General features: G+C 39.6%; 1 protein-coding gene across 1 annotated transcript; it reads left to right on the plus strand.

The window, feature by feature from the left end:
• Positions 1 to 12,112: 12,112 nt before the first annotated feature.
• KCNB1 (potassium voltage-gated channel subfamily B member 1) lies at positions 12,113 to 221,126 on the plus strand. The gene is made up of 3 exons (XM_026664867.2): positions 12,113 to 12,261; positions 14,832 to 15,498; positions 214,516 to 221,126. Exons 2-3 carry the CDS (start codon positions 14,932 to 14,934, stop codon positions 216,553 to 216,555), a joined length of 2,607 nt encoding a protein of 868 aa, XP_026520652.1. The 5' UTR covers positions 12,113 to 12,261; positions 14,832 to 14,931; the 3' UTR covers positions 216,556 to 221,126.
• Positions 221,127 to 281,567: the final 60,441 nt, after the last annotated feature.

Genomic DNA, 281,567 nt, shown 5'->3' on the forward strand with positions numbered 1-281,567 from the left:
AATAACAGAATGTTCCTTCAGTCCCTCAAAGCCATTCTTTATGCCCTCTATAATAGTAGAAAAATCAACAATGCCTAGCCTTGGTGAAGTCCACAGCCAGGGGCAGCACTCAGTAATCTTGGCTGATCTTGAAAAGCTAAGTATACCTAATAGTACTTAGAGGTGAGACTACCAGAAAAATCACAGAAAATGAAAGGAAAGTGAAAAAGTATCCTAGAGAAAAGACAAAGGGAAATTACTCTCATTTTGCTGCCAAGAAAACTACATGGACATGTAAATAGCAGAGTCTTTCCATTTCCAGCCTTAATGAGCAACCCAGTACTGGGTTCCTCAACAGTAGCTTTGTAAATATCTATCCAAGTTGTGTGTCTATATGTGTATGTGTGTGCTAGTTTTTCTATCTTCAGCTTTAACTTTAGGATTACAATTGATCCCTACTTATTTGCAAACACACTTCACTGAGTATCAATAGAATTATGCAGCACTTTATATGTTTAATAAGACTATAAGAGGAACTGGACTGCATTTCATGCTATACTAGGGTTAGATGACAGCTTATTGAACAACAGAGTGACCTAGTTCACACATGACAGCCACTTTGGTGCCTGTTTGGTTAAAGACACTGGGGCTAGAAATCCAGTTCTAGGCCTGCCTTGGGCCAGTCCCTTTCCTTCAGACCTGGGAAGAAGGCAATAGCATTTCCCAAAAATGTTGCCAAGTAAACAGCATGGATTTGTCCAATGGAATTACTAGGTATACACACACACACACACAAAATCATAAATTCAAATCCCAGACCATGGTTTACAATATAATAGCTAAGTTCATCTACCTGGAAACCGGTATGACTTTGTGAAAAATAAGACTCTAGCCCTCGTATCTAATTAGACTTTACTTCCCAGTTAGTATACACATTACACAACGATTTAGCCCAAATAATGAATCCTTTCTTTCCAATTGTACCTTTAGTTACAGCTGGTTTTTTCAAAATTGTCAATTTTATGATGTGTGGACTTGTCTATGGAGATTTTCAGTCATCCACGTCATGGTGGTCCCAAAGGTGCTTTATTAAGAGGTAAATAGACATTCTGGTTTTTCTTTGAAGACGTTTCACTTCTCATCCAAGAAGCTGAAGAGGCTTCTTGCATGAGAAGCAAAACGTCTTCAAAGAAAAACTAGGAACTCCACTTGCCTCTTGAAAAAGAACCTTTGGGACGATTCTAATGCTGGCTGGGGAATTCTGGGAGGTGAAATCCACATATCTGAAAGCTGTCAAGTTTGAAAAACACTGGTTCATAGGATCTTCAACATATTATATAGAACAGTAGTCCCCAAACTTTCTGGCACCAGGGATCGGTTTCACGGAAGAAAATGTTTCCATGGACTGGGGGGGGTTGCGTACAACCTAGATCCTGTGCGTGCACAGATGAATTCACTCGCTCATCTGCTGCTTGTGTGGCCCATTTCCTAACAGGCCATGGACCAGTACTGTTGGGGACCACAATATAGGGTACAGCAGTTTCTTTTTCAGGCACAAGGCACAATTCTTTTTCAGGCACAATTTTTTTATGACACCTAATAACTACCAAGTATGTTTATACTTGAGTCCAGGCAAAAGCTACAAAAATCACTTTTATGGGAAAACCAAAGCAAACAGCAACAAAAACACTTTCCCTGTGTTATTATTATTACATTTTCCCTTAAAGCTAGACTTTCATTTTCCAGCATCAAACAGAAGCAAGCAGTCTTTGGAGACTACAGTTCACACAAAAAAGTATGCTGTAATAAATGTATTAGTTTTTAAAAATCTTAAGAGTCTGTGTAGTTTTTGCTGTTTAATTTCCCTCTGGAAATATTTGCAGATGCTGTTATAAAAAAAATAAGTAAATACTATTGTAAAAACATTTCCTTTAAATGAGAATTGATACATATCTTTAACAGAGCAAAGAAATAATCTCAGTATTAGAATTAAATAAAAGCTTTAGGGGAAAAACAACAGAACACCAAACTGAAAAATCAATGAGGTGTCCAGTTTATTTATTTTATTTTATTTATTTATTTGATTTGCCAATTGTTTACAAGATAATAAGTATAAGTGTATACATAGTTGTGAATACATGAAATGGGTACATATAAGAAAAATAAAAGAATAAGAGAAACAATAGGACAAGGACGGTAGGCACGTTGGTGCGCTTATGCACGCCCCCTACAGACCTCTTAGGAAAGGGGTGAGGTCAATAGTAGACAGTCTAAGGTTAAAGTTTTTGGGGTTTGGGGAAGAAACTACAGAGTCGGGTAGAGTATTCCAGACATTGACCACTCTATTGCTGAAGTCGTATTTCCTGCAATCAAGTTTGGTGCGGTTAACTTTGAGTTTGTATCTATTGTGTGCTCTTGTGTTGTTATGGTTGAAGCTGAAGTATTCATTGACAGGTAGGACATTGCAATGTATGATTTTATATACCATGCTTAAATCAGACCGAAGACGGCGTAATTCAAGGTTTTCTAGTTCTAGAATTTCAAGTCTGGTGGCATAAGGTATTCTACAACGAGTAGAGGAGTGGAGAACTCTTCTTGTGAAATATTTCTGGACTTTCTCAATTGTGCTAATATCAGATACGTAATGTGGGTTCCAGACTGATGAACTGTATTCGAGTATTGGTCTAGCAAATGTTTTGTATGCTCTGGTTAGTAGTGTGATATTACCAGAGAAAAAGCTACGTAGGATTAGGTTAACAACTGTTAATGCCTTTTTGGCTATGTAGTTGCAGTGGGCTCTAGCACTTAGATCATTAGAGGTGAGTATTCCAAGGTCCTTTACAGAGCTTGGGTCATCAACAAGATCTTGACTATTCAGCTTGTATTTTATTTTCTGATTTTTTTTGCCAATATGTAAGACAGAGCATTTATTTGTTGAGATAAAAGTTCAAAGTTGATTTAGATCAGTGTTTTTCAAATTTGGCAACTTTAAGATGCATGGACTTTATGATGCTATTCTGGAGTTAAATCTTGAAATTATCAAGTTTGAAAAGTGCCAATCTAAAATAACTTGTTAAAGGAAGCTGTTCCCATGAAATCTCATAGGATACTCTTATAAAATTGTTCATTATGCTGCTATTGTTCTTTAGTTGTTTAAATTGTTTCTTCAGTTGGATTAACTGGTTTTATTTGCTTATGACCATGTATTGTTGGATGTTTTGTAGAAAGGACAGATGTAGATTTCCCAAAATAAACATGATCATATTGGATGTGGAACTCATATTTTATTTTTCTGTAGCTGCATTTCCAATTTTTTAAATCTCTCTGTTATCTGATCAAACCTCAAGCTTTCAAGGAGAGCTCTTTTGGCAGTGAAGGGGGTTCTGTAAAGCTCTCCTCCATAAAGAGAATGCGTAATGCCTGAAGGCTTTAGAATCAAATTCATGCCTATGCACATTTAATATATATTTATGTTTACCAGCAATCTCAGTCCACTTCATTTTATTGCCTTTCTATGTACAGATCATAGGCATGTTTGTTTTCCAGACAGTGTAAAGTAGAAAACATAAATTTTATATACACAAGTTTTCCATAAGGCAGGTCTGAGGAAAAAGTGGTCAAAATCCCACACATAATCCATTCAGTCTGTTGCTCTAACCATTACACTTTAATCTTTCAGAATCTGGTGTTAAATCCAGGGCTTCAGATGAAACCCTTTACATGACACTGAGTGAAAGTTATTTTACATCTTAAAGCAGTGTTCAGATAACTTTGAAAGGAAGATCAGCCCCCTGAATAGACTTAGCATAAAGGATAGGACCTAAGAAGAAGGTGAAGCTAATAGCCCAGTGGCTATCAACCTTTTCTTCATGGATCCTTTAAATATTTTTTGTGGCCATGGACCCCCAAGTCTTAAGATGTAAATCCCAACATTTCTTCCAACCTTCACAGACCTCCTCACCAGGGGTCTATGGACCACAGGTTGAGAACCACTGCAGTAGCCCACACTTCTACCTAGCATCTTTAAAGAACGCTCTTAGGCAGTTCTTAGACATTTACATTTATCTTTAGTATACGTAAACTCATGTGTTGCTTTTACATTTTTCAGGGGAAAAGCACATTTGCTTTTTAATTTTTAGCAATTACATTTTTAAACAGAACTACCAGAACAATCATGATGCAGTCCTATTTTTACCTGAATTTAAATCCCATTTCAGAAGGTGAATAGAATACTTTATTTGGCCAAGTGTGACTAGACACACAAGGAATTTGTCTCCGGTTCAGAAGCACTCAGCGCTCATTTCAGAAGGTGCCAATGCAGGATGTCCTTTCTTGGCAAAGAACAAATGTTATGCTTCAAATAACAAGAACAAGCATAAATAAACGATGTCAATTTTATGAAGTTTGGCTTTGTCTTTTATTGCAAACTTTCTTTTGGATAGGATTACATTGTTTCATCTTGAGAATATTCATTTGTACTTAGAGCACATTCCATATATATTTATACTGTATATACACAAATTAAAAGGTGGTTTTCCTTTCAATTAGAAAGGAATGTGCTTTAAGTACAAATGAATCAATGAGTTTATTCAGATTTCCCAACCTGGTGATCTCCAAGTGCTGTACCAAGAACAAGTTCATCCCATATCTTCTCTTCCATATCTCATCTTACTTACAGTTTGTTCCATATCAAAACCTCAAGTTACAAGCCCATGAAGTACATTTTGATATAGATATTCTCAAGTAAGCACTCCCATCACAAAATGTTCAATTTTCCTTAGATCAGGGGTGTCAAACTCACATTGACACGGCAGCATCATGTGAAGTATCGGGACTCCCCCCCCCATGCTAAACCAAGGCATGGGTGTGGCCAGCACGGAGCGCACCTGACCCACGGGCCGGGAGTTTGACAGCCCTGCCTTAGATTAATCATTATTTAAAGCATTAGATTCAGGAGAAGATTACCTAATGTGAAGTCCAACTTTCCTGACAAGCCAGTAGCTCTTAATGGAAGCCTTTGGTGGTTTGACATGGAGCAGCATCTATCACAGATCTTTCAGCACGAATGAGCCAGCAGTGCAACAAATACTTATAGCTGTTCAGGGACTTGTGGTCTGAAGGCTTAATGTATCCAATTATCCCAAATCCCTTTGCACCACAGCTCTTCCCATTGTGCACATGTTTCCAGGTTATTTTGGCTGACTCGTCCATAACATAGTGTTAGAATCATTAAATATTTATTTAGAATTAGAATTATAGCCTACATTTATTACCTTTTGCTACTTTGCATCAGTCTTTGAAAACTACATGGACTTTATTAGTATAGCAAAAGAAAAAGAAAAAAAGAAGCAGTATAGGTTATAAAAACTGGACGGTAAAACTCCAGACATGCATGCACACCCTCTATGCTTTGCATCTCATAACAGTGTGCATCTACATTAGGAAGATTTATTACATTTGCACCTGAAGTGTAATTGATAATGCAATGCCCATTGTGAAGTATTTGCATCCTCCAACACAATATAGCACTATAGCAATAGCACTTTACAAACCACTCTAAGCGGTTTACAGAGTCAACATTTTGCCCCCCACAATCTAGGTCCTCCTTTTACTGACCTCGAAAGGGTGGAAGGCTGAGTCAACCTTGAGCCACTGAGGATCGAACTGCTGGTAGTCGGCAGAGTTAGCCTGCAATAATATATTCTAACCACAGGCCCTTCATTTTCTCGATCTTTTTGTGCAAAATACTAATGGTGATTTTTTTTTTTTAAAAAAAAAGCCCTTAAGCTCTTGTCAGAATCAGAAATTCAGTCTGATCAACAAAAGGAAATCAAAGCACTGCGGTAAACATGATGTTTTTCATGTAGAAGATCTTAAGCTCAACAGCTGCAGCCCAGGACAGAATTTGACATGTTCTTCATGCAAAGTAAGTCTTTTACAACTAAATCAAAAATGTTCCCTCAGGTGGTGATGATAGAACAACATGTAAGGAGGTTTGACTGACTAATGGCTGCCATGAGGAAGGAGGTTGTTAGCCCATAGTTATGATATACAAATGCAGCAGAATTGTGGATTGCGAGAATGTGGGAATCTCTGGATTTCCAATGTTGCTGAACCACAACTCCTAGTATCTTTCACCATCAGTTCTGTTGCTTAGTGTTGCTGGATATTATAATTCAACATCTGAACAGTCATATCTTCCTTCTTCCTGTCGTGTATTCTCAATGCTGCTCTCCTGTATCTTTCTCTATATATACATCAAAGAAATGCCTTTAAAAAAAAAGAAGTCCCGCAAAAGGAACAATTCTTCAAAAGGAAGAATGATCTTACATCAGCCCTCACTGTGATCCTGTACTTGTTTTCTGTTTGCAGGGAAATGTTGTAAAAAAAATATATCAAAAAATCTTTCATCTCCTTCATGAAAGCCTTTCTAGAACTCTGCAATCTCATTCCCATCACATAGTACAGTACTACAATATACAATGAGAAAAAAGCTCTGTCTGCCTTCAAAAGACGTATACAGGTAATCCTCATTTAATAACCCTAATTAGGAACAGAATATCCTTCACTATGCAAAGTGGCCATGAGGCACAAAACGCCATGTGACTGCACTGCTTAGTGACAGCAGTTTTGGTAGTCTTGGTTGTGGTTGACGTCTCGTTTCTTCTGGGTGAGGAGAAAGCTCACCTCCATTTCAAGTACCCCCACACACACTTCTCCCCCTCCCCCATATCTATCCTTTCGGCCGCCTTGTGCTACCACCAGCCCGCACTCTGCTTGCTTCTGCACTCTCCCTGTCACCCTAGATGACCTTCGCCATTGTTTTTCTCCCATTGCTGAGTCATGCATGACTGGCCCTTTAAGAGGCAGCTGCTGGCGAGGCAAACATTTCCCAACATTGGCTCAGAGCAGCAGGGGGCAGCAGAGTGCAGGGTCACCAAAGGGCAGAAGAGATGGGAGAGAGAAGGAAAGAAGGGGAGGGGGAGAATTGAAGCTCATATTCCGGTTGTAAATGTGGATGGACTGCCTAGGGCCCGAATTTCGATCAAATGACTGCGGCATGCTACAATGGCTGTGTAGGAAGTTAGCACCCACCCCTCTCCTAGAAAAATGAAATAACTAGGAAACATTAAAAAGGCAAAATATTTCCCCTAAAAAGAGTAGAAACTCAAGAGCAGAAACTCACCTCAGAAGCAGAAACTCACCCCCACCTTTGTTAATGGGTGGGCCATTAAGGCCTGGGCCAGAATACTTCACATAACAAAGATCTCCAGGTAAAGCTACAGCAATTGCTCAAAAGCCCTTTCAGTGCATCATCATCCAGAAAGGCTCAGCCAAGCCTGGAACTCAGGACAGCCTACAGAGTTGCCCCTGCATGGCCCCATGGGAGTCTGACAACCAATTAGAAACAAGCTTCAATTCAAATCCCAACAAAGGTTATAAAATCCAGGCACCCTCAGCATATCATCCCTTTCTTGATCTCTTCCTTCACCTTGAAGCATGTGAACATCCTTCCTTTTCACTTTGGAGCTCCAAGCCATGTGGTCCTGCTGTCCACCATTAAACCTTCCAAACAGCCTCCATGTTTCCAGTGTCTTTTCCCCCACTTGGAACTGAACCCAGAAGGATATTATTGAGGTAATTCCCCGTTAGGAGAATGAGCGCACACAGGGAGACGTAGTAAGAATGGTGGAGAATAACACACAACCAGCACACAGATACACTGTAGAGTAAAATGTAGGTTTTTACTTCCAGTAAACGGTTAAGCAAAGTCCAAACACAGTCCAAGTCATTCACGGTTAAAGCAGTCAGTTTTCAGTCCAGGGATAATCCAATAACAAAGTCCAGTATCAAAAACAGTTCAGTAACAGACTTACATCAAATCCAAGACTAACAATGATCAGCAACAGTCAATAAGGAACAGCAACACTCTCAGCAACAGGAAAACAGAACAATCCAGGTTTCTGGCTCCATTTTATGGCCATTTGAGGAACCACACCCAATTACCATTTCAGCATTCCCTTAAAGAGACAGTATTAAAATGTCTATCCTGGTTTATATATTTTTCAACCCAACTGTTAGGTGACTTACATTCCTAACAGATATTTCTTCCAACAGCTGTAAATCCGAGGACCGATTGCAAATACTTATTTGCTCAGCACCATGGTAAAACTTTGAATAGTCCTTAAGCGGAGGAAGTTCACTGTTAAAGGAAATGGAATGTGGAGTCCATCACTGACAGAGCAGCATTTTTCAACTTTGAGAACTTTAAGATGTGGGCACTGGGGAACAGGGGAATTGACTGGCTGGGTGGGGACCTCTAGGGGTCCATGCATCTTACACTTCTCAAGATTGAGAAACACTGTGATAGATCAGGGTTTCTCAATCTTGGCAGCTTGAAGATGTATGGATTTCAACTCCCAGGGAGAAACTGTGATAGATGATGGAAGGTTGCAATTTCCTTGTAAAGGCAGCCCTGGGTTGGTGAAGAGGCTTCTATTCTTTGGTGTAGATGGGCTTGCAGGGGGTCTTTGTCTGGGGCAAGCAGGTCAGTTTGGGTCTGATGGGATTAGGCAAAGCGATGAACTGGGTCTGACTATGGTCACATCTAAAAGACAGGGAAGGAAAAAAGGGTGCAGCCTCCATTTTGTTTGACTGATTTTCCCCATTTCAGTGTCTTGTAAGCTAATGAACCCACAAAGGGCTATGAAAGCTGGACAGGGACTTGGCAAGTGAATGGGCAGCAGGTGGACAGTACTGAGCTGGGTCATCACACAGCACAACAAAAATAAACATTCACAGTCTGGCTCCTAAGGGGGCCCAAAATACTTACAAATATTGTAAATTACCAGAAGCCAAAAAGGGGGAAGTTAAAAATGGAATAGCCTTTTTTCTTTCTTTTTCTTGTTTGTATTTAATTGTTGTCAAATTTGTCTTATTTTTCTTTTTTCAATGTGCACAAACAATATTAAGTAACAATACAGTGGAGACTTTAATACTATGTTATGAACTTAAGAAGAAAATATTTATTATACAACAAATACTTTGATGCAACGTGAAGTAGTTTTTAAATGTTATATTCAACTCTGGATGAAAAAGCTAAATAATTTATAAATAAATAATGAGCATTGACACTGAAGCTTTAAATTATAATTAATACCAATATATTTTTTCTTTTTAAATTTTCAGTGATCTGTTATAACAACATAACGATGTTAATAATATTTAATATATGGAATACTGAATGCCACTTTATTAAAATACAAAATCTATGTTTCACCAATTTTTCAACAATAAAAATACTATTTAAAAAAACCCAAAGAACTGGATTAACAAGCCTAGTCATAAAATATGGTTTAACAGTCACAACAACTAGGTTCACACTATACAGTAATGAACCAAAGCTAAACAAACCATATTGGACATCGTGTTAAAAATACACTTTTATCAAATTTGCATATGGACCAAAATTGGGTGATAGAACTGATACAGTAAAAAAACCACACAAAAAGAAAATAAATAAAAATGCTTTTGATGGATTAGAGAAGTGAGGTGAATATATAGTAAGGATAGAAGGAATGGGTTAAATTTAACCTTGAAAAAGATTACTAGGTATGAGGGAAGGGTATAGAAGCACTTTTCAAGCACATAAACAAATGTCACACAGAAGATGATCAAGAGCTGCTGTTTCTTATTCCAAGCCACAGTACATGAATAATGACTTTAAATTATGGAAAGCAAGAATAGTTTGATAGTGCAATCAATTATTAGGAAAAGAGGTGGTCTTGTCTTCACTGGGTGTGATCAACCACTTGCCTGGTGTGTTTTAATGTGGATTTTGTACAGAGCAAGGAGTTGACCGTGTCATAGGTTCTTTTTTAAACTGTGCCCAATTAGATCCCCCCAGATATAAGACAAAAGCAGTGGATCCTGAACTGGCTCACCATAAAGGATGGGGGCAGATCTTATTTTGTAAAGCAAACATATGCAAGCGATATGCCAGTACTCCCTATATTGTGTTGCTACCTGTATACCATTACTATTCAATTAATATTACTATGACAATGCTTATACTATTCTGTATACTATTACTATTCCATTACTATTAGCTATTACTAATTATATGTGTGTGTGTGTGTGTGTGTGTGTGGTATTCAGCTTTGTTTGGGTCTTTTCCGACGTCATTATAGTTGTGCTTTTAAAGTTGTAGCAACGTTTCGGCAGAATCTCATCTGCCATCATCAGGCTTGTGTATTGGGTTCATCTGTGAGAAACAGAAACGGCTGTGAAAGTCTGACTCACAGATGAACACAATACAGAAACCTGATGATGGCAGATGAGATTCTGCCGAAACGTTGCTACAACTTTAAAAGCACAACTATAATGACGTGGGAAAAGACCCAAACAAAGCTGAATACCATACATATCAATACCAACAAAAACTTAAGAAAACAAATATATATATATGTATGTATGTATGTATGTATGTATGTATGTATGTATTTGTGTATGTGTGTATCTATCTATCTATCTATCTATCTATCTATCTATCTATCTATCTATCTATCTATCTATCTATCATCTATCTATCTTTGGTTATTTGGGTTTTCTCCCATGTAAAATTGGAAGTATCTAGGCGACATTTCGATGAAGTCTCATTCATCATCTTCAGGCTTGTGTCTTCAGCTTTATGCTTCTCGGAGTATGTATGTATATATTTAAGTATATATATATACTGTATAGCCATAGCCTCCTCTATGCTATTGCTAGTATGCATCATCAGTTCTTAAGACTGTTTCTGTCTTAAGTTCCTTCTCTCTGAGATCTTACTTTAATGTTATTTTAATGTTAATGTAAAGCTCCTGCACCCTTTTTATGTTGTGCCTTGTCTTGCTGTGATACTACACTTCTTTCCCCCTGTTTTGGACCATCGAATCCTTCTGAAGAGGAGAAAAATGCCTTCTTTCATTTGGCTACTGTAGTCTGCTGTTTGCTCCAAAACACGCCGTCTCCTCTTGCTCTCTCCTCCCAGCTTCTCCCACACCTGTTTTAAAGTTGCACGCTTTATTGGCAACTCCGCTCCGTTAACGCTGGGGGAAAGGCTCAAATCGGAGGAAAAGAAAGGCAGCCCAGGCGCCTGCAATTTCGCTAAGCAGCCTGTCTGTCTGCAGGCCTCCATGGCCTCTGCCAATCCTTTTCTCTGCTGCAAAAATTGCCACACGTCCATCGAGAGTCAAGCCCAACTCAAGACAGACTCTGAACCACCAAAGCAACTGCTCGAATTGATAGCAAGTTCTCAGGAGGTCCGACAGAGGAAGTCTTCCAACTACCACCACCACCACCCCCCACTGCCCCAGCCTGTTAGGTGACAAGGTAGAAAATAAATCTGATTTTTTTTTTTTTTGTACTGTCTTGAATGCCAGTGCTCTGTTTCTGAATGAGAGTACTTCCGCCTCTTCTTTTTCCAGGACACCGAGAATCCAAATTTGGTTTAATCCTCGCCTTAAATACACACACGCCGTGTCCTGCCTTTCACTCTTGACCCGCGTCCACATTAAACCTGGCGCATTTTGCCGGCCTCCCTCTTGTCGCAACCCCTCCAAGGGGAGCAGAAGCGTTAAAACCTCTCGCCCGTAATGCCGCTTCTGACCTCGAGATGGCGCTCTTTTCTTCTCCTCTTCCCCGTGTTCAACTTCCAAATCCCTGTCCGCAAAACTCTGGGACAGAATTGCGAGGGGGAGACGGAGGTTCACCGGACTTGTTGATCTCCGTTAAGAAACGAGGGGGGAAAAAACCAACAACAACAACAGAGAAGGGAGAGGAATTGCCTGGAGGAAGTGCTGCCCGGCCTCTTGATTCTCAGGGAGCCCGGGAACCCGTCCACACGTTCGGTGTGGATTTGAAGCTGAACCCCGGGAGTTCCGAAGACCCATTGGAGGGCCTGATGGGTTATTTTTCCTCCCTCCTCCGCCTCCCCAACGATCTACCTTTCGGGAACGAGCTGTAGACTTTGGGGGCCGCGTGACGCCCCTCCCCATCTGCTCGGTTGTCCCGGGATTTGGTGCGCGGAGGGGGTTTCCACCGCACCCCCCGTTCCCGTCTGCCGCCACCTTCCACTCCGCCTCCCCGGCTCGCCAGGAAGATACCCGCCGTGCCCGCTTGCTGATCTCGCCCTTCTTCGGCTGAAGCAGGATGTAGCTTCTCTTCACCGATGTCCGCCCCTCCGCCGCAAGCCCGCTCCGGCGTTGCTCTGCGGTCGTGGGAAAGGAAGTCAGTGGCGAGGTGAGAGACGGTGGCTGGGCGGGGGGGGGGGCGGACGGGCAGCGGAGAAATTGGGGGCCGCGGCGGGAGGGAAGAGATCCCGCGATCGCTCGGCGCCGCCGTGGGGAGACGGGGATCTCGCCGCCTCCGGGGGCAACGCTTTGGCGGGCCGCGGGAAACCTGGGCTGGGAGAGGCTGGAGGGTTTCTGCTCCTCCGAAAGGATCGCTGGATCTGGTGGCTGAGGCCATCTGGGAGAAAGCAACAGTGCGAGGAAGCACGTAAGGCAGGCAGGCATCTCGGGGTTGACGGCGTTTCCAAATATATACATATAAATATGCATACATGCACACACACATGCATATTTTGTTGTTATGACGACTCTCGTGAGTTATTCCTCCACCCCCCCGTGGTGGTAAGGAAGGATTCCTCTTCTTCCAGAGATCGTTAGAAAGATGTGCAAATCATTGTTTGCATTAGGCTAAAACTCAGTTTAGCTCCTTCTCTTCCCTACCAGGCTAGCCTAATTGCTACCTCCACCATTGCCAGGTTGTTTGGAAGCACTGAGCTGATGGCCTCAAACTCCGTTTGCCACAAATGCATTGATGAATACACACACACACACACACATACACACACCCCTTTCCACCCTGGCTGATGCAGTAGCCTACAAATTTAAGCAGAATGTCTTCCTCCCGTTATACAGTACTAACATTTTTTAAAATCCCATCTCCCCTGTTTCATGCAAGGAGTTACAGACCTTTTAATATCACACCATTCAAAAGTCTGTCTCTCCTCTCCACCCCGATGTTTTGTCATCCAGTGAGCTCCCTGTAGGGCAGTCTTTAAAATAGGTAACATTCCTTAACTCAGGTGGGTTATATAGGGATGTTTAAAATACTGGAGATGGATGGTTTTCCGTATGCACATTATGGGCCTCTGTGTGTGTGTGTGTGCGCACGCATGTGTGCACAACATGTGTCTGGGGGTTTGTTTTGACTGCAACCAGTTTGCCATTGCATTGAAAAAGCTACCACTTTCAGAGAGTAGGAATATAATGCTGTGGAAGTACCCTGGCTTTCTTCTGTGTTAGATGTTCTTCATGTAGAAGGAACGCTATGTAAGTTTTAAAAGCAAGGTTGCTAATAGATGCACTATTGTAAATTGTTAATGTCAGCCTGGGCTGCTACAAAAAGATGAGAAGCACACATGGAGGGAGTAAAGGGGGAAATGTCCATTCTTCTTTAAATCGTTAGATATAATCTGTTCACTGTTTAAAACATAATCCATCCCTTTAGCAAAGGAGAACTTATTTGGAAAATGTAGCTAAATGCATAGGTGAAATGAGCAATGCTTTGATATTTTAGAACTAGTGAATACAAAATACACGCTGATATTTCAGTCTGAAAATGCATGCATTTTAGTGGATAGATGATCAGGTAGATCAATTTAAATTAATAGATTATTGTAGTCATATCTGCAAAGCAAAAAGGCCATGGGAAAAGTGGTGTACAGTTTATGTCAGCATTATTGCAAATTCTTCTTTCCCTCTCCCTGGGAAAGTATAATGTAGCATATAATGTGTTTTCTTAAGATTGTATACAAAAAAGTACATATCTGAATAATGGAATATACATTTTGGTGGGTCTGTGCCTGGTTATTTCTTTATATTTTTATGGCATATATACTTTATGGGTAAAGATGTTTGATTTTTGGCCTTTCTTGATGAAACACTAAGAATTATATTACCTCAGGGTAGTTAACTGTCAGATCCTTTAACTTGTTCCATAGGCCTATTTTCCTACTCATCCTTTTTCCAAAGTCCAAAGCTTCTAATGATAATAGAAAACATCCTGTCAAGAAACAAGCTCCTGCGTGGAACCTGTGTGTGTGTGTGTGTGTGTGTGTGTGTGTGTGTGTGAAGGAACTGCAAAACGACAGAAAGAAGCTAACTGGCATTAAAATGACAAATGTTAACATGACTTGAATGATTGGCCCACATTATGCGCCTATCTCTTCAAACATGTCCACAAATGTAACACATTATGCGCCTATCTCTTCAAACATGTCCACAAATGTATCTTAATTTTTAATCTAAAAGGATTGGTAAAAATGAAAAATGAATATGGGATGCTTTTGAGAAAGTTGAAATGAATGAAAATGGATGTTGGGCTTATGAGGATGATCTAGCTTTTCCAGAATGATACAACACAGATATTTGTGCCTTTGGGAGAAGACATATAAAGAATTTGTCTTCAGCACTTTAGGTAGTGGATAGCTCCTTACTACTAAAATGTAAGGAATTGGACATAGTCTGTACTAAGATTTTGTTAGCTAAAAGCCCTTATTAGCATCCTCTCCTTTCAATTCACTTTCTTTAGGACTTTTTGTTCAATTTCAGCACCATGACACTGAACAGCAGCCTGTGCTCTTACAGCCAATCTGTCTCTGCTGCTCCTTGGAGCAAACTAACCAAGCTATTTGTATATCTCCCCGATTAATTGAACAAACAGGCAGTTTGCAAACAAAGGAAGAAGCTTTCCATTTAATTTGCTGAAGTTACCAGTAATTCTGTGCTTTATTTTCTTTACAGGCATGGAGGAGCAGGAAAACAGATGAAGAGAACCTGTCTGGAACTGTGAGACCCCAGGAATCACTTGTCAACCTGTCTCAGTCTTTTTAAAAGATAAGCAATGCCTGCAGGAATGAATAAACATGGATCTCGATCTACTACCTCTTTGCCCCCGGATCCCATGGAGATTGTCAGGAGCAAAGCTTGTTCCAGAAGGGTCAAACTTAACGTGGGGGGGTTGGCACATGAGGTTTTATGGCGAACCTTGGACAGGTTACCACGGACAAGATTGGGTAAACTCAGAGATTGCAATACTCATGAATCTCTGATGGATATATGTGATGACTATAACTTGGAGGAGAATGAATATTTCTTTGATAGGCACCCTGGGGCATTTACTTCTATCTTGAACTTTTACCGGACGGGCAAGTTGCACATGATGGAGGAAATGTGTGCCTTGTCCTTCAGCCAAGAACTGGACTATTGGGGAATTGATGAAATTTATCTAGAGTCTTGTTGCCAGGCAAGGTACCACCAGAAAAAGGAACAGATGAATGAGGAGCTCAAGAGGGAAGCAGAGACCATGCGTGAAAGGGAGGGAGAGGAATTTGATAACACTTGCTGTGCAGAAAAGAGAAAAAAACTCTGGGACCTTTTGGAGAAACCCAATTCTTCTGTAGCAGCCAAGGTAATATCCAATCCATCCATTCTTGATCTGTGATAGATAGGGCTAAAAAGTTGTACCTTCCTGGTGATTGTCCCTGGCTATTTTTGATGTACAAAGAGATAAGAAAAACTCAGTGATGGTTTATTTCTTTAAAGTCCTTATGTTTTTCAGCTTGGCAGGGAATTAGGTTCTATAATTATTTTTAATAGAGGTTTCTTTGCAACAGGTATAGAAATGGAATTGATATTGCCTTATTTTAGAAGGTTCATTCAGAATCGCAGTCTAACCTTGGAATTATGTGGAGATCTCTCACCTACTGCATATAGTAACCAGATTTAATCCTACTCAGCTTTTAGAGTCAATGTCATCTAGGTATTGCTATGTAGCAATGAAGTGAAGTTGTTCAAAACAAAGGCAAAAAATGCCTTCTGAACACATCCAGTTATGTGAAAATGTGACATAATCTCTGTTTGATTAGAATGTTGTTGTTATACTTCCTTTCTTTACTTAGAAGGATTAGGGATTACAGCAATTTTTATATTCAATTTTCACCTTGGCAATCTGTAAACCTTGTTTTGTTTCCAATAGATTCCATTACTATCATTTTCTAATTCTAAATCCCCCACTCCTTTCTAATATATTTGTGCAGGTTTTGATGATTTCATTTTAGAGGAAGTCAGAAACCTCTACAAATTCCAAGTTGCCTCTTACTATGGTTGGGTGTAGTTTGAAGATGATTCTGAAAAGGTGCTGTAAATAGATAGATCCTTCCATATCAGCCAGAAAAAAGCAACTATTTTAAGGAGTTTCCTTCGAGTAATTGACTGCATCGTTGGCAGCCCTTTGCAATAGGCCAGGTCAGAAAACAGACACCCCATTGATTACAGGAATTTGACTTTATCGTTGTACACTATAATAACAGAATCTTGAAAACCTGCCAATTTACCTTTGCCCCCGCTTATACCAAATAGAATCAAAGCAGAGTTGTTTTGAATTTCTTCCTCACGTTCTCTCCTTCCTCAGAATTAAGTTGTCATGTATTTTCTTTTAATGGTTCTCCTAATGACTATTGTATTCCTATATCAAGGTTATCTCTGCACCCCATTATACTCAATTGACATGGTCGAGAATTCAGTTAGGACTATGCTTGCTTTGAAAGTGATTCAAATAACTACTTCACAGTTTGCAGAAGTATCGCATCTCTCTATTACTAATTAAAGCAGCCACAGCTTTTTTGTGTGTGTGTGTGTGCGTTACATGAGCCTAAAAAAATGCCACAGGTATAAGGGGTCAAATCATTAAAGCAACTTGGTTTTTTCATACTTAACATGGAAGCCCAGAGAAAGACATCATTGTTTCAATGAATACCAAAAAAAGGCCCCAAATACTTCTTCCAAACAGGTTTCCAAGGGTGCATTGCTCTACCCGTTATACAGATTGCATTGAGGCCACCAGACACATTTCTCTCATAGGTGCTCAAAAATTATCCCAATTTTTAAATCCCAATTTTTAAAAAAATATATCTCGAGGTCCCACTTGATAGAAAGCTGGCCTGGCTGGTCTTTTGGCTGAGGAATGAACTGTTGAAGACTGTCAGCTAAAAAGATACTCCTTTAGTCTTTTTAGCTGCCAGAAAAAGAGAGTGTGGGAAAACAAGGCATTCTTGAAATGCCTAGATATCAACTCAGCAGCCTAAAGTTGTCAGAGCATAAGAAGGTTATTGGAGAGCATGATGGATGACTCTTGGAGACTGATGTGTCCTATTGGAGAAGTCACATCCAGGGGGTGGAGGAAAGACCAGGGTTAAGGGGGAAATGTATGATGTGATTTAGTACCAACATGGCAATTTCTATTAAACCAATTTACTTTTTCTGATGTGGCTAGAGACTTTTGCTTTAAATGAGAGGGATTTGTTGGAGCCCTGACGGCCAGCCGGTACTAATTCTGGAGTCCCATTGCTGCTTCACAGTCTAAGTGAAACCACAACCAAAAATGGATAGTACAGGTGGCTGGCTATGAGAAGAGGACCTGACATTCAGAGAGGATGGCTTTTAGCAGAGCTCCTACTTTTCCTGTAAATTATCCCAGGTTCTACCCTTGGCATCTCTGTTTTAAAAGGAGATTGGGCAACAGTGGCTAAACAACCTGAAAAGCCTTTGCCAAGCATAGACTGAAGGTGCTTCTTTTAACCTTAGAAGATCAGATGGCCAACAGAGCCTTGGGTTACATTTCTAGAATCTTCCAAAAGTTGTTGCCAAATTATGAGGAAGGGGAAAACTATTTAGCACAAAATCTTGTTACCGTACTTGCATTTAACTAATTGCGATTGCATTGTAGCAATTAATTCATTGAATTCCAAATGTCCTTAGTAGGGAACCTTACCTTTCTCTGATTTTTCATGATGTGTAATAATTTCAAAATCATTTATAAAGTGCAGTGGAGCTGAGCAGACCTAGATATGTGTACTGTAGCTTTGTTCAAGCCCTCAAAGATCTGTATACACAAGTTAGAACTTCTAATAACAACTTTTCATATCCTATCCTGAGGAATTTGCACCCAATATTCATGCAAACGACATCATTTCTAAAAGGATACCAGATACCAGTTTGTATAAATCTTTTTTCTGTTAAGAATACCTAGAAACAATCATTCAATCCTCTCTTGTGTTTGAGATAGAAATATTAACTTACACTCCTTTATATATAGGTAATATAGAACATATGTATCAAAGGATACTGCAGTTATCTGTATTTGTACCTCTCAGCAAAATGCAACCTGAAAAGCCATATTTTACATTCATTTCCTCATTCTTTCTTCCATGGAGAAGCGGGGGGGTACATGCTGAAAGGATTAATGCTAAAAAAAAAAATCACTATCCTACTTGGCAGCTAATTAAATATTTCATGCTGTTATAGAAGCTACATGTTACCACTAGCAACAGCATGCCTGCAAAGAAACTGGGCACAAATATGGAGACTAATACCGGCAACATATAATTATTAAAATTGGCAAGTATTAAGATGGTCAAATATCAGGCTCTTGTAGAAAAGCAAGGATTTTGAAATAGACTTCAGGGTAATCCAGGAGATTCTTGGAAGCTTATCAAGTATCACTCTACGGCTGAATTTGCATAACCCGTTAGGCTAAGCATTAGACATGCTGTGGTTCTGCATTTACTTGTTTAGCAGTGTTTGTAACCTGTCCAATTCTGGAGGTCTCTGGTGGCACACTGCAAAATAAAGAGCATAGAAATGTGTAATTATAAAACCCCAAAATTAAATGTAGATGAACACCCCCATTCAAAACTACGAAGGCCCATGGCTACACTGATATAATACAGCCTGACTTGCTTATAGAATATTAACAAGGTGAGAGTTGCGTGTAGGTCCCTAAACTGGGGTTGCCACAAAAAAGACCCATATTCCAAAAGGTAGGGTCTTTTAATAGGCTCTTTCTAGATGACCAGAGCTGTTATGGCAGAGCATATTGTATAAGCCATAATCTAATTTTTTTGATTGGATATAACATTTAAAGATTGCAGGTGTTCAGTTAACCTACTAGGTTTAGGATTTAACATGTGATCTGATCATTGTGGAGATCATTTATTCATTCACTAAGAGTTGGGAATAGCTTGATGGCACATAATTAATCGATTAATCAAGGAACTCTGTCTCAGTTTCCAATGATAGAAGCAAAGAAACTTTTTTTCCTGGCTGGATTCCTGCAGTATGCTTAACTAGGTCAGTGAGAGATCTGGCAGGAGAAAGAAAGAGTCAACTTAAGTGTTACCTGACTCCAGACTGACTCTGGAGATGAGCAAGGTGGGAAATCTGGCCAAACAAATCCATGTTTGTAAAACATACACAAAACACAACTGGCAAAAGATTCTGTTCTCCCTTGGTCCAAGGCTTGGGAGTACAGAGAGTGCTTTATGGCTTTCCAGGATTCCACTGGGGCTCAAATAGAGGTTTTGTATGTATATATGTGTTTATTTTTGACTTAACATGTTGTCTAAACAGAGCCCGTTTAGTGGGTTAATGATTCGGTGTGTTGTGCTAATATATTGCACTACTTGAGTTAAACATGATTTGCTAATGTGGCTATAGTCTCAACCTGTTAGGTGAGGATTGGTAATACTGAAGGTCAAAGCATTCCATGGTGTTAGAAGGTTACCCAGGTACATCTATAAAGGTGAAGTGGAAAACTCTTCCATTCTGAATTTTTCCTGTTTGCCACATAGCTCTACTCTACTATCCACTATCTCTATTCCTTTCCATGATGCATCAAGAGAGATCTAGGGATCCCGCTGAGTTAAGAAATGATGGTGTTGAGATCCAAGCAGATTTGCCAATGCCTTGGGAAGAACAGCTTGCATCCCAGAGGCAGGATTTGACTATGTTACTTAAAAGCTTTTTGCCAGACAGATGAGTTCAGTGTTTTCTTTGCTTAAATTTCTGGATGTCATGTCAAAGATTTAGGGGTCTTTGGTGTGCATTAGGAAAATAAATGTTGACGTGTTTATTTTGCACTGTCGCTGGGTCCCAAACTGCCTTTGCTTCTATTTCAGATGGCGTTACACTGCATCTGAATAATAAGATCTTCTCTGACATAGTATCAAAATCCATTAGAAGCTCCTTACATTGTATTGATTTACTGTATATGAGGATGATCTTCCTTGCCAAAATGTCTTTTGTGATTTATATATTATATCCAGGTTTGTCTTTAGGAACAAACAATCCAGCACAAATGCATTTAGCAATTGAAGACATGCATATCAATATCATCATTCATCATTATTTTAACCATTGTCTATCCAAGGTCTCTTCCACATGTTTCCAACCAATACGGTCCTGAGCTTTCCTTTGCCAATTGGGCCCGTCATAGTTTCTGAAGTCATTGATCCACCTTGTTTTAGATCTCTTTCGTGGACACTTTTTATCAAGTGGGATCCATTCTATGACTGCCTTGGTCCACCTGCCACCAGTTCTTCTTGCTATGCCATTTCATTCTATTGGGATGTGTCAAGGCAAAGGTGCTTGGTTGGGTAAATGAAATTGTGGGCTAGGTTATCGGACATGTATATATCCAGAAGGGTCTCCCAAGGCGAACAGGCCATAATGCATACCTCAAACTAACACCGATCACATCTGCCAACCTGTATTGGACCAGCGTGATAGATTATGGTCTATATTCCTCCCACATATCAACATAATTATTCTTTAATTTATAAATTTGCTATCCTTCTTTTCATCATTTAAATTGTCCCAACCTAGATATGTTTAGAAATGTTTGCAGTAAACAGTTTGAAAAGATGTAGTTCCAAAGCACTTATATGGAAACGTTTAAAAATGTTTTCATGAGTACAAAAAACAGAATGAATCAGATCAATGAGTATATGTGAAAGTAATATGGACCAGCAAAATGTTATCTCATCCAAGTAAACCAAACAATGCAGATTCAGATGTGAAATGTTTATATGTTTCATGAAAACAAAGCCTTAGCTTCTTATATCTTAGCAAAGTCCAATGTACTGAAGTTCTTCTTCGCAATTAGGAAACAAATGATTGTTCACTCACAGTTCCTATCCATCTTTGCTGTCTCTCTCTTGAATGGGTTCAGAATCTACTACAGCAGTTCTTTTGGAAAAATCTTTCCTTGATATGTAATGAGGAAGAGGAAAAGGAAATACTGAATTATTTTCCAGATGGTTTAAGTGGATCATTTGTTCCTTCATATACACTAAACCTACTGTTATTAAAATCGGGGATTAACCAAAAAAAAGCTAAAGGAGAATAGCAGTGGTGCAATTAATCATTTTAAGGAAAATGAAATGATTTCATTTTCTCGATTTCAGTGGGGAATTAAGCTTTAGTTTGTTTCTTTTTTCTCGTTGAGCCAAATGAGACTTTGCTGTGGCTAAACTTTGGCATACATTAAAATTATGTAGCACAATAATACTACATAGTAATTATGAGAACTTTCCAAGTTGATTAACCTGTAATTAAAGAAAGATAGGAAATGTGTTTGGTTCACATTTTAATTTGACCTTGCTTAAGTTCATATTTTTGAATAAACATGACAAACACAAATATTCAAATATTACTTTTCATACTGCCTCATGTTCCAATGCTGATTCTCCCTGGAAAATATAAGAACAAAAAATGCATTTATTGGGGAAAAACATACAGAAAATCATGTACCTTTCCAAAACAACATCCAAAAATGAACTTTAGTGAAGAAAATGACTTGCAAAAAGTACATATATTAGACAAAACTACTTACAAAACATGTGTATTAGAAGAAAAAAGCATAGCTGCAAATTATTTCATGCACTTATCTTTTTCTCTCTATCTGTCCCTTTCCCTCAGTTTGCTCTGTTAATTGAAGCGAATACAGATGCCTCTAAATTTGAACCCAGAACTAATGCTAGGGAAGAAAGGAGTATTTAATATTTTACCCAAGCTATGTTCTAAATTTAAATATTCTTGGAATTGCTATTAGTTCCTGTAGGTAAGTAAGAGAAACATTTGCAAAAAACCCAACTAGCATTAAAATTAGAAGATATTTAACATGAGGAAATATCAGAATGAAGAATGATTAAAAAGAAGGAGGTGGAGGAGGAGGAGTGGAAGGAAGAAGAGGAGGAAGAAGGGAGGAGGTAGAGAAGGAAGAAGAGGAGTTATGTACCATATATGGTTTGTCCTTATCAAAGAGTTCGTCCTTATCAAAGAGGAGGCTCTGCACAGTCATGAGTGAAGCAGCTGCACTTGATTATTATAATTTAGTGAGTACAATCTGCACACATTTCAAGTCCATCCCATCCCATTGCAGGCAACTTACTTCATAAATATCATCCATTGTGTTGAGTAGGTGGTATTGTTTTACAGAGCAAGGACTTTCTTTCCTTCTCTTTCCTTGATCTCGCTCTCTCTTGCACATGTTGTAAATTTTCTTTTGGTCTTTTTTTATTGTCAGCAAAGCATGTTATTCTTCTGAGAAACTCTGTTACTGATTGATTATGGAAAGAAATTTAGGATTTATTTGTGGATGGGGGGAGGGAATTGTCCAAATTTAGTAGGGCATTCAGATTGAATCCGCCATAACTGCTTTCCTGACCTTTTAACTTCCATACATCTATGATCTCTTCCCGTTGTCAGATAAACAAATCCATATCTAATTGTAGTCCACTACTTTTATATGCATTTCTTCTTCTAGATGCTTTTTTTTGCTATTTTAAAAATAATTTAAAACAGCATAACATACCTTCTAAATTCCACTGCATGTCCATCATGCATACTTGAAAACAGTTCTGCTCACTGTAAGCACAGGAATCCTTTGAGAGAAAGCATGTTCCAGGCCCTTATTCATTTAAGAAATTAAATTTAGCTTGAATGCTTTGGAATTATTACTGCTCAGAGTCTAATCATTCAATCTGAGAAAAGGTGCTGGAATGAATAAAGGCTTCCCTATTACAAACAGTAGTGTAGGATGCAAATCACTTGATTGCATTCTAATTCAATATCAGATCCATTTAATATGTTCCTTATATATAATTGGTTAAGTTTCAGTGTGTAGCTTAGAAATGGGCTTCTTGCTGGTTTACAACTTCTAACATTCCTCAATGCTGACCACTGGGGTGGCTTGGCTGTGTGATACCACAATATATAAAGGACTTCCTCAGCTCTGAGCAGCTGGACCACACACTGGATGACAATATCACAATAAAGCCAGCATCAGATTATCTCCAGACTGGAAATTGCACATTGCTCAATACTGAATACTGAACCTCCAAATTCTGAAGTCATTGATCCACCTTGTTTTAGATCTCTTTCGTGGACACTTTTTATCAAGTGGGATCCATTCTATGACTGCCTTGGTCCACCTGCCACCAGTTCTTCTTGCTATGCCATTTCATTCTATTGGGATGTGTCAAGGCAAAGGTGCTTGGTTGGGTAAATGAAATTGTGGGCTAGGTTATCGGACATGTATATATCCAGAAGGGTCTCCCAAGGCGAACAGGCCATAATGCATACCTCAAACTAACACCGATCACATCTGCCAACCTGTATTGGACCAGCGTGATAGATTATGGTCTATATTCCTCCCACATATCAACATAATTATTCTTTAATTTATAAATTTGCTATCCTTCTTTTCATAAGCTCATTATCCTAGGCTTTCAAAAACTATTTTGATGACTGACAAAATCTCAGCAAATCCCAACCGTCATACCATACGTGTTGCGTGGAGCGGACTGGACATGTTCCCAAGGATATCTGGCAAATCTGGATAGCTTTGATTCATAATTGCATCCTGCCACAATGGCCATTGTCACACAGTTAACGCTGTGAATGTGAAAATTGTAGGGATGGAGAAAGTCAGAACCCAGTGACTCATGTCGCAAATACCAGGGTGCATTCAAAGAAGTTCCATTTCTTTCTGAAGAACCACATTTCATTTCTCTTTATTAATTGGTCTTTGTTGGGAAACTAAATAGATGAATCCTATCTGGTTCAGTTCAGCAGAGAGGTTTGCACAATAATTGAAGTATGAGCATTTGTGGTGTCAATTTGTTTGGCAGTGGTCCTTAATCTTCAAAGCTAATTAACAGGCCTTCATGATTTGTCTTAGGAATTGCTCAATGCTACCAATGATCCCCTAAGTTTCCTTAGACTGAAGATGGTGGGTTTACAAAAGCTAATATATTTATTTGAATAATCCCTGCAGTTTTAGAGAAGGAGGAGAAATTTATTGGAATATGAATTGATCCAATGTAAGTTTTCAACTAGTACAAAGATGTGAAGAGAGTTTTATGTTGTAATTCAAACAAACCAAGTTTTGAAATTCAATGCAGAATCGAACAGTGCATATATAAAGAGAAAATATGTTTAAAACATTAACCTTATGAAAAGCTACTTTAAAATTAATACTTGTTAAATAAATGCACTCAAAATATATAACAAAAAGGTGTGCATAATGTAGGAAAATGCATGCAAAATGTATATATTGTAGTCATGCTATTTTTTAAAAAAAAAATTTTTAAATTCAAACAATGATCAACCAAGCAAAGTTGAACTTGTTAGACAACCCCAATAATGGATTAGAGATGCCTAACAAGTTCAATTGGAGATGCCTAACATGTTCAACTTTGCTTTCTTGTTGCCTCTGAGATTGTAGTTTTAGCCTACTCAGTGATGCAGTGGTTAGAGTGCAGTTGAGCCTCGGCGGCGCAGTGGTTAGAGTGCAGTACTGCAGGCTACTTCTGCTGACTCTCGGCTGCCTGCAATTTGGCAGTTCAAATCCCACCAGGCTCAAGGTCGACTCAGCCTTCCATCCTTCTGAGGTTGGTAAAATGAGGACCCAGATTGATGAGGGCAATATGCAGATTCTGTAAACGGCTCAGAGAAGGCTGTAAAAGAACTGTGTAGTCGTATATAAGTCTAAGTGCTATTGCTATTGAAACAAGATGTACCTGCTTTTTCTTCTTTTCCTTTTCTTTTTCCTAGCATTCCTAGATCTTCTCAGCCCCCCCCCCTTTTTTAAATGCTTTCTGCTTCTAGACTCCACTGGTCACTATCTGCATTTAATTACCTTTGCTTCTGTTAACTTTGCCTGTTGGATTGGATTTGGCTGGAGAAAAGGTGTGTCCTTTTGCTGATGTCTCTCTTCCCTCTGGGGGCTCAGAGATTTCCAGTGAAGGCATCTTAGTGCTCCGCAATGGTGATGAATGTTAGCATTTTGGGTTATTAAATGCATTTCAATAGTTGATACTTCAAGCAGAGAATTATTTAAGAAATGCTGGTATCACTCTAGAGTTGAAGCAGGCTTCTTCTTAATTAACCCTAACAAAATTCCTTTGTGAATTTTGACCCGTATGTTAGTGTGTTTAAAAGCAATTATCATCCAAATGGAGGCTGATTAAATATTATGCATTCATACCACACACATAACGATGATTGTTAACTACTTTTATAAGGTGAATAAGAAGGACCACATTTATTTATTTTTAGCTTTATTATTTTTATAAATAACTCAAATAAGGCTGAGTTTTGCAATTGACTGCTAGTGATTTATTTGTCAATGAAGATGGTGTGCAAGTAATGTTCTTTGCATATCCCTGATGGGTAAATATTTTTTTTCTCAATAGTCCTTCAACTGCTGGCCCTGGTTACTCAGCCAACAGTCCTAGGTCCTGTAGCCTCTTTGTCACCAGATATTCAGGAACTACAACAACTATTGTAGCCCTTGACACATGTCCAGTGCGGTTGAACCTCTGACATAGCTCTCATCTTCAAAACACACAAGCCCCACAAACAAAAGTAATAGAGACAGGATAGAAATAAATACAATTTAGCCTTGAGTAGAATTATGATCCAGTAACCTATTTTTTTAATCTGTAATGTCAAGCAAAATGTCCGTGAAATTTCCTGGAATTCATTCAATACAGACAGGGAAACAAAGTGACTGTAATATTGTAAAAAAAAAAAACCCCAATAGCTATGCTTTTACAAAAGTTTAGTAAAGTCTACCCAATTTATTATAAAAAAAGCTGTGATCCAAAAGATGAGGGACCACACATATCCAGTTCTCAAAGCCTGAATATATTAAAAATGTGCTCCCTATCAGAATCAACAACAAAATCTCAATCCCTGCTTTAAAGTTAGTGGAGCTCTTCTCCATATATTTATCTGTGGTACATTATATGACACGAAGCGAGAGCTTTCTTTGCTATGACACCTGAGACAGATGAAATAAATACTAAATCATTTTCTTTTTCATTTGCTAAAGCTTGTTTTATTTTCCAATCTCAGCCTGTCTCAATTGGATGTATTAAGTAGAGCTATGCTGTGTTTTGGAAATTAGTTAGAAAAGTGAGAATAGGAGCATGAATGCAGCACCTGTATGCAACTATTTAAAGCAGTCACCTCTTTTCCAAGAGTCACATGGCTACACTCCTTAGTTGCCACATGATCCTGGGAAAAGAGGTGACTGCTTTAAAGAGTTTAAGATAGACATTACAATCATATAGAATTTTATTTAGAGTGTTAGAGTATAGACAAAGAAAAACCAACCAAAACATGATCATTTTTAACCATTTCATTGGAACGTGTTCTACAAATTCACATGGCACAATATACATGGCAAAAGAGGATGAGGAGAGAAAGAAGGAATAATTTGCTTTCTCAAGGGAAAAGAAAACATGTTGATTAGTCCTGGCTATTCGGTTGTGATAAATAGACGTTCCCTTTAGTTTGTTTCCATTTATCAGCTCTAAATGGTGCCATGATGGTGATGGATTAATTTGTATACTTCAGCTCTGTTATTTTCTTCTTCCTTTGGCTTCTGCTTTCTGGGCAGATAGTAATAGAAGGAGACAGAGAATACAACAAAGAATGAAGGATGGAAATATCATAGCAAATACAAATAGACATTTCATATCAGAAGTACTTTGTGTTCTTGTATGTTCTGCAATACCCTTTTGGAATCTAGATGATAGATAGATAGATAGATAGATAGATAGATAGATAGATAGATAGATAGACAGACAGACAGACAGACAGACAGACAGACAGACAGACAGACAGACATTGCTTTAAGAACTTTTTGGAATAAGAAACACAATAAAAGCTTGTAAAGTCCTAGCATGAAATAGGTTTTTTTTGGCTTTACCACCAAAATTTGTGTAACAGCCCATTTGCAAATAGTTTGGGATTTTTTTGCATTAGCATCCACTAAGAAATGACAAAACCTCATTTCTTGCCCAACAGCTGCACACTATATTCAAACAGAATCCTATGTAGTGATGTATTTGGGTAATTTTAGATTCCGTGTGTAAAGGTCTTACAGGGTATATTTTCAGTAAAAGGCCACATGTGTTAATTGCTTAAGCTATGAAATACACTACTGTCGTCCCACTTTTCTCTTCAGTTCACATATTAGGTTAGAAGAAAAACAAGTTTCCTACTCTAATTCCTACTCTAATTAAAATTGCATTCTGACCACCTACAATTTTTGCATATAAGATCATTCTATTATGAGTACAAGAATCAAGTGAATTTTGCTTTTGACCACTAGGATGCTACACATTTCCTTGAGAAACAACATAATTTGTTTTAGTAAAAAAATAGCATCTTTTACAAATGCTAGCAACATCTGTGGGCCTCTGTTGCCACATACACACACTTAACACACTTAGTCAGAAAATGTATTTTTATAATACGAAGAAACAAAGACTCAGGGTCATTTTAGGGGGCGGGCAATAAGACAATTGTCGGGGTTCCAAAAAGAAATCTTCCCATCTAAATATGGGCCTAAATATGATCAGATGGACCAATAATTCTTACTCAGTGCAGCAACATTTAAAAGTGAGAATATCATTCAAAAGGTATCTTCAATATTTTGAATCTCTTGTCCATTTGTACATATGGAGACAGTGATTTAAGTAGAGGAAAACCAGTGGTGGGATTAAAAAAAATTTACTACCAGTTTTGTGGGCATGGCTTGGTAGGCGTGGTGTAGCTTGGTGGGCGTGGCTTGATGGGTGTGGCAGGGGAAGGATACTGCAAAATCCCATTCCCTCCCCACCCCTCTAACCTGCTTTCCAGCTCCGTTCTCCCGTGCAGGGCAATAAAAGAAGACCCAGCCAATCAGCTGGGACTCAATGGGAGGCAGAGAATAGATGGGGGCGGGGCCAGTCAGAGGTGGTATTTGCCGGTTCTCCAAACTACCCAAAATTTCCACTACCAGTTCTCCAGAACAGGTCAGAACCTGTTGAATACTACCTCTGAAACTTATAATAACATAGGAGGTATTGAAAAGAAAATAGGAAAGTGGTTCAAATGAATGATTGTGTACCCCAATTTTTCAGAGTCTTGCAAAAGTCTGAATGCTACATCATATCAGCCAAGCTTTCACTGCAAAAGACTGCTTGCTATTTTCCTATTATCTGCAGTTCTCTTAGAGATGCCTTTGGTCCTCTTTGGGATGTGTGTCAAACCTCTGTCCCAACCGCATTGCGCCACTGTCTGTATATGCTATCAATTGGATTAAATGTACTTTCCTGAAATTACTGTCATATTTTTAAATGGGAAATCCTAGGCAACAGCAAAGTACACAAAATATCCTCAAGAGAAAGGCTAGCAACAAGAAACTTTGCCTAAAAATAGCAGCCTGTTCATTGGGAATATTTTCTAATAGGTCTTTATGGTTGCTTTCAATTTAACGGTTTCTTTTTTTAAAAAAAAATCTTCTTATCATTGCCCAATCACAGTAACACTGTAAGTAACTTGGAGGCATGAGTGAAAGATGAAATCTGGGTTTCATTATGATCCAGGAAATGCAGTTATTGCCATTGGAAGAAAAAAAAAATTTGAATTGACGCTGGAACATATGCCAACACTTCCTCCTTTAAAAAAACAAACAAATCTACCAAGGGAATTTTCCACCAGCAAGATAGTTTCTGTGGGATGGAGTGATCTTTAGGTATGACATAATCTTGCCTTTCTCTAAAGCCAACTGGATTAAAGGACACTGCATTTTATTTATACTTGCATCAGTTTTGTTGTTCATCAATTTCAAGTTGCTTCTATTTATATTTTATTTACTTGAGCCTTTGAATCAATGTTGATTCCTGGTGATTGCCTGAACTCATCTTTGCAGTATTCTTTGAAAGATTTCAAAAGTGGCTTGTCTTTGCTGCCTTCTTCCTAGAGTTGACAGGGAATGACTGGCTCAAAGTCACTCAGCTGGCTTTGTGCCTAAGGTAAGACTAGTACTCACGGCCTCCTGCTATTGCCTGGTGCCTTAACCACCACCAACCTGGTTTTGTACTATTTATATTAGACTTGGCTAATCCTGATGCTTCAAGACATTTTCAAGTTTATTGGGTTGAATGGGACAAATAGCTTAGTAGAACTGTCAAAACAGTGGTCATCCAGTTTGGGAATCCTCTCATAACATTTACTTACACTTAATAGGTCGAATAAAGGTCTACTTGAGAAACCATTGAATAAGTCAAGCTAAGCAAGATCATTAAGGCAAAGATCTGGTAAGAATGAGGAAAAGTAAAGTGAATGTTACATCCCAGTTTTAAGTCTTTGGCAGGCAAGGTTGCAAGGTAGCTAGTTTCAGAGATATAAAAACTCAATTTCTGTGTTGGGCTGTTTCTGAGGGAATTTTTTTTCCTAAAGATCTTAAGCCTCCAACCCGGTTCATAGAAATTAGCTTTGCTCAGGATACAGGCCTATACTAGAACCCCAGCAACATATAGAAATATTAAAAGTATACTTCCAGGTTGTGTGAAACAGCTCTATAGAGACAACAGTCTACTTCATTGCTTCTATGGGAACCTGAGAGGGAAGTGCTAGGCTATTGGAGTTCAGACCCTTTATTAAGTTTGTAGTAGTTTCTGAGGCCTCCAGGGTCATTGTCCTCTTCTGAGAATATGCTGTCCATGGGAGTCATGGTAGGGGCAGAATTCTCCAGAAAGTCTCAGAGCCAAGAGAGTCCCCAAGGGCAATTATGTCTCTTCTTCCCTCTTCTTTGCTTACCCCTATCTCTCTCATTCATACAAACAAAGGTAAAGAATGAGGCCTGGGCGGTACCATTTCTCAACTACACAAATAAAACTCCTAATCCTTGTTAGTAGTTCTCTGGGCTTTTGTGCTCCAGTTCTAGTGACTGGGAAAGATCAAATACCAGAGAAAAATGCAAAGGACAGCACAGAAGAAGAAAGTAGGCAAATATGTACCGTATGTCACCAGATCTAGAGCAAGCTAGGCAATGATGCGATTCAACTGGTGTAACAACCGGTTTGGTGAGCGCGTGCTTTGCGCGCGTGCCCAGCATTTCAAAAAGACCATCTTTAGCTATAATACTTACCTTCTGCTGCAGCCCCGAGTAAAACAGCTGATATGTGGCAAACTGCTCTGCTGTGCAAATCAGCCGTGCTCAAAAACAAGGAAATAAAGCACAGGAAAAGGGCAGGAGCGGGTGGGCGGGGCCAAATGATCACAGAAACTACCAGTTCACTTGAACTAGTCCAAACCAGTAGAATCCCACCCTAGAAGCACCATTACTTATAGTCCCCAAAAAAGACTCCACTTACCACTCCTTCTATGCTATATATTTCCCAAGGGGATTCTGATCTTAGCTGAGGGTAGACAACTTCAGGTAGACAGCACCACTGCTTTATAGTGCAGCAGCCCAGAAAAATCATACACCAGTTTATTGGTTTTGTATTTCTTTTCCTTTCCTTTCTCCAAGAAGTACTACTACCAAAGACAATATGGCAAAATGTCATGCACACTAGTACTACAGTGGTAAAACACTGCAGTAGAGAATTGGGCCAGAGTAAATTGATTCTGGATGAAGATATCCAGACTCAGATATTCTATAATCCAGGAAATTGCAGAGCGAATAGTTCCCAATAACATGAGAAAAGGAGCCAAACACCATGATTTGAAAGAATGAGTGTGTATCATAATTTATAGCTCTATGAATTATGGGAGAACTTGGGGATGCTAGTATAGCTAAACTATATATGTTATTAAAAACCACTGTTGGTATTTTCACTGATATATCAATAGAGCTTTCTTGGCAGCACTACATAAATATTTTGTGACTGTTTTCTACTTGTCAATTTTTAGTTTTCTTGGCAACATTTTTCATAACAGCTTTGCTATTGCCTAGGAGAGCTAGGGCTGAAAGAAGAGAGTGAGTGAACGGGCTTTAATCTACACACCTGCTCTTCTAACTCCGTTCAACTGGATTAAGTATTTAATGGTCAGACACATTTACTACTATGGTTTATTTATTGCTACAAATTTATGGAAATTCTGAGTGGATTACAGAACAAATTTAATACAAAAAATAATTCAATACAGTGTATGACACTACCGCGAGACAGCATATCATTGTTCCCGAGATATCTTTACTAAGAGCCATGTTTTTCACCAGTTGCCATCATTTGATGAGATGTGGTTTACTACATTGTATTGTATTTTATTTTTTATTTATTTTTGTCATTTGCTTACAAGATAATAGGTATAAATAAAAACCTAGTTATGAATACATGGATACATATAAGAAAAATAAAAAATAAAAGAAACAATAGGACAGGGACGGTAGGCACATTGGTGCGCTTATGCACGCCCTCTGAAGACCTCTTAAGAAAGGGGTGAGGTCAATAGTAGATAGTCTAAGGTTAAAGTTTTTGGGGTTTGGGGAAGAACGTCAGGTAGAGTATTCCAGACATTGACCACTCTGTTGCTGAAGTCGTATTTCCTGCAATCAAGTTTGGTGCGATAAACCTTGAGTTTGTATCTATTGTTTGCTCTTGTGTTGTTATGGTTGAAGCTGAAGTATTCATTGACAGGTAGAACATTGTAATGTATGATTTTATATACTACACTTAGATCGGATGGAAGGCGGCATAGTTCTAGGTTTTCTAGGTCTAGAATTTCGAGTCTGGAGGCATAAGGTATTCTGCAACGAGTAGAGGAGTAGAGAACTCTTCTTGTGAAATATTTCTGGACTTTCTCAACTGTGTTAATATCAGATACGTAATGTGGGTTCCAGACTGATGAGCTGTATTCGAGTATTGGTCTAGCAAATGTTTTGTATGCTCTAGTTATTAGTGTAATATTACATTTGATTACTGTATGACTGAATTAGCTATCTAAACTGTTTCTATTAACCTGTCACTGGTTTTTGTAGAATTAAACCTGAAATAGTGCCCTGTGCCTGTGAAAATCAGGCTTTAGATTATGTCAAAATTCAAGGAGGATTTATTGGGCTTATCATCAGTAGGCTGCCTCTACTTCTGAAAGGAATTTTGAACTGCAGATCCATTGGTTGCTAAAAAAAAAAGTTGTAGAAGAAATGGGGTAACTACTCATAATCTTGTCCCAAAGATGCTTTTTCAAAAGGCAACTGGGCTTTGTTTTTCCTTTACCAGTTCTTACTTTGCTGTTCCATTTGGTTCACAAACATTATAACTCTATTTGTTATGAATCTTGGGTCATACGGCCATTCTTATTCTCCTCCCCCAGTTATGGTCTGATTAATCATTGCAGGTGCCGCAATATAAGATCCTCATCATGTACCTTTTTTTTTACTACTTAAATACCGATGTACTTAATGTTCCAAAGAGTCCTCTAAGTTTTCCTCTATCCTCTGTCTGTAGTTTATCCAGACACCATAAATATTACTGCCTCTGGAAAATATGACAGGATAGCAATGTTGGCCTGAGTTTGGAAAATTCTCATTATCCACCTATCCCAGGGGGATTTCAGACTGAAAAGCAACTCTGAATGTTCCAGCATTTATTTCACATTGGAAATGAGACAATGCTGGAATGAATGGCTCAAATGGGCTCAATGCTATAAGTTGCTGAGTTGGGAAACAAGAATCAAATCCAATATATTTGGTGGCTTTTGTTTTTGTTTTACTGAGTTGGTTCTGAAATGATTTTTTTTAAAGCCAAGAACAAATGTTACTCCCTCATAATCCTCCTGGACTACTGCTCATATTCACTCATGCCGCAATGCTAATGTTAAGTTCTGTTTTAAAGTACATTTTTCCATCACCTCTGATTTTCCATTACATCAGAGATCTTAATGCCATCAAGTTCTTACATAAGATCCTAATGCCATCGAGTTCTTGCATTCCCCGGGCCTCTTTATTAAGTGCTAGGTCCTTCAAGTTCCCATGAACTCCAGATGAAAATAAATTGGACATCGGCAGTATAACATCAACAGAACCTTTTGGCTTTTACTTGTTGGAAGTCTGAAATCAGTTTGTTTTTGTTTGGATTTTATGGAAAGGAATTAAGATGTTGAATGTGGAAATTGGTATCTTAATGATTAAAAAGAATGTGCCTTTCATGCATGATATGAAAAATTTGAGAATAATGAATACTGTGCTCAGGGTTTGGGGTAGAGGCTGTGCTGCTTTTTAGATTTTTGCTATGGCCTAACCCATTATTTCAAGGTACAATTCTTAGCAGGCTATACAGTAGCCAGTGTCGCCTTTATTTCAAGATGACAGAATTTGTGCTTGATCTCGCAAATAAAATATCCAACACAAATGGAGCAATGCTCATTTACAGTTTAATTAAATGTTTCTCGTTTAATAAATCAGTGGTAAACCAAGGACATAACACATAAAGTAGCTCACTGGATATAGATTACATCTATCGTTGGCTACAGATTACATCTATCATTAACTTTCCCACTGGAATAAAGGGGAATACTTTATTTTGGCTTGATTTGGCTTCATCCCTAGCTGTCTAAGCCCAGCTTTAAAAAAGTTTAATTATCTAGAACATTGTGACATAGAAAAGAAAAGAAGACAATATGGGAAATGAACTCAAATTTGGCATTTTGGAACCAAAAAGTTTGTGTTGATTTTGGGCATGATGAATTAGAGATACAGGTCATCCTTGATTTACTACTGCAACTGAGGCCAGAATTTCCATTGAGGATTACCAGTACCTGTATATGCCTTGTCATCTTCTGTCTACTTTACGTTGGAAAGCTTTTTGGAGCTGGGAATTCTCTCTTGCTTGAACTACCAAAGGTACCATGTTGAGATCAACCAAAGATGTGTACAACAGTTGCAAGCTTTCAGTTTCCAAGAAGGAGAGGCAGGAAAGTTACTGTCAACTTGTAAAGCAGGGGTGTCCAACCTTGGCAACTTTAAGACTTGTGGACTTCAACTCCCAGAATTCCTCAGCCAGCAAAGCTGGCTGAGGAATTCTGGGAGTTGAAGTCCACAAGTCTTAAAGTTGCCAAGGTTGGACACCCCCGTTGTAAAGCATTCCTGGCTTGCTCTCGAGTTGCCATAAGAAGGAGGGGAGGAGAAAGATCTGATTTCCAGGGGTGGGCTTCAAAAAAATTAGCAACCGGTTTTCTGCCTGGTTGCTGGGTGGGCATGGCCATGGTGGGCGCGGCCTAGTTGGCTTCCTGCACCAAGGGCTCCCGGGGCTTTCCTCGAGCCTCTGAGAGAATAAAAATGGCCTCCCCGGGCTCCAGAGGCTCTCTGGAGGTTGGAAGTAGCCCCCATTTCCGGCCTTCCGGAGCCTCTGGGAGGCCCGTTTTTCACCCTCCCTGAGCCTCTGCGTGGACCCTGCACTCATCTGGGATCCAAAACGGCTTTTATCTGGGATTTTCCGCTTCGCCAAACCGGCCATAAAATTAACTACCAATTAGTTTTCATTCAAACCTGGGAGAACCGGTAGCAGCCCACCCCTGCTTATTCCCAAAGTGAGGGGAATATATCCAAAGAAAGTGTGTGCCCAAATGTAATCCAAACTGAAGTTGGGGAATAAGCCTACAGGTATACAAACTAGGCTGTAGAAGCGCCAATAGATTACTCCCCAAAGCATCTCACAGATCCTAGGTGGGGGAGGAAGAAAGCAAATCATTGTTGGCCTAATAAAGGAATTCTCACAATATGGATTTTTAAAATATAAATCTCATAACGAACTTGAGTTTTCTTATTTTTCTGTAAAATAATACTGAGTAATGTAGCACATGCTGCTGGCATTATGTCAGTGATAAAGGTGTAGTTAAAATAGGTGAGATTAAGAAACAGCAAGAATCAAGACACCAGACTCTTAATCATTTGATAGGAAAACCTTTTTTTGGGTGGGGGGAGGTTAAATAAAAGTAATATTTATGAGATTGAAGCCTGACAATTGAATGTTGATATTAGATATGTAAATTTCCCATGTGAAATTTTGGAATGCAAAAAAGAGAAGCCATTTGAAAATCATTTCATAGCACATGATTACCTTGTTTCAAATGTTTTTAGCATCCAAGTCTTCAATTATAGTTCAAGGTGACCTTGGCCAACCTCCTTGCCGTGAGGATATATTTTTGGTAGCTGTGCAGCATTTGAGAAGATTCTTTTCAGTCACAGATTTTACTCTTCTGAACAAAAACTATGCTCCCTTCTCTCTGTATTTACAGAAACTTTTTTTAAAAAAAAGTAATTGAAATTTAACAATCTCCACAAAATGGAAATGAAACAAGATTGCTTCAACTTTTCTGACTGGATTGGTAGAGAGAAAACAAGTGTGAGAATTTTCCTAAAGAAACAACACAGCTAATAAGACCCAGATAAAGAAGAAGAGAAAGAAATAACTATAATCAGAGGTGGGATTGAGCCAGTTTGGACCGGTTCAGATAAACTGGTTGTTACGATTCTGCACAGTTTGGCGAACCGGCAAATCCCACCACTGGCTGGCTCCACCCCACCTCATCCGTCCCTCACCACCCCGCCCACTCCACCTCTTACAGCTACTTCTTTTCTCGCCTCATCTGCTTTGGCTGTTCACTTGCCTTGCTCGCAGCTCACCTAGGCCGTAGACCATGTGGCACCCACAGCCCAGCTGCTCTCCCAGTTCCCTCACCCACTTTCCTGGATCCCCAGTGTCGCAACTCACCTAGGCCCTAGCCTAGACCACGTGGCACCCATGGCACCTAGACCATGTGGCACCAGCTGCTTTCCCGGTTCCCTCACTTGCTTTCCTGGTTCCCCTGCCATCACAGCTTGCCTCTCCAGTTCCCTTGCCGGCTTGCCTGCTTTCCTGGCTCCACAGCCGTCGCAGCTCGCCTACGGCCTAGCCTAGACCACATGATGCCCATGGCCCAGCTGCTCTCTGGCTTCCTTCCTCCCAAGCCTTCGCTGCTCCCTAGTTTTAGGTAAGTAAGTTGCTCTTTTACTTTACACTTCACCCCTGAGGCCATTGTATGTATTCCACCCAGGAAATCTACCCTCGTTGCCCACGCTTGTCTAGAACACCTAGCCTCAAACTACAGCCTGCAGCCTGCTGGCTTGACCAAAGAGCTGCAGGGGGGGGCAGTGCAGCCATGGGGTGGCAGCATGGGCACAGGTGGACCAAAGCATTCTTTCCTGTAAGAAGTCCCGTCCGGAAAGCACTGTGGCGGAGAGAAGCAGCTGGATTATCCAGCATCTCAGATCTTGCAACCACTTCTTCCGGTGCTTGGTGCTGGGCGAGCCTTGGTCGCTCGTGGAGATGCTCCACATGCTCTCCTGAGACAGTGGCCTGACCCAGCTGCTTCTCTCCACCGCTGCTCTTGCTGGTGGCCTGCCAGGACAGTGTCTTACACAGCACAGCCAAATTTAGCAGCCATGAGCTGCCACTCTGGAAAGCACTGCGGCGGAGAGAAGCAGCATTCAACCCAGCTACTTCTCTCTGCTGCAGCACTTTTCCGGATGAGACTTAGAAGAAAGCAGCAGCTCATGACTACTACATTTCACTGCGCAAGACGCTCTCCGCCACACTAGCAAGAGCAGTGGTGGAGAGAAGCAGCCAGGTTGGGCCAGTGTCTCGAGGCAGAGAGCACGTGGAGCATCTCCCCCCAAGTGCCTAAGCACAGCCAGCACCAATAAGGGCCGCAAGAAGCAGTCGCGAGATCAAGCAACATCTTGATGGGTGGGAGGCCTGAGAGGAAACGCCTCTCCCAAAGGCTGCCCACCCGGAGCATTGCTGCCCCTGCCACCACTCTACAGCTCGCCTTCCACCGCCACCACTCTGGAGCTCACCTTTGGGATAGATCAGTTCACCCAAGCCCTGCTTTGCTCCCTGGGAAGAGCTCTGTCATGGTGGGCTGTGTGCCCAGACCAGGCACTTCCTCTCAGGCCTCCCGCCTCCCATGGGCAGTGGGAGGAGGAAGTGTGTGGCTGGGAAGGCTGCCTGCAGTTCTTGCAGCCAAAGCCAGGATGTCCGCAAAACCCGCAAGTATGGATGAGGTCATCTGCCTTGAGCAGAAGGTTGAATGATAAGACCTCCAAGTTACCTTCTCACTTACGATTTTAAAGTCTCCCGAGATAAGGGAATTTGCTTTAATTGAGTGTGTATGTATGGGGGGGGTAGAGGGAGATGTGGCTTCTTGGCGGTGCATTTTGGAGAATTATCAAGAGAAATGCTAAAAAGGCAATCATTTTGGGATTAAATTCCAAATGAAATTGGGTCTTCAGTGTAAGGAGACATGAAGAACTTTCAACTGCAGGTTTCTAAAAATCTTATTAAAATGAATGCCTGGAGGCAGCTCTTTAACTCTTTAGTCCAGAGGGAGCAAAAAAGATAGGGTCCCAATGAGGATCTTAGCTATTTAGCTCAGAGTAACAGAGCAGAAAGGACCTTTGGAGATCTTCTAGTCCAACCCCCTGCTCAGGCAGGAAAACTGAGGATGCCAAAATCTGAGTGGAGGTCCTGGGAAAGGTGTCAGAATAACAGAATAACACTTAGAAGGGACTTTGGGAGGGGGGAACTCTATACATTTCAGAAAAATGGCTGTCCAGTCTTTTCTTCAAAGCCTCCAGCGTTGAAGCACCCAGAACTTCTGGAGACAAGAAGGTCCATTGGTTAATTGTTCTCACTGTCTGGAAGTTTCTCCTTAGTTTTAGGTTGCTTCTCTCTTTCCATCCATTGCTTCTTGTTTTGCCTTCTGCTTCTTTGGAAAACGCGTTGCCCCCCACTTCTTTGTGGCAGCCCCTCAAAAGCCTGTCTTGTGACTTGCCTATCACACTCTTGGGCAAAGCATGTGAGCCATTTCCTCTTTTCAGTGTTGAGGCCAGCGGTGATAAGGAGTGGCTGGGAGGGGAGGGGCCGGGTGACGCACCCTTTGACGTGAATGATGTCGAGTTAGCCATGCCCACTGAGTCACGTGACCACCCAGCCACGCCCACCCAGCCAGTCATTAGAGCAGAGAACCGGTTGTTAAATTATTTGAATCCCACCACTGACTTTAACTGGTCAGTTATAATCAGTCAGCAACTGTTCATTGTAATCGATTGCAGAATATAGTTATTTTCCCAAGAAGTCCAGCTGCCAATCTTTTTTTCTTACACAATTACAATGTTTAGTTATTGCACATATGTGGGGTCCTGTCTGCGTCAAATAAAGCTTTTTGGATGTGTGGTGCTGGTAGCTCAGTTGTAGTTTTATTTCAATAAAACCTTTCTGTAGAATAACAATGGTTTGAAAATTCATCTTTTTATTTCAGCATTTAAGACTTGCTTTGGATTCTGCCCACATGTGAAGTTATGTTAACTTAACATTCAATTACCAATTATTCAATTATTTTAAAAATACACATTCAGTCATCTATGCATTTTTCTAGTTGAATATTCATTTGAATAAGAAGATACCGAAACAAAAATGTTATTCCAGGAGAATCCGTAACAAACATTCAAAATCTTTACACTTGGCTAAATGCATTTATGGGGAGGAAGGTTGCTTTAAAATACTGATTTAGTTAAATAATTGCAAAAGGATCTGGATTTTATTTTCCATATAGAGTATATGGATTTGTAGAAATACCACACAAAATATGCAATTAATCTTCTATTACTTATTTAGAAGCAAGTGCCACTGACTTCAACAGGATTTTCTTCCTGGTCAGGATGCAGGAAATTAAAGATGAAATGGGGCAAGCTGACCGTGGCTGAAAAAGTAATTGGCTAAATTGATGGATCAATTTAAGGAGATAGATGGCTTCAGTACAGAGATTCAGTTGAACTACTGACTCCAATTCAGTTTCTGATTTGGATTGATGGGTCAATTTTATTTTCAAATCAGTACAAATTTTCAAGTTGAATCAATCTGATTCTTTGATTGAAACTGTCAAATTAGATCAACTTTTTAACTGAGCTGATGATCCAAAGTTGAATCTATAATCTAGAGGGATAGCAAGTTCCTTTCATTAGATATAATAAAGCAGAGACTAGATAGCCACCTGTCTGTAATGCTTTAATGTGGATTCTTGCACTGAACAGGGAATTGGACCCAGTAGCCTAAATTGCCTCTTCCAACCTTATAATTCTAGAATAGATGGTTTCTATACCCCTATAACTCGGCCATCCATTTAAACCAAAACAAGCAACCCATATGATGGCTTAATATGTTACGTGAAACAAAGCCCAAGAGCAACACAAAACAGTTCAGCCAAAGTTCAATTCTTTATTTGTTTACACATAAGAGACAGAATCTTGCCAGATTAAACACTTCTTACTTTGAGTCTAATGGATATACCCAGGGAGATTTTAAGATGGATATCCTTACCAGGGGTGAAATTCAACATTTTTCTCTACCAGCTTTGTGGGCGAGGTTTATTTATTTATTTATTTATTTATTTATTTATTTATTTATTTTATTTATTTGATTTGCCAATTGTTTACAAGATAATAAGTATAAATGTATACATAGTTGTGAATACATGAAATGGTTACATATAAGAAAAATAAAAGAATAAGAGAAACAATAGGACAGGGACGGTAGGCACGTTGGTGCGCTTATGCACGCCCCCTACAGACCTCTTAGGAAAGGGGTGAGGTCAATAGTAGACAGTCTAAGGTTAAAGTTTTTGGGGTTTGGGGAAGAAACTACAGAGTCGGGTAGAGTATTCCAGACATTGACCACTCTATTGCTGAAGTCGTATTTCCTGCAATCAAGTTTGGTGCGGTTTACTTTGAGTTTGTATCTATTGTGTGCTCTTGTGTTGTTATGGTTGAAGCTGAAGTTTTCATTGACAGGTAGGACATTGCAATGTATGATTTTGTATACCATGCTTAAGTCAGACCGAAGACGGCGTAATTCAAGGTTTTCTAGTTCTAGAATTTCAAGTCTGGTGGCATAAGGTATTCTACAGCGAGTAGAGGAGTGGAGAACTCTTCTTGTGAAATATTTCTGGACTTTCTCAATTGTGCTAATATCAGATGCGTAGTGTGGGTTCCAGACTGATGAACTGTATTCGAGTATTGGTCTAGCAAATGTTTTGTATGCTCTGGTTAGTAGTGTGATATTACCAGAGAAAAAGCTACGTAGGATTAGGTTAACAACTCTTAATGCCTTTTTGGCTATGTAGTTGCAGTGTGCTCTAGCACTTAGATCATTAGAGGTGAGTATTCCAAGGTCCTTTACAGAGCTTGGGTCATCAACAAGATCTTGACTATTCAGCTTGTATTTTATTTTCTGATTTTTTTTGCCAATATGTAAGACAGAGCATTTATTTGTTGAGATTTGAAGTTGCCATTTGTTTGACCATTCGGATACATAGTCAAGATCTTTTTGTAGGGTAGCAGTATTGTCTGTGGTATTGAACAGCTTTACATCATCAGCGAAGAGAACGCAATTGCTCTTAATATGATCACAGAGGTCGTTTATGTAGAGTATGAAGAGAGTTGGTCCTAGAACACTGCCTTGGGGAACACCACTATTGACAGGTACTGGATTTGATAGGACGCTCCCGATTTTGACCATTTGTTGTCTGTTTGACAGGAATGCTTCTATCCAGTTATTCAGTTGTCCAGAGATACCATAGGATTTTATTTTTAGGAGTAGTTTGTCGTGTACCACTGAATCAAAGGCTTTACAGAAGTCTATGTAGATTGCGTCTATTGTTTTGCCCTGGTCGAGTTGTGTCGTCCATATGTTTTTGCAGTGTAAGAGTTGCAGATTACAGGATAGTTTTTTCCTGAAACCAAATTGTTTATTGGAGAGTAGGTTATTTGTCTCTAAGTGAAGGATGATGGATTGGTTAATAATTGATTCCATGACTTTACAGGTGACGCAGCATAAGGAGATTGGCCTGTAGTTTTCAACTAGGCTTGGGTCTCCTTTTGAAGATGGGGATGACTGTGGCTTGTGACCATAGGTTAGGCAAGGAGCTGGTTCTGAAAGATTTTTCAAAGATTATGCTTAGAGGTTTGGCTATGGCAGTGGATAGCTTTCTTAAGAAGTAGGCACATATTCCATCCGGTCCAATAGATAGAGATGGTTTTAGGTTGCGTATTGCTTTTTCAACATTGTCTTCTGTGAAATCGATATGTATTAGATCATTGTTGTTATCTGTGGTACGGCTAGGAAATATTGGGCATGATCCATTGCTGTTTACAAATACTGAGCCGAAGAATGTGTTAAAGATGTTGGCTTTAATGGTGTCGTCGTTGCAGTCTTTACCATCAGGTCCTATCAAGGGAGGGATGGACCTTGAGTCTTTTAGTTTGTTGTTTACAAAATTGTAAAAAGCACAGGTGGAATTGGTGCTTAGAAGGTTTTCCTCTTGTTTAATGTGATAATTGGTGCATTCGGTCTTTATCTGGTGGCATAGATTTTTGTATCGGTTTTTGAAATTGGCAACGTGACCAGATTTGTTTTTCCGCCAGAGTGATCTCTTTTTGGATTGAAGTTTCCTTATTGATATGGGTAATCTGCTTTTTTGTTTTGTTTTGGGAGTTGTTGTTGGTACATATAGTTTGATGACTCTTTTGACTTCAAGTAAAAATATGTTATAATGGTCTTCAACGGTATTGCATCCAGTGAATAGAAATTGCCAATCAAGGGATGAGAGATCGTTGTCTATAAGATCATAGTTGCCTTTTTTGAAGTTACAATAGGGGATTACATCATTGTGGTGATTTTTGTGTGGATGTATGTTGAGACAAAAGTCGATCATATTGTGGTCACTACTGGAAAAGGGTTCTTTAGATTGTATTCCGTAGATTAGGTTCAAACTGTTGCAGAAGATGAGATCGAGGCAGTTGTTTAGTCTAGTGTTGTTGGTTACTAGTTGTTCCAGTCCCAGATTTGTAATAGCATTGTAGAAGGTTGTGTGTATGATTTCAGTTGTACAATCATTTAGGGTCCAGTTAATATGAGGTAGATTGAAATCACCAAGAAGGATAAAAGGGTATGGGCAGGATGCAGCCCATGTTAGTAATGTATTTAGCTTGTTTACATGTTCGATGTCATAATCAGGTGCTCTGTAACATAGTAAGAATCGAATTGTGATATTTGAGGATAGTTCACAGATGATGGTTTCAGGAAGGGCAAACTCCTGGGTAACTTGGATATTTTTTAGATGTAAGGATTTTTTATAGAATATAGCAACTCCAGTTTGGTGGGACTTAGTCTCTAACAGGAAGAAGGTGGGCGGGTGTGGGGGTGGGACTCAGTCTCTAAAAAGAAGAAGGTGGGCGGGCATGGGCGGGGCCAACCGATTCAAATCATCCCTACCATCTCTCCCGAGGTGGTGCGAGGTGGTTGAATTTCACCCCTGATCCTTACTCTCTTCCTCTGTCTCCCATACAACTCCAGACTGTGCTGCCTCTTGTCTTCCTCCCTTTTTTTGGTACGGGCTCCCTTCTTCCTGGGAAACTGCTGTTTCACTGTTTGTTTCGCACTGGTTCCCACTCCATAGACACTGTCTTTTGCCTGTAGATGGTAACTTTGTGTGTTCATAGCATTGTGGTCCTTTGAGTTGAGATTACATATGCTGTCAGAGTGAAGCCCTGGGGTGACATTTGTTTGTATAATAGCCAAGCACTCCTTTCTAAATTTTCCTCCCTCATTTTTAGCTCTGTTTCTAATGACTATATGGACATGTCCAAGTAGTTTTATTGGCAGCAATATGAATGTGACTTTCCACTGCTTTCTTCTGAGAGGTTGCTGCAACTATACACAGTGCTGTTTACATTCTCCCTCGAGCCGCTCGGAGCATCCAGACTGTGGGATGTGCTTCTGAGTCCTCTTCTTTCAGGCTGAGCTTTAGACGAGGAAACGCTCCGCCCCTCCCACGTGGCATCGCGCAGCGTCTCCCCAGTCTTTTGCTCAGCCTCGAAGAATCAGGCTGCGTTTCAAAGAGCTCCTTGGCTGTTTCATTGAACCCTCCGTCCTAATAAGGTTTGCTTCCTTCCTCCTCCTGCGCAAAGGGTCAGGACTCAAGGGAAATTTTTTCCCTGTCCTCAGGGCGGTTGCGGGCTCGCAGCGCCTTCAGCGACGCCCCCCACCCTTATCAGATCGTGTCTGCTGCCGCGCGTTGCCTGTGGCACGCGCTCCTCCGCTGATTCCCCCACCCTAAACGCCAACCGGGAGGGCTATCGCCCTAGGGCTTTAGGAGCGCCGAGCTGACCGCCAAGCCTTCCTTTTCTTCCGTCCCGAAGGCGCCCAGGCAGTTCAGCTCGAGGACGCCATTTTGGCTCCACCTCGTGGCCGGGCGCTGAAAGTTTCTTTTTATTTAATATTCAGCTGCGGTGAATTAAATCTCCAGGCCTAGGGTTAAAGCCTAGCTGCCCATCGAACTGCCTGGCTAGTCTTGGTTAGTGCTTGTTGGCCTCCCGCAGCCCTTTTCGGGGCGAAGTTGCAGCCTCCCCCCCCTCCGGTTTTTTCTTCTGTTGTCTGGAGGCTGGCTGCCAGAGGCCTCCTATTCAACTCTAGGCCTCAGGCGTTATTCGACTGATTTGGCACTGAGAGATATACATCCAAGGAAATAACTATAATAGAATTTATATTTGATCCAAATACAAAAGGAATAATAACAAAAAAGAAATAATATTTTTGGTACAGCAATTTTTCTCTTAAGATATTGGATATATCGGAGTACCTGTATATTCAGCTGATATAAAGAATATAAAAAAGCACTACAGAAAGGAACAAAACAGGATTACATAGCTAAATATATATATATATATTTCTGTTATCTCTGTACAAGTAAAATTCCAAAAGGGGGAGCGGGCCAGCCTCATCCTCACCCGGCCTTATCCAGGCCTGATCTGGGTGAGCCAACCGCCCTTATTAATCTCTATTGTTCAATATGGCAGACGACAATTCCTCTAAACGTCCTTCATTGAAGGCCAAGGCAAAGTCCCACTATTTGCGCAAGCAGGACAAGGAACCTAAGGGCTCTAGAAAGGACAAGGAACCTTCCAAGGCCTCTCAACGTGACGCCTTAAGGCGCCACAAGGCGTTAGAAAAAGAGTTCGACAGGCGTTCAAGGGAGTCCCGCTCTGAACCGTCTCTACCTCCTCCTCCACCCCCTACCTCTATTCAACCTCTCCCCCCAGGCCTTTCTTCCCTACCTAGGCGCAGTTCGCCCCAGGGTCTCCCGACCCCCGGTCCTACGATGAGTCTGACACCCGAAGCCACTTTTACACCCACGGCTGCTGGTCTGCGCCAGGACGAACCTTCTACATCTGAGGTGCCACCTCACATCAGGGCTTGGATGGAATCAGCCATCCGCCAGAGTGTTATAGAGGAACTACAGCACATGTCCAGATCAGGCTTCTCTCCTCGAGTCTCCGAGCACGACTCCTTGTCTATCAGATCCCTTCCACAACCGGTCCCCCCGGTTGCTCAGGTACTCTCTCAGAGGGACAGCCCTCCTCCGGTTGGGGCCCAGGTTGAGGAGGAAGGGGACTTTAGGGATTTCGAGGAGGAGGATTCCCAGATGGGTTCCTCCCGCTACAGTGAACCTCCCTTAGAGACTGACATCATGGAGGGGGAGATGTCCGAGGACGAGGGCACTTCGACTGACCAACCCTCCTTTGGGGGGCTCTTCAAACCACACATGTTCAAGTCCCTCCTTCTTAAGGCCAAGAATGTCTCGGGCCTTCTTTCCCAGGCCCCTGCTGACCTCCCCCCATCCCAGAGGGCCCAGAAGATTCCATTTTCACCCAACCAGTGGTTGAAGCTGAGGTCATCCCTTCCCCCCCATATTCGTAGATCTGGTAGCGAAGCAACTATCCTCCACAGGGACCCCTCCCACACCCTCTAGCCAAGACAAGAGGTTCTTTAATCTCGATTCGGCACTGTCCAGCCTCCTGAACATTCCAGAGGTCGATGACCCTATTGTGGGTCTAGCTTCCTCCTCTACACCTAGTGAGGCCCTAGAGGCCTTGAAACCTGAGGATAAGCGGGTGGAGCTGGCCCTGCGCAGGGCCCACCTATCCGACGCCTGGGCCATTAAGTCAGCTACCGCCGCCTCTTTTTTCACTAGGTCCTCTATCCGCTGGCTACGTCAGCTCAGGGAACACGTCCCTGCTTCCAACCTGAGGGCGCACCAGGACATTCGAAGCTAGTGGCTGCAGCCGAGTTCTCGGCTGACGCCACTTACCAGTCGGTGAAATTCTCTTCCAGGGCCATCACGTCCCACGTCACGGCTCGTCGCCTGCTATGGCTCAAACACTGGCAGGCGGACGTAAAGAATAAGGTCAAGCTGGCCACTGCCCCTATTACAGGAGACAAACTGTTTGGCCCGGCCCTCGAACCCCTGCTGGTCGAGGGTCGCAGCAAGAGGAAGTACTTGCCTTCCCTTCTTCGAAGATCGGAGACCAGGGGCTCTCAGCCCTTTCGGAGGAGCTTTCCCGCCCTTTCTACCAACCCCCTTCCCGCCCAGATTCCCCCGACCCCCTTCCTTCCGATCCCAGGATCGCACGGACTCAGGCGACAGGACCAGGCGAGGGGGTGGTTATAAGAGACCCTTTCGGGTACGGGAGGAAGGCCCTACCGCAGAAGGTAGAGCCTCCTTCTCCTCCCCATTGGTGGCCGCCTCAGCCACTTCGCCGCCCAATGGGACAAATCCACTTCCGATGCATGGGTTAGAGACACAATAAGGTTTGGTCTCGCCTCGAGTTCAAATCCACTCCCCTGATCGCTTTCTTCCCATCCCCTCCTCAGGGGATCCCACCAAACGTGCATTAATGGATGCAGCCATCCATCACCTGCTTGATATTCAGGCCATTCAACCTGTCCCTCCGGCTCAGAGAGGAAAGGGATTTTACTCCCATCTCTTTGTCGTGCCCAAACATTCTGGGGGCTGGAGAGCCATCCTAGACCTGAAACGGCTCAACCGTCACCTTATCCAGCGCAAATTCAAAATGCACACCTTGCAATCCATTCTCCTAGGCACCAGGCGGGGAGACTGGCTGTCCTCCATAGATCTCTCTGAGGCATACCTTCATATTCCTATCAGGCCCTCTCATCACAAATTCCTTAGGTTCTGTTATAATGGCCTTCACTATCAATACGTGGCCCTACCCTTTGGGCTGGCCTCGGCCCCCAGGACCTTCACCAAGGTCCTGGCGGCCCTGGCGGCCCACCTCAGGAGCATTCCCGTCCGCCTCCACTGCTACTTGGACGATATCCTTATCCTGTCCCCGTCCAAGTCCCAGGCAGTCAGGGATACCAGGGTCACCCTTTCCGCCCTACGGGCACACGGGTTTCTAGTCAATTGGCAAAAGAGCCAACTTACCCCTTCCACCCGAATCAACCACCTGGGTGCCATAATTGATTCGGTCTCAGAGAGAGTTTTTCTCTCCCAGAGAGGTTTCTTAGCATTCAAACCCTGGTCAAACAAATTAGACGTTCTAGGAGGGTGGCCTTGCTTGACCTCTCTAGATTGTTGGGAAAAATGGTGTCATGCATCTCTATTATTCCCTGGGCCCGCTTACACAGCAGGCCCCTCCAGTGGTTCCTGCTCCCGCTCCAAAGATCCGGAAGAAGCAACTCGAAGATCAGAGTCAAGGTCCCTCCAAAGGTCCTCACGTCTCTTCTCTGGTGGACCAATCCCGCCATCAACAGAGGCCACCTCTTTGCGGAGCCTCAAAGACTCACCGTCACTACCGACGCAAGTCTATCCGGTTGGGGCGCTCATCTCAACTCACTCTCGGCGCAAGGCAAATGGTCGCCGACCGAACAAAGATGCAGCATCAACTGGCTAGAGCTCCATGCCGTCCATCTGGCTCTGCGCTGCTTCCCCCAGATCCGCAGTCGCCATGTTCTCGTTCTCACAGACAACGTCACGGCCAAGGCCCATATCAACAGGCAAGGGGGCACCCAGTCAATTCAACTGATGAGGGAAGCCGAGCGCCTTTGCCGCTGGGCAGAGGCCAACCTTCTATCACTAAAAGCCGAACACATCTCCGGGATAGACAATACCCAGGCGGACTGGCTGAGCAGGGCCACGGTGGACCAAGCAGAATGGCGACTTCATCCATCCCTGTTCGAGGAAGCGTCCAAGATATTCGGCCTTCCAGTGGTGGACCTGTTCGCTTCCCCATCCAACACACAACTTCCACGGTTTTTCTCCCGGTATCCGTCTCACGGGGCGGAGAACCACAATGCTCTGCGCTGCCCATGGCCCCCAGGGCTCCTATATGCCTTCCCTCCGCTCCCGCTAGTGCCCAGAGTCATTCAGAAGCTCATTCAGGAGAGGGCAGACCTTCTCCTGGTGGCTCCCTATTGGCCCAGGCGACCGTGGTTTGCGGACCTCCGCAACCTATCGGTAGCGCCCCCATGGCGGATCCCCCTGGACAGGGTCTCCCTCTCTCAGGGGCCCCTTCTACATCCGGAGCCTCAATGGCTACAGTTAGCCGTCTGGAAGTTGAGTGGATCCGTCTGACTAGCGAGAACCTATCAAGCCATGTCATCGACACTATTTTGGCCGCCAGGCGACCCTCCACTACACGAATTTATGATGCCACTTGGAAGGGGTTCTGCAAGTGGTGTAGTGGGTCCCAGGTTGACCCTCTCTCTCCTTCCGTGGCTCAGATTCTGGAATTTCTTCAGGAAGGCCTTCGCAAGGGGCTTGCACCTAACACCCTGAGACGACAAGTCTCTGCCCTCTCAACAGTGGTCTCCTGTGATAACTACGGCTCCCTTTCCCATCACCCCCGGGTTAGATCCTTCCTTAGGGGTGCCACCAACCTGTGCCCTCCCACTGTTCACAGGTTTCCCACATGGGACCTCAACAAGGTCCTAGTTTCTCTTACACGTTCTCCGTTTGAGCCTTTGAGGGAGTCATCTCTTCAGTTCCTCACCTTTAAGGTAGTTTTTCTAGTAGCCATCACTTCTGCTCGCCGAGTGTCGGAATTAGCAGCTCTGTCAGTCAGGAGCGATCTATGTGTGTTCCATGCAGACCGGGTCGCCCTGCGGCCTGACCCCACTTTCCTACCCAAAGTTAACTCGCCCTTCCATAGATCTCAGGAACTGGTTCTACCAAATTTTTGCCCTAGACCCTCCGGGAACAGGGAGGTTCTTTGGCACACCCTAGATGTTAGACGGGCCTTGCGTATATATATTAAGCGCACTCAGTCCTTACGAAGGTCGGAATCTCTTTTCCTGTCCTTTCAACCCAAGACACTAGGGCTCAAGGTTTCTCCTTCCACTATCAGCCGCTGGATCAGGGCGACCATCGCCAGGTGTTACCTTTCCCATTCTCTGCCGGCACCCGGTGGAATAACTGCCCATTCCACCAGGAGTGCAGCCACTTCGGCGGCCTGGGCCACACAAGCCCCCATTGCTGACATTTGTAGGGCAGCCACCTGGGCCTCTCCGTCCCCGTTTATCAGGCATTACAAGATCGATACGTATGCCTCAGCTGAGGCCTCCTTTGGCCGGCGGGTCTTACAGAGGGTTGTCAATGATCCGGAGGGGCCTTCGGGCCAGACGGAGTCCCACCCATAGGACAGCCAAGCTTTGGTATGTCCCACAGTCTGGATGCTCCGAGCGGCTCGAGGGAGAATGGGGCGTTGGTCCTTACCTGATACGCCCCTTCTAGGCGAGCCGCGAGGAGCATCCAGCCCCACCCTAGCATCTCCGTCTGGTGGGGACTCCTGTTTTCAGCCAAGGAGCCAATAGTTGATTAGATAGGATTAATAACTTCTCTTCTCGTTATCGCAAAAACTGGGGAGAGCGCTGCGCGATGCCACGTGGGAGGGGCGGAGCGTTTCTCGTCTAAAGCTCAGCCTGAAAGAAGAGGACTCAGAAGCACATCCCACAGTCTGGATGCTCCTCGCGGCTCGCCTAGAAGGGGCGTATCAGGTAAGGACCAACGCCCCAATTTCGGGATTTTCTGCTTCTTCCATCCAAATCTTAACAGATCTAACAGTTCTAATCCCACCTTTGCTCTTCTGATATCCATCAAGCTTGGCAAGGTGGTGCCTCCTGCAGCAACTTCTATGAATAGACTGCAACAGACAGGAAGTCCTCGGGTTACAACGGCAATTGGGACTGGAATTTCTGTTGCTAAGCAATGCAGTCATAAAACACAACGTCACTTGACTACATTGCTTAGCTGCAGCAATTCTGTCTGACCCAGTTGTCATCATTAAGGAAGACTTGCAGTAATTAAACAAGGACCCCACCTGATTGCAACTTCCAAGTTCTTGCTTGTGGGGAGCCAACAGGGAACATCAGAAATTGTAATCATGTGATGTGGATGCTGCAATGGCTTGGGATACTACGATGCTAGAACTCTGGGGACAGGTCATAAGTACCATTCGTCCAGAGCCATCTTAATTTTGAATTGTCACTGAATGAACGGTCATAATTTGAGGCCTGCCTATTTGATGACAGTTCTTTTTTGGATGTACTGAGCATTCTTCAGCCTTTCCTTTTTGAATTCTTCTGGGCCTCTCACTTCATATCTGAGGTTTTTGTTTTCCCGTATCTTTCTCATTTGATTTTAACAAAGTCAATGGAGAAACTGGCAGGAGGACTCAAAGGGTGATCAGGTGACCATGGGGCACAGCAGTCCCATGGGATTCACCTAACAATGGCAACCAGAACTGCTGGAATTACCATCATAAGTTGACACAGTCACATGATGTTGCATTTTATGACCTCCTCATTTAATGACAGATTCCCTTATTCCAATTTCCTTTGGCAGGGAAGTATTTATTTATGTCCTGTCTTTTCTGCTGAGAGTTGAGATTCTTCCTTAAATTTATTCTCATAATACCATTTTCAAATAATTTGCACTGCGAGTTGTGTCAGGACTTGAACCTGGGACTCCAGGTCCATCAACTTAGTCCCTAGGCCAGTATTTTTTCAAACTCGGGCAATTTTTAACATGTTGGTTGAGAATTCTGAGTGTTAGAAGTCCGCAGGTCTTAAAGTTGCCATGTTTGAAATAAACATGCTAGACTGTATGCCTGACTTGTACTGTGCTCAGGTGAAGATCTCTTGGGGAGTAATCATGACTTACAAGCTTAACCACAATACTGTGTATGGAAAGATGCACTTTTTTTATTTGTAGTTTTTAAAGGGCAATTTGAGATATCGTACCTATTCCAGCATCAAAAATGACCGTCTTGAATATTGTGTTATGGATATTTGTTGATTAAAGTTTGTTGTTCAGTCCTTGATTTGTTTCTGACTGTTTATATCCCAATGAATTGGGGGTTGGTTCTTACCTGACACGCCATTTCTCTGGGAGCCGTGAGGATCATCCAGTGTGTGGGAGGTGCTTCAGTCTGCGTCGTTGTAGGCTGAGCTTAATTACTGAGGATTGCTCCGCCCTTCATCACGTGGCTGCCTTGCAATCCCCAGTTTACGCGAAGTCGAGAGTGAATAAAAAATCCTGCTCTCCTCTTACTATGCTAAAGGGCTCATTGGCCGAAACAAGACCCCACCAGACGGAAAACTAATAAGGGTGGGCCTGGATGATCCTCACGGCTCCCAGAGAAATGGCGTGTCAGGTAAGAACCAACGCCCATTCTCCTGGAAGCCGTTCGGATCATCCAGTGTGTGGGACATACCAAAGTTTGGCTGTCCTACGGGGGGGACTCCGTCTGGTTCTGTGATCCCTGTGGTTCCTCGAGGACTCGCTGGAGGACTCATCTACCAACTGAAGCCTCCGCCGAGGCAAATATGTCGATCTTATAGTGTCTAATGAAGGGAGATGGGAAGGCCCAAGTGGCCGTCCGACCAATATCAGCAATTGGACCCTGGGTGGCCCCAGCTGCAGAGGTAGCAGCACTTCTGGTGGAGTGTGCCGTTATTCCACTGGGAACCGGCAGGGCCTGGGACAAGTACGCCTTGGAAATAGTAGCTCCAATCCAGCGGCCAATGGTTGACGGGGACACTTTGTGGCCTAATGATTTGGGCTGAAAGGAGAGGAATAGGGATTCGGATCTCCTGAAGGGTTGGGTACGTTTAATGTAAATGTGGAGGGCCCGTCTTACGTCCGGAGTGTGCCAGAGCTTCTCCCTTTCCCGCGAGGGATTGGGGCAGAAGTTCAGAAGTGTAAGTTCCTGTGCCCTGTGGAAGGCTGAGTTGACCTCGGGCAAGAAGGTAGGGTCCGGCCGGAGAACTACCTGGTTGGCATGGAAGATGCAAAGGTCCTTCCTCACCGACAAGGCTGCTTTCTCTGATATTTGGCGAGCCGAGGTAATGGCCACCAGGAACACTACTTTGAATGTTAGGAACTGGAGAGTGGATTCCCTGAGAGGCTCAAGGGGTGTTTAGTAAGGGCCACCAGGACCTTATTGAGGTCCCAGGTAGGGTATCTGTGAACCGTTGGGGGACAAAGTTAGTGGCTCCCCTGAGGAATGCCCTAATGCGAGGGTGGAGGGAAAGGGACCCCAGATTGTCAACACAATGACGGTTGAAAGGGCTGCGACCTGATGCCTCAGGGAGTTCGGAGAAAGACCTTTCCTCAGACCCTCTTGGAGGAATGTCAACACTTGAGCGATGGAGGGTGAAAGCGGGTTGACCTGGAAACCCTGGCACCACTTGCAGGAACTATTCCAAGTGGCATTGTATATCCGGGTTGTGGAGGGCCGCCTGGCGGCTGGAATAGTATCGATAACGTGGTCAGAAAACTGCTCCTTTCTTAAACGCTCCCGCTCAACCTCCAAACTGCTAACAGGAGCCACTGAGGATCCGGGTGCTGGAGGGGACCCTGAGAAAGGGATATCCTGATTGGAGGGATTTTCCAGGGAGGGGCCACCGAGTAGGTTGCGGAGGTCCGCGAACCATGGGCGCCTGGGCCAGTAGGGTGCCACCAGAATTAGTTCTGCTTTCTCGGAGATGAGCTTCTGGAAGACTCTGGGGACCAGGGCTAAGGGGATGCATATAGAAGCCCTGAGGGCCAGGGGCAACGGAGGGCGTTGTAGTTCTCGGCCCCGTGGGAGGGGTACCTCGAGAAAAACCTGGGGAGTCGAGTGTTGAGGGGGAATGCGAAGAGGTCCACTAACGGGAGACCGAACAGCTTGGTCGCTTCCCTGAACAGTGACAGGTGGAGGCGCCACTTGGGCTGGTCCACCGTGGTCCTGCTCAACCAGTCTGCTTGGGTGTTTAAGTCCCCTGAGATGTGCTCGGCTTTGAGAGAGAGGGGATTGCGCTCCGCCCAACGGCAGAGGCGCTCGGCCTCTCTCATCAAACGGATGGACTGGGTGTCCCCTTGTCGGCTGACATGGGCCTTGGCCGTGATGATGTCCGTGGGTATGAGGACATGCCGCCCGTGTACCTGAGGGAGGAAGTTGCGCAGGGCCAGGTGGATGGCGCGGAGTGCCAACCGGTTTATACTGCATGCTCGTTCTACCTGAGACCATGTGCCCTGTGTCGAGAGCGAGTGGGTGTGATCGCCCCATCTGGACAGGCTGGCGTCTGTGGTGAGGGTGAGGCGTTGGGGCTCCTTGAAGCCATGTCCCTTGTTGATGGCGGGACTGGTTCACCAGAGGAGAGACGTGAGGACCCTTGAAGGCACCTTGACCGTGGCCTTTGAATTGCTTCTGCCGGACCGTTGGAACGGGAGCAGGAACCACTGTAGGGACCTGGTGTGTAACCGGGCCCAGGGAACAATGGAAATACATGAGACCATTTTACCTAGTAGCTTAGACAATTCCAAAGGTGTTACCCTTCTTGAACGTCTGATTTGTTTGACGGTTTCCTGAATGTTAAGGAATCTTTCCGAGGAAAGGAAAACCTTTCCTCGAACTGAGTCAATGACGGACCCCAAGGGGTGATCCGTGTAGGTGGTAACAGTCGGCTCTTTTGCCAGTTTGCCAGGAACCCATGGTCTTGGAGGGCAGAGAGGGTAGCTCTGACATCCTTCCCTGCTTGGAGTCTGGGGTGGGACAGGACGAGGATGTCCTCCAGGTAATAATAGAGACGAACCGGGAGGTTCCTGAGGTGGGCCGCCAGAGACGCGAGGACCTTAGGAAGATCCTCGGGGCAGGGGCCAACCCAAAGGGAAGAGCCACATGTTGGAAGTGGCGGTGGTTGTAGCAGAATCTGAGGAATTTGGAATGGAAGGGCGGATTGGGAGTGAAGAGACGCCTCTGAAAGGTCTATAGAGGCTAGCCAGTCCCCCTGCCTGATGCCCAGTAGAATGGACTGTAGGGTGTGCATCTTAAACCTGCGGTAGATCAGGTAACGGTTCAGGCGTTACAGGTCTAGAATAGCCCTCCATCCCCCTGAGGATTTGGGAATCACGAAGAGGAGGGAGTAAAACCCCTGCCCCCGCTGGGATGGTGGGACGGGTTGTATGGCTTGTATGTCGAGGAGATGCTGAATGGCTGGATCCATTGAGTTGCGTTTGGTGGGATCCCTCGAAAGGGGGGATGCCATAAGGAAGTCGGGGGGGCCGCCCTGGAATTCAAGCGCGAGACCAAGTCTGATGGTGTCACAGACCCAGGCATCGGAAGTGGAGGAATCCCATCGGTCGGCGAAATGCCTGAGGCGTCCGCCGATGGGAAGGGAGGAGCAGGGTCTATCTGGTGCGCCGGAAAGGCTTCCCTTCGGGGCCCCTGAAGGGCCGTCTGTAGCTGCCGCCCCTCCTGTTCCTGTCACCTGGATCGGCTCGATCCTGGGGCTGGAATGGCCAGAAGGAGGGGGGTCTCGGATACCTGGGCTGGAAAGGGGACTGGTAGAAGGGTCGGGAGGAACCTCTCCGAAAGGGCTGGGGTTTCTTGACTCTGACCTCCGAAAAAGGGGGGAAGAAGTGTTTTTTTTTTTTTTTTTGCTTTGGGTTTCAGATAGCAATGGCTTCAGGGCGGTGCCAAATAGTCTATCCCCCTTAATGGGGGCAGTGGCCAGCTTAACCTGTTTTTTATGTCCGCCTGCCAGTGCTTGAGCCAGAGCAGGCGGCGAGCTGTAACGTGAGAGGTTATTGCTCGGGCGGAGAACTTAACCACGTGGTAGATGGCATCGGCCGAGGATTCCGCTGCGGCCGTTAACTTATCGATGTCCTGATGTGCCCTAGTGTTAGAGGGGGGAACATGCTGTTTCAGTTGGTGGAGCCACCGGATCGAGGACCTGGTGAAAAAGGAAGCGGCCATGGCCGATCTGATGGCCCAGGTGTCAGCCTGATGAGCCCTACGTAACGCCAGTTCGGACTTTTTGTCCTCGGGTTTTAGAGCCTCCAGTGGGTCACTGGGGGAGGACGAGGGTACTAAGCCAACGATGGGTTCGTCTACCTTGGGGGTGCTAAGCAAGTTGCAGAAGCTCGACTCGAGGTTAAAGAACCTCTTGTCCTGGCTGGATGGGGCAGGGGGAACTCTTGTAGAGTCCAACTGGTCTGAAACTAGGTCGTGAAATATGGGTGGGGCCAGAATAACTTCCGCCTCCAGCACGGGTTGCCTAAAAATGGCGTCCTCTTGTCCCTCTGCCGGAGAGGGGAAAGCCGAGGAGGACTGAACAGATAAGCCAGAAATGTTCTTGGCCTTAAATAGCAGGGATTTTAACATGTGTGGCTTGAACAAACCCACAAAGGTGGGTTGATCGGGAGTGAGGCCCTCGTCCTCAGACATGTCTCCTTCCATCGGGTCTATCTCCGATAGGGGTTCCCCTTGGTGTGTCGACCCCCATTCAAGATCTTCCTCCTCCCTGAACCGACCCAGGCCCTCTATAGCTTCCTCCATTTCCCCTTCTGGGAGGGGGCTGTCCCCCCGTAAAGGTACCTGACCATGAGTAGGGTCCAATCTAGGTGAGGACCTGACTGATGGTAAGTCGTGTTCGGGCACCATCGAGGGGGGACCGGACCTGGACATCTGTTGAAGGCCCTCTGCTATCCCCTGGCAGATAGCCCGTTCCATCCAAGCCTGCATGTGCGCAGGAATCTCGACAGTGGCGGCCTCCTCCTGGCGCAGACCAGCGGCCGTGGGCGTGAAAGTGGCATCGGGCGTCCGTCTGGTCGTCGGTTCGGGGACCTGGTGTCCCTGGGATAGCTGTGCCTGGAGAGGGAAGAGCAATCTGGAGGAGGGGGGGTGTCTGGAGGTAGAAGGAGGGGGGGAGGCCTGGGGCATTGGTTGTGCCTCTCTAGATCACCTATCAAATTCTTTCTCCAGTGCCCTATGGTGCCTTAGGGCATCTCTCTGAGAAGCCTTGGAAGTTTCCTTAGAGGCTTCCTTAGCCTGTCTGCGCAGGTGGTAGGACTTAGATGTGGCCTTCAACGAAGGGCCTCTAGTGGGATTATCATCTGCCATTATAGAAGAAAGGACTATAGCTCCAATTTAAGGCGGTTGGCTCGCCAAGGGTTCGGCCTACAACAAAGGCCGGGTGTCCTTTCAGCTGGCCCGCGCCCCCTTTTGGAATTTAGATATGAAAGTTCTACAATATTATTATTGTTATAATTCTTAATATAAATATATACGTGCGTATAAGCACTATATATGTAATCCAATCAGTGTTGGTAATGCGTTATTGTCATGTACCAATGTCATGTACAAGAAATGAACAGGGACCTGTTCAGTGCTCCCAGGAGGGAGTGACCTCAGATATAATGTCAAAAATCTCCAATTGACCAAATAAGCGCCTGAGGCTGGAGTGAGGCCTCTGGCAGCTGGAGCTCCCAGGCAAAAACCGGGAGGGATAGGCTGCGATTTTCTGCCCTGAGCGTGCTGCGGAAAGCCAACAATATAGCCAATTATATTGAATCTGCAGTAGCTCTCATAGGCTGGCAGGCCTACAACAGGAGCTAGCCCCTTCGCAGCCCAACGAGGCCTATTAAAATGATGCCCGACACACGGCGGCGCCCAAAATGGCGGCCGCCACCTAGTCTTTAATCCCGGGCCGCTCAGAGCACTACATAAGCCTCTCCGGCACACCTAGGAGCCGAGCGAGGCAGCCAAGTAATTTTCGCCCCTTGCTGGGGCGATCGGCGTTTCGGTGGGGGGGAACACCAGCTGCGCTTATCAGCGCGATCGAGTAGAGCCGCTACGAGAGCGGCGCGAAACAGGCGGCAGGCAAGGAGCCGAATTGGAAGGGGGAGGATTGGCGCCGGAGCGCGAAAGCCGCCCGCTCTCTATCCCCCCTGGGGGTGAAGAAACGCGCTCCCCTCTACAGCCACCCCAATTGCGCAGAGGCTAAGGGAGAACCAGGAAATAAAGGGCAAACCTGAAATAATAAGGAATCTGCTTGAATCGGCCAAAGAGTGGGAGATACACAGCCTAACCTCACGAAGGCTGAGCGTAAACTGGGGATTGCAAGGCAGCCACGTGATGAAGGGCGGAGCAATCCTCAGTAATTAAGCTCAGCCTACAACGACGCAGACTGAAGCACCTCCCACACACTGGATGATCCGAACGGCTTCCAGGAGAAACAATTATACTAGGGCTGCCAGTCTGCCAGTCATGGCTTCTTTGAGTTCCTGTAAGGTCCTACTCATGATACCAGAGGCAGCTATCACCTTATTTTCTATTGTCCTTTTTCTAAAAATTGCTCTTGTTTTTTATTATCTACTCATTATATCTCTGAAATATAGGTAGTCCTCAATTTATGACCACAATCGAACCCAACATTTATGTCACTAAGTGAGACAATTATTGAGTTGTGTCCCATTTTATAACCTTTCTTGCCACAGTTGTTAAGTGAATCACTTAGTTGAGTAAGTCGACGACTATCTATATCTAAGCTTTAGCTTCATTATTAATGTTTCCAGTGAGGAGTCAGGAATTGATTCACCTGGTGTTTAAGATTTTGTCTTGCCTTCCATGGTATTCTCAATAATTTTCTCCATCAATACAATTCAAATGGATCAATTTTTCTTCATTCCGTCTTTCTTAATGGCTGGACTTTGGTAAACCATGACCTTGGCAATATGTGTTTTATAGTCAATGTGATGTCTCTGCATTTTTATTTACATTAAAAAAATCTTTCTCCTAAGCGATGGATAACTCTTTTATTGTATGGAATAGCTAATATATCCGAGACTCTGAAAATAAAGGCTGCTACTACTTCATTTATTTTTCTTGCCTATTTGCATTGAATTGTCATTGCGTGTTGACATAATATTGCATTTGTTTGTTTTAGCAAAAAGGTAACAAAAGCTGTTTGCAGCCTTTTTACCTTCTTTTGCATTTCAGGATATTTTTGTTTGCTTCATCTTTAACAATTTCGCAAACCTGAGTCTGAGTTTTCATGCATTCTACTGATTATATCTAATCCATTAAATATAATGCTTACCTTCACTTCACATTCATATGGGATATTGCTGGAAATATTGTTGGTCTGATGATTTTATTTATATTCTATAGTTTAAAGTTTAAACTGTAATGAAGACCTTTATCTGTGCATGCAGTACATAGAACCAGTGTGACTTTAGTATTTCTCTAGCTTGTGATATCCAAATACAGAGTCATTTTTAGATTGTTGGAAGGAGCTATAAATATTCCCTAATCTTGACAGAACTAGATTAGTTTATTTCCTGTTTCTTTTGCACTTTAGGGATATATTCCCCCCATTATTCTGAAACCTATTTTCCTCAACTTTAGCATTCCAGTTGTCTATAATTAGTATGAAGCTATTTGTTGACAAAGTATTGCAAGTTTCCATAAAACAATTCAAATTCGTCTTCATTTCTATTGAAGCATGGATTTGCATCATTCTAACATTGTTTGGCTTATTTGGAACTTGAACAGAGATATGATTATTTCATTTTGTGGGGTTTTACCTGAACCCTAGCAGCCTTTTGTTATTAATGAAGGCTGGCCCTTTTTTGTTTCTGATTTTCTTATCTGCAATAGAAGACCTGATTCCTTTCTGATGTGAAGTGACCCATTCCTGTCCATTTCAGTTATTTGATTTACTTCCTGAATGTTTAGTCTTGACACTTCTGTTCTGGCATCAAGTTTGTCTTAGTTCACACTTCTGACATTCCATGTATCAGTGGATGTACATATCTTTGCAGCATCAAACTTTGCCTTTGGGCACATTGTCAGCTAGATATTATTTTGGTTTTAATTCAGCCATATCGTAAGCACCAGTACTACTGGCACCCCAGGTCTCTGGTCTCCTCCAGTACTTTGTTGGATATTTTCCAGCTTGGGGAGCTCATCTCCCAGTATCATAATGACATTGTCTTAGATCTGGATGTTCTTTTGTCATTATCATCTGTAGCCCTATTTTATTAATGTTTACTTAGAAGAAAGCTTTATTATTTTCATTGACCTATTGATCTAATTAAATTGGTTTAATCATTTCTACATTTCAGGACCTGCTGGCTTGTTTAGCAATTTTTAAATTACAAGTTTAGACCATTAAACTACAAGGTCCTGAATTCTTGTACTGATTTACACATTGCACTAAGCCATGGTTTAAGTACAATTTATCAAATAAACATTAATTGGCTGAATTTGCAGAGGATGCTAAGCATACTTTACAAGCTGCAGTTGTGAGGTTCACATAAAATGCTAAGCTATGACCAAACAAATCTCTTTATGGCTCAGGATGTTTTATGAACTGGTCTTTGAGGAAAGCCAGGATCTCAAAGTGGTATGAAATCGTGCCTGTTGTACAAAGATGTTTCCAGTGAACTCTTAGCCTCCTGAATGATTGGGTCTTAAAATTGGTCTACCAATGTAATATTTTTTATTGTAAAGTGAAGCTATATTTATCAAAGTACTTCTAAAGCATGCTTTTATATCTTTAGTATTACACGTATTATTTCATTTCATTGATTGATACATTCTGATCTGAATTAGTCTAAAAGGACTAATGAAGAAGAAATGTGAGCCCTTTTTTCTACTATATTTCTAAAAAAGGAGATGGTTTTATCAGGTGTTGAAAACTGGGTAGATTGGGGATTTTTTTTTAAAAAAATGCCTACCTTGCTACTATTAAAATGGGCAAATATGTGTTAACTCATATTCCATTTGTCTCCAGAATGAGGGCTGTTATTAAAATAGATGGAAAAAAAAACTTGATGGCTATAGATAATGATTTAGAAATATTTGAAACTCTTAATGTTTAACACATTTTGGAGATCAATGTATTGTGCACATGGCTAATAGTGAGCTAAGCTGGAAGTTATAATTCATTGGCTTCTGGATGATCACACATTGTGCTATGCTTCAGCCAAACGCTTCACAAATGGGCATGCTAATGTATGCCTACCAACTCCGGGCATCAATAGATGTGGCTACCAATCTGGTTAACCAAATTACCAAGTTAGTGTGATGGCTACATGCAGAAATCTGTCTCCATTTCTAAGGGTCATCTTACAAGATAGACAAAATAGGAAATATGATCAGATTAATTAATTCTACTTTATTGCAAGGCTATGTTAACAGAATGTTGCAAATATGAAAGCACAATTCATTGCCCATCTCCTTAGAAATCAGGGAAGGTCTAAGCCTGTTGATTTTTCCTACTATCTAGCTGCAGACTATTCTCTGTTATCTGACCATTTCCTAGATAATATCTCTGGACCTAGTCTCCCAAAACCATTCCCACATACCATTACATCAAGTTGCAAGGAAACAAAAACCTTTGTCTGTTTTAAGTTTGCTGATTGCTTCATTTGTTGGTTTCTTCCAAGTAGATAAAACTAGAATCCTGTCTAAAGAACTCACATTCAGCTTAGTTACATGCCTTGGTTAGCCAAACAGACTTGTAACAAATTTCATTAGCCGTATGAACTTGATGCCACACAAAATTAAAGTTGATCCATGCTCAACTCTCACACAATTGAGATAAAGTCCTAGAGAAGTACTGTGGAAACCATCACTATGGCTACTTTGGTCATAAATAACACACCAGTTGTGGGATGCTCCTACAGTTGTAAGTGCAAGAATGAGTTGTAAGTCACTTTTTTCAATGCCCTTGTAACTTTGAATGGCTGGAGAGATGAAGATACAGTGAAAGACAGAATATGCATATCCCCTGTGACCACCTCATATTTAACAAAAGTTGAAGAATTCCCTCTCTGAGATGCCCCTGAAATCCTACTCTCCACTAAATGAAATTTCAAAAACAAATTCTCTTTTACTCTGCTGAATAAAAACTAATAGAAAAAAAATGAAAATTTCTCAGCACAGCGTGAAAATGGGATGCATGCAGATTGAAGTGACAATGCAATACTTTTGTTGCATTTTTATTATACAATGTGGATAGGAAATATACATTACAGTATATTCAGGTATCAAGTATTTTCATAAAGCCTTTAATTCACAGGCTTTGTATAAAATAAAGAAATGAGTATCTATCTGTCTGTCTATTATCTATCTATCTCAAGGGTGTCAAACTCACGTTGTCACAGCGGCATCACGTGATGTATCGGGACTATTTTCCCCTTTGCTAAACTGGGTGGGGTCGGGGCCAGCACATAACGCATCTGGCCCATGGCCCGCGAGTTTTGACACCTCTGATCTATCTGCTCTATCTATCTCCACACCTAGAGCCGCTAGTTGTGAGTTGGGCAACGATAAAAAATTATTTAATAAATTAAATAGGTAGATAAGCCCAACAAGAAAAGAAAAGCTTTCCCTGGTGTATGTTTGCTTGCTTATATAACACTATCATTGAACATGATGCTACATAAGAAGGAATGGCAGATTCTTGCCCCAAGGAGCCATAGTCTTAATTTATTTCAGTTGTACATTAGAACTGGAACTGCAAGAGGAGTCACACTAAAGGATCCATGGGGAAAGTTTGGGGAATGACCTTGGGCAATTCATGTTGACATGTGCGGCGTACAATTGCAGCTGAAAACTGCACATTGCTTTTTTTTTCAGAGGCATGCATTGGGGGATTTTTCTGGAATTCTTTTCTCTGAAGCTCCTGGCTTAACATCATTTATTTTATTTATTTATTTATTTGATTTGCCAATTGTTTACAAGATAATAAGTATAAATGTGAATACATGAAATGGGTACATATAAGAAAAATAAAAGAATAAGAGAAACAATAGGACAGGGACGGTAGGCACGTTGGTGCGCTTATGCACGCCCCCTACAGGCCTCTTAGGAAAGGGGTGAGGTCAATAGTAGACAGTCTAAGGTTAAAGTTTTTGGGGTTTGGGGAAGAAACTACAGAGTCGGGTAGAGTATTCCAGACATTGACCACTCTATTGCTGAAGTCGTATTTCCTGCAATCAAGTTTGGTGCGGTTTACTTTGAGTTTGTATCTATTGTGTGCTCTTGTGTTGTTATGGTTGAAGCTGAAGTATTCATTGACAGGTAGGACATTGCAATGTATGATTTTATATACCATGCTTAAGTCAGACCGAAGACGGCGTAATTCAAGGTTTTCTAGTTCTAGAATTTCAAGTCTGGTGGCATAAGGTATTCTACAACGAGTAGAGGAGTGGAGAACTCTTCTTGTGAAATATTTCTGGACTTTCTCAATTGTGCTAATATCAGATACGTAGTGTGGGTTCCAGACTGATGAACTGTATTCGAGTATTGGTCTAGCAAATGTTTTGTATGCTCTGGTTAGTAGTGTGATATTACCAGAGAAAAAGCTACGTAGGATTAGGTTAACAACTCTTAATGCCTTTTTGGCTATGTAGTTGCAGTGGGCTCTAGCACTTAGATCATTAGAGGTGAGTATTCCAAGGTCCTTTACAGAGCTTGGGTCATCAACAAGATCTTGACTATTCAGCTTGTATTTTATTTTCTGATTTTTTTTGCCAATATGTAAGACAGAGCATTTATTTGTTGAGATTTGAAGTTGCCATTTGCTTGACCATTCTGATACATAGTCAAGATCTTTTTGTAGGATTGCAGTATTGTCTGTGGTATTGAACAGCTTTACATCATCAGCGAAGAGAACGCAATTGCTCTTAATATGATCACAGAGGTCGTTTATCATCCGTCTTCCAACTTAATCTTTCTTTGGCTGGTTCTCTCCCTGCATCAGATTTGGTCATGTTCTGTTCAGTTTTCAGAGAATTATCATAAAAATAGGATGTTTGTTCATGATGTACATCTAAATAATTTTGCAAACTGGATTGAAAGTAGATATACTAGAGTCTCAAATGAAGACTGAGATAGAAGAAGTGTCTTTTCTTAGATGAGACAATAAGATTCTTACTTCTTGTTTAAGTACTGTGGACATAAGGCTCCATCTCTTAAAATGGCTATTGAGTAAAATAGATTAAAATAGATGATCTGGAAGATGTCAGCTTTCTAAACTCTAATATGATTTTCAAAAACCAGGACACCATCTGAATCTAATCCTTCTTAGCTGACCATAAACAAATGCCTGTCTGTAACTATGCACCAGTGTAAATAATTGTTTAATAGCTGGAACACATACATTTAAAAAGACTAAGGTTCCCTTTGTTTCATTTCTACCTGTTGTTATCCTGGTGAGAAAGTGAATAATCCTTCACACCACCATTCATCAAAGGCTTACTTTGTGAGAAGTAATGGGCACACACGGCCTCGGTTCAATATCTGGAGGCCATATAATTTGAAATGATAATTCCTATCATTAATTAGTACATCATGGCATAGTTCTTCTGCAAGTAAGGCCATAAAAGTTCTGTAATATAAACAAGGCGGGGGGGCTTCTCCGAATTCTATTTGGACAGATGTATTGCTTGATTATGGAGCAGAAGACCTTGTCTGGGCTCTGAGCCATGAAAGATTAATATTCAATGCACACTGTTTCCCCTCTGGATAATGTAACTTTCTCTCTGTTTTTTCTCTCCATACTCTAGGATGAAAGCATGCTGTCAGTAGACAAGAAGATTTTGCAGTAAAGCCCAGAATTATAGATGTAGTCTTCCACTTGTGACCACATTGGGCCCAGAATCTTGTCCATTGAGCCAAGCAGTTGTGATGTAAGATGCCATGCAACTGCTTTGCTCAATGACTGCAATGCCAGCTCTACCAGTTGAGATCATTAAATGGACGTAGAGAGGGTTGAGCCTCTCTGTGATAGGGTAGGGGGAGGTCCCATACTTCCCAACCTACTCGGGAGGCCCCGGCTCTCTCCTTGTCCCATTGTGGAGAATGTTCACAGGAATGCTGGTTTCTAGCATTTTTATCATCATTCTGAAAAGCTCAGCACACTGGCATTTGATCATATTTTGTTAATATTTTCACCAGATTTGAGATCTGTTCCTCCAGCACACAGAAGGATTTCCCTTCCCCACATGAAGAGGAAGAGAAATCCCTCAGCATCCTGAGGAAATAAATCTCAGTTCCAACAAATAAACCTCAGTTCCCCTCCACTTGCAACCTTTCCTGCCAGTTTGCCTGAAATATGGTCATGGAGAGAACTGTGTGTATACATCAGTAGTGGGTTCCTACCTTGTTTGCTACAAGTTTGGTGGGTGATCAAATGTGTGTGTGCATGCGCCCCTAATACACATATGCACATGTGCACCCCTAACGTGCGTGCCCCTAACGCACCAATCAGCTGAGAGGATGAAGAAACTAAAAGCTAGGAGCAACCCTCCCACCTACTCATGTGCTTATCACTTCTTTTATTCTCTCGGCTGATCATAGGAGGAAACAGTTCGCCCAAACTGGTAGTTTTTTTTTTTACTACCACTTTAGCTGAACTTGGCCAAACAGGTAGCATACCACCACTGGTGTGCATGCACACAAAGTTTTAAAATGGCCTGCAGTACTTCATGGGCTAAAAATCACTCTTTCTAAGGCCATTGTTTTATTTTATTTATTTATTTATTTGATTTGCCAATTGTTTACAAGATAATAAGTATAAGTGTATACATAGTTGTGAATACATGAAATGGGTACATATAAGAAAAATAAAAGAAGAATAAGAGAAACAATAGGACAGGGACGGTAGGCACGTTGGTGCGCTTATGCACGCCCCCTACAGACCTCTTAGGAAAGGGGTGAGGTCAATAGTAGACAGTCTAAGGTTAAAGTTTTTGGGGTTTGGGGAAGAAACTACAGAGTCGGGTAGAGTATTCCAGACATTGACCACTCTATTGCTGAAGTCGTATTTCCTGCAATCAAGTTTGGTGCGGTTAACTTTGAGTTTGTATCTATTGTGTGCTCTTGTGTTGTTATGGTTGAAGCTGAAGTATTCATTGACAGGTAGGACATTGCAATGTATGATTTTATATAGCATGCTTAAATCAGACCAAAGACGGCGTAATTCAAGGTTTTCTAGTTCTAGAATTTCAAGTCTGGTGGCATAAGGTATTCTACAACGAGTAGAGGAGTGGAGAACTCTTCTTGTGAAATATTTCTGGACTTTCTCAATTGTGCTAATATCAGATACATAATGTGGGTTCCAGACTGATAAACTGTATTCGAGTATTGGTCTAGCAAATGTTTTGTATGCTCTGGTTAGTAGTGTGATATTACCAGAGAAAAAGCTACGTAGGATTAGGTTAACAACTCTTAATGCCTTTTTGGCTATGTAGTTGCAGTGGGCTCTAGCACTTAGATCATTAGAGGTGAGTATTCCAAGGTCCTTTACAGAGCTTGGGTCATCAACAAGATCTTGACTATTCAGCTTGTATTTTATTTTCTGATTTTTTTTTTGCCAATATGTAAGACAGAGCATTTATTTGTTGAGATTTGAAGTTGCCATTTGTTTGACCATTCTGATACATAGTCAAGATCTTTTTGTAGGGTAGCAGTATTGTCTGTGGTATTGAACAGCTTTACATCATCAGCGAAAAGAACGCAATTGCTCTTAATATGATCGCAGAGGTCATTTATGTAGAGTATGAAGAGAGTTGGTCCTAGAACACTGCCTTGGGGGACACCACTATTGACAGGTACAGAATTTGATAGGACGCTCCCAATTTTGACCATTTGTTGTCTGTTTGCCAGGAATGCTTCTATCCAGTTATTCAGTTGTCCAGAGATACCATAGGATTTTATTTTTAGGAGTAGTTTGTCGTGTACCACTGAATCAAAGGCTTTACAGAAGTCTATGTAGATTGCGTCTATTGCTTTGCCCTGGTCGAGTTGTGTCGTCCATATGTTTTTGCAGTGTAAGAGTTGCAGATTACAGGATAGTTTTTTTCTGAAACCAAATTGTTTATTGGAGAGTAGGTTGTTTGTCTCTAAGTGGAGGATGATGGATTGGTTAATAATTGATTCCATGACTTTACAGGTGACGCAGCATAAGGAGATTGGTCTGTAATTTTCAACTATGCTTGGGTCTCCCTTTTTGAAGATGGGGATGACTGTGGCTTGTGACCATAGGTTAGGCAAGGAGCTGGTCTTGAAAGATTTTTCAAAGATTATGCTTAGAGGTTTGGCTATGGCAGTGGATAGCTTTTTTAAGAAGTAGGCACTTATTCCATCCGGTCCAATAGATAGAGATGGTTTTAGATTGCGTAGTGCTTTTTCAACATTGTCTTCTGTAAAATTGATATGTATTAGATCATTGTTGTTATCTGTGGTACGGCTAGGAAATACTGGACATGATCCATTGCTGTTTACAAATACTGAGCCGAAGAATGTGTTAAAGATGTTGGCTTTAATGGTGTCGTCGTTGCAGTCTTTACCATCAGGTCCTATCAAGGGTGGGATAGACCTTGAGTCTTTTAGTTTGTTGTTTACAAAATTGTAAAAAGCACGGGTGGAATTGGTGCTTAGAAGGTTTTCCTCTTGTTTAATGTGATAATTGATGCATTCGGTCTTTATCTGGTGGCATAAATTTTTGTATCGGCTTTTAAAATTGGCAACGTGACCAGATTTGTTTTTCCGCCAGAGTGATCTCTTTTTGGATTGAAGTTTCCTTATTGTTATGGGTAATCTGCTTTTTGTTTTGTTTTGGGAGTTGTTGTTGGTACATATAGTTTGATGACTCTTTTGACTTCAAGTAAAAATATGTTGTAATGGTCTTCAACAGTATTGCATCCAGTGAATAGAGATTGCCAATCAAGGGATGAGAGATCGTTGTCTATAAGATCATAGTTGCCTTTTTGAAGTTACAATTGGGGATTACATCATTGTGGTGATTTTTGTGTGGGCGTATGTTGAGACAAAAGTCAATCATATTGTGGTCACTGCTGGAAAAGGGTTCTTTAGTTTGTATTCCGTAAATTAAATTCAAACTATTGCAGAAGATGAGATCGAGGCAGTTGTTTAGTCTAGTGTTGTTGGTTACTAGTTGTTCCAGTCCCAGATTTGTAATAGCATTGTAGAAGGTTGTGTGTATGATTTCAGTTGTACAATCATTTAGGGTCCAGTCAATATGAGATAGATTGAAATCACCAAGAAAGATAAAAGGGTATGGGCAGGATGCAGCCCATGTTAGTAATGTATTTAGCTTGTTTACATGTTCGATGTCATAATCAGGTGCTCTGTAACATAGTAAGAATCGAATTGTGATATTTAAGGATAGTTCACAGATGATGGTCTCAGGAAGAGCAAGCTCCTGGGTAACTTGGATATTTTTTAGATGTAAGGACTTTTTATAGAAGATAGCAACACCACCTCCTCTACGAATTTCACGATCTGATCGGTAAACATGATAGTCTCTTACTGTGGTAATGGAGTCAGGGAGAGATGCATTGAGCCATGTTTCACAGACAAATATAATGTCGAATTTAGCCATATTTAGTAGGAGGAAAAATTCAGGTATTTTATTCACGAGGCTTCTTGCATTGAGTAGTTTGCATTTAAGGCCAGCAGTAGTTGGAATTGAGGTAGTTAGGGGCGTGCATGCCTAGTCTTGGGTGATGGTGGATCGGTTGAGGTAGGGTTGTGGTTGAGGGTTAAAGCTGAGTTGCGGGTTGTGTGGCTTACTTTTGATACAGTCAGCATGGTAGTCAATGTACAGGTCCTTCTCTCCATTGTCTAGACGTTTTTTTGAGTTCAGTGCGGAGTACACGGGAGCGGGCACGTTGCTGTATGGTTAGGTCAGGGCGACAACGGAGGTTCTTATGGTTGGTGTTGGTTTTGGCGAGTGAATTTATAGTGTAAATGAATTTACGTTTGCTTGATTCATTTTTGCAAATGACCCTGCACAAGCGTGGGGCCACAGAGCCGTCTCTGTTTTTGAGCTCTCGGCCAATGCGGGAAATGTCAAGTATTTCATCAGCGGAGATGGTTGATGCTTGATAATCACTGATGATGTTTCGGACAGTTGTGATGTCATCATTGTCATTGATGTCCTCTAGACCAGGGGTCCCCAACCGCCGGTCCGCGGACCGGTACCGGGCCGCGGAACAAGCCTTACCGGGCCGCTGGTTGCTGGGCGCCGCCATCTTTTTTGAAAGCTCACCGGAAGCGCTGTTTCGTCATAAAAGATGGCGGCGCCAGCGCTTCGATGAGCTTTTCCGGGTAGAAAGCCATTTCTACCCGAAAAGCTCACCAAGCGCTAAGCGCCGCATCTTTTGCGAAACAGCGCTTCCGTGACGCCACGAAGCGCTGTTTCGTCATAAAAGATGGCGGCGCCCAGTTGACGCCGGTACCGGGCCGCGGCGCCCAGCTGATGTCGGAACCGGGCCGCGGCGTCGAAAAGGTTGGGGATCCCTGCTCTAGACCAAATAAGATGGCGTTTGGACGTTTCCGTTCACGCTCAACAGCTTCTCTGATGAGGATTGGGATATCAATATTTGTCTGGGTTGTGTTTATTTGTGGATTGGGTTTTGGATTGGGTTGTGGTTGTTGGGTAGAGATGTGGTTTGTAGCTATTGGATTGTGACTGTGAACTACCTGTAATCACTTCATCGATCTGACAATAGCTGGCTTTTTCAAGTGTGGCTTTCGTTTCAACATATATAGTTTTGGTGTAATAAGATGTTTGCTGCTATCGTTTGAAGGAAGTTGATTGGAAAAAAAAAAAAAAAGGGTGGATCAAGTTTCCAAAGAAGTAAACATGGATTCATATCACAAATGAAGCAGTATTCTTAGCTTTGGAAGTATAACTGAGTTATCCAATTTTACAGTCCTCCTGTAAAGGCAATTGCCAAGGCTGCAGGCTGCCTCAAATGTAATCCTTTTAATGACTAATTGAGATCAGCAATTTGGTCATTAATTGTTGCAATCGCTAAATGAAACCACAGCTGTGCTTTTAAACTGACTTCAGCTTTGTGTTGTAAACCTGCAAATGTTGCAAATGATTTTTACAACATTTGATTATAAAGTTTTACTTTTTCATCATTATCGTAAATGTGAACAGTCACTGTCCAGGGCAGTTGCTAAACAAGGACTATCTACAGGCCATCTGTCCCTGTAGCTCTGCAAGGTGTATGCCAAAGATGGGGGAATCTTTACCTTATAAAGGCCACAGGAGAATTCTAATGGAGGAGAGAATAGCTTACTAACAATAGTAGAGATTAACTATTTTAGAGACAGAGCCTATGGTTCTGTTGATAGAAACTTGGACTGGAATGCTCATTCTTCCTCTGTGGCATTTCACCCTTCTTCTTTAGCTGGATTCACCAGTCAGGTTTGGTGATTTGTTGATTTGGCCTTAGCATGTTTTATGAACCCAGACATTATAGCTTATTTAAGAAAGCATGGATAAAACAAATGATTTAAGAAGTGTTCTCTCTCTCTCTCTCTCTCTCTCTCTGTGTGTGTGTGTGTGTGTGAGAGAGAGAGAGAGAGAGAGAGAGATTCCCAGAGAAGCACTCTTGAGAAGCAAGGATGGACTTGTAGCCCCTAGGGAGTCATGTCCGTAATTCCTTACCCATTGACTTGCAGTTGCTTTTCCTCCAAATAATATTCCCAACTCTGTCAGCTGCAAAAAGCCAGGCCTGAATGCAAATATCAGGAACGAATACCACTGAGCTACTGACCATTTTAGGAGAGTGCTTAGGACACTTTTTTTAAAATCTTAACAGTCAGAAAGAGTTCTCTTAAGGCTCCAGCATTGCTCGGGTTCATAAGCCAGAGGTTGGATCAGGTAAAGCCTTCTAGTTACTCACAAGGATTCTGGGATTTGGGGTCTAAATCAATAACTGAATGTATATGATTAAATTGGGAGATTAGGTCAGAAGCTCCATGATGCATGGAGGTGAGATAAGGACGGTTCAAAGAAAGTTGACCCTGTGGAAAAGATCAGAGACTGAATAGGAATAGGCCAAAGCCAATTAGCAGTGCTGATCAGCAATGCTCTGCTGAGGGATTCTCTGTAGGGGTTTTCCCCTCATGATTCTTGTTGCCATGCGGCCATTATTTTTATTTCCTAGAATGACCGTGATATAGTGTCATTCCAAGACCTTTCATTTCCAATTATGGTATGATATGAAGCAGTGCTAAATGCAGGAATGGCTGTGCCCCTGTCACCTCAGATTTCATCAAAGAAATTGTACCACAGAATAAACTGTCCAGAAGGAATTGATTGCTAAAGGATGCTCCTAACAGACACTGGGTTGCCATCGCCCCTCAAGTCCAGAGCTTCTGTGATCATGAATGAATTTCTTCAAGCAATATGGATTCCTTAAATATATGGGATGGGGAACCAGTATCTTTTGTCCTAAGGGGTACTTGGTGCTCTCTGAATGTGGTTGCTTTCATGCAGACATTTCATTATCCATACTAGGTAACATCATCAATGCACCGTGGAATGAATCAGTGCATTGAGCATTGCGATGTTACCTAGTATGGGTAATGAAACATCTGCAAGAAAACAGCCAAGGACCCCTCATTTTAATTCCGAGCTACAAATATTCTCCTTTACTGACCTTTTCTACTGCTATATACAGAAACAGATGCTGGTTGATTTAGATTGGAATGCAAATATTTTTTTTCTTACTCATATGCTCTCTTTAAAAATCCAGTTTTGATCATGTTTGACAAGGAGTGACTTACAGATCAACTCTCCTTCCTACAGATATAGGAAGGATTATAGATATCTCTATTTTGAGATGGCACCTTAGCTCTGTGTGTGTGTGGGTGTGTTTGGGTGTGTGTGTGTGTGTGTGTGTGTTTCAGGGGGAGGGACTGAGTGGAGTAAACAGACAGGTTTTTATTTAATTGTGTCGTAGCTGTGAAACAATGGAGAAATTATTTGTCCATTATTTTTCCACTTGCTGTCCCAGGATGGAAAAGGAGAGTGAAATTTTTTTAGAGGAATTCATTGAAAAATATGTCATTCAAATATAGCAAAATTATAGGAGGGATAAAAATGACTGTCAGGGAGGATATGTATTCATGCCTGTGTGCAGATTGGGAAAATTCTATTTCTGAGCCACTGCATAGTTTCTAAAAAGACCTCGGTGCCCAGTCTAATGTTAAATTGCAAGATGCTTGATAAGCTTTTCTTGGTATATTTCTGAATGCTAGGGAGACTGTCTGTAGTAAAAGAATAGCTTCAGGTTATTGGGAGTCACATGCACTGCATTAAAATGACCCACTTGATCTAATTTTAGAACTGGCATCTGGGTTATAAATGATGTTTTCAAGCTTAGGCAGATCCACTGGGCTGTGAGAATGGGCTGGTGGGGGGAAATAGGCCTTCATATTTTGTGGCTATAGAGGAAGCGCAGTATTAGCAGTCAGCAGAAAGTGCCAAGGTCACAGACAATATAACAGTGTTTCTAGGCAGATTCTGATTACCAGATACCCTCTTAATGTTGTACATCTGCCCTCTTATCAGTCCATCCTTTCTGGCAACTTGCACACTCTGGTGCATTATTCATTTATTTCTGTTGGCATGTTTTCCTTTTCCTTCTCAATTTTCAAGAACATGAAAGTCAAATGCAAAGAAAAAAGTGCATCAGGAAGTTCTGATGAACCATAAAGTTTATCTTCCATTTTCCTAAGCTGGCATTCTTCAGATGTATTCGATTCTATTGAGAATTCCCAACAGTATGGCCAAAGGTCCCAAAACATTATAATAGGCTGAAATTGGCAAGCCTTTTTTTAGAAATATCATAATGTAGATGCATGGTTTTGCCAAATGTTCCAGCAATAATATAACTGTTCAGAATATTAGCATCATGGCTATGCAGGTGATAACAGTAAAAGCAGAGCTAAGAATTGATGCGCATATTTTTCCTATGACCAGTAACCAGGTGTCCTCCTACCATACGTATCCACTCAATAATTTACTCCCCTAATAATTATCTGTGAATGGAAGGGGGGAATCCAGCATCTTTCATTTGCTGAGAATAGAAAACAGCTGCTGGGAATAAATGAGTGGCTGAGAGGCTGGATTGCTATAGATCCCTTTGAAGAGGACTCCCATCCTTGCTGGTTGTGCATTTAACCCCTTAAACACTTCTCTCTTTTCTTTTCCCTTTCTGCCTCCCTGTTTTCCCTCCCTTCATTTCTCAACAACCTCTTCTTCTCATGCAGCTATCCTTTCTTTTATCCCTTGACTCCTCCTTCTCCCTCCTCCTTCTCTCCCTCTTTCTTCTTCCTGTTTGTGTATGGAGGGTTTTTCTGCACTGAGAGTGATTTGTGCACAAGATTGAGGAATGCTTTGCAAATTCAGCGGGTGATCAATTTTGTAAATTGAGTACTTTGTTTTATAGGTAGCTAGCCTGAATAAGCAGATATCAATTCAATTAATATTTAGGTTTTGTCTTGTTGTGGCCCTTTTTTTCTAGCATGGCTTCTGGCAAGTTATATACACAGATCGACTGAAATGCACCCATATACACAATTGCCTATACAGAATAACAATAACAAAATACATTTATTGATGGGAGGAAGTCTCCGGATTTGTATTTAACTGGTATCCTTCTGTTGATAAGACAGGCATTGCCATAAAATTTTGTCTGTATTTATAGGGGTTTCATCTGTTCTTCCTTTGGGGGATGAGATCATCTTAAGAGGCAGATCAGGCACAGTCCTTTATTTAGAGGATCTTCAATATGAACAACCGCCAGTCCAAGTATGGTTTGATCACAAGGGATCAGAAGAAAGATGACCCGATGAGAAGGAATGGAAGATTGCTACTCTAAGCAAAAAGTGTGCCATTACCCAGGTTTTTTTTTTAATATAGGAATTAAATTGCACTTTCAGTAGAAGAGAATTGCATATCAATTTTCAGCACAGTCTTGTAATTAAGGGGAATTGGCACCAGCAGGTTAGAAGACAATCAGAGAGTGATCTGGCAATGGTAATCAACTAATGTTAATATCCTTTACTACCAGATCACATTGCAGCTGCCTCAAGACAAAAACCAGATAAAATAGGCAACCCCTGATATGTGTTGAGCCATTAATGACTTGGGATAGGTCCATGGTTTACACGGAAGTCATGAATTGCACAACCCAGACTCCATGCCAGCAGAGAGCACATTGAAATCCCTAAGCACCAAACTCTCAAACTCCTTTGTCGATTTAGCATCAGAATCCAGCAGAGGCAGGACACCAGCAACAATCCCAACTGTCCCCTGAGCCCTAACTTCAAATAGAAGTGCCTTAGGCCCAGCTATGTGTAGAGCAGTGACTTTGAGAGCCTTCAAGGGCTTATGAATGACCCCTCCCATATCTTCCTCTCTACACAAAAAATAGATTGTCACAATTCTGAGGCACTCCTGAAAGGTACTTTCAGATGCATCCAGATTCAGAGAAAATGAGATCATGAATGAGGGCAGCTTTGTTATTCGTCAACCTGTCATTCAGCAACAACAGTCAGAGCAAAGGGGCACCAGAGATCTACTAATCAGATATCAAGAGTGGAAGTTGGAGCCCAGAGTAGCTCCCATGTCCCAGAGTTCAACTGCCCTAGATCAGAGGTGGTATTCAGCAGGTTCTGACCAGTTCTAGAGAACCGGTAGTGGAAATTTTGAGTAGTTCGGAGGACTGGCAAATACCATCTCTGACTGGCCCCACCCCCATCTATTCTCTGCCTCCTGAGTCCCAGCTGATCTTCTGGGTCTTCTTTTGGTCTTCTGGGTCTACTTTTGTTGCCCTGCACAGGAGAACGGAGCTGGAAAGCAGGTTAGTGGGGAATGGGGATTTGACAATATCCTTCCCCTGCCATGCCCACTCAGCCACGCCACACCATGCCCACCAAGGCACACCCACAGAACCAGTAGTAAAAAAATTTGAATCCCACCACTGCCCTAGATTCCTGGTGCACTTTCTGCTACTCATCACTGATGGGATGTCCCTGCCTTCTTTCTCAGCCCTTACTCTTTGCTCCATCCTCCTGGGCAAGGGCACACATACTCAAACCTGCAACCTCTGTAGAGAGTAAGAAAAATGACATCGAGAGATTCAGATCATATCTGTTACCAAAGCGAAAAGCAGAAAAATATGGATTAGATCCAAAACAAAAAGGCATCTGAAAGCAACTTAGACAGATACCTTCCTTATTCACTTGAGTATAAGATGGGGGAAGTAAAGCACAGTCAGACTTGCAAGATTATATCACTATAGCCCAGTGTTTTTCAACCAGTGTGTTTATAGATATAGACATGACAGTTTTTAGATTTTAATGCTTTTTCCTTCCTATCAATGGTTTTTGAAAACAAAACTGGAAGTTACCATTAGGTCAAGGTAAGAAAGGATATAAGCAACAAAAATTATAAAGAGAAAGTATCCATATAAATATATACATCCCCTTGAAGTACACATGTCCAGTAAAATGCAGAAATCTACAAAAAGTTTCTAAAGTCTTTTCTAGGCACTCACTCTGCCATGGGAGTGATGCCCATACCCCTGGTCCTAGACAAAATCTCTGGTTGAGAAATCAATTCTCCTTGGAATTTTTCTTTGGGAAAATTCCTTAAATGTACAAATATTTAACCTAATAATTTATATCCACACCACTATTTGCTAAGACATGTTAGCAAATCTCTGTCCTTTTTGGTAATGCAGAAGTGGCCATTTGATTCAACATGCAGAACTTAACTAACAGACCTGGGAAAACATTTATGCCAGAAAGTCTGGATAGATTCTGTCAGGTAAGATAGATAGATATAAATGAAGGTGTGGTGCCTTTGTTTGGTGGGCTAATCAGGCCAATTAACTTACCATGGTTTAACTTTAACTGATGGCATTTTTCCAGAATTTCTGACACAGTTTAGATCCCAATACTTCTCATTTCAATTAAAACTATTCCAGAAGGAGAAAAATAAAACAGACTGTTTTGTATCCTAATTTGTAAAAAGATACAGAATGGTGATGTTCATAGGAATCTCGGGTTTGATAAACAATACCATAGATTGAATCTCTTTCAAATGAAAGTCCAGCTTGGTGACTTCATGCACACTTCCATGTAAACTTCGTGTCCACAGTATGAACATTTTCTGCCATTGTCTAGTGGATCTCCTATCCAAAGATGAATCAGAATAGAATAGAATAACTATTGGAAGGAACTTTGGAGGTCTTCTAGTCCAACCCCCTGCTTAGCCAGGGAAATCCTATACCATTTCAGACAAATGGTTGTCCAATCTCTTTTTAAAAACTTCCAGTTTTGGAGCATTCACAACTTCTGGAGGCAAATTGTTTCACTGATTAATTGTATTAACTGTCAGGAAATTTCTTCTTAGTTCTTGATTAGTTTCCATCCATTGTTTTAGGTTCAACCCTGTTGCATTTTTGCATATCAATGCAGTTCTGGAACAACTGAAGCCACTAATGGATGGTCTTATGGACTTTTTGCATAAAAAAAATAAAAAAATAAGGTTGTGATCTATGCTTTTGATGATTAAACAGGAAAGTTTATAGAAAGAAGACATTATGATATAACTTTAGAGACCAAGGTTACAATGTAATAGCGTTTAACTGCTGTGAAGAATATCGGAAGCTACTTCTTTGTATCTTTTTGCTTTCTTTTCTATTCATTAATTTTTCTTTTCTTGCACTTTTTGGTTTCTCTTTGATTTCTTTTTTTCTTCTTCTTTACATTAGTTTGTATTAGTTTTTATCTTCTTCTTTTTTAAGTTTCAATGAAATAAAATTAATGAATCAATGATGGAAGGAAAGACGGAAAGGTCTTGATGGCAGCGATGAATTATGATTTTCCCTGGAACGCTGACACACGTGAAGGATATATGTATTGCTTATATGTCAGGATTTTATTGGTTTATTAGATGGGGCTTTTTAAATCTAAGCCAGCTCTGTATGTGTTCCAGTGTGTATGTTCATTATGTGCAGTCAATCTAAAAATTGTATATGTACAATGTGTGATTTCTTTCAAATTTAGAAGATTCTCGCTGTAATAGTTTGCTGGGTACTGTCTCGGTGAACCTTGTGGCTAATCCTTTTCAATGCTTTCTAAAAATAGATAAGGATGCTTACTTATACATTTCTGGAGATGTTTCTCTCATGAAGACAGGAAGGAATGGAAATATCTATAATAAGAGTGAGACTGTACATGAACGTTACATGAAAAAAATTAAAAAGTTCTATAGTTTCATGTTATTTTGTTTATGATGAACACAAAATGCAATTTTTTTTTGAAGCAACCTTTTTTCCTTTTGCAAAACAAGGCTATCTTATAACTGCAAAATTGAGGATAGTGAGGGGATTTAGAAGAAAAGAAAATAAATCTCAGGAAGCGAATTCATCACAAAAGCATACTTTTGGCTTAAACTTTCCTGAAATAGTTATTAACACTGGCAGTCCGAGCATTATTTATATGCTTTAAGCTGCGTAATAAATGCCTTTAAAATATAGAGTGGATAAACTGCTTTGCTCTAAACATGGCTGGGTTGTATAATGTTATGCACATATGGACTTCTGAAACGGTAATCCCAAATGATTTAGCGTCCCAGGACTTGCTGTGACAGCAAGGACATATTTAGGACAGACTTGAGCTATATTAATCTCTACTTCATACAGAGGCAAAAACCATAATGCTGTCCTGTTCCTCTGACGCTGTCACAAGAAAAAGAGGAAAGCTTTGAAACTTTTCATTACAGGCCCCAAGTGTTGATAACTGCCAGCAACAACCTTTGGCAATGTTTCTCAACCTTGGCAAGCTTCAGATGAGTGGGCTTCAATTCCCAGGATTCCTCAGCCAGCAACACGGGCTGAGGAATTCTGGGAGTTGAAGTCCATACATCTACCAAGGTTACCATTAATTCCATTATTTTATGGAGGAAAACTCCTTTAACATAAGCCAGGTTATGGAATCAAGAATAGTCAAAGTGCAAGAAAATGCAAGATTTTTGGCAAAAAAAATTGGCAATGGTTAGAGGAAATGCTAAACTTAAAAATAAATAGGAATAACAAATGAGAATCTAAAAAAAGCAGATTTATATCTAATTATCCATATTATCACAGCCACAAGATTATCAATTGCCCAAAAATGGAAATTAAAAGAAATACTTAACGATGAAGTAATAATAAAAAAATTTTACATTGCGCCAAGTTAGATAGCTTAACGTTAGAACTGAAGGAGCGAGATACTTCAGAATTCTATGAAATATGGAAAAAATATAATTGGTGGGATATGAAAGGAAGTCAAAAAAATGTGAAATAGAAATTAGAGAAAGAGTTTATACTGCAACAAAATATCTAAGATAGAAACAGATACAAAGATTTATTTATGTGTGTGTGTGTGTGTGTGCGTATGTTGTTTTGATGACATTCTGCTATTATAACAATGTAAAGACTGTTGATATATGTCAGAAGATCACCACGTTCAAATGTTTTTAAATTTTAACTTTCAATTTTTTATTATTATTAATAACAATAACAATAACAATAACAATAACAATAACAATAACAATAACAATAACAATAATAATAATAATAATAATAATAATAATAATAATAATAATATAAAAAAAGAATAGTCAAAGTTGTATCCCATAAAATAAGCATTTCCATCCTCTTGGTCTCCAGATTTTCCCCAACCAGTTTTGGACACCCAGGCTATGCAAACTTGGAGGTCTGGGAAATGGTGCCTCAGCACCAGTTCAGGGCAACTGCAGACTGATAACAAATGTGTCCATTAATTTTAAAACTCTCATGAAGCCAAAATGCATCATTGACTTTACTTTCAGAAGTAAAAGCAATATTTAGAAAACATCCCAAAAGGAATAATGAATAACTCAATGAATTTGGAGGGGGAAGGTGGGGGAGAGAATTTTTTTTTTTTTAAAGTGGGGAGGAATAGAATAGAAAAGTAACATACTTCTGGAGATTTTACAACTAAATATGTTTTAAATTAATGTTTCCCAAAAGTAGCTTTGGCCACCCACAATTTATAATGTCTAAGCAGACTTCTGGTTTTAAAAGGTTCAAAACTGCTTTCATTATCTTGATAAGTTATTCTGCCCTCCACTTTATTATAATAGCTTAATTCTCCAGTTTCTAGTGGCTTATTTTTTTATTACTGTATCTACTAGTAGCCTAACAGTAAGTTTACACATCCACAAAGGAGAATTTTTATCAACCCCCCACTACGCTTCTACCACCTTCTGACTTTCTGCTTCCTAATCACGTCTTATTTGCACTTTCTGTCAAATATATAACAGCAGGTTTTTTTGGTTTCTCTGCCGTTAGCCTTGTTTAAAGTACATTTGTTATTTGAAAGACAGGTACATAAATTATGGCACAAATGATGTCAGGGAGAAGAAAACTCTGTAGTCTGAGACTCCTTGATGGATTATGGTGATTGGAAAGTATGAGTCACGGTAAGATGGTTTCTTCATTTAGACTTGGCTAATACTGTACAGCTCCATGTAAAGTGTTTTGGAGGGAAGTATTGTACTTTAAACTGTTCTCTCTTGTTTTACCTTTTTTAATTGCAGCATTTTCACACTTGAAAGATTTGACAATGTTTCGATGAGAGCACTGTGAAATGGTACATAAGTCTAAGTGCTATTGCCATTGCTAAATGTCTAGCACAGGGGTTCCCAACCTTTTTTATACCCCACACCCCTAGAACGCTTCTGATATATTCTTGTACCGCTTACAAAAGTAAATAATTATATGCATATAACTATGCATATATTCTATGGTTTTGAAATTTCTAAGCCCAAGTTTTTGCACCCTCTGGAATATCAACTCACACCCCCAGTTGCTAACCCCTGTCTAGTGAGTTTTGGTGTAGGTAGGAGTAGATTTGGAACATTTTTTCAAAGCACATTTTCTCCTGTTTATAATTCTAGTTGTAAGTTAATTATTAGGATACTTAGTCAACCAGAAGTTGAAAAATGGCAGTTGTGGTATCACAGTTCAAGTCTTGACCCTTTTATATGTGTGCCAAAGTCACATGCAAGTGCAAAGGGCCGTGGTTTTGTTTGTAATGCCACAACCACCGCCTTGCGGTTTTGTAAATTAACGTTGTAGATTTATTTGCAAAGGAAAAAATATTTCTCCCATATCTTATTGGTAACCCCAGTTTTGTTCCTTTAAGAAAAGCTGTAAAAATATACTTATAAAATTCATTTTATAGGCCAGATTCACATATTATGCTACATCTTAAAATGGCTTATTTTGCTTTGGTTAGCAGGTCATGGGAAGCCAGCCCCGGGTTATATCTTTTCATGAAGTATGAAACCAGACTTACTGTGACTTATTTAACTAGCAATACCTTATACAAATCAAAATTTAGCAGAATGCCTAATTGCTTGAATTAGAAGTCCTGTAACTAATAACTGTAACTATCATTTATTTGTTTCTAATTTAGGTTTCTAGGGCCATCCAACTCATCACCAACTCAGGGTGCTCTATTTCAAACCCCTTTACATTGTTAAAAATGTGGAGCTTTGATTTATGTGGGTTGCATTTATCTATTGTATTATACTACAGATTAAAACTGATAAATCTTAAAATATTTATCTGACTTTCTAGACCCCCTAAAAGGGTCTCCGGGACATCTAAGCGTCCCCAAACCACACTTCCAGGACTGCGAATCTAAGCCACACTGAACCTATCTGAGCTAAGGATCTTGGCTAGCAGGTCAGGAGGGGGGACAGAACAGTGGTGGGATTCCAATTTTTTTCCTACCGTTCTATGAGAGCACGCTTTGCGTGCGTGAAGCACTCAAAAACTACCCTCTGTCAGAGCTAGTGAAGTGAGCTGCTTTTTTAAGCTCAGCTGAGGTGGGGCAATCCGCTCTGCCGTGTGAATTAGCTGAGCTAAAAAACAAGGGAATATAGGATAGGAAAGAGCGGGGGCAGGTGGGCAGGGCCAGCCAGAGGTGATATTTGCTAGTTCTCTGAACTACTGAAAAGTTCTGCTACCGGTACGCCAGAACCGGTCTGAAGCGGCTGAATACCACCTCTGTTGTGTCAGCTCCTTGTAGTTAAGAGCAACCTAGGGAAAGGAAATTTTCAATGGGCAAAAATGTTGGCTGAATAGAACATGTTCTTAATGACTGCCTTGTTCTCTGTTGTGTGCTTAACAAGGAGGGGAATTAATTTACCACCAATTTGAGTGGTGCTATGTTTGTGATCATAAACAAAATAAAAAATAGTTGTTTTATTGATGAAATCTTTGATCTGTAATGGAGGACTTTGGGTTTACCTTGCTAAAGGAACTGCTCAAACCTGCACAGTCCAGTGGTGGGATTCAAATTTTTTTACTACCGGTTCTGTGGGCATGGCTTGGTGAGCGTGGCAGGGGAAGGATACTGTCAAATCTCCAGTCAGAGGTGGTATTTGCTGGTTCTCCGAACTACTCAAAATTTCCGCTACCGGTTCTCCAGAACTGGTCAGAACTTGCTGAATACCACTTCTGGGACAGAATAAAATTGTTCATCTCTAGGAATTGTGACTTTAGGATCTGTGTCTTTGAAACTGCTGTGGGTGGAAGCCAGAGTAGAACCTCCAGAAGCAGAACACCATGTCAGCTCTGACTTACCACCCGCGTTGGCTGTGAAGCTGCTGCACCGCAGGATATCCAGCTAGCAAATTCCTGGATTGATGCTCCACAGTTGGTCTGGCATTCCATAAACCATGCGGAGGAGTTCCCCTGATGGAAAGTCTTTGCTTCTGACTGAAATGCAGCAATTATTACACAGAAAACAAAATGACAGAAGTTTTTAACATCTGGCTTGCCTGCATACCCAGTGCCCTGGTTTGCAGTAGCATGAAGCTGTTTGTGATCCCATGCTGGGATAAGATTTGTGAGAATCCAGTCAGTTGTAATTATCAATAAACAATGATACACAACCCATAGCTTTGTATAATATGCAAAACTAGTCACCAAAGCTGGAAGGAGGCTTTATAAAGATTTTCCCAAATATTTACCAAGGCACATTTTACAAAGCCAGGTGACTCTCAGCAAGTTTATGCTTAATTTATTTAGTTCACTGTATTTATGAATTGCACCCAAGTACTGTATGGACTGCAAGTCAATATGCCAAGATATAATACAATAAAAATAATAGATTGTGTGCATGTTCAAAATTTCAGGATAAATTGGAAGACATGTTTGATACAAGGAAGCATTTTTATCTAAAAAAAAGGAAGTCCTTTAATACCCACAAGCTCTTCTTACAAACAGATGAAATAGGGAAGTAGAAAATCTTGAGGAATTTTATTCCTAGAATCAGTGATGATCCTTTGTTGCTGCAAATATGAACCAGCCACGCATGTTTCATTTTATGGAGAGTCATCCCAGAACATTTAAAAAACCAATTATGTTTGATGCAAGGGAACTTTCTTTGTATGATGGAACTTTCAATACAATTCCTCACCCAATCAAAATATGTCCATGGCACTTTGGGAAGAGAGCTTGAAACAAAAGGAAGAATTTCTCCATCCCAGCAGGAATGGCTCATTAGTGAATATGTAAAATCATTTATGTGAAGTATCTAATCTGATTTATATTTTTGTCTCTGGTCCCCTTCCAAGAAAAGATATACAAATATAAATGTTAGACAATGATCAAATTAAGATAAAAATTCAGAACTCCCTAATTCAAAGTAGAAGAATTATATAAATGAAATAAAAATCCAAACAGCAAGAATGTAAAAAATACATGGCAGAACACAAAGTCTTCTTCATCTTCTTGCAATACAGTCCAAACCAGTGAGTACAGTGCAGATTCATTGCAGGAGGATGCTATACAGAATTCCAGGGCCCATCATGGAAAAGCCCCTGCTTTTGGCAGATGACAGTTTTTCACAGAATATGTAATGTATGCCAAATTTACCATAAGATCTTAACGTTCTGTGGGGATCATATAGGAAAGAGCAGTCCATGCAGCAGAGACACATAAACATGCACACACAAACATCCACACATACCAATTGTTCTGCTTAAAATGATCAGAACTATCTTCAAGGGATACTCCATAAAGTCCATTATGGTAGCCCACAGAGCAAAAAGTACGTAGATTTCTGCTGTCAGAGGCACAGGTGGTGAACCGCAAACTATAACCGCTACTTTTAAAATGAAAAACTGAATTTAAATTTTAAACTTTAGATGCTGGAACATTCCCAAATTGCAAAGATGTAGAGAGAGCATTGGTCTTTCAATTGGATCCATATATAACATTCTGGAGCTAGCCAAGACTAGAATAGTACTTAGTAACATTGTATGAGACATGGGAAGGTAAGCTAGGTCAAATGTTCTAAGCTCTAGCTCCCATAACCCTTTACGATTAGTCTTTTTGGTTGAAAACAGTATCAGGCTGCATATAAGGTCATAATACACACCAGCCACCTTCTCCACCAAAGAATAACATTGTTCATGCCAAGCTGCCCTTTACATATTACACTACCATCAAAAAGCCCTTTGAAGATTCACTTCAGTTCTCCCATCAGACACATTAGGTAGAAGGCTGTTTTGTCATAGAGGCCACAATAAAAATAAACAATGGAATAAAAGTAGGGTTAAGCAGTCATGTTGGGAACAGTGGCTTCAGCAATTTCAGCAACCAGAGGCGAGGGGGGGGAGGAATGTTTTCACACACCCGACCTAAATCCTGTGCACATGCAAATGAAGCTTCACACGCTTGCCTGATGCTTTGGGAACCCAGTTCCCAATGTGCTACGGCCTGGTAGCAGTTCACGGCCCAAGGGTTGAAGGCCATGCTATAATTGATTATGCTCATAGCATCTTGTCGATTGCTACTATCATTCACTTAACGCCTGCTTTTTCGTTCTTCTTGGATTAGATCAGGCTTGTCCAACCCGCTTCCCGCGGGCCACATGCGGCCCAGGTCGCCTCGTAATGCGGCCCAGTGCCCACCCCAGCCTTCTGGCAAGAGCCAGCAAGGAGGAGGAGGAGAGGCAGGCGCGAGGCGAGCGCCACGCCAAGCAGCAACAGAAAAGGCGGGCACCACCTTTGCTGCTTCTGCCCCCGCCCCGCCGCTTCTGCCCCCGCCCCGCCGCTTCTGCCCCGCTCCCGCCGCTTCTGCCCCCGCCCCGCTTCTGCCACCGCCACCGCTGCCGCTTGCCCCCGCCGCCGCCGCCGCTTCTGCCCCCGCCGCCGCCGCCGCTTCTGCCCCCACCACCGCCGCTTCTGCCCCCGCCCCCACCACCACCGCCGCTTCTGGCCCCCCCGCCACTGCCGCCGCCGCTGCTTCTGCCCCCGCTGCCGCTGCCGCTTCTGCCCCCCGCTGCCGCTTGCCCCCGCCGCCGCCGCCGCTGCTGCTGCTGCACCGAGCCTCCCGGTCCTCGCCTTCCAGTCCTGCTGCATCCAGCCGGGCCATTTGCAGGAGGAGAGGTAGGCGCGAGGCGGGTGAGCTTTCTTCCCCCCCCCCCACCCTGCAAAATTTGGCTGGAAAATTAATAAAAATAAATAATTAATAATAAATAATAAATAATAAAAATAATTTATAATTTATTATATAATTTTATAATATAATTATTTTATAATAATTTATTATATGTGCAGCCGAAACCAAATTTTCATCTTCTAATGTGAAAGGTTGGACACCCCTGGATTAGATAGATAGGCACCATCATATGGTGAATTAACATAATGACCTTCTGCAGCCAGATGTTTGCTGGCATCGATAAGATAAGGGAAGATACTTGAAAATCAAGTCATGTAGAGCAATAGGAAGCATTTTTAGAAAAACCTCGGTTCATTTTTTTTCTCAAGGAAAATATTGAGTTAAATAGTGCTGATACAGAAAAGAACTGGATCCAAGCTTCTGAACACCAGAAATCTGTCAGGATGGCTGGGCTAGTGGGAACTATAGGGATGGCATTGTTGGAAGAAAAATCCAGTTTGGTTCTAATCTGGGAGAAAGATGCTGGAAATAAAATGGAGGCTGATTGGAAAGAAAGACTCTATTTATTTGGTTTCCAGAAACTTCAGTGACAGAAGCAATGTTTCCGGGGTGGTTGACCCCTTGGCTTGGGAATGGTATGATTTTTATAGGGTTCTGAGATGCTCTAGGAGATTGTACAATGTAGTGAACCTTGTGCCTTTTACTATTTCAGTGGTGGTGGAGTAATCCTGTTACATCCTAAAGGTCATCTCCTGTTCTTAGAATTTGGGTGGGGGGTGTAAATTTTTAATCTCAGCCTAGGGGAGCTGTGGCTGAAGAGTTTGGGTTATGAATAGGATAGCCCAGCCTTTCTGAATGGATACAGAATCTTCATTCCTAAAGACCAGACTCTTCTGCTTGAGGCTGTTTTCCTATGGCAGGAAGACTGGGGCTGCTTTCTGCCTTTAAGAACGTGTTTCTCCATTTCTCCTTTGGGGAAATATTCCATCCTGTCCTCTCTTTAATGTTAATAATAAAGAATATTTAATCTGAGTGGGGGGCTTCCTCCAGCATCATTTGATAATCTGGATGCTCCTTATTCTAAATTTTCTTAACACATTAACATTAATACAAGTTCATTGGCTTTTATTTATTCATTTAAAAAGCCATCTGCATCCTTCTTCCAATTATGTTGCGGAAAGAATGAAAAAGTGAAAGACAAAATGACGATGTTTAAATTGAAATTGTTTAAAGAGTTCATCAGCTAGAAAATTACATTCTGGATCTTTAAAATATTACCCAAACTTTGCAGGTTAATATAATCTTTTCCAATAATGTATGCTTTGAATGAGTAGACTGTCCATGACATCTAGAGAGCACTAAGTTAAATAAATAAATCAGGATCAATTCTAGATTGATGTTTTATTTATTATAAATCTTCTTAAATTTGGAGCTGTTACTGATCTTGTCAGATATCTGCTAGTATTTCCTTTATGACTGTTTACTATCCAAAAAGTTTGTTCACTTACAATCAAGAGCTACATTCAAGAGAAATACAGTATTATAACCCTTCCTTAATTACATAGTCCTGTTGCTTTCAAAGGACTGAACTGTTCTGAACTGGATGTTTTGGCTTGGATTGAAATAAGTTTTTTTTTTGTTAAGTCACTTGTCAACCTCTTTTATTAAAATACAAAGAATTTTGTAGCTCCTTACATAGTCTTAAAAACTTAGTTCTGACCAGCAATCTATGGTATGGCTGGATTCAGGAAAGAAGCACTACCAAAACCATTATTGATTGTTTTGCTAAGGGAACAAGGATTTAACAACAGGTTGCATTTATGTGTAGAATAAGTACAAATATCAAAGTCATTATGAAAGTAATGATAGGAAAAAAAGAAATACAATGCCAAAATTGTGTGTGTGAGAGAGAGAGGGAGAGGGAGAGGGAGGGAGGGAGGGAGGGAGGGAGGGAGGGAGGGAGGGAGAGAGAGAGAGAGAGAGAGAGAGAGAGAGAAGCATCTGTAATTTTAATAAACGATAAATCTTGCCATAGAGATTAATAATGTGAATAAATTAAGCCGTGTATCTCTCGAATAAGAGTGTCTGCTATATATTCCTTCTTAATGGACAGCACTGTATTTCCTAATATTCTCACTTTTATACTTATTTTCTTTCTTTTTTTTTTTTAAAAAAAAAACCCTAATCATATAACCCTTCAGGTAGTGCATTCAAATTCAGAATTTCAAATGGAGAAGTGTCTTCTGTAATCTGGGACACATTTTTTCCCAACTACAAGATTCTGCACAATCCAGATTGTATGTTTTTAAAAAGGTTCCAGTTCCGTTTGGACTAGATTAGAGACTCCTTTTTTGAGTTGAACCAAGGAAGGGTTAAATTTGGGGAAATTGAAGCTTCTTGAGAGCATGAGGAAGCCACAAATGGCTATAACTTTCAGGCATATTGGTGTCTTGTGTCTTAGGGGAGTATCATGACAGTCTCAGATTGATACCGTGTTTCTCATATAATAAGGCTGGGTCTTATTTTTTTTTTGAGCCCTGAAAAAATGGCTCGGCCGTCTTTTCGGGGGTGACTTAATTCCCCCCCTTGTATCTTCGGTGGGCGGCGACGGCTTGGATGTTGACCTCGGCGTTGGTGGGGCACTTCGTATCGGCGTCAACGCAGGCAGCACCATATCCGGGTGTGCAACAAAAGTACTTCCTAATGGCAAGCCCCCCCCCCCACCATTCCATCCACCCCCCATTTCGCATGTTTTAATATAGGCCTTAATTTGGGGGGGAGGGGCTTAATTTCATTTCATGCCTATAAAACATGCTGGGACTTCCTATTGGGGGAGGCCGTATTGTTGGAGAAACAGGGTAGTTGCAAAAGGACTATATAAGAGGACTCTGGAGAAATTATTTGGAGGTCACTATCAATGAAAATTGACCCGTGACTGGAAATTAGAAGAAATATTTTTTGATGAAAAGGACCAGGTTGAAAAAAAACTGGCTTATAGAACAATCTATTTGTTAGTCCATTAAAATACTTGAAGATATTTTCATTTTTTGTTTTGCTGCAACGGGCTAACAAGGCTATAACTCTGCAACTGAAAAGAAAAGAGTAATATCTCTCAGGGAAATTCCATGTTATCTACACATATTTCAGTTGAAAATGTTGTTGGTCTGATGTAAGGACATTGTCAGCGTCCCAACTAACAAACTACAAACCAGTTAACTCCAAGACAAGCATTTCCTCAAGTTTCCATTTTATTAGAGTTGTCATATTGGCACATATGGGAAAACCCGAATCTTGAGAGTTCTGGGTTTTCCCTTCCCAAAAGAAATTCAAAGATCCATCTGCTGCACCCACCAGTCCATCACATGACCCAATCAAAACATCATCCCAACTGGAGAGATTCCTCCAGACATTCCTCTCCACGTGCAGGGTAACATGTCCTTGACTGTCTGAGAAAGAATGTTGTTGAGTCTAATCTTCCACCTCTCTATGAAATCTCCCCTCCCAAATTCCCAGGCACTAAATGTGGCAGCCTTGAAGCTTCCAAGTAAAATATAGCTTCCAAGGCTGACAGAAATTTTTTCAAATAAAAATCCGTTTAAGAAGCCATATTATGACAGTCCTGGGGGCAGGGTTGCCTCTCCTATGCTTGGAAATTACTAAGGTTTGCAAGGTTCTGCTTGTCAAGATCTTTCTCTTGATGGTACACTGTCAAAGCTAAATAAAAACTTATTATGAGGACTGAAAGTCCACAATGTTTTCACTGTCAAACGTATCTGTGAGATGACATTACAAGATGGACAAATGCAAAGCAGAATTGAATGAAATTTAAGCAGGGGGTATTACAAGGTGAATGCAGATTGAGATCAAATCTCAAAGAATAAAACGAACAGTACTAATGGAAAACAAGGAAAGTTCTCTTTAAAATAAAACCAGCAATCTAAAATAAATCCTGGGGGGAGAGTGGGAAGATGAAAAATCCCCATGGAGATGAGCTTGACTCTTCGTCAACAATATGGACATTTTCAGGGTGGACGTTTCCTATTTTTCAGGAAAATCTGCAGCCACGATATCTTCTGTCGATCTTCCATTGTAGTACTAACCAGGTTCTGCTTTGCATTTTTGAGATCACTGAAGTTTGACTACCTGCTATAACCTGCAGTGAGACAATTTATGCATCTATAAAAAAGTAGGAAAGACAATAATCCTGCTCATATTTTATTTTACTATCTATTGTGCTTGCCAATGTTCTGGAACTATTAGAGGAAGAGTAAAGATTTAAAGAAGCATCATAAGCAACAGGGTTGATGTTGCTCCATTGAGTGTATTAATTAATTCACTTGCATGTAATAATAACACAGGAAAGGATGGATCTCCCCAAAGAACACAATGAACAAAGGAAAACATAAATAAATTTACGAATCTTCATTATATAAGAGTAGCTATTCTGTGCTTTATTTTTTCCATAAGCATTGCTTTTGTGTTCAGAGTAGACATGAAAAGGACAGTAGTACAAAAGTCCACTAAAAACATTTTGACTTTTTTTTCTCTATTGCAACTTTTTGGTGGAATGCTTGATTCCCATGTTTATTATTAATAAGAGATTGAACAAGCATTTGTCTGAAATGGTACGGGGTTTCCTGCCTGAGCAGTAGGTTGGACTAAAAGACCTCCAAGGTCCCTTCCACCTCTGTTATTCTGTTATTATTTTAAAATCTATAGAAGGTCACAAATTACTTGCTTCCCACCCCATTTCCTCTCCAAAAACATGAGAGACACAAGGACTGTAGAAGATTGAGGATGCTTGGGGATTATGGGAGCAGAGTTGGAAGGGCTTATTCAGGGAACGTGCATGATGGTTACTTGACTACCAATCAAACCTACTCTGACATAATATATATATATAGGTCTCAGATTTTGTTGTAGTTGTCATTTTCTCAAAATCATATTATTAAGGGTAGCTCTATCATGAGATTTGGGGGAGCAGTAGATTGGGGGTAGGTTCCTATTTCCCAGTGCTTGACTTGCATTGCTGCTGAGCTGTTGCAACTCTGCTCGTTTAATGCACTGCTACCATGTAAATGGTACTGGTAGCTTTGCCCCCAACTTTCCCGAATAACTTTTTCTCAGTCTTATTTCTCTCTGCAATCAATGAACAGGCTTGCTTACAAACCTTCAAACATTACTGAAGACTATTTTACCAAATAGCCCGGTTGCTAAGGGACCATCTCAGACAGGACTTATCTCAGACACAAATCCAATCCAATATCTTCTTTATGGTCTTTGGCCAGCCTTTACAAGAAAAAGAATAAAGTATAGCTTAATAGAAATAGTTTAATGCAACAATTTGTTATTTGAAAGGGGAAAATAACACAACAATAAAACAACGAATCTAACTATAAGTTTTGTGCAGTTGTATAATTTGGGGAAGGCCATCTGATATGTGAGTATGGGGTTAGCATTCCTTAAATATAATAAACATAAAATGTATCTGTGAAGCCTCGGAAATGCAGGCAAAGTTGCCACAGTAGTAGCACCCTGAGTTGCTTGTTTCTTCACTACTGCCTCCTCCTCCTTCAGCACCACTTCCTTCTCTGGGTAGGGCGATTCTTAACTAACTGAGCATGCTAAGGCAACTCAGGACACTACTGCTGCAGCAGCTTTGCCTGAGTCTCCGAGGCTTTGATGTTGGAAGAGGCAGCAAGAGTTGGAAAAGGCGAGAGCTGTGCACAGCTCCATCTCCCTTTCCTTACCTGCCTGCATGTGGGCAGGGGGGGTGAGGAAAGAGAGAGAGACGGGAGCAATTCAAAGCTAGAGAACTAATGGGGAAGAGCTGACAGCGGGCGCTGGGGGAGGGAAATGCTGTTGCCACCGGCGCTGGGTGTGGGAGCTGCTTGGCGCATGCATCTCAGGGGCCTGACTCCGGGGTCCTTCGGAGAGCCAGGAGGTGTAAGAACTGCGCGGCCCAGATTAATTGCTTTTGGGGGCCATTTCTTCTGCGGCCCACCAACATTTTTCCGCGGCCCACCGGTTGGTGACCGCTGGACTGAAGCAGCACAGCTGCAGCAGAACAGTCTTGAGGCTCCAGGTGGGAAAAGCATACAACTGCAGCCAGTCAGAGATGAGGAAGAGGAACTGCCTTCTGCACCTGATCCAAGAACCTGTAGGGCACAGAATAGGCAGGAGCAGAGAAGGTCAGCAAGATTAGTCACGAGGAGAAAGCCTCGCCCTTCTTGATGGACTGCACCAGAAACTGGCTGAAGAGTTCAGTAGACAGATGGGGGCACAATACTGGGAACAACATATTTGTTTCCTAACTGTGTGTTTTGCGGTCGTTGTGATTTCTGTCTCACTTTGGGTTAGCACCATCAGTGGTGGTATTCTACTGGTTCGGACTGTTTGGAATGAACTGGTAGCTCTGAGGATCATCTGTGAGTGAACCAGTTCGCTCCGACAATCAGCTGCTGGGCCTGCCCACCCGCCCTGTCTCTATTCTGACCTTCATTTCCTGGTTTTCAAGCTCAGCTGCTTTGTGCGGCACAGCAGATTGCCACCCATCAGCTGTTGAAGGCACAGGGAGATTGCAGGATTGCAGGAGGTCAGTAGCAAACCCTCTGCATGCACGCACAAAGCATGTGCTCACTGAACCGGTTGTTATACCGGTTGAATCACACCCCTGAACACCATGCTTTGACTTGGATTGTGCCTTGGAAATTCTAGACTTTTCTTGCTTCATGAACTCTCTTGTGTTGTGCATTTAAGTTTTCCTGGTGGATTTATTTTGATTAAAAAACTTTCAACTGCCATGTGGACTCTCTGGCCATTGCTCTGTGGACTGGCATTGGTCTGCTCATGGCTGGACTTAATTGGGACAATTCTGGGGTTTTGGGAATTGCTGGGGAATGTTAATAAATTCACTAAATCACAGTTACGTGTGTGTGAACGAATGAGGGGGCAGCACTTAAACTATCCACTATTGACCTCACCCCATTCCTAAGAGATCTGTAAGGGGTGTGCATAAGTGCACAATCGTGCCTCCCTTCCCTGTCCTATTGTCCCCATTTATTCGTACCTATTTCCTGTATTCTTACTCATGTTTATACTTGTACCTATTATCTAGTAAGCAATTGAGAAATGAAGTAAATAAATAAATATTTGGAAATGATTGGGCCAATTGGAGCATGTCTTGGGGCATCATAGAAAGAACAACATGTGAATGCATGGGTAAGAGTTTATATCTCTATAGATCCACAGAAGCAAAGTCTCTGCAAATAAATCTTCCCGCCAATAGAGCCGATGAGAGAGCTTCAAAGCAGGCTCTGTAAAAGGCCTGTTTATATTTGCTTAGGGTTATATTGTATAGATTCCTCAGAGTAAAGACCTTGTGACTGTCAAATATTTGATGATAGAATTCAGGGGCACTGGTGTTATCATTTTGACAATCAGTGTTCCTGATTCTCTCTCTTACTATTGATTTGGCTTTCTCCAGGGTTAATTGGCCTAAATATTCAGGAGAGAGGCCAAGACTCCAAAGTTCTGCTACATAGATACAGTGCCACTGAGATTAGCAATTGCCTGGCAACAGCAGAGGCACCATACCTGTAAGGTCAACATGATTCTCAAACACAGGGCCTTCATCTATAGAATAAAGGTTGTACTGTGGATTATGTGTGCTTCCAGGATGCAAAGCTAGATCCAGGCAAGGCATGGCAGAGAGATTTCTGGGTTGCCAGGAATGTCTCCAGCTTCTAAGTGATCTTTGGCTGGACAACCATCATCATTACAATTTCAGAGTTTCCTTTCTTTCTTTAGGGGAGATATGCACAAAGACTGCACACACTTTTGAGATAACCTAGAAAAACTGATTGAGAGCCTGGGCAACCAGTAGAGGTAGTTCTTGACTTATGGCCCCTTTGTTAAACAATTGTTCAAGTTAACTACGGTTTTGGAAAAAGTGATTTAAGACAAGTACTTGCACTTACACATTGTACACACACAACACACACACACACACTCATAGTCCTGGAAAACAAAGAAGGGAGGGAGTTAAATAATGGCTTATATCCCTAGAACAGGGGTCTTTAAACTTGACAGCTTTAAAACATGTGGACTCCCAGACTTCCTCCTCCAGTCATGTTAGCTCAGGAATTCTGGGAGTTGAAGTCCACAAGTCTTAAAGCTGTCAAGTTTGAAGACCCATGCCCTAGAACCTAGAAAAACTAGAGTAGAGAGAGGAAGGAAGGAAGGAAGGAAGGAGGGAGGGAGGGAAGGAAGAAAGAAAGGAAGGAGGGAGGGAGGGAGGGAGGGAGGGAAGGAAGAAAGGAAGGAAGGAAGGAAGGAAGGGATTAGTTAATAGTTAGTAAATAGCTTTTCTACCCCCACCCTACCTCCACACTTCCCCCCAGCACTTTTCCTTTATAGCTTGCTCCAGTATCCATTTGGATTGGTGTTTGCCCTGTTCAAAACCAGGACTGTGGCAATTGCAATATTGAGGCTGGAATAGTTTGTGATAAACAAGAGCTGCAATTGTTGCTATGGCAATCAAGCCAGCTCGGCAAAAATTCAAAGGCTAATGGATTATCTCTTACAAACCTGGGAATTACATATGGCAAAACTCACCTCCTTGTGATCTTTTGCTCGAATATTTATTTCTTAAAGACTTTCCAAAGAAATAGTGACTTACTTTAAGACAAAATTAAATGTTTGTTTTCTTTATTGTGTCATATAGGGATGGGTGTGTGTGAATTCATCATTTACCCTGGAAATTCTAAGGGAAAAAAACACCAAAAAACGATCCCTCTGCCTGGACATGTCCTTCAGATTAATTGCTTTTCGGAGGTATCTGGTGCTCATTATTTATTCAAAGCTTCAATCGGAATCCCTGTTGTAGCTAAAAGGTCAGAATCTGGGTTGCTGCAAATACAATGACACAGCATTCCAAAATGTCATATATAACTGCAGCAGACTAGTAGTTCAGAATTGTATAGACAAGAAAATGAATGTGTGTAGAGGCATGCATGTTCACAAGTGTTTGTAGGAGGAAGAGAATGGCCTTTCAGAAGATGAGGTCAGCTGTAGGAAAAGACACTTAAATATGCATGTTATTCTGTTTTCCTCTTCTTCTTTGTCATCATTTGGCTTTTCTTGCGTGCATTAGCTTTGGCTACGGTTATAAGATGCTCCATTAGTATTTATGCCAGTACAATTTAGTCTTCCATGCGACCTACATTGCACAAAACATGTTTCTGAATGAACTGTCTTATATTCTAGTTGACTTTCAAAATGTTAGGGCCATGCATTTGGTATTTGGTATCAGTGTTTTTTAACAATAGCATTCCTCCTTTTCCAGGCTTATTCAGGAAACACATTTGCAACTATAATTCATTCATTCTAGGTGCTTTACTCCAGGTCTTCTTACCAATGAAACAATGCAAGATTAAGGGTGACATGATAGCAGTGTTCCAATATTTAAAGGCTTCCACGAAAGAAGAGAGGGTCAGCCTTTTATCCCAAGCACTTGAAGGCAGGACAAGAAACAATGGATAGGAACTAGGACAAGGAGAGAAGCAACCTAAAAATAAGGAGTATATTCCTGACAGTTAGAACAATTAATCCATGGAACAACTTGCCTGCAGAAGTTGTGAATTCTCCAACACTGGAGGTTCTTAAGAAGAGATTTGGATCGTCATTGGTCTGAAATGTCATAGGGTTTTCTGCTTGAGCAAAGGTTGGACTACAAGACCTCCAAGGTCCCTTCCAACTCTGTTATTCTTTTATTCAGGTGTGTTCAATACAACAGAATTCCAGCCTTTGGGAAATATGGAAGCAGTAGCTCCAACATTTCTGGAGGACAGGGTGCAGAGATGGAGCAGTTACTTCTCCTATACATATGAGAGCCTCTGTGGCGCAGTGGTTAGAGTGCAGTACTGCAAGCTGTTTCTGCAGCCAGCTGCCTACAATTTGACAGTTCAAATCCCACCAAGCTCAAGGTTGACTCAACCTTCCACCCTTCCGAGGTGGGTAAAATGAGGACCCAGATTGTTGGGGGCAAGAGGCTGACTCTGTAAACTGCTTAGAGTGGGCTATAAAGCGGTATATAAGTCTAAGTGCTATTGCTATATTCTTGGCTGTATGGAAATGAGCAGATCCTCACTGTGATGGCATGGTTTAACTTTGATTATTAGGGAATCTTAAGGACTGATGTCAGTGATCCATCAAACAGGTAGCCCAAAACAGTGAATTAACTTTTGAGATTATATTTTAATTTATTAGTTCACTTCCTCATAGGGAAACTATGGCTCTGTTTGATCATTTCAAATCCTCAAACTTACTTTGGTTTTCCATTCCAGAATCCTGCCCTGATATACTGTGAGAAATTACCAGATTATACATCAAACTGCTTCAAAATATTGGAGAGACATCACTTAACATTTTACTTCGGACAGCAAAATGTCTTATTGTGGCACTGTTTTTAGCTTTTTGCATAGTCTTAAGGAAGAGGCAGAAACTTCCCCTATTTCTGTCTTTCCTGAAAGATGACAGTCATTTTTCATACACATGGGTGAGCTGAACAGAAAGTAAACGTGGATGATTGGCGAAGTACAGAGTTCCTAAGCTGTCTCATCTAACCAGAGGATAGCCCTTCAGATGCTCTTAATAGTTCAACAATAAAAAAGAGAAATCAAAAATTCACCGCCGTGCCTCTTAAAAGCAAGACACTGAGCTCATTATTGTTTGATGGAGAGCAGGATAGAGGCAAGCTGCAGGCAGGAGCCATTATGGAGAAGGCTTGTCTGCAGAACACGCAGGAGAGCATCTCAAAGTATTCATCTAGTTGCTCATCCGGGAATTGCTTCTGGCTGCCAAAAGGACCAAATATCTCTCCAAATGAGTCTCCAGAAAATATTCTCAACAGGAAGATAAAAGCCGCTTGTTTTCAATAGTTCACTTTAACAGCCATCCATTTCTGCAGCTTTTTACTTCCCTTAAATGGAGGTGTAATATGCATTCACAGGTATCCCTCATTTAACAACCACAATTGGGATCCGCAGCTCTTGTTATTAAACAAAGCAGCTGCTAAGTGAAAGTACAACTATGTATACCAGGGGTGTCAAACTCAAGGCCTGGGGACTAGATCCGGCTCGTGGGGTGCTTAGATATGGCCCTGAAAACAGTGAAGGACCAGCCCATGGTGCCTCTGCCAGTGAAAATGGAGCTTGGGAGGGCTGTGCATGGCCCTCCCAAGCTCCATTTTCACTGGCAGAAGGTTGCAGGAGGCTGTCACTAACAACTGTGGCAAGAAAAGCCACAAAATGTGGCAAAACTCACTTAACAAATGTCTCACTTAGCAACAGAAAATTGAGGATCAATTGTGGTCATAAGTCGAGGATTACCTGTATTAGGGAAGGGCAGAAAGACTCATGTGGATGCAACCCATTACTTTGCTGCAGAGAAGAAAATAGGCAGGATTAGTGGCTCCTGTTTATGTTGTTGATTGCTGTTGACTTTTTTTAATACCTTAGCCACAGATTGTGTAATATGGAGTATTTTTTTTATAAATATTGTGTCAGAGCATTTGCAGCGTGACTACCATTATGAGACAACCCAGGAGCAAAACACAACATACAGAAACTTAGACATTTAATAGTGGTTTATATATATATAAGACATATACAGAAATATACACATGGTAGGCAAAATACCTTGCAAGCAATCTTTCTTCAGTCTTGTGGACAACTTCTGCAATGAATACCAGTCACAAGGAGAGAAGACATGCCCTCTAATGGCTGCCTTTATATAAACACCTCTTAAAGGGATAGAACCCATCCCCAGTCTTAAAGGGAAATACACATGCTATGCTGATTCATTCTTATTACATCAGCCTATATTGCATCAGCTTCACTGCTGGTCAGCTCTTAAATCCCAAGACCTTAACATATTGTTTTCTGTTTCAGTATTGTTTTTAATTGCTGTAAGACACCCAGAGTCTTGTATCCGAGATGGGTGGCTACCTAAATTGAATAAATAAGTAAATAAATACTGAAGATGGAAACAATTTTGAAAGTCATGCTCTGCATCTTTTCCCTGTCTTAAAAAAGTCTGAATGTGTTTTATTTTATTTTTAAACAATAAAAAGAGGCCTAAAAAAGAAGCCAAACCACACCTCTTATAAACATTGGGACAAAATTACACGATTCTTAGCAACAGTATAAAACAGTGACTTTACGGTCCTGCAATCTGAAAGGAAATTGGAACAGGCTGAGCCGCAGATGGCTGGGCAGGAGTTCGGTTTTAGTGCTTATCAGAGCAACTATCCCACTCCTTGTGCAATCATGTGGGGCCTCGATCTCACCGATTTAAAAGTCAATGTAAATGTTGCACTCAATCCTTTCCCTTCTCCATTCCAATTAAATCTGTAAAAAGTGCTTTTCACTAGTATGATAAAAAAGCAGTTGGAGAAAAGGTATGTAGTCAACTTCAAATGACTTGGTACAATATTCTCTGGCAGATGTTTGACAGTTGTAAGAACAAAAGCATTTTAGTTTTTCTAAGTTGGCTTTTTTTTTTCTAATGAAGATTTGCACATCAAAGTTATTATAATCAAAGAATTTGATTGTAAGAATTCCTTCTGTCCATATCTTTGCAATTTTTTTCTAACAAAGCAGCTTATGCCTTTTGTCTCCACTACATTGCTGATAGAAATGCCAATTTTATGGACATTACATTTCAGGCCTTCAGAAGTTTATTGTTCTGACCTACATTGGACTGCACATAAAACCCAGTTAAGACCCTTCAGCTTAAATAAGCTGCTGGAATCTCAAAGCATAGTAGATGGGAAAGTATTATGAAGAATTTGGTATTTATTTTAGAAAAAAACAAACAGAAGAAGGAAAGCATGTTGTCATTCAACATTCCCAAATACCTTCTTAGACTTTTGACCATATTTCATAAAAAACATTTCCACCTCTTCCCTCCTCCCATTTCTTCCTATTTTTGGAAAATGGGTTTGATGCCTTCAGGCTTCCTTGATCTGGCATTCTCTAGAAATCTTAGATTATGACTCCTGTCACCTCCCACCTCTATAGCCAAACCTATCAACCCATTCCATGCATCTGACAAAAATGACTTCCGGCTTCCAAACGCTCATGCCATATTAAATTAATTAGCCTTGGTTTTTTCCATGCCATAATTGTATTTGCAAATTGACTAAAGTACATATCCGTCATAGCATCTTGATGCTCTGCGAGCTGTAAAAGTCCTGCTGAGCTCAACGGGAACATGCATAAGATTGCCGTTGTAATGACTTAACGTTTTAAACCAGCCATATGAACACTATGAACAGCAATTCCCATTCTGTAGATCAGGGGTGTCAAACTCAAGGCCCGTGGGTCGAAGGTGCTTATATCTGGCCCATGGGGCCATCCTGGAAACAGTAAAGGACCAGCCCATGGTGCCTCTGCCAGCGAAAACGGAGCCCCTGTCCCTCCCAAGTTCCATTTTCACTGGCAGAGGGTTGTTGGCAAGGCTCCTCTGGTCTGTAGGACAAGGGTTTGATGCTCTTCCTGGTCTTGCCTTCTTCCTCTGAAGACAATGGATCCACCCCCCAGCCCTGCCCGGGCCACAGATGCCTCTGACACGAGTGACGTCAAGCTGGCCGCTACCACACTGGCCACGCCCCCAAAGTCAAACACAACTCTGATGTGGCCCTCAATGAAATCGAATTTGACACCCATGCTGTAGATGTCCACCGATGCAAGAAAATTGATGCGTAGCATAACTACGGTGTTAAATTTTGATGCAAGTTGAACCCAAATCTAGTTCTGGTTGAGAGACATTGTCTGATAGGAGCAGCCTATCAGTCTGGAATTGAAAAGCCTGCTTTTAAAATATCACTTAGCCAGGAGGCATGCAGGTGATTTCGGGGCTACTTACAAACTCTCATATAGAGCTATAATACACGACAACGGAGAGACTGCATGGGTGGTTTTGAAGGAAAAGCAGGACATAAGCCTTGTCATGTAACAGGGTAGTCCTCAACTTATGACCACAATTGAGCCCCAAATTTATGTTGTTAAGTGAGAAATTTGTTAAGGGGATTTTGCCCCTTTTCTCACCACATTTGTTAAGTTCTTAAATTAGTGACACGGTTGTTAAGTGAATCTGGCTTCCCCATTGACTTTGCGTGTCAGAAGGTTGCAAAAGGGGATCACGTGACTTTGGGATACTGCAACCATCATAAATGTGAGTCAGTTGTCAAACATCCGAATGAAAAACACATGACCAGTGGATGCTACAATGATCATGTGTGAAAAATGGCCATAAGTCACTTTTTTCAGTGTCATTGTAACTTTGGTCACTAAACGAACTGTTGTAAGTCGAGGACTGCCTGTACTTCCATATTACCACCTAGTAGTCATCTGGAGGTTTGCTGTTCAGCCTTAGAGGCCCTGCTAGTTTTATTTTCATTTAGGTTCGTTTCTTAGCAAATCGTTAGAATCTAGGCATGAGTATCAAGAGTATCAACATCATTGAGCAGAGGATGCATATTATAAATTGTATCATTTGAATGATGGCATCATGACACTTGCCAATTCAATGAAATTGAAATTTCAGTGATGCCTATGGAACCAGCCAATTGCAAAGAGTTCAATAAAATGTGGAAAAATAAAAAAAAATTCCAAGCATCTAATTCTGGCTAATGCTGATTACTGAGTTTGATGGCTACAAATTAGGCAGCTCTGGGCTGCAGAGTATACTGAGTTTTTACTGTGATATCCTTAGTCCTCTCTGAGCTTGGTTGTTTGCTTGCAGTTGTTTTATTCCCCAAGATGATAGATGATAGTATCTATCATCAGTATGAGTGATAGGTAGTGGGGTTTAGTCCCTCATATACAACAACTTGCTCTGTCAGTTTTGGTTGGGGTGTGGGGTTTTTTTGTGATAGTTCTTTGTTTAGGGCATTATTATATGCTTGTTTGCCTGCTGTTAATCCCTGCCTATTTGGGTATTGGCAGCTGGAGAGTATATGTTCTGTTTTTTTGTTTGTTTACATCTTAGCTTTTTTATTCTTTTGAATGGTGTGTAAATATGGTATATTTCTGTGTGTCTGTTCATGGCTGACTTGTCTGAATGCCAAGCTTCCAGGAATTATCTAGCATTTTGGAGTTTAGCTTGGTCTAGAATATTCACAGTTTCCCAGCATTCTAAGCTCAGGAGGAAGCAAAAAAAAACCCAAAACCAACAATTCCCTCCATTCTCTTATCGGCAGCCAATGGGCAGATAAGAGGGATTGACCCCAGTCAACTAAGCAGAAATCAAGGAAGTATCAAGGAGAAAACTACACCCCGCCAACCAGAACTAAGAAGAAATTTCCTGACATTTAAAACAATCAGTGGAACAACTTGCCTCCAGAAGTTGTGAATGCTCCAACACTGGAAGTTTTTAAGAAGAGACTGGACAGCCATTTGTCTGAAATGGTATAGGGTCTCCTGCTTGAGCAGGGGGTTGGACTAGAAGACCTCCAAGGTCCCTTCCAACTCTGCTGTTCTGTGCTGTGCTGTGCTGTGCTGTGTTATGCTATGCTATACTATACTATGCTATTTATTAACATGAGCCGGGCAAGCTACTTTATATACCAGGAGCAAACCCCACATTCAGTAGCATTGAGGTTGTTACCTAGGTAATGAATTGTCTGCAATCAAGCCAGCCCAGAGCACACCAAAGAGTCAACTCTGAGCTACACATATTCTCTTCTCTTGATCTTTTACTGTTTTAGATATGGATTAGTTCAGTAAAGTTTTGCAAATGAAGGAGATGCAATTGAGAGGGATGGTGTTACAGTTACCAATTCAGCAAAGCTCACTGCAGTCATAGAATCTAAAACAGGGAATCTGAAATAGGGATCCCCTGTGCTACAACAAAGGATTTCCCAAACATGGTGCCCTCCAAACAGGTTAGACTGTACCAATAAAGGTTAGACTGTAGTCCTCTGCTAATACTGTCTGGGGATGATGTGAGTTGTACCGTAGTTCTAAGACATTGGTAGAGTAACAGATTGAGAAAAGCTGCCCTGTTACCTTTCCACATCCGAATCTGTCAGCATATCTCACGTTGCTGTCAGATAAAATCTATGTCCTATTCATTTGCCAAACCTGAATGATAATCCAAGTTGTCTAAAGTGACTAAGCATGTAGCCCAGGCTGTTTGCAGAGATCACCCTTACATACCTTTCCCATTTTTTACAGGAATTAAAACAGCTAAGTATTAAGGGTAGAGCTTTTTCTCAGTGATCTCTTACAAAAAGGAAAATCTATGATTGACAGTTCAAGGACTCTGCAACGATCTAAAATAGTCAAAGTTGGGCAATTAGCACTTATAGAATCTCAGATGAATGGCATATAATTTGATATGATTAAAATCAAATTAGCCAAGCACAACAAGAGAATAAAGAGGCACGTACACAGGATGCATACAGAATTTATGAATTGCTTCCACTGAAAAATTCCTCATCCATTCTCAGGGCTTTGCCTGTTTGATATATTTCTTGCAAATATTTTATAGAATATTGATATTTTTTAAAAAAGTTGCAAGCTATGTTGATGATAGATTAGAAATAATAATAGACAAATATGCCAAGCAAAATCTCAGGATTGAGATGTGCAAACCATTGAGATGTGCAAACTATTTGCACAAGTTGAAATATCCATTTCTGATATTTGATTGTCTACAGTATATACAATATTCTTATCTCTGTACACTTTTGTACATGAACTACAAGAGATTTTAGCCAATGCATCCTGTGCACATTTGTAAAGGTGTGTAAACAAAGCATAATTCCCATTCAGATGGTGCATACATAGTCTAACAATAATAAAAGTGAGTAGCATTGATTGCCCAGGGGATGGAGTTGAGGTTCACAAGAAATGCACACATCTACATCTCTCATATCTCCATAGTGTTGAAAAATCAAACTTCACCCTTCTTATCAGTACCTCTGCAGTACCAAAAGTTCCCTGGCATCTTCTTCTTACATTCCTGTGAGCCTTGCAAGGTAGTCTAGATAGGAAACTTGCCCAGATGAACTATTTATATTTTATTGTAGGATTATATGAATAGAAACTTGCAAATATGAAAGTGCATTTCTCCCCCATCATCTTTATAGCCCAAGAAACTAAGCACACATTAACATTCCTTTTGTGGGCTAAGATGCTTCTAATCCAATCTTTCCCTTGGCTGTGAGTTTCCCCCTGTTCTTTCTCACATTTCATTACAGTTCCCAGCTGCTAGAAATTGCTTATTAGAGAGTTTCACTACATAAAAATGTTGGGGACCAAGAGAGGATAGAAATACTGGTAAGGCACAAGGTACAAAAATTATCTGTGCCTTACAAGTTCCTGCCCCTACTCACCTTTGGAAAAGCATTTGACTATATAAGTGTAATTGACCAAGTTATTCATTTACATAATGACAATTTACAGTTGGAAGAAACATTGGGAAGTCTTCTTGTCCAACCTGCTCAGGCAGGAAACGCTATCATTTTATTTATTTATTTATTTATTTATTTATTTATTTATTTATTTGATTTGATTTGCCAATTGTTTACAAGATAATAAGTATAAGTGTATACATGGTTGTGAATACATGAAATGGGTACATATAAGAAAAAATAAAAGAATAAGAGAAACAATAGGACAGGGACGGAAGGCACGTTGGTGCGCTTATGCACGCCCCTACAGACCTCTTAGGAAAGGGGTGAGGTCAATAGTAGACAGTCTAAGGTTAAAGTTTTTGGGGTTTGGGGAAGAGACTACAGAGTCGGGTAGAGTATTCCAGACATTGACCACTCTATTGCTGAAGTCGTATTTCCTGCAATCAAGTTTGGTGCGGTTTACTTTGAGTTTGTATCTATTGTGTGCTCTTGTGTTGTTATGGTTGAAGCTGAAGTATTCATTGACAGGTAGGACATTGCAATGTATGATTTTATATACCATGCTTAAGTCAGACCGAAGACGGCGTAATTCAAGGTTTTCTAGTTCTAGAATTTCAAGTCTGGTGGCATAAGGTATTCTACAACGAGTAGAAGAGTGGAGAACTCTTCTTGTGAAATATTTCTGGACTTTCTCAATTGTGCTAATATCAGATACGTAATGAGGGTTCCAGACTGATGAACTGTATTCGAGTACTGGTCTAGCAAATGTTTTGTATGCTCTGGTTAGTAGTGTGATATTACCAGAGAAAAAGCTACGTAGGATTAGGTTAACAACTGTTAATGCCCTTTTGGCTATGTAGTTGCAGTGGGCTCTAGCACTTAGATCATTAGAGGTGAGTATTCCAAGGTCCTTTACAGAGCTTGGGTCATCAACAAGATCTTGACTATTCAGCTTGTATTTTATTTTCTGATTTTTTTTGCCAATATGTAAGACAGAGCATTTATTTGTTGAGATTTGAAGTTGCCATTTGTTTGACCATTCAGATACATAGTCAAGATCTTTTTGTAGGGTAGCAGTATTGTCTGTGGTATTGAACAGCTTTACATCATCAGCGAAGAGAACGCAATTGCTCTTAATATGATCACAGAGGTCGTTTATGTAGAGTATGAAGAGAGTTGGTCCTAGAACACTGCCCTGGGGGACACCACTATTGACAGGTACTGGATTTGATAGGACGCTCCCGATTTTGACCATTTGTTGTCTGTTTGACAGGAATGCTTCTATCCAGTTATTCAGTTGTCCAGAGATACCATAGGATTTTATTTTTAGGAGTAGTTTGTCGTGTACCACTGAATCAAAGGCTTTACAGAAGTCTATGTAGATTGCGTCTATTGCTTTGCCCTGGTCGAGTTGTGTCGTCCATATGTTTTTGCAGTGTAAGAGTTGCAGATTACAGGATAGTTGGTTGTCCAATCTCTTCTTAAAAATTTCCAGTGTTGGAGCACCCGCAATTTCTGGAGGCAAGTTGTTCCACTGATTAATTGTTCTAACTGTCAGGAAATTTCTCCTTAGTTCTAGGTTGCTTCTCTCCTTGATTAGTTTCTATCCATTGCTTCTTGTCCTGCCCTCAGGAGCTTTGGAGAATAGCTTGACTCCCTCTTCTTTGTGGCAGCCCCTGAGATATTGGAACGCTGCTATCATGTCTCCCCTAGTCCTTCTTTTCATTAAACTACACATACCCAATTCCAGCAACTGTTCTCTATTGCTGTGGTTGCCAACCAGTGGGCCAGGGACCACTGGTGATCTGTGAGAACATTTTGGTGGTCCGCAGAGAAATGTCACTCCCAAAACACCTCCCAAAGCAATTAATCCAGGCTGCACGGGAACACAAGGCTGTGCCGCCCACATGGCCTGTGGGAACACAAGGCTTGTGTCGCTTGCATTACAAACAAAATGAGGTAGTGAGGGGAAGGGGGAAAGGGCGGAGGGGGGAATTTGCCCCATTCACCCCACGCGCCTGGCCTGGCCACAGGGCTGCTTCTTCTGCTTTTGGCTGCATGTGAGGAAAGCACAAAAATCTTTATTTCTCTCTCCCCAAACTCTGCCAGAAATGAGTCTTTGGGACCCTGCAAGGCATCCTGCTCCAAGAGGCTGCGCCAGTGCAACAAGTCTCACAAAGACTCATTTCTGGTGGAGTTTGGGGGAGAGAAAGAAAGAGTTCTGCTGCTTCTGCTGCTTTCCTTGCATGAAGCCAAAAGTCTCCCTCTCTCCTCCCCCCCAAGAATGGAGCTGGAGACAGTATCCTGCGATCCCAAATAAAGAATGATCAATTGGTAGGAAAACAGGGTGGGGAATTTTCCTGCAGATTTTTGGGGGGATTTTCCCAGGGTCTCTGGTCTGCGGGATTTAAAATTATGAGTTTGGTGGTCCCTGAGGTCCAAAAAGTTGGCGACCCCATCTCTATTGTAAATATATAATAAGGAATGGAACATATGAAAAGCAACAAAAATAATCAAGTAGGCTCAAAATAAAATAAACAAAATCAGTATTTTTATTCACTTTTATACATACGCAGAAACTTTCTTGCCTTTCCTGCAGGTTAAGGAGTGGCAGGAAGTAGAAACAGGAGTCCGCAAGATGGGGGGGGAAAGAGGAGGGGAATAGGAAAATATTGCTTTGTTGAACTGTGTCTGAAGAAGCAAACTGGAGGTCTAAAGGAATTTGGGTAAAAGGGTCGTAGCAGAATGACCATGGTGCCTTGACAAAGAGGTCCCCAGTCTCCCTGTCTGTGGAGTGGCACTGGGCCACGGCATGCCAGCAACTGGGCCATGTAAACAAGAGAAGCCCCATCCGCAGGATGCAGGCAGCATGCAAAACCACACCCCCTCCACTCTGCGGAAAAACCTTTCTCCATGGAACCGGTCCCTGGTACCCAAGACGTGGGGGGGGGCATTGTTTTGGAGCATCCATATTTACTCCCTGTTATTCCTAAGCTTTTCTGTCTAAATATTACACTCAGACACACTCATACATACATAAACACTAAAAGAATTTTAGATTGGCTGAGGAGACGAGTAAGGATGAAGTCATATTTTTACATAGCTGCCAGGAAATTATTTTCTTCCACAGTGTTTTAAGAAATAACTACACTCCCCCCCCCGCATGCGCACGCGCGCACACACACACACACACACACACACACACACACAAAGGAGGGCATTTGCAAGGTTTCCATGGCAGCTGATTCCTGGTCTCAGAGTGGGGAGCTTTGATTGGAGATAATTAAAGGAAGAAAAGAGAAAACAGAACTCAAAATATATTTTTTAAAAGCATCCTTCAGATTCTAGACTGCATCCATCTCGCCCATCCCAATTTTAGACTCTGCTTTGAGTTTTTGCTCTGCTTATCCACAGCAGTTTTTTGCTTATATGTTGGCATTCATATTCACTCTTAGTGGCTGCAGTTTAAAACCTCAGGTTGACAGCTTTTGGGGGCCTGAGATTCTGCTTGATTTTTGTGAAAAAGAAGGAAAATAGATTTTTAAAGAAAAAAATACTGGATTTTTTTTTTTAAAAACTGAACTGGTATGCATTAGAAAATCAGTTAAAAAGCATTTGTAACATCTTAAAAAGACATTTCACCTCTTTAGGTTTAATGTCAAACCTCCCTGTCAAATTGTAATAGAAAATTGCTGAATTTCAGCAGCAACTGAGAAAGATCAGACATTAGGAAATGCATGCAGTCCATCCACCATGCTTATTATTTATTTGTATGTTTGTTAGAAATGTTTCTATGTGTCTCTCTCATGTCTCCTGTTATAAACCTTAAGCAACTTACAGCAAAATGTATTTACAATATTTCAGAAATTCAAGATTAGTGAACATATTAATTAATAATGTTATCAACAAGAATGCAACGTAGTCATAATATCATCACAAAAATGAGAACATACCACTAGAGCAGCCAGATTCATCCCAAGGGAGATATATTTTCCATTCTTGTCTCTGTTCTCTAAATGTGTATTTAGAGCCAAGTTTTAATAACTTCCTAAATAGACTGTCTGTAAAGAAATTCCACCTGGCTGGTTCAAGGAGGGGAGCCCTTTCTGTTGTGGCCCTGCCCTCTAGAACAGTGATGGCTAACCTATGACACGCGTGTCACTAATGACACGCCGAGGCACTTTGACTGACATGCCTGTTGGTATGGGGAAAACCTGCACATTTAATGATCTAAGCCCACTGCAACTACATAGCCAAAAAGGCATTAAGAGTTGTTAACCTAATCCTACATAGCTTTTTCTCTGGTAATATCACACTACTAACCAGAGCATACAAAACATTTGCTTGACCAATACTCGAATACAGTTCATCAGTCTGGAACCCTCATTACGTATCTGATATTAGCACAATTGAGAAAGTCCAGAAATATTTCACAAGAAGAGTTCTCCACTCTTCTACTCGTTGTAGAATACCTTATGCCACCAGACTTGAAATTCTAGAACTAGAAAACCTTGAATTACGCCATCTTCGGTCTGACTTAAGCATGGTATATAAAATCATACATTGCAATGTCCTACCTGTCAATGAATACTTCAGCTTCAACCATAACAACACAAGAGCACACAATAGATACAAACTCAAAGTAAACCGCACCAAACTTGATTGCAGGAAATACGACTTCAGCAATAGAGTGGTCAATGTCTGGAATACTCTACCCGACTCTGTAGTCTCTTCCCCAAACCCCAAAAACTTTAACCTTAGACTGTCTACTATTGACCTCACCCCTTTCCTAAGAGGTCTGTAGGGGGCGTGCATAAGCGCACCAACGTGCCTACCGTCCCTGTCCTATTGTTTCTCTTATTCTTTTATTTTTCTTATATGTACCCATTTCATGTATTCACAACTATGTATACACTTATACTTATTATCTTGTAAACAATTGGCAAATCAAATAAATAAATAAATAAATAAAAAATTTAAAGGCTGCCTGTGCTCTGCTCCAATCCCTGCTCCCTGCTTGTTGCGTGGAGGTGTGGTGTCACCGCTGCCGCAAGATCTTTGCAGCAGAGAACCAGTTTTAACCGCCATAAACTGAGGTTTGTCAGTTTCATTACCTCAGGAACGCTACAGGAGGAAAGGAGATCCATGAGGTTCACAGCCCTGTAAGGTGGCCTTTCGATCCCCACATCCTGCACCTGCAGCCCTGAGACCAGGGAGACGAGTTTCACAGCCCTGTGTGATCACCCCAGCCCAGTCCATCATCAACCAAATTATTGATATTTCTTGAAGTGATACACGACCCGAGGAAGGCTACACTTTTTCCCAATTTTCGACACACCAAGCTGAAAAGGTTAGCCATCACTGCTCTAGAACATTCTACAACTGGAGATGAATGAGAACTATTCCTACACTCTTCTGGAAAGGCTTAAATCTTGATTTTGCCAGTTGCCTTGAAGCCGTAGAGTTCACTCTCTGCCAGAGGTAGCTGACAGGGTAAGATGGTGTCATCCCATGGCATCTATCACCTTCACTCCACAGGTAGAACTTTAAGATCAGTCATGGAACATCTGCTCTGTGTGCAGAAGGATGACATAAAATATTGGGAAATCTAAAAGAATTGGAAAAACTATGAAATAGGAATTTTGCACAAGTGGGATTGAGAATTAGGAAGGTCCTTCCTTCCTTCCTTCCTTCCTTCCTTCCTTCCTTCAGAACTACTGGTTCTGTGGGCATGGCTTGGTGGGCGTGGCTTGGTAGGCGTGGCAGGGGAAGGATACTATAAAATCCCCATTCCCTCCCCATCCCACTAACCTGCTTTCCAGCTCCGTTCTCCTATGCAGGGCAACAAAAGAAGACCCAGCCAATCAGCTGGGACTCGGGAGGCAGAGAATAGATGGGAGCAGGGCCAGTCAGAGGTAGTATTTGCTGGTTCTCTGAACTACTCAAAATTTCCACTACCAGTTCTCCAGAACTGGTTAGAACCTGCTAAATACCACCTCTGCTTCCCTCCGTCCCTCCCTCTAGTCTATTTTATTCTAGCTTCTAGGGATATAAACCATTAGTTAATTCTGAAAATAACAGAAGGTCCATTACTGATTCTCAATGTGTCTGAATTGTGGTACTATTGTCAGATGGGAGCTTTGGATCTTAGTTTATCTGCCCTTCGTGTAAGGTTTCAATCCTAGATAATGTCTGCTTTTTTTAAGGAAAAAAAAGATCAGGTACTGGTGTTGGTGAAAGAGCTTCTAAGACACTGGAGGTCACCAACAGCCAGAGTTGTTATTACTGTGAATGGTAGATAACAGGTAGATACTTAGACCAAATATTAAGCTACTTTGGGGTAGCCAGTGCCTGTACTCTCATATTTAGGAGTGAATATGTTAAATTAAATGAAAATTTGCTCTTCTAAGAATAGGAAAGAGAGAGATTATCCCATTGTTTTGACATTCTGTTGCCTTTTCCATTCCAAACACCCTAGGCAGATCTGTACAGAAAAAAAATCATGATGTTGGAAAGATAATCCAGAAAAAATATTATCTATTGGAAATTGCTAGCCATTAAATATTCTTGGCAGCAGTTCCCAGACTTCAATCAGGGCCTACTTCTAGGGAAAACTGTAAGCAGATGCTAGACTAACAAGGGGCTCATATTCAGGAAGAACAGAAGCCCATCATGTACCTATATTACAGTATTGCAATTGTTGGAAGAAAAATCCAGGTCTAATTCCAAGCTGGGAGAAAGGCACTGGAAATAAAATGGAGGCTGGTGGCTGATCGGAAAGAAAGGTTCCCTTTATTGATGAAGAAGAACCACCAACCACTTGTGCTTCAGGGACAGCTGACAAAAGGTTGGATGAGTGGATGTTGAATGAGTGGATGGATCTTTATAGGTTTTGAAGTTTGACCTGTTCTGGGGGTGGTGCAATGAAGGGGCTTGTGTTCTGAAAGGGTGTTGGGCAATTCGTATTGGGGCTAATGGCTTTCATCCTGTGCTGGGTGAGGGGATGCTTTTTATCCTACTATTCTGCCTTCATTAGCTGTCAAACTTTGCTGCAAGGAGTTTTGAAATATCCTGTCTTGAATGGATTACCAAATCTGCATTTCTGAAAGCTGGCCTCCTCAGTTTCTGCTCCGGGGCAGGGAGACTGGTGCTGCTTTCTGCCTTCCTTAAGGTTCTCCCCCCAATTTCTCCTTTAGGTGGTGGGACTCATCTCCGAGGGGGATAAGTCTGCCTATCGAGATAAGGTGGACCAGTTGCTTTCGTGGTGTGGAGACAATAACTTGGTCCTCAACACCAATAAGACCAAGGAGCTTATAGTGGACTATAGAAGGAACAGTTCAGACAACCAGCCCTTGCTTATCAATGGAGACCAAGTGGAGCAAGTGGCCAGTTTTAAGTTTCTGGGTCTTACTCTAAAAGAGGACCTGACCTGGGGTGCTCACATTGCAGCCCTGGTCAAAACGACCCAGCAGAGATTATACTACCTGAGACTTCTCAGGAAACAACAACTGAATGAAAAACTGCTGGTGACCTTCTACCGCTGCACCATATCTTAACTTACTGCATCTGTGTATGATTTGCCAGTTGCACAGTGGCAGATAGGAAAGCACTCCAGAGGGTTAATGTCATTGCCCAGAAGATCACTGGTTGCCCTCTCCCCTCTTTGGAAGAGCTTTATAGCTCCCGCTGCCTTAAGAAAGTTAAAAACATCCTCAAAAATCCATCTCATCCTGGGCACCCTTTTTTTGAACTATTACCATCTGGCAGACAGTACAGAATAGTAAAAACAAGGATAAATAGGCTGAAAAACAGCTTCTATCCCAGGGCAGTAGCTCTTTTGAATTCTGCTGTATAGTGCAGTGGTGGTGTGGTGTGGGAGTTTTTGGTTCAATGTGTGAAGGGTGAAGGATGTGTGTTTGTGTTTATTTTCATGGTCATGGTCATGATGTGCACTGAAGATGGTGTTTGATTTCGTTGTTCGAGGTGCAATGACAATAAAGTAAAGTAAGTAAACTATCCTGCCTTTTGTGCTATTTCTCAAAATATTTCATACTTCTGGGGTGTGGATGGGGGCCTCCCTCACAATATTTTGTCCTCAACATCTTCATGTCAGTGAGCACAAGCAAACTTCCCTCCTTATAAAGATGAGCTTCATAAATCTGTATAATGCTCTCCTACGAGGGATTTCCAGTCACTTTGAAGGTTATGAGCATTCTTTTTTCTCTTCTAAGTACTTGTAATATGCAGATATTACAGTTGGCATGTCATGCTGGTGATTGGGTCAGAAGGCTACATGTCGCTATAGTGCTTTGCTTTTCTAGTAATCAGACAGCAAGCCCTTAATAGTATGTAACTAAGTGTTCTTTAAGGCAAGGGTTTCCAACCGTGGCAACTTTATGACTTGTGGACTTCAATTCCCAGCTGGCCGAGGAATTCTGAGAGTTGAAGCCCACAAGTTGTAAAGTTGCCAAGGTTGGAGACCCCTGCCTTAAGGGGATGCATTGCAAAAGAGAACATTGTCTACTTCTCCATTTTCCTTCCTTTCAGACTTCATATCAAGGCAATTTCAGTTATTCAAACTGATTCTATATTATTGTTTATTAAGCAGGCAGCAGGCATTCCGTGTGCAATTTGCTATGCAAGATTTGAGATAATTTGTCAGTCTAGTTGATGTCTAGCAGTCATCAAGAATTAAATCTAAAAAGGGAAACCATCCAGCATGAGGCAGCAACAATGAGTTACTGAAGGTCACTGGAGCATCTTTGTTCATTCATCATTTATTAAAGTAGCCCATATGGAACTCTCTTTTTTAATATTGCAACTAACTGAATAGTCTTCAGGCTGTATTTGTTTTCTGCTTCATAAAAACATCAAAACCCATAACACTCTGAGCCTCAAAGTAGCCAATCACTTTTTGAGTTATTGGGTGGTGCAAACTCAGCCTACATGTTTAATTTATGATTCAGCATGTTGGTCTGAATGTTAAAAAAAAACCAGTTATTGAGTGGACTATGGATTGATGAAGCATCTTGTATGAACATGATCCATGGTTGTTGATTTAGTTTAGGGGTGTCAAACTCAATTTCATTGAGGGATGCATCAGGGTTGTGTTTGACCTTGGGGGGACATGGGGGCGTGGCCAGGGTAAGCATGGCCATCTCAACATCATTTGTGTCAGGGGTGCCTGTGGTGGGCCGAGCACTCTGCCAGTGAAAATGGACTCCTGAGCTCCGTTTTGGGTGTGACGGTCTCGTGCAACCCTCCACCAGCAAAAACAGAGCTCGGGAGGGCTGCACAAAGAATAGAATAGAATTCTTTATTGGCCAAGTGTGATTGGACACACAAGGAATTTGTCTTGGTGTAAATACTCTCAATATACATAAAAGAAAAGATACATTCATCAGGAGTCGAGAATCATAAGGTACGACACTTAATGGTAGTCATAGGGTACAATAAGCAATTAATCATACCAGGAAACAGTCAATATAAATCGTAATTATACAAGCGACAAAGTTACAGTCATACAGTCACAAGTGGGAGGGGATGGGTGATAAGGAGTGATGACAAGATTTAACAGTAATAGTAGTGCAGACTTTGTAATAGTTGAACAGGGTTGAGGGAATTATTTGTTTAGCAGAGTGATGGCTTTCAGGAAAACTGTTCTTGTGTCTAGTTGTTCTAGTGTGCAGTGCTCTATATATAGTGTCGTTTTGAGGGAAGGAGTTGAAACAGTTTATGTCCGGGATGTGAGGGGTCTGTAAATATTTTCACAGCCCTCTTTTTGACTCGTGCAGTATACAGGTCCTCGATTGAAGGCAGGTTGGTAGTAATTGTTTTTTCTGCAGTCCTAATTACTCTCTGAAGTCTGTGTCTGTCCTGTTGGGTTGCAAAACGAAACCGGACAGTTATTTATAGAGGTGCAGATGACAGACTCAATCATTCCTCTGTAGAACTGGATCAGCAGCTCCTTGGGCAGTTTGAGCTTCCTGAGTTGATGCAGAAAGAACATTCTTTGTTGTGCTTTTTTGTGACATTTTTGATATTAGGTGTCCATTTTAGGTCATGTGATATAGTAGAACCTAGAAATTTGAAGGTCTCTACTGTTGATACTGCGTTGTCTAGTATTGTAAGAGATGGCCCTCCCGAGCTCTGTTTTCACCGGCAGAGACACTGCGGGCCAATCCTTCATTGTTTCCAGGATGGTACTGCAGGCCAGATCTAAGTACCCCCTGGGCCAGATCCGGTCCCCAGGCCTTGAGTTTAACACCCTGATTTAATTGAAGTAATAAACTTCATATCCAAAAAAGCAAAAGTAAAGCTGTAGTTATCCAAAGTTTGTTTCCTTATAAACTGTAGAAGAAAAACAAATGTATCCTTCTTGGAATTATTTGTTAGTGATATATCTGTATGAATGCTGTTAAACAACCCAGCAAAATGTGTGTGTGTGTGTGTGTGTGTGTGTGTGTATGTATCCAGGTTTTAATGCTTCTGAATATTTTCATCCATCCATCCATCCATCCATCCATCCATCCATCCATCCATCCACTGTATATGAAAAAATCAACAACAAATGCATAAGTCAGATTGAGTTAGATATTTTATAAATCTGTAAAATGAAAGCCAATATCTACTTAGCCCTGTCTCTCAAATTGAATTTGAACAAGAAGATGTATTATTATTAGCAAAATTAGAGTGACTACTTTTTAAAAAGAGATAGCAGTGGTGATTTGAGGTAAGGTTGGAGCTGGAAGTTAGGAAATGCCTTTATTCCAAAATTCTATTACATTTCTTTTGTTATTTAATTTGTCCAAATGCATCAATCTAGATGATGCTTGACAAAGAACAGGCCCCATGGTGGTAGCACTGGTAGTCAACTCAAAGAGATAATTAAAGAGGGATAAACAAAAGAGGATGTACATGCCTTCAAAACAATCTTGACTCTTGGCAATGCCCTGGCATGTCCCTGCAGTTTTCTGGGCAACATTTTCAGAAGTGGTTTGCCATTGCCTACTCCCTAGGGCTGAGAGAGCGACTGTCTGCCTTTATGCCTAAGACAAAACTGGAAGTGACAATCTTACAGGTTTTTAACCTAGTGCCTTTATCCAGTACACAAAAATGGCCCTCTCAATTGTGTATACCCAATCTTAATAGGATATGAAAGGATTAAAGAAGAGTTTGTGAGACTCCACCTCACCCTTAGTTACTGTATACCTCACCTTAGTTGTACCTCACCCAAACAAGGGTTAGACTTAAAGAAAAGAATGAGACTTCAAGAGAAGTAGGTAATCAAAGGAACAGAGGTAAGCTATATGGAATGGAGATTAATGCTCAGAAAAAAAGTTAATTTGAGCACATAGAAAGTAAAGATCCAATGCCATCACTAATTTTTCTGTAGTGATTCATTCCACCTGGAGATATGAGTTATGTAAGAGTGTCCTAGAAGATTTCACCCCACAATCTGGGTGGACTTAATGTCTACGGCGATTCTCAGTCATCCAGGTCATGGTTGTCCCAAAGGTGCTTTTTCAAAAGGCAACTGGACTTTGTTTTTCCTTGAAGACGTTTCACTTATCCAAGAAGCTTCTTCAGTTCTGAAAAAGAAGAACGGAAGAAGCTTTTGGGATGAGAAGCGAAACCTCTTCACGGAAAAACAAAGCCCAGTTGCCTTTTGAAAAATTACATTTGGGATTGGATGGATTTAGTTTCTTTTCCACAGCCAGCAGCTTATCCTAGGGAGACAAAGGGGAAAAAAACCTCCAGCCAAACTTTTCCGTATTATTTAATCTCATGGTCACAGAAGTAGTGTTTGCTCTAGAATTTAACCAGTTGACCTTCATAACCTTCCTTACTAAAGATGAAGAGGATTCACCTATACCTCAGTTTTGTGTGCATTCTAATTGAAGGTGGCCTTCTAGAAACTGCATTAGTACTAGACAACGTATTCTGGGGTTACCATTTTAAGTTATTTGTTTGCTCGGTATTTTGATTTATATTCTGGCTTGCCTCCAGGAACTCAGTGTGAGGTACATAGTGTACCTCCACAGCAACAACTCTGACTAGATACAGCTAAGGGAAAGAATGGCTAAAAAATCCCACTCCATGAGGTTCTAGGGCAGAGGGCAAATTTTAGCCTGGGTCTCTCAGTCACAGTCCAACGCTACCGCAATATAATGGCTTTCTTATCCAAAACATTTTACTTCTAAATTTTTATTTTTCTGCTATTTTTCTTGCTGTTATCAAAGCAAGAGCAGCTCATCATAATCTGCAGATATGTAAAGCTAAGTAAAAAACCAAAGTGTATACATTTCTTCTAAAACGTGTGACTTCTCAGTGTGTTATGCTATAATTAATGTCCCAAGGGAACAAATGCACATTGCTAAATGTAGGATAAATATGGAAAGTTCCCACTTAGGGAGCATTTTAAAGTCTTTACTTCATTCAGTTAGAGTTCATGTTTTATTTTAATGTATTTCTTTGTTTGGGTTCAGAGAAAATTGCTCCCACAGTCCCAAACACTGCTTCAGCCTGACTTAGATTTCACTCATTATTTAGACATATAGTACTGTATATCTTAGTCTGGGCTTGTGGGATACAACTCTCAGAATGCCAAATATTGTCTTGTTCAGGTTGGCTCTACCCCTTGGAGATAAAATGCACACTGGGGTATTTTCTTCAGTACAATGCATTGCAGGAGCTATGAACTTAGTCCCTCACAAGGACAAAAATGTAACGTACGGTATCCCTTCTGCACAGTGGTGGGATTCAATTTTTTTTTACTACTGGTTCTATGGGTGTGGCTTGGTGGGCGTGGCAGGGAAAGGATACTGTAAAATCTCCAATTCTACCCCGCTCCTGGGGGAAGGTTACTGCAAAATCATTCCCTCCCCACCCCACTAACCTGCTTTCCAGCTCTGTTCTCCTGTGCAGGGCAACAAAAGAAGACCCAGCCGATCAGATGGGACTCGGGAGGCAGAGAATAGATGGGGGTGGGGCCAGTCAGAGGTGGTATTCCGAACTACTCAAAATTTCCGCTACCGGTTCTCCAGAACTGGTTAGAACCTGCTGAATACCACCTCTGCTTCTGCATCAGATTTATGAAATCACAAACTTGTCATTTTTAACCATAGGACAATTTAATTGCTATAGACGTCTATGTAAAAAAGCAACCAAAATAAAGGATAACTAGATGTCAAATACTGATGTTTGAATATCAAGGATTCAGGGAATATCTAGAAAATATTCAATATCAGAGTGGTGCTTCCAAAAATATCAGGAGGAAGGTGGATGCAGAAGAGCAAAAGGAGAGACAAACGGTCCTTGTTTAAAGCTTGTCTCTACTGTCAATGGTTTTAAAGAGTTCTCTGTGATTGGTGTCTCTCCATGAACAATGTGTCAAGCATCATTGACTATCTCCTTCACTGTATCTGGTTTTTTATACCCAGTGGGACCAAGAGGCAAAATTAATGAACTAAGTTTAGGATGAAGTAAGGCATGGATTTGAATCCTCCTCCTCAACCCCCAATGCTTCAACACTCTAACTCTAATCCATGTGTTTGATTGGCGCACAGAATCATTTGCATGAGAAAGCACTTTTGATATAAAACCTGCAGTCTTCTGCAGAACTCCAATAATATTTACAAATGACTTCCTGTCACTGCCTCTTCCAGTCACCATGTCTTTAGGCTGTTTCAGGAACTGTTGTAGTCCAGGTGTTTTTGTGGTCTCTGTGTGTTGGGTACAGAGAAATATTTTAGTGGACACTGCTAGCCTTGATAAAAAAACCATTTTCTTTTGTAACATTTTTCTTGTTATTTCAGCCTTGGACATTTCTCTGCTGGGTTAAAAGTCTCCACTCCATAACATTTAGCTGCTAGGTGGGCACTTAATATTTAATACTATCATCCTGTGAGCATTTTCTTGAATTATTTTCAGCCCTTCAAGGTAGACTACACTAAGAAACAATGCTATGTAAATCAGGACTATTTTTATTGTAACAACTATGGGAATGGAATTTTGCAAGTCGGAATGAGACACACACACACACACCCTTTTAATCTTGCTGTGAATCAGTAAGGGATTTGTCTGAGAGGTTTTCTCAAGTTGGTCCAGTCTTAGAACACTTTTACCTGTGGTTGCTTTAGTAACAGCTCTTCCTCCTTTCCCAGAAGGCTACTCTCTGTGCCCTCTACAAGTGCAGTAATGCCTTATTGAACTCAATGGGACTTATTACATCTGTTGAACGTACTGTAGTTTTGAAATGGATATCTTATTAATTTCCAGGCTGTGTAAGATAGTTCATGGTTTCTTGGAACATGCCAAATATCATTTACCAGTAAATGTATAGCAGTTCTTTTTCTGTATGAGTTTCCGGTTTAGCAGCAAAACAAAACAAAAGCAACAGAGAGATTTGTAGCAGTTGAAAGATTATCAGAGTTTAGGACACAATTCTGTACATAAGTACAGTATCTGAGAGTCCATTCATTGAACTCAAATTTCTCAGAAGACAGTTCAGGTAGTCTTCAACTTACCACCACAAATGAGCCCAAAATGTATGTTGTTAAGTGATAAAGTTGTTAAGTGAGTTTTACCCCATTTTACGACTTTTCTTGCCACATTTGTGAATCACTGCAATTGTTAAATTGGTAATATGATTGTTAAGTGAAACTGGTTTCTCCGTTGACTTGCTTGTCAGAAGGTCATAGAAGGGGATCTCATGACTCCTGAACCCGGCAACCATCATAGATATGAGTCAGTTGTCAAGTATCCAAATGTAAATCACGTGACCATGGGGGTACTGCAATGGTCATAAGTGTGAAAAATGGTCATCAGTCACTATTTTCAGTGCCATTTGTAACTTTGAACGGTCACTAAATGAACTGTTGTAAGTGGAGGACTACCTATATGATATAATTATGCCAGAGTAATAGAAAAAATACATGATTATGTCATCCTTTCTCATTACACATATACACTTAGACACCTCTCAACTTGGCCATCCCTTAGCAGTATTTCTCAATCTTTGCAACTTTAAAATGAATGGACTTCAAATCCCAGAATTCCCCAGCCAGCATACTGGCTGGAGAATTCTGGGACTTGAAGTCCACAAATCTTTAAATTATCAAGATTGAGAAACATTGTCTTAAGGTCAGTCTTGTCCCTTTGGCTCTTTCTTCGTTTCTGCCATGAAATATTGTGCCAGTTGCAAGGAAGAGGTCTGTGAACGTGATATGCAGTATGAGACATGTCCAGAGATTTCAGACTGGAAAAATTTGCACATACAGGTCCAGAGCAATCTCCTTACCTAATACTGAAATAATCTGCTTTATCCAAATCAAAACATAAGAAGAATTTTGTATGGTGGCAGCTTTTGGCACAGCCAGTAGAGAGAGAAATAAGATAGTTCTAAGCTCTACCATCTCACTCCTCTCTATTTACCTTATAAATAAATGTTTTATTTTATTTATTTATTTATTTATTTGATTTGCCAATTGTTTACAAGATAATAAGTATAAGTGTATACATAGTTGTGAATACATGAAATGGGTACATATAAGAAAAATAAAAGAATAAGAGAAACAATAGGACAGGGACGGTAGGCACGTTGGTGCGCTTATGCACGCCCCCTACAGACCTCTTAGGAAAGGGGTGAGGTCAATAGTAGACAGTCTAAGGTTAAAGTTTTTGGGGTTTGGGGAAGAAACTACAGAGTCAGGTAGAGTATTCCAGACATTGACCACTCTGTTGCTGAAGTCGTATTTCCTGCAATCAAGTTTGGTGCGGTTAACCTTGAGTTTGTATCTATTGTGTGCTCTTGTGTTGTTATGGTTGAAGCTGAAGTATTCATTGACAGGTAGGACATTGCAATGTATGATTTTATATACCATGCTTAAATCAGACCGAAGACGGCGTAATTCAAGGTTTTCTAGTTCTAGAATTTCAAGTCTGGTGGCATAAGGTATTCTACAACGAGTAGAGGAGTGGAGAACTCTTCTTGTGAAATATTTCTGGACTTTCTCAATTGTGCTAATATCAGATACGTAATGTGGGTTCCAGACTGATGAACTGTATTCGAGTATTGGTCTAGCAAATGTTTTGTATGCTCTGGTTAGTAGTGTGATATTACCAGAGAAAAAGCTACGTAGGATTAGGTTAACAACTGTTAATGCCTTTTTGGCTATGTAGTTGCAGTGGGCTCTAGCACTTAGATCATTAGAGGTGAGTATTCCAAGGTCCTTTACAGAGCTTGGGTCATCAACAAGATCTTGACTATTTTTTTACTAGTTTTCTTTCTTCTGGATAGAGCAGGGATTCCTTAGCAATTTGCTCCCTCTCTTTACTTCAGAAAATCCCTCAGCTGAATAGGGAAGTCTCATCTGTGATTCAGAAAAGCACTTTAGGCCTATCTTTAGAACAGAATTGTGCACGACTTGCATTAGCAACACTGATGCTTGCAGGAGATGTAAATCACGAGGAACCATATTTTCCAGTTGTATGTCCAGAGGAGAGGGAAACGTATCACAGTTCCTTTACCTGCAAAAGACCCCCTTCTGGCTGAGTTGTTGTGTGTTTGCAGGTTATCGGTCTATCTCACACTCTTCTTTTTTTCCCTCCTGCTCTTTTCCCCGTAGTGTTGGCGGGTGTTCGGATTGCATTACAGTATGTTCCTCTGGCAAGAGTCAGAGCTGTGTCCTTTTGACCAATTTCTAAAAAGGAATTATTTATGTCTCCTGCATATTTCTGGGATCAACTGCCAAAAATGGCAAGCAGTACTAGGGTGTGCTGATAGCACTAGCAATGGAGAGAAAGCGTCATGGCTTGTGAACAGCAAACAAACAACACACAAGCTAACTTTATCTCCCAAACTCTTGGGTTTTTATTTTTTTTAAAAGGGAGGGGGAGATCCCATCATCTCTGTGAATTAAAGGAAAAAAGACAATGTAAAAAAAAAGACCAAGAGAAACTTGATAGCGGGAATTTTCTTCCTGGGTTTTTTCCCCACTGCCTCAAAAAAATGTTTCAAAGATCTGTGCCATTCTGTTGTCACAGAAACAAGACTTTCCCAGCCATTATGTAACAGGCACAATATTTCAACAAGTACTATATCAATTTAATTGCCAAGAGGTTATTAACGAGAATTAGAAAACAGAGATTCATTCTTTCCAATAATGCCCAATTTTGTGAGCTTCCCATAGAAGCTAGAGAGAGGGGGAAATACATGTGACCACTGATTAAAGGTTACACTAGTCTTCCACAATCTGGGCATCCTGATATGTAGCCTTCAGTTCTTTAAATTCCCCTGCAAGCATGGCCATTGCCAAGAAGTTTAGAAGCTGAAATCCACATTTTTGTGCGAGTTAATGGAATTGCCAAGACTGAAGGATGTCATGCTGTGCACTACACAGTGAACAAGTCAAGTATCATGAATTTTCAACAATCTTCTTCTGCGTCAGAAATAGAGTGGAGAAAAGTTTTCTCAAATCACAGCGGCGTGGTGAAATCCTTGACACTTGGCAAGATGATACAGAGAACCTTTTAGACAATCCAACTGAACAAAACGTAATTTGTATAAATTTATTGCTAACAACATCTCTGTTGGCAGTAGCTTGCAGAAGACTTTGAAAGTGAATGTCTCAGGTAAGGGAGAAATCGGCTTTGAATTGCTTTGTGAGATGCTGGGGTACAGCCTTACATTTAGAACAGCCTCAGAGCAATATAATTGAGACATTAAAGGGGGGTGGGATCACAAAAACTGCTCTTTTCCTTTATACAGAGTAGCCCTGATTTCCAGGATTATTTATGTTAAAGGCTCTTGACTTATTATATCTTTAAGTCCCAACTACCCTTCTCTCAAATGACATATTTACAGATATTCATTAGTTATAGTAAATTTTGGACCATAAAATGATAATGCTGTTGATGATAATGTTTAGAGCTTTAACTGCAAAATAAGTACAGAGAGTTAACTCAAGCTGCAAATTAACTCAAGTTTGTCATTATAAGAAAAGTCTGCCCTGAACCCCAAACCAAAAAATATACTCACACAACGGAAGAGCTTATTAGTGCAATATTTTATTTTATTTAACTCTTCAACTCAGAGTATCCAGACTCTGATCCAGTCACAGACTGCTAAAATGCTCATTAGAGTATGCCTACTGTTCTCTGCTCTCCTTTATTACTATTTAGTTTTTTAATTTTTATAATGTTTTAATAATAATTAAAATAGTTCTTAGCTCTGGAACTCACAAATGCTTATTTTTAATATGTTAATCAAATGTTATGTGAAGAAGTCATAGGACCTTTGGTTTCTGAAGATGAGCTAGACCTCATAATGTGGTCCATTTTTCTCTTGCATCCCCATAGACCCAAGAGAGCTGGCTACACCACTCTTGGGTTTCTAAATATAGGAGTAAAAGTCATTATGACCTAACTCAGATTTATGAGGAACACTATTTAAAATAAGTATATAAAACATTTTAAAGACTTACAGTATAATAGAAAGTATTCATAAAGTACAAGAATATTACATCAGTCTGCATGCAAAATAAATAAATCAAAATATCAATAAATATTCATTAATCCAAACAATAACTTGACAGTTGCCGGTTTCCATACTGTACTCTATTTCAATTGATTGTGCATTTTAGTCATATTTATATATTTTGCTTTGTTTTTCTTTTTTCTTTGCTTCATTTTGTTTCGTTCGTTCGGACTTTGAGAACATCAGGGATCAATAAAATGAAAGAAGTAGAATAATAAATAAATGCCCAAGTACTAAGGGACTACTCCGGAGAACTTAGGTCCAAAAGTGAAACTTAGGTCCAAAAGTGAAGCTTGGGTAGGTCATCAGCAGAAGACTATATTGTAGGTATATAGTCCTATGATAATTCAAAGGGAATGACACATATAGTTCTTTTGTTGAACTCGCAAGCCCATCACACAACCCATTACCCAAGCCGTTAAAACACGAGAGGCTAATGGAAAAAAGAAACAAACGACCCAGGAGATTACAGCACAAGATCCAGGATATCGCCACAACAAAACTCACAAGGCCATCACACAGCCCATTATACCAACATCAACTCCATCAACCAATCAAGAGGCAGCAGCTCAGCCAACCAGCCCAGCACACCAGCCCCCCCCCCACCAGTATATATAGAGAGATGGCAGCTCTCATCACACACTGCTTGCACTGGCACGAAGCCGAAAGCACCAGATTGAGGATGGCGAGTGGGACGTTGCCGAAACGTCGCCAAGATACTTTTAATCTTACACGAGAAAAGACCCAAACACCTAGGCATATATATATATATGTGTGTGTGTGTGTGTGTGTGTGTGTGTGTGTGAAGTTTTCGCGGGTACTTACATGTATGGTATTCAGCTTTGTTCGGGTATTTTCCCATGTCATTATAGTTGTGCTTTTAAAGTTGTAGCAACGTATCGGCAGAATCTCATCTGCCATCATCTCATAGGTTTTGGTCTGGCTGTTTATTTCCTCCCCGTAGAGGTCTGATATTTGTTTTCTTAAGTTTTCACGGGTACTTACATGTATGGTTTTCAGCTTTGTTCGGGTATTTTCCCACGTCATTGTAGTTGTACTTTTAAAGTTGTAGCAACGTATCGGCAGAATCTCATCTGCCATCATCTCATAGGTTTTGGTCTGGCTGTTTATTTCCTCCCTGTAGAGGTCTGATATTTGTAATTACTCTGAGAAGCACAGAGCAGAAGACACAAGCCTGAAGATGATGAATGAGACTTCATCGAAACGTTGCCTAGATACTTCCAATCTTACACGGGAGAAAACCCGAATAACCAAAGAGAGAGAGAGAGAGAGAGATTTGTTTTCTTAAGTTTTCGCAGGTACTTACATGTATAGTATTCAGCTTTGTTCGGGTATTTTCCCACGTCATTGTAGTTGTGCTTTTAAAGTTGTAGCAACGTTTCGGCAGAATCTCATCTGCCATCATCAGGCTTCTGTATTGTGTTCATCTGTGAGTGAGACTTTTATAGTGGTTTCAGATTTGAATTTGGGGTAGCTTATTGCTACCAAAGCAATAAGCTACCAAACCATTCTGGCACAGCAATAGGCTACCCCAAATTCAAATCTGAAACCACTATAAAATATATATATAAATATATATATATATATATATATTTATATTTATATATATATAAAACCAAAGAAAAAAGCTGCTTTGCCTAGTCTTAGACAAATCAACATAGCAGTCTGGACCCAATTGATTTACCTTTGTCAAAAATACCCCATTTTTCTGAAGATTAAGAAAAAAAAAAAGTACTATACCAGAAACAAGCCTTTCTGAATCTTAGCACCCTGCAGATTTCTTAAAGAGGCAACTCCCAGAATTCATAGTCAGAATGGTGGAGGAATTCTGGGAGCTTGGTTCCCACAAATTGGGCACAAGCTGCCATAAACAAACATTGGGAAATTGTAATGGCAATGAAAGAAATAATGAATGAAGCAATCTTTTTTAAAATATGAGAACAGAACTAATATTAACCTCTCCATCTTTGATATTTTGATCTGTAAAGTGCTTTGGGCCTGACTTAATTTAAATTCACGGCTTATTGAATTTTTATTTGTTAGAAGAATTGATCCTTCCCCCTCCCCTCAAAGCCAACTAAAGTTTCACATCTGATGGTTTTGGTGTCCTGGCAGAAATCTGCCTTTCAGCAAAAGGAAAATAAATCAATCCATTCTAAGAAAGTAAAGGACTTTGGCCTAGAAGTGTGATTACTAAGGCTTTCCATCCATTTATGGTCTCTGTGGGGAAACCTTTTAGCTCTTTCTATTCAACAGTGAAAAAAAGGCTACCTTTTCAATTCAAGAGGCCAAGTATGGTAGCTGTCAATTTCATTAATCTTTTTTTCTTTGTTCTAAGACAGGGATGGACAACTTTTTAGTAACAAAAGGCCATATTTAATTTTCTGATAGAGCAGGGCTGCAGCAGATAGTGTGACAATGCAAAATACAGAAGGCTGCGCCACGCACAAGAGCTAGATTAGGATTTTCTAAATTTTCGTGGTTTCTTAGAAGTATGAAGTTTTCTTCTTTAGTTGGATTTTATATTTTAAAGTTTCTGCTATAATCATGCATTTTCTTAATCAAAATGGCAAGAAATTGTGCACTCATGTATAAGAAATCCACTAAAAAGTATTTGGAGATGGTATGTATGCCTGGAAGCATGAGGTCTTCTCAGTTCAAAGAGATGTGAGTGAATTATTTTATTCAATAATTTTTGAAATTGTTGAAAATCTCCAAGGATTTGGGGACAAAATTGTTGTAGAGCTTCTGTAAGTGCTTGTACTTTTTTTCTTTTGCGTTGTTTTGCTTTCGTTTGTTTTGAACTTTGCTCTTCTGGTCTGTTGTATTCCTATACACACACAGATACTATATAATATATATTACATTGTGTGTGTGTGTGTGTGTGTGTGTGTGTGTGTACATGTACACACATACACACATATATACCCCATTGTATGTAATAGATATTATAGTATTTTATTTTATACAGTTCTTCCATATATTATGCCATCTCTTATTCATGTCATTATTTTCCAGAATCCTTGCTTTTGATGCACATTTTTTTGCATTAAATATTCCTTTGTTTTATGTTATTTTCTTTAGGCTCTTAATCACAGATACAAACTGTTAAGCCTGAATTCCCCAACGAGTGTTAAGGAAAACAAACTAAACAGAATGTGTAGCGTAGTCAGATAGGCAGACAGGTAAATGTGTGAGATAAGTTTGTATTTTAGTTAACACGCAGTAAAAAACAGATACGCTTGTGCTATCAAAAATATAGTTTATTCCATTAGGAATTATAGCATAGTCAAACTAAACGGTCCATTAGTCATGTATCATTTCAGTCAGTCCAGCCGAGGATACTCAATTTGCAAAGTCCGTGTTGAATAGCCAATGTCAGTTCACTTACAATAAATCAGTCCGTATTATCTCTTCTCTCCATTGAGAAATCAACACTCCTTTCTCTCCTCCGTTCCAGTAAGGAAAAACGCAGTCATCAATCCATCCAGTAATTAGGGATCATTAAGCCAGAGAGAGAGAGCTGCAATTGACTTGCTTCTTTTATGGTGCTTTTACAACCACACCCTTAATTACATTCTTGTAGTTAAAGTTACACACACTTTAACCAACAAACCATGATAACTTATTTATTATTTTTACCCAAACCAGTTAGGGTAAACAATGTTATCCCTAACACAAACTATGATTCAGAACTGCCAGTCAATGTTATCAGAAAGAAGGAAGTTAAACAAGATATTTTAGCGTTAGGTGCGTGTGCTTCAAATTCTACTGATAATCCAACTTTTGAGTAGAATGCAAACTGGCAAAATCTCAACATGCCGTTTTATTCCTTCACACTAACAAGAAATGCCATCAACTTAATTTAAAGGTATGCTTAGAATGGGCATTGATGCTTTTCAGATCACACAGCATTTTGAGGCTACTTGGTCGGTGATCAGTTGTTTCCTTTCTCATATGAAAAGCCCAATGACTCCTGAGTTTTTATTCTCTGCTTAAATAATACATATCAAATTACTTGTGAATAAAACACACACACCCTCCCCAGACTAATTAACAAGCATATGCAGATTGCAATGACTCATTTCAACCCACAGGATCTAAAATGTGTCCAGCTTTTTTGTTACATTGCTTTGGTTCAATCCACCTCCACATTCCAAGAACATATTTACAATAGCTATTTTCAGCACCACAAGGTAATAAAATACATATCCGCTAATAGTTGCCATTTAAATTATTTTAAAACTTAAAAAAAAAGCTTCAGCATTAAGCTTCTTGAAATGGCAACTCCTAATAGAAAGTGCCATTTGCTGTTTTCTAAGAAATAGACTCAAACTAGATTTTGGAATGAATAATTTCCAGAGTTGTATCACAAAAACAAAACAAAACAAAAAAAATAAAATAAGGGACACTGATAGCTCAAGCTTGAAATGATGGATCCTTGGTGCTCTCTGAACTTGGTTGTTTTCTTCCAGATGTTTCTTTACCTAAACTAGATAACATAATCACTGTTAATCACCAGGACTAGCACTGATGATGTTACCTAGTTTGGCTAATGAAACATTTGGAAGAAAACAACCTGGCTGTGATGACCCAGGGTGGGATACAAAAGCAACAAAGTCACAAAAACAGGTGAAGTCCCTTTAATTCCTTCAGCTTGGCTTCAAAGGTCCAATTATCATTGACTGGAGAAAAAACTCCCCCAAATTATAAATAGGAAAAAACAACACAAACCACACTGAAGCAATTAATGAGAGACAAGGCAGGATAAGGACTTGAAGACATCCACAGATATCAAAATACACACTGGGAAGGATGCCAGAACTCAGATAAGAACTGACAAACTAGAAATATTTTCACGCTTTGCTTCCAGCACTGGCCAATGCACAGTTTGTCCTTTTAAACAGTCCTCACAGCTGCAACCCATGAAGGGGATCAAGGCCCTTTCCTCCCCCGTAGACCACGCCATTCACGTTTCTCCCTTATCTGCTCCTCCCTGTGTGCCGTAGGATGAAGAGGGGATGGGCCTGGGTCTTCTTCTAAATGCTCAGCTGGCCTGTGCCCTTCCCCAGTTTCCTCCACAACCTCTGGAGCCACACTCCCACTCCCTGTCAGCTGTTCCTCCTCTCCCTCGGAGTCAGATTCTAACGGGGGCATGACACAGGCTCAGAGAGCATCAGGTACCTCTCAAAACAAAAACAACCCCCCCCCCCAAAAAAAAACTGGTTACCAGTGACCCCTGGAATACAAAACCCATCCATCCTCCCCGCCACAAAAAGAAACTATCTACTTTGTGTCTAATACAGTACTACGTACTTGACACACCAACCTTACCTTGCCTTCTTCCATTATGTAGCAATTCCATTTCAGACCTTTTAACTACGAAGCAAAGTGTAAGTCATATGATAACATTTACTCCCCTAGTTTACCACAATCATGATCTTGATTACTTTCTGCAGTGAATTTGTTACTTTTGTTTAGATTATAATACACAGTTTGTTCAGTGTCTAGTTTAATTCCGAGCATCAAGAAAGTTATTCCATACAGCTGGAAGAAGTGCTTCACAGAGATAGTTTGGCATCATATGTAACAGACTTGTCTAATTATTGCCCTCTAGACATATTGGACCATAGCTTGACCTGTGATAAATGGCTGTGCTGATTAGATGATGGAGAGAGGGAGAGAGAGAGAGAGGGAGGGAGGGAGGGAGAGAGAGAGAGAGAGAGAGAGAGTAGGATTATTACTACAAAATATTGTTTCTCTGCTGCGGTCAAATATTACAGGACTGAAATATTACCCTACCATTGGAAGGCAGCCCCCTTTGATATCTATCAGGGTTTCCTGGCCCCATTGTCTTCCTCTGGGCTTTACCTCTCCAAAATAGTGAATAGGAAGAGTAGAGTAGAGTAGAGTAGAGTAGAGAAGAGAAGAGAAGAGAAGAGAAGAGAAGAGAAGAGAAGAGAAGAGAAGAGACTGGAAGGGACCTTGGAGGTCTTCTAGTCCAGCCCCCTGCTCAAGCAGAAGAGCCTATGAGTAGAAAGTATGCTTTTTCTGGGACAGCCCCTGCCCTATGGAACATGCTTCCTCTGAAGTTTGATACGCCTCTACCCTCTTAGCCTTCTGAAAAGTACCATAGACCTAGCTTCCCCCAAGTACTGGGCCAGGGAAAGTAACTGCATATTGGAAGTTTGACTTGGCAGCCAAGTTTTTATTTCTAATGCTTATGGTTTTAATCATTTTAATGTGGTTTTTATGCTGTTTTAATTCTTGACTGGGAGATACTCAGATCTTGGTATAAGACGGAGAGGGATATATGAATGTTTTAAATACATCATAAAATATAAAATGAGAATGAAGCAGTCATCTTTTGAGGGCTGCTCTTGTTAAGATGGTGAGGATTGAGCTCAGGAAATGAAAAGGGATTGGCCTTCCCAGAAAAAGGACTCACTGAAACTAGCTTCCTCTTGAATGTTGAACTAGAACTAGCATGTAATAATAATATCTGTACAGTTTGTGATTATAACTATTTCTTGGAGATAAATTAATGGCTTTTAGAATGAGCAAATTTGGCAGAAGGCTGTTTAAATGCCTTGTAGAATATTCTAAGAATCAGTGGGCGCAGGCTGTGGGATGAAGTGGTAAATCAAGCATTTTCCTACACTGAACAATTTTTTTCCATGCAAACGTACGGCTGTGTTGAGACTGAAGCTCTTGTTTTATTTTATTGTTTGCTCGTAGCAAAGCACCAAGTCACAGAGAAAGTCAAGTCTGAATACTTTTGAGATATTTTTTCCTCCCAGCTATGGAACAGTCAAATGTTTATGTATAGAGTACCACTTGATTGTGCTGATAATATAAAGTGACTCACAATGTATCTAATAAGGTTCACTCTGATGTGGGAAAACATAAACAGTGTTCAGTAACCTGCTGCTGTCCAAAACCTTTTGAGATAAGTATTTTTGGATGTCTTAAGTCCCAGTGTATCTGAAGGGCACCAGGTTGGAGAACACTCAATTAGATCTTGCTCTGGAGTGGTATTTACCTTCTTTCCTTCTATACTATTAGCTTATGTCTGGGAGTGGTTCACTTGAGGATTTCATAAAGTACTTAGCGCTGTCACTTATAAGCACAAGATGACACTACAGGAGATAAGATTCTGCTCGCTAAGCGTAGAAAGTCTGGATTTGGATCCAAGAAATTTACTTGGCTGCTAGTCAAATCCCTTCTCCCAGTTTGAATGATGATGATAATGATAATAATACTGTTATAATAGTAATAAATAGTGACTATCTACAGAGATTTGTTAACCATTTATCCACTGTATTTATTGGATCTTGCCATAGCAAATTGTACCACAGCAAATCCATCAGCCTTGTGAGAAAATACAGAAACATCCCTAGGACATTAATTGTGTGCAGAGATAGTTCTACTTTGCATGTAGACAGTTCTAAGTTTAATTTAAATGCACAGTGCAATGAGACCAGGAAACGGGCTTTAGTTAAACTGCAGTAATGAAACCAGGAGGCAATGTGAACTACAGCTTTGAGTGATACATTCATGAATATCCTGTAACTTGTTTTTAAAACAATTATAAACCTAATAAGATCATTTTTACTCAATTACTATTTAATTCAAATTGCCCTAGAACTGCTTGTTCTAGTTTAATTTCATGCTAAATATTTTTAACGTGCACCAAGAGGTCTGGTGATTGACTGATTAAACATTACTGGAACTGGCAAAATAGCCTCTATATACAGTGGGAAAATTTGTGCAAATTTCATCTCCTGTCCCTTTGTGGATTGCTGAAAGTTTTCAGCTAATGAATATACATTTTGAAAATAGATGTCTTCATTTTGAATATATTCAAGTAAGTAAGAAGATTCTATCATTCTGATATCTTTTTTTAAATGTTATGAAATGTTAGATGTGTGGCTAAAGATACATATGTTTAGAATGTTGAATGTAGCTTCCTTTAAATTTATTAATTTTATTTATTATTTATTTTACTTACTAGATACCACCAAGTCGTTGTCTAGTTTTAATCTATCCAATGAGGACACTTACTGGATTTAAATTATCCAGCTGTCCCAGCAATGTTCATGATTCCTAAACCTTTCAACAAGAAACTTCTCAGTCAATCCAGGTCATGTCATCCACTTTCAGGAGGCAATTGGCTTTGTTGTTTTTTCTTTGAAGACATTTCACTTCTCATCCAAGAAGCACCTTCAATTCTGATTGGATGGTGGGGAATGGAATGATTTATATTCCTTGCAGACAGCTGGTCCTTTGCATCCTTTTTGAGGGTCCTTGAAGCACTTGGAGTGTCCTCAGGGTCACCTGAGTGGTGCTCCTGGTTCCTGTAGTCTGCAATTTTTTCCTCTGGAAATCCATTCATATACCCACACCATTCAAGGGTGTTCATCCCAAATTGCATCGCTAAAAGTCTATAGAGATTCTCAGTCATCCAGGTCATAGTTGTCCCAAAGGGGCTTTTTCAAGGACCCTCAAAAAGGGTGCAAATGACCAGGTGTCTGCAAGGAATATAAATCCTTCCATTTCCCACCATCCAGTTAGAGCTGAATAAGCTTCTTGGATGAGAAGCGAAATGTCTTCAAAGAAAAAACAAGAAAGTCCAGTTGCCTCCTGCAAAAGCATCTTTGGGACATGCCAACACAGGTTGTCCAATCCTTTCTGTCTGGTTTCTTAGATTAATAGGAAGTTTCCTTTTTTGGTTTACTTAGTATTCATCTGAGCTGGAATCTCTGTTTTATAGCTCTCGTAGCAAACCAGAATCAAGAACAAATTCTGTCTCAGGTTTATCGAGAGAGGAACAAACAGAAGATTCTATCCCCTAATTTTAAAGCAGTATTGGTGAACCTATGACACAGGGTCAAAGATGACACACCACAATATTTGGGTAATATGCCAATATTCATCAACACCTGACAACTATTCTCGATAGCTGACCCCCTTCTCTAATTTTTGGAGGGTGTGGAGGCCACACAAGAAAAGGGTGCTCTCTAACAGAACTTCTGCAGCCTTCAAAAATCATGCAAAAATGGGGTATGATTTCACAAGGGTTTTGGAGATAGAAGGCACTCTTATGAAGCTGCTTCAAGAACAAAAGCATCACGCAACCCGGAGCTGCCTTAGGTAGGCTGCAGGGCCTGTCAAAAGAAAGAGAGCATGCTTGAAGGTAAACAAGGCAGATCCTTGATATCACAGACATGATTACACTGTTTGTTTTTTTTAAATAAATGAATATATCAATAATTATTTCCCTTTTGTTTGGCAAGGGTAAAGTGGGGACGTGCCAGATGAGTCAAGTTAGGGATTTTGACACATTGAGTTCAAAAAAATTTGTCACCACCATTTCAAAAAGTTCTGGTTTATCTATCACAACATCTGTACCAGTCAATTATGATAACAGATGTTTATTTTACATTTTATGGAGCTTTATCTTCTTGAATTTATCTTTTTCTTGGAGTCCATCTCTTCATTCCTGTTGCTATGCACAACTTCTTCTTTTGTGCCCATCTGCATAACTTTTTGAAGAACACGAAGAATAAAGAGATTAATTTTCATTTTCCCCATATCCCTTCCTATTAACTTTAAGAACGTAAAAGACAAGCAGAAGCCACAGGGCCAGAAAATTCAAAAGACTGACTGAGTATCTGAGAATCCAAATGTTTGGTGCTCATTTTAGTATTAATTATTGTTTTAACAATCCTCTATTTATTATATTTTCCATGGTGTGCAAATAGGGAAGTTGAGGCTAAAAAGAGAGAGGCTTTCTAGCAGCTTATATTAGAGATTAATGCTATCCTGCTTTTGCTACTACAGAGCATTAGTGGCAAAGAATGAATTCATTTCCTGGGTACAATTCTATTTAGTACAAGTAATAGGTCCTGTTGATATCCACTAATTGGTACATTTGAAGAGCATGACAATGTAAAAACTACCCACAGTTTTTTTCTGATTGGAGACAGAATTAAACACAGAAGAGGCAGTTGCAACCAAAAATTTCAACTGGCAGTATTTTGGGTTGTCGTAATAAAATAAAACTAATTCTCTGGAATGTGATTTCTGCTTTATTTCTGCCAAATGCCCTGGCACCACTACAGAAACAAATACTGTATTGCTATTCTTGCCCCTCCCCCTTTTAATAACTCAGTCTTAATATATGTTTCTTGTACCTAGTTTTAGTGGCAGAAGTAATACTAAAAGCCTTAAGGTTTTAAAACAGTGTACAGCATGGAACAACTTCCACTAAGCAATTTTGTTAGCTATAGAACAGAACAGAACAGAACAGAATAGAATAACAGAGTTGGAAGGGATCTTGGAGGTCTTCTAATCCAACCCCCTGCCTAGGCACCACTTCAGACAAATGGTTATCCAACATCTTTTTTACAATTTCCAGTGTTGGAGCATTCACAACTTCTGGAGGCAAGTTGTTCCACTGATTCATTGTTCTAACTGTCAGGAAATTTCTCCTTAGTTCTAAGTTACTTCTCTCCTTGCTTCTCTCCTATATTCTTAGATTGCTCCACTGTGATTAAGGTTTTCTCTCTGTCTGTAGTTTGTATATTTTAAATATTTTAATAATAATTTTCTTTTTAATAATGTTTTTATAGTGATTGTTTTTGTATCTATGATTTTATTTGCTTGTTGTGTGCCACTATTTCTACTACATTTGTGTCGGAAGCACCTACCAAGGCATTTCTAGATTGCTATCCAAAATTGCTCTTAGTGAGATAGACAGCTCTGTAAATATGATCAATAAATAAATAAATGCAGCACTTTGCATACAATATATGATGAAAACTAAAATTTGCTAGAATACATGAATTGGAGAAGGTGAGACTAATTTAATTTTTAAAAACTTGCACAGTGAACATTGCCCAAACAAATGATTTCACAATATACAATCCTAAAGTTGGGTTAACAAAGCACAATAATTTTATTCATGTCCTGTGCTATGCTGAAATAAACAAATCATATTATAATTTAAAGAGCATTACTAGATTTTGAACTTAAGATAAGATGTAAGGCTAAGGCCAATGCAGAAAACTCAGTGGTTTTGTTGAGAATGTTATGATTGATTAGTTCACTATATACATGTTTTAGAATGCCGAGTACCGTAACTAAAATTACATAATATCTTAGCTATACATTTTCTACCCACTCCTCTGAGTAAACTGCCTCAAGAGAAACATAAAATTATGCAAGATGTGGGAAGAACATTAAAACAAGTTTCCCTCATAATTTTAATTATTAACCAAATAAATAAATTTAGGTGTAAACTACGTGTAATAAAAACCATGATAATTGCTAACTTTAAAATGGGATCAGACCAATTTGTGGAAGACATACGACTCAATAGTATGTAGATGGTATCATTTCTTCTATTTCTAACAGAGTCTGAATGCCTTAGTTTATGCATCTATACGTGGTTGAAAGAACCTGCAGTCTCGCAGAAGTAAGCATTAATTGAGAAAAAGGATTGAAGGGAGCTCTAAAAACAACCTAAAGAATTTCACAAAATGTTATATGATTAATGTGTATGGGGAAATAGAAATATGGAGGTTGGAGTAACAGCTGGAACTCATTAGTGAGTGAGCAGGTAAGGAGAACTAATAAGAGTCTGGACAAAAGTTCAACAGAAAGAGAGAAGGAGAGGAGACATGGGATAAGGAAAGCTACACCGTCTGAGGGATTTATATGCTTAGCTGTATGTTCTGAGCAAGCAGAGACTGCTACAGAGATTGTGGAAAGAATCTAAGGAAGCCAGTTTCAGGGAGTGGTTTTACCGAGCCAATGAACAGAGAGACGTAAGAGGAATTGGGCAGTGGAGTTCTGTGGAGGACTTTTAGGAAGAATTCTCATTAAGATGAAAATCCTAAAGGGGAAAACAACTCAAGAATCTTGGGAAACTCTAAAAAGTATGATCGTAGAAGCCCAGACCAGCACAATACCACTGAGAAAGAAAAACAAGAAATCTAAGAAGAAACCAAGCATGGCTGCACAAAGATCTCTTTGGCAAATTGAAAGAAAAAAAGGACAAGTACAAAAAAATGGAAAGAAGGGCATACAACTAAGGCAGAATATCACCAGATAGCCAGAATCTGCAAAGACAAAGTCAGGATAGCAAAGGCTCAGAACAAACAAAGACTTGTAACAAAAGTCAAAAATAATTTAAAAAGTTTCTTCCAACATATAAATAACAAGAAAAAAAAATCAAGGAAACAGTCGGTCCACTAAAGAGAGAAGATGGCAAGGAAGTAACAGGCAACAGAGAGAAAGCAGAACTGCTTAACTCATTCTTTGCATCCATCTTCATGCAAAAAGAAACTATAGCTCAACCCACCAAAAACATAACTGTAAAAGACAGACCAGAAATAAAAGTTAAAATAAGCAAAAAAAATAGTAAGAGAACACCTGTCTGATCTTGATGAAAACAAATCACCGGGGCCTGATGGATTACATCCCAGAGTTTTAAAGGAGCTGGCAGAGGTCATCTCAGAACCACTACACCATATCTTTCAAAAATCCTGGAGCAATGGGGAACTACCAGAGGACTGGAAAAGAGCTGATGTGGTTCCCATCTTCAAAAAAAGGAAAAAAACAGACCCAGGAAACTATAGACCAATCAGCCTAACATCAGTACCCAGGAAGATACTGGAAAAGATAATAAAAAAACAGACAACATCCAAAAACAACTAAAGTAATAACTAGCAGTCAGCACGGTTTTTTTAAAAACAGATCATGCCAAACCAATCTTATTTCATTCTATAACACAGTGACTAAATTAGTAGATCAGCAAAATACTGTGGACATAATATATTTAGATTTCAGCAAGGCATTCGACAAAGTAGACCACAACCTACTTCTTAGTGAGCAAGAAAAAAGTGGAATAGATAGCACCACCACTAGATGGACTTGACAAACCGTACTCAATGAGTAGTCCTTAATGGGTCTAAGTCTACATGGAGGGAAGTAAGCAGTGGGGTGCCGCAAGTTTCCATCTTAGGCCCAGTACTCTTCAATATCTTCATTAACGACTTAGATGAGGGAATAGAAGGGGAACTTACCAAATTTGCAGATGATACTAAGCTGGCAGGAATAGCTAACACCTAAGAAGATAGGCTTAAGATCCAGATGGATCTTGACAGACTAGAACACTGGGCCATATCTAACAAAATGAAATTCAATGTAGAGAAAAGTAAAGTCCTACACTTAGGGAAGAAAAACCAAAAGTACACATATAGACTGGGTGAAACCAGGCTCAATAGCAGTAACTGTGAGAGGAATCTTGGAGTTTTAGTGGACAACCAGCTAAATATGAGCCAGCACTGTGTAGCATCAGCCAAAAAAGCTAATGCAATCCTAAGTTGCATTAACAGAGGGATACAATCAAGATCAAGGGAAGTACTAATACCACTGTATAAAGCCTTAGTAAGACCACATCTACAGTACTGAATCCAGTTTTCACCACATTATAAAAAAGATGTTGACACTCTAGAAAAAGTACAAAGAGCAACCAGGATGATTAGGGGACTGGAGGCTAAAACATACAATGAACGGTTGCAGGAACTGGGCTTGGCTAGTCTAGTAAAAAGAAGGACCAGGGGAGACATGATAGCAGTCTTCCAATATTTGAGGGGCTGCCACAGAGAGGAAGGGGTCAAGCTATTTTCTAAAGCCCCTGAAGGTCAGACAAGGAATAATGGATGGAAACTGAACAAGGAGAGATTTAACCTGGAAATAAGGAGAAACTTTCTGACAGTGAGAACAATCAACCAATGGAACTGCTTGCCCTCGGAAGTTGTGGGAGCGCCATCACTTGAGACTTTCAAGAAGAGATTGGACTGCCATTTGTCAGAAATGGTGTAAGGTCTCCCGCTTGGGCGGGGGGTTGGACTAGTAGATGACCTACAAAGTCCCTTCCAACTCTGATTACCTGTTAAATCTGTTAAGTTTTCCCCAACTAGAAAATACATACTTGGCTGGTTATCTGTATCTGAGTCAGTAACAAGAGGAAATTAAAAAAAAACTTTTCTATTTAAGAAACAAAGGTACTCATGTTTTGGTTCATGTGCAAATTACAAATTTAATTAGACAAAACAAAGATGACAGAGGAAACAATTCTCTGTAACTAGTGTATAAATTTACTAGAATTGTTTATCGAAAAGTTCCTGTCCAACAGCCATTATGTAAAAAAAGTATTTTCTTCTGCTGGTCCTGAATTTTCTTGGGTTTAGTTTCAGTGATCTCAAGATACTGCAATTGTGAAAAGTGGGGAAAAATTATTCATTCAGTCAATCAGTTTATATAGCCAGCCATCTTACGATGTTGACTCTAGGCAGCTAACAACCTTTAAAGTCAAAATACAAGCCACATAAAGCATCAATACTTGTAAACAAGGTAAAACTACATTCTCTCCATGATATCTATGCCTTACATTTTTAAATATATTTAATTTTTTCATATTCATATTTGCATATATTTAATTTTTTCATTTTTATATATCTTCTTAGGTCCACAGTCAAAAACTATATTAACCTCCATTGAAACCTGGAGTTTCAGCAGTGGAGACTTTAAAATGCCCTAATATCTATAAGAACTTCAAATTCTTCCATTCATTAAGGGTCAGGTGTTCCTCATAACTAGTTTTGCAAAGGTTTAGCTTAATTTAGCCACCTCCGGATCACACTACTGTGAGCTGTATCTTTAAATTCATTATTAAATTCATTATCAGTTCAAATGACTAACAATGTCAAAACAATTAAAAATTCATTAAGTTTGCACAGCACATTCAGAATGCATTCCAAATTCTGATCAACTGAAAAAGAGCAGTAGGGAAAGCTACACAAGAACAATCATCTCATTCTCTAACATAAAAGATTTGAGAAAATGAAGCGGATAAAGAGGATACAAAATATTTTATGCAATAACTGTGTAGAAACTAGCTTTTTAAAAATCTCTTCCGCCGTTGAAGGTAATTGCTTTTTTACTAGAAGCACTTCTTTAAAAGAAAGATTGAAAGAGAAGTACACAATTGAATACGAAGACATTTATTGTTTCTTTATATTCATAAAAATAAGAATACAATAACCCCTTCCTTAAAAATCCACATCTATATCCATTCATCTTTCATATAGTGTTAATAGGGGAAAAGGCTGATGGATTCCTTTCACTAGAAATGCCTTCTATTTAATGGTACCTTTTGTAGATATTTGACAAAATATTTGCCTCACATGTTATAGTATTGTAGTATCGGCTGGGGAATCCTGGGTATTCAACATATCTTAAAGTTCTCAAGGTTGAGAATCACTAAAGTGAATAATTACAACAAACAAGTTGCCTGTGCTCTGAAGCTGAAAGAGAGCAGGATGGCTAGTACAGATGGAAAACTCAACATTTGAGGACTATAAGTTAAACTGGAAAAATGAAAGATATCACATGGAAAAAAAGCTGTAAAAACCTACATCTGCACTCATGCAAAATAACCTGGTTAAATCTGTGTGGTCCACCAGCACTGAGCTGAGTTCAGGATTGCCTTTCTTTCTTTTTCTTTTTCTTTTTCTTTTTGTCTTAACAACCCTGTAATGCCTTGCATTGGGGTGAAATCAGGGCAACTGAATGGAGCTGAGTGTTTACTGGCTGGATGCCCTTCCTATCGCCAATGCGAAGTTCACAGCAGATATTTTCTCAGTGTGTCCAGAGAGAGAAATATCTGCCGCTACCTAGGATTGAACTTTCCTTTGCCTTTCTTTTCTTCCCCATTCTATTTCTCTTTCTGAATTTGTTTCTCAAACTGCTGATGCAGATAAGAGATTCTGACATTCTGAAAAATAAAATCTGTTTCATTACAATTTTGCTCCAAGGTAGTTGTGTATGAATGAAATTCTTTAATGGAACAGGGAAAATAAATCAAAAGCTGTATCCCACTATGAGCCGGGGGGAATTAACCCCCCCCCCCCCCATACACATAAATCTTCATAGTGGGGGTTCATTTTTCAGGCTGGAGTGCAAATCTAACAACATTTCAAGGCAATCCTAATCAATGGGCATATAACTTCCCTGAGCTACAGATATGTTCCTGCTTTTGCAGAGGTATTGATTGAGGGAGGGTGAGAAGGATGTATCTATATATATAAAAGTGAAATACCACTCACACATCATCACAAGATCTCCAGAACTGTAAAATCTACAAACTTGAAATTTGGCACGTATGTTCCTCTTGGCTTCTAGGTGCTCACTAAGAAAGGATTTTTTGAAATGATCATCAGAGCATTAGTATTTCGTATATTATTATTAACACACTTTGATGCTAAGGAGTTCTACTCCCCCTCCCCACCTGAAAAGAAATCTGTTCCAAATGCAAAACACAAGCAGATAAGTTTCAGTTTCAGTTTTAGTTTCACAGCAGCAACCAGCTTTAGTACAGAACAGTTGAGCTAAGCCATGTCCAGGCTCCTTGCTGTCTCCTTCTTGCTCACACAGCAACTACTGTTTCAGTTTCCATGCTTCAGTTTCCAAAGAGCCTTCAACTCTCACACACTGACAGGACGCTAGCCAGATGAATACTGATGGATGCTGGTAGGCAGAGGCACAATTCCCCTCCCCTTATTTTCCTCCCCCAAAACTAAGACCGATCACATAGTTTCGTAGCGAAGCACGGGTATAGAGCTAGTAATCTTATAAAGAAATGGCTGACAATACTTGGACACAGTATTGTTTGCTAGCTGTTCCATAATATTTCTCCTCATTGCAAAAGCTGAAAGGAAATTAGCAAATCATTTTAACTGACAATTTCTTCAGAAGTTGGATTACAAAATGTTTTAGCTTTCTGTCAACTTCTATAAACAGAAAAAAATAGCTAAACTGAGTAACAAAACCTATAAAAAAGTTGATGTTCCAATACAAGTTTTGATATTTCTCTTATAAACAGATAGCACAAGCTGGATGGTGGTAGAAACTGAGAACAAGGATATTTTTCCCCTTAATAATTTTAAAAAATTAATGGGCATATTGGAATAGACAAAACTTGTATCACAGGCCACTCACAGTTGAATGGTTTATAGAGCAAACTATAAAAGCTGTATATATTTAAGTGCCAAGTTTATTGCATTTGGTTTATGCCTGTTTTTTGGCATGGTGTACTGCACATCAGAATCAACTGTGAAGTTACATTAAATCCAAATGTTGTCAGTTAAACCAGAATTCTTTGTGTTCCTAAAGCAACTTTGTCAAATCTGGCACCTGCTTCTGCTACATCCTTCAGAATTTACTATTCAAGGACTGTCTGCTCTTGGGAGGTACAATCACAATATATCTGGAGAGCATCAAGTTGATGGAATATGCTAAAGACTTGTGGGGGGGGGGAAATAAAATGAAGATATTTTTAAAAGTTGAAGGAAGGCAAGGCAAGATACAATGGATGGAAACTAACCAACCTAGAACTAAGGAGAAATTTCCTAACAGTGAGAACAATTAACCAGTGGAATGGCTTGCCTTCAGAAGTTGTGGGTGCCCCATCACTGGAGGCTTTTAAAGAGAGGTTTATCTGGAATGATATACTGTAGGGTGTCCTGCTTAAGCAGGGGGTTGGATTAGTAAACCTCCAAGGTCCCTTCCACCTTGTTATTCACAGTTCTTTATCCACATTTAATGCATATTTGCACTGGTGAGTTATTTATGTTGAAACAGGCAAATACCAGGATCTCTCCTGCATACTTCAGCTTCGTGCTAGTCATTTCATTTGAACTCAGAAAGCAGCTCTTTGAGACCCTGAGCTGTTTGAATAGATCTTCTTTTGCATGACTTTGTTTCTCTGCACAGGTTTACAGCTCACTATTTCTTTTTGCTATCCCCCATCCCTTTTCAGATAGATTTAAAAGGAAAGGGGAATCCTCCAGCATTTTAAAAGCAATTTATGTGCACTGAAGCATGAAAGGTTAGACCAGATTTTTTAAAAACTTGGTTATTTCATAAGGAAAGAAGTAAAAACGATCATGCAAATATCTGGAATAAAGAATCAAGAATATTAGATGCCGCTTGTTGGCTCTGGCCAGCCGTGGGTGGTTTCACAGCTGCAAAGAAGTAATTTGTTTCCTTAGCTAAGATCTCTTTAATGTGCAGAGAGCATAATCTCTGCTTTTGCATTTACCTTAAAGAGTAAAGATTTTTCTTCATACAGAATCAGTGATGCCTTCCTTGGGAAGAGTGCAGGACAATTGCGGCCAAAATCAGTACTTTCACCACAACGAGATGAGTAATCCAAAAGCAATATAAACTGGCAAATTGAAAAAAAAAAAAAGACCTTATGTAGGTAACCAATAAAACTTGGCTCTGTCAGCCTTACTAGTTCCTAGCATTTCCAGTTGCACAAATGCAGCTGAGAATTCAAAACCACAGCATCCTTCCTTTACAGATTGCAAACTTCACTAAAGATCAAGCCATGCAGCTAATCCTGGAAATGTGCATTGAGTTGAGCTAAACTGTCATTATCAAGGATTAGACAAATGAGGGTAATTTAATTTAAATACAACTTCAATAAAGGCGCTAGTCCTTACTGACCTCTGTCACACAAGTGCCATTAACATGACAAAGGCTGTGGAGGACCATTTTCCATATCTTCAAAAAAAATCATTTGTAATTTGTGTTTTCTGTTGGCTTTTCAATCTCTCAATTATTAATCACTCATAAGGTTAATCATATACTGTATGGTGTGGGGCCAAGGATGATTCAGCCTTCATGTTTTCCAGCAACAAAAATAGTGGCTGAAAAACATTCCAGATTTACAATTGTGGTTGGGTGTGGGCTAGTGTGCACCCACTTTTTTTCCATCTCACCTGCAGGGCATTTTGCTTTATCTGCACAAAGCATGCCAGTTGTCATGGCAACTGTTTAAATTTGCATTGATATAATACTTAGCATCATCTAAAAAAAACAAAAACCCAAGAGTCCAGATGATATCTTCCACTTATCTGTACTATGCCATTGCTGCTTCCACTTTTGACTACATGAGAATTTTTTTCAGGAGAAAAAGTGGGAAAATCAGCAGAAATTCTCCATCTGGAAATATGCTTCCGATTCCTCCATGCCCTCCCTTTCTTCTAATCTTTAATTTCTAATTTAATTGAGCCATTGCAGAGCCCAAGCTGTTAGAAAACAGGATAATACTATCACACTAGATAAACCCATTTCTTCTTCTTCTAGGAAATAACGATTAATCTCCTGAGAAAAATTAATGGGTGAAGAATGGGTGTTTTGCTTTTCTGATTGTTATATTTCTTAATGTTTTTAGAAAACACTACTTTCTAAGTAACCTATAAATTTAAATAGGTAACACATTTCAAATTGTAAAAATATAAGAGAGATATCCCAATATAAAACAGGTAAATGTCAGTCACATTAAAAATAAATAAAACAAATTCATATAGTAGAAAAGGATGTCAATATCAGATAATTATTGATATGTTGCTTCAAAGGTTGAAGATAGTAATAGTATTGATAAAGATTTTCCTGTATCATAAAGAATTGAAAATAGACAAATTCCTTTTAACAGGCACTTGGTCAATCTTAGATGGTTTTGAAAAAGCAGAATAGTCCTAGTTGGTTTTTAGTTAAGAAACCACTATGAAATCCCAAGAATGTGGGACTAGGTTGAGAAAAGAAGGGGTGAAGGAGAAAGAGGAAGAGAAAACCACAACAATGGTGAATCCATTTCTATATTGTTGCCAAGAAATCATCATAAACATGCCCATATAGTCATCCCAAATTGAATTTAAAGGAGAATTGTCTCTCACTATAGTTGTTGTTTTTAAAAATAAGACAGTTCTTTTTACCCAGCTTCTATTTTTTTAAAAAAACCTTACTAAGAAACTTGCCCAGGCAGCAACCAAGAATTAGATACAATTAAATGGAAGAAGAAAACATTATGTATAGATGGTGTTAATCAGTTTATATTTGAAATGCAAATTTGCAAATCAGGGAGAAGCAGTCAGAACCAAATCTGAACACAGGAAGGTGGGTAGGAAGGAAAGTGCAATGTGAGCTCCTCTTCTTAGTAGCTCTTCCCTCAATTCTTGTATTATTGCTTTATTGGGCAATTGCCTCAAGAATGGACTCTTCTTGGTTTGTTTGGTTCTCTGAATTGGTTTAAGGCCTTTATCTCTTGTTATAGCTGAAGTTCTAAGCTTCGAGATAAAGCATTAGATCAGGGGTGTCAACCTTGGCAACTTTAAGACTTGTGGACTTCAACTCCCAGAATTCCTCAGCCAGCAAAGCTGGCTGAGAATTCTGGGAGTTGAAGTCCACAAGTCTTAAAGTTGCCAAGGTTGGACACCCCTGCATTAGATTGTGTCTTTCATAAAAAGATTCAAAGCTTCTTAGGTCAAGATACACTTCTCCACTTCATAATGCCTATACTCACACTTTTCTCCCCTAGCTTTGAGGCTTTACCAAGCCAGACTTAAAGTAAGAAATCCCCCCCCCACTTCCTCTGGATGGGGGACCACTGATGTGTACCACTCCTTCAATAGATCTCTTACTTCAAAAACCCTGTTGTTAGTTGTGCTGCTTTTTCAGGAGCCTTTTTTGTTATCATCAAGGGATATATAAGATTGTTTCTCTCACATGCCATTCTGATAAATGTTGATGATGGGATTGAACTTTAATTTCCCAACCGATGTGCAAATGTTGGAAACTACCCACATTGTTTGAAAATAAAAATACCATCTTGTCTAGTGTTTGCATACATTCTGTACTAAATTAGTATAGGATAAAACTGTTTTCTTTCATACTTTCATTGTAAACACCTGGAGTGCTACTCTTTGCACTGTAGGCTTTCCTTTCTGAGTAGGGTCAGCCAACTTCATGCAGTATTTGCCGTCCCACTATAATAGGATGTGGTGATGATCTTGGGAGACAAGAGGAAGAGCTACATTCAGATAAGAGGCAGATTAACCTGCAAAAGGACCGGGGGGCAAGGGAAATGTCTCAGAAAAGACTCTCCCTTGTTTCTTGGACTGAAAAGGAGTGGGGAGGGAATGGGGATTTTACAGTATCCTTCCCCTGCCATGCCCACCAAGCCACGGTAGTAAAAATTTTTGAATTCCATTACTGCCTATGACAGTGATGGCTAACCTATGACACGCGTGTCACTCGTGACACGCCGAGGCACTTTGACTGACAAGCCTGTTGGTGAGGGGAAAACCTGCACATTTAGAGGCTGCCTGTGCTCTGCTCCAATCCCTGCTCCCTGCTTGTTGCGTGGAGGTGTGGTGTCACCGCTGCCGCAAGATCTTTGCAGCAGAGAACCAGTTTTAACCGCCATAAACTGAGGTTTGTCAGTTTCATTACCTCAGGAACGCTACAGGAGGAAAGGAGATCCATGAGGTTCACAGCCCTGTAAGGTAGCCTTCCGATCCCCACATCCTGCACCTGCAGCCCTGAGACCAGGGAGACGAGTTTCACAGCCCTGTGTGATCACCCCAGCCCAGTCCGTCATAAACCAAATTATTGATATTTCTTGAAGTGACACACGACCCGAGGAAGGCTACACTTTTTCCTGATTTTCGACACACCAAGGTGAAAAGGTTAGCCATCACTGGCCTATGAGGTAGTCCAGACAAGAAGCACACTCAAAACTATTAGCTCTAATTTTATTGTAAGGTTACATTAACACAATCTGAAAAATCTGAAAATACACCTTTCCCCCCTCACCTTTATAGTCCAATAAATAAGGGAGGATCCCTTCTGAGACATTTGCCAGCTATGCTGCCTCTTATCTCACCGTGGTCCGGTCTGCAGCTCTTCCTCCTGCAGGTCATTCCTGCATACCCACAGAGATTTTAGCTGGTGATATCATGCCATTATTGAACAGGCAATGCCAATTCTAGACCTGTTTAAGAGGGCAAATTGACTTAAGTCTCTGTTTAAAATTCATACCCTCAATATCAAACTGTTCAGAAAAATGTGACAATATTGGCTTTACCCTCTACTCAGGGAGGATCCACTTCATGTACTACATGGGCTGTTAGTTCCCCATCCTTGCCTTACTCTCAGATAATAAATCCCTCTTGGATTCCATTGACCAAGGCTCTGGGTTCTGGCTTTGAATTCTGTGAATTGTTTGGCTTATTTAACTGTTCTTTCCCTTTCTGCTCTTGTCAGAGCTTTTACCTTTCCAGGAGTTGCCTTTAATAACACAGAGGGCTTTATCAGGCAAATTGTTCCCTATAGCACCTGGTATTGACCTTTTTTTTTTCATTCAAATTCCTTTATTTTATTGAAAATAAATTTCAACTCCTTCCCTCAAAATGACACTATAGAGCACTGCACATCAGAACAACTGGACACAAGAACAGTTTTTTCCCAAACGCCATCATTCTGCTAAACAAATAATTCCCTCAACACTGTTCAACTATTACTAAGTCTGCACTACTATTACTATAAATCTTCTCATCACTCCTTATCGCCCATCCCCTCCCCACTTCTGACTGTATGACTGTAACTTTGTCACTTGTATCTTTACTGTTAGGATATATGCAGAGTAACCCTTGTATAAAAAGGATATGCACATGGAAAACGGTTTATGAGAACAGTCATGAAGAAATATACAGCCACACAGAGTTAAACAAGTTGTATTAATGTTTACTTGAAGAAATAGCACAGTCCAATAAACAGTCCATGTCATACACGTTTTTAACAGTCCAGAAATATCCAGTTATAAAGTCTTCTTACATCTCGTTATAAAGTCTTCTTACTGGTTCCATGTCTTTTACAACAGACAAATATCAAACCATAATACAACAAATAACCTTCGATATCAACAGAATATCAAAATAAACAGGGTTAGTCAGTATCGGTCCATAGTCAGTCAGTATCAGTATCAAGAGAGATCATCAGTGAAAAAGAGAAGGAGAATTAAACCATGATCTATAGCTCCCTCTTATGGCAACTTGTAGCATAATGAACCAACCAGAACACAGCATAATACATTACAGTATTTTTCCTTAAAGCTACAAACATATATATTTGTAGTTTATATATTGTCAACCCAACTATGTTATTTACATATACTTACACTTACGATTTATATTGATTGTTTCCTAGTATGATTTGATTGCTTATTGTACCCTATGACTATTATTATTAAGTGTTGTACCTTATGATTCTTGACTCTTGATGAATGTATCCTTTCTTTTATGTACACTGAAAGCATTTGCACTAAGACAAATTCCTTGTGTGTCCAATCACACTTGGCCAATAAAAGAATTTTTATTCTAATTCTTCAGGATGAAAATACATTTCTTATTATACAGTCTGTTATTAAGCTTTATTGAGTAATTCTAACATATTCATCAGCATATTGTTAGCAAATGCATTTCTTCCGGCTTGGAAAATATATTCCGGTTTCCTTGGCAAAGAAAATAGTGTTCTTTATATGATTTCTGTAATTTATCCATCACCTCCACACAAACAAGTTTTAAGTTGCATGCACAAATGTGTATTACTTTGTACAAATATAGTGTACAAAGCAATCATGATAATAATCATAATATAAAATTCATAATGAAGTCCAGTGGGCTTCATAATCAGTTATAGAGAATAGCCAATATTTTTAGCTTCTGAAGGCCATGAGCGAGGAAGCCACCGTCATGTTAAGGACCAAGAAGGAGGGGAGTCCACAGAAATGTTCTCTTTCACCACTCAACAGGAGGGGACTTTCAAGCATTCTCCAGTCGCAGGCAGGGAAAACAGGCCTAGTTAGGAAAGGCAGTCTGTGATCCATATTGGGCTTTAGAATAGAGGCCAGCACTCTGAATTGTATTTGAAAACAACCAGGTGGTTTTACTCCCAAGGATAAAGCACAATTATTATTGTTGTGCCCAAAACCAGTACTAGCCTGGTCCAAAGCCAATGAAAACTGCCAGACATGAGGAATGACATTTTCAGCTTCTTTTATGGAACTACTCCAGCAAAAGGATCTCAGCAGCTGAAGGAGCGAAGACCTTGAACAATGCGCATGCACAATATGTTATACACCCTAGGAATCATATAATAAGAAACATATCTTTCTTTTGATTGGCTTCTTCTACTTTTAAAAGAGTTTAATGGTTAGAATGCAGTACTGCAGGCTACTTCGGCTGACTGCCGACTGCCTGCATTTTGGCAATTCGAGTTTCATTGGCTCAAGATTGACTCAACCTTCCATTTTTCCAAGGTTGGTAAAATGAGGACTCAGATTGTTGGGGGCAATATGCTGACTCTATAAACTGCTTAGAGAGGGTTAGGGTTAGGCACTGTGAAGTGGTATATAAGTCTAAGTGCTATTACTATTACCCTCCTTCTTCATACATTGCATGTTTATGTTAATAAGCTTTCTTATCAAAAGAAGTGTGTCTTTCACTATTATAATAACTTAGAGATTACCAAAGTTTATTTACTCATGGTCACTCATGCCCCAGTCACTTTCCGTCTTGACTATTGCAACGCGCTCTACATGGGGCTACCCTTAAAGAGCATCCGGAAGCCCCAGTTGGTGCAAAATGCAGTAGCCCACATGGTTTTGTGCAAACCTCAGTGTGCACATGTACCACCTCTCCTGCAGGGAGCTGCATTGGTTCCCAATTTGCTTCAAGGTGCAAATCAAGGTGCTGGTTGTTATCTTTAAAGATCTTCGTGGGTTGAGACCAGGTTATCTGAGGGACCATCTCTTGCTGGTCACATCTACCTGACACACCAGAGCGGGAGGCAAGGAATGTTGCAGGTCCCTTCCCCTAGGGCAATACACCTGGTGGGACCCAGAAGACTGGCTTTCTCCATGGTGGCTCCCTCTCTCTGGAACATCATTCCCCCAGACATTAGAATGGACCCCACTCTAACACTCTTCTGGAAGGCACTGAAGACCTAGTTCTGCCAGCGGGCCCGGGGAACCCAGAGCGGGATGGAGCCCAATAAGTGGCTCATGTGATATGTTATTGCAGGTGGGGGGGGGGTATATGAGGTTTTTATATTCCTGTAAGCCACCTTGAGTTGCCATGGTGTGAATAGGTGGCAATATAAATTTCCTAAAATAAAATAAATAAATATATCTACGTGCCTTAGCTTTCTTCTAGCATGCCCTTCTAACTTCTAACTTTCTTGTTGCTAGGCATTTGTTACCACTCATCACAGCTCTAACTTTCTGTGTCAGCAAGTCCTTTAACAAACTTTCCTAATTCCAATCTGAGTCCTTCATTATCAATACTAGTGAATTCCCACCTAAAAGTATTTACAGTATGGCGGCAGTAGGAAGTAGCAGGACTCTGTTATCATGAGTGTTAGGAATCTGTCCACCAATTAGTTGGGTTGGCAATATATAAACCAACAATGTAGGTTTGTAGCTTTAAGACAAAGTTACTGTATTGATTTGTACTATATTCCAATTGGTTGATTGTATTGTGAATTGCCATAAGAGAGAGCTAGAGATCATGGCTTGTTCTCTCTGACATGCTGTCTCTCTGACATTCTGTTTCTCTGACATTTTGTTGCTATCTAAGCTATTATACTTTGATATTTTGTTTACTGGAAATGACAAAGGCAACCGGTAAGAAGATTTTGTAATTGAATATTCTTTGGACTGTAAAACGTATATGACCTGGACCATTTATTGGACTGTGCTATTTCTTCAAGTAAACTTTAACTCAATTTAGTATATCTGAGTGTGTCTCATAAACGTATCCATGTGCATATCCTTGTTACTCAAGGGTTATTCTGTACATATCATAACAATGAGCCATAGCAAACATAGGATAAAATGGAAATGCAAACTGAAAGTAGCAAAGCATTGCTCCAACAGAAGTTGGTAGAGCCATTTTTCAATGGATAGACTGTAAAAGTTTCATAATTAATAGAATCTGGTGGCATTGAAGCATTTATACTCATGTTTTCCATACCCATGTCTTCTACAAATTTTACCATTCTCCAGAAAGTATGGAGAGTTTTCTAAACATGGAGTTCAATTGAGAAAAGAGTAAGGTAATCTGGAGCTACTTTTTTTTGCAAATCTTCCTCACGTTCTCTATGGTTGAGTTCACTCATTCCAAACTTGAATCTCTTTTTATGGAAACTGTTAAGATCTGTCATTTTGATTTTCCACAGTACCATATAGTAACTGCTTGCTCAAGGACATCCTGGAATTAAAACAGAACCTCTCACATCCATATGTATGGTATTTGTTTGGGAATAGCTGAATGTTGGGAAATAATCCTACTAGGCCTTAGGGTAGGATTTAACTAGAGTCAGTGCAACTGTGTGGTGATGACTCCCAAGACTTGGCATTCAGAAATTTAGCGATATCCATTTTGAAATTCACGTGGTTTCCAAGAAACTTATATATCCACAGCCTCAATGCTGGTAACAGAAGCAAAATTTACATAAGAATGTTTTAAATGTCAAAGAATACAGGCTTATGCTTACTCACAGTACACACCAGAACCGGAACAATATGGCTTGTGTACATGAGATGATCAGGACTGTAAATATTTAGAACAGAAAATCATGGTGAATGTAAAATAAGAAAATGCCATGAGGATAAACATTCTTCAGATAAAAAGCCTTTCCTTTTCCAGACTACCTTACAGCTGTATATACTTTTCCAGGAACTTCTAGCCAATAGCAAAAAGCTTATTATTCTAAGTGCAGTTGCTACATTATTATGATTAAATCAGAATAAATACATGAACATATAAACAAATGCATTTTATATATATTAAAGAAGAATTGAAAAATGTTTTATAGCCCCAATTTATAACAATGGCTTTTAAGATTGATGGTTTTATTTCTGCAGTTAGTGTTTTCATTAGCAGGATCTAGTGGTTCTTGACATTTTAGATGTGATTGCAGTTTCCTATATGTCTAGTTTTAGAAGGCTGCAAAAAAAAAAAAAGAAAGATCCTAGGTATTTTGATTGCATGAAGTTTAATCCTATCCTTGAGCAGGTTCAGTTGGTAACCAAAGGCCGTATCAGCATTTGTATAGTTTAAGAGAAGACCACAATGCTATATTGCACCTCTTTTCAGAAATTATATCAGAAGCATGAAAAATGAAGCTCAATAGGACATGCTTTGAATACAAAACAAACCAATTCACTCTCCACAATTTCTCAGTTGGCTGAGAGATATTTCTAGGGAACTCAGGAAAGCCATTCTCAGCTCTACATAGACAATATTAATCTTATGCAAAAAATAACCTTGCATTTTTAGTTTGACTAAAGAGAATTTGCTTTTCAAACAGGTTTCAGAGAAGAAAATTTCTGTGACATTCTCATGGATAGAGTGGAGGGTTTTTGCATTGAATGGCACTGTTCTCATGACCCAAATAGCCTAGTAATTTTCTCTCCAACTGGGGAATAAAAACCAGAACATTTATAGAGGAAATGGGTCTAGAAATTTATCCCTATGGTCCATAGTACCCACAACACAGATGATTAGGAAGAATTAGTTAAATCCTATGCACAACTGGATCTTTTTAGAGCATAGAGGAGCCTTGGTGGTGCAGTGGTTAGAGTGCAGTACTGCAAGTTATTCCTACTGCAATTTGGCACATCAAATCCCACCAGGCTCAAGGTTGACTCAGCCTTCCATCCTTCCGAGGTGGATAAAATGAGGACCCAAATTGTTGGGGGCAATATGCTGACTCTGTAAACCGCTTTGAGAGGGCTATAAAGCACTGTGAAGCGGTATATAAGTCTAAGTGCTATTGCTATAGTCTATTCACTCACTGGCAAATAAACTAACTATCCCATCACAGAGCAGAGAGCCAATCATTTTCATAAACAGATGGATAGTACCCTATTCCCCTTCAAAACTGCTTCCGAGCTCATTTCTATACAGGTAGTCCTCGACTTACAACAGTTCATTTAGTGACCATTCAAAGTTACAACATCACTGAAAAATGTGACTTGTGACCATTTTTCACACTTATGACCATTGCAGCATCCCCATGGTCACATGATCAGTTGGCAACCAACTCATATTTATAGCAGTTGCAATGCTCCAGGATGATGTGATCCCTTTTTGCGACCTTCTGATAAGCAAAGTCAATGGGAAAGCCAGATTCACTGAACAACCAAGTTTCTAATTTAACAACTAAAGTGATTCACTTAACGATTGTGGGAAGAAAGCTTGTAAAATGCGGGCAAAACTCACTTCACAAATGTCTCGTTTAGCAACATAAATTTTGAGCTCAATTCTGGTCATAAGTCAAGGACTGCCTGTACCAAATACCAAGACCTGTTCCAAGTCTTGTTCCATTAAACCCCCCCAAAAAGTCTCTGGTTTTATTTCTATATTTACTTTAAGAATTTTCTCTATTAAGATATGAATCCTACCCCAATATCTCTTTGCTTTATCACACATCCACCATGGTTGATAAAAAGTCCATGCTGCTGCTGCTGCTGCTGCTGCTGCAAACCAGCGATGGCAGCAGGCGGGAAAAGGCAGGAAGTGATGTAGTGCACATGCGCTATACGGAGTGACTGGGCGGGTGGGGGGAAAATGCAGTCAGTGATTATCGCGAATGCGCAATAAGGACTGACTGGGCAGGGAATGGAGGAGCAGGCGGAGAGGGCCAGGGGCCTGTTTTACCAGTTTTCAAAACTACTGGGAATTGTAAGAACCAGTTCTACCAAACCAGTGAGAACCATTAGAATCCCACCCCTGCTTAAAAGGGAAATAAAAATCTTAAAGGAAACAGAAACTCAGCCGCAGCTCCCTGCCCTCAGCAGATATTTTGGTGCCAGCTTATCTGTAAGACAAAAGATGGCCAGCCTATCTACAAAACAAAAGACCATCAGCTCCAGGCTGATGGGATTAAGACATGACACAGGACATAATAGGATTAGCCCTCTACCCATCTAGCATGAGCTCACCACACTGCACAATCAAGCCCCTACGTTACATCACCCAGCACAGTTCAACCAAACTTATCTCAGACAAACTCCTAGGATTTGCACATGACCCCTACAGCAACCAATAGGATACATGCCCTTGCCACAGGAACTGGAAGCTCAAGTTCAAAGCCCAAGAGAGGCTACAAATAACACTCACTCTCCACTCCATGTGGTCAGCTACCCAGGACTTTAAACCCATGTGGTCCTGTTTACCATTAAACTATTCTTCCAAGCAGCCTCCATGTTTCCAGTGTCTTTCTCCCCACTTGGAACTGAACCCAGATGGACATTTCTTCCAACAGTAGTGATGGCACTCATGTCAAAGGTGACACATCATAATATTTTGGGTGACACAGCAGTTTTGCCAATGCCTGTCAACTATTCTTGAAAATACCGCCCATTTTTATGAAATATTTGGAGGCTGTGGAGGCCATGTGAGAATGGGGTATGCTGTCATGTGGCCTCTGGACTTTCAGGAAGTCATGCCAGAGCTCTGTGCTCCATACAGCCTCCAGAGCATCTGAAAATCAGTCAAGAATGGGGTGTGCTTTCTCTGTTTTTGGAGGGTACAAGGCACAGAAGAACATTCTTCAAAAATGCTTCAAAAATAAAGACGTCATGCAACCCAGAGCAGTCTTAGGTAGGCCACAGGGGCATATCAATTGAAGATAAGTGGCACACGGCAGATCCTGGGGAATGCTTGTGCCCCTTGGTGAACAGTGTGAGGTGGCCTTTTTAAGTGGCAGAGCTGGTTACTAGCATGATGGGATCAGAAGAGGACCCCTTTGAGTAATGTTTTCAAAAACTACAAGTTGATTAAGTCTTTGAAGTATCAAAGCAAGAATGTGGATTCCGATAAGAATTGGTTGAAACTGGCTTAAGACAAGAATTGCATGAGGATTTGAATTTTAGTAACCTGGAAACTCATTACAATGAGGGGAATATGGAAAGCAATTAATGCCTTAACAAGTTCATGCTAACAATATCCAGAGTCATTTTGTAGAGGAGATAGGTGGCATAGAAATTTAATAAATAAAATAAAATAAATAAATCAGCATTATGGGATGATATCAAATATTACGTGATAAGTATAAGGTTACTGAGCATGCTTGCGAGATCACAGATGAGTCAAATGAGGCTAACCAATGAAAGACCAATATGTTTGAACTGTACATAAAGAGATCACCAATCTTCTAAGGGACTCTTCACCTTGTATCCATAGGGGTCTCTTTTTACTTATGCATAAATAAAAAGATAATAATCTGCCTTTCCAGCTCATAGCCTATTTGGACAAAGGAACACTGGAATTAGAACCTTGTTGTCATTTAGGGCTCACAGGGGCTGGAGACAAAGGCCCAGCTCTGTTTCAGGCCCAGCCTCAGCCTTGCCACCAAGTACTACCCAAAAGATGTTTTTTCCAAAGGCAACTGGACTTAGTTTTTCCTTGAAAATGTTATGCTTCTCATCCAAGAAGTTTCTTCAATTCTTATAGAATTACAGAACTGAAGTAGCTTCTTGGATTAGAAGCAAAAAGTCTTCAAGAAAAAACAAAGTCCAGTTGCCTTTTGAAAAAGAATCCGTGGGATAACCATGACATGGATGATTGTTCAGTTGAGACCTTCAAGAAGATATTGGACTGCCATTTGTCAGAAATGGTGTAGGGTCTCCCGCTTGGGCAGGGGGTTGGACTAGATGACCTATAAGGTCCCTTCTAATTCTGATTATCTGTTATCTGATTGAGAATCTCCATGGACATGTTTTAAGAAGATATTGGATAACCATTTGTCTGAAATGGTATAGAGTTTCCTGCCTAAGCAGGGGGTTGGACTAGAAGACCTTCAAGGTCCCTTTCCAACTCTGTTATTCTACTCTACTCTACTCTACTCTACTCTACTCTACTCTACTCTACTCTACTCTACTCTACTCTACTCTATTCTATTCTATTAAGTCAAGCTAGGCATTTTCTGAATTTTTGACACACTAAGCAGAGGTGGTATTCAGCCAGTTCTGACAGGTTCTGGAGAACCAGTAGCGGAAATTTTGAGTACCGTGTTTCTCCAACAATACGCCGCCCAATAGGAAGTCCCAACATGTTTTCTAGGCATAAGGTTAAATTAAGCCCCTTCCCCCAATTTTAGGCCTATTTTAAAACATGCGAAATGGGTGGGAAGAGTGGGGGGGAACTTCCCGTTAGGAGCACCCCATGGGCAGCCATGCCTTGCCACCAGCCGCTCCTAACGGCTGATCATGGTGAAGCGCGGAAAACTCCCTACTCCCACCAAGTACCTTTGCTGCCGGGGGCTCCTGCACAGGAAAGACGGGCCACACCATCCATGTCCCCTCAGGAAGCCAGAGCAGGGCTCGGCAGAGATGCTTCTGGCAGGACCACAGAAGAGCGAGCTGATCAGCCTGCTGCTGGTGCACCGCCTTTTTACCAATGCTCCGCTCTGGGCATGAGCAGGCGCAGTGGCAGCCCAGCCCAGCTTACATGGCCCGCTCCTCTCAGGGGCTGCAAGCTCACTTCCCCTGCTCAGCCTGGCTTCCAGCGCTACTGCCAGCCGCTCTTACCTTACATGGCAGTGGCGCCTTCTCCTGCTGGCTGCGACTTGCAGGCTGAAAGCCCAGCCCAGCTTTCACCCCAGCACCCAGCAGAGCCGGAATCCGCCGCCCGCCATGCAAACCCCAATGAGCAGCCTCACCCATGCAGCTCCTTTTCCCCCAAGCATGGGCAAAGCTGCTCGTTGGGGTTCACGCGGCAGGCAGCAGATTCCATCTTTGTTGGGCCCTGGGGCGACAGCGTGCAGCCCCCACTTGGGCTGCACTTTCAGCCTTCCGGGCACCTACAGCCATTGTTGTGTATACTTCGGTGGCAGCTCTGTAAACAGAGAGTCTGTATCCTGTGCATCTATGGGAGCGCCTGAAGTTTGACGGGGCTGCCTGGGCCCTTGGGGGTCCCATGTCCTGTTGCGAGCTCGGAGTTTGTGGCTTGGAAAACAACCCCCAGACTCCCGAAGAGAACTTGTCAAGAGAAGAAGTCAGGGCAAGTTGGTCGTGGCCACCGCACCTGAACGGCGCAACTACATTCTTTTGAAAAGGTCTGGCTGAGAGACTTGGGAAAATCCCAGGAGGCAGAGCAAGGAGGTTAGGGAGGGTAGAACAAAATTGGCACGTCACTGGCCAGCTGGTGTTCGTGCTCGGGGAAAGAGGAGCTGGCGGAGCGCCAGCCGCAATGGGAGCACCAGAAAGGCAGCCTGCTTGCCTTTGTCTCTCATGCAGTGGCAGGAAGCCAGGCAGTGCCAGGGCTGAGGGCCTCTAAGCCAGAGGTCTCCAACCTTGGCAACTTTAAGACTTGTGGACTTCAACTCCCAGAATTCTCCAGCCAGCTCTGCTGGCTGGAGAATTCTGGGAGTTGAAGTCCACAAGTCTTAAAGTTGCCAAGGTTGGAGACCTCTGCTCTAAGCGACCCAGCAGTCTCCCCCACCCCCGCTCTTCTCAAGCAGGGCAGGTTAAGAAAGCAGCCTCCTGAGTAACAGTTCCGAGCGCTGCAGCTTGATCCGAGCTCGAGCATGTCCACATGGCACGCCAAATTTGGCGCTTAATGGAGCTTTGCAGGTTTGCCAATGTACTGGACCAAGAACTACCTGCACCGGCTGAGCTGGCACGATGCACAGGGTGGAAAGTGGTTAGCTGCATGGGTGTCGCAGGAACACGGCCATTCACTGATAAGGGTGTAAATACACACGCACACACACCACCACCAGGATGCGCATGGGGGGAAAATTAAGACATTCTCAAAAAGACAGCTTAGCCATTTTTTCGGGGCTCAAAAAAAAAAAGACAAGGCCTTATTTTATGAGAAACACAGTAGTTCAGAAAACCGGCAAATACCACCTCTGACTGGCCCCGCCCCCCCAACTATTCTCTGCCTCCCAAGTCCCAGGTGATTGACTGGGTCTTCTTTTGTTGCCCTGCACAGGAGAACGGAGCTGGAAAGCAGGTTAGTGGGGTGGGGAGGGAATGGGGATTTTACAGTATCCTTCCTCTGCCATGCCCACCAAGCAACACTACGCCCACCAAACCACTCCCACAGAACCGGTAGTAAAAAAATGTAAATACCACCACTGACACTAAGCCTAAAAGTTTTGCCATCACTGTTCTAGAAAGTTACTTTATAAGATTATCTAATACTGGCTTTGGTTCCCAGAGCCTGTTCTCATTTCCTAGTATCTTCTGCCATCCTATCAACATTCCTTGGCATTTTAAGTGTTTTATGGCTGAGTCTGACAGAGTTATTATTTTTGCCAAGTTCCTAGGAAAGCAATTAGGAAGATGGTGCTTTGTCTGCTTAGCCATCACCATAGTAATCTTTTCAATAATTCCCTTTAATAACAGGGATGAAAAAATAAAATGCCTGTGATCTGTGCTTAGCATAGAGAAGGTTGCAGTTCAAAACTCAGCATTTTTTGAAAAATACAGTTTTCTTTTCTTAGCTAGATATTTTTCTTCCTCCTCTTCCTCCCCTCCCCCCTGAAAAAAAATAAGTCCAGGATTTTTGCATCACTTAAAGTAAAAGATACAATCGGAGCTCCTAGATATCTTATCAGCTACTTGGGATACTGGAAAGCTGGGAGTAAAATCTTGCAGTGTAGTAGTATAGTACAACGGTCACCAACCAGTGGGCCGTGGCACACTGGTGGGCCATGAGAAAATTTTGGTGGGCCACAGAGAAATCTCACCCCCAAACCACCCCCACAAAGCAATTAATCCAGGCTGCGCAGAAACACAAAGCTGCGCCACCCACATGGCCCGTGGGAACCCTCCCCGCCCACTCACTCCTTACCTGGTAAACTCGCCTGCTAAATTGCGATTTTTCCTTTTTCCAACCATCATCTGTTCTGCTGTGCTGGCAGATTTAGATTAGCTAGGAAGCAGGAAATGGTTGGATTTCTTGCTTTCTAGCTAGTCTTTAAATCTTCAGCTCAGCACAGCCAAACCTCCCTTAGGACTGAAGGTTTGCTTGCAAGCAAATTCAGTGCAGACTCACGGCAAGCAAATTTGAGAGACTGAGCTAGCCGATGGCAGATAGATAGATCACTGAATGATTCTGTGAGCAACTCAATCTGCCTGCTTTGCCTGATTTTGGGTAAAAGTTGCTCTTTTTTAAAATAAAAAATTCAATATTTACATGCATTGTGTGTTGTGAGTTAATTTTGTGAGTTTGCTTGCTAGCAAATTTTTTGAGTTTGCTTGCAAGCAAATTTTATGTGACAGACTGAGCTAGCCAATGACAGATAGATAGATCTCTGAATGGATCTATTATTCTGTGAGCAACTCAATCTGCCTGCTTTGCCTGATTTTGGGTAAAAGTTGCTCTTTTTTAAATAAAAAATTTAATATTTATATAAATATTTATAATATTTACATACAAGCCATGCCCAGCCAGTCACGTGACCACCAAGCCACACCCACAAATTAGGCCACACCCACAGAACCGGTTAGTGGTCCTTGGGATCTAAAATTATGAGTTTGGTGGTCCCTGAGGTCCAAAAGGTTGGCGACCCCTGGTTTCGTAAACCCCTGGACTTTTTCCCCCCCCTTTTTAAGAGCCCAGGGATAGAACTGTTTAAAGAAGAGAAAATGTGTAATTAAAATAAAATGTTTCTGCCAGCTTTTGAACTAGCAACCTTTGCTATCAAATATTATAATTAGTACTCTATTTTAGCAGTGCTACAAAAAGAATTTATAGAGCCTATTAAAATGTAATGTAGCAAAAAGAGAACTTTTTAAAAAAAAACTACTCGTAATGCCTGCATGAATCTCTGTGTTGATATTTTAGGTTTATATATAAATTTAACTTAGACTTGTAGGTATATATACACACACTCACACATAGGCATACACACATAACAAACATCTGTGTGTGTGTGTGTGTGTGTGTGTGTGTGTGTGTGTGTGTGTGTGTGTGTGTGTGTAACCGGGAAGAATATACTACAGGAGTTGCAGAATTGACAGATCCCTTTCCTGAAAGAGAAAGGGAGTATTGTCCAAAGAGAGTTCATGGCCATCTGCAATCCTGAAAATCTTGCAAGATGCTATCAGTCATTTTTCAGCCCAGACAGGAATTTCTTAATCTGGTTTAAAGTCGAGCTGGCATGCATATAGGATAGAAGCAGTTTACATGATAAATGTGAATATACATTGAGTCAGTGATTTGATTTTTAATGTGTCATAATCTACAAATTCCCATCTTATTGATCCAGTAGGAATAGAACAAGTTAGTTGCAAAGTAATCAAGGAATATATGAGAGAAATGGTTCATGTTTTTCATCATAGTGCAATCTCTCCTCAACCGAACTGCATCCTCTCTGGTTCTCTGTGGCTCATTTAAATGTCAAGAGGATACCATAAAGGAACTCATTCCATTAGGATATTTTCAGATTGGAAAGTCTAAGCAGCCAGAGATGATGCATTATGATAGGTCAATGTATAATAAAATCTCCAACCATTTCATATAATGCAGTGTGCTCCAAACCATACAAAGTAAGATTCAAAAGAAATTCTTAAGCACACTGAAAATAAAGTAAAAAAAATTAAGCCTCTTTTATAGAAGAGGAAAAGTTTTGAGATATTGCAAGGTAGATTTCATCAGGACATTATATAATAAATACAGATAACAGCAGCAAAGATGATTAGGGTTGATGTGGTTCCCATTTTCAAAAAAGGAAAAAAAAACAGACCTAGGAAACTATAGACCAATCAGCCTAATATCAATACCCAGGAAGATACTGGAAAAGATCATAAAAAACGGATCTATCAACATCTAGAAACAAGTAAAGTAATAACTAGCAGTCACCATGGGTTTGTTAAGAACAGATCGTGCCAAACCAATCTTATTTCATTCTTCAGCACAGTGACTAAATTAGTAGACCAGCAAAATGCTGTAGACATAATATATTTAGATTTCAGCAAGGCATTCGACAAAGTAGACCACAACCTACTTTTTAGTAAGCTAGAAAAAAGTGGAATAGATAGCACCACCATTAGATGGACTCGCAACTGGCTGGCAAACTGTACTCAATGAGTAGTCCTTAATGGGTCTAAGTGTACGTGGAGGGAAGTAAGCAGTGGGGTGCCACAAGTTTCCATCTTAGGCCCAGTACTCTTCAATATCTTCATTAACGACTTAGATGAGGGAATAGAAGGGGGACTTACCAAATTTGCAGGTGATACTAAGCTGGCAGGAATAGCTAACACCCAAGAAGATAATCTTGAGCCTATCTTCCAGATAGATCTTGACAGACTAGAACACTGGGCCGTATCTAAAAAAAATGAAATTCAATGTAGAGAAAAGTAAAGTCAGGAACTGGGCATGGCTAGTCTAATGAAGAGAAGGACCAGGGGAGACATGATAGCAGTCTTCCAATATTTGAGGGGCTGCCAGAGGGAGGAAGGGGTCAAGCTATTTTCTAAAGTGCCTGTAGGCCAGACAAGGAATAATGGATGGAAACTGAACAAGGAGAGATTTAACCTGGAAATAAGGAGAAACTTTTTGACAGTGAGAACAATCAATCAGTGGAACAGCTTGCCCTCAGAAGTTGTGGGAGTGCCATTACTTGAGTCTTTCAAGAAGAGATTGGACTGCCATTTGTCAGAAATGGTGTAGGGTCTCCCGCTTGGGTGGGGGGTTGGACTAGATGACCTATCAGGTCCCTTCAAACTCTGATTATCTGTTATTTATAGGGGACTGGAGGCTAAAACATATCAAGAATGGTTGCTTTAATTGGGTATGTTTAGTTTAATGAAAGGAAGGACTAGGGGTGACACATTAGCAGTGTTCCAATATCTCAGGGGCTGCCACAAAGAAGAGGGAGTCAAGCTATTCTCCAAATCACCTGAAGGCAGGACAAGAAGCAATGGGTGGAAACTAATCAAGGAGACAAACAATCTAGAACTAAGGAAAAATTTCCTAACACTTAGAACAATTAATGAGTGGAATGACTTACCTCCAGAAGTTGTGGATGATCCAACACTGGAAGTTTTTAAGAAGAGATTGGACAACCATTTGTCTGAAATGGTGTAGGGCTTCCTGCCTAGGCAGGGGGTTGGAGTAGAAGACCTCCAAGGTCCCTTCCAACTCCATTATTCTGTTAATGAGCTAGAGAAACCAGTGAACTGACTATATAAGGAAAATTTTCCAAATTCATATATTTGAAGGCAATTGAATAACCCAGATGGAATGTGTGTATTCTTATGTCATTCTTGACATTCTTGTTTTTAAAGATACTTCACTCTGATATTGAATAAGAATAATTCACTTTCTGGAAAACAATTAGGGTGCTCAAGTTTACAAATTCCAAAAGGCATATATGTTAACAGTCAGATGATAGGATTATGAGATCAGTTTATAAGATTTTTCTAAAAATACATTTTTAGCAACATATTAACTTTATATGGTGACAGGTCTGAATTTTAATTTTAAATGCATTTTTGTCATTTTTCTCTTATAGAAGGTTAATTGTAAAATTATAAACTGTCTAAATTCCATATAGGCTAGTAAATTATAAGATAAATAAAAGAATCATATCCAAAGAAGAATGTCTGGTTACCATTTTACAGTTAGGAACTTTAAATGTCAATCATACTATATATCATAGTGGGCTACATTCATCCTCAAACATTTATTTCCTACTGCCACCTGACTTGAAGATAAGACAATTTTCTGATGTAGTTTTTTTTTTCTCAATTATAGGACTCACTGAGTACCTATAAGCATATAACCCATTCCAGAATACTATACTATGCTGTCTTTCTGGCCACTGGAAAGATGATACTGTACTGATATTATGAAGTTTTGTGTCAGGGTTCCAACAGATGCCCTAGTTAAACCATGAACCTCGAGCCAATTTTCAAAAGAAATACAGTTATTTATTAGGAGCAACATGTTGGCAGGTACCCAAGTGAAGTCAGTTCTTCCCCACGTAATTTATGGCTCAACTAGAACCCTGTTTCCCCCCTCCCCCCAGGGTGTGTCATAAATCGCATTTTCCAACTGAGCACCTTTGCGGGCTGTAGAGATCACACCTCTGGGATACATCCTTGAGAAAAGTATGCATGGATGTGCCTCTGGCTGTGGCTGCCGTGCTGCTGCACCAGCTCTCCCCCCTCCTGCCCATGGCAACTCGATAGCAGGCCAGGAATGCTTTACGAGTTGACATCTTGATGATCCCCTTCTAATGCAAGAGCTTGTGGGATAGTGGGCATTTCTTGAAGAAAGTATAGAGAGATTCTTCAGTTTTTAAAATGATTATATTTTATTCAATTAATGTGATTGTGTGTTGCAGGATTACTGGTAAGATTTCTAGGTTAGTCACTGTATTAAACATTTTGTAGGGACAGATTTCCATTAGATATAAGCCAATGAGGCCTAATTAGGACTGTACATTGTTCCAGGCGGTTGTGAATGCAAAACCTATCTGGAGATCATTAAAGCAGGCGCATCTTCTTTCAGGATCATGTAGCTGGAGTGGAAGCTTCTCCACACCCTGGGAATTGGTGCGAATGCTTTAATAAGTTGCAGACAGTTGCTACATTTGTGTTCCCACCAATATCAGGTTCAAATTGAACCTGAAATCTTGTACATCCTTGGTCCCAACAGTATTAAAAAGAAATATTTAACTGTGGATTTAAATGTAAATGAAAGTAATCTCCATTATTTACAAATGAGGTGCACTCCAAATAAAATAAAATAAAACAGAAGCCATATGATTAATTTGCCACATTATTAGGTCCATGGAAGACTTCTTCATGTTAGAACAAATGCTACTTATTAGTTTCATAATTAAGGCCATCCGTCTATGAGTTTCAAAGCCTTCTAAATGCGCAGTTTAAGACTGGAAGGCTGCTGCTTTAATGCAGAAATGTTTCATATGGTAATTTCACACTCTAGGAAGATTTTAATCCATATATTATTCAGCATTAGCCTTGTACATAGTGGTTCAAAACAATAAAAGCATGATTGTGCCAAACAGTGCAGGCAGCATCAATAAAATATGAGTTATAGACTCAGGAAAGAAAGAACCTACTGTACTGATTTATTTCTCAATATCTGCGTTGCATAAAGAGCACTCCTGCCTTTGACACCTCAGCAAGAACTTAAAATCCTTGGGAAGGACTATCAAGACAATCTTACACTGCAAAAGTGTCTTCCATTGGCCTGAACAAAAAACAAGGGGAGGGATTTTAATTAAAATTCCCAGAGAAGCTACCATGAAAGAGGAATATTTACTGGAAAAGAATGAAAACAAATGAGAATCCATACCCATCAGCAGGTTCTGACCAGTTCTGGAGAACCAGTAGAGGAAATTTTGAGTAGTTCGGAGAACTGGCAAATACCATCTCTGACTGTAGATTTCACAGTATCCTTCCCCTGCCACGCCCACCAAGCCATGCCCTCAGAACTGGTAGTAAAAAATTTGAATCCCACCACTGATACCCATGCTGGTTATGGGTAAGTGTAGTGTAGTTCAACATATTACACACTGAGTTAAAAAGTCTGTGGTCCTCCTTTGAGAGGCTGTAGAGGAGGAAAAGACAGCAACTGCAGCATTTCAGGTTGAATCAGAATGCTGAAATCTCTCTTCCACCTTTCTCCTAAAAGCAGTGAGAAATCCATATTTAACCATTGTGCCCAGCTCCTCAAATCTCACTTGTTTAAATATCCCCTTGATGCTTGGCCATTTCTCTGTTTAAATGTTTTGCAATTTGGAAGGTGTGTTTGTAGTGGCTCATCAGTTTCAATGTGCTAGCCTTACTGAGAGTATCTCTATCTCTCTCAGCTTCCATATTCAAAATTGTGTGCACAGCAATCTTTTAGCTTTCTTTTCCAGAGATAGTTGAGTCCAGAGTTCCTGATATATAGCTTGTGAGTTCTGCAATCCAAGTGATCTGTAATTGAAATTTTTCTTAATTGTTCTATCAGATACAATTCTGGAAGTTCGTCAGTTTCCCCATAGTATCAATTTTGCACCAATTCTATGCTCTTTTTGCTATAGCAATGTTAAATGTTTTAAACCCCAAATGTCAGCTCCATATGTAAGAGCATAGTGATAATGTTGACTTTGTATACCATAATAATTGGGGTAAAGGAAACTTAATAAAAGTAACTTTTTAAAAATTTTTAGCAAAGGATTTACATGTTGCCTCACTCTGAGTGAACTCCTTTAATGGTGAGGAAGCCAAAATATAGTCTCAGACTACTTATAAATAAGGAGCTTTGTTGGCTTACCATCTAATAGCTATCTATGGCTGTGATGTCATTTTCTGAAAACCATGATTCTTGACTTTGATTTATTAATAATCATAGAATTGTTATGACAATGATAGTCTTCTTAACAATCCATGCAACACAACTTGTGAGTATGACAACAGAATCATATTGTCAGCATATAGCAAGGTGTTGCTATGTGTGTTGATTAACTTCGGCATGTGTACTTCAGGATTGAGTACTTCAGCCACTGAATGAAGATTGCAAGTATCACCATAGCAGGATTCCAATCAAGGCATCTGAATGCAAGGCTGGCAAGAAGGGGCAAGCTGGCAGGGAGAACATGCCATGGCCTACATGGATTTTGAATCAAAAACAAGTGAGAATTGAGTAAGCATGCTGTTCATTTGTAACATAAAGAGCATGTATATCAGGGATGTCAAACTCAATTTCATTGAGGTTGTGTTTGACCTTGGGGGAGCGGGATAGGCGTGGCATGGTGGGTGTGGTCAGCTCAACATCACTCATGTCGGGGACACCTGTGGTGGCCTGAGGACTCTGCCAATGAAAATTGGCTCCGGAGCTCCATTTTCAGCCATGATGGCCTCCCGCAACCTTCTGCCAGCTTGGGGGGAGCTCTATTTTCGCTGGCATAGGCACCACGGGCTGGTCCTTCATTGTTTCCAGGGTGACCCCGTGGGCAAGATCTAAGCACCCCTGATACATCATTTTGCACATAAAACCAAACCATCAAATGAAATCAACTAAGTCTGCATTAGTAAATAATAGAGATAAATTATTCTTGACATGAGAACATACGGTGGAGGGGATGTTGGTTCTGATCATCATCTCTCGTCATCATATTCAAGCTCCAGCTAAAGAGAAAGCAGCAGTCACACTCAGTCTGCCCTTTTGTTGTGGAAGAGCTGAAAGATCATGCTGCTGTCAACCAATGCAAAGGGAACCTGGAGAATCATTTCTGGCAATAGCAGCATTACGTTGCCCTCAAAGATATGTGGATAGACAACCATATATATATATATATATATATATATATATATATATATATATATATATATATATATATATATATATATTCGGCTTAGTTCGGAGTATTTTCCCACGTCATTGTAGTTGTTCTTTTAAAGTTGTAGCAACGTTTCAGCAGAATCTCATCTGCCATCATCAGGCTTCTGTATTGATATACAGAATACAGAATACAGAAGCCTGATGATGGCAGATGAGATTCTGCTGAAACGTTGCTACAACTTTAAAAGAACAACTACAATGACGTGAAAATACCCAACCAAGCCGAATACCATACATGTAAGTACCAGAAAACTTAAGAAAACAAATATATATATATATATATATATATATATATATATATATATATATATATATATATATATATATATATATATATATATATATGTATGGTGTTCGGCTTGGTTCGGGTATATATATATATATTAATTTTTAAAACACACAAATTATCATTATTCATTACATGTTTAAACCTTTTTTCCTTGTAAATTTAACAAGTCAGATAAATTATGATTCTGTTTTAAACCATTTCCATATAACATACAAAAACCTCTTATTCAATTTCTCTTTACTTCTCTTTACTCTTATTCAATATCATTATTATTATATCATCTATTTCTTTCTGACTTAGTTACCATTATTCTCATTCTATATTTCTGCAAGCTTTTACTAATTCTCCCCCCCAAAAAAAAACATATACACACAACACACAAAACATAAAAAAAATCTTTTTGGAAAGTAACTTGGACCCAGGTATCTCTCTCTTCATGGACTTCAATTATATTCATACTCATCTTACATATCATTACTTATTTTATTTACCATTCTAAGCCTTCTATATTAACTTCTCCACATATTTCACTCTTCTTAATTCTATCTTAATTAATCATCTTAGTTTGAATCAATATATTTGTATCTTTTGTCCATTTTTTATCATCCCTTTGTCTCATTCCTTATAAAAAAGAAGAAAATAAGTTTCTCCTGAAATCATTAATAGGAGTATGATGCCTTTCTATCTCCCCCCTAAGTTAATCAAATTAACCTTTAAGATAACATCCAGTACCCAATCCGATTTTGCTTGGTACATTCTATCTAACTAGTACATCCAAAATAATTAAATACATAATTAGACAATAAATCCAAATATTAAAAACAAATACTATAATAAAAATTTTATAATAACATCAATACCATAATCTTATTAAACTCTTTAATTGAAACAGTATTCTAAACCTCCCCTATTATTAAATTTTAAAGCCAATCATTTTTAAACATTTTAACATTTTAATCTCTTATCAACTCTTAAACCATTACAATACTACCATCTCATCTTATGTACCTCGCAAAATCTTTTTTTAAAAAAATTATACTTTATCCATTATCTATAAAAAATTCCTTTTTTTCATTTAATTTCAAAACATTGTAGCTTTTCTCCACCTTTTCCCTTTCTTTCTTCTCCCAACAAACCTTTCTACCCCCACTTCTTCTAGCCTCTGCCTTACTGGCTTCCCTTCTCTGTCGTATTCCTTTTCCCTTTTGTTTACTATCATCATATTGATTTTGCACCTTATTTTTCCCTTTCTTAAATGTTTTTTTAGATCTTAAGTCCTTTAGTTCTCTTCTTTTCTCTCTTCCTTCTTTCTTGATCAAATTCTGAGATTTATTAAAAATGGCTCCTTCCTTTCTTTCTTGTTCCTCTGCTGTCTTCATCTGTTGTAATGTTTGTTGATAGTTAGTAGCGCCATTTCTAAAAAAAGGAAAGCTTCTTCCACACCATCTTTACCATTTTTTTTGCTTGTTCATATTCTTTTCTTAGTTCCTCAACAGAAAAAGCCATTATAAATCTTTTCTTTTCTTTTCCCCTTCTTTCTTCTTACAACAACCAGAATATTCAAAAGAAAATAAAAAAAAATAAAGCAGTCCCAAAGTTATCAGTCAGTCCAAACCAAGGCAGAGTTCTCACTTTCTCCTTCTGGGGTAATATCAATCAAAGAGAAAGAAAGTCCAAACCTGTTTAAAATCTTATTGCAATATATTCTAGTCTTCAAATCCTTAAGGCATCTCCTCCAACAAAGTCTTAGCATACAAATATTTTCTTTTTAATCCTCTCTCTTCCCACTCATCGCTTAAAACCAATTTTCACCTTAAAAAAATAGGTTTCTTAATATCCAGTTATTTATTCCGTAGGAAAAGAGGGAAAGCTATCCTTTCAGCACCATCAACCTGCCGCTTTTTTCCTCTTCTGGCAGGTATTATTCAGAAAGTCATACTTTTCAGGAATTTTATTAAATATGTCTTAGAGTCCTAGGAGCCAAGAAAAACTTTCTCCTCACAAGCACTTTCTCCACTTCCTCCTGCGCATTCTTACCCGGCTGCCAGCTTCTTTGTGGCGGCCATTACGGACCGCCGCTGCACCGTCCTGGGAAAAGGGGGTTCTACCGGCCGGGGAGGGGGTCTGCAACACCCCCAAACCCCTCTCCGGATCCCCCCTACCTTCAGCTGCCCCTGCAGGGCAGCCTAGCTCCGTACCCGTCTGGGTCGGAGCCCCAAAAGCGGCTAGCGCGGCAGGGATCACGCAGCTTCGCAAATCCCTGCCGCTCGCGAAGCCGACAAACCGGAAGTTCCCTATATTCAAAAACATTTGAATTGGTTCCCAGAATCCCTGGTTAGATCCCTGGCACAGAGATGGGATTTCATTTTAATATGGATCTTTCTTATTAATGTTGCAAATTTTTTTCAATTCCTGTCCCTACTTTTCAGAACTACAAAAATGATGGAGGATGTTGTGCTTAATCCGTCTTGCCAGTTAATAAATTATTTGGGGAAGGGGATATTGTCAGGCTGTATCTTTGGAGAAATCTCACAAACAAGTACAGGGAAGAGTGATCTTCTTGTGTCATTTTGAAAATTATTTTGCATATTCTTTTTCAAAGCTTTTTTGTACACTTTCCACAAGCTGATGATAAAAATGTAGGTCAGTTTGAAGGTCTTGATTTCGAGCAAGAAGCAGCTTCATTTAACATGGGTGTAATTTTAAAGCAGGCTGACAGAATTTCAAAAGTAATTCATATTATAAAGCACCAGGAAAGACAATTTGACTGATAGAATCTCAGTTCAAAATACTATATTAAACACATAATGAACCTGCTGTTTGGAGGGCTTCCATCTTGCCTTTTTCGCATCTCCTACTAGTTATTTGGATTAATATAATTTGAGTACCTATTATTGTGGTCAAAATGGAGTACGTTTATTTCATCTTTCTCATCTGTTTCTCCTCAAGACTATGCATTTTATCTGCACTATAACAGAATTAACACAAGACCATTCATCTACTTATCAGTCAGATTCCATGGCTGAACAAAGAGCTGAATTCAATATCTCTGATCCACGGTGACCATATTATCTTGGTATTGTGCCAAACATTTATTTGGCATTTAAATAAAACCATTCCCATTTGTTGTGAGGGGTAGAGAAGTGCCATTTAATTCCTTCCAAAGGAGAACCAGAACCATTTCTGGTTGGGATGAAGAAATTCTAATGGTTCTGTTAGTTACAAAATGGCAAGGGCTGTGGGAAAAGGTCTTATCTTTGAGTGTATGATTATTTCTGCAATGGTTTTCAGCTTTCCCACGTATCTGTTAAATCCTCCAAACTGTAATTCTTTCTATGGGACTTTTTTCACATAGGTTGCAATGCCAGAGAATATAAGTTAATATTAACAATACCTTCAGTCATCTCTCAGCAGTACAATACTGTGGTGGTGGTGGTGGTGGTGGTGGTGGTGGTGGTGGTGGTGGAGGAGGAGGAGGAGGAGGAGGAGGAGGAGAAGGAGAAGAAGAAGAAGAAGAAGAAGAAGAAGAAGAAGAAGAAGAAGAAGAAGAAGAAGAAGAAGAAGAAGAAGGGGAGGGGGAGGGGGAGGGGGGAGGAGGAGAAGGAGAGAAGAAGAGGAAGAGGAAGAAGAGGAAGAATTTTCTCCTCTCAAAACTAAAATGCTAGGAAAATAGTGAAAGGGAAGTTTTTTTGTTTTAACAGGGCAAAAATATTCCTCGGAAGTTTTAGATTTCAAATGTCTGAATATTTGTACAGTACTTTCAAAAACCCCTTATCCAGAATTGATTATTGTATGTCATAATAAATCTCAAGTGCAAATATCAGCTAATGTCTGACCTAGCAAAACGGGGACTTCATTAAGCTGATGCAGATATTCCATATAAAAATTGAACAATGCCACCATTCAGAAATAAAGCCTCCCTATTCCTATGACAAGTGTTGGATAGGGTGTCTGACAGCTTTAGTTAAGAAGAGTCTCAGAGAGCAGAACTGGAATACATCCTCTAGATGTAAGGAAGATAGAAAATCATATGCTCTTTGAAAGAAAATGATATATCATATAAAATGTTTTGCTGTCTGCCAAATGAGTTTCACTTCTTCACCTGTTCCTCCCAAAAGACCTATTAGGAAGGTCAAACCATTACTCATTGTTTACCTAAAAGCTCATGTGGCTTTTAGTGCTTTCACATACATCTGCTGTCATAGCAACAAGATTGCTTCCTTCTTCCTTAATGCACCTCATTATTTTTCCTCCCCCCCCCTTTTCTAAAATGTCTACACTTGCTAAGTGAAACTTAGAAACCAGACAATGCAATCAGCGTTCCTCTCAAGTTTTTTCGGTGAAGGACAGAAACCTTCCACTTCACCTAACTCTTAACTACACCATCAAGGAGCACTATTATATTTTCTATTCAAGCAAACTGCCATTTTAGAACCAACAAAAGACTTAGGCATTTCTCTAATGTCTTCTTTCTGGGGGAAAATGATTTCAACATTACAGTAAAAAAGATTGAATAGCAATGTGAGTTGATCATGTTTAAAATGGGTCAGAACAATAACTCTTCCATCCAAGGCCTGCCTTTTGATACTGGCCATTAGTGGTAGGATTTGAATTTTTTTACTACTGATTCTGTGGGCGTGACTTGGGGTGTTTGGTGTTGCTTGGTGGGCATGGCTTGGTAGGCGTGGCAGAGGAAGGATATTGTAAAATCTACAGTCAGGGGTGGTATTTGCCAGTTCTCCAAAGTACTCAAAATTTCCGCTACCGGTTCTCAAGAACTGGTCAGAACCTGCTGAATACCACCTCTGGCATTGATGTAATCCAGGAAATAAGGTAATCTCAATCCCTTACTTTTTCTTGATTAGGGATAAGCTACCTAGCTGTCTTGGTTTTTTTTTAAAAAATAATGTTATTGTTTCTTAACATCGTTGCCCTGTATTTCTATAGGAAATTCTATAGGGTAGTCTGATTGCCAGCAGTTGCTAGTTCATTTAGTTCACACTGTCACGCTATCCAGGGTGCACCACGAGGAGGCCAGTAGCTTTACACCTAGACATTGGTATTTGAACATAGATCTTTTTAACATTTATATTTTATTGTGTTCTACGACTCTAGATGAAATGTTAATATATGTTGCTAGTCCACATATGATATGCCATATGCTAAATAAATAAATAAATCTTTCAGATCTAAATGAATGGCTGCAGGATTTTTTCCCAGGACTTTTAAAAAAAAAAGTAAGCTTGCATAATATGGATCATCTTGGCAAGTTACATGGAAGTAATAGCGTAGAAGATTGTCCCCAGTTTGTCTAATGGTAATTCTCTGACTGATCCTTCCTAACACAACACTGAGCAGATACTCTCAAAATTCCAAATGTGCTCTCAAAATTCTGAAAAAATAATCCCTATCTTTTTGATTATCCACTATGGCTCTTTTGATGAGCATTCTAGTCTTGTGTGCAACTACATCAAAGCACAACATCCATCATCCCACTCTACCACCTCTAAATCCAGATAGAAAGGCTGATCAATTTGATTACTGAACCTTATTTCAACATTGATGAGTGGGAGAAAAACAAGTTCCATTATACATGAAGGCAGCATAGTTGAGGATTCAGAATATGTTTTGTGACACCTACTAGTCATGACAGAGTATTGATGGACCTAGACAGAAATCATAAGGAAACTGAAAACAAATATCTGTATACTGTTTTGTCAGAAAACAAGTTTTGTTAGCTGCCATCAAATAAAGTGCAATACAAGTAGTCCTTGACTTACAACCATTTGTTTAGTAACTATTTGAAGTTACAGAGGTAGTCTCACACGTATAATCTTTGTAGCAGCCCCATAGTCATGTGATCAAAATTTGGGTGCTTGAAAACCCACATGTATTTATGATAGTTCCAACTCCATTTGCAATTTTCCCAGCTGGCTTCTGACAAGTATAGTCAACAGGTGAAGGTGGATTTGCTTAATGATTGTATGATTTACTTAACAATTGCAGTGATGCACTTGACAGCTGTGGTAAAAAAAAAAGGTAGTAAAATTGGGCACAACTTGCATAACAACTGCCTTACTGAGCAACAGAAATTCTGGTCCCAATTGTGTTTGTAAGTTGAGCGTTACCTGAATGCCTGGTTTAAACTGATATGCTGCTTCTCAGTCATTTTTGACATGAATGCTTGTACAACAAAACTCTCCTTAGAGTTTTTACTCCAAAAATGTATTGTTTCCAGAAAAACTGGAAAATACGTAACAGATAGAGCATACTCTGAAGCTTAACTGTTCACAAAAATATGTGAGTCTTAACCAAGTAGGCAAAGCGGCGCAGGCCATTGCAATCCTAGGCTGCATTAATAGCAGGATAGAATCAAGATCAAGTACCACTTTACAAAGTCTTAGTAAGATCACACTTGGAACATTGCACCCAGTTTTGCTCACCATATTACAAAAAAGATGTTGAGATTCTGGAAAGAGTACAGAGAAGAGAAACAAAAATGATTAGGGGACTGGAGGCTAAAACATATGAAGAACGTATGAAAAAGTGGAAGCAGTATGCTCCATCCCATATTTGGGTAGACCAGGTTGCCCCGATAGACCGGTTTCACTAGAAAAAACACATATTACAGAGAGCATTGCACCAAGACCAATTCCTTATGTGTCCAATCACACTTGACCCATAAAAGAATTCTAATTCTAAGATGAAGAATGGTTACAGGAATTGGGTATGTCTAGCCTAATGAAAAGAAAGACTAGAGTGACATGATACTACTGATAGTTAATAGTTGAGAGGGTCAAACAATTTTCCAAAGAACCAAAAGGCAAGACAGGAGACAAGGGTTAGAAACTAACCAAGGAGAAAAGCAACCAAGAATTTCCTAATGGTGAGAGCAATGAACCAATGCAATATTTGCCTTCAGAAACTGGGTGCTCCATCACTAGAGGCTTTCAGAAAGAGACTGGACAGCCACTTGACAGAATGGTATACAGTCTCCTACTTGAGCCAGGGATGAGACTAGAAGACCTCCAAAGTCCCTTCCAATTCTATTATTCTGTGTTCTATGACTTTTCTTCAAATGTATTGCTTAAGTACTTTTCACTCCAAATCTGTTGGGAACTCTGAGGCAGCAGCTTAAACAATTATAGATATTGCCTCTGATATACAGCTGCAAACCAGGCCTCTTATTACATGTTCCCTGGGTTGGCAATCCTACTTTTCTAATGACAGGATCACATGCCCTATTATAAGGCAGCAATTTTATTTTGAAATGTATTTTTCCCCAGTATATTACCTAAAGAAAAACACTGTCTTAACCTTCTCAGTTGTGCTGTTCATGTTATCCCACCCTACAACTATTGTGAGAATGCCTGGGGTTTGGGTATACGCTGAGGGTTTTTGTTGTTATTGTTTGCTTGGGGCAAGTTTGGTTTATTTTACTCTTCCGTATTTTTTTATTGTTTGGTCTTTTGGGGGGATATAAGCTACCCAGAGTCTTTTGAGATCAGGCAGTGACTAAATCAAATAATAAATTTTAAAACAAAAAAAAATCTTCTCTTGCTCAGACGACTGGAGGGTAAAACAATCAGAATGTTGTGGCTTGTAGCCAGGATGCTAGGGGAAACTGGAAATTGTACTCCAAAATCTTTTGAGGTTAAATCTGGTCTAGAATGACATTTGATTGTAGTTTTTTCCAATTTTTTTTTAGCAACCTTAACAATAACAATCTTCTGCTTAGTCATTTGACTGTATCAAGAAACCGTACTAAGAAAAAGTATGAACATATCAGAGGTGGTATTCAGCAGGTTCTGACCAGTTCTGGAGTGGAAATTTTGAGTAGTTCAGAGAACTGGCAAATACCAACTCTGACTGGAAATTTTACAGTATCCATCCCCTGCCACATCCACCAAGCCACGCTCACAAAACCAGTAGTAAAAAAATTTACATCCCACCACTGGAACATATTTACATTATGTTGGCTCAGCCCTACACTGGGTTTGTTATACCTGGTGCATTTTGAATCAATGATCACATTGAGAGAGGAAACTGGGTTTAACACTTTATTTCTACACAGAATTAAAGAGAAGTAGGTTGAAACTCATGTCCAAATCAAGAATGTCTGCTGATATTCAACAAGCTGTTTTTATACTGTAAAACCACATTCAGTTAGTCATTTACTTTCAACCATTTGTTTGCTGATTATTCAAAATTACAATGGCACTGAAAAAAGTGACATGAACATTTTTCTCGCTTATGACTATTGAGGAGCCCCATGGTCACATGATCAAAATTCAAAGGGTTGGCAACTAGCTCATATTTATGACAGCTTCACTGTCCCGGGGTCATGCAATCACTTTTTGTAACCTTATGACAAGCAAGGATCAATGGGGAAGCTAGTTCACTTAACAATCATGTTACTACTTTAATAACTGCAGTGATTCAGGGTCTCCCGCTTGGGTGGGGGGGGGGTTGGACTAGATGACCTATAAGGTCTCTTCCAACTCTGATTACCTGATTCACTTAACCACTGCGGCAAGACAGGTTGTAAAATGGGACAAAACTCAGGTAACAAGTATCTTGATGAGGAACAGAAAGTTTGGGCTCAGTTGTGGTTGTAAATCAAGGATTACTGTATGAACATAAGAACTTCCTAATACTTCCATCATTTGTTCCTGAATTACACTTGCAGTTTAGGCTAACATCCTGAAACAAGCATGGGATGCCCCTAGTTAGCTAAGCTGTTTACCTCTGGGTATGGTTTTTTAGCATGCTAATGATGAACTTACTACCTCTGGATCTTTGTCCTGAGATTCTTGAGTATAGTTTAAGCAACATGCCACAGTTACTGTACCTTTTCTTGTTCCTGAAATGGCCCCACTTGCAAAATTCTTCAGCACAGTTTACAAAGCCACAATCAGTTAGCTTGACTAATGCTTCCTAGAACAGAAGCATTTGTGGTCACCCTTCTTAGCTGCTTCTTGTAAATGTCAAAATAGGTGTAGCTAACTGCCGAGTCTAATGATGGCTATATTCAGCAAAAACATAGAGGACTAGCTCTTGTTGAAGTTAATTCATGGCTCACTTGTAAAAACCCTTAATAGTTTGCTAATACATTATTAATAGGCCAGGCCTCAGGTCCTCATATTATCACCACTTCTGTGCTCAAACCTGCAATCTGTTCTAGCTGATCCATCCTCTTCTGAATTGTCTTTGATTTTAAAAAACACAGCCTTTCTATTAACGTACAAAAAGTGTGACAATTTATTATCAGTGTCCAAGTATATCTTAATTTTTAAGAAAGACATAGGCCATCAACTCTTACTACAGATTATAATTTAAAATCAAGCAAGATATGTGCAATGTTTTTCACAGCTAGAATAGCAAATACACACAATCTTTCTATGAAACAACTCTGTGAAACTTCCTATGTCTTACCAAAGAATCAAATTATTCAATAGAGAAAGCTCTTCTAAGGGGTTGGCATGCAAATTGTTAAACATTTCTCTACATGGAAAACTTGTTTATGTTTTGCCAGCTACTTCAAGGCCTTTGTATGCTTAAAAGATACTAGACCTCTTTGAAACTGTTGAAACTGTGTGTGGCCTTCAGGTACGTTTGAACTGGGAATTAAATAGAAAATCCGTATTGTAAAAAAAATGTGTTTATAATTTGAACAGCCCAAGTGTAAGAGGACTTAAAAGTTTACTCTTCAAAACACAGCTTTGTTAGTCTGAGTTCATTGACAGAATCTTCAGTCAGTAATTAATACTTTAATTTTGAAATGACTTTGCATTGGAGATATTTCCAGCTCTTCTCTGACTACAGAAGCAAGAATGGATTTATTGACCTCAAGATACTTTTTAAAAATGTAGAAGTATAGGCATCAATAAGAGAACATTTATGAGTCATAGTTTTGTTACCATTTGTTATCATAGAAATTATTTCATCATCATCATCATCATCATCATCATCATTCTAGCCACTGCAGGATGAAGGCTTCTTCCACATATTTCCAACCAATGCGCCCCGAGTTTTCTTTTGCCACAATATGATGCTGTAGATCCATCTTATTTTAGGTGTCTTTCGTGGATGCTTTTTATCAAGTGGGATCCATTCTATGACTGCCTTGGTCCACCTGCCATCAGTTCTTCTTGCTATGTGACCAGCCCATTTCCATTTCCATTCTTTTACGCTCTTGATGATATTGTATACTTTCATTTGTTCTCTAATCCATGTGCACTGCAGATATTTCTATGTGGTTAGTAAGCTGCAATATGAAATTGGACTGGGCTGTAGCCTTCAATAAGCTCCTGTTAAATGCCTGCAGATGTTGTGGGTGAGCTGAACTGGAGGCTTTTAAGAAGAAACTGGACAGCCACTTGTCTGAAATGGTATAGTTTCCTGACTGAGCAGGGAGTTGGACTAGAAGACCTCCAAGGGCCCTTCCAACTCTGATATTCTGATAAATATTAGACATACATATGTAAAATCTCTGATTGCTGTACTGTATTTAGGTATTTGATGCACATGTAGACTTCAACTGTGATTCTGTTAATCAAGAGCCAACTAGGAATTAACAGGAACAAATGAAATGAAATTAATAAAATTACAAATAAATTGAACTAGGCAAACACATTTATTACACTGTAGAGTTATTCAGAATCTACAAACATATCATTTGTGCCAGAAGTTACATCCAAGATGTTGTTACCAGAGTAATAGAATTATATTTATTTAACTGGAATACAAACATCACTCAAAAAAGTGTTGGAACATACAGATAAATTCTTAATAAAGCAATAGAATTTGTAAAATGAATTAAAATGATAAAATACAAAATCATCTAATGAATGTGTCTCTTATAGAAAAGTCACTAATTCAAGGACCTTTCTGGATCCATCCCTCAAATCACAAAGTAGCTGCCAGCCATTTCAAAGCTGTGTTTGGCTACTTCCTAAGTCTTCTGGGACTATGTGTGAATGTATCTAAAAAACACTTGTGATGAGATAGATGGTAAAAAACGTATTCTTGCACATATGTCTATGGCTCTGCCAATCTTTTGGAACAAATTATAACTTTAAATGTTTTTAATTTAAAAGATGGGGTCCTGGAATGGTGCAAACTGCCAGCCACTTTCAATTTATCAATCAATCAATCAATCAGAGTAGAACTTCTAGTCCAACCCCCTGCTCAAGAAAGAGACCATATACAGTTTGAGACATGTGGCTGTTTTCAGTCTCTTCTTGAAAACTGCAGTGACAAAGTACCCACAACTTCTGAAAACAAGCTGTTCCGCTGGTTAATTTTCACTGTTAGGAAGTTTCTCTTAAATTACAGGTTGCTTCTCTTCTTGATTAGTTTCCATCCATTGTTTCTTGTCTTGTTTTCTGGTGCTTTGAAAAATAAGTTGATCCCCCCTTCTTTGGGGCAGCCCTTCAAATACTAGAATACTGCTATATGTCACGCCAGTTGTCATGCCTCTGTCCAAATCTGAATCCAAGGAGGAAGATGAACAGCTGACAGGGAGCAGGAGTGTGGCTCTGTTGGCTGTGGAGGAAACTGGATGAGGGCAAAGTCCACTGGGCAGAGCAAGGGGAAGGTAGAACAAGGGAGAGGTAGAACAAGGGAGAGGGAGTTCAGAGGAAGACCCAGGCCCATCCCCTCTTCATCTAGGGCATGCAGGGAGGAACGGAGAAGAGAGCAATGCGGGTTGCGTGGCTTACAGGGGAGGAAAGGGCCCTGATTCCCTTCATTAGACACAACTGGGAAGAGAGTTTAAAAGACATGCAAGCTGAGAGCAGCATCTGCTGGGAATAAATTTGAGTTTATCTTATGTTGACTTTGGTTATCTGCGTTCCTGGAATCCTCCCAACTAGGCTGAATTACTGCCGTTCCTTCATGTCTGGAATTCCTTCTCTTGCCCTGCCGGACTAATTACCTCATCTTGCGTTGATTGGACTTATAGTTACAGTTTTTGTTGACAGTGTTTTGGACTTGAATCTCTGCAGCCAAAGGCTGTTCCTAGGAGAGTTTTTATCCAGACCAGAAGGTAACCAGGACACTGGGGGCAAAGTTGGAGCTAATAAAGGGACTCCTACAGATTATCTGACTGTGTTGCCTTTGTGCCACGTCCTGGGTCATCACACCAGTCCTTCCTTTCTCTAGACTAGCCATACCAAATGCTGCAACCGTTTTTCATATGTTTTAGTCTCAAGGCCTTTAATCATATTAGTTATTATTCTCTGCGCTTTTCCCAATATCTCAACATCTTTTTTGGGATGTGGTGACCAAAACTGGATGCAGTATTCTAGGTGTGGTCTTATTAAAGTTTTATAAAGTGGTACTAATACTTCCTGTTATTTTGATTATATGCCTCTGTTTATAAATTTTCATAAGTGTTCTGAATCCGAAGCCTATAGCTTTACAGCCACATAGAGTTTAAAATCAGTACTGGTTACAGACTAGTATTTTGGGACCATGTTCACCTGCCTATAAAATAAAGTGGAAAATATAATTGGCAGTGGTCAGCAGAATTGTAAAGATAACTCTGATATATGAGTATTTTATCAATCATGCCCAGCATGGCAGTTATTTTATGATTATATCCAAATATCTTTCCATTTTCTACTTGTCCCCACCTCCAAACAAAAGTTAACTACTATATCCATCAATTAAAAAGTAAACCTGCTTAAATCTCACTTAGCTAACTTCCTAAAAAAGGCATATGCTGCAAGTTAGCTTTAATAAAAATAACTGCAGTACTTTCATTTATGAAGTTAATAGGTCCTGGTCTTATTTACAGCGCAAAGCTATGTCTCCTGGCACTCCATAGAAAGTCTTGCATAACATAGTTTGTTGACAATGCTATACATTCTCTTTCTTTCTGGAGATATTTCCTACATTCACAAAACTATACCTTCATAGCAGGGGTGGGCTTCAAAAAAGTTAGCAACTGGTTCTCTGCCCGGTTGCTGTGTGGCGTGGCCATCGTGGGCATGCACCATGGTGGGAGGGGATGTTTTTGCCCTCCCCGGGCTACAGAGGCTTTCCTTGAGCCTTCGGGAGGGTGAAAACGGCCTCCCTGGACTCCGGAGGCTCTCCAGAGGTCAGAAATGGGCCTTCTGGAACCTCCAGGAGGCCCATTTTCCCCCTCGCTGGACTTTGGAGGTTTTTCTTGAGCCTCTAGGAAGCCCGTTTCCCCCCTCCCTGGGCTCTGGAGGCTCTCTGGAGGCCGGAAATGGTTTCGTTTCCAGCCTTCCGGAGCCTCTGGGAGGCCCGTTTTTTGCTCTCCCCGAGCCTCTGCATGGGCCCTGCACTTAGCTGGGATCCAAAATGGGCCACGTGGAGATTCCTGGGAGGGGAGGGGCAGGGTGGGCAAGACTGGCCAGTCATTGCAACTACCAGTTCAGTGAACCAGATGTAAAATTAACATCTGGTTCACCCGAACCGGTGCGAACTGGTAGCAGCCCACCCCTGCTTCATAGTTTTGTGAATGGAGAAAAAAATCTCCAAAAAGAAGAGAATGTATAGCATCTACCCGATCACAGGCCTTCATGGTGCAAAATGGGTATAGAAAAGATAACTGGTTTTTTTTTTCATGTTCCCATTTTGAACTATTCGCTACTAAGACTATTTATCCAAAACCGAGATCCTGTTGAAATAACAGAAGATAATACTTCCAATGGTCAGGTTCCCACCTTCAGTATGGCACCCTACAGTAGTTTTTTTTTTTAAAAAAATGAAACATGGAGAGAAGGACAACATGGATGATTATGGAAGTTGTAATGAAATCTTTGAGGGAGAGGGAAAAGGAACTGAACATGTGTTAGCTTTCAGAAAAGATAGCCAAGGGAAGAAGATATGAATGCACTTTTCAAGTATCTAAAGGGGGAATCATACAGAAGTTCATGCCCTGCTCTGTATCATATAGAGCAGCGGCTCCCAACCTTTTGGGCACCAGGAATCCGTGCTGTGAAGAGAAGATATTCCGCGAACTGAAGGGGGCATGGTTTTGTGTACTGCCTGCATCTAGTGAATGGAGCTTCATTTGCTTGTGCAGCCTGGTTTTGGCATATCACGGACCAATGTGAGTCCACGGGCTGGGAGTTGGGGATGCCTGATATAGAATGAATGACATAGATAACAGTTATGTTACAGACAAATAGGCTTTTAGTTGAAAAATACCCTAAAAGTAAGTTCAGTAGCTGAACTAGTCACCTATGCAGAAAACTGATTCTCCTTCATCCTTACTCAAGGGAAGACTAAGCAATCATTTACCAGGAATGCTTTGACTTTAATCCTTACACTGTATTGATTAGGCAGTTCTAACTTATGCTGGTGACCAGAGCTATCCCAATGATAGCCTGAAGTTCATATTCATATATTCTCTCTCTCTCTCTCCCTCTCTCCCTTCCTCCCTCCCTCCTTTTATATAAGATCACTAAATTTCTCAATTTAAAAAGCTTTTGGAGTAAAGGGTAATACTATAACACAATGTACCACAACCGTAGCAATTTTAAGATGTCTGGACTTCAACTCCCAGCATTCCCCAGCCAGCTTGGCTGGAGAATTCTGAGAATTGAAGCCCAGTTGCCAAGGTTGAGAAATGTTGCTACAACAGATTCAGTCTTTCAGGGATCATAATCATACTTAAATTGACTGTATAATATATATTTTATTATGCATAAGACTAAACTTCCAATCCACTGAGCTCCCACTTAACCAGGGAATTTCACTTAGCCCAAACTAGCTGTGTTTCTTGTGGAGAAATGGTTTAGAGGAGAGATGTCTATGGAGATTCTCAGTCATCCAGGTCATGGTTGTCCCAAAGGTGCTTTTTTCCCCAAGAGGCAACTGGACTTTCTGCTTTTTCTTTGAAGAAGTTTCGCTTCTCATTTCTTATCCAAGCACCTTTGGGTTTAGAGGAGAAGTTCCCGGTCTCCTTGAATACCTGAAAGTGGGACATAAATCTGATAAATTAGTTGACATAAATTATGCCATCGGGTGAAAACAGCAGCAACAGAGCAGCCAACAGTGATGAAAGCAAAATAACAGAATAACGGAGTGGGAAGGGACTTTGGAGGTCTTCTAATCCAACCCCCTTCTCAAGCAAGAATTCCTATATCACTTCAGACAAATGGTTGCCCAATCTTCTTAAAAATCTCCAGTGTTGAAGCATTCACAACTTCTAGAGGCAAGTCTTTCCACTGATTAATTGTTCTGTCTGTCAGGAAATTTCTTCTTAATTCTAGATTTCTTCTCTCCTGGATTAGTTTCCATCCATTGCTTCTTGAGCAGAGTAATGGCATTATGACCCAAGCATTGCCTCTTTTAAACACACATTGTACCAGTGCACAGATGTACAAAAAGAGCAGAACCTCTTCCTCATAAATGAGGTGAGATTTATTTATTTTTTATTTTATTTATTTATTTATTTGATTTGCCAATTGTTTACAAGATAATAAGTATAAGTGTATACATAGTTGTGAATACATGAAATGGGTACATATAAGAAAAATAAAAGAATAAGAGAAACAATAGGACAGGGACGGTAGGCACGTTGGTGAACACTTATCTGCCACTATGATTGTGGAAGAATCAAGCATTGATGGAAAATCAAGGTTACACAAAAATGTAGTAAAGAAAATAGGTACATTATATTACATATGCTAACAGCTGCAAGGATTTCGTATGCACAACTTTGGAAAGAGAAAAGGATACCATCAGAGGGCATGGTTATAAAGAAAATAATAGATTGTATAGAGATGGACAGACTAACATTGAAATTAAAAGGCAAAGAAGATTCAATATATTATAGAGCCTCGTATGAGTGGTTTATTAATAAAAAGAAAATAAAATGGCAATTAGGAAAAGAATGAGAAAGTATGTAAATATGTAGATATGTTATAGAAAAGATTGAAGTGTAAGATGAAATATATTGATTTGTAACAAGAGTAAGATGTAATGGTAATGGAATAAGTAATCATATATTGAAAAATGTAAGGAAATGTAAAAGATGTCTTGATGTTGATAACAATGCATATAGTATTATTTTATGTTTTTAAACTTTGGAAAATTAATAAAATATTTTTTTTAAAAGGAAAATCAAGGATAATTATTGGCCTAATTTTCCAACACTTTTATATAAGCTATAAAAGCTTGAATTTCACTTCAGTAAATAGAGAAGCTGCTTGAAACTTGTGAGTTATTATTTGTCATGCATTTAAAAAAAAAATCAAATGGTAAAATAAATTTGGAAGAGCCATTTCAGTCACAGTCCCATAGCTGTATGCAAGATTTATAGAATCCAAAAGAGAAATCGGAGTATTATATGGCCTTGAGGTGAAACTTTCTGGTTTCAGTCTGCACTTAATTGAGAGGTATTTTTGTCCATTTATAGCTACTTGCATAGACAGGATTGCTCATTTGCATTTAAATTTTTAATGCCACTTTCATACAAATTATAGATAAGCTGGGCAAGTAATATCCTACAAAGGCATATTATCAATCTTCCTGAAAATAAATAAACTCTCAGCTTCTTCCCTGCTATCTTCTTTCAGTGCTCACTAATCATGAGGAAAAAGAAGAGAAAAATTGGGGAAGCTGCTAGCTAGTAAATGACTTTCCCTTAAATGATAATTACTTGAATTTAACAATGTATTAAATTTCATCAGCTAGAACCTTCTATTTTTGTTTTTTTGGGGGGGGGAAACCTTCTTAAAAAACATAGAAAATAGCTATAGGAAAATGTCCATTGCCTTTTTAATTATGTTAAATTGCTGCTACCCATGTATAATATATTACACTCCTGATTTGTTGATTGAACCAGGAACAAAACAGATACATCATCTTTTACTGCAAACGTTTGGATAACCACTAGGTCATAACATAAAGGTTAAAAGAAACCCCACCTTTAACTGAATGTCACAGATTTTGGTATCCTAACTATAAACTCCTTCTGGAAGATTGCTTAAAATATACAATATACAGATTAACAGAATTGGAAGGGACCTTGTAGGTCATCTAGTTCAATCCCCCCCCCACCCAAGCAGACTACAGTTTTGACAGACATTTTGTCCAGTCTCTTCTTGAAAGCCTCCAGTGATCTTCCTTTAAAAAAATCCAAATGTATAAATACAATTTGTCAATTTATTAAGAGTTGGCGTATCCATTAAATGCAGATTAAAGATTGTGATAAGTAAAGGAAATCACAGGAAAGTTGCAGGGGTGAGCTCAGGATTTGGCAAATGTTTCAGGCCTTTCAAAGCTACCACTCAATTTCTCATATATTTTTGAGACCTTGAGGTCTCCTAAGACCTTTCCAGTGGAGTCCATGGGAGATCCAACTGGGCAAGAGGGCATTATTAGCATTGTAATCCAAGTTTACTCTTTTTTATGTACATGCAATCATGACACACACAAATAAAGGTATGAGATGAATCACAATGCCATAATAGCCATCTTACCTATTTTGACTTCCCTTTCACTGGAGGTCACACGAGAATATTAAAAACTTGCAGGATTTCACATATATGCCTGCAAAAAGTTTGTAAGATTTGGCAACCTCCCAGGTCATCTGTCATGCTTTAAATGTTACTTTTATGTTCATTTTTATAGAATGTCAGAGTTGCAGCAGCTGCTGCTGCTGCAAAAAAAAAAAAAAAAGCCTTAGCATCAGTAGAGTCATCTAACAGATTCAGTTCAATTCCTGAGAATGGCTGATAAATTCTTACATCATCGCGAAGCCAAAAGCTCCCATATTTTTCTGCTTCTCCAGTCAGAGTGAGAAGGAAAGCCCAGACTGCATCTAACAGGGATCAGACTTTGCAGAAACAGGAAAAGCCACAGATTTTGACAGGATTGTGTTGCAGATTTTCTGAGTAGCCAGTTTATCCAAGCTGTGGTGGGGGCTGGATTTCTTTATATTTTAGTTCTAACTGTATTAAAAATACCTGGTTTTAAATAGCTAATGAAGAATTTAACTTCTACTGTTTCCTTTTAATATAACCTGATATTTTATGTGTGTGTGTATAAAATTATATTATGTAATCCCAGTTCTACCCTGTTTCTCCAACAATACGGCCTCCCCCAATAGGAAGTCCCAGCATGTTTTATAGGCATGAAATGAAATTAAGCCCCTCCCCCCAAATTAAGGCCTATATTAAAACATGCAAAATGGGGGGAATGGCGGGGGGGGCTTGCTGTTAGGAAGTACTTTTGTTGCACACCCGGATATGGTGCTGCCTGCGTTGACCACGATACGAAGTGCCCCACCAACGCCGAGGTCAACATCCAAGCCGTCGCTGCCAACCCACCCGAAGATGCAAGGGGGGGGAATTAAGTCACCCCCGAAAAGACGGCCTAGCCATTTTTTCGGGGCTCAAAAAAAAAAAAGACCCGGCCTTATTATATGAGAAACACGATAGGCAGAAGGGTTTCCAATGCAACTGAAATTGTAACTGGTGCCTAGTAAAGCCTTTAAATTAATTTTAATCATTTAATTGTGTCCCATATCAGCATTATTAAGAGGGAGGAAATAATTAAAGTGGGGGAGGGGAACTGAGCTCTTGTATTTTCACTTTCTATACTCTCTAGAAGGCTATTAAGCTATATCTCCTTAGGTTTTTAATTCTCTATGTAAAGCAACCAGGACTAACATTTTATAACACTCCATTAGTTGGAAATGCCATCCTGCTCAGAAGAAATTATTTATATAGATTATTTTTCTGTCAGTCTTCAATTTCCAAGTCCATTTCTCAAGACTTTTAATTTTAGTTAGGGCTAAAGACTTAAACTGCTTTCTATCATTCTCCAAATAGTACAGCTTTTTAAAAGATGGGTTGGTGGGTAATGTTTTGTTAGTTACTGTAATGTTCTCACAATTGTTACATAGAAATAATTAAAAAGCAAAAATTAAATCAAATGTAGAATCTGATAACATGGGATAATGTTACTATGGTTTGAGTCTGACCCTGTACCTTTAAATTCTATATTCCTACAAGGGCGCCAAGCCTGCTTCTTTCTACTAATACTTGCACCTTCTAACGCAGGGTTGTCAAACTCAAGGCCCACGGGCCACATCCGGCCCATGGAGTGCTTAGATCTGGCCCACGGGGCCACCCTGGAAACAGTGAAGGACTGGCCCGTGAGCCTCTGAGGGCCTCCTAAACTCTGTTTTCACTGGCAGAGGGTAGCAGGAGGCCATCGCAGTCAAAAACGGAGCTCAGGAGCCCGTTTTCACAAGCAGAGTACTTGGGTCACCACAGGTGTCCCTGACACAAGTGACATCAAGCTGGCCACGCCCACTCTGGCCACGCCTCCCCCTGCCACCCCAATGTCAAACACAACCTAGATGCGGCCCTCAATGAAATTGAGTTTGACACCGCTGTTATAGATGATTCCTATTTTTCCCCCTTCTGGGGGCTTCTGGAACTTTTGGCTTACTTAGGATATTGTGGGGGGTGATTCAGTTGGTTTGTGCGCTACCTTGGTGCCATGCAGTTGTAATAGTCTGTTAGTGGTTTCTGAAATGTTTTTGATATAGGGCAGTGTAATTCTTTTTACAGCTTGTGTTAGTTGTAGTATATTGGCTTGAGTGGTCAGGCACTTTTTGATGAGGTTACGTGGATATCCATTTTGTTGGAACATGTTGCATAGAAAATCTCTTTCCTTTTTCTGATGTTCAGGATTGCTGAAGTGTGTTCGTGCTGGTCTAAACAGTATTCTTACACAGCTTCCCTTGTGGGACGTTGGGTTATTATTTTTTGGGTTTTGAATAGACTTGTCCATGTAGTCTCCAGAGTCAAAACTGATTCAAGGCATCCCTCCCCCCAAAAAGTGGGGCTGTCCCCACTAATACAATAATAATAATTGAATAATCAGTTCTGACCTAGCCAAAAGCAGCACAAATAGCTGCTACAGGCTAATTTTTCTGCTGCTGTTTTCTCTCACATGGTAGGATCCAGGAAGAGAGCATACTCTACCATTGCTCTTGCCCTTTGGAACATCATACCACCAGAGGTGAAGTAATTCCCATTCTTCTGGCCTCCAAAAAGCTTTTAAAGATCTGGCTCTGCCAATTGGCATGGGTGTTGAAGAATGCTTTGTGACCTTGGTGTCTTGAAGTGTTTTCTCCAGCTTTTTATTTCTTTAACCTTTTAAAATCTCATAACCTTTTAAAATTGTTTTAATTCTTATTCTTATTATTGTTGTTGTTGTTGTTGTTGTTATTGTAGTATTGTAAACCGCCCGAAGTCACTTACTTGGATGGGTGGGGTAGAAATATGATGGATGGATGGATAGATAGATAAGTTTCTTCACTCTTTACATCATGTATGGTAAGGAAGCTGGGATGCCTGTCTTCCAGCATTGTAATAGCATCAAGTTAGAGTCCGATATTGATAGAGGTCCTGATTATTTGACTACACAATGCATCTTTATTCCATGTTAATGTTTGGAGTAGAGCTAACATTTTAAAAAATATTGCATGTAGAACTTGAGCATAATGCCATATGCAAAGTTCATGTATAATTCATATAATAGTTAGCTTTCTAATTTTTATCTGATTATAAGCACATGCTGTGTGGAGAAAAGAAACCCATGTGGTCTTCAACTATGTTTATCAAGATTTTAAAAATATGCTCCACATTAAGCAACCCCCAGAAAAAGTAAGCAAATAGATGTTGGATTTCACCAAGGATTCCATTGGGAGCAAATGCAGGTGTTCGGCCCCCACTGGTTCACATTAGCATGATGAATTCTAAAATCAAAGGAAGTCTGGCTGGTATTCTGGTTTGTTTGTTTTTTTCAATTTAAAGTACACAGAGAAAATAGTTGAAAAGAAAATATATTACTGAAGCTGCATAAAAACAGCAGTAATTATATTTTTGAAAAATTAATATACCAGTAATTTATGTTTAGAAACTTATATGCCAGGAGCACTGTATGAAAAATATGATATGAAATACGAAAAAGGGTGGCTTGCATTTAAAAAAAAAAAAGCTTTTGGAGAAGTATAATGGTGAGAGTTTATAACTTAGGTGGTAATATGCACACCTCCTATGTTGCAGAAGATTTTGAATACAAAAATAGTATATCATCTTGGCACTGTGAGTCTTTGAACATCATAAAATTTATAGATGAGCAAGAAAAGGGTAGCATGCATGGACATTTGCAAGGGAACAAGAAGGAGCAAATGACAAAGTGAGAGCAACCAACCAATGGAACAGCTTGCCTTCAGAAGTTGTAAGAGCTTCATCACTGGAAGCTTTCAAGAAGAGACTGGACTGCCATCTGTCAGAAATGCTTGAGCAGGGATTGGATTAGATGACATACAAGATCCCTTCCAACTGTTCTGTTCTATTCTACTTTACTCAACTCAACTCTATTCTATTCTACTCCATTATTCCTATTCCATTCTAGTAAATGTGCACCCTAGAATCAGGATGCAAACACGAGCATTGCAATTTCATGCACAAACATATAAGCAGGAATTGTGCTGTGACAGCATGGCACTCATTTCATTGCTAGTAAAATATTTGCTTGCTGCAGCCACTTTTGCTAGCAGTCTTAATGAACTGCTGTTGTTTCTTGAGGATTTGGTTGTATATTTGTTTATTTGAGATTCAGCTTCCATTGATGGACATACAGCCTGATATGAATCAAAGCAGAATTCATGTTCCCTTCAATGATGGCCAGATCCCAGGGCAGCAAAACCTCCTACAAATCTGTGACAAATATGACAATTGGCACAAGATCCTAATTGTAGAGTGTTGTTTTTTGTTTCTGCCAAACTTAATGACACCCATGTAAGTTACAATTGTGACTAATCCATCTATGGAAGATTCTTCCAGAAACTGGGAGAACAATCCAAGTACTTTTGAAAAACATGAGATTATCATGTTCTCTCTTATGAACAATGGCTTCTGCTTCTTTACTCTCCCTTGAATTCCCTTTTTGCCTTTTATTTTTCTGATAAAATCATGAACACTGACTTTAGCCAAGACAAGAGAGGCCTGCAGAAGCCTGGAGGGTGTTCCAGGTTTCTTTGTGACAATTTTCCTTGATGATTTGAGGTGGTATTCTTGGAGTGATTTTGACAGGATAGTCACTCTTTAGAAGAATTACTATGATGTCTCTGACTGTGGATTGATAGAGCCCAGGAACTTTAAAATGCTTTTCTCAAAATTTTTAAAAAATGAATAGGCACTAATGTTGTTTTTTTTAATAAAGATCCTCAGAAATTTCTTTAAAGTAGTATGCATAATGTGTGGTGGAACTTCATCGTGATGAGCACAGCCAAAGTTTATTAGATTAATATAGGGCAGAGTTGGCTCAAATCACTCCTGCTTGCTTAATGGAATAGTTGCAAAACTAGTTCTAGTTATGCTTCTAATTGAATGGATTGAAAGAAGAGGCCATTAATTTTTATGCTGGTATTTTGTATGTAGTTATCATATCTACAAAATAAATAAAACAAGTCCTTTTTCACAGGACTTGTTTCATTTATTTCATAAATATTTATCCTATACACAAAATAAAAAAAAATCCTGTAATTGTATCTTGACGTACATCACAGATGATATTTTTGGGGGGTAGATTTGGTTCATTAAGCCCAGGGGTACATTGGACTTTTAATTATAATTTATGTTGGATTCAAGTCCATAGCTAGTGAAGCTAGGATTGGCTGCCACTTTGGTTAAATGGTATGGTCTGAACAGCCCCATCCCTAATTATTTGGCTACTGCTGCCTCCACACACGCATACCCATTTTGAAAAGCTATGGGGCTGATTGAACTTGTAGGGAATGTATACCTTGTGGGACCTGGTGTCTAATAGGCATTAAAGATTAAAGATTAAAGAAGTCAGTTCAATGTTTTGCTGCCCCCCAAAAAAGAGACCTTTGTTTATTCATTTATGTATTTATTCATTCATTCATTTTTGTATGCTATTGAAGGAGAAGCACTATCTATATTTCTTATCAAAATAATAACAATAATGTTCTTACCAGCAGGTTCCAAAACACAATATTCTTAATTCCTGGCTAGCAAGAAAGCTTGTTTCCTGAACTTTCTAGAAGCAGGTGATGCCGCGAAACTCGGCAACTATTGAATTATTAGTTGGTAAATAAAAATGTCAGTGGTTTCAGACTAAAAGCTATTTAAGGATAACTCAGAGAAATGCAATAGCAGCAGATAATATAATGCACATTAATTCCAATTGCAGTTCCTCTGCCTTTTGAACCCTGCCACCTAGCCAGAGGCAGAATGTCTAGGCACAATTGATTTCATAAACTTAGCATTAAGGGAATGCCTTGTTTTCTCTTGGCCAATTATTTTATATTCATTTAATAAAGGCAGTTGCATGCAGTTCATCATATTCGTGCAGAGAGAAAGTCACCATCCAGCTGTTTTCTATACCTGATTGCCAAAAATAACTTGGGTGGCTGCCAGTATTACAGTCTCACTAAGAAAATCCTGCTGTTGGCTGCTTAGTCATCTGATTTATCAATATTTTCTTCAAGCAATATTATTTTAACTATAGAGTGACTCAAAATTTGACATTTATAAATGAGAAAGGGGAACAGCTTATTGAGAGATTCAGTATATTGGGTAGATGTCTGTGGTTGAGCAATTTCCAAATTTCACAATAATCTTGAAAAATTATAAGATTATTACACAATAATCTTTTGAAAAATATGGTGCAGGGATGTCATTCCCGTGTCCATGGGTTATGAGCTTCATGAATCTGGTTAAATAGGAATGCTGATATCAGATAGTCAACACATTCAACCCTCAAGCTCATCTTATGTTTGAACCCAAAGTTTGAGCCAACACCAGGCAAGTCCAGCCTTTTGGATTGCCTGGGCCATTGAGTGAATTGAGGAATTCTCTTGGGCTGCATATACGGTAAATATATAATATAGTTAATGGATATAAATATAATCTTCCTTTATTTTTTTAACATTTTTATTAAAATTAAATTACCTTGCTGGATCGCATAACTACCTGTACTTGTCCACTACCTGTATATGTCACCTGCTGTGGGTTGGACATACCTTGGCAACAGGGCTAGGATTCAACCAGTGTAACAACCGGATCGGTGAGCGCGTACACAGCATTTGAAAACTCAGTGATTCAGCTCTAATACTTACCTTCTACTGCAGCCCCAGTGACTGAGGCATGGCAATCCACTGTGCCGCGCATATCAGCTGAGCGGCAAAACACAGAAATAAAGGACAGACTGGGGCAGGGGTGGGTGGGTGGGGCCAAATGATCACTAGAACTACCGGTTCGTATGAACCGGTCTGAACCGGTAGAATCACGCCACTGCTTGGCAACATTATCAGCCTGGCCAATGGGGTCCAAAGAGATAAGTTAAATTTGAAAAGATGGCAGATGCAACATCTCGATAGAAATACATAGGCAGCCAATGTGGTGTAGTGGTGAAGGTATGAGATTGGAACAAGATAATCCAGATTCTAATCTTCCTTCTGCCATGAAAACTGATCCTGATCCATCTTCCCATCACAGAAAATTACATAAATGAATAAAAACTGAGTCAGTTTCTCTGGTGAAATATTCATGTTCTAATTTAGTTAAGAGGTTGAAGGCATCTATTTAATTGCATGGTGGTTTTTTAAAAGAATCCTTGAGGCTGGATGTTCACATCACATTGAACAATAATATTTTCTCTGTGTTTTTGGACACAGTAGGTAGAGCATGTAAACAAGGCCATGAATAAAGCACAGTTTCTTTTAGGCCAATAAATTATATTTTGAAAAGTAATATAATGTGGAAATGAAGATGTGCATTTTGGCTTCCCTGGTTTACTTCTAATTTGTTCTTGTGCTATCCTTTGGAATTTTGGGAGTGACAGCTACACATCTTAAAGTTGTTGAGTTTTAAAAACCCTGCTCTGGCCAAAAGGCAGGTTCTATCTATTCCATCAAGGCTGCACCAGACTTTGCATGACAAAGTGCAATCTCTACTTTAGGACCAAACAGGGTACATTGTGGTAAAATATAAATGGCAAATATGGAAGAAGGATAACTTTTGACTCATGGGTTGTTGTTGGGTTTTTTGTTTTTTTTGTATTTGTTTATTTGATTGACTTCTATCTTGCCTTTCCTCTAAGACGGGGGTGTCAAACTCGATTTCATTGAGGGCTGCATCACGGTTGTGTTTGACCTCAGGGGGGCGGGGCGCATGGCCAGGATGGGCGTGGCCAGCTTGAAGTCACTCGTGGCTCTGTTTTCAGCCACAACGGTCCTCACGGCTCCATTTTCAGCCATGACGGCCTCCTGCAGCCCTCTACCAGCAAAAATGGAGCTCCGTTTGCAGGAGGGTTGCAGGAGGCTGTGGCGGCACAAAATGGAGCCCAGGAAGGCCATACACAGCCCTCCCGAGTTCCCTTTTCACTGGCAGAGGCAGTGCAGGCTGGTCCTCCACTGTTTCCAAGGCAGGCCCATAGGCCAGATCTAAGCACCCCACAGGCTGGATCTGGCCCCCGGGCCTTGAGTTTGATACCCTTGCTCTAGGAACTCATAGCAGTTTATCTAGAGCATTTCTTTCATTGTAACCCCATAACAACAACCCTATCAGAAGGCTCAGAGAGAATGGTCAAGCAAAGATGCTCAGAGAAGTCTTCATGGCTGTAGATGGGCTTTAACCGTGATGTGCCTAGTCCTCTCTTATTAGGTTAGGAGGTATGGGAGGTATGGGAAGATTCATTGTACTATCAATACCCAATTCTCCCTAGAAAATGTCTTGTTCCTCGAGCTTCTGTTTGCCTAGATTTATAGGTAATTCTATATTACTCCAAGGTGCTGTGGTGGCATAGTGGTTAGAATCCAGTATTTCAGGCTAACTCTGCCCACAGCCTGGAGTTCGATCCTGACTGGCTCAAGGTTGACTCAGCCTTCCATACTTCCCAGGTCAGTAATATGAGGACCCAGATTGTTGGTGGCAATGTGCTGACATTGTAAACCGCTTAGAGAGTGCTGTAAAGCACTGTGAAACAGTATATAAGTCTTAGTGCTATTGCTATATTATCAGAGTATTTTCCCCAGCAGGACAAATTGAAAAAAGTAACATAGAGGAAAGATTTTGATTTTATTCTTTTTTTTCTAAGCATCTATATATCATGTTCCATTTAAATCTCTTTTCAATTACACTGTACTTTAAAACAAAAATTTTAATCAGTTTTCTATATTTAAATGGTAATCTCCATTGATATACTGTATATACCTTTCTGAAGACATCTAAATTATCCATGCTAGGACTATGGATATACTATCAAATAAACCTTTCAGCCAATTGTTAGTTTGATATCTGAGATATATTTTAGAAACCAACACGCAGTCATGAAGAGATATCAATCCTTTCTAAATTCTGTTGGCTACATTTTGATCAGTACTGCCTTTCTCCTAATCATTATTTATTCAAGCCTGAAAGAAAATAAAAAATAGTCCTATTAATCAACTTGCAGTCTTTGTCAACCATAATTCTAGTCCATGTAATATATTCTTGACTGACACTGAATTTGGTTTCTCTATTCTTCTTAACTGTCAGGATAATTCTTCAACAACAGAAAGAATGTTTTGACAGGATAGACTTGAAACAGTCTATTTGTTTCCAAGAGACTGCTGTTTTACATTTCATTATCAAAAGTATTGTCCTTACTATTGTTTTGTGATAGCTCCTAGGAGAAAAACAGACATGGCATAATTTATGGATAATTATCATAATGAACTTGAGATTTTTGTTGCTAAACAACTATCCATGGAAGAAAAATTGGAAATAAATATTTTGGACAGAGAGGACTGCTGATTTGAAAGAGGGTCAAAGAGGTCATCTATGTCAAAATTGAACAGCCTCCTCTCAACAAATGTGAGGGAGGAATACAACATCATCTGTCTCCAGCCTACAACACAGTCCTTTCAGCAATTCCAAGAAGGCTCCACACCCATTTTCATTACTCAGGTGACCCTGAGGACACAGATAAAATTCCAACTCTCTAAAACAGGTGTGTCAAACTCAATTTCATTGAGAGCCACATCAGGGCTGTGGTTGACCTCAGGGGGGTGGGGTTGTGCGGCTGGGTGGGCATGGCCAACTGGGTGGGTGTGGCCAGCTTGACGCCATTCCCAAAACTGCTGGCATGTTTCCTCTTCGCATTGGGTAGACCAGGCCGAAGTGACATGGGCCGACCCCTTACATTTTCCAGGATGGCCCTGTGTGTTGGATCTGACTGTCAACTCAAAAATATTTCTCTGGTCTTTTAGAGTTGTCAGCAGAAAGGGAGTGGGAGAAGTAATGCCTACCTTAAACATTTTCATAGATAATTGCTAGGCGCACAATATTATTACTGGAGAACATGATTGATGACTCTTGGCTATGGATGCGTCCCATTGGAGAATATACATCCGGGGGTGGGGGAAGACTAGGGTCAAGGGTGAGATTCATGATGTGTCTCAGAGTCAGCTGCACCCAGGTGACGCCGGCATGTTCACTCCTAATAAATGATTTTTTTTAACTCTGAGAGATATGGCTAGAGACTCATGATTTGAATGGAGGTGGATTGTCAGAGCCCTGACACTGACCATATCATAGGCCAGATTTGGCCATTGGGCCTTGTGTTTGACACTCATGTTCTAAAAGAATGCAAATCACCAGTTGTTTTCAAGGAGTATAAATCCTTCCATTCCCCACCAAGCAGCCAGAGCTGAAGAAGCTTCTTGGATGAGAAGCGAAACTTCTTCAAAGAAAAACCAGAAAGTCCAGTTGCCTCTTGAAAAAGCACCTTTGGGACAACCATGATAGCTGAGAATCTCCATAGATAAATTTCTTTCATGCTTGTTTCCTACATTGATCGAAAGCCCATGTTTGCTTATGGAAGGTTATTTGTGATTTGTGCCATTTTGTAATATCTGATGGTTTTTTTACAATGATTCACATTGACTAAGTGGGTAGGACTTTGGCATTAATGTAGGCAGTACTAATCCCAGCTAGGCAGCAGTCAGCAAAGATAAAATCCATCCAGAAACTGCTTAGCAACCTACTTCATCACAGCTATAACCTGATAAGGTGAGAGGGAAAATGGAAGTTTCCCAACAGCAATGAAAAAGCATGTTGCTGTTGCTCTCCTTCTGTTTCTGATTTTGCCCATTTATTTACCTTCCTGTAAAAAAAAAAAAAGCTGTCCAGTAGAGCTGTGCCAATTTTTATGGTCAAAACCAGCACTTGGCATTCTGCCTAACCCCAGGAGCAAAATGCTTCTTAGTAGCTTGCAATACTTGGAGCTAAATGCCATCGTTATATTGAGTACCAGCTACAGAGACAGGCTGTTACCCAGAGATATGCTGTCCATGATTTCATGGTTCTGAACTCCAGTCTCAGATTTAAGGCACTGCAGTCAGGAAATGAATACAAAAAGAATCTTCTTACAACACAGGATATATCTGGCCTGATAGCAGCAGTTATATGAACATTAGCAGACAAGAGAAAAACCTGAGGGCTGTAAGATGAATTGGTCAATGAACATCATCATTAAGCATGGCCTTAAAATTCACAAAGCTGGTTGACATTTATATGTTTTGTACATTTACATTGCACCTACTGCATTTAAGTCTTTGCTGCAAACCAGAGGCGGTGGGTTCAAGTCACAAAAATAAGCTAGTGTATATTCCTTATTAGTGAAGCCATCCTATAACAAACTAATATTAGATGAATAATAGCCAAACTTGCTGAACGCTCAAAATATATGTCAAAGTGTGTATAAATTATTGGAGAATAAGGATTTACTTAACCTGTTTATTCATGCAGTACAAATTTAGATAGGTGGATGTGATGAAAATCAAATTCGTTTATTTGTCAAGAGCAAACTGAAAACTGAAAAAGTGGTGGGTTTTTTTCCATTGTTTTTCATGGCAAATAGACCACAAGGATAGAAATGACTTTATAGATGCAAAGGAAGCTATTGTTGCTGCCGGTCATTATTAAGAACAGCATTGTTTTCAGTCACCTTTTCTGACAGTTACAGTTATATAAATAAAACAAATACTGTAATGCAGATTCTAGCACAAAAGCTTATGATTCAATTGTGTACAGCTAATAATATCTGGCTTACTGGCTGGTCAAGGCCAAACAAAGTATATTTTGCATTCTTCTATTTATTATAACAAGCTGCAATGATTGTAGAAGAATTCTATACATTCATGTGTTGGTACATGTGGATCTGTAGATGTAGCCAAAACTGCTGTAAGTATAGCACAAACACATACATACCTACATTTGCCTGCATATAACCTAACTTGCAACCCACCTAACCATGTCATTTAAACACCTACTAATTACACCTGATGAACATATTTAAACTTGGTTTGCTTTAATCTTGGTTTATTTTCATGCCTTAGAATGTTGTGTGAACCATTCCCTCATCTGTTTGAGTTGACTAGATTTTTCATTTCCCATCTTTGTCTGATACTAAGATCTCTGCCTTCTTCCTTCATTCTTTACTGAACCATCTCAGACCGATCTATTGCCCTCCTGATAATTCAAGTTCCATAACTCCTATTCAAATCCAATTTATCAGTCCAAGAAAGGCACTTTTTTTAGTGTCATTGTAACTTTGAACAGTCACTAAATGAACTATTGTAAGTCAAGTTGTAAGTTGAAGATTACCTATATTTGCATTTAATGATACCAGATGCCCAAATATTTGGCGGGCCGTAATTCTAATAATGTCATAGGAGATATAGCTTTTTTTCAATCATATCAGACACATTAAGTAGAGGATTAACAGTCTCTTAATTTAATCTAATATTCTTGACCTCTCCCCAGAATAGATCCCAACAGAGTCCGCTTTTGAAATGTGGCCCTTGGTATGACTCCTCAAGGCTGGTATAGCCCCTTGAGCAGACATAAATTGTATTCCCACTGTAGATCTTTGGCCACAGTGTCCTGGAATTGTGAGGTTGAAATTCCTGTACATCTGCTAAATACAGAGTTGGGAAAGGTTGCCACCTGGGGTTTTTTGGGGGGTATTTTGTAGCACGCTGTTATTTCCAAACATGGATAGGCAAAAGTATTCATTGTCTTCATGAGTATAATAATGCTGCATACCTTTTGGAAATGTCCTGGAGACAGTACAAAACTGGCTAGTCAGGCAGAACTTTGATTAGTATCTCTGATAATTGCAGTGCTCATCCTTTGGAAATTTAAATAATGCATAACAATACCCAGAGCTGTTTCTAGATGATCTCCTAGGAATTTCCGTGGCATATGTTTTTTCTCATAAAAATGTCATAAGAAATGTGTGTCTGCTTTTTTAGAAACACACAGGTAAAATTAAAGGCCTGGACATATGGATCTGCCGGTAGCCTTTGGCAAAGTAGAAATAAAAGCAATCAGCAATATAGGTTTAGGAGGCTGCCAGCATATGAATGAAGGTACTCAATAAAAGTTTAATACTGTGCTCCAATCAGTGAATAGAAAAAAAAACTGTTATGCCACCTGCAGTTCCAACCTGCTCAGTCCTCTCTTGGGAATCCAGAAATGTAGATTAGGCTGCAGGACTTGAAAGGGAAAGAATAACTCTCAAAAATCAGGCATACCCTACTGTAAAAGTGAGATCAGCAGCTCTCTGTTTTTCTCTCTGTACTCTGTACAGAGGCTCAAACAGCAAGCTTTCCAAAGGTTTCAGAGAAGCTTGTATTGGTAGCAGATGAAATCCTTTGCAGAAGTGTGTAGTGGAAGAGAATGTCCCTTCTCTGGGTGTAGGATCTAAATCCCAATCTTCTATTCTTCCAGTTAAATTTCCAGTTAGTTTCCATTGGTAACATCTCTTGTTGGGTCAAAGACCATATCAGAGTTTGTATGGGAAGTTTGAAGTTGGTTTGAGATTTCAAGGGACACAGTGGATGCCTTAAACCTCTCCAAGGCTAAAAGCACTTGTTTGGCTGCTTAAAACAACTCGGTTGTCCAAATGCAAAAGTGCTCACTCTTTGAAACCACTCATTCTTGGGAAATGGGGGCATGGGGCAGAAAAATTACTAACAGACTGAACATAGTTTCTAGGCTATATTCTTGACATCTTGCCTTGAATGGAGAAGCAGTGGAGACTTACACTACTATTGTAATAGATCAGGGGTGTAAAACTGGCAGATGCGTCATGCACAGGCCACGTCCACTCCAGCTCCACAAATTGGAAAAATGTTGCAAAACGTCATGTGACGGCAACATGACACTGCGCGTTTGACACCCATGTAATAGATCTTTTCATTTACACAAAGCATGTGTGAATTCACACAGACACTTTTTAAGACAGAAAATATCCACATAATTAACACTGGCAAAACCTCTATTTTTTTATGTTTCTTTCATTTCTTCCTGGATTATTCCAAAATGCCAACACTCTTCCCTCCCTCCATCTCTCTCTCTCTCTCTTATACACCCACACATGCATTAATGAGTCATATCACACTACACCAAGACCCAAATACTTTCACGGACAGACTAAGAGGTAGAAAAAGAAAGGAATTAAAAGTCTATCTTTCTTCTTGTTGTGTTTTTCTCATTCTCTCTCTTTTCATTTTTGCTACACATTCTCTGTCCTGATTACCATGACAGCTAAAAGTAATGATGCTCAAATCCCATATTACCCTGCTCTGGTTTGTGAATTTTAGTTATTTGATTGTAAATACATGGTAGCTGCATCTAGCCTAAGACTAGTTCATGAGGTTAGTGCAGAGGGATGGGGGAAATACCATTTTCTATGCATACAATTATCGATCATAATTTATACATCTCCAAATACTTTAACATAATTCTTCAGATTGGTTTTTTTTTTAAAGAAATGTGTGAAAATGTTTATATCACAGAGAAATTGTCTAGCTTTGTGAAAAGTATAATTAATAATGCATTTGTCAGGAACAATTTTGCAAAATATAAGCATGAGGCCCAGTGTTCTGCAGAAAATGTATATATTTGGAGAATGCCTTAAAATATATTGTAGACATTCGTGTAGTTCAGATTTCTTAATTAAGCTAAAAAGCAAACAAACAAAAACAAGATTTGGGAGAAAAAATAGGAAATTGAGAGAAGCCAAAAATGTGAAATTAATCTTTTCCTAGTTTCTGCTTTATGTTCCCTTGCTTTCTGAAGATGGAGCTGCAAACAGACATGGTCAAGGGCTTAATTAAGTTGCCACTGTCCTTCACAAAGTTCATATCACTGCTACACAAAGGGCATTTTTAGGATAAGCCTAATAAGATTACTCTTTCTATATACAGATGAGTAAGCCCGGAAGTCCTCTTAAGTGGCCCTTTACACAGTAGGAAAATAAAGTTGTTTTATTTAATATATATAACAATGCATATATTCAACTCTAAGAAGAGATTCCCCTCTATTTTAATGCTACTGAGAAATGCTCCTTATTTGGAAAATGAAATTCCTAAACATTAACCTTAGGAATATACATGATATTGTCATATTTATATAATCCTAAGTAAGACATTTTAAGACTTTACTTTCTAGTAAATGATTATCAAACAGAGTTACTCAGCATAATGGAACTGTTGAGTTCAAATGGGCCATTTAAGCCACAGTCCAAACCTCTGCTCAATGCAAGAATCCAAATTAAATCATTTCAAATCTCTGCCTGAGCAAGTCTATCTCTCTGGGTAATTGCTTTCATTATCAAACATGGCATCTGTCTGCCCTGAATACAACAGGCTACCAGAGAATTTGGAAATTCCCCAAGTTCCTTTTAGTTTAACTAGTTGGATATATTCGGCATCTTTGGATTCATCTAGTGGGCCAGCCCAAAAAATTGCTGAATCTCACCTAAGTCACAGGTGTCAGGATTCCAGCAATCACCCAACTTAAATCGTTATTCTCAAGCCAAACTTCAACCAACTTCAAAGGATTTATTAGAGGCAACATATTGGCACTGCCCTGTATGAAAGCAACTCTGGCATACGTAATTTACAGTCACCTGTGACCCTATTTCCCCCCTCCCCCTGGGTGTCTCATAACTCAGATTCTCCAATTAAGCATGTTCATAGGCTGGGTGTCATCATTCATGTTTTCCAATTAAATATATTTGTGGGCAAAAGCTCTGATAGTTTAGTTACAATCTTTTAAAGATATGCATTGGAATGTACTTTCGGTTTCAAACTGCTGCACTGCTCTTCCAGATTTCCTTCCTCCTCCCCCCCTTTTTATGGCAACTATTAAAATAGGCATAGGAATGTTTTATGAGTTGACAACAGGTAGTTACCAGTCACCACTGGATTAGGCATGATCTGACCATGCCAACCATGTGGGTGATGGAAGTCTCACTCTCTGGATCTCAAGTCTGCTCAGAGACAAACACAAGATTTAAAATGTAATTGCCCAAATTACTTGAGATGAATTGGCATTGACATTGGAGGTCATGAACCTCTGAACTTCACTGCAGGACAAGCAGGTCAAAATCTCTCAAACCAAAAGGTTAGATACTTCACTTAGAGACCAGTATCAGGAATTTGGAGAGGGATCTGATAAGAATCATTTTTTTAAAAGATCTTCGGAAATTTATTTTTAGCAATATGATATGCCTCTAGATCTAGAATCTGGTGGTGAGACCATCACCGTAATTAGAGTAGACAGTTTTTGTGAGATTTATATAGCAGGGAGAAAGACCTAATTAGCCTGGATTACTTAATGAAATAGTCAACCAAGTGAATTTAGTTATTTAGCCCTTTTAATCAAGTTGATTGAGCTGGGGGGGTGGGCTATTGCTTTTTTTTTTTTTTTTACATTGGCACATCACACATTGGGCAACTTTTTATGGCATAATCACCAAACTCTGGTATTATTAATTCACTCAGACGGTCTTCATATCGATAGAGTCCCCATGAATCTCAAAAGCTAAGGTATATAAAAGCTTCAAAAGCTTTTACATAAAAGCTAGGATACTAAAAGAAGTCATAACATTTGCAAGGAGGAATATTTTTTTACAGAACCATAGATTGGAATGAAACCTGCATGATGTAAAAAAAAAAAAACATGTTAGCCCAAACCACAGATTTACCAGGAATATCAGACATGAAATTAACCATGCACAACTCATTTAACACAATGCATTCAAACTAAAAGTCCCTTTTCGTCCAGTGATTCGCCTTTCAACTTGATGCTTCATACGGATATTATTTTGACACATCATAAAGAACCAATCTTTCACACAGTTTGTTAACAAGATGACAACTGGTAAATTAGGATTTGCATCTTGAAACTGCAAACTGCAGCTTGGAAGTCTACAAGAGCAATGAAGATTTAGAAACAATACCAAATATATGGTAGTTGATTCTCCAACAATTTATAATTCAGCCATGCATACATATTTATTAATTCTGTGTAATCTTATTCAGTATGCTAAAAGCCCTTAAATTATTGTGTGGCTCCCCAGCAGAAATAACCAGTATTTTCTCTTTAGCCTTCTCTTAGTTAACTCTGAATGGGGCTAAATGAAATGAAGCTTAGGCTAGGAACTTTTTTCTAACAATCCGTTGGAATCATTGTGGGGGGGGAAATGAAACCATTGGCAGGGGGGAAACTTCCTGCGACTTTGATCCATTATTCTCAATCTTCTACTCTTAAATTGATAAATAGATTTTAACTTTCTTTGAGCCATTCCTTCATGACTTTGAAGAATACTGTAATATTCTATTTTATATATAGTTTTTAATTTTATTGTATGGACAATGCTACATTGCCAACACAGCTGTGACTAGTTTGCTAATGCTGTATGATAGAGGTCCCTAACCTCTGGGCTGCAGCCCATTAGCAGGCCTTGAGCCCTTCAGAACCGGACCACAGAAGTGGCAGGCAAGCATGCGCACACAGATCCCCACTCATGCAAGTAGCTCATACAAATTGAGCTGTGCACCCATGCTTGCCTGCCCCCCCGCCGGCCCCGCTGGTCTGCTGTATGATATTGTGAGAAGGACTCAAAAAGGAATTTTGCATCAGTAGTAATCAGACATGCTTTTCCTACATGGATATTTTTTGATTAACCTACAGAGTTGGAACTATAGCGTCCTTTGAGTGTTCATTATTTTCTTTTCCTACAGTTTTATCCCTAACTCTCATAATCTGGTTTATTAATACCTTTCATTGCCAGCTGAGTAAATCTACTTTAAAAAGAGAAGCAGAGCTGTGTGTTAAACCAAAATGGTTTATTTTCTTGGTTTTCTTCCATTTCAAAAAACTGCACAAAAATTCACATGATAGTTCACCTAAAGTTGTGACATCTTTCCCCAAAAGTATGGATTTAGGGATGAACTTTTTCTCATAAAAGTGATTTCTGAAATCATATTTGCCTAGCACAATAGTTTTTTTTTTAAATGTATTTGAATATAAGTCAAATATCAGACCAACAGCCCATAATCATTTTCTCCTTTCCAGAAAACATACATTTTTTGAATCCAATTTATAACACATATTCATTTGTAAAAATATATTTTGATGGTGATGATGATTTTGTGATCCCTGACTCTAACCCACTCCAGAGTTGCCAGGTGATTGCAAATTTTTTTTAAAAAAAAAATCAAATCAGAAGTACCCAGATTTCAGCCAACATGTGATTTTTCAGTCTCTTTGGGATACATCAATGCAGCATTTGGTGGAATTACTTTTTCTCATCCATCCTTTAGTGTGAATGACTTTCATACCCACCAACCTTGCTCCAGAAAGCAATCCCAGTATGAGGAAGCTATGAATCATTCGCTTTACAGCTTCTCTTGCCAGCCAATACAACAAGCATCTTCCATTAGCTCATGAGGGTTCCAATTATATCACAGCCCTCTTTATTAACCCTAGTGAGGAAGCATGGGAACCAGTTGTGTGCCATCCAATGTATTATATATCTCACAATGTTACCAGTAATCAAGTCATCAAGGAGCTACAATAGCTGGAGGAGTAACTCAAGTTCTGTTTGTTTGATTGCTCTAAAGCTTGTTCCAAGAGGTTCACTTTTGCCCATGTACAGATTAGAGCTGCAATCTTGTGCATACTTAAATTCAGTCAAGCTTCCAAGCTTGCAAATACTGTGCTATACTATTTGTCTCTTATTGATACTATTTATAAAGCAATGACTCAGCCTTCCCAATCTGGAACCCTCCAGGTGCCGTGACTGCATTTTTCCACATACCAAATCACAATGAAGGGTCATCAAACTGAAGAAGCTTGGAATAGAATCTATTGAAAGCACTACAGGTTTCTGGGTTTTTTCCTCTTTTTCATCTCGAGGTCAGGTATTAATATAAGACTCCAAATAAATCCATTTGGAACATCAGCACAGTCAGGTAGAGAATAGCCTTCTTTCGATTTAGAGGACCCAAGAGAAAAATTATGGGCCCATGGGAAGATCATATGCCTAGGGTTATAATCTATTAACTATACACACCCATACACAAACACACATCTTTCACTTTTATTTAATTGTTCCCTCTCTGCCCCAAGCATCACATCTGAAAAATATTTCTATTGCAAGTTAGCCTTTCTTTTTAACCAGGTTATCCTTTCTTGGCTCTTGAGATTAAGCCAGGCACATACAAGGAATAAATCTGAGAATTCATATTTATATTATCGTTATCCCAGATCTCAGGGTATTTAAAAGCAATAAAGTGAAAACCAGCTGCGCAATGTTTTCTGATTCTTTTTCTCTCCAAAGTTTAATTCAAGGTAATTTAGAGACATACTTCATTGTAATCAATTTAATATGCTATACAATGTAATATAATTACACACTGTGATATAATGAAGTTAATAAAAATAACATTATGCATCCTACAGATAAACCAGAAAAATTGCTGTTAAATGAGCTGCTCTTCTCTTGGGGAACCCTAAGAAATTATGGGTGAAATAGTGCTCTAATTTTGGCCTCTCACAATCTTGTTTCCCACCCAAATATGTTTCAATGGCAACTCCAATGAACATTCGGGGAATTTGGGAAGTTGCAGTCCCAAGGGATCTGTAGGGCTGAGAAAGGCTGCTATAAATAAATGTACATCCTAGAATTCTTTGAGGAAGCCATGATAGTTAATACCACCATAATATCTGCATTAATTTGTAATGAGACAAGGTAAAAGTAAAGGAATCCCTGCAGATTTTATCCCACTAGTTTTTGCTGACTATACAGGGGCAGTGCTCATCTCCAATGCTGTCCAAGGACATTTCCACAGTGATATGGCTAGAGTGACATCATGAAGCACTGTTAGCAAACCCCCAAAATGATACCTATTTATCTACTCACATTTACATGCTTTTGAACTGCTAAGTTGGCAGGACAATCTGTAATGAGACACACAGGCTTTTTTGAAATAATATCCCACTGCATTTTAATTTACCGCTGCTTCATCACACTATTTCCTTCCTCCAATATGATAGAGATCTACTATTTTCTCTATATTTTTACATCCTTTCCCATTCATGTGGCAATTCACTCTACTAGAGATTGGCTGCTGGAAGACAATGCTTTATGAATGGGGTGTCAGCACATAACTGCTCTCAGGTTGCTAACAGTCTTCATAACCTCCAGAGATCGAAATGGGACAACTTCCCATGGCCAATTCACCATGGGACAATTTGCTGAGATCAACTTGCCAAAATTCTATTTTATTTAAAATAAATTTTAAAATATTTTATTTTTTGCCATTCACATTTCTTTCTGTCTCTCCTTTTGCATCCTTTCTTCAATGATTCTATTCCACTTTGTTTGATATTAATGTCCTGCAGCAAGTTGTCCTGCAGTGAACTGGCCATGGCAAGTGGCCATGGTGAGTTAACTATGGTGAATGATCATAGATCAGAAGCAATGGTGGTAAAAAACATCAGCATTCATTTTCATTCCTTTGGGCTTAGCCCAAGCTACTAGAAATTGAAAGGCATTCAAAATGGAAGAAGAATGGAATATCTCTGCACAAGTTGTGGAAGATTTCCAATTTTTGTGCGAGGCTGAGGGATATCAAAATTGGGTTCTGCGTTTTTCCAAATGCCGAAAATAAACCTAAACAAACAGAGGTGAATTTCAAAAGGATGTGTTCAAAGTGTGCATGATCTAATGCTGACCTTAAAATTCAGACTTTTGAGCACCCTACAGTACTATTACTGTATCGCCCACTGGCAATGCTGTAATTAAGACCCATCAGTTTTCAGTTTTTCCTTTTTGCACACTATGATTTTAAAGGGTATATAATTTAACCAAAAATGCTGGCATTTGTGTGCCCCCATCTTTAGATTTCTTCTTTAGATTTAGATAATTTGAAACTCTTTACTCCAGGCAGAAAAAGGGAGGAAGGGAAAGCAGCACAACGATTAAGATTGCTCTTTTGAAAGAAAAAAAAAACAAGCTACTTGTAAAATTCACATGGGTTCAATTTGAATAGTCCATTTGCCAGTCTTTAGGGACCATGTTTACTCATCTTTATGCCTCACATTTGATGCATAAGTGAAATAACAATACAAAGAGTTTTATCACCTCTAATGGCATTATTTTCAGGGCATGCTTTAAGAAACCAAGTTATTAAAACAAGGCTATCAGGCTAAGAGAAATCAAGTGATGCTGATATATGTAGCAAGCAGCTCATAGTTCAATTCCCATATCAAGCTGTTACTTGATACACAGCTAAACAAAGAGCACACAGCTTTGGATATATATGCCACACAGTTTTTAGTAAGACTTGATAGTTCATAGTTAGCTAATTTAACCCAGTATGCTTTTAATTTATTAATTAACCCAGTACACTTGCTTCACATGACATTGTACACTGCAGATTAGTTATTCAATTCGAGTTCCTACCTTACACTAAGTAAAATTAGGGTTGGCTTTTCTGGACTCTGTAGCTAATAGATCAAACTTACATTGGAGACCACTGAAAGTCTTACAGTTCTAGACTAGACTGTGAAGTTGAGCAAACATTTCAGAAGATAACAATGGCAAACCATATGAAGCATGGGTGCATCCAAGAAATGTCAATGTAGATCAGGGGTTGGCAACCTGCAGCTCCGGAGCTGCATGTGGCTCTTTTGACCTTCTGCTGCAGCTCCCTCCTTCCATCCCACTGCTGTGGAGATAAGCAGCTGATGCCACTGCTGTTGCCACCTCCATGGCCTGTCCACTGCTCTTGCAGCGCCTTACACAGCACAGTGAAATTTAGTGTGTTTCACAATGGGGGAGACAGGGTCCCCTCCTGCTCCTAGAGCCCATTACGATACAGAGCCACAGTGCGACCCTGCCCCACTTGCCCTTGGCAACAACAGTGGCATTGGCCATGGCATGGGGCAGGCAGTGTCTTGGGGCAGAGAGCATGTTGCACGTCCAATACTAACAAATGCCGGAAGTAGTCGCTTGCTGTTTCCTGTTGAATGTGGCAAATGAAAAACTATGGTGGCCGATGTTTTTTACAATTGTAGACCCCTAGATTGGGAGAATTAGGGAATGTTTCTCTGTATCTTCATTGTCATAAAGACCATAACAGCAAATATGTCTGGAATACTAATTATTTTTAAATTGCTAGCACTGGTTCATAGTGGCTACTAGAATTGATCTAATGTTGGTTTCCCCTGAAGGAAGTTTCTCTGTACTGAAGAACCTCATAATTTTAAAAAATGGTAACCTAGGCAAATTGGCTCACTTTTCTCATATTATAATTACAAACTTTGGGATAAGGGATGTCTAGTTTATCATAAAAATGTTTTGTGCATGGATGGAATGGAAACTTAAAAATAGCTCAAGACTTAACTTGTGAATGTGAATGTGATTCTCTCATGACTTCATAGACATAGCTATGAAATGGACTCTATCACTGGTACCACACCATGTGCTAATGTTTGTCTACAAAAATGCCTATCCCAAAGCAACTGATAATGGCTGTTTACAGATATTTTATGCTGAATGCATAGCAAGTGGAACATCACATTATGAACTTATTAGTTCATAGAATGATGCACATTGATTTTTTTTATGTGTGAGATGAATATGGACATAAAAGGCAGTGCAATGGAACATCTGTTCTATTGTACTCACAGTGTGATGTGAAATGTGTGCTTCATTAATGTTCATAAGCAGGAGATGATATAGGAATGTCAGGATCATGAGTTTTGCAATAGCTGTAAAAAATACATGTTCTTAGCAACCAATACCATTTCATTTGCATGCCAACTAGCTGATTTGCTTTGTTAGTCCCATTTTATGCTAATAAACATGCATGGCTTTCAAATGTTGTTTTTCATTTTTGTATATTTGAAATATTGACAACAGTAATTGCTTGAAGGAAGCAGAGATCTGATGTCATCCTCCACTTCTTGTCACCTTATAGGTCCTTTGCTTGTTTTCTATGATTTCATCTTAGTAGAAAACACAATCTAATCAATTATGTGATTCTGGAATGCAAGGATCCCAAAACTTTATTAATCCCAGTTTGTATAAATAATGTGTGCCTTTTCCTAACAGCTAACTTGATAGTATCACTAATCTTAAAAAAAAGGGTTAGGGCAGTGGTGGGATTCAAATTTTTTTACTACCGGTTCTGTGGGCGTGGCTTGGTGAGCGTGGCAGGGAAAGGATACTGGAAAATCTCCAGTCAGAGGTAGTGTTTTCTGGTTCTCTGAACTACTCAAAATTTCCGCTACCGGTTCTCCAGAACTGGTCAGAACCTGCTGAATACCACCTCTGGGTTAGGGTTAAAGTGTGAGTCATATATTCAATGCTAGAAGCAGTCATTACACAGATGGGATGCAAAACCCTAGTAGGTCTGCCCAATGTCACCTTCTATTTATAAGTCCACTTCACCCATTCCCCCACCCCCACCCCCATTTTTTTTTTTACTGTATCTGGTTTCCTCTGGTTTCTTCTTTTCCCACAAAGTAAGCAAATGTAGATGCAGTTGAATCTAACTTGGAACATGTTTGCAACCTTGTTAGACAAATCTGGAGGAATATGAAGCAAATTTGGAGATAAGTGGAAAATTAAAAGACACCTATATTAATCCATGAGGTATGAATCGGTTTGCTGAAAAATGCTTCTGAATGAAATTCTCAAGTACTCCACCATGGATAAGTGGTGAATGGGGGAAATACAGTGTTAGCAGCACATTTCCTCTGCTAAATCTATTATTACTCTGCATCATTTAGATAATCCTTTACCAGCCTATTTGAAACTCTTGGGAGTTGAAGAAGATAGATGAAAGATCTCAGCTGAAATTATTTTCATAATTTGAAGGTTTTGCAAAAGAATAAAAAGGTCCTTTTATCAGAAGCTACTGCTGTTCCCAGTGAATGATCATTACACTTATTTATTTTTTTCTTTAAGAAATTAAAGCATTAACATTCCAAATGTGTCCACAGAACTCTTGTGTTCCTTTGTTTTATAGAAAACTGGAGTCGCGCGAGTGCAATTTATGACCTGCTGAGCTGCCTGGACAGCTGAGCAGCGCTGCGTGCAAGTGCGCATTGGTTGGAAAAGCCCTTTTTTTCCTGTTTTTTCAACCGCAGCTGTGTCGCGCAAAGCAGCTGTAGTTGAAAATGCAGGAAATAAAGGTCAAGTAAGAGCCCGGGTGGGCAGGTGAGCCAAAACAGCAGCAGACGTAGAACCGGTTCTATGTATGCTCTCTGCTGCTTTTCATAGCAACCAGTTCTACAGAAGTGGACAGAACCGGGAGAATCCCACCCCTGCTTTTATAGTGTCAACTTTTAGAAGAACCATGAGGAATAAAGTCCAAATCACTGGAAGTAATTATCCTACTCTACCCTGCCTTCACCAAGTATCATTGGGAGAATTGGAAACAATTCAGCGCACCTTTAAAAAAAAGACATTGATAAACTGGAGCAAGTCTAGAGAAAAGCTGTCAAGATGGTGAAAGGATTGGAAAGCAGGTCATACAAGGAATGGTTAAAAAACCTAAGTCCCAGAAGAGATGGTTGAGAAGGACACAATAGCTGTCTTGAGATGATTGAGAAGGACACAATTCTTCAGATATCTGTCTTTAGATATCTGAAGGGTAGTCATACCAGTGTTGTTGAGAGTTCAAATTTATCCTCACATGCTCACAAGGCGAAACTAGAAGGAATGCACTGAAGAATGTAGAACAGATTATTCCTTAGGAAGAACATCTTGACAATAAAAGCTATTACTCAGTGGAAAAGGTTACTGCATGAAGTGCTTTCTTTCCCTTCACAGGAAGTTTTCAAACATAATGGAGAATCATCTATTAGGATGATTTGAATCCTGCAGTGTGCAGGAGGTATGACCTAATGCTTTTTAGCTCTTCCAACTCTCATTCTGTGAAGTATGATTGATTGACGGATGGATGGGATTCATGAAGCTGCCCCTCTCAAAATTTGTAAGTTTTCTTGTAAGTTTACAAAATTCAAAACTGGATATCATAATGACCTAAAGCAGGATGGGCAAAGGATCTAATGTCTCCAAATTTGTCATCTGGCAGGATGTCAGCAAAATCAAGAATGGGGAAGAAGCAACATGAAAGTCAAAACACAGTGAGCCTGTCACTAGACAGGAAAGCTACTAATCTCCTAACGGCAACATCTGACTTAATGTTTAGACTTTCTAGAATCTTTCCGGTGGTAGGGAGCCCTTGCTTACAATCCTGTTGATATCTGAAAAGAGGTTGCATTTAACAATAACGGAAGAAGGAGAGAGAGTGTGCATATTCTGCCCTTTTGTGAGTGAATGGCAGTTATAGTGATGTTGACTGCAGTGCAGTAAAGCATAGGTTTCACTGCCACTCAGTCACAAAGAGACCCCTGCTGGCATGTTGTTGTGCTTGTTAAGAAGATTTTGCAACTTGGCATAGGAGAGATATGCAAAGACCAAGAAAAACTGACAGCTTTGAAGATTCCCTTATTGTCAGGCTTACTTTTGGCTACAAGAGAGTTTGTTTACCATTGTAGTTTCTCTGCTTATTCATTCATCTTGCCTCTCACTGATAATTACCATTCAACATCAAAGTGCAATGGAGCAAACTATTACATTGTAGTAGGGGATTATTTGGGAATGGAGCAAGAGTTTATATAGCTGTCTGGCGGGAGGGGGCAGGAAAGGTCAGCTTTGTTTTTATTATCTCACAAAGTCAGAGCACTTTTTAAATCAAATGCATACGGTCATTTCAGAATTGTTTCTTGATTGTGATTTTGGGAACCAGTCGAATTAATCTGTAGTGAACAAGCATTAAATGTGGTAAAGGTTAGATGGGTTTGGGAGGTTGCCAGGACAACAGTAGAACAGTAATAGGCACAATTTTAATTATCGCTTTAAGTTATATCATCACTTGATCCTCCATAAGTCAGTTTCTATAATTAATATTTTTAGAGTGATCCAACATGGTTAACAATTTGACTTTGAAATTAGGAGGCTCAGATCCGAGATAGTGAAGTTTGCTAACAAATATTCCCATGGGTATTTTTCTTAGCGCTTGCCAAGGTCCTATTGTATCTGAAAAAAATTATTTTAGTTGTATTCAGCCCTCTATATGCAGGGAAATCAAAGAGGAAAGGGGGGGGCAGCAGAATAGATTGTATCTTTTTATGTCTGTGTGATGCTGTGACCCAAGTACAAATTGGCAAAGCTTTGTTGTGACAGCACTTCATTATGTTTGCATCATTGTAGTTCAAAGCAATTGCCTATGGTGCTAATTGTACAACGCGTACAATTGTACAATACCGGTCTTTGGCTAGTATTTCACACGTACCACTAAAGCTGCTTTACCCTTTTCTGTGCAAGCTCAGATCATGCACACATAACACTGGAAAAAGAGAGAGAATGAGAATTGTAAGATCCAACCTGCATTCTGAATTTCTTAGTGAATAAATGACGGTAGCAGGAATCTTATTTGATTACAATCTTCTCATATGAGAGTATATTTTTTGTATTTTTAGTTGTTTTATCATATACTGATTGTCACTGACTGCACTCTTTTGTTGGATTTTAAAAAGTGAAGATTTTACACTACTTTAATAATATTTCTTCCAAACTTGGATGCACCTTTTGCTGAAGTAGAAATCCCTTCTTTTTCACTCTGTCCCTCCCCCTCTCCCTGTGTGTGTGTGTGTGTGTGTGTGTGTGTGTGTGTGTTTGCTTGCAGTCAGTCTTTAAGTCAGTCTTGACTCCTGACAACTGCCATGATAAGTCCCTGAAGTCTTCATGCAAGGCTTTTCAGAAGTATTTTGCTATCACCTCCTTCCTAGGGCTGAGAGAGAGGGACAAGTAATGGTTAAGCTTTTCAGCACCAAATGCTAAAACGGGAGCACATGCACACCGAAAAGGCACCGAGCATGTGTGCCGGCCACCTGGTCTTCCAGCTTCTAATGCACATGTACACGTGAAGACCAACTGGCCGGCTGGTTTCTAATGCACATGACTGCGCCATCAGCTGGTCTTCAAATGCGCATGTGCATTAGAAACCGGAAGACCAGATGGCCGGCTGGTTTCTAATGTGTGCACCAGCCAGCTGGTCTTTGTGCACGCATGCACATTAAAAACTGGAAGACCAGTTGGCCAGCGTGCATGTGCATGCCAGGAGCTCTCTTCTGGTTTCTGGCGCTCCCGTGCATGCGAAGACCAGCTGGCACTCCGGAACCTGGAAGAGCAATGGGCGAAGGCTGGCGTGCCCAGAGAGGTGGCTCTGCATGCTACTTCCGGCATGCGTGGCATAGGTTCACCATCACGGGACTAGATGGTTCTAATGCCTGAGAGAAGGGTCACTCTCTTAGAAGTCACTCTCTCAGTTTCTACCTGATAGAATTGGTATCCCAAACTGGTTTACTGATTAGTATTGAATTAATTGTATAGTATGCACATAAAGAAAAGGTAGGAGTATGCTTATGAAAACTGTTCTAACCAACCAGCATAAAATTTGGACCACAGTAAAATTTAATAGACTAACTTAGTTTCTGCAGCAAAGAAAGAACTAAGACAATATTTAATTTTATATTATCCATATATCATCAATACCAAGGAATGCTTGAAGAACTGCAAGGTAGGTCCCAGTACTTTGTCATAGTCCATCAATCGTGATGCCTTCCTTTGACCTTTGCATATATTTTCTCCAAGGGCATTGTTTTGCCCAACCTCAAGCAGCTGTCAATTTATATTTCCCATGATGTCCTGGAGCAATACTACATAGGGATACAGCCACTGATCACAATATTTGAACCACTGCTGTTAAACCAATCCTATCATACAATGTTATTAGAGAGCCCCCAGCAAATACCACTTAGTCACTCACTTCTAAATGTTTTGACAGAAGCTAATAATTGTCTGATAGATAGATAGGTAGGTAGGTAGGTAGGTAGGCAGGCAGGCAGACCGACCGACTGACCGACCAACCGTAGATAGGAAGAGAGAGAGAGAGAGATGATAGATAGATAGATAGATAGATAGATAGATAGATAGATAGATAGATAGATAGATAGATAGATAGATAGATAGATAGATAGATAGATAGATAGATAGATAGATAGATAGATAGATAGATAGATAGATAGATAGATGTAGATAGGCAGGCAGGCAGGTAGGTATGTATGTAGATAGAACCACTTCAGAGTGATACAATGAAATATTTTATCTAAAGTATAGATCTTAGTTCAACATCCTTTTCAGTTCTGTGCTTAGAATTGTGCAATGTTCTTTGGAAAAGTATGTATAAACAAGGAAGGACATTGGAAAATGCAATAAAAATAGTAAGGATTTGGAATACAAAGCTTCTGAAAATCCATGAAAGAATGTACTGTGAACAAGATAGCAGTTTCAAATGTGCAGAAAGCAGCTGTAAATACCAGAGTTTTACTCAACTGCTGTCTGAAAGTAGGGCCAGAAGTTGAACTAATGGGTTGAAGATAGTTCTGAAGTATCAGTATTTTCCATTTTGGGGAAAAAAGGAATAATAGTGAGGTCAGTGCTGCCTTTTATGAAGGACAATTTTCTTTTTAAAAGTGTCCCCTATTTGAACGGCTGTCAAAATGAATCTTCTATTTTAAGGCTTCTTCCATTTGGAGGTCTGGCTTAAAAATAGTAGCAATTTTTAAAACAATTTTTATTGAAAGGTTTAGAAAGAACATAAAAACTAACACAAAGAGTAAAAGCAATAAAGAAAAAAGCAAAAGGGCAGAAAGAAAGAAATGGAATGAAGAAGCTTCTGATTTTATTTGAAGCAAATATAAGTATACTTGCAAAAGTATCTCTATGATTACAAAAGAAAACTCTTTCTTTTCACTTATTTAGTTTTTTTTCTAATCATCAAAACCACAAATCACAAGTACATTTTCTGTTTTATACAAAAAGTCTATATAGATTTTCCAGTCAGCCATAAAGATAGGTATTGTTTTTTCTCTAATCAAAGAAGTTAATTTAGCCATCTCAAGTTCCATTCTCTTCATCAACCATTCCTCCATTGTGGAGAATGTTGAGCCTTTTCACTTTTGAGCATATAATAATGTTGATGCAGTTGTCATATACAGTGTAAAAAAAAAATTCCATTACTTTTTTCTAGTTGTCTGTTTATTAATCCCAAAGTAAAAGTCCCTGATTTCAATTATACTTTCACATTTAAAAACTTATGAATTAATGCACAAATTTGTACCCAATTTTTAAGCTTTTTTACATGTTCTCATTTCCAGAAAACATCCGAAATGCCATTATACCCTCAAGAGCAGGGGTCTCCAACCTTGGCAACTTTAAGACTTGTGGACTTTAAGACTTGTGGACTGCCTGAGGAATTCTGGGAGTTGAAGTCCACAAGTCTTAAAGTTGCCAAGTTTGGAGACCCCTGCTCTAGACCAGAGGTGACAAACTGGTAGCCCACGGGCCAGATGCATCATGCACAGGCCAAAACCACACCAGCTCTGCAAAGGTAAAAAAATGTTACAATACATCACATGATGGCAACGTGATCCTCTGAGTTTGACACCCGTGCTCTAGACAATTTCTCTGGTGACAAATACCAATAATATTTAGACTAGAAGATCTCCAAAGTCCCTTCCAGCCCTATGATTCTGTTACAAATCATTTTATAAAAATTCTCAGACTAGAACATAATGCATAATGGTATATTGTTTCAACTTCATATTTTCCTATTAGTCAACTGGTATATTCTAGCCAAACGTCTTAGCCCATTTTATCATGGATTCTTTCAGTTTCAGCAACATTTAAGCAATAACTTAACAGATAACAGATAATCAGAATTGGAAGGGACCTTGTAGGTGATCTAGTCCAATTCCCTGTCCAAGCGGGAGACCCTACACCATTTCTGACAAATGGCAGTCCAATCTCCTTGAAGGTCTCAAGTGATGGCACTCCCACAACTTCCAAGGGCAAGCTATTCCATTGGTTGATTATTCTCACTGTAAGAAAGTTTCTCCTTATTTCCAGGTTAAATCTCTCCTTGTTCAGTTTCCATCAATTATTCCTTGTCTGGTCTACAGGCATTTTAGAAACTAGCTTGACCCCTTCCTCTCTGTGGCAGCCCCTCAAATATTGGAAGACTGCTATCATGTCTCCCCTGGTCCTTCTCTTCACTAGACTAGCCATGCCCAGTTCCTGTAACCGTTCTTCATATGTTTTACTCTCCAGTCCCCTAATCATCCTGGTTGCTTTTCTCTGTACTTTTTCTAGAGTCTCAACATCTTTTTTTTAATGTGGTGTCCAAAACTGGATGCAGTATTATAGGTGTGGTCTTACTAAGGCTTTATAGAATGGTATTACTACCTCTCTTGATCTTGATTGTATCCCTCTGTTAATGCAGTATTAGTACCTCAATTGATCTAGATTGTATCCCTCTGTTAATTTAGGATTGCATTAGCTTTTTTGGCTGCTGCTGCACACTGCTGGTTCATATTTAGCTGGTTGTCCACTAAGACTCCAAGATTCCTCTCACAGTTACTGCTATTGAGCCTGGTTTCACCCAGTCTATATGTGTGCTTTTGGTTTTTCTTGCCTAAGTGTAGGACTTTACATGTTCATCATTAGTATATAATTCTATTTCAAACTCGGTCTTATTTTGTTTAAAACCATAAAATATTTTATCTATTTTAAACCTTTTTGTTAATTGCACATAAGCAAATTATTGACAAATGTATCCTTTTGTTATCTAATCTCCTTTTGATTTCATTGAGCATTACAATCGTCTTGAGAAAATACATACTCTCTTGACATCTGGCTGATTGAACCAAACTGAAAAGCGCCGAACACCACATTTTGTACGTAACATTTTGTGAGGAAAGAGATGGGGAAATACCTTATGTACAGTACTGAAGCAGTCCCTTAGAAGTGCTACTTTTTGGTGCTGTGATTACAAAAGCAACAGAACCCCTTGCTATGAATCACTTTGCCACATGCAGCCTTGCTATGAGCTGTTGAATCTTCTTCACAGCACACCATCTCTGATAAGTTCCTGAGGGCTGGAACTTAGACAAGAAGTAAGAGTAGGTAATGACAGAGCACAAGTGAACAACAAATAATACCGCTTCATTTGTGTTTTAAATCATCACCCTTGCTGTGGCACACTATGCAGTCCTTATGTTTCGGGGGTGGGTGGGTGGGTACAAATTTCATGGTCCCCATAGGTGGGAATAAGCACATTTGAAGGAGTTCAATTGTATCATTGGTTGATACAATAGCCAATAGTCTGGTTTGATTCTGTGAACACAGTATTTCAATTCAAACAGAATTGCAATGAAGCTTTCGTGTCATTGTGTGGGGGCTGTTTAAGAGGAAAGGTGTCTCAAGGAAATAAGGAAACATAAATTATGGAGGAGGGGTGAGAGAGCAGGGATGAAAGAATGTGCTTGCACTGTATGAGCAGGAGGTAAAATTGGCATTGCCATGCATTTGGCTGCTGCTGTTGTGTACTCCAATTGAAGAAAAGCTTCTACCCATACAAAGACACATAATTATTTAAAACCTGGGCATTTGGGGACAAGGGGAGGAAATAATATGATTGTTTGATTATGCTAATGTCTCAACTTCTGTTGGTATCAGACAGCAGGACACAACTAGTAATAGTTCCAGCAACAAATGATGCTATCTTCATATACTTTATATGATATTGTTGCCTTTTTATGGACGCAACTAATTCTAGGTCTAGGTCAACTTATTTCAGTATCTTTGACAGAATATCCTCCTATTGATAATTTTCCGCAGATATGAACTAATCAAGGAGAGAAGCAACCTAGAATTAAGAAGAAATTTCCTGACAGTTAGAACAATTAATCAGTGGAACAACTTGCCTCCAGAAATTGTAAATGCTCCAACACTGGAACTTTTTAAGAAGAGATTAGATAACCATTTGTCTGAAGTAGTGTAGGGTTTCTTGCCTAAACAGGGGGTTGGACTAGAAGACCTCCAAGGTCCCTTCCTACTTTGTTATTCTAATAAGTCTAAGTCAGATATAATGGCTAAAATGTTGAACCGAAACTGAAAAGACCCAGATTTTTTTCACCTTTAGTCACAGAAGATCAGTTGGGCCACTCATTTTCTCTCAGCCCTTTGCACGATTGTTATGGGAAGAAATTGGAGGAGGAGCACATCTTGAGTTCATCAGTGAAAAGTCGGAATCAATTTGATGGTCTGTTGTAACACCCATAGGAAAAAGGATAGAGAAGAATATTCATCTTCCTATACGGCTGACTTGACTTAAGAGCAGTTTTACTCTAGGTCTTGTGACCTAGAGGGAAAAAGATGCTTGTAATGGAAAAAGTCAGAAGAAATGTGTGTTTGATTCATACAATCAATAGCCTTTACTTAGAAAAACGTTTAGTGCTCCCAATCTCTTTAACGCTGATTGTCCTAAAGTCCCAAAATTAAATGTGAGACATCTTGATTTACAAGGCTTAAGTTAATTAAATATGGAGAGTTTTCCTAAAACCAGCTGTTACTTTGTGTTCCCAGAATCTGCTTGTCTACATATTATACTCCAAAACAGAAGTGCTGATAAGAGCCAATTTTTTTTTTTTTTGCAATGGATTAGAAAAATTATCTGAGGTTAAACTACAAATCCATGCTGCATTTAGACAGATGAAGCATAACAAAATTTGCCCAACAACAGGAAAAGATCCTAAACATTGTTTGCACTCATGTAATAAGAGTGATCTTGACAATACAAACAGAGTTACTTTAACAATATCGACAGTGTGACTGAACCAGTGTAAAGTCAAAAACCCTGGAATGCTTTAAATCATCCTTTGTAATATTATCATGGATGTAGTGCATTCAGTGTTTGATCATTTAAGAGGCTTCTGTTGATACTTAACTATATTTAGTCTTCAGAAGAGAGCTGAATTTAAAATGATTTTCCTCTAAGAAGAGAAAGTAGACAGGAAAAGAAAATAAGGATAAAGAAAAATCCTGTGCAATGATCAAGCATCCCATCTTGTCAACCTGGATTTTGAAACTGACTGAACCATGGAGCTATAATAAATTTAAATAAATAAATAATGAAGCCATTTCCTCCCATCCGCTTCCTGTGTGTTTGAACTCACTCATACAAGTATAGATTTTATTTTGTCATAATGAAGCTCACAAGCACAGACACATGCACACATTCCCAATCTCATTATCCTACAGAAGCTGCAAATTATAAACCCTATTTCGGAGTTTTAAAAAGAGTAAACATTCGCTGGATGAGTAATAGGGAAGAGACTCGCTCTTCCTAATGAGATTTCTGCGGCCATTTTCACCTCCTGACTATTACATGTTTTCTCGCCATATCTTATAATTAGAACTTATAAAACAACTCCTCCCGACTCACCAGAGAGTCTAAGGATGAAAGACAATATTATTTACAATATGATGGTATTCATGATGCATACTTATTCAGGACAAGGGAAAAGATGTTCTTGGTGGCCACACTTAACAGATTGTTCTCACTGTCAGAAAGTTTCTCCTTATTTCCAGGTTAAATCTCTCCTTGTTCAGTTTCCATCGATTATTCCTTGTCTGGCCTTCAGGCACTTTAGAAAATAGCTTGACCCCTTCCTCCCTGTGGCAGCCCCTCAAATATTGGAAGACTGCTATCATGTCTCCCCTGGTCCTTCTCTTCACTAGACTAGCCATGCCCAGTTCCTGTAACCATTCTTCATATGTTTTAGTCTCCAGTCCCCTAATCATCCTGGTTGCTCTTCTCTGTACGTTTTCTAGAGTCTCAACATCTTTTTTATAATGTGGTGAACAAAACTGAATGCAGTACTCTAGGTGTGGTCTTACTAAGGCTTTATAGAGTGGTATTAGTACCTCCCTTGATCTTGATTGTATCCCTCTGTTAATACAATTTAGGATTACATTAGCTTTTTTGGCTGCTGCTGCGCACTGCTGGCTCATATTTAGCTGGTTGTCCACTAAGACTCCAAGATCCCTCTCACAGTTGCTGCTATTGAGCCTGGTTTCACCCAGTCTATATGTGTACTTTTGGTTTTTCTTGCCCAAGTGTAGGACTTTACTTTTCTCTACATTGAATTTCGTTTTGTTAGATATGGCCCAGTGTTCTAGTCTGTCAAGATTCATCTGGATCTTGAGCCTATCTTCTTGGGTGTTAGCTATTCCTGCCAGCTTAGTATCACCTGCAAATTTGGTAAGTCCCCCTTCTATTCCCTCATCTAAGTCGTTAATGAAGATATTGAAGAGTACTGGGCCTAAGATGGAACCTTGTGGCACCCCACTGCTTACTTCCCTCCATGTAGACTTAGACCCATTAAGACTACTCGTTGAGTATGGTTTGCCAGCCAGTTGCGAGTCCATCTAGTGGTGGTGCTATCTATTCCACTTTTTTCTAGCTTACTAAGAAGTAGGTTGTAATCTACTTTGTCTAATGCCTTGCTGAAATCTAAATATATTATATCCACAGTATTTCGCTGGTCTACTAATTTAGTCACTATGTTGAAGAATGAAATAAGATTGGTTTGGCATGATCTGTTTTAACAAACTCGTGCTGACTGCTAGTTATTACTTTACTTGTTTCTAGATGTTTCTAGATCTGTTTTTTTATTATCTTTTCCATTATCTTCCCGGTTATTGATATTAGGCTGATTGGTCTATAGTTTCCTGGGTCTGTTTTTTTCCCTTTTTTCCTTCATAATCCTTCCCAGATTATGAAATGAGTTGTCCTCTTTCACTCTTAATTCCACTGTTTGGTGAAAAATTGTTTCATCCAGCTTTTATCTGATCAAGCAGATGATGTACAATGTGCTGGGCCATAGCACTTGGCTTTGATTGTGTTTTGTATGTTATTTTGCATTGCTGTTTTATTAGGTGGCTGATATTTTACATCACACATTACAGTTTTATTATCTGTTTCTAGTATTTTTGAAGGATGTAAGCCATTTGAGTGGAGTATAAATCCCTGGAGAGAAACATATGCAGTGACTGTATAATAAGGCATTGGTGTCGTGCATACCATTCACCTTTGAAGCAAACTTGGCTTGTTGTAAGAAAAAGTACTTTTTAGACTTTAACGTTGTGAAAATATGCTGTCATGCCTTTTAAAGTAAATTGAGGAGATAAAGCTGCCCCTAAGCAAAGAAAATACAGATGTAGCTGCTTATTCACAGGCACTTAACGTTTTCTCATCTCAAAAGCTAGGCAAGATAAGGCATGATTGATACTTAGATGTAAGAAGGCCTGGGAATCAAGAACTGTGGAGCTGAAAGAGACTCTAGAAGTCAGTACAACTATTTGGTTTGTTTATTTATTTATTTATTTATTTAGAAATTTATATGGCTGTCCTTAAATAAGTAATGGATGGCTAATAACCAATACAAAAAAAAAACCAATATATAAACCCAAAAATACTATTCCAAAACATCATTATACAATGACCAAGGGTCTGTACAACACAAGAACATACATACTGGGTTCCACTAACATCCTGCTTTGGGGAAAATCAGTTCTTAGATGAATGGGATTGATTAAACCAAGTTGATATACAGAGATATAATATATATTGTTACTTTATATATTGATACGTTATTAGAACAACTCCACTGATTTGCAATGGGAAATTATCTTTCTCTTGACACCTGGTGTTCACAAGCTGTCCCCTCTTCTTGATTTATGTGAGATGTTTTCATGTTTTATTGCTTTATTTCTCCCTTTTGATTTCCAAAGGAACAGATGCAGGAAATAATCTGAGCTGCATTAGCTATAGTAACTTGAGATCCTTTACCTATGAATATGTATACTTCCATCCTCTGTTACTTATGCATTACAGGTAGTCCTCGACTTATGACCACAATTGAGCCCAGAATTTATATTGCTAAGTGAGAAATTGGTTAAGTGAGTTTTGCCCCGTTTTACAACTTTTCTTGCCAGATTTGTTAAGTGTATCATTGCAGTTATTAAATTAGTAACATGATTGTTAAGTGAATCTGGTTTCCCCATTGACTTTGCTTGTCAGAAATTTGCAAAAGATGATCATATGTCCCTGGGACACTGCAACAGACATTAATATAAACCGGCTGTCAAGCATCCAAATGTAAATCCCATGACCATGGGGATGCTTCAGATAAGTGTGAAAAATGGTCATAAGTCTTTTTTTTTCAGTGTCATTGTAACTTCGTATGATCACTAAATGAATTGTTGTAAGTTGAAGACTACCTGTAGTGTCTCCTGCCTTTCTGAGATATATAAACATCTTCATTGGGAGAAGTGTCAATATTCTTTAGGGGGACTTAGAAGAGACTGGACAGTCAAGGTCCCTTCCAGCTTTATTCTGAATCTAATTCTGAAGAGTTCCATCAGCAGTTTAAGAAACCCTGCAGTAAGCCTTGATGATTTGCTTTGGGCCCTGTGTTTAATTTCACATTGGTCCTAATCAGTGGTGGGATTCAAATTTTTTTACTACTGGTTCTGTGGGTGTGGCTTGGTGGGCGTCGCAGGGGAAGGATACTGTAAAATCTCCAGTCAGAGGTGGGATTTGCTGGTTCTCCGAACTACTCAAAATTTCTACTACCAGTTCTCCAGAACTGTTCAGAACCTGCTGAATACCACCTCTGGTCCTAATGCTGGATGAAAAGACAGGCCTTCCCAGGCTTCTTACCATATTTCACGGACCCATCCTTCCTTCATCGATTTGTATGAAGCCATTTTTTTTTCTTTTAAAAAACATAGCAAATGTAAGATGCCTTGTGATTTCTTTGTGGTATTGACTACTTTTCTTCTTTCTTTTGCAGATTTTGGCCATTATTTCCATCATGTTCATTGTGCTCTCTACAATTGCCTTGTCTCTAAATACTCTTCCTGAGCTTCAGGATACAGATGAGTATGGAAATCCTACAGATAACCCGCAGCTAGCTCACGTAGAGGCCGTGTGCATTGCATGGTTTACAATGGAATATCTCTTGCGTTTCCTCTCTTCTCCTAAGAAATGGAAATTTTTCAAAGGGCCCCTGAATGCCATTGACTTGCTAGCAATCTTGCCCTATTATGTCACCATCTTCCTCACAGAATCCAACAAAAGTGTACTTCAATTCCAAAATGTCCGGAGGGTAGTCCAGATATTTCGTATCATGAGGATACTCCGTATTCTAAAGTTGGCCAGGCATTCAACTGGTTTGCAATCTCTGGGGTTTACATTGAGGAGAAGCTACAACGAACTTGGATTACTTATTTTGTTTTTGGCCATGGGCATTATGATCTTTTCAAGCTTAGTGTTTTTCGCAGAAAAAGATGAGGAAGATACAAAATTCAAGAGCATACCAGCATCGTTCTGGTGGGCAACAATAACCATGACAACCGTTGGTTACGGAGATATCTACCCTAAGACTCTTTTAGGTAAGATAGTTGGTGGCTTATGCTGTATTGCTGGAGTCTTAGTGATTGCCCTTCCAATCCCAATCATTGTAAATAACTTTTCAGAGTTCTACAAAGAACAGAAGAGGCAGGAAAAAGCCATTAAGCGTAGGGAAGCCCTTGAAAGAGCCAAAAGGAACGGAAGCATCGTGTCCATGAACATGAAGGATGCTTTTGCACGTAGTATAGAATTGATGGACATCGTTGTTGAAAAGAAGGGAGAAAATGCAGGAAAAAAGGATAAAGTTCAGGACAATCATTTATCCCCAAGCAAATGGAAATGGACCAAAAGATCAATCTCTGAAACTAGCTCCAATAAATCCTTGGAGACAAAGGAACAAGGATCACCTGAAAAAGCTAGGTCTTCCTCTAGCCCTCAGCATCTGAATGTTCAGCAACTGGAAGACATGTACAACAAAATGACTAAAGCTCAGTCACAGCCAAACCTCAATTTAAAGGAGACAGCTCAACCCAGCAAGCAAAAAGAAGAACTAGAAATGGAGGCCATTCCTGGCCCAATGGTCCCTTTGTTGACTACTCGGGCAGATGGAATAATTGACATGCGGAGCATGTCGAGCATTGACAGTTACATAAGCTGCATGACTGAATTTCCCGAAGCTGGGAGATACTCTCATAGCCCACTGACATCACTGACCAGCAAAGGTGGAAAGCTTCCCCTTCACGACCCATATAGACTGGAAGGAAGTGGGTCCAAATTCATGGAAATAAAACCAAATCTGGAAAGTGGCCATTGCTCTACCTTTTTCATAGAGAGCCCCAAAAGTTCAATAAAACTCATTAACCCTCTAAAATTGAGGTCTCTGAAGGTTAATTTTATGGAAGAGGATGCTGTAGGGTCAGCAGCTCCAAATGTCCTAAGAATATACCCTGATACCATCAAGAACAGGGGAGCTACAGGTGCTGCCACAGATAGTTCTGGCTATTCTGATCGGTCTCTGATGAGTCCAGAAACTTCTGTTTATACGACTGCAAGTGCTAGAACCCCTACAAAGTCACCTGAGAAGCAGGCACCGATTGTTCTTAACTTCCATGATGCTGGCATTCATAAATTTATTGATGCTGACACAGATGATGAAGGTCAGTTGCTCTATGACTCAAGTCCTCCAAAAGCCTCTTCAGGACATACTAGCCCCAAATACAGCATTTCTCAAAGAGGCTATATAAGGCAACGAGATAACATTTGTAAAACAGAGAAGGACCATTTAGCAACTGCTGCTTTGTCCTCTACACCCAAGCTTTTAGGGCAAAATTGCCTTTATTCCATGGAAAATATCACTGGAAGAACCCATGGTAACCAGGAAACTATCAAATTAGGCAACCATATTTCACCTGAGGTTCACATATTACCAGGTGGTGGTGGAGGAGGAGGACATATTAACAAACATGATCAAAATATCTGATCAAAACTGCAGAATGTTGGCTAACAACTGACAGGAATGCCTTTGCACCCAACACACAAAGAAAAGATTCTGCATGGCATGAACTTTTGACTGATCAAGCCACCTGTTTTCTAAAAATCAGAAGGATGTCTTGAAATGGGATTAAGGATAATACCTCCTCTGAATTTACTCCAAATTCCAACTCCAACCACACGACAGTCATTAAGTAAAATGAAGTTTGTGCACCTCTTGATCATAAATTGATCACCTTTCAACTTCCTTTCCAGAAGTCAGTGTGACCAATTCTTCCATTCATTCACTCCTTTAACATATAGACCTCTTTTATGGCAATACCAGTCTCTGAATTGCATTGTCATCTTAAAGTGATCTAGACATCTATAGTCAAATACTGGAACAAATGGTAGATGTGATCAGAAACGCAACACTTTATGCTTAAAGGTAACTATCCCAAACATCCCCCTCCATGCCTTTTCCTCTGATGAATATAAGGTCTGGAGACGAACAGGGCTCGAGTAGGCTTATTAAATCACAAATGCAGTGAATTGAGAAATAAACTTTTAAACATTTCTCTCTGTATTTCTAGACGCATTGAAATCTATTTTTTTATTTTAAAAAAAAAATCAGCAGGGTGAGTTGCACCACTTGTTCTAAACCCAAAATATCCCTTCAAAGTTATATGTAAAAAAAAAACTGACTCTGCTAAAAAGTCATACTAAAATCCGAGATCAGGGATGCAGTTTTTAACTTGGGATTAGGAAGATAGTTTTCAAACTTAAATATGGTAAGATGTTTAAAAAAGAGGTTTTCATACTTTTTTATGAATGGATGTTTTTATGTATTCTTGAAAATAAATAAACCAGGTGGATCTAATCTTTTGTGTGTTGGAGAAAGGTATCCTTGGAAGGTATCACCCAAACCTCAACAGTTGGGAAATTAAAGAACAGCGGCAAAACAACAACAAAAAAAAGCCACAAATGGCAGCCTGAACCAAGAATCCATATTTGCTTTGAGAACAATTCCAGCACAAAAGAAATTAAGTAATATTGGAAAGATATTCCATTTCTTCTTCCTGAATTATTTGCACATCATTGGGAGGGGAGGGGAAGTGAGTTACACCCAACCTGTTCACTAAGCAACAAGTTTATTTCTATCACATTTTGCACTTAAATAATGTAGAATGCGAAAATATGCAAGTTATAAATATATAAATATGCAAAAAAAAAGTTATTTCCAAGGAATGATCCTCCTGCCATCTGGAGTGGTATACATCCACATAGGCACTTCTGGAATTTAACAGTAGGAAGGAGGGTATAAATAGCCAGAGAATAAAGGCCATGAACTTAACACGTTTCCATTTTATTTTGAAACAGGTCGTTTCTGACAAAAACACAAACAGCTACACCAGCTTGGATTTATAATTCCTACTATTTCCTTTCATTTTGCTGGCATTACAAAGCACTTTATGTTAATGTTGTGACAAAGGTGGAATCAAGAAGAGCAGAGAATGTATTTTTAAAACACAAGCACTTTAAAAACAAACACTCTCCTTATTTGTGCCTCGTCACATCTGTGATTTGTTACCCACCTGGTAACAAGCTGCACGATAACTGTGATGATAACACATAATGTTTGTCCTTTGTTACTGTAATATAGTGTAATATTAAGATACATGCACACCTATAAAATCTTTGAAAGCTTGACTTCTTTTTGTAGAATAGTGCACTCATTTGCAGGGGACAAGGTGATATGGGACTGGCACTTTAATTCATGGCCCTTCAGCGTTGACCATGAAGCACATATGAAAGGGTAACTCAAAGTCAATGTGGCCTGAAGCTCAGAACAGCCTAATTCAAAAAAGTATTGGAAGAAGTAAAGCATCTTTTCTTTTTTTTCGATTTCATTCCCTGAGAAAAGGCTTACAAAGATGCATTCAACTCATGACTATTGACCCATGTCAATAGATAGAAAAACTTTTTAACATAAGCTGTTTATTAAAAAGGAAGGTAGGATGATAGGCCCTAGTGGAAAAAAAGATTTTGTACCAGATTTTCAGTTTGGAGACATTATAAGTAGAGTGCACTGCACTTATCTATCATGAGTAATTACATTACAAATAACAGGACTTGGCAAACGGAAATGGATCTCTGTAAATAATGCACTGCATCCATGAAAACAACTACCCGTCACTTGTCAAAGCAGTATTTTTTTCTGGTGTCAAATAGCTGTTGGTCTTGAATGTAATTCTTGTCAATTCGAGCTGTACTGTCCTTCCACTTCTAATGCACACACCATGCACAGACAAAAGCAATAAGCACATGTTTATCTTAAAAACTGTTATGGGTTGTAACAATCCTTTGCACATGATTCTGCATGTTTCTCACATTTGTTCAATTATCCAGTTACCAAGGAAGCCCTTCCAATATTACTGTATCTATTCATTCAAATTGCCAGTAAAGTAAACTGAACAATGTCAGCCAGTAAAAGTGTTCATTCCATGCAAACAAATTAAACCAAAGGGACATATGCCTACAACCCCCCCTCCCAAGAAAATAGCATTCTGGAAAGTTACAGATTGTTATCTATAGGGTGAATTCAAGATACTATAACTAATATAAAAATATGTGGGAGCCCTGAATTGTCATTCAAAACAATAATGTACCAAATAAGTTTTGCACACAATATTGCAAAGATGGTCTTTAATGCAACTGCTAAGTCCCAGTAACTCACTGGGCTTACTGGTTGACAATGTGTTTCAGACTCAACACTAGATGTTATTATTGTAAGGGCAAAAAGGAATTACTTTAGCAACAGTACTGTGAAATTGAGGGATACTTTAAACTTCATTAATATTCAGAATTTGCCAGACTGTGTGGCTTGACACAGAAAATGAGTCTAGATTAATGCATGCTGGCTGGAGAATCCTGGGAGTTGAAGTCCACAGGTCTGAAAGTTGCTGGGGTTGAGAGATGTTAATCTAGACGAAAGATACCTCAATTGTAGCCTGCTGATTTGTTAGGATATACATCTCCACTGGCCACTATCTGAGAATTGTGGGCCTTATGATCCCAACATACCTGATATGCATCAGGCTGGGGAAGGCGGACATATTCTGAAATCAAACAGGAAAAGGACGCTGATCATAAAGCCTCTGCTTTAAAGAGGAAATAAGATTAAAATAAACTCAGATATATTCATACATATATGATTTCATGTAAGATACATTATTATTTAAACTTCCCCAACCATTTGCCTCCAGGTATTGAAGCTGAAACATCCAAGATTTCCAGCCAGCATGGATTGGCAGATTATACAAAACTGCTCTATGGAAGCATGATATGTGGAGCTTTTTGGTCTCTTTATTAAATATCAAAAATTTTAATATTCCTCTTCATGTTTGTTTCTTAGTTATCTCCTTTTTGTACCTTGGAATTCCAAGCTTGCCTTTTTTTTTTCTATTGATGCTTAAGTTCTACACAAACTAGAATAAAAAGAAGCAAGCTAGTCTTGTACAGCCCAATTCCCCTCACTAGCTCACTAGTTTGTTACAGGTTTTGTGTCATGTCCATCATCAGCACAAATGGTAAATAAAAGTAAATAAATAAATTTGAAAAAAAAAATCAGGGAAAATATTTTTATTTCAAAGAATGAATCAATAGAAAGCTCTGTGTGATATATTTTAAAACAGACTCTTCGTTTAGAAGAAACCTTTCAAAGAAATTAACATTTTTTCCTATCAAGAAAGCAAGTGCATGTAAAAATAACCATTTAGATAAATTATCTAGCAATCTCAGTTCAAAAGTATTCATTTGAAGCATGGAGGACAATCAATAACCGTATTTAAAAACAAATCTAAAAATAATCAACTGGTGCAACTCTCCTTGTACCCAAAAATCGCCCCCTCTTTTTTGCCTTGCATTGGCAAATGAGAAACAAATCTTTCATGTATTTAGCCATGTATTGGGTCGCTTTTGACGGATGTTTCAAAAGAATCACAAAACGTGTATCTTTGAGTGTGAATTGACAAAGTCCGAGGGATTTCTGATAGGGGTTAATTAAAACTGCATTTCCTTTGTGTTTGTGAAAGGGTAATCTATTCTTGTTTTGTCTCCAATGATTGAAGTGCATATGTCCAAGGCAAGCCCCACTGAATGACTGGGAATGGCACAAATCACAATGGTGCTCTTGCACATACCCGCCATTCATTTCTGTGCAGCTTGCACTGGGAACTCAGTGAATTATGCTCCTGTGTCTAACTGAAAGTTAAGCTGTATATACAGAACATGAGCAGACATGTAAACACTGGGTAGTGTGTTCTGCACTGAAATGCATTTGAAATCCAAAGTCTGTGTTCATGAATTGAACTGAAGTCTGTATTCATGATGGGGAAAAATCCAGGACTTTGAAAAACCATAGCACAACTTTACATAAGCTTTTAAATGATAGCTCATAGTCAACTCTATTGCCAATCCCTCCCAGGTTGATTTCCATTGGCAGGAGGAGAGAAGAAGTAAAAAAAAGAACAAATATTCATTGTGGTAGAGCTCGTACTAAGATTTTCAAGCTTAGAGTTTTTTTAAAAAAATACAAGCAGAAGTCTCCTGTAGCATACTACTTACAAAATTGTAGAATGTCAAACTATTGTTGTTAGGCTGAGAGCTTTTACTTAGAATTGGGGTGGTTCCAAATTCAAATACCCAAATTTTCAAACTTTTAATCATTCAGTAATATGAGAACAATCACTCTCTCCCAAACTAATTTGCCTAACATGATTGCTGTCAGAATAACATGAAGGAAAAATAATATATACCAGCTTGAAAAAAGTGAAACATAAGTCTAAGATTCTGATTTAACTCCCCACATGTTATTGTTATAGGATTATATCTAGATGGCTATTCAAATGAAATGATTGGAAACACTAGGATTCAGTGGGATCTTGGCCAACAGCTCTCTGGTGAACCTTCTCAATGGCTTCCTAATGGATTCACCTCAGCAAAGTATGGCTGAACATAGCTGCCATTTAGAGTTTTCATTCTGCCTTGATGAAGTATTATTCTTGGGAATTCCTAGAAACTAAGGTGAAAGCCCTTTCTAAGCTACATTTTTTAATTTCCCGCAATGCCTCAGAGTGGTAGCATTGTGGGAAAACTAAAATGGCAGCTAAGTTCAGCCTCTTCGACTATTTGAGGTAGGGATTGAAACTGAGTACCAAACAGGCATTACTGATAGAATGTATTAGGACGCTTGAGGTTCCAGGAAATGCTGGATGTCCATGATAGCCCTGGAAATGATGCAACTAACAAGACATAAGCCTTTAGAACTTCGCATCTCCTAGCTATGAAGGTGAGGAGATGGGCAAAAAAAGAAAATCCATCTTAATAGCTGGGAAGAGTGGTGCAAAGTGGAATATATTTTCTTGGAAAGAATAATTGGTATGGCAAGAGGTTGATAGGCTTTCCTTAATCCAATCGATCTGAATAACAGGGAGAGGGGAATATTACATAAACGCTTGCGGTTTGTTCAGCTATGTATTTAATTGTGCATCCTGTATCAAATAAAGAAGAAAATGAATTACTGTTTCTCCAACAGTATGGCCTAATGCCTCTTGCCAGCTTTTACCTGCTTTTTACAGAGCTGAAACCAACCTTTTAGTTCTATGGACTGAAGGAATGGCTGCGGACTTTGCAGTTATTGGCAGGCGATGTTCTCTCTTCTTGCTTTTGCTTTTCAATGAGAAAAAGCAACTGTAATTGTGAGTGTGATTGATTTCTCAGTGCCTTTTCTAAGCACATTTCAGGAAAATGAAGAGTAATGTAGCCAGTTGGATGAATATCCACTTTCAAAAAAAAAAAAAAAAAGAATAATCAGTTGCTGCAGAAGGAGCAAAAGATGAGCCCCATGGGATATAGGTTTCCTCTCTGAAAACTACAAAGCAAATGCATTTTTCCTGTACTTAACACGCTGCCTGTAATCCAGTGTGACGTGTTTCCTTAGCTGCTGTTGCTAAAAATGGAAGCACTTTCTTCCCTATCCAGCTAACAAGTTACAATATTTCTAAGCAAAATGGTATTCTGTTTTGTTTTGTTTTGTTTTGTTTTGTTTAAAATGTAATGCATTGATTCTCTTTATACCTATTATTGTGTATTTATGTCTTGATAGGACAATAATTGGTACTAACTTATGATTCGTAGCAGGGTATTTCAGGCTCAAGTGGCTGGTACTAAAGTCACATTTTCTTGACTTGATATGCTTGGTGTGATATTTGGTCAGTTGGATTATCTTCCAAAGCACCCAAACCATATTTTTAACAGAGTTGCCGAATAAAGCAACCGTAATGTTCATTGTGGGACACGGCTACTGTATATGCACTGTATATGGCAGAGGGTGAATTCACAAATTTGTTCTTAACCCACTGGGCTCACTGTATTTTGGCTTTTTTCCATTGCTAAAGCATGGTTAACCACAGAATAACACATTGGAAGGGACCTTGGAGGTTTCCTAGTCCAATCACTTGCACAAGCAGGAAACCCTATACCAGGGCTGTCAAATTCACTGCCCATGGGCCAGATGTGTCATGCGCTGGCCATGCCTACGCCTGGTTTAGCAAAGGGGGGAAAAGTCATGATACATCATGTGATAATGCTGTGATGACACAAGTTTGACACCCCTGCCCTATACCATTCCAGACAAGTGGCTGGAATGGTATACCATCCCAGAATGTAATGGTAATGGTATAGAGACCCTGTTGAACTTGTAAGAGGAGGAAGTGTTCCACAGTTGCAACCTCTCCCATCAGTTTCCTCTAGAAAGGCCCAATAGCTAAATTTAATCTCCTTGTTTGAATGCATTGCAGGAGCCCTTGAAATCAGCAGATGTAGAAGGAAATGCAATGTCTTAAATTAAGCCACTTGTCTGGAACGGTATAGTATGAATCCCATACTTAATGTACAAGCAGATAACTACCAAGAGTCCAGAAAGTTTGGGAATCCTGCTCCTTGATTTTAGAAAAAGTGATACGGCAGTAGGTTAGAAAGGGATCAAGAGAACACAGAAACTGGACAGGTCTCTTTGTTCTATATACCGACTGGGACATAGATGGGCACGCTATTTTCCAGTCAAAAATCATATCATTTGTTTCTGAGCTTATTTCTATTTTTTAAGTTCCTTTTTCAAGATTGGCTTTCTGAACACACCAGATTGCATTAGAAATGCAGACTTAACCATCCATAGAATAGTAAGACAGTTTTAAATAGTTTTCAACTGGTTTTAATTAAATTTTTGAAGTCTTGTACTTTTAGCATAAAAGTTAAAAAAAGATATAATCATTCTTTACTGCTATGGGAACCTTAATTTTGTACATGTAGAATTTAAGATAAGATCATCACAAATGGTCATGCTGTACTGCACCAGCATGTAGAAGAAAACTTGTCATGGTATTTGGGAAACTCCTTGAAAATTGGGTGGAATTATAATAAGAATTAATACTCTTTAACCTTGCCACATATGCTTTACTTGTTTCTTTATGTAAGTCCATTCCAACTATCTTGAAAATTTCCCTCCAACATTTATACCAGTGTTTCTCAACTTTGGCAACATTAAAATATGTGGATTTCAACTTCCAGAATTCTCCAGCTAGCAACTCCAATTTTGGGAACTGAAGTCCACATATGTTAAAGTTGCCAAGGTTGAGAATCACCTATACAGTAAAACATAGGACTTACAAAAGATGGTCCCACTTACCCGATAATTTCCATTTCTCTGCTTCTTGGAGGAGAACAGGAGCAAAGATGATAAATGCCAGAATAATAACACAAGAAGAGTAGAACTGGATACATTAACAAGCTCAATAGTCCTGTTACTTCCTAAATGTTGGAATTTAAGACATGCTACTTAGGAATCATGAGAAGTTGTATAGCCATCACTGTGGGAAGAGGGCCATGTTAGACTCTGGTGGGGGGAAAAATCAAAAGATACACCCTTTTAATAAGATGGTTAGTTGGAAAAGTTGCTATCAGCATTAGTAGCTGTTGAAAGTCTGATTCTCCATGAAAATGCCTATCCCCTTTTAAAACCATCTAAATTGGCTGCTACTGCTACAACATAATTTTAAATATGCTTTGTGTTCCAAATCTCCCTGCATTTATTTTCATGAATGTTCCCATGGACACTTCTCTTTCCATGTTATCTGTGCAATGCGCAAGGACTGAGATGGTCCTTGACTTACAACCACAATTTGGACCAGAATTTCCATTGTTGAATAAGACAGTTATTGAGTTGCAACCAATTTTACTTTTTTTTTTTTTTTGCAATGGTTATTAAGCAACTCGCAACAGTTGTTAAGTGCATCATGTGGACATTAAGCAAATCCAGCTTCCCCCATTAATTTTGCTGTTGGAAGCCAGCTGGGAAGGTTACAAAAGGTGATCACATGAATCCTGGACACTGCAACTGTCATAAATACATGCCAGTTGTCAAGCATCAAAATTTTAAGCTTGTGGTCTTGGGGATGTTTCAACAGTTGTAAGAGGGAAGGCCTGTCATAATTTTGTGCTGGTACTCGTTGTTGGTTTGGTGCTCAGTGCACAAGCTAGAACGTGTCAGTGTCATCTGCCTTGTGACTCACATTATTCCTTATGGAAAAAAATACGTTTGGTACTCATCATTTTTGGTACCCATTGCATCTCCCAGAACCTATTAATGATGAGTACCAAAGTACCACTGTATCTTTCTGTGTGTATGTACACACTTGTTGAGACATTGTTATTATTAAATTGTAAACTATTAACAGTCTGGGTGGGGTATAATCATGACTGTGTCACAATGGGCACATTATTAAAAGAACATCAGAAGCACCTACTAATTACCAGAGACCTATGACTAATTATCATACATGTTGCCAATCATAAAGCTAGTTCTACAAGGCAGGATTTTTTAAATATGAATATGTGGCTCAGCCTGGGTTGAGGTTATAAATAAATTTTAACCCTTCCTCTGTTGGACAGAGCTGCAGGTTCTATCATGAATACCCATTTTCTACAAATGAGATCTTTTCTCCCAAAGCCAAGTGTTATGAGCTGCCCAAAGTTACTTAAGATGGCCACATCCATCTTTTACGTACATATATAAATATATATATAAGGAGGTAATGGGACTGCAACATTCCTGTTTGGTACAGAAACATCTTTCTATATCCATAGGGATGCTCAGCTCTCCTACTACAAAATGAATTTGACCTAATGTACCTAAACCTCTGGCCCATTCAGAATGTTTCAGTGCCAGGGGCAAATACAGTAATACGTGTTGCCTTGAAAACAGAAACTTTTGTTATCTGGCCTGGCTGAGGTTACATGAATTTTTTGACCTGGGATCCTTGTGCAGATATGGGCCGGTCCCTAACAACAAAAGCGTGTGATTGACAAAGCAACAGAAATCTATGATGACACCCTTGGGAACTTCTGTACCTTTGCACAGCTTTACTGTAGCTCAGTCACAAATTGGCTCAAGCATAAGACAATTCCATGGACAGGCAGGTTGTATCATTTGCACAAGTACTAAGAAGTTGGGTTTAGTTTCAGTTCCTTGGTAGCATAGTGGTCTTACTTCCAGGATTGCAGGATCTTTTGCTAAGCCTCCTCAACCTTCCTCTCTTAGTGAAGCAGAATCAGAAAAGTTAGCCGTTGAGTGGCTTATACCAGAATTCCTCAACTTTTCCAGGTTGGCGGCCCAGAGCAAGGGGGGAGGGGGGAAAGAGGGTCTAGTTTTGTGGGAAGGGCAGACACGTGCATGAGTGCTTGGGATGCTCACACAAGTGTGGTCTGAAGAGCCCAGGACACTCATGCAAGTGAGTCCCCAAGCGCCTCTGACACTCGTGCAAGTGGGGTCGAGAGCATTTGCACAGCCCCAGATATCCACTCACATGGCCCGGTTGCAAATAGGCCATGGTCCAGAAGTGGACCGTGACTCACGGGTTGGGGGCCCCTGGCTTATACTGTTTTGCAACTTTGATTTTCTTTTATAGAAAGCCAATGTGATTATTTCAGCCTTCAGTAAGTTAATAGTATATTTAAAAACAATTGTCCAATGAACAATTTTTAAAAATGTGCCCCAAGGGTAGTTCCAAATTGTAAGGGGAAAGCAGAAACAGAAGTACATACTGGGACATTTCAGCAAATTGCAGAAAAGAAAGCAGGAATTTCTAAGGCTGGACTTGTACAAACCAGTCTGCTAAATTGTATACAGATTCTTTCTAGTTGTAGCCCATCCTCTCAAAAGGCAATGCATCAAAAGAGTTTAAAATCTTTGAGCATTAACAACTCCCATGTGTGTGGGAGGAAATAGGATATCATTAGCCATATACTAGTGCACTTAGAGTATTACTTTTTAAATATTTATTTTTGGTAACTTTAATTTAAACTTTACTTGATGAAGTTTATTGACCTCTCCTGTTGTTTCTGTAAAAAAAAAAAAAGAAACTTTTAAAAATTGTCTTTATATGCATGTAGTGCTATGAAACTGTGATCCTTGTGTGACATTCAAAAATTGTATTGTCTTGTAAAATAATGTCTAAAATGTCTACAGATTTTAAAGCAATGGACCCTCCCTTCAGATGACAGAAATAAAAAATATGATTATTAAAATGAACACGGGTTCATGTCATATTTATTTCCCAATGCACATTTGTTTCTACATACATTTAATTATTCCAAAGGAAACTTGCCCTGGCCCAGTGGCTCAAAACAACAGCTACAAAAAGTATGCTTTTGAATGCCAAATATTAAAAACCATAAACAAGTATATAAACATGAACGTAGGCTATCATTTAAACAAATGAATGTCCCCTAGTTTTTTTCTACTTTTTCCCAAAGGAACTCAGAATTTTATTTCCATCACATCATTAGATAAGCACATTGATAGTTTGAATATAAAAATATTATGCAAGAAATGTAATCTTCTTAAGCAGTTCACCGAGCAGTTTTCCCAATTTATGAAAGATACAACCCCCTTATGTTCAAAGTATGCATAAGTGCGAAGGACAACAAGAATAGAGAGTTGTCTGTGCCCTGTACCCTATGGGATTCTCCAGTGTCACCCAGTTGGCAGGTGTTATTAAGATATTAGCCTAAGAGAATATACAGCTCAACGTGCCTTTGATTTATAGGCATTATCCACACAATGGCTATAGGTTATATGAGGGGATGCTTGGGGTCTACCCATTCAATAGTGCTAGAACACTCTTCTGGTTGTATTAAACTCAACACCAACAATGAATTTAATAGATTTTAATAATGCTATATAATATTATTTACCCTTTGTTATTACTAAGATATAATTTCAATTTATCAACCAATCAATTTTGATCACCATACTACAAAAAAGATGTTGAGACTTTGGAAAAAGTTCAGAGAAGAGCAATAGCACTTAGGCTTATATACCACTTCACAGTGCTTTACAGCCTTCTCTAAGTGGTTTACAGAGTCAGAATATTGCCCCCAACAATTTGGGTCCCCATCTTACCCACCTCGGTAGAATGGAAGGTTGAGTCCACCTTGAGCTTGGTGAGATTTGAACTGCCAAATTGCAGTCAGCTGGCAGTCAGCAGAAGTAGCCTACAATACTGCATTCTAACCACTGCACAACCATGGCAGTTTTGGCAGGCCTGGAGACTAAAACATATGAAGAACGGCTGCAGAATTTGGGTTTGGCTAGTCTTAAAAAAAAAAGAAGAAGAATTAGGGGTGACAATAGCAATATTCCAATATTTGAATATTTGCCTCAAAGAAAATGGGGTCAAATTATTCTCCAAAGCACCAGAGGGCAGGACAAGAAACAATGGTTGGAAACGAATCAAAGAGAGAAGCAACAATAAACTAGTGGAACAGCTTGCCTTCAGAAATTGTGGGCGCTCCATCACTGGATGTTTTTAAGAAGATGCTAGACAGTCACTTATCTGAAACAGTATAGATTCTCCTGCTTGAGCAGGGGCTAGACTAGAAGACCTCAAGGTCCCTTCCAGCTCATTCTATTCTATTCTACTTTCTGGGGCTGTTGGATTAAATAATGAAATAACAAGAAAAACCATGTTCATCAATTTCTCAACGAGGGTTGATAGAGTGAGGTAAACAGTACAGGTAGTCCTCAATTTGCCACCACAGTTGAGCCCAAAATTTCTGTGGTTAAGTGAAACATTTGTCAAGTGAGTTTTGCCCAGTTTTACGACCTTTCTTGCCACAGTTGTTAAGTGAGTCACTACAGTTGATAAATTAGTAACACAGTTGTTAAGTGAATCTGGCTTCCCCATTGACTTCGCTTGTCAGAAGGTCGCAAAAGGAGATCACATGACACACACACCCCCAGGGACACAGTAATGGTCATAAATAGGAACCAGTTGCTAAGCATCTAAAATTTTGATGACATGATCATGGGGATGATGCAAAGGTGGTAACTTTATGAAAAAACTCACTTTTTTTCAGTACTGTTGTAACTTTGAATGATCACTAAATGAGCTGTTGTAAATTGAGAACTACTTCTATGTGAGATTACAATAGGCATAACTCCTTAGTCCATCTGACAGAGCAGAACTGAGCACTTCATGGCATTCCAGAAGGTTACAAAATCAGTGTTGAGGATGTTAGGACTTGGAATACTTTACCATCTGGATTGGCATAAGTAAAACTATATGAGTAACAGGCCTTTCTTCATTTCATTTCTCTAGAAGTGTTCGGTCTTCCTTGTCGAATAGCTTTCTTTTCTCTGCAGACAAAAGAATGGCATATCCACACAAAGGAACAATTCTTATATTTGCAAAGCAGCCATTACACTTCTAAATTAAAATTGCATGCCTGTATAGCTTTTACGAGCTTTTATCCACTTCATTGAAAATGAACTAAAGGAGCTTTATTCACCTTGTATTATTTCTGATCCGAATAATATAAGATCATATATCTCTGAAACTGCTTAGGAAAATATTGCAGTACATGAAGTAAACACAAAATATTAAGATGTTCTCATCAAGTGGCAAACCAATTCTGACCATATTTTAAGATACACAAAGCAACTGAATTTGCAAAACATTTTACAGCTCTTGGAATAAACATACAAGAATTAAAAAGAGAACCCAGAGGAAAAGTTCTAATAACCTGATAAATATCTGTGTGCCGTATTTGTTAAAGAGGTGAAGTTTATCTTGTGTGTCCACCAACGTGTTCTTCGTAAGGCAATCATGGCTCCCTTCCTGAGAACATTTCAGTCATAAAAGACATCTTGCTTTGGAATGACTAACATGCATCTGAAATAGGACATGGCTTGCAAGCTATTAATGTGGTAACCTTAAACCAGTGGTGGATTCAAAAAAATTTACGACCGGTTCTGTGGGCATGGCTTGGTGGGCGTGGCAGGGGAAGGATGCTGTAAAATCTCCAGTCAGAGGTGGTATTTGCCGGTTTTCCGAACTACTCGAAATTTCCGCTACCGGTTCTCCAGAACTGGTCAGAACCTGCTGAATACCACCTCTGCCTTAAACCCCTTTTAATGTTTATTTGTTGGATTTATATCTTTTTTTTTTAATCTCATGGAGGCATACAGGTGAAACTCAAAAGATTAGACTATCATGCAAAAGTTCATTTATTTCAGTAATGCAACTTAAAAGGTGAAACTAATATATGAGATAGACTCATGACATGCAAAGCAAGATAGTTCAAGCTGTGATTTGTCATAATTGTGATGATTATGGCTTACAGCTCATGAAAGCCCCAAATCCACAATCTCAGAAAATTAGAATATTACATGCAATCAATAAAACAAGGATTGTACATAGAACAATATCGGACCTCTGAAAAGTATAAGCAGGCATATGTACTCAGTACTTAGTTTGGGACCCTTTTGCAGCAATTACTGCCTCAATGCGGCGTGGCATGGAAGCTATCAGCCTGTGGCACTGCTGAGGTGTTATGGAAGACCAGGATGCTTCAATAGTGGCCTTCAGCTCTTCTGCATTGTTTGGTCTCATGTCTCTCATCTTTCTCTTGGCAATGCCCCATAGATTCTCTATGGGGTTCAGGTCAGGCGAGTTTGCTGGCCAATCAAGCACATTAATCCCATGGTCATTGGACCAGGTTTTGGCGCTTTTGGCAGTGTGGGCAGGTGCCAAGTCCTGCTGGAAAATGAAGACAGCATCCCCATAAAGCTCGTCTGTGGAAGGAAGCATGAAGTGCTCCAAAATCTCCTGGTAGACAGCTGCGTTGACCCTGGACTTAATGACGCATAGTGGACCAACACCAGCAGATGACATGGCTCCCTAAATCAACACAGACTGTGGAAACTTCACACTGGACTTCAAGCATCTTGCAGTGTGTGCCTCTCCATTCTTTCTCCAGACTCTGGGTCCTTAGTTTCCAAATGAGATGCAAAAGTTGCTCTCATCAGAAAAGAGGACTTTGGACCACTGAGCAACAGACCAGTTCTGTTGTTCTTTAGCCCAGGTAAGACGCTTCTGACTTTGTTGTTCAGGAGCAGCTTGACCAGAGGAATACGACATTTGAAGCCCATGTCCAGGATCCGTCTGTGTGTGGTGGCTCTTGATGCACTGACTCCAGCCTCAGTCCACTCCTTGTGAAAGTCCCCAACACTTTTGAATGGCCTTTTCCTGACAATCCTCTCCAGGCTGCGGTCATCCCTGCTGCTTGTGCACCTTTTTCTTCCACACTTTTCCCTTCCACATAACTTTCTATTAATGTGCTTTGATTCAGCACTTTGGGAACATCCAACTTCTTTTGCAATTACCTTTTGAGGTTTTCCCTCCTTATGGAGGGTGTCAATGATGGTTTTCTGCACAACTGTGAGGTCAGCAGTCTTTCCCATGACTGTGATTCCTACTGAACCAGACTGAGAGACCACTTAAAAGGCTCAGGAACCCTTTGCAGGTGTTATGGCTTTATTAGCTGATTAGAGTGGGACACTTTGAGCCTAGAATATTGAACCTTTTCACAATATTCTAATTTTCTGAGATTGTGGATGTTATAACACATCACGGATTGAACTATCTTGCTTTGCATGTAATGAGTCTATCTCATATATTAGTTTCACCTTTTAAGTTGCATTACTGAAATAAATGAACTTTTGCATGATATTCTAATTTTTCGAGTTTCACCTGTATGTAGCTATTCTTCCTTCAGTTTTCCACATGGGATTCCTGTTGTCTACAGAAGAAGTGATTAGCCTAAAGGCATAGCATTGTAGCTCTATATTCCTCTTAGGCTATCATGATGCTTTGAAGAAAAAATATTATTGCATTATAAGAATTGTAACTCTATAATACCTTTTTAAGGGGCAAGATCTGGTCATTACCATTAATCGTTCTGTTAAAATGGCATAACTATATAAATGTACTGCCTTTTATTTAAATGACTATTCAGTATAATGGTATAATACAATATACAATTCTGTATTTATCCAGTTTTGTGAGTGTGTGTGTGTGTAGATAATGGATGGATGGATGGATGGATGGATGGATGGATGGACAGACAGACAGACAGATTTAAATATTTCAAAAAGACAAATTTGAATGTGATGTCATTGTCCCCACCATGTGAATTTAAATGTGCTGCTGAAATTAATCCTAGAGATTCTCAGTCACTGATACTACCCAATAAATATGTGCATATGAGACATTTATATGTGTGCATATATGCTGGTCAGAATCCATGGAATCAATGAGAAAACTTCAATCTGCTAAAACAGAGATAGCAAAGCTGTGATTTTCCAGATGTTGCTGGAATTGGATTATAATTGGAGTGGATTATAATTCACTCACCTTATATTAGCCATGCTGGTTTAAATTGCTGGGAGTGAAATTAGCAGCTTTTTTCATATGCTACAATACCAAGCCATACAATATCAATTAATAAAAAATATGTTTCAGTTACATTTCCTTGCCTCTGCTATCATCTCTAAGTAATTAGTAAGCTTCTGTTGCTGCCTTTTGAGAAATGAATAGTCAGCTTCCTAGCCTTTTCCTGAAGTTGTTTTCTCACTTTAATGATGCTTCTCTGATTTCATCCAACAAGGATGCAAATTTCAGCTTTCTAATGCACTGAAAAGTCAATTTTCGCCATAACAATTTAATTGGGAGAAGTAATTTTAGTCTTTCTTAGACAGACATCTCTCTGGAAAACCAAGCTACTTTTACAGGAAAGATTCTTGATAATAAGGATGCCCATTGATCCATAGTTCAATCCTATCTGCAGTGATAAAAATATTTTTAGTTCCCAAATTCCCAAACTAAGCCTTAAGGCTAATAAGCTTAGAGTAGGGCAGATGGCTCTAAATCCTAAAATTAGACACTGATATTTAAGCAACTGTCCATTTCTATGCAGTGGATTGGCTGTATTTCTTAAAACCCCATGCACATATATTTGTATTCACTGAGCTGTGGTGACACAGTGGTTAGACTGCAGAATTGCAGGCTAACTCTGCCCACAGTCTGAAGTTCAATCCTGAGTGGCTCAAGGTGGACTCAGCCTTCCGTCCTTCTGAGTCGATAACATGAGGACCCAGATTGTTGGGAAAATAAACTGACAATGAAAACCACTCAGAGAGTGCTGTAAAGCACTATAGAGCTGTATATAAGATTAAGTGCTATTGTCTGTATAGAAACTATGGAAGATTCCAGCATGTGATCTCTTTTAACTTCTCAAATGCTACTATTACATATTCATATAACAGATAATCAAAGATGGAAGGGACCTTATAGGTCATCTAGTCCAACCCCCCACCCAAGCAGGAGACCCTACACCATTTCTGACAAATGGCAGTCCATCTCTTCTTGAAAGTCTCAAGTGATGGCGCTCCCACAACTTCCGAGGGCAAGCTGTTCCATTGATTGATTGTTCTCACTGTCAGAAAGTTTCTCCTTATTTCCAGGTTAAATCTCTCCTTGTTCAGTTTCCATCCATTATTCCTTGTCTGGCCTTTAGAAAATAGCTTGACCCCTTCTTCCCTGTGGCAGCCCCTCAAATATTGGAAGACCTCTATCATGTCTCCCCTGGTCCTTCTCTTTACTAGACTAGCCAAGCCCAGTTCCTGTAACCGTTCTTTGTATGTTTTAGTCTCCAGTCCCCTAATCATCCTGGTTGCTGTTCTCTGTACTTTTTCTAGAGTCTCAACATCTTTTTTATAATGTGGTGACCAAAACTGGATGCAGTACCCTGGGTGTGGTCTTACTAAGGCTTTATAAAGTGGTATTAGTATCTCACTTGATCTTGATTGTATCCCTCTGTTAATGCAATTTAGGATTGCATTAGCTTTTTTGGCGGCTGCTGCACACTGCTGGCTCATATTTAGCTAGTTGTCCACTAAGACTCCAAGATCCCTCTTACAGTTACTGCTATTGAGCTTGGTTTCGCCCAGTCTATATGTATACTTTTGGTTTTTCTTGCCTATGTGTAGGACTTTACTTTTCTCTACATTGAATTATTCAGACTCTAGACACTGTTAGTCTATCTTCCCATCACCATTGGCATACACTCTGCTCTTAAATCCTAACAAGATTGTTCCAAGAGAATAGAATAATAATAATTGGAGCTGAAATGGTATTTCTTACTGTGGGAACAGAGTTGTTATGGACAGTTGCATATATGTGCAGCTCAAGTCAGAATGTACTTGGACAGGTCAGCAATGCATGGCTTCATATTTCCCATAATTTAGTGTGGCACAGTGGTTAGAATGCAGTATTGCAGGCTAACTCGGCTCACACAGCCAGGAGTTTGATTCTTTTGATCCTGACCAGCTCATCTTTCCGAGGTGGGTAAAATGAGGACCCAGATTATGGGGGGCAACTATGCTGACCCTGTAAACCGCTTAGAGAGGGATTGTAAAGCACTGTGAAAGTTGTATATAACTCTAAGTGTCATTACTATTATTTTATATATACTAAAAAACTCTTCTGAGCGCTGAAACTCTTGATTAATTCTAATTAGTCTTCCAGGACAAAGAGAAGATTTTCTTGATAGTGTCTCTCAGAAAAATAAGGAAATTGAATTTCTTGGGAATCAATTGGATTCATTTTTCCCTATGTACACATACTATTTCTGAGAAAAGAATACATCATATTTTCCTCAAAGAGCATTGAGAAATGTGTATATTTTATTAAAAAGAAAAACTTGGGGCAAGGGGGATATCTAGTGGATAATGCACCCAGCTGGAAACCAGGAGAGTGTGAATTCTAGTCCCACTTAGACATGAAAGCCAGTTTGGGGACTTCGGGTCAGTCACTCTTCCTCAGTCCCACCCAACCTCACAGGACTGTTCTTATGGAGAAAATAGGAGGGGGAAGGAAAATTAGATACTGTACGTTTGCCACCTTGAGTTATTTATAAAAAATAACAAAAAGCAGAATTAAAAATCTAAAAAAAATAGGAATAGTTCCCAAGGTACAGACTACCTTCATTTAAAATTTTTGCAGATAGCAAAAATAGACAATTTGCCCTAAATTACATTGTAGAAGTCTTTAAAATAATTCTCCCAAGGTTTGTTGGATCTTGTCAGTGGTTTGGGAAGGGTGGGGTTTTTTTTGGGGGGGGGGGTGCCTTTTGTCCAGATGTTTCATATTGTCTGTCATTTTTCTGTTTTCAAACTATAAGCTACCCAGATTTGTTGTGGAATCAAGCAGCCTCCAAATCTAATAAACAACAAATACATCTTTGAGCTAGGATAATTTTTAAAAAGACATCAGAAGTTCAAACTGTACTCTTTAATCAGTAAGCTACCTAGATCAAGCAATTTCAAAGTATGCAATTAAATAGGATGCTCCTATTATCATTATACTTATTTTAGACATATGCTAATGTGGACTTAGCAAAGTAATAAATTGCTCCCATTTATTCACTTAATCAACTCTGATATTTTAATGAGATAGCAGTACTACCATATATAAAAAGAATCCATATCAAAGCTTTAATGGTCAAATCATCCATGAGAGCACTTTACCAATTACCAAACATTTAGTCACAAAAGTTCCCCTTGGTTTTTAAAACCATGCTCCTCAAGCCATTTGTTAATAGTCTTTATAATATATTGCACCTATGTACAGTCAATCCTTGACTTACAACTACAACTGAGCCCAAAATTTCTGTTGCTAAGTGAAACATTTAAGTGAATTTTGCTCCATTTTATTCCCTTCTTGCCAAAGTTGAATCACTGAATCACTGCAGTTGTTAAGTTAACTGTTTAACATGGTTGTTAAATTAATCTGGCTTCCCCCATTGACTTTGCTTGTCAGAAGGTTGCAAAAGGTGATCACATGACTCTGGACCACTGCAACCGTCATAAATATGAATCAGTTGCCAGGCCTCAGAATTTTGATCGCATGACCTTGGGGATGCGGCCACAGTCACAAGCCACTTTTTTTCAGTACCGTTGTAACTTTGAATGATCACTATAAATGAGCTGATGTAAGTCGAGGATTATGTATACCTAGATCAGGGGTCCCTTTTGGACCTCAGGGACCACCAAAATCATAATTTTAAATCCTGTGGACTACTATTCAAAATATGAATTTTGACTGACGGTGGCTTGCTGACGTTTCCCCAGGGTCTCTGCAGAAAGCAGCAGAGACCCTGAGAAAATCCCCAAAAAAGTCTGCAAGGAAATTCCCCATCTCATTTTTCTACCGATCGATCATTCTTTATTTTACATCACAGGGTACCATTTCCAACTCCATTTTCAGGGGGAGAGAGAAAGATTTTTGGCTTCATGCAAGGAAAGCAGCAGAAGTCTTTCTTTCTCTCCCCCAAACTCCACCAGAAATTAGTCTTTTGAGACTAGTCACACCAGCGCAGCCTCTTGGAGCAGGATACTTTGCAGGGTCCCAAAGACTCATTTCTGGTGGAGTTTGGAGGAGAGAAAGAAAGACTTTCCTTGTGTGCAGCCAAAAGCAGAAGAAGAAAGAAGTGGAAAGAAGCAGCCCTGTGGCCAGGCCAGGCGAGTGGGGCAAGTTCCCCCCTCCGGCCTTTCCCCCTCCCTTCATGTTGTTTGCAATGCAAGTGGTGCAAGCCTTGCATTCCCATGGGGCATGTGGGTGGTGCAGCCTTGTGTTCCCGCGCAGCCTGGATTAATTGCTTTAGGGGGTGTTTTGGGGGAGACATTTCTCTGTGGACCACCAAAATTTTCTCGTGGACCAACAGTGGTCCCCAGCCCACTGGTTGGTGACCACTGACCTAGATCTCATCTAAATTAGCGCTTGCTGGTCCTACCTGTTTTAGAAATCCCTTAATAGGTAGGCCATTGGATATGAAACTTAGCTTACTATGATGGAATCTACAGGGGGAAGAGTTAAGAGACTGGCTAGCCTGGACTTCCTGAAGAGGAGGAAATGATGGACCGCTCCCCAGGCCTCAGAAGGCTTACCTAAGTAAATATTATTCTCTTAGCAGCTCTCAATGTCTTTCTGGTTTCTTGCATCTGATATTTACCAAGCATAGCTTTTCCTGGGAAGAGGCTAGGGTCATGAGTCATGGTGGCGCAGTGATTAGAGTGCAGTACTGCAGGCTATTTCTGCCTGCAATTTGGCAGTTCAAATCTCACCAGACTCAAGGTTGACTCAGCCTTCCATCCTTCCAAAACGAGGACCCAGAATTGTTGGGGGCAATATGCTGATTCTGTAAATCGCTTAGAGAGAGCTATCAAAGCACTGTGAAGCGGTATAAAAGTCTAAGTGCTATTGCTATATCCAAGAATTAAAGAACTAAAGATAAAGATATCCTGCTTCTCAAGAGACCCCAGTGAGATGAACTCAAGAGACTCCCACTGTTGAAGTCAGTGGGACAAAATGTGAAGAGAAATGATGGGCATACAAGTGGAAGCAAGATGAATAAGGATGGGGGCTTCTGCTTTGACTGGTGATCTATGAAGCAAAACCATGCTCAGCTACTTTTTATTGATACCTGGCAAAATAGCCATGGCAAGACAGCAAATAGTGCCAACATAACTTCCCCAAGGAAGCCCAGCAAAAACCGCTATCCTTTTTACTGCCAATTGTATTGGACCACCAGGTATTGCCATCACTATTGCTCCTCCAAAACTCTGAGACATTTCACGATGGTTCTTTTTTTTTTCCTAGTTGGATGAACCATTTCCAGTTCCTGCGGAAGAGTCACTTGGAGTGAATTAAAGATTTTACTTACTGCAAAGAATTGCATAGAATTTATACATTAGCCTTATGCTTGGGAAGGGGAAGGAGAAGGTTTTCTGAGTACATTCTAATAGGACAACCCCAAGTCACCAGTGGAATGCTAAACACCAGTGAATATTTGTGACTAACATCTTTTATCTTGCCTCAATGGCCCTTGAAGACCACAGAAGGAATTACAGTTGTTGTTGTTGTTAGTTGCAAAGTCGTGTCTGACCCATTGTGACCCCATGGACAATGTTCCTCCAGGCCTTCCTGTCATCTACCATCTTCTGGAGTCCATTTAAGCTCACGCCTACTGCTTCAATGACTCCATCCAGCCACCTCATTCTCTGTTGTCCCTTTCTTCTATTGCCCTCAATCTTCCCCAGCATTAGGCTCTTCTCCAATGGGTCCTTCCTTCTCATTAGGTGGCCAAAGTATTTGAGTTTCATCTTTAGGATCTGGCCTTCTAAAGAGCAATCAGGGTTGATCTCTAGAACCGACTGGTTTGATCGCCTTGCCATCCAAGGGACTCACAGGAGTCTCCTCCAGCACCATAGTTCAAAGGCCTCAATTCTTAGGCGCTCAGCATTCCTTATGGTCCAACTTTCACAGCCATACATTGCAACTGGAAAAACCATAGCCATGATTATATGAGGAATTACAGTACAGTCACATAATTCCAAATTGTGGTTGCTTTGGCATCTAGACCTAACTGCCCATTATGGCTTTGTAAGTTGGGCTGGGGGAAGAAAAAGTAAAGGGGGAGACTCAGGACTGGCATGACTGGTGGGGCCTTACTTAGGATGTAGGATCAGCTGCAGACCCAGATCATAGTCTTGCTTTTAGAAGCAAATGCCTAGCAGAACTGAAATAGTCTGTCCATTTCTTTCTTTCTTTATTTATTTTATTTATTTATTTATTTGATTTGCCAATTGTTTACAAGATAATAAGTATAAATGTATACATAGTTGTGAATACATGAAATGGGTACATATAAGAAAAATAAAAGAATAAGAGAAACAATAGGACAGGGACGGTAGGCACGTTGGTGCGCTTATGCACGCCCCCTACAGACCTCTTAGGAAAGGGGTGAGGTCAATAGTAGACAGTCTAAGGTTAAAGTTTTTGGGGTTTGGGGAAGAAACTACAGAGTCGGGTAGAGTATTCCAGACATTGACCACTCTATTGCTGAAGTCGTATTTCCTGCAATCAAGTTTGGTGCGGTTTACTTTGAGTTTGTATCTATTGTGTGCTCTTGTGTTGTTATGGTTGAAGCTGAAGTATTCATTGACAGGTAGGACATTGCAATGTATGATTTTATATACCATGCTTAAGTCAGACCGAAGACGGCGTAATTCAAGGTTTTCAAGTTCTAGAATTTCAAGTCTGGTGGCATAAGGTATTCTACAACGAGTAGAGGAGTGGAGAACTCTTCTTGTGAAATATTTCTGGACTTTCTCAATTGTGCTAATATCAGATACGTAGTGTGGGTTCCAGACTGATGAACTGTATTCGAGTATTGGTCTAGCAAATGTTTTGTATGCTCTGGTTAGTAGTGTGATATTACCAGAGAAAAGCTACGTAGGATTAGGTTAACAACTCTTAATGCCTTTTTGGCTATGTAGTTGCAGTGGGCTCTAGCACTTAGATCATTAGAGGTGAGTATTCCAAGGTCCTTTACAGAGCTTGAGTCATCAACAAGATCTTGACTATTCAGCTTGTATTTTATTTTCTGATTTTTTTTTTTGCCAATATGTAAGACAGAGCATTTATTTGTTGAGATTTGAAGTTGCCATTTGTTTGACCACTCTGATACATAGTCAAGATCTTTTTGTAGGGTAGCAGTATTGTCTGTGGTATTGAACAGCTTTACATCATCAGCGAAGAGAACGCAATTGCTCTTAATATGATCACAGAGGTCGTTTATGTAGAGTATGAAGAGAGTTGGTCCTAGAACACTGCCTTGGGGAACACCACTATTGACAGGTACTGGATTTGATAGTACGCTCCCGATTTTGACCATTTGTTGTCTGTTTGACAGGAATGCTTCTATCCAGTTATTCAGTTGTCCAGAGATACCATAGGATTTTATTTTTAGGAGTAGTTTGTCGTGTACCACTGAATCAAAAATTCTTCAGCTGTTGATGGTATGAACAAAGCAAATAACAAAGGGGAGGACTTTCCAGCAGCTATAATGGAAAGATAGTTTCAGGTGTTCCTGGAATGTACCCAGGGATTGCAAAAAAAAAAAAAGGCCATGGCCACAGGCCAGATGTAGATGTTAGCTGACAAAACAAGGCAGTTGTTAGGATAGATTTCTATTTCAAACCTTCTAAAAATGACAGTTAAGAATAACTGTTAAGACAAAGTTTAATCTAATTAAAAGTAAAAATGGACAGTATTTTATAAAAACTAATTTCCATTATTGGGGTTTCCATTAGAGGCCTCTTTCCTGGCATGATCTACACTGCCAAATACTGCTATAAATTAGAAGCATTAAGATATTAGTTGTTATGCTCTGGGAAAGTGGAGTCTTAAAATATTGTTTTCTCTTTTGAAGCCTGAAAGTGACTTGCTTAAGACGTGGCTTGCTGGAACTCTTTGGCAGTGTATCAAGATAAACATTATCTTCTCTAGATGGCATGCCATTATCCAATCCCTCAAAATGGGTGATGAGGGAATAAACTAAAGTCTAATGCAAGCTAAACACAGCAAAGACTCCAGTTTGAATAATGACAAGAATCCTAACAAAGCATGAATTCTAGAATGAATATTCTAATAGAATATGTCTAGTTTCTGGTTTTGATTGTACACTCACACAGAGTTTCTATGAAAATTAGCAGTTTACTCAAGGTCAAGGACATAAACAGCAGGCAAGGAATGTAAACCAAAAGAGAATCTCTGAAAGAAGCTCACCTGAATGGTTTTGCTTTCAACAGGAGCACAAGAATAGTCAAAATTTAGTCCAGAGTTCTAAGATCCAAGTCAGGGGAGTCAGAAATCAGAATTTCACAAGCAGAATCTACAGAAACATCATGCAAGAGCCAAAGATCAGACAATTGATTCCGATGACGGATCAAAGGATAGGACTGCCTCTTAAATTAGGCCTCAGCCAGCTGATGTTAATCAAGGGATTTACTCCCTTGTTGGCAAGAAGTCTCACAGAACATTTTTGCTCTGCTCTTTGCTTTACTCGCCCAGTGTAGGGGTTGGGAGGCCTTACATCATCACCAGCTGACTGCTCTAGCTGTTCAGATGGTATCTGTGTTTGATTAGCCTGGGGTGATTCTCAGCTTTGTGTCTCTTAAGGCTCACATTCAACAGGTTCTACTGGAGCAGCTTATTCAAATTCAAACCTAGACTCAGTGTCTGATTTCTGGGCCATGACAGAATACTCAAGAACGTACAAGAAGAGTTAAAAACGAGAATGAGGGGGGAGAAGCATGAGAGAAAAAGACTGAACATGGATATCATACTACTCTGCAAATTTATGAAGTCAAAAAGGTCAAATTCAATCCTTTATTATCCCAGAAAACAGTAATAGTAACTTACATTGCTGGAAATCAGAGTTTGGTTGAACACGGTAAAAAACACTTCTTAAATTTATTGTTGAAAAGGTAATGAGCTATTGTGTACTAAAACTTTTAAGAACTGGACAATGACTGTGTTGGCTGTTTTAATTCAACATAGCAAAGATATTATCACTTTGCTGACTTCTGTCCTCAGTCATAAACAATCTCAATAATGTTAAGGAGGAAAAAATGGCGGTATGACTGTAACTTTGTTGCTTGTATCCTTACAATTTATATTGACTGTTTCCTAGTATGATTTGATTGCTTATTTGTACCCTATGACTATCTTAAGTGTTGTACCTTGTTGAATGTATCTTTTATTTTTATGTACACTGAGAGCATATGCACCAAGACAAATTCCTTGTGTGTCTAATCACAGTTGGCCAAAAAAGAATTCATTCATTCATTCATTCATTCATTCAAAATAATCAAGACAGAATCAGTAAAGATTCTGTACTATACAAACAGTTAACTTATTTTTAAAATCTCTTCCTCTTATTAAAAGAAAATTCAAAATAAGCCTTAATGATGCCACCATGCTTGACAGAGGGTGTAATATTATTAGTTCCCACCTCAAGAATTAAGGTCAAGCCTTCTCATTTCCTGAACGTAACCTTGGGTATAATGTACTTCTTCACACCATAAGCAAGTGTCATTGGTGTCCTCTAATTAGGTTCTCCTCCCACAGTTCCCTTCCTCTGCCATCTGTCCTCTATTACATGACACATCTTAAGTTAGCAAGCAATAAGATGGCTACCAGCAGGCAGGGATGTATTCAGAATTACAGCAGTCAAAAATAACGCCTGCCATTAGGATGCATATTGTTGTTGCTGCTGCTACTTTTCCTAGTTTGTCAAGCAATCAAAAAATCTATATGGTAAAATTAATCTCCATTTTATAGGTTTGTGTATAATCTGTGTACAGTTGGAGAAACACATTTGTGCTTTTGTCAGCATTAGTAGGATATCATGAAGGTGGACATTAAGCAATGTAATCATTCATCACATCATCCCATGACTGGATGTGATTTTAATCACCTGAGTTCCCCAATCAACCTTGTTTGTCAGAAGCTGGCTGAGAAGGTCAGAAATCACAGTAATATGACAGCAAAGGGCAACAGCTGTCATAAGTGCAAGCTGATTGCAAAGCACCCAATCAGAAGGACCACACGCAGTGGTGATGTTCTACTGGTTCGGCCCAGTTCTGCCGAGCCGGTAGTGCCAATGAGCAGCAGAGACCGAACTAGTTCTTCTCTCTGACACTCTGCTGTTGGGCCCACCCTCCTGCCCGTGCTCCCCTACTAACCTTTATGTCCTGCTTTTGAAACGCAGCTGCTTTACGCGGCACATCAGATTGCTGTGTGGCAGCTGCTGAAGCAACAGGGAGAGTGCAGGATTGCAGGAGGTGAGTCAGAAAGCCTCCGCGCCTGTGCAAAGTGTGTGTTTGGGGCGCATGCCCGCAAAGTGTGTGCACGCATGCAAAGCACGCCCACCAAGCCACACCCACCGAACCAGTGGTAAAAATATTTGAAACGCACCACTGACCACAGGGGTGGTGCAATAGTTGTAATTTAAAAAAAAAAAGTTTTTATTTTTAAGACAAACATATACAAACAAAACATAAAAACATAAAATCATCTTCCATTTTATATACATACAGTGTGTCAGTTGGTTACAAATCTTTTGTGCTATCCTTTCGTAGTCATTACCCACAGATTATAGAATTTTTTACATTAACAAACAAACTTATATATTTATCAGTTATTAATCATCCATGACTAAACTATTTATTCCATCATTTTATACAAGATATTCCAGATTTTATTTTGAAATTTATATTGTACTTTCATCCAATGGTTATATATGTCTATATTATATTCTATATCAATCTATTGAGCTTCCATTACAAAATTATCTAATCTATTACATTACCATGTCTTTTTGTGCAACCGCAATAGTTGTAATGTTGAGGATGGGTTGTAAGTCCCTTTTTTATGACCAACATAACTTGAAACTTTTGTTAAACCAATGGCCATAAGTCAAGAACTATCTGTAGCGGTTAAAGACATCAGTCTAGAAACCAGAAGACTGTGAGCTCTAATCCTGCCTTCGACATGAAGCCAGCTTGATGACTTTGGACCGATCACTTTCTCTCAGCCCTAGGAAGAAGGAACTGGCAAGCTACTTCTGAAAATGTTACCAAAAAACCCCATTGTCCATTCAGTTGTCCAAAGTCACAAAAAGGCAAACATGCTACCTTTTCAGATTGAGCAGTCTCTGAGAAACCTTCACCCAAGTTAGTTCCTGCCTGTACTCAGCCCTTGGAAGAGATAGTGAATGCTAAAAATCAGAAGGCAAGTAGCATTACTCTAACAAAATTTAGAACGTTCATGATAGGTTAGATAAATTATCTCAGAGTAGAAAAATGAAATTTATGGAAGCAAATGCAAAGTTTGCTTTCAGAACAAAGAAACCAAATGTATAAGGGTACAGGATGGAGAATATTTGGCTTTGACTTAGCACTTATGAAAGGGATCTCGAGATGATAGTTGATCACAAGCTGACTATCAGCCAGGAGTGTGGCATGGCTGCCAGAAAGATAATACAAGGGTAAGTTGCATCAATAGAAATGTAACTGCAGAAGTGTGGCTAATATTCAACCTAGCCTTGAATTGTCCCTTCTGTTTACATTTTTTCCTATTAGAGCGAAGTTCATTTTCTCAATTTTATGTCTCATAGTTTTATAATACACAATTATGAAAGAAAGCCTGAATCAGCTTATTTTTGTGATTTTTTTAAAAAACAGGATATGTCTCTTTTTCTGCGACCAATGCCTCTGTTGATCTTCATGGCTTCTTTTATCTCTTAAATATTAAGAGGAGGAGAAGCTAAGAAAAATGATATACTGGGTGACAGTATGCCCTGTAATCCCTTAATTCAGGGTAGAGTCGGGGCAACTGGATAGAGCTGAGCATTTACTGGCTGGATGCCCTTCCTGATGCCACATGCAGTTCACAACAGATAATTTTTTTCTTTGCATCCTAGGAGAGAAATATCTGCCTCTACCTAGAATTGAACTCTCAATCTTCTGAGTGGGAGGTGAGCATCTTCACCACTTAGGCCACCACATCACTTTTATGGATGACTGAATAAAGACACTTTTTCATCTGGCAACTGTAGGAAGCATGTTTAAAAGGGTGTGGGCTTTGATTACATAAACACATAAATCAAAGTTTATTAGTTTATCCCTCTCCCTAATTCCCACTCTTTCCAGATGCTTTTAAAAGAAGATCAAGTTCTGGAAATCAGCATACAGACTTTAGGAAGTTTGTGTGCTATTTTCTTAACAAACTGAAGTGGAAGCAGTTAGGCTTTACCATACTGAGACTTTCTCTCGTGAAAATCTTCCAAAACTACAAGCAGTGAGAAAATCCACCTGTTTCACAGGTGAAGTGTGAAAATTTGGAAAATGAGAATTGCAGTTCAGATATTATAGGCTGTGGGATACCAGAATGGAAATGGCATTTGTTTATTTCATCTACTTATTAATTTATGTATTCATTTGTTCATGCAATTGTTGTGCTTCTCAGTTCCAAAAATACATCTCTAGGTATCTTACAATAATATTGTTGGAAGAAATATCCAGGTCAGGTTCAAGCTGGGAGAAAGGCACTGGAGATAAAATGGAGGCTGGAGGCTAAAAGTTCCCTTTATTGATGAAGCAGAACCATCAACCACATGTGATTCAGGGACAGCTGACAAAATAAAGTTTAGAGTGGGTGGGTTTTTATACCTTCTGGATTCTTATGGGTGTCATGCAGGCAGGTGTTATCTAAGGGTCATAGCTGGCTTTATAGGCAAAAGAGGAAATGCAAATCCTGGCTGTTCATCTGAGCTAATTTTGTCAACCTTTTGTTTGTTGCTTATCTGAGTTTCTGTCTTGACCCAGTCTTTCTGAATGGATTATCAAATGCATTTCTACCACTCTTTTTTATCATTTTTACCATTCTAAAAGCTGGCCTCCTCAGTTTCTGCTTGGAGAAGGAAAACTGGGGCTGGTTTCTGTCTCCCTTATTTTTTTATTTCTCCTTTAGGGGAAATGTTTTATCCTGCCTTTTTAATATATCCCAAAATATTTCATTCTTCTAGGAGGGGGAGAGGACTTCCTATACTACCTTAGCCATGAAAGCCAGCTGGATGACTTTGGGCCAATCATCCTCTCTCAGTCTTACTCACATCACAGGGTTGTTGTGAAGAAAATGGGAGGAAGAAGGAGTGCTAGGTATATAATAATTATTATAGATTATAAATATATATATTCATACTATATAAATATAAATAAGCTATTTATAAAATTTAATAAAGTTGGATATGATTATATAAATAATAAATATTTAAAATACAGTTTTTAAGAGAAAATATTTGACGTAAAGATAGTAACCAGAAATCATTTTACTGTTTTTTGATAATTTGATCACTGAAGTAAATGGGAAAGAATCTGAAACTTAACATTGTTTTTTTAACACTTATTTTAATTTTTAACTGCAATAAATTATTTCTACTTTATTTAAGAAACATATGCAATACTGTGACCTTGAACAAATACTTTTGTTGTCGCACTTCATTTCAAAAACAGCGATATAATCAAGTTCCTGTTAATTAAAAAAAAAACCTACCTTCTGTTTAATAGAATCTTCATCATTCAACACAGATATTGCCAGGACAGTTTAAAAGATACATTCACATTAATATGAAATAACTTCACAGAAGCCCGGTCAGAAATAATCATAGCATTTATATTACTTGTCTTAACTTTAGATGCCAAGGAATGAAATAGTAGAAAGTGACTCAAATAAAAAACAACTTCTGTATAGAAGTGGAAAATAAAGTGTAATCATTCTGGAAAGGATTAATAGAATGTCAACTACCTATTAAATTGAATTTGCACATATATATAATTCTACAAAATATATTTTTGAGAAAGTGATGAATGGCTTGACTCTAGTCCTTTTCAATTATAATATGATCTATTCACTAGTTATATATTTATTGAAAATCCCTATCAACAATTTGTAAGCAATAGTACTAGTTTTTGTCATTCTGTAGCATACTATATCAGAGAGAAAGGGAATGGGATGATAGGATGGTATAACATGCAGGTAGTCCTCAACATATATCCACAGTTGGAATGGGAATTTTGGTCACTAAACAATGCCATCCTTAAACAAGTCATCAAATGATCGGACTCAATTTTAGGACCACTTTTACCACTATTGTTAGGCAAACCACACCCCAATGTTTACTTAACAGCTATAGCGTTCACTTAACAACTGTCACAAAAAGGTCATAAAATTGGGTCAGTCATGTGTATGATCCGCTTTAAGACCATAATGGGCAGGCTACATTAGTGTTCAAGTCAAGGACTGTCTGCAATTGCATATTTTTTTAATGGAAGGAAATCCACTTGGTTATCACTTACATGTAACATTAGAAGTGATTCCAACAGAGATTGGCTTCTCAGAGCATCTCTGAACATCACATTTGTTCTTCTAGGCTTGGAAACCATGCCCAGTCATGTTGCAGAACAGCAAACCTTTCAATTTCATTTTACAACATAAAGCAACTCAGTGGCGTTTCTCTAAGTACTTGATAATTCTCCTCGACGTAACTGTAGCTCCAGCAAATAGAATGCCTGCCAAGAAAAGCACCTGGAACAAAAGGTTAATAATGCCTGACAGAATGATGTGCATCCTCGGGACTAAAAGACAGACCTCTGAAATGCAATTGAGAGAGAATAAACTCATTCATAGATAATGGAAACCACCATCTGAATAATTCTTTCTGGGCATACGAGCCTAAGCAGCTGATACACCCCCAAGCCAAAGAAATCTTTTTTAAATGGTCTTCCAAACAACAATTATCTCTGTAGCTGATTCTTAGTATGAATCAATGGCAGCTAAAGAGTTCTAAAATATTTAATGGAACATTCCTCTGCTGCTTATTTGATGGGAAAACTTCTCCCCAATTATATCTACCTATCCCATTCAATCTGACTAGAAAGGCATGTTGTAGGTTCCCTTTAATAAGGAATGACAATACTCAGGAGAAAAACCCTTTCTACTGTGATCTTTTTGAAAATTATTTTCCCAGAAGTTAGATTACAAGCTAACCTTCCGGCTTTAGAAAGACCCTAAAGACACTGCTCTGTCACTATGATTTAGGGTACAGTTGTAGTGGTGAGCCACTCCAGCAGTTACACTAAATTGGATGCACTGGTTGTGTTTACCAGCTGACTATGTTAATGGACTGTAAAGACAAGAAGGGAGAGATATACTTTCAGGCTTACAAGATTCTGTTAATGCAATCTTGCAATAAAGTTAGTACTTCAGGGTATGCTTCTTGTCCATGCTACCTCACAAGGCTGACATCAAACTTGCCAGTGTGAAAGTACATCTCTTCCACCCTACATGAAGGAAGGAAGGAGGGAGGGAGGGAGGGAGAGAAGGAAGGAACAGGAAGGAAGGAAGGAAGGAAGGAAGGAAGGAAGGAAGGAAGGAAGGAAGGAAGGAAGGAAGGAAGGAAGGAAGGAAGGAAGGAAGGAAGGAAGGAAGGAAAGGCTTCATTCTGAGCCATTTGCCATGATCCCATTGCTTCTTGATAGGCTGGTCTTTCTTCTGTTTCTTAAGGTCATTCCCTCATACCATTAAAGTTTCCTTTAACTATAAAGTAAACATTCCATAAAACACATTACAGCAATCTGAAAAAGAATCAACATGTAGATCATAGAAGCCAGGAAGGATGAAGATGATAGGCCAGATTCATTAATTTAATTTCACCTTTTTGTAAAGCTAACCTGTTTGATACTATAGTGGATAAATCAATGCCTGATTATCAGCAAATACCTGATGATAGGTCTTTCTATTTTAAGATCATTAAACTTTTATATGGCCCAAGCCTAATCAATAAAGTAAGCAAAGTAAGATCATTAAAAATATCAAATGTATGAACCGAGATTGTAGCCAATGTAGCAGTACTATGGCTAATCCAACTCTTTGAGTAGTGAGCAAATACCATGTTCTGATTTGGCTTAGCAAAGTAGGCTGATTTATTACCACCAAAAGTAGCCAGAAATGAATGTTGTTATAATTTGTATCCCTTTAACATCCCAGAAACCTAACTGGAAGTGAAAATGATAATAATGGGAAGGACATTGAAGTGGTTTCATGGGAGAGATTTTCAAGGAAATCTAGTGATCCTTCATTTTTCTGAATACAGGTAGTCCTCAACTTGCAACCACAATTGAGCCCAACATTGATGTTGCTAAGTGAGAAATTCATTAAGTAAGTTTTGCAACATTTTACAACTCTTCTTGACATATTTGTTAAGTGAATCATTGCAGCTGATAAATTTAGTAACACCATGGCTAAGTGAATCCGGTTCCTTCACTGACTTTGTTTGTCAAAAGGTCACAAAGGGTGATCACTTGGGATATGGCAACCAGCCTAAATGTGAATCAGTTGTCAAGCATCCATGTGACCCTGCGGATGCTGCAATGGTCATAAGTGTGAAAAATGGTCATAAGTCACTTTTTTCGATGCTGTAACTTCAAACGGTCACTGTTGTAAGTCAAGGACTACCTGTACTTTCTCTCAACCATTGAAGTGGATGCATTCCCATCACTGAAGTGCTATCCTTCACCTTGAACTGAGTGGAGCAGCTGAGTTGCTTGTTTGTTTGTTTTTCTAAAGGCAGAAGTTATGAGGTAGCAGGCAGGCATGGATTTTCCATCCAGCTTCAATTACTTAATAAGACAGTAATCCATATTCTGAGAGCTAGTTTGATGTAGTGGTTAAGTCACCTGGCTAGAAACCAGGAGACAGTGAGTCTTCTTCTGCCTTAGATTCAGCCAGCAGGGTGAAGTTGAACCAATCCCACTCTTTCAGCCCTAGGAAGAAGGCAATGATAAAGCACTTCTGAAGTCTCACCAAGAAAACTTCATAGACTTATCCAGGCAGTGCCAGGAGTCAACTGATTTGAAGAAAGAGAGAGAGGGGGAAGGGAGGGAGGGAGGGAGAGAGAGAGAGAGAGAGAGAGAGAGAGAGAGAGAGAGATCCAAATATCCTTAAGTATTCTCCAATCCTACTTTTCAAGCCATACAGTATTGACATATATAAAAGCAGTATGCATATGGTTGTGTCTTTAATGTTTACCTAGTTTTATAATAAACTCTACCAACTTTTCTATATACTTATTATGATTCCCAAAATATAGAGACCCTCAATCCAAGAATCACTGAACTGTCACCATTGATGCGCTGTGGAATTTAAACAGAATGCCAAAATATTCTTTCTACTGTTCTATCCAAAGTTTTAAATTAAATGCCAGGCATTAAATCAGATTACTCAGCCACTGAAAAAAAAACTCAGAATCTACCTTAACGGGTAACTCTTAGAAATGCAATACCAACCAAGTTAGATGTGAGTCATTTTTGACTGATTAAAGATGATCGTTCCAGAATTTTGCTGTCTTAATTGTATTGTTTTGACATACTGGTTTGAAAGCTGTCGCTTATTTTAAGAATGCTTGCTGATACAGGAAGCAAGGACAAGTTGCAAAAAAGAAAAAAAAAACCCAATCATTTGAAATGGCATTTTAATTAGATAAATATGACACAAAATTAATCCTACATCTGAATGTGTTTCCACATTTTGGGATGAGATCACACATAGTAGTCATTTGGTAATTTCCATCAAGTGAGGAACTTTCTAACGGATAACAGTAATTGGAGATCCAAACCCATAAATCGATATTGTTGTTGGTGTTATTATTACTCAATTTATATTTAATAAATATATATTACTCAATATATTTTTGCAGACAACATATATTGTTCTCTCCTTAATCATTTTGTCTTCACAATAATTATTTGAGGTATATTAGACTGAGAGGCAAGTGACTGGTTTAACTGCTTGGCTGTAAGGAAATTTGATCCTAGCTCTTTCAGTCTTAATTGTATTTCTCCACCATACTAATTTTTTACCTCAAACTCAATTATTTTTATACACTTGTTATTAAAGAATTTTGAGAGAATAAAAATGATACAAAGGGTAAAGAGAATAAAGTAATAAATAAATGAAAAGGGTGCTAAGAAAGAAAATAAAAAAATATAGAGAAGCTGTTTTCAATCTTTTTCACAGCCCTTATATTTATGTTTTACTCTCTCTCTCTCTCTCTCTCTCTCTCTCTCTCTCTCTCTCTCTCTCTCTCTCTCTCTCTCTCTCTTTGCAAGATAATTTTCTTCTTTCCATAATCTACCTTTTCAAATCATCACAACCATAAATCACAAGTTAATTGTTTTTCTTTTTTTCAGCAAAAAGTCCGTAAGGGGTTTCCAGTGGCTAAGAAATGTAATTACCTTTCTCTAATCAGGCAAGTCAATTTGGCCACTTCTGCTAATTCTGTCATCTCCCCCAGTCCTTATAAGTATTTCAGAGTCACACTTGATCGTTTTTGAATGAAGTAGTTCAATTGTGTGTGAGCAGATAATATATTCTGCCTGTCTAAATCGGGATGGATTTCCCTGAATACCTGTAATTTCAACCATGATTTTAACATCATTCAACAGTGGTTGAATGTGGAATCATATTGTTCTCTCATAAAAATAGCATTATTTTTTTGCGTCCCTCAATTAAGAATACATGGGCATACATAATTCATCCTTGGGTCAAAAGTCTTCAATGCTGAGAAGAAGCAAATCTATAATTTGTCTAATACAATGTCATTCAGAGAAGAAATGGGAAGGGATTCCATTGAGGTTTATAGAAAGGGGTAAATAACCATTGCTTCATCTGAACCATGGTGTGTAGGTGGATGGAAATCTGATATTCCATTTGTCAGTTTGTTTTGCTTGATCGCAAAGTAATAACACCAGTGAACATTGAGATACAGTGATACTTCAGTACTTGTCTGGGATTTGTTCTAGGAGGTGCAATGAATACTAAAAATGTGAGCCTTTATTTTGGCCAGAAGGAGTAGTAAGTCACCAGACAGACAATGCCAGCAAGTTCTACCTTACTTGTTGAGAACTGGAAGAAAGATGAGTACTGAGACAAGATTTTTTATTCAAAATGTGTCAAGGAGAGAAGCAACCTAGAACTAAGGAGATATTTTCTGACAGTTAGAACAATTTATCAGTGGAATAACTTGCCTCCAGAAGTTGTGAATGCTCCAACACTGGAAGTTTTTAAGAAGAGATTGGATAACCATTTGTCTGGAATGGTATAGGGTTTCCTGCTTAAGCAGGGGGTTGGACTAGAAGACCTCCAAGGTCCCTTCCAACTCTGTTATTCTGTTAAATACCAATTTTTAACAGTTTATTTATACATTTTCATTTTACATACACAAGTGCTTTATGAACAGTGTATTGTCTGGGTCAATTTACTTACATAATAACACTTTTCTAACTCCTAATTTCTACCTCTATTATCCAACCATTTGTAAAACAAGTCCCATGTTTGGAAATATTCTGTATCTTGTTTTGCTTTTATCTTTTTAATGTCAGTCTGTCCATTTCTGCACAATCTAATTTTTTTTTATTACATCTTCTTCTCTAGGTATTTTGTTAAATAATAAATGTGATGAATTCTGAAGCCATCAAGCAACGAGGTACCGCTGTATAAACTTCTTGATTTATTGAGATAAAGTGAATGATGCAATCTAATATTCTAAATTCAAACACTAACTTGAACCACAAACTTTAGCCTCAAAGGAATGAGAAGAAAATGCAGTGACATGAAATATTCCTCTTTAGATGGGAATTAAGCTTGAAAGGGTTGGATAAAGAAGTGTTTGCTTAATTCAGAGCTTCAAGTAATTCCCTTTGCACCAAATGAGAGATTAGCATCTTTCTGTCTTTCAGCATTCTTGGTGTCAAGGAAAGAAGTTTTACAGGAGGGGAGATTTTACTATTCCCCCCACCCCCCCATGCATTGTGTTTATTGCTGTCAAAGTCAAGTTTATTGGGGCTCAGTTTCTTGCAAGAAGTTTTACAAACTGGAATAATGTATTAGGGCTTTCCAATCTGGGCTATAAAAATATGGCTTAATAATTCGCACAGAGAGAAACAGCCAACTCCCCAGTTTTTTGCAGTCCAGATTCCATTGCTCTAAAATGTATAGAGGAATCTCCCCCAGTTTCCAATTTTCTCCTATCCCCATCATTCTGAATTTAAGAACTAACCATCTCACCATATCTTTCCAAGCAGGCCAGAAAATATACAAAATGGAATATCTACATTGTACCTGAGGGCAAGACCTTTTTCTTCTTATAGGGTCAACCTGTCTTCCAGGGTCAACCTATTCTTCAGTCCAAAGCACCTGAAGGCAGGACAAAAAGCAATGGATGGAAAATAACCAAGGAGAGAACCAACCAGAAATAAAGAGAAATTTCCTGCCTAATTAGAACAATTAATAAGTGGAAAGGTTTGCCTTCAGAAGTTGTGGGTGCTTCATCGTTGGAGGTTTTTAAGAAGAAATTGGACATCCAATTGTCTGCAATGGTATAGGGTCTCCTGCTTGAGCAAGGAATTGGACTAGAAGACCTCCAAGGTCCCTTCCAACTCTGTTATTTTGTATTCTACATTTGAAGATGGACCAATCACTGAGCAATTCTTCTATTCTGACATCAAATCACCCATACCTCTATGTATATTTCTGGAAGGTCAGAAACATATAAATTTGTTACAGAATGGGCCTTATGTTTTTTTTCTTTAAAAACAGCCTTTACTGCTTCACAAGGGAAACAGCACATATTGCCTTTTTTCATCATTTAAATGGTATATACACTAGTTTTCTTTTTAACTCATTTTCCGTTGCAGTGCAAAATTGTAGTTCTCATGACACTTTGAATACATTATTATACTGAGCCATTTCTTTTGGAGGAAAACCTAATTAACTGTGCCTGCTTGTGCCCGGCCTGCCAAATGCCTTGTTTTATAATTTCTGAGCAACAACTGATGTATGGTATTAGCAGAACTGTGCAACAGTAATGGGTGTATGCAAAGATCAAGGTAAGGAGCATATCTGATGCTTCCTTATTATCACAGCAATTATATCAATGATATCTACATGCCTCGAATCTTGTTTAAAATTAATTGTCTTAATTAACCTTCACTCTCTCAGCATTGCTCCCTTTAAATTTAGCCAAATCTTCTGAATTCAGAGACTTAACTTGGTTAGATAAAAACCAAGTAGCAGCTTTTATAAAATCTGGAAAGTTCGTTAGAATTAAGATTCCCACAGTTTTAGTGGGAGGCTTGTTTTATTTCTGGTGCTGGAACAAGTTGTTTGTATCCAGTCTTTTTTTTGTTAGTTTATCATTTAATGTATTAAATTCACAAAATGGATTAATTCAGTTATCGAGTTAAATGCATTGGGTTTAGACATCACACTAATCATGTAGTTTCTTTGTGGATAATTTGGTGAACTGCAAACTTTGTAAACATTGCTTTTAAGCTATGGTTTATGATGTCAATGTGTGAAAATTTTCATCTTGGCTTTTCACTGGATTACAGTAAAAACAATCCATGGCTTAGTACACTTTCTACAAAAGATCAAGGGGAAAGTGAATAAAATAAAACTTGTTAATGGCTAACAACTGAAGCATACAAAAAGCTGAAGGCTTGGTTTTTGTCTGTGCAAGAGCAAGCTTTTCAAATTAATGCCTTTAAAACCAGAACTGAGAAATCATCCAGTGATTCAAAATGAAGATTAGCAAAGAAGCAGGAGAAACAATAGCTCGTATACTCAGCTTGTGAAAGTACAACCAGCCACACAAACTAATTATAAACAACAATATAGCACAGTCACCAGAATGATTCATTGGAACATCTGTAAAAATTATCATGTGACAGTAATGAAAAATTGGGGGAATATATAATTGAAAAAGTAGTCAGAAATGAATAGGTGAAGATATTGTGGGCTTTTAGAATACAGATCGATAAAATTTTGCTCATAATACACAACAGCCAATTTTGAAAAGACAAGTCTCTCATGGCAACTGGTGTTCTCTCTGTCAACCCTGAAGCTGGCCTAACTGTTTATTTATTTTATTTTATTTATTTTATCTGTCAATTGCTTATGAGATAATAGGTATAACTATAAACATGAGTAAGAGTACAGGAAATAGGTACGAATAAATAGGGACAATAGGACAGGGACTGTAGGCACGATGGTGCGCTTATGCACGCCCCTTACAGACCTCTTAGGAATGGGGTGAGGTCAATACTGGTTAGTTTGAGGTTAAAGGAGTGGGGGTTAGAGGATGTAACAACTGTGGCCATTTTTTTTTTTTGTAGCTTTCCTCTAAGGATGTTTCTCTTCGCGTTGCTTCAGGGCTGACATAGCCTGGAGCAAAGGGTCTGGGGCGGGGGCTAGAGATAGCTGGAGTGTTGTAGCCTAAATAAAATTCTTTCCCCTGGGAATCAAGGATGTTTGTGCAGGTGTTCAAAAGGTGGAGACTGAAATCACCTAGTAACTAGATTACATGCTGATTGGACCATGTGACTGGAGACTCTGGGGGGACAAAGCCACAAAGTTTTACTTTTAATTGGGTGTAAAACTGGTGAGAACCTAGAGCTGGTTTTCCACCAAGTCTGTGCTAATTTGATATGTCCCAATAAAATGCTCTTTGAGGAATATGCCTACCTCGGAGTTCTCATTGAAGAGGATGTCTTACTTGGAATCTTGACACTCTTGTGGTAGCTTTTAGTGTACCACCATATATTCATTAAATTCCAAATATGTCCCCCCCCCAAAAGACTGTGTGCCCCTGGATGAAAGTGGGGCAAACTAATCTAGTTATTCTTTCACACACTGAACTCTGGGTAAAAATGGCTCCTATTGTTAAAAAAGTCACTCTTCCACAATAATAGTTACTTAACTTTGAGGGAAACTATGCTAGTTTTTTCAATAAACTTCCTACTTTTTTGCTTTTTTTTCCTTGCCTACACATTTCTTATTTTATGAAGGGAAATTCAAATCCTTTCAGGTAAATATTATCTCCTGCCAAACTACTTTCTTCAATGTATTTTTCTACCAACTTCAAAGGGTTTAAAACAGATGGGGGAACTGAAGCAAGATATCAAGGCTTTGTACTTCTGCATTAACAACAGATACAGATTCCCTGAAGGACATCCAGAGTATAATATCTCAGTTGCCATGAGAGTAGTAGTACTACTTTTACTGAGTATATTTTTTCATTTTCCATGGAGGTACTAAAAACCTCCACCAAATTAAGGTCTTTCAGACATTTCAATTTTTTTTCAGATGATGGTCTCTGCTTTTTTAAAATCCTCTTATTGAAAAAAAAATCTCATAAGTAAGCTACATCAGATGGCACAGAATCAGGGTCAATTCAGTGTTGGTAAGACAATTTAATTTTCTTCTTAGCACATGTCAGCCACTTGGCTTGAGTTTCTGTCACATAATAGAGAGACAGATGGTTAAGAGAAGCAAGGGCAACAGATTCAGATTATCTGTCAGGTTGCATTTTGATATTCACAACCACAATGAAAAATACAGGTTTCCTGGAAGCAAGAAATGACAATATGAAAAAAGATACATTGTCAATAAAGGGATATTTGTTTGGGTGGAAAAATTGCAATATTTAAAATAAGACAGAAATGAGACTAATAATATACTTGCAAATTCTGCTGGGAATTTGAAACTTATTAGGAAGAGCCATGTAGCACAAAATTTGGAGGAGGCAATGTGATTTGAGTCAGATTTCAGAATCTGTTATCAGGCTGTTGCTGTTGTTTGAATCTACAGAATGACAAATATAGAACAGGTAATATGGATGGGTATAATTCAAAATGTTATGTGTAGTGAAAGCCTTACAGATTTTTAACTTATGTTCTGAAATAGCAAAACAATTTTCATGGAACAGAAACTAACTTTAATTATCGTAATTATTTTTGAAGTTATATCTCAGAATTAGAAGTCAACAACAGGTTGTGCCCTGCAATTGTGCTAAAACCACTTTCCCAAAATTGTTTAGCTACTTCCCAGCTTAACTTATTTCCCGGTCCTCCAGAAGCTGTAGCCTTATCTGATAGAGAAGTCAAGGGTTTGGATATCATATCGTCCTAAAAATGCAGAATTTTCTGAATTTGATCACAAATGAACGTAGAACCTTGGCAAATAAAACATTAAATCCTGGTATCTCCATTTCCATGGGCGGATTATTTAAGAAGTGATGGCAACAGATCATAACCTTGGAGAGCTGACACCAATCAGAGTAGACAACATGGAGCTAGAGAGACAAATAGGATCACTTATATAAGAGAGTTTCTAATGTTCTTATTAGAATAAGAGACAAAATTACTTTTGTAAACAAAATATAGATTAGACCAGATTTCTGTACTATAAAATCCTCCAGATGTATGAGATATAATTTCTATTCTATCTTGCTAGCATGATTATAGTCATAACAGCTGGGAGGTCCAGTGCTTAATAAGACCACAAATTAAGTAAGGCTGGTGCCTTATTTTACTCCAAGAGTGAATAAACAGGTTATTCTTTGTGCTGACCATCTTTTCTTATGTACCTCATTATGCCATGATAAAAAAAAAGATATGTTTATTAATCTTCCCACTTTCACCCTCTATCCAGCTGATTTCTCTTCTGCTTTGCTTTGGTTGGTCTGTCATTTAAATGCTTCAGTCAAAATCTCAATACAAAGCATGTTTTAGCTCAGGGACGGGCAACCATGGCAACTTTACAACTCCCAGAATTCCTGAGCCAGCCAATGAGAATTGAATTCCCCAGAATTCAGTGTTTCCATAGTCCACACACACACACCCCTGGTTGTAGGTGATGTGCAAAAAAGGGTGCACTGTTTTACACATTTTGAAACATCCAGTTTTGGTCTACTTGTTGTAGAAAGTACTTTTTCATTTTGTGCTGACCATCAACTTTATGTCTCTATTTTCTTTTAACAAATGTTGAGCTTAGCAATTAATCGATTCAAGCTGTTAGTCCTTATATCTGATTTTGATTGGTTGGAATACAAGGCATTTGTGTATTAGCAGAAAGATGGAGCTAAACAGAAAATGGAGTACAGGTAGTTCTTGACTTATGACCATTTGGTTAACAGTTGGTTAACTGCTAAAGTCAAGATTTGTTAAAGAAAATAGAGAAGTTATAACAGTCTTCCCTGGGGATAGATATGACCGGATTTGAACCAAAGGTGCTTTTTTTCAGGAGGCATCTAGATTTTCTTGTTTTTTCTTTGAAGGCGTTTCACTTTTTATCCAAAAATGAGATATTCCGCCCTATCCTATCAGAGCTGAAGAAGCTTCTTGGATGAGAAGTAAAACATCTTCAAAGAAAATACAGTTGCCTCCTGAAAAAGTACCTTTGGAACAACCATGACCTGGATGACTGAGAATCTCTACCGACTGGATTTGAAGTTCTAAAGGCCACGCCCCTTGCAGTCACATGACTGCACTGGGACACATTCACAGCCGTTTGTGGCATCCCGTGATCATGTTTTGCTATACTTTTGCTGAAAACCGACCCATTTGCCCATAGGCAAAACTGACCCATAGCAAAGAAAAAATGCAATCTTCAAAGCCAGAGACAAAACAACTCATAACAAGTGCACAACAAATGCCATACACCAACATAAAAAGAAAAATGCATGTATAGTAATACAGGTAGTCCTCAACTTACCACCACAGTTGAACCCAAAATTTCTGTTGCAAAGGAAGATAGTTGTTAAGCAAGTTTTGCCTCATTTTATGACCTTTCTTGCCACAGTTGTTAAGTGAAGCACTGCAGTTGTTAAGCTAGTAGCACGGACGTAAAATCAATCTGTCTTCCCCATTGACTTTGCTTGTCAGAAGGTCACAAAAAGTAATCACATGATCCTGGGACATTGCAACCATCATAAATATGAGCCAGTTGGCAAGCATCTGAATTTTAATCGTATGACCATGGGGATGCTACAATGCTCATGTGAAAAACAATCATAGGTCATTTTTTCAATGTCATGGTAACTTTGAACAATTGCTAAACAAATGGTTGTAAGTCAAGGATCACCTGTAATGGCAATATCTGCCAGGAGATCCATGTGCTTCCTGATTCTGCTGCAGAGAGATTAAATATTTGTAGGCAACTCCTGCAGTGTTTCCTCACAGTCTCCTTGTATTTGGATTGACCAGTACTCCAAAATTCTCCAATGGAAGGCTGTCCTCTGAGATAGGACACTCAGCCATTCTAGTTGTAAAGATGGAGGTTTTAGTGCCGAGGAAGAGGAACATATAAATGCTCAACCACATGAACCCAATGATACCCTGTTTCTCCAACAATACAGCCTCCCCCAATAGGAAGTCCCAGCATGTTTTATAGGCATGAAATGAAATTAAGCCCCTCCCCCCAAATTAAGGCCTATATTAAAACATGCGAAATGGGGGGGAATGGTGGGGGGGCTTGCCGTTAGGAAATACTTTTGTTGCACACCCGGATATGGTGCTGCCTGCATTGACCCCGATACGAAGTGCCCCACCAACGCCGAGGTCAACATCCAAGCTGTCGCTGCCCACCCAAAGATGCAAGGTGGGGGAATTAAGTCACCCCCAAAAAGACGGCCTAGCCATTTTTTCGGGGCTCTAAAAAAAATAAGACCCAGCCTTATTATATGAGAAACACGGTAGTCAACACTGATTAATGAGTTAATCTCTGCTGATTGTGATTAAAAAGATTTTGAAATAAATTTGGGCAACAGTTATTAGACATAAGCAGTAATGTGTCCATATAGTCTCAACAATGCTTCTGTCCATCACACCTCAAACACAATCCCTCTTCAAGTATCTACCTGAACAGGTAAAGAGCTTGAAAATGGGCACAGAACTGTGCTGAATTCCCTGTCCAGAGCCTTACTATTCCTGCTCAGAGTTCTGGGAGAGAGAAGTTCCCATATTAGTTGGAAAGTTAACATTTGCATTCAAGCAAATGTAGCTTCGCTCTTCAGATCTTCCAGCTGTGTGTTTGGAGAGAGAAAGAGGTGGGGTCAGCAAGCAAGGGCATCCAGTTCTCTGCCCACGTTATTGTTAGGTATAACATTGATACCAAATATGGTTTGGGTGAATAAATATATAAAACTTAGATATCATGGTTTAAGTGCTTATCACTTTAAGCACAATGCAGCAGGCAATTAGCCGATTAAGGGTGCGGTTAGAAGTTACAATATAAGGAAGCATTAGAAGCTGGAGAGATTACTGTCTGTTACTGTAACTGTGTGCTGCTGCGACTTACTGTGTGCTACTGCGACTAACTGAGATTACTGACTGTGAGTGCCTGTGACTGAACTGTTTTTGTTTGCTACTGTTTGCTGAATATCCAGCGTTTGTTTCTCTGGAGAGTGAAACCGGAGGAGGAGAAGATATCTTTATCGGCTGATAAAGATATTGCAAGGACTCTTTACTTGGACTATACTAGTGAGTCTTACTGGATGGAAATACTGTGAATGACTTAATGGACTGAATGACAATGCTTAAACTCTAACTGGATTAAAAACTATTTAAACTACAAACAGTGTTTGTGTTCAGTGTGTGTATACTCTGGGGCCCTTCCGCTCTCCTTTGGCTGCCTGGCTTGACTACTGCTGCAATACTCTTCTAGGGGTTAATCTCCAAACCCTAACATTGTTTATGGGCCCAGCAGCATAGTCTAACTAACCAGGATATAGCAGTGAGAGTTGGTGTGAGTTGCACATTACTGTAAAAACAAACTGTTTTAATTAGTTTAAAATAGTCAAAATATCTGAAGAGTAATGGCACAAGTAAATTTGTCACAACTGTCCATGATATCCAGGCTGGATGGAACAAACTATGTTTCATGGTCAATGAAATGTAGTTTACTTCTACGCAGAGAAGGTTTGTGGGACATTATAGCAAACCCACCAGATGTGAATAGCTGGGATCCTGCTAATGATGATGATAAAGAAAAGTTACAAGACTTTAAACTGAAGAATGAGCAGGCTTTATGCATCATAGGACTGACTCTCTGTGATCAGCAGCTTGTCCATATTCGTGGAGAAGAAAAATGCTGCAAACTGCTGGAAGAACCTCAGGAAGATTTATGTTCGGGACAGTGTAGGAGCACATATAAATCTTACACGGAAGCTTTTTCGAACGCATCTTCAGAGGAATGGAGATATGTTAGTTCATTTAAACTGTATGAAGAGCATTTTTCAAGATTTGCAAGAAAAAGAGCTTATATTTAATGAACTGCAACAAGTCTACATAATATTATCTTCATTAGATCAAAGCTATGATGACTATGTGACTTCGTTGGAAGTATTGCCAAAAGAAAGCCTCTCATTAACCGAGATTACAGGCAGGCTACTAGAAGAAGCCAGAAGAAGGCGTGAGCGTGACGAGCTGAGAGAAGATAAGAAAGAAGAGAAATTATCTTCAAAGCTTGAAAGAAACCAGATTAGCAAAGTAAAGCACCTGGAAGAAGAGAATTTATCTTCGACAGCATACACAATTAAAAAGTGTTTTAATTGTGGAGGCAGAGGACATTTGGCAAGATTCTGCAAAAAAGAGAAAAAGCCAGAATGTAAAAAAGCCAAAGAAAGCATTTGAACTAGCCACGTTTAGCAACTCTGATGTGAAGAATAATTTATGGGTGATTGACAGTGGCGCATCCCACTGCATCACAAGAGATAAGACAAAATTTATAAAAATGTCTACAAGTTCTCAACATATATCTCTTGCCAATGGCTGGAACCTGAAAGCGAAAGGTCAAGGTTTTGCACGTTGTCCGTACATAAACCAGGATATAAAAATGTTGTATGTACCGCAACTAAAATTTAATTTGCTTTCAGTAAGGGTATTAGATAAATTAGGTTATGTAATTACGTTTAAAGATAATAATTGCATAATTGAAAAAGATAACAAAAGGGTAACTGCAGCTTTAAATGGAACATTATATGTATTAGATAATAGTAAGAAAGGGGAGGCTCAAACTGTATTTAATAATATAAAGCCTCATGAAGAATGTATCCATTTATTGCATAGGCGTTTGGGGCATGTAAATTTTAAAATGCTAAAACGTACAGTTGAGTTATCTGAAGGAATAAGGTTAAAACCTTGTGATAAATATTTGCGTTGTAATGTTTGCTGTGAAGATAAGAGCAAGGTATTGCCTGCAAATAGACTAAATGGTTTCAAAACAAAAGAACCTTTAGAAGTAGTATTTGCAGACATAATAGGTCCAAAGAAACCCAGTATGGGGGGTGCTAGATATATACTGAGCATTATGGACCATTATTCTAGATATGGGTTTTGCTATTTAATGAAAAGCAAAACTGAAACATATCAACATTTTTTCAATTGGCTTAGGTTTGCTGAAAGAAAGTCTAAACGACAACTGATAACCCTGGTGACAGATAATGGTACGGAATTTATTAATAACAAATTCCAGAACAGACTTAAGATAGCTGGAATAGAGCATAAGAAGTCTGCTCCATACAGGCCAGAACATAATGCTTTTATTGAAAGAAGAGGCCAAACACTACAGGCAATGGTTAGAACAATGTTAAATGATTCTGGGTTACCTGATACTTTGTGGGGGGAGGCTACAATGTGTGCTAATAACATATTGAACAACGTTGTTAATACAACAACAGGTGAAATACCATTTACCAGGTGGCATGGCAGGAAACCTGACCTAAGTTACCTGCACACATTTGGTGCACCAGCATGGGTGCATATTCCTGCACAACTCAGAAAAAAAGGGCAACATAGAGCTAAAAGATATTTCTTCGTTGGTTATCAGGCAAACCATAGGGCATATAGATTTTGGGAGAAAGGCACATCTAAAGTGTTATGTAGTGCTAGTGCCCAATTTCTAGAACATGAAGGATGGGAGAAATTAGAACAGGATGCCAATAAAGATGTAATTATTGAATCCTATAGAAATCCCATTAGTTATCCCTGTAACTTTAAAAATAAAGTAAAGAGACAAATACAGGATGAAATAGTGCCCATAAAGGAAGAAACAGATTCAATAGCTGAACAGGATGAGGAAGATGAACAGGTAGTAGTTCAACAAAGTCCTCCTGTAAGCCCTGTAATTCCCAGAAGAACTACACGTGTATCTAGACCGCCTGATAGGTACCAGGCTAACACAGTGTGCCAGATTAATCAAGTTCCTAATTCTGTTGAAGAAATTAAAAAGTATCCTAATAAGGAAAAAGAAAGATGGTATGCAGCAATGAATAAGGAACTGAATTCATTAAGTGATATGAAGGTGTATGAGAATGCCAAATTACCTGTAGGAAAGAAATCCATTGGCTGCAAATGGATATTTAAGGTAAAAACAGATAAAGATGGTAATTTAATCCATAAGGCAAGGTTAGTAGCCCAAGGTTTTAGGCAGAATGCTAATGACTATGATGAGGTGTTTGCACCTAGTCTTAAGGCAGCAACCTTGAGAGCAGCTTTAGTGTGGGCAGCTAGTAAAAACTATATAGTTAACCATCTAGATGTGGAAACTGCTTACTTGCACGCCCCATTAAAACATACTATTTATATGAAAAAACCTGTTGGTATTAAAAGTGAAAATAAGAATAATAATGATTGTTGGTTGTTAAAGAAAAGCCTCTATGGTCTTAAACAATCAGGCTATGAATGGAACCAGTATATTGTAAAGGAACTAAACAATATAGGATTTAAAGCTGGTTTAGCCGATCCATGTCTGTTTAAGAGGGAGACAAATGGGAAAGTATCATTATTATTACTATTCACAGATGACATTGCATTGATAACTGAAACTAATGATGAAGCAAATAAAATAATAGCATCATTAGGAAAGAGAATAAAGATCAAGCAATTAGGGGAGATAAAGAAGTATCTCGGTTTGAATATAAAGAAAACACAGAAAGGTTTTAAGATATCTCAGGAAGATAAGATAAGCAAATTGCTAAAAGATTACAAGATGGAGCTTTGTAAGCCAGCTAAGACTCCAATGAGTCAGGAGTTTAGCAACACTGATGAACAAAGCCCTGAGTTTGATAAGGTGATTTATCAATCTTTAATTGGTAGTTTGAGTTATATTAGTAATTGGTCTAGACCAGATATATCGTACTGCGTGAATCAGTTGGCTAGATTCAATTCTGCACCATGTGAAAGACACTGGAATGCAGCTAAGAGGATATTAAGATATCTTAAAAAGACAATGAATTATTCATTGTATTTAGAACCAAAGGGTGATTTAATTCTGAGTGCTTATGCAGATGCTAGCTTTGCATCAGAAAGAGACACTAGAAAGTCGACTTCAGGAACAGCCATAATGCTGGGTAATACATTAATAGGCTGGAAGTCAATTAGACAACAGCATATAAGTTTGTCTACTATGGAGGCAGAATTCTCCTGTTTATCATTGTTATGTACAGAATTAATAATGTATAAACAAATGTTAATTGATATAGGTATAACTGTAGATTATCCTATAATTATACATGAAGATAATCAGGCAGCAATTCAAATGGCCACAAATATTGGAGTAAAAACAAGGAGCAAACATACAGATCTTAGATATCTAAACGTGAGACAATCTGTAAGAAGTAAGATGATTCAGCTAGAGTACTGTATGTCGGAGGACAATTTAGCTGATAATTTTACTAAAGCCCAAGGTGCCATTAAGCACCAGGAGAGTTGTGAAAAATATGGGGTTAGATTGTAAAGGTATTATATATTTATTTCACCCAAAAGGGGAGTATGTTAGGTATAACATTGATACCAAATATGGTTTGGGTGAATAAATATATAAAACTTAGATATCATGGTTTAAGTGCTTATCACTTTAAGCACAATGCAGCAGGCAATTAGCCGATTAAGGGTGCGGTTAGAAGTTACAATATAAGGAAGCATTAGAAGCTGGAGAGATTACTGTCTGTTACTGTAACTGTGTGCTGCTGCGACTTACTGTGTGCTACTGCGACTAACTGAGATTACTGACTGTGAGTGCCTGTGACTGAACTGTTTTTGTTTGCTACTGTTTGCTGAATATCCAGCGTTTGTTTCTCTGGAGAGTGAAACCGGAGGAGGAGAAGATATCTTTATCGGCTGATAAAGATATTGCAAGGACTCTTAACTTGGACTATACTAGTGAGTCTTACTGGATGGAAATACTGTGAATGACTTAATGGACTGAATGACAATGCTTAAACTCTAACTGGATTAAAAACTATTTAAACTACAAACAGTGTTTGTGTTCAGTGTGTGTATACTCTGGGGCCCTTCCGCTCTCCTTTGGCTGCCTGGCTTGACTACTGCTGCAATACTCTTCTAGGGGTTAATCTCCAAACCCTAACATCTCAGCAGTTAATCTCTGCTGATTGTGATTAAAAAGATTTTGAAATAAATTTGGGCAACAGTTATTAGACATAAGCAGTAATGTGTCCATATAGTCTCAACAATGCTTCTGTCCATCACACCTCAAACACAATCCCTCTTCAAGTATCTACCTGAACAGGTAAAGAGCTTGAAAATGGGCACAGAACTGTGCTGAATTCCCTGTCCAGAGCCTTACTATTCCTGCTCAGAGTTCTGGGAGAGAGAAGTTCCCATATTAGTTGGAAAGTTAACATTTGCATTCAAGCAAATGTAGCTTCGCTCTTCAGATCTTCCAGCTGTGTGTTTGGAGAGAGAAAGAGGTGGGGTCAGCAAGCAAGGGCATCCAGTTCTCTGCCCACGTTATACTCCTCCAGGGATTCAGCAGAGAGCTTGAAGACTTCCATAGTTTGAATGCAATATCTTTTCTTCTGCTGTGAAATTCATGATTTGTTTTCTTGAAATTCAGAATAAATCTAGTCACCCCATCTCTTTCTAAATTAAGATCTGAGCACATGATCACATGTCACTTGTTCGGTTTCCTATCAGATCTTTAAAAGTTTGAATGATCACAAAAGCTCCAGTTTATACATTTGTATAAGCAGTGACACTGGGAAAAATGGAAGTTCTTTTGTTTGAAGAAAATAATTGTATTGGATGGCTGCTTGCTAAATTAGTATTGCTGTTAGCATTCAGTGCAATAGTATTCAGGGGGACACGGTGGCTCAGTGGGTAAGACGCAGAGCTTATCAATCAGAAAGGTCAGCAGTTGGGCGGTTCGAATCCCTAGCACCGTGTAACAGAGTGAGCTCCCATTACTTGTCCCAGCTTCTGCGAACCTAGCAGTTCAAAAGCATGTAAAAATGCAAGTAGAAAAATAGGGATCACTTTGGTGGGAAGGTAACAGCGTTCCGTGCACCTTCGGTGTTTAGTCATGTTGGCCACATGACCACGGAGACATCTTCGGACAGCACTGGCTCTTTGGCTTTGTAATGGAGATTAGCACCGCTCCCTAGAGCCAGAAATGACTAGCACATATGTGTGAGGGGAACCTTTACCTTATTCAGTGCAAGAACATGGACAGTACAGAGAGGGACTTAAGAGACTTAAGTCATCAACTAGGCTCAATTCAACTCAACTCAATTCTACATAAGAGACTTTCCCCATTCTCTTTTTAGAAGGTCCAAGTAAGATTGAAAAGTATGTCTGCCTGAAAACTCAGCAAGTCATTGCCATTTTGAATGGCATTCAGCATTATCCAGACATTTTGAGCTACAGCACCTATGTGAGATAAGGGATTACCCAAAAAATTTGGAGTCTGCCTGATTTAGGAAAAGTAATAACAATAGCAGTTATATACTGCTTCACATTGCTTTACAGCCCTCTCTAAGCAGTTTATAGAGTAATATAAAAATGATAAAGTTACATAAAATGCAAATATCACATCTTAAAAAACCCGAAGTTGTCTCAGACCCACCATAATACTAATTACTCTTTTTTTAAGCTTTTTAAAGGTGAATTAATCGTGTCTATTTTTGTTTTATAGTTCCACTAATTTTATTTTTAAAAAAGTTAGCTGTAGTTCTGGCATTTCTAGAAAAGGAGAAGGAAAAGAGACACTATTAATTCTGGATCATGGTAAAACATTTTTCAAATCAGGACTGCTAGAAATAGACAACCTACAATCTGGATGAAGAAATAACATTTCAATACCACATGACAGCAAATTGGAGTCCTTCCAAATACCAAATGTAGCCTCCAGCAACATTATCCTACAATAAATTTATTGCTCTACTGTATGTTGGTAAAATAAATTCAATGGGGCTGCATTCCTAAAAATACTAATTTGGGAATAAGCACTGCTGTATTGTTTCTGTGTCACTTCGTTCCCACTAAATATTCATAGTATTGCATTGTTGGGTGTTGTTTTCACACCATGCACTCACTTTTCTAACTGCATATCAAATATCCAAGCCAAATATTCACAATTATATTAGATTTCAGGATTCTTTTGCCTTCCCCATCAATTTCATTACTTTGATGCATTTACTTAATCATGGATTGTTGAGTGAGGCTCAGTAGCTTAGTTCACACTTAATGATAATCCATAAATCCTAGTTACAAAGCAGAATCCTCAAGAGCTTTTGGACTCTGCTGGAGCCCATCCTCCAGCACAAGTCCAAAAGTTTGGAAGATGAAATCTCTGACCGGCCCAGATGGGATCCTGCAACATTATCCTGGGACATGTATATTTGCTTTCATTCGTTGGAATGCTTGAGTTTATGCACCTTCCTTTGTGAATCACATTATGATGTAGCTTGATAGGTAACTCAAAATACCGTGTGCTTCTGAAACAGTTTGTTGTTTTTCTGTCTCATATACAAACACACAAATGTATGCACACACACAGAGACATCCATACACACATTTATTCACTAGGAAAGTCACCTTCTCAAGTTGATTCCTTTTGTCTTCCAAGCCAGCCTGTGACAATCCATTTCCATACAAGGACACTTTTTTGGCTTTCATTAGTCATTATCAAGTAATTTGTCTGAAAAGGATAAAGCCAGGCCAACTTCTATAACCATATGACTACATTGATTTCAGAGAGAGAAAATACAGTATACGTTTTTGGATACTTACTATGATTATAAAACATTCAGTGGCGGGATGGGTAGGTTGCTGTATGCCACCAGACTTGAAATTCTAGAACTAGAAAACCTTGAATTACGCCGTCTTCGGTCTGATTTAAGCATGGTATATAAAATCATACATTGCAATGTCCTACCTGTCAATGAATACTTCAGCTTCAACCATAACAACACAAGAGCACACAATAGATACAAACTCAAAGTTAACCGCACCAAACTTGATTGCAGGAAATACGACTTCAGCAATAGAGTGGTCAATGTCTGGAATACTCTACCCGACTCTGTAGTTTCTTCCCCAAACCCCAAAAACTTTAACCTTAGACTGTCTACTATTGACCTCACCCCTTTCCTAAGAGGTCTGTAGGGGGCGTGCATAAGCGCACCAACGTGCCTACCGTCCCTGTCCTATTGTTTCTCTTATTCTTCTTTTATTTTTCTTATATGTACCCATTTCATGTATTCACAACTATGTATACACTTATACTTATTATCTTGTAAACAATTGGCAAATCAAATAAATAAAAAATTAAACAATCAATTTCCATACAAGGACACTTTTTTGGCTTTCATTAGTCATTATCAAGTAATTTGTCTGAAAAGGATAAAGCCAGGCCAACTTCTATAATCATATGACTACACTGATTTCAGAGAGAGAAAATACAGTATAAGTTTTTGGATACTTACTAGGATTATAAAACATTCAGTGGCGGGATGGGTAGGTTGCTGTATGCATATAATAAGAAGCTTTCCTAACTGACCTGTGCAGCAGATGTAAAACCACCATTCAGTTGTGGAATTTAAGGCATCAACACAAGAGGGAGGGAGGGAGAGAGAGAGACAGAGACAGAGACAGAGAGAGGGGGGGGATATCCTTTAATTTATGACATTTTCATAAAGACAGCTTCCTTTTAATGGAGCCATTTGGGTTCCAACTCCCTATTTAGTGCAAGAATTTGAAAGCATGGCTGAGAGATTTCTCCTGCTTCTGCTTGAACTGTCTCCCTCAGTAAATGGCTGATCATACTGTACATACTGTTAAGCAGCCCTTTTGCTTTTTCTCCAATTTCATCCTGTTTTGGCTACTTCTAACATCTGATCAGCATTCCAACTGCATTCTACAGGATCCCCCCAGTATTTTTTTTTAACTACATTTCTTGCTAACACTCCATTTGTTTAGCAATTTCTCTTCTGAATGCCATTTTCATTATTCGTTTTTATTTAATTTCTATTTTTCCCCTGGCAAAAATCACCTCCATTTAATGGACTAAGATCAAGAATTCTAAACTAAGTAAAACAATTAAGTGTTGCTCTGTGAGGGAGATGGACAGTTTCTAAATGTGATTATATCAATGCAGGTAAGTCAAGGTAAAGTCTTGGCTCCAATTAGGATGACACCATAATGTTAAAATTTGCCTTGTCGCATTATAACACAAGTTCTACATTCTCTATTGATAATATAGTATTGCAGACAAGAAGATAAGAGGTTCATACGTGCTTTTTCACTTTCCTTTCCTCCCTTTCCTCCTCTTTTCTTCAGATGTGTACAACCATGTAGTTTTCTTGACAATGATATGGACAGTGTTTGCAAGCACGTTCTCCCAGGATATGTTTTATTTTCAATTTCACAGTCAAACCTACAACCCTGAGATTCTCTGACAATATCCCATCCAAGTATACTAATGAAGTCCAACTTTGCTTGGCTTTTCAAAATCAGCCAAGATTGTCTATGCATTCCAAAGATGCTTTTTCAGGAGGCAATTGGACTTTCTTGTTTTTTCTTTGAAGACATTTCACTTCTCATCCAAGAAGCTTCTTCAGCTCTGACAGGATAGTGGGGAATGGAAGGATTTATATTTCTTGCAGACAGCTAGTCATTTGCATCTTTTTAGAGGGTCATTGAAGCACTTGAAGGTTTATCTGTGTCCTCAGGGTCACCTGAGTGATGCTCGTGGTTCCTGTAGTCTGCAATTTTTTTTTCTCTGGAAATCCATTCTTACTCCCACACCATTCAAAGGGTGTTCATCCCAAATTTATGATAGCTAAAGATCTATAGAGATTCTCAGTCATCCAGGTCTTGGTTGTCCCAAAGGTGATTTTTGTTGTCTAAGCATGCTCACACAATAAAAAACAATTGAAAACCATTTCATATCAAGCTAGCAAAAATAAAAGCCAGATCATTGCTCAAACCTCCCAAACCATAAGGATTTAGACTATCTACTCCAGTACTGGGTCTCCTTTTGCAATTAGCATCCTGAAGGAAAGCTCTGCCTAGTTTGACCCTTTCTTAAGATCCTGATGTTCAACTCTTATAGCCTTGCAGAATCAAGATCATAAATGATGGGAGGAGTTTAAACAGGAGCTACCAGGAATAGTGCAAATCTGTACAGCTGATGTCTCCTTTCCAAAACCCTAATCAAATAGGCACAGTAAATAACGGGCATATTTTGAAATATGGGGAAGGAAGGGCTTCGAACAATAAAATGTAAATATTTAATTTTTATCAACCTATTATAACAAAGGATGCTAATCAATGAAAGGCAGAAGAGGATTTCATTACCTTCTATGGGAAAACTCAGAAGATCCAGAAGCTGGAGATAACAGGGAGATTAGATTTTGCGCTAGGAAAAGTAAAGAAAGCAATATAGATGCTATAGCTATTATAAATAAACAAATGTTGTTTAACTGACTCTCAAGTACTTTTACAAACAGTCATTGACCAAACTTGTCCAATATTGTAAAGAATAGGCTGACTGATTGCAAACAGCTAAACAGTTTGCAAGAAACATTTTGGATATAACGCTATAGGGTACAATTTGGATGAAGATAAGCAGAGAGACACAATAACCAGTAATCAGCTATGAGTCTAATTGTGTGGATGGGAATACAAACAATGTGCGTGACTGGTGTGCATGATTGCACAGAAATCCCTTATATGTTTGAGAAATTTCTGTCCACGGATGATGTGAGCATTATAAATATATATAGTTTAGTAAATAGCAAGAGTGCAAATAATTGATGAAAATTGCAAGAGCTTGTGTACAACACAGGCATAAGAAAGACAGAGAGTCCTTGCAAATAAAACAAACATAGGCTCCTCAGTGTCTATGTTGTGTGCATGTGTATCTCCCTTACACTATCTTCGGGTAGCATTTTGTCTCACCTGACTACTGACTGTCTTTGGTCTCAGAGGCTGGGCAGGATTAGGATTTGAACAGGAAAGCATAGGAAATATCAGTGCATAAGGGATAGGCTGGGAAGTGGAAAGACTTGTCCACGAACTACATAGTTGTAACCCCTGGGAATCACTTTTGACATTAGATCATACAGAATACCCTACATTACCAGGATTGAAATGTTGGTCTTGGACAGCCTTGAACTATGCCGCCTACAGCTGGACTTAAGTGTAATACACAAAATTATCTGCTACAATGACTTCAGCTTCAACCGCAACAATACAAGAGCACACAACATATACAAACTCAATGTAAATCGCTCCAAACTTGATTGCAGAAAGTACGACTTCAGCAACAGAGAGGTCAATGCCTGGAATGCACTACCTGACTTTTGTTACATCCTCTAACCCCCACTCCTTTAACCTTAAACTATCCACTATTGACCTCACCCAATTCTTAAGAGATCTGTAAGGGGCTTGCATAAGTGCACCATTGTGTCTCCCATCCCTGTCCTATTATCCCCATTTAATCGTACCTATTTTCTGTATTCTTACTCATGTTTATACCTATACCTATTATCTTTTAAGTGATTGACAAATCAAATAAATAAATCATCTTATCCTGACCATATATAGAATGGAAAAAAGTACTATGCGGGCTTTTATTTGTATAAAAAGCATGAAAAGGGTTGTAGAAAGAATTGTTTCTTATGATAAGTTCATCAAGTAAACTTAATCTGATACTACATAGGAAGGTAATAGAAAGCCACTGAGATAAACGGTAAAATAAACAAAACATTTTGCATCGCATTTTATCAGAGAAATAATCCTAATTCCACAATAAAAGAGTGAAATCAAATCTGAAAAGGCTACACATGAGAGTCATTTGCAGTTTTAGATCAAGGAAACATTTTACGCAGCTTTCCAATCAGACAGCATTAGCTCCATCTCGGATTTAAATATATGAAGGGGGTGGGAATGAAAAAATAGACTCAAGGTGGGGGAAATGAAAAATTGGTGCAATTGAAATAAGAATGGCTATAAACATGGATAAATCTTGAGTCCATTAGCTCTGGCATTCTGCCGCACATTCCTTCCAGTAATCCATGATGCACAATTATTAGTATGAAAGGCTACAAGGCAAAATAATTATAATAAAGTAAACAAGCACAAAACACATAAGAAATCAAAATTTCATACAAGAAACCAAATTTATTGACTCTGAAAAGCAGAAATGTTGACCTTAGTACAGAGGAGACCAGGGTGGCAAAGTGACTCCCTAGTCAGAGTGTGTTTATGTTGCTAATATATATGCAGTATTTTGTCATATATACTTTCTGTTATTTGAAGCAAGAAATAAGATGGAATCCAGTTCCATATAAGAAAAGTTTATCAAAGAACTAAGTGAAACTTATTTCAGCCCTGGTGATAGGTAGCATTCTTCATCATACTCAAGAATAGAAGACCAGTTTAGGAGAACAGAAGAGTATATGTACAGAATCTATATCTGTGTGCCTATATGTACAGTATACATGTCTATATATCTATATGTGTGTGTGTATCTCTCCAAAAATAGTGAAGAAATGAAAATCACTGGTTCAAAAGAAACAAGAAATGACTTTTCACCATTAGCTCCATTCTGTAAATTACAACTTAAGGCAAATGTCTTATTCCACCTACTGATAGGCCAATCTTGTTCAAAAGAGCCATGGTTCAGACAATTTTTACAGCAATAGACTGTGGAACAACATGTCTAAATAATGTAGAAAAGCTATGAAAATCTTCCATTTGGTCACCCCAGCCTTGTGTTTATTCCAAGGACTCATCGACCAGCTTAGCAGGGCTTCACATTCCAGACAGAGAAATCCTTGGCCTCATGTCTTCAGTCAATTTGGCAGATGAGAAAAGCTGAGAAAATAAACTTGCTTTATGGCAACTTCTACGGCAAGTATGACATTTAGTGAGTAACAGAATCTTGGCTTATTAAAGTGGGGAGGAGGGAGGAACCTTGTCCATTCTCAATAACCTTTCGTCACACTAAGCCATAATCGTCTGCTTGAAATATCACAGCCATCTCCACAGCAACATTTTGTGTTCCCATGAGTAGCCGTACATAATCATAGTAATGTGGTAAACTATGCCCAATGATTACCATTTCGGAAATACTTCTGAACATAAGCTAAATGGGTTGGGTAACCAAAAGTCACACAAACAAGCTGTCAGAAGGCCATTTACAAGATGAGAAGCTTTTAACAGGCATTTTGGCAAACATTCAGTTCTGGCAAGAAAAGGACTAAAAAAAGAGGGCCTGTGATTACTACCTAGATCCTATGAGATTTGCCTTATATGAGCACATGAGGTATAAGCTCTAGCAGTAAACAGACTGTTGTTAAACATCAGTGGCTACATTGCTATAGAATTGACAATGTTCAATCAAGGATCATCTGCAGAATTACATACACTCACTGATACCATGTAAAGGTGCTGATGGGACAGGGAAAGGCTTACCATTAACTTAGCAATCCCAAATCCATGCCACAATGTTATTTTTATTTTTTTAATTCAGCATTTTTAAGAAAAGGAGAATGAGGAAAAGAAAAAGAAGAAAAGGCACACAAAAGAGGAGAAAGAGTCAGAAAAGGAAGAATAAAGCGCAAAATAAATAAGAAAATTGCAGTTTACTCCCTAAAGAGAGGGGTAAGAGGACACCCAAGAGCAGTCTTCTGATACATGAAGGAATGTCATAGAAAAGAGGGAGTAGGATTACGGTATTTCTCCTAGTATCTGAGGATAGGACAAGAACCAGTGGTTGGAACTCTACAGTGAGAGATCCAAAAATTAAAGAAGGAAGAATTTCCTGTCTGTGAGAGCTATTAAGCAATGGAGAGCCTACCTTCTGAAGTTGTGGGTGCTCCATCACTAGGTTTTCAAGAAAAGTCTGGATAGCCATTGGTCCCGAATAGTATGAGAATTCTCACACTGGGGCAGGGAATTGGACTAGAAGACCTCCCAGCCAACATCAGCCAACATCAGCCAACATCAACCAACATCACAGAACAAGGTTAAAATGTTCAATATTTCATTAATTAGTTTAAGCAACTGAATACGTTACAACTTTTTCAAAAAATTACCAATCATTATTAAAATGCAAGTAATGCAGCATAAATCATAGCATTAGATTAAGAATTACAATAATTTTTGTTCAAGCAATAAAACCTTTTTTAGAATTGACAATGAAAGAATTGAAGTGGTGGATCAATTCTGCCTTTTAAGATCAATTACATTCTCATCAGTAAGGAAAGTATTCAGAGCCATGAAGGTCTTGGAAAAGATATTTGACCACATTTGAATGATCATAGTGCAGACACATAATGCAAGGACCTGGCTCTCTGGGAAAGGCTATAATGCTGGGGAAGGTGGCAGGAAAAAGAGGAAGAGGGTGACCAGCTGCAAAATGTATATCTATGGTGGTGATAGGTGCACGGTTGGAAGGCAATGGACAGATCATCATGGAGAAGAACTTTGTGATTGCTAAGAATACACGTGTATTATATGACTTGATGACACATAATTAATCAATAAATTAATAATAATAACAACAGAGTTGAAAGGGACCTTGGAGGTCTTCTAATCCAGTCCCATGCTCATGTAGGAAACCCAATACCATTTCAGACAAATGGTTGTCCAATCTCTTCTTTAAAACTTCCAGTGTTGGAGCATTCATAAGTTCTGGAGGCAAGTTGTTCCATTGATTAATTGATTTAACTGTCAGGAAATTTATACTTAGTTCTTGGTTGCTTCTCCCCTTGATTAGTTTCCACCCATTGCTTCTTGCCCTGCCCTCAGGTGCTTTGGAGAATAGCTTCACTCCCTCTTCTTTGTGGCAGCCTCAGAGATGTTGGAATACTGCTATCAGGTCACCCCTAGTCCTTCTTTTCATTAAACTAGACATACCCAAAATCAGTGAAACCTTTATGTTAAGAGAAACCCAAATTTCAGATAAAGCAAGCTTTAATATAGAGTTCCACTCCCAAAATTGTGTTTCCATGTTGAATTAATTTATTTGCCAAATTAACTTTTGAAATACAAAGTTACTTTAGCTGATATGTAAGTAATGATTACTTTCCAAAAAGAAGTATAGTATATTCTTGTAACACTTACTATACGCAAAGCTTATTCAATATACTTTGAGATTTAGCACTATTTTTTAGGAAAATAGTAGGCTCTAAGTATAAGGGAAATTCAACTTCTAAAATTGGTTTCATTCTATTATAAATAATTCTGTGCTTACTGAGCTTTACAACACTGTCACCAAGTATGTGAAAGTTATCAAATGGAGCACATTTTTAAAGCAGCTGTGTCCCACCCTTTAAAGCAGGGGTCCCCAACCGCCGGTCCGCAGACCGGTACCGGTCCGCGGAACAAGTCTTACCGGGCCGCTGGTTGCTGGGCGCCGCCATCTTTTTGGTAAAGTGCTTCCGGTGAGCTTTTCCGGTAGAAAGCTCACCGGAAGCACTTTTTCATCAAAAAGAAAGCGCCAGCGCTTCGGTGAGCTTTTCCGGGTAGAAAGCCATTTCTACCCGAAAAAGCTCACGAGCGCTGCGCCGCCATCTTTGCGAAAAAAGTGCTTCCGGTGAGATCACCGGAAGCACTTTTTCATCAAAAAAAGATGGCGGCGCCCAGTTGATGCCGGTACCGGGCCGCGGCGTCAAAAAGGTTGGGGATCACTGCTTTAAAGGATAGCAATAGCAATAGCACTTAGACTTATGTACCACTTCACAGTGCTTTACAAACCTCTGTAAGTGGTATACAAAGTCAACATATTGTCCCCAACAATCTGGGTTCTTATTTTACTGACCTCAGAAGGATGGAAGGCTGAGTCAACCTTGAGCCTGGTGAGATTAGAACTGCCAATTTGCAGTCAGCAGAAGTAGCCTGCAGTATTGCATTCTAACCACAACTCTTGGATAGGAAGCCAAGAAATGCAGGTGGAGGTGGGCCAGAAATATCTTGGAATCAATAGCAACAATCTCATAGGGTGAGATTCTTGGCAGAAGCCTAATGATACCAAATAGTGGTTGATTGGATGAGGGTTAGTGGCTTGATGGTCTTTAATTATCTCTGGGGTTGTTATTGGTTCTATCATTCACTCAGAAAACCAATCAGCCTCAACAGATATTAGAATCTAGTTTATCCTAGCTGAATTTGGAATTTGGATAGCATCCTTTATGCTGGTTCTTTTTGCTGGTTAGACTGAATGTAAAAAAGAATCCAAGAAGAAGGGACTTTCATAACTTTGCCAAGAAAACTGTACCTGTAAAGAATATGAGTGACACTTGACTCAAGGATGTCTTTACCTTACATTAAGCTACAGGGCTAAAAAGGAAAATCATAAAAAAAGTATGAAGCAATAAAATGAGAAAGTCCAACAAAAACAAATACATATTTGTTTTTTAAAAACAGCAAAACAATAAAAAATTAATAGTCAATTAAAGGTAGTTAAAACAGCAGGTCCTAGAAAAGGAACAAGCCGGTACTAAGCATTGTGAAAGTTCCACCAGAAGGGAGATGAAAAAACAGCTGCTACTTACACCCTTACAAGATGGTTCCCGAATCACTAATTACATTTCATTACCTTTTTTCTTTGGAAAATATTCAGTGCACCATAAAGTATATTCAAGCTACAACCATCCTCCAACCATTGGTCTTTCTTACAGCCGTATTAGCCACATGGTCAGTGCAATCTAAACTCCTTCACTATGTACAGTCATCTGATGTATGTCCTCCGGATCAGTTGTGTCTACAAGACCACATGCAAAATTGGTGCTTCCTCTTCTTGGCACATCAGTGATACAGAACAAAAAGTGAAGATTGGGAAAGCGGCAAAATCTTTGCTATAAGTTACATAAAACAATTATCTCATCAGTAAATGCAATTCATGGAACCCAGAGAATCAGAAGAAGTGGAATGAGTGGTATTGGTGAGCTATGCTGATTCATTTGATTCAGATGGCAGTTTGGAAGCCATGATGCTCAGTATCACCCAGACATTATTGTCCTGTTAAACCCAGGACTGGTGTCTTCTACCAGCTGCTTCCAGTCAGTGTTGCCAACTAACCAGTTATATCAAAACCAAACTAAGGACAGATCGGGCCCAGGAATCCAAAATCAAGCTGGGGCCATTTCAGACCAAAGAATCCTGTAGTCACATTTCTGAAGACCCATTACAGTGGCCACAAGATAGATGGCAACCTCTTATCTGCTTTGTAGTGATTCCTTTTCTTTTCTGATTGCAGCAGCTATTGTTAAGGCCATTATATCTGAGCTTAGTTAGATGGCTGCAAATAGCTCCTTTTTCATATCTGTTTGCTGCCAGCTAGTTGTCATCCAGTTTTTCAATTCTGCCATCACATTTAAAAGTGAATGTAAAGAGAATGATGGCAGGTTCCTGCCCAAGCATGTAATGATGGCTGTCTTTGGGCTAAGCCATTCAGCTGCCACAAACTAAAACTGAATTATGTGAAAAAGCCCTGACAATAATGTATGTGCCTAATCTTGCAAGAAAAGTGTTCATACAACCTATTGAGCTAGGCTGAAATGAGTAGTTTGTGATTTGGAATGGGGAAAACAGGGAAACAGCTATTGTCTTTGCATGTTGCCTAAATCAAAATGATTTCTGAAAGCATGGTATAATCTGGGGCATAATCCCCCTAGAGATTCTTATATTTCCCCCATCTTACTTGCCTTCAGGTGAGCCCTAAAAATTTGGTTCTTTTGATAAGGTCAGGGGATTTGGCAGGCCCTTTTAGGCTGGGAGTGATGGGGGGAAGTGCTCTAAGTGTTCCCTTAGAGCAAGGGTGTCAAATTCAAGGCCCGGGGGCCAGATCCGGCCTGTGGGGTGCTTATATCTGACCCGTGCGGCCGCCCTGGACACAGTGAAGTGCCTATACCAGGGGAAATCGGGGCCCTCCTGAGCTCCATTTTTGCTGGCAGAGGGTTGCAGGAGGCCATTGCAGCCAAAAATGGAGCTCAGGAGCCCATATTTTCTGGTCGAGTTCTTGGGCCGCCACAAGTGCCCTCGACATGAGTGACATCGAGCTGTCTACACTCACCCTGGCCACACCCATTCCCCTCCCCCCCCAAGGTCAAACACAACCCTGATGCAGCCATCAATGAAGTAGAATTTGACGCCCCTGCCTTAGAGCTACTACTTTTTTTCTGACATAATATTGTTCTCTTCTTACTTTTAAAGATGTAAAGCTGGCCAGAGTTCCTGGAGTTGGGAGGCCTAAAAGTGGGATGGATGGATGGATGGATGGATGGACGGACAGACAGATGGGAGAGAGAGAAAATTGCTTGGATACCTTGGTTTTGAGTTAAAAGTCTTCAGGATGTTCAGCCAAGAGACAATCTTGCTAAACTCACAAGAATTGGAGTGTCTTCACTTTGTATTATCAGTAACAGCTGGGTAGGAGTGGCTTTTTCTCCTGGTTGTCAAAATCTGATTAATATGTTCTGAGTTGTGCTGTGTTTATCACAGATTATTGCTTGCATTATAGACAAAGCAAATTATTTAGACATTATGGGTCCTCTTGATCCAGAAATATCAAGATATAGCCCCCTGCTAGAACACAAGTTAGTCACACCTGATAAAATATTTGGACCAAGGCTATCAGCTTCATCTCTTCTTCCATTATAACCAATAGCAAAAGAGACACACAGTTGCCATGGGAAAGCTCACATCCCTTTTTTAAAAAGGCTATAAGTAAAGCCAGCAATCTTATTCATGCATAATGCAATTCTGATCTGCATTAAAAAAGAATAACTACTGCAGTTTGAAGATGGAAAGACTTGGAAAAAGAGACAGGAACTATTTTTATCAACCACCTCTACTGTCACAGCTCTAAGTCCTTTTTATCAGAGTGTATAATATTTCCAGAAATATGAAAGCAAGGGAAATGGAGGTTGGGGGTAGGGGTGGAAACAGATTGAGAAGAGTATTTTTCTTTCTTTCAAATATGTCTCTTTGTGTCTTCCTCCTTCCCCCTGCCATTGTGATTTCAGACCCAGCTAAAACATAACGGTACTGGGAAAGCTGGTAAGGATTTATTAGTTGGGTTGGATGTTGATTCTTAACATTTATGGATAAAAAATTGTCTTTTGTGACAGCCTTTCCATCTTATTTTAATATTAACTTTCCATCTATGATTTCCAGACTTTAAAAAGGTAAAAGAAAACAGGAATTACTTATATAGGCTTGGTATTAAAAGAAGAGAGCTGCCCTCTTGTGGAACATATTAGTAGATTTCACTGCAGTACCAGTTTTTGAGCTGCACATTTTTCCTTTTTTATATTTCCATTATTCTATAGTATAGCACATTCAGTCTGCAATGCCTTCTGAAGCTTATGCCTATATCTATGGAGCTTATTTGTATATTTTGCAAAGCAAATGATCTCTTTCCAAAGAACTGAGTCAATTTGATAATGGTGAAGTTTGCCCCTTGATATGCAAACACACCTCTTGGCTTGAGCACTTTGTTTTAAACCTTTACACCCTGCTTTGCTCTCTATAGAGTTCTAGGAAGCTCACTTTCATCAATGAAATTTTAATAAATTTCTGCAAAGGCTTGGTTGAAATTATTGGTAGAGCCAAACCAGACTTCTACATGCATGGGTGGGGCCACAGAGAGGCAGCAGCTTCAAAGGCATGACATAGTCCTGTTTAGTTGTACCTCTGTTGTGCATTGTGACATCTTTTTCACCAGGACTGCACTATCTGCAATATAGACTCCATGCACATGAAAGAGATATAAACAGATACAATTTCTATCGCACAAGAGCTCTGCCTACTTCAGAGATAATTGCATGAGAAAAGCATTGAAATCACACCAAGCAGATCAGGAGGCTAGGAACCCTAGACGGAAGGTTGTTTGCACAGAAAGGACTGTAAAACATTCACCTTTCAAACAATTGAGTAACTTTGAAGCACATGATCTTTAGTAGGTTCATGGACTGCAAAGAGACCTAGAATTATCCTGGTTCTTCAGGATCAGCAGCACTTTTAAGACAAGCCGATTCTACACACACTTTTCTTGACGGGAACTCAATTTCAAGAATTGTTTATTTGGGGACAACTGGAATAGAGGTGACTCTTTTCCCCTGCAGTGTCAATTTCATGCATTAAATTTCTTCACAGCGGTGTTTCTTGAAGTCCTAGTTGTATACATTTATTGTTTCAAGCACAAAAGAATATTTTCACAGGGAAAATACTGAGCAAGAATATTTGCAATTGCCTGATTCTGCTCTGCTGGCTTCTTGCCTAATATGTTCCACCCGGAAGATAAATTATAACATCAACATTGTATTTGCTAGAACTGATATTGGAATCTCATATTGCCAATCTGCTTCATTGTACATTAACCATTTTCACAGACATAAATAAACAGAAGAGTCTTACATAAAAGCACTCCAATCCATAAAAATATGCTCCATTGTAACAAACAGCTCTTTCCATATCCTGGCTATGCAATAGCTGATGGTTAAAGTTCTAATAGAACAGAATATTTATAACTCAGGGTTGAACTGTGGGGTTCTTGGTGTTCTCGGAACTTGGTTGTTTTCTTGCAGATGTTTTATTACTAGGTAACTTCTTCAGATGCTGGACATTATTCAGATGCCACAGTAAACAGTTATCACACTACTTCAATTTAATAGCAATAGCACTTAGACTTATATACTGCTTTACAGTGCTTTACAGCCCTCTCTAAGCGGTTTTCAGAGTCAGCATATTGCCCCCAACAATCTGGGTCCTCTTTTTACGCACCTCAGAAGGATGGAAAGCTGAGTCAACTTTGAGCCTGGTGAGATTTGAACTGCCAAATTGCAGTCAGCCGGTGATCAGCAGAAGTAGCCTGCAGTACTGCACTCTAACCACTGTGCCACCATGGCTCATAATGCCCTATAGATGAGTTGGATATCTCCCAGTAGACTACCGGTGTAACATACAGCTTGATTCTAATCGTTTTAACAAATTACCTGCTCATAGCTACGTGTAGCTACATGCTCATAACACAATTCCAATTTGTGATTTCAACATTGCAAAGAGAAAATGTTCCCAATATTCCCTGGTTCAGAGCTCAATAGAACTCAATTCCTGCCCTGTAGCCTAAAGATGATAAGATGTGTACCCTTTATTCAGAGCAAATCCAATCTGGTCGTAATGACACTTGGGGAGATGGTCCACTGAATAGCCAAGCACTGGCTGCTGGTATGTCATATCTACTGGATAATAATGTATTATACCTATGGTTTAATAAATATGCTAGTCTGGCTTCTTTGGAAAAAAAGCAGGTGTTCACCTTGCCATTCCGTCTATCAATTATTTTGTGTAACACCAGCTTAATGTGGAGTAGAGATATGGGGCAAGCATTGGTTTGGAATAGAATGGGAATTTCTAGAATTGAACATCCCTATCTGATACTTAGATCTCAAAATAGACTCGAGATTTTTGTTATGTACTATCCAACCCACTATTTTACAATGCCATTGGCATAAAGGATAGAAGTGAACCTAAGCAGGATGTGTCAAGGACCTCTCTTTTGCTATTATCTCTTGGATGTCAATCAATATTTTATACTGGATATCACATGTGGACTCGTCTCATATAATGTCTGAGTAGCACCATCACTTGAGACCTTCAAGAAGAGATTGGTCTGCCATTTGTCAGAAATGGTGTAGGGTCTCTGCTTGGGTGGGGGGTTGGACTAGATGACCTATAAGGTCCCTTCCAACTCTGATTATCTGTTTTCTGTTTACAAAGTTAGCATATTGCCCCCAACAATCTGGATCCCCATTTTACTGAACTTGGAAGGATGGAAAGCTGAGTCAATCTTGAGCTGGTCAGGATTGAACTTTTGACAGCGGGCAGAGTCAATTTGTAGTAGTATATTCTAACCACAGTGCCACAGAGTATCTATAGGAAACAATTTTAACTGGAGAAAAGTGGCAGCAAATTTCAATCAAGCAAAAGGCCTGCAATGTAATCATGATCAT

The sequence above is a fragment of the Notechis scutatus genome, chromosome 3 (assembly GCF_049901735.1).
Source record: "Notechis scutatus isolate UNSWTSFEM ecotype Mainland chromosome 3, rNotScu1.2, whole genome shotgun sequence".
NCBI lineage: Eukaryota > Metazoa > Chordata > Lepidosauria > Squamata > Elapidae > Notechis > Notechis scutatus.

Bases quoted from the DNA above. Each gene is read 5' to 3' on its own strand.
- KCNB1 (XM_026664867.2), top strand. From the start codon at position 14,932: ATGCCTGCAGGAATGAATAAACATGGATCTCGATCTACTACCTCTTTG. The intron at 15,499-214,515 runs GTAATATCCAAT...TTTCTTTTGCAG, and splicing joins ATTCTTCTGTAGCAGCCAAG to ATTTTGGCCATTATTTCCAT.